Raw genomic sequence first — 258,319 nt, 5'->3', positions numbered from 1 at the left:
CGCAAACTTAAAACATCTACACCAGCCTCCTGTACTATGAAAGTACTGTGTGTGTGGTTGAAAAATGTAGTGATAACAATCATTTAAAAAACTGTCAATTTAAAGCAGAGTTAACTTTACTTGTTACTTAACACACTGCTGACACTATTGCTTTAAAATATTTATGAAGTAATTGGTTGTTGTAAAGTCACAACTGTTTATTATAGTTTGTAAGTGGTTAATAACTACTTTGTGTTTCATATTTAAACATTAATTGAAGGCCATTATAATGCTTTGTTAAGCATTTCATTGTTTTTTACAAGTGAAATAACAATTTAATAAAGTTAAAGCTGCTTTAAGTATTATATTTATTAATAAACCTAGTGGTAAATAGCTCTATATTCCAGTGTTTGGTCAGTAACCCATGTCTCTCCTCCCTATGCTCATGCAGTAAAAGAGTAAATACGTTTTTGTCCAAAGCGACTGACAGTAATTCACGGTGGCTGCCATGCAAGGTGCCGACCAGCACATCAGGAGCAGTTTGGGGTTCAGTATCTTGCCCAAGGACACTTTTCGGACCATGGGAATCAAACCAGCGACCCTCTGAAAACAAGACACTGGCTCCACACCTAAACCACAGCCGCCCCTGGCTATGTCCTGGGATTACAGCTGCATGATCATGTAGTGACGCTGAGCGGAGGGAGGGGACTGCTAAATGCAAACCAGACAGGAAGTTAAACAGTTAGCTAAAACGATGCTTACAGCAGATTTAATGAGCTATAGATCTACCATTTACTGATGATTGTCATGATGAAAAATGACTTTTTCACCTGCATTCTATTTGTAAAATGAAATTTTTTATTCGTGGGGTAAGTATGAAAGTTTGATGGAAAATATCAGTCTGTAAGGGTCAAAATGTCCTTTCCTGTAAGTGCTTTGTTACCATTGTGACAAAAGGCCCTTCACTGGATAACAGTGATGAATAGCAATGCTGACAGAAGTGCTGCTTAAAAATGTTGAGTTAATAATAGTGGAAAGGACTGGAGATACTGTGTAATACCTTTACTATAATAATACAAGCAAGATAAGGACACTGTGGCAGGCAAGTCAAATGGGGTGTTTAGCCAGCAGACAATAACTACTAAGATACTCTGCAGATAGCATGAATTACAGCTGCATGTGGTTTTGTTGTCTGAAAGACAATGTCTTTGCATCTGCATTTTTCAGTGTTTGTTATGTTTATTTCCATGCATTTGCATTTGTTTCGGTGCATACGTCCTCTTTTCTGTTTGCTTGATCATAATTGAGGGTCCTTACACGTCCTGTCGCGTGTGTTTACACAAGTCTGTCTGCAGAGGATTCACCCCGCACCATAAAAACAGACATTTATGGGACCAATTCCACAGAGGAGGGATAGATAGCCCTTAACATGCAACTGTTTGCTGATAATCCAAACCTTCCCTCCAGACTGCAGCCTGATCTGCTCCCTCTGAGCCCCGCTGCTGATCACACATCAGCTCGATCGCTCACTCAGCATAAGGACACTGCCAACTAAACTTGGCTTGTGACACTAAAGCGGTGGTTCCACCCAAAACACTCGATAACGTTCATAGGCGAGCAGAGAACAAAGGTTCAAAGTTTAAAGGCTGCTGGAGGATGATGTTTCATCGCTTAGAGGTTCTGAGTGAAGGAGATCAGTGTGTGTTACTGAGATGGTTAGAGGCCGGCGTTAGGTTCTAGCACCTGCAGAACTGTAGGCCCCGGAGACAGTCTGACCCCTACACAACCTGGACACACACATACACACACACACACACACACACACACACAAACAGACTTCTTCATCCTGTCTTCATTTCTGTTAGAATTCATCTGTGGTGTGTGGGTGTGTGCGTGTTTGTGTGTGTTCTTTCTGTTTGTATATTGAGTGCACAACTGTTTGTTGTTGAAATCTGCGACCCTGTTAATTCCTTTTCGTTGTGTGTGTGTGTGTGTGTGTGTGTGTGTGTGTGTGTGTGTGTGTGTGTGTGTGTGTGTGTGCGTGTGCGCACGTGTGTGTAGTTAATTATTAGTGTGCAGTGACATCCAAGAACCAGAGCAAGATCTGTAGCAGGATTAGCTGCATCCACAACTTTAGAGAGAGAGTAGAGGGTGTGTGTTGGTGTGACTCGCTCTCTCCCCTGTGATAGTCCACAGACCAGATGCCCACTTTGGCACCAGCACTCTGCCAGTGTTATGCTAGGCATGGGGCATACACATACAGGCACATGCACACACTCATACATGTGCACGCTCACACACACACACACACACACACACACACACACACACACACACACACACATGCAAACACACACGCGCACACACACACACACACACACACACACACAGGGCGGAGAGGAGGCTGTAAAAAGAGCACTCGTCCATCTGTCCATCTCAAAGCTACTCTGGTACTGAGCACATCAGCATGTTTGTGTCTCCCTACTGTGTCCTCAACGTTGTGTGTGTCTGTGTGTGTGTGCATGTCTATGAATGAGTCCGATAATGAATCTCTGCGGAGTGCAAGATTAATTCAACCCTGTGGTAAAAGAAAAAGAAATATTTTTCTCTGTTTTTTTTTGTTTTGTTTTGTTTTGTTTTTGCAGCGACCAGTAGCTCCACCGGTCAGCTGAGCACTGAGCCTCCACCTTCAGTTTGCCCAGTTTTCACCCTGAGAGAGGGACATCTGACATGTAGGTCAGGTGTGTGTGTGAAGGTGTGAGTTTTTGTTCATGCGTATTGACTAAAATGTGGTGTGGCGGTGGGAGTGGCCTATCAAAAGATGGCGCATAACACATACACAACATGACCCGACTTTGTAGGAAGACGTACATCAGCTTCTTCAATTTTAAAATTGATTTTCTACAAGTTCTAAAATCACGCTAATTTCAGAAGCACTACAACCTGCAGTTTACAGGAGCAGTATGTAAGAATTTAAAATATTCAATATTTAACTCAAATTATCAACAAAAAAATAAACACCTATGGCACTGTGTTAAAGATGTCTGTATTGTGTTTAAGAGATACCTACTGAGGATAGCATGCTAACCAGCTAGCCCCAGCCAGTCCAGTCTGCCCTCAGTGCTGGGGTTTGTCTGTCGACAGGTGGCCAAATTCTTACAAATTGCACCTTCAACCTTATGAATTGGTATCTTAAACAGAGACCCATACAGACACTCAAATATATACTGTGTTAATTAAACAACCTGTTGAAGTTTGAAATAAAGCATATTATTTGGGCACTTTCTAAACTGTTTCATATTTATTTTTCAATTTAGGTATTCTGTCTCACTTGGTCCTCTGATTTGACAGTAACCTGAGAGACCTGGATTATTGTCAGCAAAAATAAGGAGGCCAGTTGGAGGCAGTGCAAGTCATGGGGGACAGAGGAGAGGTCCCCAAGTCGAACCACATACTAGCACTAACACATGGTGTGGTGACTGAGTCCTATAATTTAGCTGCTACTGGCTGCTGATTGGGCCACATTGTTTATACGTGTACTCGTAAAAAACGTTACTTAGTCTTCAACTTAACTTTATACCACAATGCATTTATCTTCTTACTTGTGTCCAGACTTCATCGAGTCCGTCACTTCGAATACAGTTAAATCAAATAAGGCCGTGTGGTGTTGCCCGAGCACAATCAAAAACGGTTTGCCCCTTTCCCATGAGCAACACCTGTGATTACTGGCATAAACTTAAATGTCCTGTGGCCAGCCTTGGCCTTCACTGTACACCCTGCTAGCACAGAGGAAGAATAAAACATTTAACACAGATAGAATACATGGCTCCTACACATGGTATATGTCATACTCTCCATAACTTAACACCATAACATAACATTATGTACTGAACATGATGTGTACATACTGACATTTATCAAGCTGTGACTTTGCAGTCCAAAATCAGATAAATTTGGTATGCACACTGGCATGACAGTGACTGACAATGTTTTTACTGTTTTTACTGAGAAATTCCCTTTCTGTCTAAAATGAATGGGTCCTCATGTTCTCGTTTTCTTTTGCTGTATATGGTTTCTGTGTATGCATCTATGTATATCTCAGCATATGTATCTCACCAAAACCAGCCTGAGCTGCTTGTCCGTCCATTGTAAACAACAAATAAATCACCGTGGCTGAAGATAACCCCAGCCTCCCCTGCTCCTTCAATCCTTTACTATCAGGACATTCAAGACTTGCAGTTTAACACTTCGCTTGGCATGTTATCCACGAACACGCTGTGTAAAATAAGCCTCTGTGTGAAGAAGATTTAGGGGTTTTAATTGTGTATAATTTTAGAGTGCACAATCACAGCTCAAGTGAAAGTTGAGATCTGTGATTTGAAGTTCTGCTATTTTGGAGATGCACATACAGGCAACATGGTGGGAAAGCAGAAGGAGATGTAGAGGGTTGTCAGAGAATTGATGGAGAGAAATAAATGTGTACTTTGGATGTTGTTTGCAGTCTGTATATTTGTTGCTATGCACTATAAGTAGAATTTTTGTGAATAGGATCATCAATAATATGTATTTCTTTTCTTCTCTCTTTGTATTTATCTACTGATGTTTTTTTAGGATTACGAGCGAAAAATTAACCCGATCGCCAGAATAAATGTCGGCACTGAACATTTCTGCAAACCACAGATATGTTGAAACTTTTCATTTCTTTAGGTTTAGTTTGATATTTTATGTTGTGACAACGCTGCGCTTATGATCTGGTTAGGCTTTGCACAAAAACCACTCAGTTAGGGTTCGGAAAAGACATCGTCTTGGCTTAAGTGACCTGGTTTTGTCACCACAAAGCAGGTAAGCCATGTCACACCTTCTCAAAAAAAAGAAAAAGAAAGAAAAAAAAAAAGAAAGGAGGTAGACTGTGTAAAAGTTGCAAAGAAAAACAATTAGGTGTAACTGATCTGAACTGTTACACTGTATGTCTAGCCAGCTCCAACAGGTGATGGTGTGTGAATGTTATTGTCACACACGTACAATACCATCACACTGTTTGTCTTTAGACTGTCTTTTGTTCCAGAAAGGGTCGCCGGCCCCAAACTAATAGAACAATCCTCCTTGTCCATGTGCACACGTGTGTGTGAGTGCAAACCTTTATAGATGGCGGCCATTTGTGATGCTAAATGAGTGTGTTGGCCTGTGTGTGTTTGTCCCGCCTTGTAGCTTTATCCATTGACTAATTGAATTGCTTTAAAATATTCAGCAGCTCGCGGGCAAACAAGGCATTTGAATGAGGATCAACGTTTTGTGTCATCATCGCTCTCTCTCTGTTCCTCACTGCTCCTCTCATTCAAAGTGGGCAGTGAACCTACACTGTTACCTATCTATCTATCTATCTATCTATCTATCTATCTATCTATCTATCTATCTATCTATCTATCTATCTATCTATCTATCTATCTATCTATCTATCTATCAGTCATTCTGTCATTTTGTCTGTCTGTCTGTCTGTCTGTCTGTCCTGTTCCACTAAAGTCCACTCCAGGCTTTGCAGGCAGCCACAAAAGGCTACAGTGTTAGTTTATGATCTTCACCATGCATGCCCCCCCCCCCCTTCACCTCCCCTCTCCTCTCCCTCTTTCTCCCTCACTCTATTCTTCCTGCCTCAATCTCATCCCACTCACACACCCATACACACACACATGCACACACACACACACACACACTCCTGTAAGAATACTTGAGCGAGGAGAGAAGTTGCCTGCACTCTGAACTGCCATTTCTTCTGACTGTCTGTGTGCCAGAAACCACAGGACAGGACAGAGCTGTAGATTCATCAGCTGTGGAGGACGGGGAGAGTCACCAGCCTCACCTGCTCCACCCGCCAGCCAGAGTAACACACCGACACTCCATGGCATTTATGAAACTGTACCAACCGAGCAGCACAGCGTGTTTATATCACATGGAAAACACACAGAACAAAGACGTATAAGACTTAAACTGTGAAGCAGCTAAATTATTTACAGGAGCAGGCTGTGTTAATTCACGTTGGTAGTTAGCAGTATTGTATGGATCCATCATATCCCTTGTGGATACAATAACTCACGGCCACAGTGCATCTTCACTACAGTGTGTTTACATGTGGCAGATTGTAGTCATGATTTTCGAGACGGTTCCCTTATAATGAACAATGTCGGAGCTGTTTTGACCAACACGTCTGCAATATGACTTACCCTATGTATTTTTGAGTCATATGTCAAACTGTTGACTGCCAGTGTTTGTAAATGGGGCTGCATTTGGAGTTAATTAAAGGGCTTCTTCCATAGAGTTGAGAGAAAGAAAAAGCGGAGGAAAAAAAAAAATACAGTCCAGATGCATGTTACAGCAGCCTGGAGGTTCTGACTTTTATCAGGGAATCAGACTGGAAACAAGCCTACACTGAAACAGCACAGTGGGCCGTGTTGGCGAGGCTTGTCGCTTAAGGTACCGGCCCAACAGTGACATGTGATCCTGGAAGTCCAGTTTGAGTGATAACCGCCACACACAGACAGTAGGTAGAAAAGTTTAATCGACAAAACCACTGTTTCCCTACGGTTTCCTGACATTTCTAGGTTATTTTAAGTTGAAATACTATCAGCTTTTCAGCAACACCGACCACCAACGATTGCCCGGCTCTCCACAGTCTCACCACACTCTTCTAGCCAAAGCATGCACTTCCAGGGCATTTTTGCCACGGCCACGCCTGTGTGGTGATGAGTCTCTGTGTGATTGGGCCTTAAAGTTCACCCAAAAATGAAAATTCAATCATAACTCACCCTCATGTTCAGTGAAGGTCAGGGGAAGTTTTGCAGTCCACAACACATTTCAAGAGCTTCACAGAAAAAAAGAGTTGCAGCATTCTCCTCGACAAAAGAAGTACCTGTAAAACGTAACTTGGATTATGCCAGACAAGCTGTCTCGAACCATTTTGTGTTTTTGTTGTCCACGTCCACTTCAGTTGTTTTGGAGAATGCTGTCAATTGCTGTGAAGCTCCAGAACCGTTTTTCTGGAGCACAGAACTTCTCTTCCCTACTTTCGTCGGCATGACGGTGAGTTGATGATGATCAAATTTTCATTTTTCGGCAACCGTTCCTTTAATCTGTCTTGGATTATTTTCATATTAAACTCTGATGGAATTATGTGCAGGATCCTCCTTCACAAACCTATTTTTAATAACACTTTGGCGCACGGAACATCCTCAGATGCCAGGGTTAGACTTAATAAGACATGTTTGATGAGCTGAAAAACTGCTCTGAGTGTCTCATTACTTGAAAAGGTGGAATTTTGAAAGTGTATAAATTCACACAGCACAGAGAAGAAAACTGCATTGAGGGCCCCCGGGGCTTAATCCACCCACCACTATTAGCTGCCTGCTGTAAAGTGCCTTCAACCAGGTAACACTTTACGTCCTGGCATGACTGAACCAATACTGATCTGTATATCAACTTGTGTTTAAGTATTTTTAGGCAGTGTGCATCCTGCTCAACAAAATATGTGCTCAGAAAGATACTCACAAACATACATTCACACATGTCACAACACAAATGCACACAAACACCTGTCTGTACAGAAAGACACATGCACACTTCCTCTCTCTGTGACTGGTGTCATCAGAAACTGATATTGAGCTGCCTGTATGCTTACTGGTAAGATCAGGGTGATGCTGTTGTGTCTCCCACCTATGTAAGCAGAAATACACTATACAGGTTTGTGCAAAGAAACTCAAACATGGAGTCAAGTGTTGATCATCACTCGAAAACTCATCACCTGACATCACAAGTCCTGCTGTTAAAACAAAACTGGAAGTTCGCTTAATATTATTAATTACATAGCAAAAGTCAACAAACCCTAACACTGAATGATTAATGATTAAGATGTTGAAGCCAGATGAAATATTTTACAGTGGCTCACTCAAAGATTTTAAATGTCTGTGGCATGTTGAAGACCGTTAGAATCACATCATTATCCACTTACAGGCTTTAAACCTGCAATTATTTATTTTTGGGACTCTGGGGGGACACAAATATAAGCTCTGAACATAATATTGACATATCATTAACTTTAAAGTTAAATGACAAACTAGTTAGCAAGTGCCTTATTTACATATCCAGCAGACATGTAGCAACGTTAGCATCTTTTGGATTCATCCAATGAATTTACCAATATTCACTCTCCATTTAGCATCATTGTTGGTTTCCACCAGAGAAAAATCCGACTGACTTTAGCTGCTAAACGCTCACTCTGTTCTTTGGTTGACTGTCTAGTTGCAAACCCCGTCTCACTGCTCTACACAGGCTGTGTGGCTCTTTATGCTACTTGGACTGACTTCCTCCTTTGCAGCCGTAATAATTCCTGACTGGACAAAACCAAAACACTGAGCTGAAATCTTAGGAGAACTGCACAGTAATGTGCTCCTTCACACACATTCATGTGATCTATTGTTATTACAAGTATATCGATCATCGATCATAACTGCCCAACTACATTTTTAGCTGGCAGCAGGGGTTAGCAGTTTACTCCTTTAGCCACATTTTTATCAGTTTCTCCACACATCCACCCACTTATCTCACAGTGAAGCACGCCTGGGCTGTCTGAGACTTTGAGAAGCACAAAAAACATAAAACCAATCAATTCACAGGTACATGGCTCTAAGACAAAGAAGGGATACTTTGTGACAACCATTCCTAAATATTTTGCACACATTGCTGAGCTTTTAAATGCAATGTACAGCACTGTGAAAAGGGATATTTTAAATCAAAAGGTCTGGATGAAAAAAATTTCCATAAGTGATTGATTCTCACATCAGAGCTACAGAGTCCACACCACCTTGTTTTTCTGTTTCTGCGTAGACAAAACAGTCTCAGTTAATTGTTCTCCTCGCCTTGCGTCACCATGACATGGCAAGAAAGTGTCAAATAACAGTCATTAAAGGATATTCACTGAGGGTTCGATGACTAAGTGTGTGTGTGTGTGTGTGTGTGTGTGTGTGTGTGTGTGTGTGTGTGTGTGTGTGTGTGTGTGTGTGTGTGTGCGCGTGTGTGCATGCGTGTGTGGTGGAGTTATTGACATCAGTCTGTGGTGGTGCCAATTCACCGACCTGTGTGCACACGGAATGTCTCGATGGTGTCATGAAGTCATAAAGGCACCCATGAAGTCATCAACTCATATTGTGATCTAAATTTAGATGTCAGCCCATCACAGCGTTATGTGTCAGTGTGTTGAGAGAGAGAGAGAGAGAGAGAGAGTGTGTGTGTGTGTGTGCGTGTCTTAAAGTGTAGTTGTTCTGATGTTGGCATTAATTCTTATATTAAGACTTGGTTTGGTGAAGCAGTTATCATTCAGTTACATATGTTGTTGCTGTTGGTCTTGTAAGTCTAGTAACATGTGCTTCCTCGTAGGTTTATGAGACATGAGTGTGTGGGTGTGTGTATGTACTTGAGTGTTTGTCTGTGTGTGTTTGTTTTCCATAAAATCCAATGTCACCGTATTGTTTATGGCAGCCATGTAATCCCCGTCGTTTCCATGGGTCCATCAGGATATCAGTCTCATATTCAAATAGCGCCCCGTGTTTATATTTATGCGTGTGCATGTGTGGTTGTAAGCTTTTGCAAAGATGTAGGCATGTGTGTGTTTTCGTGGATGTATGCAGGGTTAAGTAACTATAAACAGAGGAGACGTGTCAGTCATGATGGTGTGTGCATGTGTGCGTGCCTTTGTGTGTGTGTGTGTGTGTGTGTGTGTGTGTGTGTGTGTGTGTGTGTCTCCTTAGCCGGTGCATGCTACTTAAGAAATTAACATATTTTGAAAGGGAAGAAGATGTCGTTCCTTAATGAGAGAGGGCATATGCATCTCACTATGGCGTCATTAACATAATTACCCAGCATTCTTTGTGATCATGACACGCACATGTGGGTGATCATATGTGTGTGTGTTTGTAAGGTTTTACTGGGGAGATTATTTTTCTGCCTTTTTATTGTCATTAGCAGTCCACCCCCACGTTCTCTGTGTCTTCCCCCTCTCACACTTGTGTTTTCTCCATTAATAACTCCTCTTTTTTCCCGTCACCTCCACCTGATAATTATGTGTCTGTGTAACTGTAAATTAAGAAAATATCTTTGTCCCTTACCTCTAAAATCAGCATTTTTTCACTGGAGGCCTGGTGTCAAGCTGTTTTTCAAATCCTTTCTTTTTAGCTTCTCGCTCTTCTGAAAGAGCTGATGAGGCAGAAAACAATATGATTCTCCTCTTCCAGCCTTCACGGCGAGTGTGGTCACCACTTCTTGTTTCCCTGCCAGAGGTTTCAGACCGTCGCGGCACCGTGCACTGGGAGTAAACACTGCGGTAATGTGTGTATGTGTGGGTAACAATAGCATTCCTGTATGAAAAGCAGCAGTTATTGCAGCACATCAGAGTCTAATGCCAGGCCGTGGACACACTGAGGAGAGTGCATGCAGTATGCGCTCTCTCTCACACACACACACACACACACACGCTCATTTAATGTTCACTGGCTCATCATATTTTCAAATAATATACTTTTTGGCTCAAGTTCATTTCTGAGGGATTTAGATTTCTTTCTCCACTAAATCTTCTCTCTATTTCCCATGAGATCATGAGCAGCATGAAGTGAGACATCAAACTTAAATGAGACCTGCTGGTGGTCTATAATGGTAAAGAAGAACAGAGTCTGAGTGATGGATTGTGCACATCTTCGGTTTCAACAGCTACTGTCCTGGGGAGGCTAAAGAGAGACACATTTGCAAACACAATATACCTGGCTTCGCACAGTAGCCTACATTCACTGACAATCTGCAGGATCGTGATATTCAAGTCCTAACTGCAGATTTTAGAGCTAATGTGTGAGTCCAATAACATGTTTATCAGCCCTGTTGGCGTTGTTGTTTTCTTTGTGAATTCCAGCTCAACTAAAAATGCTGATATATGAGTAATGTGTTTTCATGTGATGTGTATCCATTTTTGAATATCACTGCCTGCTTGTACAGCCTAGTTTTCGCGTTTGCTCTGGAAAGTACGTTTCTGTTTGAAAATGGTAAAACAGTAATTGTGAGGGTGAGTTGTGCGGAAGCTATTTCTGGGTTGCAATTTATTGTCTACTGTAGACCCAACATGCCTGGACATGCGTCCCATTAATTGGCAATGGTTTCACATCACAAATGACTTAAAAAAACAACAACACAGAAATGAGGATGTGGACAGTGACAGTTTATAGGTACAGGTTAGTAATACAGGCAACTCAGAGGCATCCTACAAAAGGTCAAGTAATTTTAGCACAATGGCTAGCCAGTGAGATAGCTACACTGTTTCATGTTATGCAACCAATTGATCATCATAACAATAGGACTGTTGCATTTCGACAAATCACAAACATGTTCATACATGAGGACTTCACAGGCCTTGGGGCTCTATCATAAGCTTGTCGCAAAGCAGCGCACAGAACAGCGTAAGTGTCATTGTTTGTTTCAGACTGGTGACACTGTCATTGTCACGCCCAGAGGCCACGTTTGTGTCAGTAGAAGATGCACCTGTGCCTACCTGTGTGCCCCCTCATCCAGTTGGTCTTAAATTGTGGTGTAGTCAGGCACACTGATGGCGGATTGCTATCTTCAAGCAGCAGAAAGTGACTGCGCCACAGACCATCAGTCTCTTTCCTGCTATTTAAAGAGCGCATTAGATGCACCTACACAGGTGGGTTCACACTATTCACACACTCTGATTATCCACCATTTAACCAGCAGAATGGATGTGGACATGCCCTAAATGCCCTTATTTTGTAAACCTTTATTATTTACCTATATTTGAGCAGAGAGCTAAGATTAAATGGTACACCATTTTCCTAATCAATTAAAATGTTTGTAATTACTTTGTTGAGCTCCTCGGCTTTTCATTAGTGCTATCCCAGGTGTAAACGAACTGTGAAGACACTGGTTCAAGGATAGCTGTTTTGAAACTCAAAGTTTGGCAGTATGGCTGCCACCATCTTGATTTTTTTGTAGCCAAAAGTGACACATTCGCACAAGAGGGTAGACAGAGGATACCGGGATTGGATTAGATCTCATTTCGCATAGCCAGACCTATCTCCACAGCGCTATGTCAGCGGAAGAAGGAAAAAAAGATCTGGCTTGTTTGTAATAATTTGTATTTCTAGATCCCTGCAAAAGAAGAGGTAAGAGCTGCTGGCTTGTTAAGGTTCTCACTGTCTCACTGCAACCAGATAAGGGTTAGAAATACTTGCCATATTCAGCGTGTAGGTTGCCAGCTCAAATCTCGTTGTTGTTCTTTCCTGTAGCGAAAGGATTTTGAAAATGGTAACGTGCTAATAGCGGTAGGAGGAGAATGAAAATGAAAAAACTGAAATAGTCTCCAAAGGGCAGGCTTTATTCTAACAGTGTACATACAGTGAGTCAGATGACTGGATCTGACTGAGAACCTGTGGACACATTAGAACAACTTAACATTTAGGTAGCCACACCTTCAAGCCGACCCTGCTTTATCATGTATCTTACTCTAAATGGGACCATGATTAAAAAAGTTACCAAGGAAGGGAACCTCATCAGGAAACTGTTGACTGAGATAATGAATCAAGTGAGCCGTAGGGTCACCCCCACGCTGGCCCAGAGAAAGTATGCAAGTTTCAGGCACTTCAGCAGTGGCCTCACTTTTCAAACTCCATTAATACTTTATACAATCAGTGGGCCATCCACAGGTGAAAATGGACCGACTTCTTGACTGACGGAACAAAGTGGAAACATAACACACTACAGTATTTCAAACTTTACCTGCATTTGAGTGTACATTTGGAACAGGATGGGAAAAACTGGGTGTGGACAGAGAACGAGCGACTGTGTCCACATCCTCACCAACTACTATCAGTGTGCCCTTGAGCAAGGTTGCCTCTCACATCCGTCTGTCCTCCCTCCTCCTTTTATTCCTCTATTTCCCACCCCTCCTCCTTCCTTCCACCCAATCCTCTGGCCTCCCTGTGGCTCATCAATATATCAACCACCCTGATTCTCTCTTTATCTCGCTCTCGGAGGCACTGCTGCGTACATTAAATATTTAGAGACAGACGGTCTAGTGCAACAGCCCGGCAACCTCTCCACTGTGTGTGTGTGAGAGAGAGAGAGAGAGAGAGAGAGAGAGAGAAAGAGAGAGGCAGTTTAAGCCTGCTCTCTTTCTCTTTCTCTCTGCCACTCCAGGGAGGGGAGTCTCCGGAAGAGCCCGACGGGTAGGAGAGCCCCACTCTTCCCGTGGGTATCACTGTGCGCGTGTCGGGGGTCATCACAGGGTGAACAGTGTGGTCTGAATGTCAAAACGCTGTGGAAGTCGATGTGGTGAGCGCAGAGGAAGACAGGAAAAGGCCACATGGAAAAATAAGAGGAGGAGGAGATGTGTGGTGTCAGTGTGGGAGGAAATCGTCAAATTAGGTTAAGCACATTTTTCTTTTTGTCTTTGTGGATGTTTGTGTTGGTCGGATTCTGTTTGATTGGTTTATGATGTAACAAAGAGAGCAACACGCAGCCAGGCAGATACACACAGCCTTGTTTGCCCTGTTGATTTTTTTTTTTTTTTTTACTCAATACTTCCTTCCAGCCCTCAGTGTGTTTCTACGTGTGTGTGTGTGTGTGTGTGTGTGTGTGTGGTTCCCTACCTTTGTGTAAACTCATTCTTTACCTCCCACACTTGAAGTCGTGAGCAGACAAACCGGCATGACAGTGAGAAAAGGAACGAAATGCGTCTCTGGCTTGTTGGAGAGCAAACAACAAATGAGCTTTTGTGTGAGTGCACTGCGCAGAGGCAGATCCAGTGAAAACAGCTATTAACATCTCTTAATAATCACTTTAACTCCTCAGAAACAACTCTCCTCTTTAATAAGGATCACTGGCTAACTGCAAGTGTTAAATCCATCCGCGGCACCATTATACTGTCACGCAGTGTAGCATAGGCATACACTATCCCAAAACATCACGGAGAGCTCGGGCTGGAGCTTTTTTTATGGGGGGAAACCCGTAGTTTAACTTGTGACAATGTCTGTTTTAGAGTCAGAATACAATTGGACACTCCCCCGCTCCAAAATCTTACAAACATCCACAACCACCCACTCCCACAGTGTCAGTGCTGACAACTAAAATGGATGGAAAGTAAAACCATCTCACTTTGAGCAAAATCTGTCAGTATTATTGTAGCAGAGAAGGCGAAGAAACAGAGAGGACACATACTAGAGAAGCACATACTTGAGAATGTGGTTCATTTGTGTGTGTGTGTGTGTGTGTGCGCACGCGTGTGAGAGAGAGGGAGAGAGAGGGAGAGAGAGGGAGAGAGAGTGAGTAAAACAACATTCCAGTCATTCCTGAAGCACTAAACCAGCAGTACCAGAGAGCCCGTTACAGCCACACACACGGACACACATACACACACACGTCTATGGACACACAGCTGAGTCTCTTTATCACACTGTGCCTGCAGAGCGAGCTGGTGGATGTGACGCAAAGTGGTGGTCATAGTTTGTGGTGCTCAGGGGAGTAAAGAGGAAGTTACAGTGATAAATCAGACCAAAGGCGAATATTTGCAAAACATGATTCCATGTTTTTTCATCTTAAATCTGAACAGAATGCAAAGCAAATGAAGACAATCAAATGGTTGCTCTGATTAAAAGCACTTTTCAGTCGCTGTCCAACCCAATGGAAGATGACACACATTTTTGGTTTCCTTCCCATCACTGATTGTCATTTGGGGAGTTGCAGATCCCACTGATTAATAAGATTGGAAACTACTTTGTAAACATGTTTGTCACTGAAAAAGCTAAGCATATCTCTCATTAGGGAATTGCCCAAAGCTGATTTGATCACATGTAGAAATCAAAATAGTGCAGCATAAGCCATCCAATAAGAGCAAATCAATTATAAAACTGAAAAGCTAGCGATGTGGTTGTTGGATTATAATGTCCACTGGACATTCAGTCCTTCCAACAGTTTAGTCATGTCATCCGCTTTATCCCTTTTTCAAAGGGTCGCAGGGTTTGGGCTGGAGTCAATCCCAGCTGTCTCCGGGCGAAGGCAGGGTACACCGTGGACAAGTTACCATCATCGCAAGGTCCTCAGGAGCAACATGGGGTTCAGTATCTTGCTCAAGGACTTGCACCTCAGCTCAGAGGAGCCGAGCCATCCCTGTGTGCCTTGCTGTAGTTGGTTGCTGGAGTGCTGCCCAGTCCTGCTCGACCAACTACCACAGATCCGACCAGCATTCTGTGACACAGCCAAGATTCTCCTTACAGTACCCTCTACTTCCTTCAAGTCCTCACCTCAGTGCCTGCCTGGGAGACTTCTGGATCCTAGGACTGCCTGTATTGCCGCACCTCCCTCACTCTGGCAACCTTGAACTCCTCACTAAGGCTGTTAAAGGGGAGAGTCAGCTTGTTACTGTTGCCATAGAGGGCTGCCGCTCAGGCTTCTTGGTAATCTCAAACAATTTTGGAGGTGACAGCTTATCCTCCTCTCAAACCCTTCGACTGAAGACAGTGGGAATTCATACACCAGCAGTGACCACAATATCCTGGGTAGGATGCCATGCTGGTATATCTACGATTTGAATTTTCCCGGTAGTCCAGTTTCATCAACAGTTGTCAGCCCTCGCTTAACTTGTCGGTAAGTTGCCCGATGGAGGCTGCATCCATTCCGAGACAAGTTGTTTTAGTCTGAAACTGATGGGATTTGAGTACCTCCAAGAGAAAAGTGGAACTGGACAATAACCTTCCTTCTCTTCAGTTCTATGGACCTGGATTTTTAATAGTTTAAAGCACATTAAAGCCCAAATGACTAACCTACACAAGCCCTGAAGGATCCATCTGCTTCCTGGGACCTTCCTGGTTACTGTCAGGTCATCCACAAAAGCTCTGATGGGGGGCTGCCAGACATCAGACTTGGTTACTGGATCAAGGTCTAACTGTAGTGCTGCCAGGTCATCTTTTCCTTCTCTTGCCTCTCGGATTAGCTGTGTTACCCCTGGAATTCTGCCTTTCTGCACAGAGTTGTTGATGTTCTGGTTCTTGAGGAGGTCCTCTGTCAGGTGTTAGGAAACGATACTGAAAAATATCTTCCACTCGACACTGAGCAGGCAGATGGTCCTAAACTGCTCGACGTTGGCTGAGTTCTCCTCCGCTGGACCCACACATCTTATGCAAATCTCAATGACCTTACAAGTTCATAGCACCGAGTACAATTTCACAGAGTCACTAATGTGTTTGACAGCCAATATTTTCCTCAACACCATAGTTAACAGTGAGTGAACAGTCAACTGGGATTTCAGACACTTATCATTTTGCATCATTACTTACAGGTGTAGAGTCACACAACATTATATTTTACATCTATAAATTGTGGAGCTTTGCGTTGTCGAATTGCACAAATTATTGACACAATTCACATTTTCAATCAGTTAGGAAAATGTTTGAGGGCACTGTATAGTATATACATTTCAGACAAAAAAAGTGAATGTATTGTTTAGCAGCTGTTCTATTGCCTATGACATCTGTAATGTCAAAATTACAACTGACATGAATTTTCCAACTGATCATAACACAATCGGCTACCCTTTGAACTGTCACAAAATAGAACAAAATAAAGATGTTTCAAGAAAGTAGTTTGGAAGGAATAAACTAGTCTTTGCAAAGCTTCGTTTTAACAGAAGTTGGCAGAATCTTCCTTAAGAAGAAGAAGAAGTAGAAGAAGAAATATTTGTTATCCCCTCACTGGTCAACATGCGTGGCATGGGAATATCCAGAAAGATGGCGGTACCGGAAACAGCTTTTTCTGTCTTTTTTCTCTCAAAGCTGTTGGCTGTCTCAAAATGTTAGTAAGATACCTCTGGACTATTGGAAAAGGTGTTTCCATACACCATGAAGCTCATTCATTATTTTCCAAAAAAGGGGGAAAAGTGAATATAAACTTAGTTTGTTTTCTCAAAATGTTGGCATTTTGTCAACCTTTTCTAATGTGATACTTAAAAATGTGCATACAAATACAAAATGGCTACTGTTGCCTATGCATTTTGGTGTCTCTATTATTTAGCAAAAAATGGTTTTGTTAAGAAGTAAGCACCTGTCTCTATCATTTTTAAGATTATAAAGATTAAGAGTGGACTTTGTATTCTTTCAAGAATACCAACTGAGTGATGAATTTTCCCTGGATGTTCATCAAATTGATCACCTTATCATTTTCAGACAGCGAGATTCAGCAGTAAGTTCATTCGTAACCAAATGACTGACAGCTGATGGTTAATTAAAGTTAAATCAAAATTCTGTGATATCCTTTTAATCATTTTAACACTTTTTTAAGCTTAAACCTTAAACGCTCTGAATCTGGTGCTCAAGGCTGTGACTCACCCATCTGTCAGTCTGTGAAGCTAACGTTAGCTTTAGGTACTAATTACAGAGCTGTGAGGGGTTAGAAGCCACATATGAAAACTTGTCAGAACAAACTCACCAGCAGTTTGTCAGTATCATGAGTGGATAACTAAGTTGCAGTTAATAATTTGCAGAGCTACTACATCAACTTATCTGACAATCTATAGGTTAATAGACATAACATGTGTCCCTCTGCTTGTGGTCAAATAGCCCGGTGTTACAGTGTTTGTTTCAGACTCAATCATAAAACTCATTGGTAGAAGAATGAACTATTGAATTTCAATTCAAAATCTGTGATGCACTCTCTCAGCCAAAGATCACTCTCCACTAAGGTGTGGTGCACTATCAGCATGTAAAAAGAAGCAGCAGCAAGTTATTTGAGCCAGTATTTTGCCCAGGGCCAGTGGAGACATCTCCTTGCTCAACCCAGAACAACAACAAGTGAACCAAAGCCTTTTCTCCATCTACAAAGCAGAGAGAAAGCCAAGATGTTCTGAGAAAATCCTCATGGCTTCAGGTCAGGCAGAAAGGGGATGATGAAACAGTCAGAAACAGTGTTGTAAAATGTTGCTTCGGCCACTGTTATTCTGTCCATGCCATTGTCATGTCCCTGTTATGCATTCTTATATTTCTATGTTTGTGGTTTTAGCATTGGCCCGATCACAGTTGTGATGACACAGTGTCTTCAGTACAATGCTAATATTTTCTTGGATGTTTGATTAATCAAGTTTTCTTTTTTGTACAAAAAAGACCCCCTTCATTCCCCTTCGTTCAGCTATAACTACTGGTGACCTCTTAGTTCTTTCTCTGTTTACTTCAGAGTAACCACTGATGCTGTTCCCTTCCTGTACTCCACAAGATGTTTCCCTGGAAAGAGCTCCAGGGCTCAGTGAGAACATGGTGGAAACAAGAATGTAAAAGTTCACCAACAACACTGAATAACTTGAATCATCAAAAGATATCCACAAATGGGACGTTTACACAAATTACTGGAAGAGTTTTGTTCAGGTAACAGCTCGTTTAACACTCTACCTTAAAAATGCTCATAGCTTGATTGATTCAGCAGTGGTGTGACAAGTTACAGAACATCAGTTGTGGCGTGGTGTTTGTGTGATTCCATCCACCTGTTTTTCGTGCATTTTCAGTGTGCACATAGAAATGAAAAAATTACAAAAAAAGTTATTTGGTTTAGCTGAGGCTGAAAATTTAATGTATCAATGAAAGCTAAAACAAGCAAAGTGCAATGGAAACAGACTTAAATCATGTAAATCATGACGCACATGAAACACGTGGCTGAAGTGACCACTGAAGCAACTGCTCCACTGGAGAGATTAAAATGTAGGCCGACAAAAAATCAGATCTATGTGGAGTGATGAGGAAACTGCAACCTAACTCAAATGAGAACATACAAAAGGCATATTTCCCACTGCTTTTGCTCATTTGAGCTTTGACAGGTGCAGCTTTTATCAGGACTACATCCAAAAGTCCAGGCCTCACCACTCTGGCAGACTCACAGACTTTGTGTGCAGGTTCCTGCGACTGCTCAGGACTGTCTGGACTCACAGTTCATCCATTCCACAAGGGCCCTGAGGCCACTTTAAGTGACTACACTTGGAGCGCAGGTTGAACTGAACTATACTGATTTAATTGCCCTAATTAATTGCAATATGGTTGTGTTGTTTTAGTTGAAATGTGACTTAAAAAAACTAGGGAATTTGACCTTGCCAACCCAGCCAAGCATCAAGCAAGTGAAGCAAGACAAGACATTTACTTAGCAAGGCAGCTAATATTACTCTTCTATTGATGGTCCAAAGCTCCTGTAATAGCGGTGTAAACACATACATTAGGTGGCGGTGCTCCGAGCAGAGTCAGCTAGCAGAGCTAAGTTGAAGCGACACTCCACAACATTTACAGGTTGCCCTCAACTCCAGAAATTACAGAGAAATGATGCAGGACATCCGGAGGACATCAAAGTGAAAGCCAGAATTTTTTCTGGAACAAGTGACCAGGACAGAGTTGATGTGACCGAGAGTCCATTCACCCTAATACACGTCACTGTAACATTAAAATGATTTTGGAATTGTTATATAATGTTACTTTAAAAATGTCCCTAAACTTGGATGGAACCTTGGCTTGTGATGGTGGTTCCCAAACTGGGATCAGGAGATCTCGTGGGTCACATGAGATAATGGCCCGAGCAGGAAACAAGATAAAAGAGTTCTCCAAACTTTGTTCAACTCTCAAGAACTATACAGTTTATCCTTTCAGTCCTCTAGAATTGATTCAAATTTTAAAGATCTTACTAGTGGGAGTTCAGTGTTCACAACTTACAGACATGGAACCTATGACGAGGGGTTACAAGGAGGTTTTCCTTCATGGTAACAACCAAAAAAATTTTGAAACCACTGGTGTATGATATCAAAGTGAGAGCTTACAAACACTGGTTTTCACACAAGAATCACCTCATTAATCTTTTAATACTGAAACTGGGAACAGATCAGGAATAAAACCTAATGGAGTGGAGGAACAGACACATGCTGTCGATCTTTGAATTGCCATGTAGACTGTGTGACTGTGTGAGTGTGTGTACTGTATATGAGCAGGAGCGTGTGCGTGTGGGTGTGTGTGTGTGTGTTCAGGTCCATATCTCTGTTGGTCTAGTGTGTGAGGGGGGATGAATGGCTGCATGTGTGAGTACATGAGTGTGTGTTGGTGGGATGGTTCGAAAGAGACAAGGGAGCACATATGGCCTGAACAGTCGGGGATGGAACTCAGAACTCCCACATGACATGGCAGATAAAAATAAAATGGGAGAGACACACACACACACACACACACACACACACACACACACTGAGGGAGGGAGAGAGAGAGAGAGAGAGAGAGAGAGAGAGAGAGAGAAGTGACCTCACTGCCACATTACCTTGAATTAAACCACGTGTGTTTATGAGGATAAGATTAAGCGCGTTTGTGTGTGTGCATGCTTGTGATTATTTTTGGCATTGACTGGTGATTGGGAAGAGGAGTGTCATGCAATGTAGAAGTACCTGTGATTCACAACATTACTGTGTATTACAAAAAAAAAATCATCTGTCACATGTTTGCTGCGCTGAAGATCATATTTTCATTGGAAACTTAAATGTTTCATCCTGGTTAGGAGGCTGTGACTGATATGACTGTCGTAGAGACCAAGCAGGACTTTACAAGGGCTCGCATTTGAAATGAACAGAAAAACACAATATTTCTTATTTCCTTTTCTTTTTGTTGCACCTCACTGTGGCAGGAGTATTTTTTAACAGCTATTATTAACGCATAATGGTTCTGTACTTCTCTTTATTATTGAGCGCTTTAAATGGAACTGAAACCTATTCGACTGCTGAACCTTTTGTAGGTCGTGCACAAAACAAAAATCACCTAAATGCCTCAGTCTGTGTAACACTGCCCTAGTTTGTGTCTACATAGTCTGTTTTTTTTGTTGTTGTTTATTTTTTCTAAATAAAACTAAATTCTTCTTCACAAAAACAGACTTCTGCTGGAGTTTGAGCACCTGTTAACTCTTTATTTGGTCACCACTGTATTTTAGGCCTTAAACAACTGCAAAGGAACACAAGTAGTTTTGGATCTCATTTGAAGAATGTGCATTTTCAAATCCCTCATACAGCTAATGAAACAAACTAATCCATGTTGTGTTTTTCTCTGGTGGAAAATGTGTAAATGAACAAGAATCTTGAATATGTTTTAGGAAGCTATAGCCCTCGGCTGCTCACCCATGTGTTAAGAACTTACACACTAACATAAAACAGACTGTGTATTATTCACTGTTATGAACTCTACACACAGCGGCAGATGATGTATTATCATGAAACCATGCATTTCACCCAAACAACGCATCACATGAGCAGGCCAACCAATAACCTGAATCGAACATCGGTTATCGGCACATAATAAATTTGGTGTCATTATTATGAAATGGTCTAAGCTATGAGTCATCATGCACAAAGTATCACAGGACACATAAAGAATGCTCACATCCTTCCTCTATTTTGTCTTGTTTTTGTTCTTTCACAATTCTGATAATATGACAAGAAATACGAAGAAAGAAATGATCTCATTACATATGGACTGAGATGCTGATTTGTGCTTGTAGCTGTGCATGTCACTGAATGTATACTGACGCTTGATGAGTTGCACTGCATTTCATTACTTTTACATCAAGGTGCAGGTCTGAAAATGTAGTTTGGGACACTTCTACACACAACAGTAGTAACCTGTAAAGAAAGGTAGTTCAGGTTTGAGTTACAGTGTAACTCATGGGACCAGTCCGCTCCTCTCCGGGATGCACTGTGGACTCCACCCCTGGTTTTCTTTGTGTCCATCAGCGGGCTCCTCACAGCCTCTAGCTGGTTTTTACTCAACTCCTGTCCTGATATCACTCCGCTGGCATGGTGGAGAAGCGGACCTGATTATTGTGATGGTGGCAGGCGGCAGTCACTGACTACAGACTTCCGCCACAGCTTCCCATATCCGCGTTTTGCGCCGTATGGGCTACTCGAGTTGCCTCACAACCGGACTACCGAGGGCGCTTGTGCTCTTCCCCCCAACTAAACAACATCTTCACCGGGATTTCTTTCAAACCAAAAACATATGAGATGCAAGTTCACTGGGAAACTCCGGAGCCCGTTCGGTTCAGGCAGCAAAACTTTTTCTCAAAGGACAACACGGTGAGACGGCGAGTGGACTGTTGCTGCCGCTGCAGCTGCTGGCCCTCCGCGGGACGGGTTGTGTGTATATGACCGGAGAGTGCCTGCTAACGCTCAGACCTTCACCGTATTGTTGTTGTTTTTTTCCAGCCGAGTTGTTGTGAGCAGCGTGGCAGCGGCTTTATTGTTGAATTCAGTTAGGGGCTGGCTCCGCTCTCACTCGGGCTGGGTGTTATTTGTGTTGTCGGGAGCGGTTTGTTTGGAAACAGAGCCGAGGAGGGAAGAAGAGACGGTCACTCGCGAGCCCCTCGCCGCACGACTGCTCGGCTCACAGCCCTTTAAACCTCCCCGCTTTCCGCTCGCTTCGGCGGCTGCTCCCGGTCGTATCTTCCGCCCGCTGCCCGGCTGCTTGGGACCCTTCGCCGGGGAAGACAGAGCGGCAGAGGACACTAGGTGGTGGAGGTGGAGGTGGCCGGAGTAGGAGGAGGAGGTGGTGGTGGCGGTGGCGGCGAGCTTGACGGGGAGAAAAGTTCTTCCAAAATAGCAGCCACTCGGCCCAGTGATGGGGGACTTCGCCTCCCCCGCTGCCGGACCCAACGGCAGTATCTGCATCAACAACAGCATGAACCCGGCCGCCGGGAGCGTGGTGCCCGCCGGGGCGGTGGGCATAACTAAGCACAGCACGGTGGTGGAGAGGCTGAGGCAGCGGATAGAGGGCTGCCGGAGACACCACGTCAACTGCGAGAACAGGTACCAGCAAGCCCACGCCGAGCAGCTAGAGATAGAGCGGAGAGAGACGGTCAGCCTGTACCAGCGGAGTCTGGAGCAGAGGGCCAAGAAGTCGACCGGCGGCAGCAGCAGCAAGCAGCCGCAGAGCAAGCAGCCGGACCCGGACTCTGCCTCCTCCACGGAACAGAGGAATAACACGCTCATAGCGGTAAGGACGAGCTCTCAATCACGGCCAAGACTGCCCCGAGACGCCCGCTCACTCACACACGAAAACACCACACACTCAATATACAGTCCCTCTTTCGTTTCCCCCTCCATCTCTCTGTCCCCAAGAATCTTTGCCCCCCATCAAGCTGCAAGCTGCACTACTACTACTACTTGTTCACTACTGTGAAAACTTGTTGAAAACACGTTCGCTGAGCGCTGGCAATTGCTTTGCAAACACACACTTCACTTTTTCAAACCAGAGTGCCAACTAGTGCTTTTGTTTACAAAGAAACCCAGGCCCTCATGGAGAAAACAAGCTGCTAGGGCTTGAATGCTGCAGGATTTGGAAATGACAAGCCTGACAGCGAATATTTGATCTTTTTGCAAGATCAGTGCTGCTTTCTTCTCAAAGGAGGGTTGAAAGTGTGGAAGGCACAGCTAATTGTCAAGTTAAGATTTTCACCTCAGGAACTTTTAACCAACTTCTGGAGGATTGCTGCCTCTTTTCTTGTGCACGAAAAACAACTTCTCCTTTCTTGTTCTTTGTTTTTGTGTGCAGATTGTTCTGCAAGACAGGCAGCGCTCACATTGCAACATTGCTTCCTTGCTCTCAGCAGCAGCAGCAGCAGCTTGTGCTTCGGCCCCTTCTGTAACCTTTGTAACATAGTCACAAAATCAGCAGTCTCCATAATGTTGGAAACACCTAATGACAGCCGCCTCCTCGCAACATGTGTCTTGCCATCAGGCATGAAAGTTGTATCAGGCGGCTGCCACATAACATTTGTCTGTACTGTAGGTAACTTTTGGAGACTCATTCATAATTTACACAAAATACAGTGATCGCATGACACATCACAGAAGGAGGCTTTTCCCAGAAAACTGCATGTCTTTTTTGAAATAATGCAGTGGTGCTTGAGGAAATATAAACTCACAGCAGATTTTACAGGGAATGCTACAATGATTTCCTGTTGGTAGGGGGCAGTGGTATCATATGGAAGATCCTTGTGTTTCTTATAGCTGTCATGAGGATCTTTGTTTAGAGGTTTTATTGAAGAGCAGGTCAGATCATTAAATGATCACATTTGTAATTTGCAAAGAAAATGTTCAGATTTTTGCCCATTGTCGCTCGCATGTCTGAGATGGAGACAGACACGGTCGAACTGCATGTAGTGTCCCCTGTTCGCACCACATCTCTTGTGGGTAAGCTCTGCTTTTCTTCGGAAAGGACCAAAGGATACATGTCGGGAATGTCAACATTGTTATCCCCTTTTGTTGCTGCAATGAGCCCAGTTCCTCCCCTTTTGAAATGCAAAATCAGAACGTCCTTAATTTCTGAGACGGCCCGGTCGTTATTTAAGAGAGCCACACAAGCCTGACCAGCCACAGCTTTAGAGAGCAGCAGTGATTTTAATAGTGTAGGACCTCCCAGCGGCCCTTGTGGACATTAAACCGAACCGCCCATTAGATGGCCGGCAACAAATGCTCAGAGAATGGAGGGATTACTGCTTAAAGACACAGTGGCATCCCTCAGCTCCGTCCCTCTCTCTGCTCTTCTCCCAGTCAATGACGGTGACACCTCAGATGCATACACTCACTGCATTCAGTAGCTTAAGCTCAGGTTACCCTCTTTATGCTACGTTGTAAATTCTTGGGCAATAATAAAGGAGATAAGAGGAAAAGAGAGTGAAGTCTGCCGTCCCTCTCCTGGTTTTCCTCTGAAGAACAGAGCTGCAGCTAGATGGCTGTATGTAGTCACTGCAGAAGCAGGCATTCTTGGAAAGCCAAGTATGCTGTTAATATAGCTGCACACATCGCAGGCACACGCACATGCACAAATACCCAGAGGGTCTTAAATCTAGAGGGGTTATGTTATATACTGTTAAATATACTGTGTAGAAAAGGTGTATGTTAAAGGCAGTTTCACCTACACCTGAAAGATGAGCGCATGGGCAAACATGATTAAGTTGCATATGAGGCCTTCACAATGCAAGTCTAAAATGACGCAAATGATTCTGTGAAGTGTGTGTGCTGCTGGGCTGGTTGGTTTGCAGTGTCAATACCATAATTGTCAGTTTGAAGAATGTCAGGAATGTCTACAATGTACAAAAAGCAAATATGTGAAAATCAGTGCGTCTCAGAGAGATAAAAGCAGCAAGACAGTGTTCGACAAATTGAGAAGACATTTGTGTTCAAGTTATGACAGATTGTAGTTCTGAATGGAAATGATAGACTAGCAATTCAATGATCCATCCTGTCTTTGTGTGGTATTCTTGAGAATTTTGTATTGTCATGTGCATCCCAGTACACTGTGCTCTGGTCTAATGGTTCTCAGACACACCCACGTCGTGGCAGGGGGAGGCCTATAATTATGGAAAGTGTGTGTTTGTGTTTATAGGCTAACTATTAGTGAGAAAGGAAAAGAAGACACCGGGAGAACGTAGTGTCTTTCCCACCGTTTATTTGACAGGATTCAAAGAGGAAAGTGGCAAACTACAAAACATTAAAAGCTGATTGGATGTGATATTCATAGTGACACCTCATACAGCCTGAGAAGTAAGGTTGGAAAACAATCGTCGGTTAATGGATATTCACTTCCACAAGATGGACACCTCCAAACCTGTAACTGTCTGGTAATTAGAGGGTTGCTTGTGAAACAACAGGGCCTCTTTCTGCTTTCTGCCAACAGCCATGTATCAAATTGCACATTAATTTTCCTATAAAAACTGCTGCACTCGTGACACTTTACATACTCCGAATTAGTTGTCCACCCAATGCTGTAAGTTATGGCCGTGATAGACAGTGTCCAACTCACAAGCACAGCTGATAATTATAGTTTCTTTGGAGATATTGAAGGTGTGTTGTTATCTCACTGTCTATCGCACACACACACACACACACACCTCATACTTATAAAGTGGTCCTCAGTAGTGGCTTCCATGACTCTAAGATTCAGTTCTTTGTCATTTGTTATGATGAATCTAAAATATTCATGCCATTAAAAGTACATTACACTTAGAGGAACATGTGGGACATGTTGGACATGCAATATAAAAATGAAGGTGTTTTTACACTTATGCAGTCAGCGCATACGCTCCACACAGACTTTGCTTATACACAGAAACAGACATTAAGAACATTGTGGCTGTGGGCAGAAAACAAGACAGCACGCAGGCTTTCATGATCATGTGGACACATAGAACGGAGAGGGGGAATAAAGCTGGATTTATTGTGCATTTAGGGGTTTACAACATTATGCATGTAGCTGCTGTAGGCTACACCACAACTGACGTACTCCTGCTCAAACACGTCACTGTTTGTCATAGTTACAGTGATTATAGCAGTACAACTTGGGACTGGAAACCTGTGATTGGTCAGTTTGTGTTGTCTCCTGTAAATTTATGACATCGTTGGAGATCGTTGACACTGTTAGTGTTGAAGAAATACAAGGCCATAGTATTTATTCTACATGAAGCAAGTTGAAGAAATGCTTCAGCCTACTAGTAATTTTTTTGATACAGACCAAAATGCTTGGGATAATTAATGATTATTAAATTCACAGTTCAGTTTACTATTTCATGAACTGATGTCATGTTAGATGATTCATTTATTGGTCCTTTTACTGTAAAACATCCTGTCTCTGTTAAATATCTGTCACAAGTGTTTGAAAACCACATTTGAGGGATCATTGTGAAGAAATGTGCAAATTGGCTGATTTATCGAATTCTTTGCTTCATAATATCTGCGTCGGCCCCAAAACTCAAGTATCATTCAAACTCTACTTATAGGTATCTGCAGGACTCTTGATAACCCCTTCACATCAACACTTACCAGTCCAGTGATTTTAGGCGATGACCACCAGTGATTAGTTTAGGGGAGGTACATCACTTAGGTTTTCACAATATATTTATAAATGAATGCCATTTGTAAATTTGATTGATTAATGTTGCTGTTTTTAGTGAAAGATGTTGTGATATTAGATTTTGTTGTGCAGTCCAACTATTTATGTAGTGCTTGAGGAGATGTGTATTGTGATGCAGCCTAAAAATATTTCAGTATTATTTAAAGGTAATAAGTGCAGCCATAGAATGCATTATGGCATGAAAAGAAAGGTCAGTTTTTGTGCACTGATAGGTTTGTCGGGCCCTGTTTGCCCATATAGTCAACTTTTCCCTCCATTGAAAGTTTAACTGGTAGTTTTCTTTGAGCGAGAAAGCTGCACAGGAGCATCACAACAGTTCAGAGTTTCAATCTCAGCCTCAATTGTACGGGACCGCTCAGTCATTAGAACACCAAAACATCAGTTAGATATAATCAGTGTGTGATGGCTGTTGGATTAGAGGTCATTTGGTGCGCGCCCAATCTCCCAGGATAACTTGTGACAACCTGCAGGGAACAGTTGTGAGCTTATTCATTACTCGATGTGCTGTTAGAGACAGAAGTAGAGTGTGTATTCTTCTTGTTTCTTCTTTTATATAATTGTTGAACATCAGCACAAGACCAAATATTGCATGTTGATAGTGAGTGACACAAAAATCTGATATTTCTTAAAGTTTTCCATCGCTAAACAGAGGTCTGCTGTCAAATTTCATTTTGCCTGTGTTTGATATCTTAACATGATGTGACGTTTCCCACTTTTGGCTAGTTATCTGAGGGCAGAACAGCAACAGAACATGTTCATCAGGAGCTGTTATGTTTTCACTGTGTGTTTTGTATGCAGGCAGGTTTCTTTGTTGAGATCCTGATGGAAGCACTCAGGCTGCTGTGAGGCTCAGTCCTGTGACCTTTCAGTTACAGGCACGTGTCTCGAAGTCGATGGGCCACGATCTTGCTTAAAAACTGATTTGTGACCTGTACTTTTTCACTAAACATGCAGTCAGATCTGATTACCTAATCGCTAACAAGTTTGCAGCTGCAAGGCCGAGCTGCGCAGTGAGGGGCTCGTTAGTTCCACTGAAACACAGTAGCTCAGGACAGTCTGTCTTCAGCTCTGCTCACTCCTTGGCATCCACCTCGCCGAGGAATGTCTCTCTCTGACACACGCACACACGCACACACGCACACACACACACACACACACACACACACTGTTGTCCTGCTCAACTTTTGGCAGTAGAGGCCAGAGTGTGGGCGGCTGAGTTTTCATGAATCCGAGGCCTTCCCTCTCTCTCCCTTCCTCTTTCCCCTCCCTCCCTCCCTCTGTTCACTGCTTCTCTGGTTTCAGCGTTAGCACGGCGCTAATGTAGTGTAGATGGGTCTTGGTGGCTATAGCATTGTTAATGTCAGCTGGGACTGCTCTCCAAGAGCTATATTTAAACCACTGAGCTGGCATGGAGCTGACACACATCAGTACGTACTCGCACACACGCAGAGCGTGACGTCGACATCCACCCATGACATCACAGTCATGCTGCTTTCCACTCATTTAACTGACTCACTCTTGTCTTTTGTCATTCACTAGTAATAGTAAGTAATAGCCATCATTTTTCCTGCTCTTTTATGATTTAATTCAAATATTTTTTTGCTTCTTCTCACCCATGTCCCTCAGTCCCTGCACACACACACACGCTGATGTTTTTGATTTTGGGCGGCTGTGACCACATTCCCTTCCACCCACGCTTGTTCACATGTTCTACAGGAACACACACACGTTCGGCACAGACCCTTGGATAAGCGAGGGAGCAGTGTTCCCTGCATTTAGGCTGTTGGAGCAACACCAAACTCCTGCCTAGAGTCGAAAGTTTGTTACTTAAAAGTGAAAGTAAAGATCTTAGTGGAAATTATCATTTTTGCATCCCAGTTTTTCTTTTCTTTGAAAAACTATTAAAATCCTGATGATGATGTGAAATGTGGTGGTGTCTGTATCAAAAAAAGTTTTTTCTTACATCTTGAGAACAAGATTTGTATACTTCTGCAACACTAGTGCAGTTTTGTCACCTTTTTACCTTCACAATCTCACTGCTAATCACACTAGTAATAAAATAACTTTTAGCTACTCCTTTTCTGTCATGCACACATACTTAAAAGCTTTGTCCACTTGGTAAGAAGGTTGTACTTACATAATCAGTGATGGTTCCGCAGGGTATGGCAGACGGCCTTGTTCATGTTTCAGTCCTCAAATATTTACTCGGCTAGCTTCATGGGCTTCTTTTGTCCTCTCGTCCTGACAACTGCATCGTATTTTCCTGCTAAAACCTCAGTTGTTTAAGCTCTTCTCTGGGATTTTTAGTGAGGCTGCATCAGGTATTGTTTGGCTCTAACAATCAGCGTCTGTTTTGGTTCAACATGTGTCTCTCTGTGCTTCATAGTTATTCATTTACACACATTCACACTCTTCTGCTGCCCAGTAAAGCCACCTTTTTTCCACTTCTGTGCATAAAGCAGCCACAGTTTTACAGTGACGTGAGACATGCAGGATGGGAAGAGAGCGTGAGATGATATGTGACAAAGGATATTTTAACTCCTGCTAATGCAGTTACTTGTCAGGCAAATGTCATTCCCAGTCTCAGAAGGCAGTTTTGTGTTCTCCAAAGCATGTTGATACGGTGGCAGCCCATTCAGGTAAACCCAATTGTGGTTGCTGTTACTACTTTGATAGTCAGATAACAACAGAACGTGGCATTTGAAGATGTGGACTCTGGCATTTTTTCGCAATTTTGACAGTCCTAAGACCAATTAATTAATGATATTATTGTGTATACAGCCCAATATAAAATGCCTGAAATAAGGTCTGTGGCCAACACAGGCTTACAAAATTTACAATTTTTGTTCTATTAAATGAAATACATCAGTAAATAACCAAATTGTGAAGAGTTAACATGTCTTAAAAAATGGCTGTTGCTAACAAATGGCTAAATTTGATTACAGAAGTCAGGGACATTAAACATCATCACACAGAACAAGGAGAGCCATCTACTGTCTAATCACTCTATAGCAGGAAGCTTGGCGGTGTGACTTCAGTATAGTTGGTGTGTACCATCACATTAGCTTTTTAATTCAGGTAAATTGTGTTCACACTTCAAATATCATCAAAGTGATATTCATTTGTGAAAATTATCTTGCTGAACAACACATGTAAGTGATATAAGCTTGTGCTCGCCACAGAGCTTGTTTTCTGCACCAATCCAAAATCCAATTCAAAAATCCCATAGGCTTTTTGTCAAGGGAACCAGGGCGATACTTCTGAGTTAGGCAAGGAAAATCAGGCATCCCTGCAGCAGTCTTATTTCTTCAATACAAAGCTGCTGGCTCTCCAATAGACTTAAGTGCCTCAGAAATGCTCCAAAGTAAACAGACGGCCACTGGGAGGACTCCCCCAGTGCCTTCAGTGCTGTTGTCTTATCTCTGTTGGTTGTGTGCTGGTGCTGTCCCTTTGTGTGGATGTTGTCAGAAGGCTGCTAGCTTGCTCCTCTGCTTACAATAGGTGGCATAGCATTAAAGAAGCATCTGAACGGCAGTTTAGATTTTACATTATTGATAACTGAATGATGGGAACCCATCTTTGTTCCATTCACCCCCCATGTAGTCACACACACACAAACGGTAAAATGGTAAAATATAGATGAGGTTGTTATCAGAGATGCCTAAGTCCTGTGATCTACCACGTGTGTGTGTGTTTGTGTGTGTGTATGTGTGTGTGTGTGTGTGTGTGTGTGTGCGCATATGATGAACTATGTGAGTCGCATTACTCATAAATGTGAGAGCAGAGTGAACACGCATGTAGATATGAGTGGATGTGCAAGTGATGGCAAAGAGTTTAACTCCCACTGTCATGACTGGATGTTGTGAACAGTTTTCTGTTTTATCTTCTAACATGTAACATATGACATTAATTTCATTTGTACATAACACACACACACAGACACACACACACACACACACACACACACACACACACACACACAGAGCTGAATTAAATGTAGCAGTCTATTAATTTTGGCAGTGGCTCTTTTTTTCTTGACTTCCAGCACTTTGTGAGGTAAGTGACCACCAATTAGGAAACTATTCTACCCCCAAGTAGGCTTCATAAAATAACGTCCTTGGCCACCTGCTATCACTCACTACCTCTGTCTATATGACTACTACTAGTAGTAGCTTGTGTCGAGTACTTGTACAGTGTTAAGTAAGATGATTCAGAAAGACTACCAGAAAGGTTTCATGCCAACCACAAAACTCTCTTTCTTGGCAGGAATGTGCATGCCCCCTTTTCCACTGGTCAAAAATCCCACTTAAACACACTGAGAACTGGCTTTTGTAACTTGAATGAGGGTAAAATAATTTAATCATGCAGCTCTTCTAGACTTTGCAAATGTTATTGGACCAAATGGGTCAGGTTTGGGGATTTACATCGGGTTGACCCGCATTAAAAACGACCTGTGTAGACCTGCTAATTTAAGTGGAAAAGCGGTATTACATTTGTGAGGCAGCAAGTAGCTGTCAGCCAACAAGATCTCACATCACCATCTACTGTGGGGCATCAAAGGCTGCTGCAGGTCAGGTCTGGCACCTTCATGGTTTACATTCCTCTGGCCCAAAAAATAGCCGTCAACAGACAATTTTTTGTTTCAAAATGCAATTTAGACAAGGAAAGGAACCAATGTACTGGAAATTATAGGTAGCTCAGGGACCAGGGGAGTGTTGCTTGCTGATAGCTGTTTAGTATGCTAACTTCACTTGACATCTGTGTAACAAAATGCATGGACATTCAAAACTGCTATTTCTTCACACTCTGCTGATGATTTTAGGTAGTTTCCAACAAGAACAATGTACATATTGCACTTTTAAAAAGGCCTCCAGAATTTGAAGTGAGTTGAGACACCCTTTCAAATAAGGTGCTTTTTGGATCATGTTGATGGAAACTTGTTGTGTTCCTCTTTCATAGCAAATTAGTACAATATTAAAACTGAAGTCTTAATAACTTTTTCATGTTTTTTTTTCACCAAGTTTTGCCAATGTAGGTCTTTCCTTCCTTATTTATCTTCACTATTTCCCTTATCTGCTAGTTACCAGCAGTGAATGCTTCAACACTTAAATAAACCCAACACTTCTCTGCCTCATTTTACACTCTCCTGTGATTTGTTGCTGCACGACAGTTGCATCATTAGCAAACACATCTGGTTTGTGGTATTTCATCCATTACTGTTGACTTATGGCGGAAGTATTCATATCTTTTATTTTAATTGAGGTATGTTCTGGTGTGGTTTAATTAGGACTGTCATGATCTGTGTGACACATTTACTGATATATGACAAAGGCGATTTGTCATCCATACATGCTCATCAACATGATTTTTGGTCTCGGAGGTTTATTCACACATAGTAAAAGTACTTAGTCGATAGTGACAATTGAGGAAATATCACCTCCCCTTTGATTCTTCAGCTTCCTGTTGGTGCCAGGCAATTACCCAGTGACCTTCCTGTTTCCGGTTTGTCTGTTTACATTCAGAGTTAGTCAGTCAGTCAAAGTCCATTTGAAGACACTCCCCACAAAAAATCATTTTCTTGTACTAAATCCCCCTCCATCCTTTCCTTTATTTCTACCTCCACCCATCACACAGCGACCTCTGCTTGATCCTGGTCAGGATCCTTTTCTTGTCCTATTTCTCCTTACCCTTTCAATTCTACCTCCATTTGACCTTCCATTTCTCCTCTTTGTAATCTCCCCTCCTTCCTTCCCTATCCATCATTCACACCCACCTGTGCTTTTCTTTCTCTCTCTCTCTCCATCCCTCCCTCCATCTCTTTGCCCCTTGTCTCCAGTGATCCCTGGTTCAGTCTCAGCTAGCAGGCTTAGCGCTCTAAAGCTCTCTCAGCGCAGGTCGGTGACTGGGAGAAATCCTGCGCTAAGAGGGAATTACCTACCACACAGACTCCAGTGGCACATAAACACAGGCTGATACTGTATACCACAGACCTGTACGCACGTATACGCACGCACACACACACACACACACACAGATATCCGTTCAATCGCAGATAACAGGTCTAGTTGAACTTAACCTGATGTATCTTCACACGATTAGCATGCACACGTTTATTTGTGCTTGTGTGTGTCTATGTAGTTCTGTGTCACATTGCACAAAATGTCGGGACCTGAATCATCTGCCTCTTCCCTCCTTTGTTAAATGACATTTGTTGTTCTTTCTAGGGCTGGCCAGACCCCCCGCACCTTCCTATTGAGCCAGTGTCATGAATTTTTTATGAATGTTTGCGTGTGCAAGTGTGTGTGTGGGGCCCTCAGCTGCATCAATAGCCATTAGTGCAGCAGCCGGGGTAATTGTGCCACAGTGGCTGCAGTGCAGGAGAAGAAAAAAAGACCACATTATCTGATAATACTGCAGAGGGCAATATGGAGGGAAAGATGGAGCGAGGACATGGTGGGGCACAGCAGGACAGTGTGAGGGAGGATATTAACTGTGGTCACAGTTAGCTGCATGGTTGCTATGCTACTGTCTGATAACTGATTTACACCAGGTGATTTCAGACTGGAAGTCTTGTGGTGCTGCATCATTGGGACCTAAAAATACTGTGTGACACTGATTCTCTGATGACTCTTTATATTGCCAGAGTATACTTGAATACTACACATTTGGATGGAAAAAGGGCTCTGAGGTGGATGTTGTCAGTGTCAGCTGACCTCAGTTCATCCACTTGTGATCATTAAATTACTGTTTTGAAAACACTGTTGTTGATTGTTGAGCATGGCTGTTCTTTCTTGACCTTGCAACCAACAATTTGACAGAAAAAAAATCTCAATTCCAGGTCACTTACTTTTCCAAAGCTTGAGAGCTTGAGCTTGAGAAATGAGACCTTCAACTCCTCTGTGAGAAATGGAGATGTTGTTGAGATGCTAAAGTTGTGGATCTTTTTGTCAAACTGTAAGAATGATAACTGGAATGCTTTGAGTTGTGTTGTTGACACAAGACCATGCCCCCACATTATCACTGCACCACATGTTTATCAGCCTTCTTGAGCACAAAGAAGAATTCAGCAGTGCACTTCATTATGGAAAATATTAAGAACTGTGGTCCTGTGAAATAAACAAAATGTGTTAATGATGTTGCAAATTTCTTAATGTTCACATAAATGTATGTTCAGAGATATTTATTTTTGACATTGTTGACACAGTTGACATTGAACTGTTAGTGGACGTTAAGTCTATTTATTGTGCTGCTTTGTAAAGACTTGTTCAGAAATTAGTCTTGCCTTAAGCTAACTGGCTAGCCTAGTAACTGTCAAAACACAGTGTGATGTGTGAGTAGTGTGTTTCAGAGTGAAATTATAGGGATAGTGGTAACTGCAACAGTTAATGTTCAGTATTCACACAGTCACACAGAGAGTATGCCAGTGAAATGCCTTTGATGCTGGCTGTCAGTAACCGCTCACAGATATGCAGATATTTCATAGACATTTTTAAGAAATTGTGTACTGTACATTAGTCATACTACATGAGGTGTTATCATTTCTGCAAGTAGAGAGCTTAATTCTAACCCCTGAAGGTTCGTCAAGGGTTACAGCAGGTGAGGAACAGGAGTGCAATGTCTAATGGTTGAAATATGATGCATGGTGCTGTGAAACATATCAGATGTAATATTGTGGAACTTGATTTGTGAAGTTGTTGTGGGGCGAAAAAGGTTAACCCGGTTAAAATTTAAACCAGCAAGGATTCATAACTGAACCACTGAGGCAGGATAAAGTCCAGTACAGCTTGCATGTTCATACGACCTGTGGTAGGGTGCAAGTGCCGCACTACTCTAATTCATAAAAGTAAACATGAGAATATATAAAGTGGATCAAGTAGAGACGTAAAATGTCCAGCTCCCTCATGGCTTCTGTTCTCTGTGGGCACTGTCTCTGTGCTCCAGTTGTACTTGTTTGGGTTGGTGATGAGTTGAGCTGAATACTCCATCAGCAGCCTGTCTGTACATCACTTCCTGAATGGTTCCTAAAATAGCAGCAACAACGATCACAACCAAGGAAACACGCCAGCTGCTCTTTTCAAACCACGCTCACTTTCTGCCCTCTCTCCTTAGGCGTGGGTATTAGAAGGATTTTACCAATAGCTATACTAGTGTTAAGCACTTTCACTTGACATTTATTGGACCCCTGTACCTCAGCATTTTTTTGCTGAATTGCAGAATTTCTCCTGCTGAACGGAGAACATAAGTTAGTAATAGATAGGTGTAAGAGGATTTAGAAATGAGCACTCTCCAGGACCCGTTCTCTGCTAATCGTGACCCTTTCATGTTACACACGAACCACCTGTGGTCCCTGAAGCCAGTTTCTGTTTGTTTCTTGTCAGTGGCTCATTGTGTTTAGACCCGCTCTGGAAAAACTATAATGTGTCAGATTAATAAAAGCAAAAAGCACAGGTGGCTAAAAAGTCATCTTTATTAGTTAAAGGGCAGATTAACTTGTTAAGCTGAATATATTCTTTGCTAAACAAGAGTTGGACAAGATGATCATTAACACTCTAATGTCTGTATGGTAAATATGAAGCCAGCAGCTGGTTAGCTTAACATAGCATAAAGAAGCTGCTAGCCTGCCTCAATCCAGAGTGGACAAATCTTCTTGCCAGTGCTTTATGCTAAACTAAGCAATCCAAGTGCTGACTATAGCCAAATACTTAAAGCTTTGATTGGCTATATTAGAAGATTTTTTGTTATATTTGCAGAAAATATCTTAACATCCTAACAGCAATCAAATGTAGCTGTGGCAGGTCTGTAATAAACCCATCCTGTCAATTGATAATATGCAATAATTAGACAGGCCCCCATATGTTTACTCTGTACCTGCCTACCAGCACCACTGATATGACATATGACTGGAGTCTTTCACAAGGTTTGGCGGATATATTACTAAAGGTATTTTTGAACTAGTCGAACAAAAATGGAGGAATAAGTGTAGCCAAAATGTCCCAATGCTAATATGCTAGATTGACAGCGGTGAGTACAAACAAATGCCAATTTCATTGTTTACATTCATTACATTAATGCCAGGTGTTTTCTTACTTGAGAATGAGATATTAGGTAGTTGTATAAAATTTGCAGAGACAGCATTGTGCACAGTCCCAGAGCCTGTCGTTCAGTAGCTAACCCACAAGCACAAATGACACAGCGCTAGAGCCAAAGAGCAAGTGAGCTGCTCCAGTAGCAACAGATCTGTTTAGTAGGTAGCCTTGTAACATTAACTCAAAGCACACATCCATGCACTACGTGTCCTTTTGACTGAGGTATATCTGCTGCGGTTACTTTGCTTGTATTCACATATGACGTTAAACAGAGTTGCTAATGTATTAATTAATCTGACTAAAAAGGCAAGAGAGCTTGTTGAACGTCACAAACCGGCCGAAGTGTTTGCCAAACTAGCTGCTCACACAAATCTCCCCACTGGCCAGCAACATTTACAGGGCAGCCTGTGGTGGTGTAGTCAACAAGTGCGTGTTCAGGTGTTTTGGGGGAGTGTCTTTAGAGGGAGGTGAAATTTTTTTTCACCTGGATAGAAAAATTCTTCGCTTGTTGTGAGGAACAAATCAGAGAGTAGTCGTGATCTTATCATGAAACTTTCTGAAAGAAGCATATTAGCACATTTCTCAAATTTCAAACTATTCCTCTGTTGGATCGCACACAAAGGAAAGCTTGCTGTTGTTGCTTTCATAATCATATTTTCTATTTAATGTTAGTCACCTTTGTCTGTTCCATTTTCATGCCTTTTCAAGAATACCCTAAATGTAATGATTGCAAGTTGACTGTTGCATCATTATATTCCTGCTAGAAACAGCAAATATGCTGGACTATTGTGGAGATGCCAAATATTTTATTTTTTTGATATATATGATCCTGTTGTACTGTGGTTTATTCAGATCTTTTAATCTTTTTCTTTTTATATCAGTTCAGACCAATTAGGAATCAGTATGTGTCCCTGAACATTTTTTCTGTCTTGGTGTCACCCAGTCTGTCTCTTGTTATCTCTAAGGCTGTCTGTGCCCTGAGTCCATGTTCTTTCTTCTTGACACTCTGTGCATCTTCTTTTCCTGTTGTTTTTCACATTTCAGTCTCCTTTTTTCACCCCCTTTACTAAGCTCAGCCTGTCCGCCAGCCATTCTTTGCATATCCCAATATCTTCTCAGCCTCTGCTCTCTGTACCACTTTTCCTGTCTCTCTCTGCTCCGCTTGTCCTCTAGCGGAGACTTTGGACCCTACTGAGGAGACTAGATCGGCAGATGTTTTATCCAGCTCTCTGCTGTCACAAACTGTTCACTTCAGTGTATCACGCAAAGCACTTGAACTTGCAAGATGAGTGTGGAGTAACTAAAATAGCCAAAAACACTACATTTCCCTGAAGATTGTGAGCAGATTTGGGTCAGACCGTGGTATGATTTTTGTCAAGCGAGCTTTGTGGAGTTAGCAGCTTAAAGCTCAGCTGAGAGCCTTTAGTGATAATGCCCTGAAAGTCTTCCATCTGTGAAAAGTTGTAACAGTTTGAAAATGCCTAACTTCCACTCAATGCAGGGAAGAGCAGTGATTATGCTCTTTTCAAGCTTAGTAACTGTCACTTTTCCCTGTTCATGAGAACGCCAAGTGTGGCATTCTTATTTTATTTTTGGCTTGTTGACAGTTAAGGAGCCATTGAGTGTTTTAATGGATACTTAATGACTGCCGCACAAAACATAACAAAGAGAGCCCCTCGAGGATCCGAACTGTCAGCCAACGACGGTCCCTGGAGAGACAGAAAAGTCCTAATCTGTGTTATGAGCGTACACTAAATATTTTGGAACATTAACAGTGTATTTTCCACACCATTGCTTTTCCAGATCATTACACCTGTGTGCTAAGCAAACGGGTTTGAAAAAAAAACAACAACAACAGTATGGTCCTTGTAAAAGTAAGCTGCTCTCATATAGAAAAGAAATATTCATCTACTTTAAATGTCTTAAGCCGTGCTGGTGTCAGCCTCTGGTAATGGACCCTGGAGCTCAGATGACAGGCCTGTTCAACGCCTCACCTACCCAGTGATGGCCATTTCAGACTAAATGCAACATTTCTTTGTTTTCAGACATGGCAAAGACAAGGACTTGTAAGTGAAAAGCAGCATTCAGAAACAGAATAAATTTTAAGTTCTTAAGAGTGGGGCAAGTAGAGGTGAGAATCTCTCCACAGAAGTAAGGATTGGGCATTAAAATAACATATTGCCATTCTGTTTATACTGAGGTAGCCATCCATCTAAAATGATCATGTTAAATGGTAATGGTAAATGGACTTTTATGTATTTAGTAAGACTTTTTCATGCTGATTAGCCTGTTAGCATGCTTACGTGTCAAGTTTCTTCACAAGCGGAAGTTGAAAGTGACCTCTGGTTCGTTCTCATTTTGTTCCCTTGACATTAGCCAGCATTGTGATCAGATTTCAGGTTGGACCTAAATTATACATCAGTGTTGATGTGTTACTGAAGCTGATTTATAGTTCTGTCTAAGCTTTTACCTGTTGTCTGTCATAGCATCACTACACCTTACTTGTGTTTTACCTTCATTTGATTCATGAAGTAATTACATTTACATTCAGGAACAAAAATAAGGCTATAAAGAATGTAAGGGAGATTGTTAGAAAGGGGCAAACTAATAAATCTCACTACTGGAGTGTAGAATGTGATGCTAGAATAGAAGAAGAGTTAATTAAACATGTGTAGATGAATTTCTGACATCGGGCATGTAAATTAAACTACATTTAATGCACCTATTAGAAACACCAAAGCCCCTGTGGTGTAGTTGCTGTACCATATCTCTTCAACTTTAATGCAGGACTAAATGTGCCCTCTGATATTCAGTACATTTGAAAACATTTGAGTGGTCAGGACAGCCACAGTCTCATGTGCCTTTCCATTCTGCAGCATAATCTGCACTGATTACCATCAGACTTGAACTCCCGAATATCAAAATGACCCAGTTGAGATTTGCACTGCGGAAAAATTGTAAAAATGTGACATAATCTTTAGCCTCTAGTGTGTGTGTGTGTGTGTGTGTGTGTGTGTGCGCAGCAGGAACGTAGAGAGGCAGGCAGCATTTTGATGTCTTCGTTTTGGTGTGACCATGTTTATGTGCAACTCTCAGTTAGACAAGCCACAAAGAAAGGGAAATGCTCTGGAAAATGAAACGTGACTCCACTGTTTGCGAGAGTTTCTCTATCCTGAAGAGGGTAGGTAAAGGAAACGGACTTGGGGATCTGGCAAAGAAATGGCACGGAGCCCGAGCTGGCACAGCTGCACGTACACATGAGCTTCCCATTAGCCCCCTCTCTCTCTCCTTCCCTTTGTCTGTCTGTCTCTCTCTCTGTCTCCCCCCCCTCGCCTCCCGAGTGGCTGTTTTTGTGGATTGTTCTCCCGCCGTTGTCATAGCGACTGTGATGCAGACAGCCCGAACAGGCTGCCTGTCTGCTTGGATATGTCAAGTGTGTGTGTGTGTGTGTGTGTGTGTGTGTGTGTGTCTGATAAAACGCCAGAGTGCTCTCGGCTTAGAGAGGAAGTGTTTGGAGAATTATGTAATGTCCTTTTTTTTAAAGGGGGAAAAAGTTAAGAAAAAGAAGAAAAATCCTATCTGTCCATCTGTATGTCTCTCTGTCTGCTTTCTTCTCAGTACGCCAGGGGAGTGTAGTGTTTACAGATGCCACACAGTTTGAGGCATGATTATTTTAGTGTCTTACTGTAGATATCTATACTGTCTCTTTTTGTAAGAAGGACACAGTTTCTAAACACACTCTCTGTCAGGCTGTGGGGGGTTGACGCGAGGCTCTTTCCTGTGTGTAAAGTTTCCACTGAAGCTGTGGGCTCGGTGCCAGGAGCCACCCTGTATAGATGGGAGGGTGAGTGAGGTGAAGGGGGCAGAAAGGAGGGGGAGAACAGTGTGATGGGATAGGAGGAGAAAGCAAAAGGGCGGGGGGAGCAAGAGGGAGGGAGGCAGGGAGGGAGGTTGACTCGGTGCCAAATGGGAGGTGTGTGAATCCTTGTGACGCTGCCATTCTCCCATAGAGAGCCCTCTTATTGGACAACATAAGGGGGTCTATAAATAGGCCCCTAATCTGCGAAAGAGAGGGCTAAAAATAGAGGTAAAGAGACGCAAACAGACAGAGAGAGGGGGGATCAAGAGAGTTTGTGATGAACAGTCTGATGATATAGTGTTGCAAAGAGTTGGAAACCGATGCAAGAAAGTTTGAAAAAGTCTAGAAAAATGTAAGAACAATTGAGTGCTTCACCTCAGAGGCGCTGAGATAAGATCTCCATCAAGGGAATGACCTTAAAAGACAACAAGAGTAGTTCAGTCCTGATCCAGTTCAGGCTTACTGTCACTTAAAGAATTCAGACCAGTGGTTTTGTAAATTTAACCCACTTGCTCGAGAGTGAGCACTCACCCCAGAGGTTATCAAAATAAATGGGGGACCTTTGAGTTCACAAAGCAACAAACTCAACATGCTCTCCCACTGACGTCAAACCATCATGTGACTGTTTTGTGTCCTTTATTTTTGGATAAAGTTACGTTGCTATCATGCAGCGACGCTGTTGCAGACACTGTTTGAAAACTCTTGTGGTGCATTCAAGGACACTCTGTTATCCGGGAGTCAGCTGTTGAATAGAATTGTTTTCAGGTTGTTCAGGGAGTTATATATCCACTGGTGTATCATCATCATCCTTCATATTCTGTTGTGCTTTCTTTCTATTGGTTTGTGGGTTAAAATACTTTATTTCCTTTATTTGAAGCTTTATTTCCAATAATATTTTCTATGCAAACACATGCAATACTTTCCTAGTGAGCACGATTAAGTATTGATGTATTGTATAATTGTGTTGTGATGTACTGATGGTGGCTGGTGTCTCTTGCTCTTGAACATATCTCTAGTTTTGGGGCTGCACTGTCCTGCAGGGCTTCTCTAGTGTAAATGCGTTCATCTCTGCCTTTTGTCTTTTTCCTGTGCTTTTCAGTAGAGTGTGACCAATACTGGATTTTTGGGGCAGATGCAGATATTAATATTAGGGAGTACAAATATTCTGATATTGATATGTCTGCTGGTATTCTTATATTTGATGTCTGGTGTAGAATGATGTGAAAAATCTGTAAGTGTGAATAACACATCCACATACAGTAAAACTACCTGTAAATGTATCATAATTTCACAAATATTTATTTTTTTTAATAGAAACAGTTACATTTAAGTTTGACATATTAAACACGAAACGTCTCTAGAATAAATAAGATGACATATACTGTTAAAGCTAAAAACTGTATTTTGATAATGGAAAATTATTGCATTTTGTCTTTGCATTTTCTTTGATTATACAGTATGTATTGAGGACTATCATCTTTTTCTGCATTATTATAAAAAAAGAAGACAAAGTTTTTATATCAGGGCATATCAGGCATCACGACCATCAATATTGATGTATCTGTAATAGGTCAGTATCTGCCGATCTATCTGTAATCACACCACCGAGCCACGTTGCACTCCATTTCATACCATCAGCAGGAGGGTTTTCTTTCTGAGACATCTAATTTAGCATTTTCGACACTGGCCTGACACTGCGCTGGGAATACTCCCTTTGGCCAGTCTGGGCCTGGTTCATGTTTAGTAAAAGCTTCAACTCCAAAGAAGAAACTGCGGTCTAAAAGTGAAAACTGCTGGAAGTCGGTGTGAAGTTCCTCCCTGATCTCCAACTCTTAAGATAAACTTTTTCATGTCTGCTAATCTTCTCTCCTCCACCCCCTCCCCCTCCCCCTTCTCCCCACTCATTCATAGCTTTCTCAAGTCTCTAATTATGTTCACTCTCTGACTGAGTTTGGAGGGTGGGAGTGTGTGTGTGTGTGTGTGTGTGCGTGCGTGCATGCGTGTGTGTGTGTGTGTGTGTGTGCGTGCGTGCGCGCACACTACAGTTGCCCACATGTTTAAGCCTGTAATTAGTGCTCTTTAAGATGACAAAAATTCTGAGAAAATGTTAAAAGGAGCAGGCCTAGGCGTGTGCATGAACGTGCACATAGGGCCAGCAGAGAGAAGCGAAAAAAAGTGTGGGTTTGGGGCAGGGTGGGGGGCGGGGGTTTCTACGTTCCTCTTTAAAAATAATCCTTTTTTCTTTACTCTCTGAGCTTTGGCACAAAGGTCATGGAAATGTTGCTGTGGAGAAAAAGGTAATAATTTGTCATGAATTAGCGTATGTCTCTGTGTTGGTCAGGACTTTAAAAGAGATGGCTGGCTGGTTACAGAGAGAGCTGTGGACTTGCTGTGAATTTGAGTATAATGAGTCTATATTTAAAGTTGTGTGTGCAAACTTGTGCCTGTGTGTTTTAGAAAGTGACTCATCATTTGTATTTGTGCACATACAGTAACCCAACACCTAACCCAACCCAGTGAAGGACCAGAGCAACACTTATTGCCTCTGCCTCTCTCTGGCCCTGCCATTTTCATTCTTGCCAATGAAAGTTCATTTCTCGTATTTTGTGTCTGTCGTCTTGTTTTCTTTCAGTTTCATTCCATTCTTTCCTTTTGTTCGCAAGCTTTCTGCATCATGTCTCGTCTAAAAATGTCTTGCATACATCCTTGATGTTTCCTGTAGCTGCTCTCTGTGAAGCCTCTGTTGAAGTCAAGTGTCACATGCTCCAAGAGGATTGTGTCTGTTTCGTCACGGGCAGAGAGAAACCACTGCGTCACTTCCCCATGAGCTCCAGGTTATGTGAGGTCGGCCCAGCCTCCATTGTGGCTCCACTACTGTGATCAGTTGCACTCAATGCAAGGTTGCAGTCCACACACTGCCTGCAACTGGCTTCTGTGGGAAGTCAGTTAACTTGTGGTTTTAACTTTGACACACTGTGAACAGGTGGAGTTGATCACTCTAAAGTAAGGGTTTTTGTCAGCGCTTCACTGTTCATTACAGCACACCGAACTGACTTTGAGTGCTGAATACAAAACGAGTTAAGAAAGAAAACTATTTTTAGACTAAACTTAAAATGCTTTGCTGTAATTGAAATACAACTCTGTTAATGCTGAGAAAACAGTACAATGAGAACATTCAATGACACTCATAACTGTCCAACCTTGAGATATTGTAGAGGATCCCAATTTGCAGCAGTGTCAGTAAGTACAATGTGCACTCAGTCACCAAGTCCTGGGCTCTGTCCTGATCACATATTTGTAATACCATTGAAACAGTAATTAATTGACAGATGTGTGGGCATGCGTATTTCTTCTCTGTGTGTTAGGGTCAGTATGTCGGTGCTAGCCAGACTCCCAGTATGTAGGTGCCAAGCAAATTTCCGCGCAGCCGTTGTTCATCCTAGATTTGGAAGCAGGATGCCATGCTGTATTGATCATCGGGATCATTTTCCAGGGAGCGACAGGACTAAATAGTCTCAGAAGACTCCTAAGTGAAAAGTGTAAGCAGCAAAACAAATCTGAAGCCCAAGTGTCATGTACAGCAGAGAACATGTGATTATTTTGATCCATACTAATATCTAAGTGGTGATTTCTGGGACAGTTCTCCCAACAGGAAAAAAACAAAAAAGATAGGAGCTAAGAAAGTATCTGTCTGTCACCCCATCAATTCCATGCCTGGGTCAGGATCCATGTTACGTTTTGTCTTTGTGTTCGTGCATCTGTAAATGCAAGTGTGTGAAGATGATTAACTCATTTTCACGCTCATGTGACATTCAGGGCAACATGATGGTTTTGAGTTTGGGGCCACAGCATCCCTTGTTCAAGTCCAGTTAGGACTTTAGTTGAATGTCATTTCCCATCTCTCTCTGCTTACTTCCTGTCACCCCTAGGTGCTCCATCTATTTAATAAACAAGCATAAAACACTGTAAACCTGTAAGTGTAATACATACATGTTATATTTTGAGGGCACAGATACAGATAATCAGAAAACATTCTATTCGGCCCTGATTATCAAGGCTTAGAATATAGTGTTATGTATTGTTATGATGGTATTTGAACAAAGATATTAACAGATAGAGGTAGAACTGTGATCAAATCTCAGTTCTTCTTTGGTCCCAATCTAAATGCGTCCATAATCATTAAAATTTGTAAAGCACTAAAATATGGCATCAAATGTCTGGTCAGATTTGTTATTATCTTCATTTTGATTATGTAGTTCCTTATTTACAAAAAACAAAAAACAAAAAAACTTAGAAAACCATGCTTATATTTATCAATATTAACACTGCAGTGTTTGGCATTTCTTGATTATACCCATTCATAATCTGAGAAGATCAGGTTGATTTGTGTTGTATAAGCTATCAGAAAGGTGATAATAGGTAAAGACAAGGTTGTGCCAACACGGCCAATCACGCTTTTTATTTATTCAACCCGGCAAGGCGACGTGTGAACCTTTTTGTCACGGTCAGTCTCCCCCTCCGTCCCTCTGGCTGCCTCTTTCTCCTGCTCTTCCGCTGACTCTCTCTGTCTCTACCTCGCCCTCTCTGCTTTCCCTCTCTGACTGTCATTCCACATTTATGACCGGCCTGTGATGTGTACCCAAGACAGATGGGGCACGGCAAGATGGCCGCTGTTGCCCTGGCAACAGAATGGAGAGCGGGAGGAGAGAGTGAAAGATTGTTTTTTTTTCTTTCTTTCTTTTTGGTTGGATGTTCAGGTTATCGAGGAGATACCGAGAATATGTGAAGAGGGCAGCAGGGATGTGCGCGCGCACACACACACACACACACACACACAATGTCAGTTTGCATGCAGCTTCACTCTGGACTTCAACACTAAAACTAAAAGCTCATTCAAAGTGGAGTTTATAATCAGTATCTTTATTTAAGGTGTGGTTGTCATTTAAACCTTTTCCAAGTGAAAACAGTTTGTTTATCAGTGAAATTTAACATCCAGTGACATCTCGTGTGTGTATGTGTGTGTGTGTGTGTGTGTGTGTGTGTGTGTGTGTGTGTGTGTGTGAAGGGAGCATGGGTTGTGGTCTTTTGCTGTCTGTCTTGATGCGGTGCTGGATTAGAGGGGTTACATAATGCGCTCTGAGCTTCAAGCAGCATACGCTAAGAGGATTACCACAAGTCTACTAAAGACACTGGTCCACAGACACACTTCCACACACACTTCCACACACAAACCTACACATGGGCTACAGTTTGTACTTCTGCGCTAAAATATATTCCCTTGTCCCCTTACATATACAGTATATGCACAAGCACACACACAACCTGAGTGATTTGTTTGATTGTACACAAACCATACAGTGACACACACACACACACACAGAATATGTCTGACTCCTGTTATGCAATGGGCTTCTCATCTCATCTCATCTCATCTCATCTCATCTCATCTCATCTCATCTTCAGAGGGCAACTTTGGTTTTGTGCACCAACCATAGCGACCAATGATTTTCAGAAAACACAAGAAACTAGGACCCGTAATTTTAACATCTTCTTCTGAGATAGTTTGCAGTAAACGAGGGACGGCAAAGTAATGTGCGGTTACCCAAAAAAGAAGCACAGTCTTGCAAAACACAAACTAACGCAGCCACACGTAAAGCTGACCTCATGTGGCTAGTGCTACATAAGTTGCTTTGTGTGGTTTTCATTGCAGACACACGTTGGTATTTACAGACATTATTCCTCCTTAACCTCACTTTGCATACCCTTAAAGACTCAGAACAACGTTTACAAACACCTTTTTTTAAAACATGACATGAACATGCAGTCTTTTTCCTCTGATATTGGCAATTTATGATACAGCTATCACCCACTGCAGTCAGCAGAAAACCATGTGAGCACGTGGTCAATGCATTTCTCTACAGCATCACCAGTGATCGATTACTTCCCCAAAAAATTCTAAAACTGTTGTCTCTGCCTCTCCTCTCTGTCTGTATTGCCCTTCTCTAATTGCCCTTGCCTCCACAAGCACGTGCGCGCGCGCACACACACACACACACACACACACACACACACAACCCCCACATTGTTTTGTGTCTCTGAGATCCTTTGTGTCGTGTAGTTGTGTATGCTAATATGATCAGATACGTTGCTTCTTTGCACACATTGACATTTACACATGTTGGTACATTTACATTCACATTCCCATGTATTTAGACAATCTACTCTAAAGCAGTAAGTCTCGCCCTCGTCTTTGGCAGGTTGAGGCCTTTTAAAGGAAGGGTGTGTGTGTGTGTGTGTGTGTGTGTGTGTGTGTGTGTGTGTGTGTGTGTGTGTGTGTGTGTGTGTTTTTAAATAGGCAAATAGCAACTTTACCAACAAGGCTGGTGTCTAATCTTGTTGTCAGTAGATGTGTGTGTGTTTGTTGGCATCCACTTGCCTTTTAACTAACCATAATTTTGCTAGAAATCTACTCAACATGAGCTCTCTTTCGGCTTTTTAATGAAAATATTAAAGGAATAGATTAGAAAATGTGCGTATTACCTTCAGTGCCCTCGATCCCCTGTTAAGTTTGGATGTTAAAGATAAAACTATCCCTTGCAGTTTAACTCATCAAAATAAGTGAGAGCAGGGAAACGGCTTCTTAAACGCTCGATAAAATGTCCACGTTATACGTTGTTTGTTTAATCCTTACAAAATAACAATATGTTGTTTTATGGGTTGGTTATGTGTGGGACTATTTCTTTGTCAGATGCAGGGACATACTGGAATCTCCACTTGTTACAAGCTGAAGGTATACTCTGTAAGAAATCCTTGTTAGAAGGTCAGATCTTCCCAGTGTCGAGTGGGTGGGGAGTGTCCAAAAATTTCTTGTAATTTTCCTAAACTGATGATCTATTGGTCAGCTGTGTGGAGGGGAGAAAGTAAGCCGGGTTTGAAATTCTCTCTCTAGCTGTGACACAACTATTTTTCGTGTGATCAACTGTGAAATACTAAAAATGTCATCCAGGGGAACTATCTCAAAATGTTTGTGGTTATTCCCACATTAAAAAAATACCACACCAGCCTATGACTGCTAGTTTTTTTTATTGTTAATGAAGTGTTGCTGTTTGGAACAACTATTAACTCTTTTGATCTGTGATCAGACAGCACAAACTAGTTCTAATCATTCGTTGTGGATTTCAGACTTGTTCCTAGTCTCTGTGCTAAGATAAGCTAACTAGCAACAAGATTTCGCCTCATATTTACTGTAAAGGCTTGAGAATAGTATAGATTTTCATGACTACCTAGGCAAGAAAGTGATATTTTCCCCAAAATGTTTAACTGTTGCTTGAAGTCACGTAAATTGACTAGGTTATTGGGAATATCCCGAGTCTCTTCAGTTGTGTCCATGTCTCCCTTTCTTTCATTTCCTTGTATTTCGGTGGCAGGGCCAAGGATGAAAGAAAGGGAAACAAGGAAATGTGTTTTAAGCTTAACAAGACGTCCTTTCCTCTGAACTGACGTCCATTTCTCCGCCATCTTGTTCAAATATTCCAGATGTAGGGGCACAGTATTTACACGTCATAGAGTTCAGATGAAAGACATCTTGGAAGGCTGCTCATGAGTTTCCTCACCTGTGGTTCCTCAGAGATCCCTCCTCACTCCTCACTCCTCGTTCCTCGCAGCTATAAGAGCCTTGGGACGGCCTGCAAGATGTTTTACGAGAACACCTTCCGGTTTGCGGAGCCAGAAAATATCAATAAGAGACGTGGGATTTACCCATTGATTCTGTGTATTTCCATTCTAAAGCTGATATGAACTGTTTTCTCCATGATTATCATCTCCCCACTCCAGCAGTCCCAATTATTAAAGTGTTTGAATAAGGACATTGATTTACAGCAATAAGGAGTTCCATTTACAGCTTATTAACTACTTGCTGAATGGATCAGTTTGTGGATGTGAATTTGTCCAGCTATTGTGTGTGCAGTACTTGGTGACTGGGTCAGAGGATAGGAGGAGTATGTGAACAACACCAACAACAGGCTGAGTTGAGAAGGTTGACAGAGAAGTAGCGGGGGGGGGGGGGTCCTTGGAGCAGCTCAGGCGTTTTATAGATGCGTAAAAAAAAGAGACCCTGAAGGAAGGAAGTAATGACGGGCCAAAACCTCCCCCACCTGTGTGCACGCACGCACACACGCACACACGCACACACACACACACACACACACTCACTCACATGCACACACCCGCTCTCCATTTCCTGCAGTAATTGACCCATCCCTTTTCTGTCCTTTATACCCTCAATTAGACTATCTTTACTCACTTGCATGCCCACACACAGACTCACACACATACAGCTGATGACCATTGTTTGACTTGTCTCAGCAGATGTGAACAAGAGAAAAAAAACAAAGGAATGTAAAGGGGAATGGGTAGAGATTTGAGGGAGGGCAGAGGACTTGAGAATGAGTGGTATGTTTAGGGACGGAGCAGTGACACCTGAGGTGAGTGAGCAGGCGGAGACATTCACATTGTCCATTCAGGGACGTGTGTCCACACTGTCAATAAAAACGACCGACTTGAAGCAGTCTTCACAGGAAACAGAGTTTGTACCTTTCACTTTGAACTTTTTTCATGTGTTCACTACGTCCACAGTTAAGACGCATGGTATACACATCAAAGCAGGTCTAAGACATGGCGGCCATGTTCCCCTGTCACACTCGAAAACTGGGATGATGTGCTGCTGTGTTCTCAATTGGAAGTCATATACACATAGGGAACTGGACAAATAGTTGTCATTTCACCACTTGGATTGATAGGCAACTGTAAAGATGATGGATAGGTTGAGATTTGCATATTGGGTCTCATTTCATGGTAAAACAACATATTTGATAGCCCATTAGCTAACATTAGCATTCATCTAATTCTTAGCTGACATTACTGTTTCCAAGCTTAAATAAAAGTGTCCAAGGTGAGCTTTTTTAGAATTTGATTTATGCCTTTCCTATCACATTGTGTACAACTTTTAAAAACAACAATGTTTGCTAGGTGTTGTGTAATATTAGCAATTGGGTTATCAAAGATGTTGATTCACCTTGAAATATGGACTGATGTCCCTCCAGATTTTCCCCTTACAGTTTCTTTTTCAGTTGCTGATCACTAAGGAACCAGTAAAATGATAGGAATTTGTCAGAATCCCCTCATAACAACATTTAACTGGGAACATAGCAGTGCAACATTTGAGCTTCCCACCCCACATCATGATGTCAGAGGAAAATGTCCGCCATGTGAATGTGGTCTATGATCAAGCTAATGTGAAATTTGAGAGCACTGTTTATGTGTTGAAAGTATTCTGTAGTTTATTCCAATTCTTTACACGCTAGTGTTAAGGGATAGTGTTGTAAGTGTTTTATAAGTGCTGCAATGGTTCAGTACTTGGTTGTCAACTATTAAATTAATCGTCCAGCTATTCAGATAAAATAAACCATTATTTTTAAGTCAAAATTCTTAAGTGTGAATATTTCCTGGAGTCTTTGCCTCTCTGTAACAGTAAACTGACTATCTTTGGGTTGTGGACAAATCAAGATAATTGAGGACATCATCGTGGGCTTTGCAAACACTGATCAACATTTTTTACCATTTTCATTTTGTAGAGCAATAAACTAATCGATTGATAGAAAAAATAATCAACAGATTTATCTACAGTTAAATAATTATTTGTTGTAAGAGGATGCATTTTCTAACACAAATGGATGAATAATAGATGGAAAGTGTTCTTTTGCATTGCACCAATTTGCTAAGTGTCTGATATGACATTCTCTCCTTCTTGTATTATCATAGATTGATGTTTTTTATACATCTGATCACACACTTTCCACTTCAGGTGTTGTCATTGACATTGTTGTCAGATACCCATTTTTGTAAATATACATATACAAACCTCTTTATTATTGTCCTATCACCTGTCATGAAACACATTTATTTGTGAAAGGTTTATTACATAACAATCATACTATACATTACTTGATCTTTCCATCTGAACTGAAGAGGAGTACTGTAAAACAGTCTTTGGTGAAAGCTCTGAGACAGCTGCAGCTCTGTTTGGGCACTGACACTCCAGGCTGTCTGATCAAAGCTTCCACTCACCTCACTTCTTCTGTTCAAAGCACACAGTTTCCTCTGCAATGAAGGATTATTATCAGCTCTCTCAGTGCGCTAACTTTTATTTATCACCAAACACTGGTGTAGATAATCTGGCTAATAACATATCTGTTTGTCAATCACATTTATTTCACTCAGACTTCCAATTACCTTGGTAACCAATTACTAGAAATGAAAAATTGTAAACTTAAGACCCAAATCGAAATAAACCACAATTCTTCATTGCTTTGGGAAAACAGTCAGACAGTTCCCACTGACTGTCTTTTGAGATCAGTTTAACACACTGAATCAACTAAACTGTCTCTTAAAAAGGTCAACTAAATCCAACACTTTGGGACACTCTGTTGGATCAGTCGAGAGCTAGTTTACAAAGACTTTTGAAATAGGAAGTTTTAATGTTTTTTGTTTGGAAGGTTTGGAAATAGCACATTCTCACTGATGAAGAAAATAAATACCATTAGGTTCACATTTAAATAATAACTACCACATCCAACCTACACATATCTAAAAACAGCAAGCAAATGCTGTATCTGTTATACATATGTTTAGAGCCAATACAGTCCTGTATAGCATTAGTCTGAGAGAAATACTTCCTGTTGAGATGGAAAGCACTGAAACTGTAGAACCTTCTATAGGCAGGAAACTCCTCTCTGACAAGGTTTAACAAACAGCGTCATATATGTAGACCTTATACAGATCCATTGTCATATTACTTTCTAATGTTAATGCTCACAACTTGTCCATAGTAGACGTGCCTTCCACATTTTGATACACAGAACTAAAAAAGAAGAAAACAAGCTCCAATTTCTTCTTCTCCTAATTGGCCGTGTTGACAGAATTCATAAATCTTTCCTCTCTGGGTTTCCATTACTTCTTATGGTATCGCTTTCTTCAGTCTCCACTCTGTGGACTGAGTCTGTTCAGTGCTCAAATATAAGTTTTTCTCTCACACACACTCACATCTGCTCTTGGTTGCTTGTTGCTTATATCATAAATTAATTTCAGTGACCTTAAATGTGACAAAACTCTCTCCTCTCCTCTCCTCTCTCATGGTTTTCTGTTTTCTTTCCATTTCTTGGCTCAGGCTTCTAGAAGTGAGAGGACAAAAAAATAAGAGAAAGAGGGTGGGTTGGAGGGTTGAACTTTTGTAGCAGGTAACATTTGTCATTTCGTAAACTTTTGCTGTGCGTCCTCTCTCTCGAGCACATTTCCTCTCTCAGTTTCTCTGTGTATGTTGCAAGCTGTTCCTTTTCTTTCTTTGCCTTTTAATTTCCTCTAGTGGATCTTTGTCTTTCTGCTATTTTCACAAATCACCTACAAGTTTCTCTCTGCTTCTTAGTCTGTGCTGGTCTCACCCTCAGTATCTCTCTCTCTCTCTCTCGCCTGCTCTCTCTCTCGCCTGCTCTCTCTCTCTCTCTCTCTCTCTCTCTCTCTCTCTCTCTCTCTCTCTCTCTCTCTCTCTCGCCTGCTCTCTCTCTCTCTCTCTCTCTCTCTCTCTCTCGCCTGCTCTCTCTCTCTCTCTCTCTCTCTCTCTCTCTCTCTCTCTCTCTCTCTCTCTCAGTATCTCTCTGTGTCTCTCTCCCGCTTTGCGCCCAGCCAGCCACAGGAATGTATCTCGAGGAACGCCTGGCGAGACGAACTGGATCAAACGAGTTCAGAGCAGTGCTGGAGCCCGGCTGTCTCTTGCTCTTTCCCAGCTTCAATCTCTTCACCCGCTCTCTCCTCGCCTTCCTCTGCGCTCCCCCTCCTATTCCTCTGTCTCTTGTTCCGTGTTTTCTCTCTGTCTTCCCCCCCTCCTCCTTCAGGTCTCCCTCTTTCCTCCTTGCTTTTCCTTCAAACCCTCTTCCCTTTCGCTGCTCTTTTTCTCCTCTTTGCTGTCTCTTTTCTCCTTCACTCTGCTTCTCCCCTTCTCTCGTCTTTCTCGTCTGTTTCTCTGGCATGATAGAGAGACAAAGAGATCTTTTGAATGCCTTCGCGTGTAGGAGGTGGACCTCATGGGAGGGGATCGTGTGGATGTTTGCCGTGTGTGTGTGTTAGCCTGTTTATGTGCACATATTAGAGCCTTTTAGCCCAGAGCTTTAGTTATGAGAGAGGGCAATGCAATTTGATACAAAGACACACACACACACACCTTCACATCAGACAGCCCGCCGTATCGCGCTCTCCACCCTGTCTGTCAGTCACTCAGGCGGCACTCCTAATTGGCTTATAATGCCCTTGTTACCATAGAGGGACCCCTTTGCCCCACCCCCCACTTCTGTCTGCTAGCCCGTTTGTTACTCTTCAAAATAGGCCGTCAAGCACGGGGGTGGGTTAATATCCGTGTGTGTGTGTGTGTGTGTGTGTGTGTGTGTGTGTGTGTGTGTGTGTGTGTGTGCGTGCACATTCATGTGGGGGTTAAGGGGTGGGTGCAGAATCAGGTCTCCCCCAGGGGCACTTGCAAAGGGATGCACTGCCTTCTTTGTCTGGGGGACAGTAGAAAGCTGTGTGTGTGTGTGTGTGTGTGTGTGTGTGTTCATAGACATCTAACAGTCATCATTTTAATCTCTGTCTGTGTGCTTAAGCTTGTGTGTGTTTACAAATGTGTGTGTATGCATGTGTGCACACAGATAATTAGTGTCTAATTTGTGTATGAGACTGGTGATACCTAACAGATTCCAAGGTCAAATATCTTCCTGTCTTGACTTGAGTCCTGCTTACTGCTTACTGCCTATTACACAGTAGCTTGTCTGGTTGCGCTAGTGGCTAACTCTACCTGTCTACCTGCTACAGAGGGAAGTGTTGATGTGACTAAACTTAAACAGTACAGTAAAGAATGACTTAAAATAAGCCAAACTGCCCTGTAAAACTGAGTAGAACTACAGAGTCAGACGATCCTCTGTGTGTTTGTGCCATATAATTTTTAAAAATAAATGCAAAACTTAGTAGAGTTACATGACACTAGTATTAAACTGACTCTGGATCATTTGGTTTTCTGCTTTATATATGATGACATGAAAAAACACAGGAGTTTTCACCCATTAACTTTGAAAGCTCAGTAAAGGCTTTACGCATGATGTCACAGTAGGCAGAATTTACAACCATTGAGTGGCATAATGATAATAATAATGATAATAATAATAATAAAATAATAATAAAAAGAAGAAGAATGGGATGATATCAGTAAATTGCTCAACCCTAATTTGATGTGATTGCCATCATTGTGTTGACTGTACTGTCAGTCATAACTGAAAAAGAATACAAATATCAACAAATGTAGGGTAGTGAAAATATGCTTGACATTTCAACAATAGATCAGTTCAAGAGTACTTGAAGGTTGCTGCTAATATGTTGTAAAAGGATTATAGCATCTACCCATGAATTGCAGTTTACTATAGATTCAATGTAGTAACCTGTGTTCCCCTTTTTAGAGTTATACGTGAGCTTAGCCATGGTCATAAGCAGGGTTGCAGATTCAGGATGTATGAGCCCACACTGTCCTAATCATAGAAACAGCAAACAAGATTTTGCTGCTAATTGCTTTGTAGTGAAAACCGTTTCTTTAAACTGGGAATTCCTCTTTCTTTGTGTCTGTCTCCCTCCGTCGCTCTATGTCTGTCTGTTTTCCTCACTCTGTGTGCAATTGTACAGTGCCTCTTTAAACCACATGCTGTTTGAAACAAGGAAGTGGCTGGCCAGCCTGTCATTGGCTGCTTTAGCAGGCTGTGGGCGGGTTATAGTCATTGCAACAGAGCAGGGGATAAAAGCCGAGGCGGCTCCCGGGCTGAGGCGGGCTGCGAGTTTCCAGATGATCCCCCAACGACACACACACGAAAAACAGTTTGACAGTTCAACAGGGATGAGTGAGCTGTGTCTGTGTGGGTGAAGAGGAGGAAAGACATCAGAGATTAAGTAAATGTAGAATAGAGACGGAGGGAGGGGCAGGATGGCTCGAGGTAGGATGACGATCATGGGAGAGGAGAAGGTGAAAAGGATAAGAGAACAAGACAGGAGACAGGGAAATTGGTGATGTGGTAAGCACAGCGGAGATGAGAAATGAAAGTGAAAAGGTTGAGATGGAGGACATGCGGTGCTGGAGGAAAGCATGGAAGAAAAACACCAAGAAAATGAGGGAGGGTATGAGGAAAGATGTGCATGTCACAGCCGGAATGAACGAGAGGGAGGACGGAGAGAGTGAAGGGAGGAGGGGGCCGAGGAGGAGAGGAAAGGTACATGTGACAGGGAGAGAGGGATGGGGGGGAGGAGGAGAAGAGCGGCGTATGTCAGCTAGAGAACAATAAGAGGCGTTCATGACACGTCTCCAGGGGTATCGGCTTGACGTGTTCCTCCTAATAGAAGCTAAAATAATTAATAACTTCCTCTGTCGCTTCTTTTCTCTGCCTTTATTTCTCTTTCTCTGTGTTGCTCACACACACACAGTCTCACATACAGGGATCCTGCACATATGCACACACTGTGGCGAGTAAACGGCAAATTGTCTGGTTTTGTGACTGGTTCTGCCGTTTTCAATGAATTTAAGCTAAATTCCCACCACACACACACGCACTACAACATAACCTGTGTAATCGTGCACCACTAACAAACCCCCTCCTCTGAAACACACACACACACACACACACACACACACACACACACACACACACACACACACACAGTAGTGAGATGGAGAGACAGATACAGAGAGGGAGAGTCCTGTTCTAATGTTCACTCACATGAATAAGTGATGGTGTTAAGAAGCGACAGTCTGGGTGGGAGAGGGCGGTCGGGCAGTGGGGGGTTAAAGGAGTGTGTGTGTGTATGTGTGTGCAGACACACACATATTTTTTGCATGAACGGTTCCTCAGGACCCAAGAACCAGCGCTGTGGAACAAAGCCTACCGCTGGTGTTCCTCAGTGTTGGTGGTGTGTGTGTGTGTGTGCGTGTGTTCATTGTGTTTCATGGCATGTGTGTGACATGCGGATGTTTATGGCCCGGGGGCATGAGGGGAGAGAGAGCGAGTAGGAGGAGAAAAAGGCAGAACTACAGATGGGGAGGGAGGGGAGGACCAGTGAGGAGAACAGGGTGAAAAAGAGAGAGAGAGAGAGAGAAAGAGAGAGAGGAGTGTATGTAGTCATTGAGATGTTGAAAGCGAGCCGCAGGCAGTCTGTGTGCTCTCTCTCTTTATCCCCCCCCACACCCCTCTTTCTCTCTCTCTCGCTCCTCTTTGTGAGCCTGGAGAGCAGATAAAAGCCGTCCCAGTCTTGCGGACAATAACGGCCATCACAGCTTTGCTGCAGTCAGCGTCGCCTACCTGCCTCCTCTTGTCTTTGTAGCATGAGAAAGTGTCTCCAGCGCCAGCTTTATGTTAGCGCCCGCTATACACAGCCTGTGACCGCCTGTATAGGTGCTTCTATGTGAGCTTAGTCTTCTGTCACACCAAACCCTTCTCCTCCTTTGTGTTTGTCCCGTAAGCTCCTCTCACACATGCAGCTGCAACTCTGCTGAGCACTGTATCTGGGAAGGGTAGCTCTTTTCTTTGTTCACATACTGTAATATCTTCTTTAAGGGGAGAAATTCTGTGTTGAGCCTGTTCGCCCATCATAGTACAGTTCTGGACAGACCAGCCTGTTTTTTTGTTTTTTTTTTTCATTCACCATGGGGGGCAGCACAGCTGGAAAACAGCAGCAAGCTGGAAAAATAAGGAGAACACAGAAGAAGAGGCTTAATTCACATGTGCTGTTCAAATAATTCAAAAGTTCAATGGTGTCTCAAGTCTAACCCTTGATACTGTTAGGGTGGTTAGAGCAATTTAGCTAGGGATTAGTTAAATGTCAAGAAATGTTTCCACATTGTTTTTGTTTCTTCTTTGAATGAAGTCAGTATTTCTGTTGAGCATGTAGATTCAGAATTAGAAATGAATAACGAACATTATCCAATCCACTCGGGCTTGGCAATATATTGATATTGGATTGTTATCCTAATGTAAGACTCTATATGTTCTTTAACTTTGGAAATCTTTATATTGTAACATTCAGAACTTCTCAGACTTTTCTACTTGTTCTAACACTTACTTTTAACCTTATATTCCTCATATCTGCCTTACAGTTTTCCTTAATCCAAAATCTCATTTTGTTAGTGTTTATGGAATTACCAATACTCATCCCTGCAATAGTGCCAATATACCAATATTGAGGTTTTTGGCAAAAAATATAGTGATTTTTTTTTTTTGTCAACTATTCCGGACATGAAGTGTTTGCAAAGAGATTTCAAAAATATTGAGACGTATATGATAAATTGTGATATAGTCTAGCAATATTGAGATATTATTTTAAGGCCATGTTGCCAAGTCCCATGATCTACAAATAAAAACTATCTATCAAAGTCAAAGTGTTACCCAAAAATAAAACAAAATCTACCACCTTGTCAGAAAGAATCCTGCAGGGTAAAATATCATCAGCCAAGGAGCTCCTATCTTGGATCAGATATGTTGAACACCATTTGTATTCCTATGTTTGTCTGACTACCTTGCTTCTGATCCTGAGGATGGGTCTAATTGCTGATGTTTGAGACTGTAGGTGCACTCAGTGTCCATTATTGAATGGGAATGCTTCGGATAGTAATATTGTTTGTGGCATTTCTAGTCCACATTAGGTCAAGCATTTAGCAGAGTTAACAATATACATCAACAGTCTGACTTTAAAGGTACCCTGTGGAATTTTTGACCACTAGTAGAGCTATAGAGCCATGTTTTTGTGAGTGAACCTCTTTTGTTTGTGGTGTACACTAGATGTGGACAATATACATTCGTGCAGCCATTCCATTGATCAAAATTTGTTATACTGTAGTAGTGTGCCAGCAAAGGAAAGGAAGAAAAAGCCTGCAAGTACTAAGCATGGATGAAAACAATGCACAGTTGAGAATATTCCAAAAATCAAAATCATTAGCATATCTTTTTTTGAGAAAGAAAAAAACTATTTGTCACTTGCTCCAAGGTTTGAGCCGTCACGACATTCACATAGCGACTGGCAACTTGGAGAATGTATAGGAGAATGAAAGAAAATAAAAGCAATAACTAGCTTTCTTGTTACAATATACACAACAGAGAAAAACAGAACAAACAACAAATATTATAACAAGCAGCAGCACTGTGGCATTTCACTGGTAGTGGCTACTGGTAGAAAATATAGGCCTTGTGTGCTATTTTGAGCAACTCAAAGGTGTGAATGTGTTTACGATAAATATATGACTGTGAAGCAGATCAGCGCTGTTAAAGAGCACATTTTTTCACATAAATAAAGGTTTCTACACATGAGTAAGCATTAGAGCAATCGTTTTTATTCAAAGTAGCCATGACGTTTATGTGTTCTGGTGTGTAAATCTTCTAGAGCCGTGTGTGTGTGTGTGTGCGTGCGTATGTGTGTGCGTGCGCGCATGCGTGTATGGTGATGTGTGAAGTTGAGGCTGAGTTTTTGTGTTGAGTGTGCACACAATATGAAAGTCGGCTGCACTAAAACGTGCATGTAACCCATATCACATTTGTGTGTGTGTGTGTGTAGCTACATTAGCAGATGTGTTTGGCTGGAAGTCATTTATATGGTAATGATGTCATTTACCTCTGAAATGCATCTTCCTCAACACTGCCAAATAGGGCTTATCCATACTGGCAAAGCTGGTTGTGTGTCTGTGTGTGTGTGCCCGTGTGTGTGCGCGCATGCATGCGTGTGAATATGGATTTGCTTTTGGGAGGATAGTGTGGGGGTGCAGCACCTGTATCCTGTAATATATCAAGACGGATCGTGTCTGCATATGTGTGTGTTTGTGTGTTCATGATGGTGTGTGTGTGTGTCTGTGGGCACAGTGGTTAGGTTACCTTGTGTTGATAGGAATGTGAAATTGCCATGTTTTGGGGAAATGCAGAAGTCATTTGTCCAGAGCGAGTCAAAGCCCGCAGCTGCACAGCATCACTTCCCTTTTCCTGATGGGCAGAAGCGTTCACACACGCACATACTAGACACACACACACACACACACACACACACACACACACACACACACAACATTTATTGATGTCTATGTCAGTGCAAGAAGAAAATAAGATGATCTAAACCAGGCAAGATGCAATCCCAGACACTCCTGCAGGTGTTAGGTGTGATAGTTTCATAAGCACAGTTGGCAGATGACGTCACCTTTCTTAAATATGGTACCTGTTTGTATACATAAACACAGGTGCACCCACTTAACTGCAGCAACCCTGAAGAGATAATGATAACTTGTTTGAGCTATGAACTTTAATTTTTATGACGGACAGACAGCAGGAAGCGATCCTCACTAGAAATTTGACCCAACGAGCTCCAGAGCAGCAGTCGCCCTCATTAGAACACCAGCATGCCTTCATCCGCCCTCCTTCCTATAAGTATGTGTGTGTTTGTTTGTATGTGTGTGTTCAGGCTGCCAGCCTCTCCTGGTCGAGAATAACTGCACAGAGCTTGTTGCTTTGGTGATAACTATCATTAACACACTGATTACAGGTCTGAGCATCTTAAAATAACACATACACACTGGGGCAGTGGATCAATACTTGCATGCTGGGGTAATGATGGGTCTGCCTGCTCTGCACAGATGAGAGAGATGATGCATAACACAGGGCAGGATGGATGGAGGGACATTGTGAGTGTAGAGAGAAACAGAGAGGAGGGGATGGTGCAGAAGAGCAGTTGAGGTGGAGGGTAAAAGTCTGTTGGATTAGGTAGAAAAAGTGCAGTTTACATGAGGGAAGTGAGAGTGACCACACGCATGTTAACAACAAATGCATGCAGCAGAAACAAAGACCACAGCCACACAGATCCATGTTGTTGTTGTTGCTGCATTAAATGAAGATCGCTCTGCCATGAGATGAGATCAATGGGATGAACGAGTGAGTGAGGAGGAGAGGCAGAGATAGATAGGGAGGTGTATTGTAGAGGTCTTGATGGATTAGGCTTTCTGTCGGCTGGCGCCCCTCATGATTTCTGCCCAGAGGCACAGTGCTGAACAAACACACTCAGGCACACGCCAGCCACGGACACATAGATCCATTCATAGTTTAAACCAGCAGAACAATTAGTCAAACCCTTTGCTTGCTAAAAGCAGCAACATCAAAATAGAAAAATAGCTCAAGGGGAAAGTGCTATGTCGAAAAATATTTCTTTGACTTAACTGAATTTTAGTTCAAGAATGTGTAACATGTGTAAGAATGATTTTAGCAGAAACATGTACTACATCATCCAAAGTAGAAGTACTCATTCCTCCAGAGGTGTTCTCAGTAATTCTTTTTGATTGGAAAATATGTTCGGGATGAACAGAGATCTTCCCCTGAACGCCTCGTCAATGAAAGGGAATTAATTGAATGTATGGAAGTGTTTTGATTACTTTAGATGCTAACGCTTTTAACTAACAACTTAAGATAACCGACAACTTAACTTTGACGAAAATGACAAAGTTATCAACCGAAAAAACAATATGTCGGTTTTGGGACATTTACATTTAGATTTCTGCAGTTTGTGCTATATATCCCTATAGCGCACTACATTTACCCTATTTCAGTGTAACCATTAGTTTGTGCTGAGTAGCATCAGTATCATCTACACAGTGCAAAGTGTCCTTTGCACAGGCTGAGGTAAGTGACTGAATGAGGGAGTTATTTGGAACTATAGAGACTACTTGTAGGGTTAGTTAGCAAGCTGCTTTGAGGTAGCTCATCAGCAACGTGCAAATACACGCCAGCCACAATAGCTTGATTGCTAACTGTCGGTTAGATTGCTTGCAGTTAACCTGTTATAAGTTAACAAAGATAACTGCAAAAAACTGCACTTGTCAAACTTAAAAGGCTAAGGAGAAGCTTTGCACTCACAGCTGATTCAGCTAGCTTGTGTGTGCTGCACTTCCATTGACATGAATACAGTTCTTTCCAAAATACAGTTGTCATTAATATTGGTCTAATCAGGTCGTGATAAAAGTGAACATTGTCCCATTCCAGCTGGTGACACAAAGTAACAGGGTCGTCACGGAACTGCCAGTGGGGTTCAGTCTCTACACACACACACGTCTGATCAGGCTAAATAAGTGAAAAAAGCTTTAAAGGCTTTAAAATATTGATGCATTTACCTGTAAGGAAATTCTGTTGTGTGTGGTGAGACTGCTCTGACTACTCACAAGTATAGTGTGTCCCTCTGAAATGTAATGCAAATTCTCTGACACATTGTTAACACTTGAAATTTGCAGTCAAGTTCAGTACATAGAGAACATAACAACCTATATGCATATGTGAGCACAGTCTCAAACACACACACACAGACATATACACACTGTGTACTACCTCTCCCAAATCCCAACCCATTATAAAGGGCATAAATGTGTGATAGTGTGTGTTTGTGTACACACACTTGGATCTTGCATTTGTTTCCTGAATGTGCGCATACTGGGTTGGACTTTGTTCTTTCCAGTTCTAGTTGAAATGTGTGTTTAGGCTGTGTAAACATACACGCACACACAAACAAGCATTCAAAAAATTGCACAGTGTCGAGGCAACAGCAGTCTATTACTGCATGACCTAGTTATACACTCTGAAAAATTAGAGAGAGGAAAGAGTGAGGGCAGCCAAGAAAAGAGAATAATAGTATTTTATTCCGACAACATCAGCTGATTTATCATGTTTGAAGTGATAAGGCTAGTTGATCAGCTGATGGGTCAGTCCACAGAAAAGTGAAACCCTCTCCAGTAGAAGAAAAAGAAGTGGATGAGTCCTCAGGGCTGGGTAGACAAGACACAGAATGAGGAGTCGGTTGTCGTGACTCAAGTTAGTGGGATGTGCTCTCGTGTGGCCATCGATCTGCACGACTAAGGACATCTGGAGCACAGAACACACACACACACACACACACACACACACACACACACACACACACAAAGCTCAGTGGGTTCATTCCCCCCGGAAAGGCTCACACACACGTCCACACACTTCCCCATTCAGCATGTCTTCTGGTCAACACACACACACTTAACACACACTCATTCACACTGACGCGTGTGTGCAGCCAGTGAGATTGTGGCGCTGCTGCCAAATAGCCATCAGGGCCCCTCCACTCGCTGCCACAGTGATCTGTTACCATAGCAGCCTCTCTCCCTCTCTTCCCCCTCAGCTCAGAGGCAACAGTGTAGAGAGGGAAAACTGGTGAAAAAGAAGGGGGGAAAAAAACAGTCGTTCCTGCTACTGAGCATCCATAAATCTGTGTGCGTGTCTGTGTGTGTATGTGCACCAGTCTGCCCTCACGACAGGCTCTGGCGAAGGCAGAAACCGACTGGGTTTCAACGCAGCCAATTGCACACTCGCCTTCTGTGGCACATTGCCCGACCGACCCAATCAGAGGAGCCCCGCTGAAAGGCACACAGATATACACATACAGTAGACTCTTACTCATTTATTACATTCAAACATACTTTGTTTTTGGCTGCAGATGTCATCCTCTACATGTGTGATAACAGAATTGGCTCCATATGGAGGAACAAAGGTGAAAATCCACCCCCTCATTTTCCACCTGTCCCTCTCATCTTTTCAGTCTTTCTCTTGTACATCGCTCCCCGTTGCTGTCTTTCGTTTGCTCTGTCGCTTTCTCTCTTTCACGCAGCTCCTTTCTCACTGTCTCGCTCACCTTCTTTCTGTCTCCTGCTCTGTGTGTGTTTGATGTTGCCCATGTTGAGTTTAGCTGGCCTTTCATGCTTTCTCTTTTGTTGTTGTGTCCAGGGAGGACAGGTGTTGGACACAATCTGTCTCTCTCTCTCTGTCTCTCTCTCTCTGTCTCTCTCTCTCTCTCTCTCTCTCGTACACACACTTGCATAGGAACCCTCACACACACACACACACACACACACACACACACACACACACACACACACACACACACACACACACATGCACACACACACGTACACAGCTGTCAGGCCCCTCCTGGTGACCATCTGGCCATGAAGCTGGGAGCCCCCCTTCACCCTTTTCTCTTTTCTTTTTCCCTCTTGTTGTACTGTTCTTTTTCCATATTTACAGTCCTGACCAAAACCTTTTATTTGGCTCCAGTAGCTAATAAATGACATATCGTCACTGCTATAGCATGTCATTGGCAATATGATAGGCCTTCCAAACAATGACTGGCCACTTCAAAAAGTGACCAACAGATTCAGACTCACGGGCAAACCAGTAGTATGTGCTGATGCAGATTTTTGGCCCCGTCCCAAACAGAGTCATTTAATACAGGTCATCTGTTGATATGGGGTTCTAACCCAGTTTCAGTGTTTTGAATATGATATATCGGTTGGTAAATATTATCAGACGTTATAGACTTATCACAGAAATAAAAATAATAGTGGTGTATATATTGTCAAATATTGGCTGAAATAAAACTTTTGGGTTTTACAGAAAATCATCCAGAAATAAAGTGCTGTTTCTTGTAAATCTTTAAATATTTTGCCTCAATTAAAAGTATTTGTCAGCAGTGTTTGACAGTGTTGGGCATGTTACTTTTAAAAAGTAATTAGTTATAGTTACAAGTTACTTCTTCCAAAAAGTAACTGAGTTAGTAACGGAATTACTTCACAATAACAGTAACTAGCTACCAGGGAAAATAACTATTGTGTTACTTTTAATTATCCCCCCTTTTGAGCTCGGCATTCATTTTAGTGTACTCGACATCTATGTAAAACGTCTTCCTTGTATGGCGGACCAGCACCTGCTCTCCCCGGAATTTTACCAATGAGGGCTCTGAAGGAGTCTGAGTCAGCTGTTGATAACAGGAGTATGTTCTCAACAACATACCTGCCTATCACAGAGATGCTTCATTAGATTAGAGTTGCTTACAATGGACGTACACAAAAGAGATTAAAGACATGTCTGTACTTCCACTTTGAAAACATCAACTTTTGCTACAGCTCACCTCTGCTAGCATGTGTGTGCGAGGCTACTGTATGCGTGTGTTGTTTGTGTGTAAACTGAACACTGACTCTGATTGGCTTACGAACTCTCATTCTTCCCTAGAGAGCCAATCAACATCACTAATGCGGTTGTCCCGCCCCTCCCTCCTCCCTTTGCAGCTCCGGTGGCTGAGAGCTGAGTCGGATGACAACAGCTTCAGTTTGTAACGCGCCACATTTAATAGTCGGTAACGCTAACGGAGTTGTAACGATGGAAACAGTAATTAGTTAGATTACCCGTTACTGACAGAAAGTAACGCCGTTAGTAATGCTGTTTATTGTAACGCCATTATTTCCAGCACTGCTGTTTCATAACCAAATTTGAGGTGTTTATATCAGAATGTTTGCACTGTCTAACCCCTAATTTCCACTGGATACGTCTCCGCTGCGTTCCGTCTCCGCCACGCTAGCGGATCTGATAGGTTTCACTTTAGTCTATGAGTCAATTTCCACGAGGTCCGCTGCACTGCAGATCTGCTCCGTCCCAGCTCTGACAGTCTGGAGCCCTCCAGTACAGATAAGCAGGACTTCTATTTCTGGCTGATGCTTGAGCACGATGCTGCAATTCAGCTGAATTTAGCACGGAGCAGACAGGAAGTCAAGTGCAGAAATAACAATATAACACCTGGTTACCTTTCAAAATAAAACACTCCGTGTTGACACCAGTACACAAATCTCAAAAAAAGAGACAAACACAAGCTCTTCTGCTGATCCATTGGTCTGGAACATTTCGTGTTGTTGTTTTTAATAACACAGACCTATAACTGCGGTTGTGAGTGATCATGTGATTATCGCGGGAACTCCTCTGCCTCGCAACGGCATCTGTCTACTGCACTGCGCCGGGGCGGACTCAAACCGCAACCGGTGGGGATTGCCGGAATGCAGCAGACATGTATCCAGTGGATATATGGTGTAAGATCAGTCTCGGCCCCAAAAATCTTGTATTGGTCATGATGCAGCAACACTTTGCACATTTCCTCTGGAATGTGCTCGGGTACCTGAATATTATCAGGTGTTAATATCGCTGATAGTAGGACAATAAATACCTTGATCTCTATGGGTTACCTGATGTAGCTTGTGGATGCCTTATAGATGGATCATGATTGAAAACCATCACATCACCCAACCCTAGTGTGCCACAGTTCTCAACTTTCTAATCATTCACATTGGGGAAAGCTAGGCAGAAAGTAGCAGCACATGGGTTTTCCCATGAATCGGGCCAACTCAAGTATTTTCTAAATACAGTTGCTCTTCTGTATGCTGTAGTATAAACAATACACAATTTATAAGGTCCTTTTTTCTTTGCTCTGGATCTCATCAATGCTAAATTGACAGTTGACCCAAATGGATCGTAGACTTTTTCACTTCCATCATTCACCTGTCACTTGGAGGGTATAACTCCTACAAGGCTTACGCTCACCCACCTGGATCCTAACCCCATCCGGGCTGGTGCCACAGCCAAACGGTAGGCTCACTAGTGCTGCAACAAGGACATGATCCCCCACTGGCTTCCCACAAATCAACAATGGCATTTTTTTGACAACGTATCTGTAACTGCAGGTCCATGTGTGAGCTTCTGCCAGAGCTTTGAACTGCATTTTTATGGCCCTTATCAGGAGACAGAGTTTTCTCAGTTGTAATGGAGTTTGCTCAGTTGTTATACATTTTAGTTTATTGGGACACACCAGTCCACCTGAAAGAACAGGAAAACCTCCTGTTATTGCAGTTATGGAGGTTTATGGTTTTCTCAGTATTCCAAGATTATTCCAATAAAAAGCATGCTATGCAAATAATTAGCCCAGTACTCTCTCAAAGCCCCTCCCTCACAAGCAGTATAGGATGTGAGTGGCTCTATGGGTTGTAAGGATTGCCAGTCCCACAGACCTTATCAATAAGTCTCGCTCATTCAGTGTGATTGTTTTATTTTTTTCTGCAAAGTGATTACCAGAGGCCCAAACCTAGAATCCCAGTTGGTCTTGTCGACAATAAAGGGTTTTTAATCATATAGATACTGCCTGATTTTATAAAGCTAATAGGTCAACAGTTGAGGCTTTGCTCTGTTTTTCCTGTCAGCAATAGTATCTTAACAGTTTCGATTTTAAATCATCAGCGCTCTGTTGTGCAACAGAACTCTGTAATTTCACCATCAAATGCAAAAAATATCCCACTAATCATCCTTTAGCACTGTTTAGTTTAGTCCGCCTCTTTCCCCCTGTTTCTCCTTCTCCCTCTCTGGTGTGTAGTTCTTTCGTAGCTGCTGGCTGAGCCCATGTTGTTGAGTAAGAGAGGGAGGGGGTGGAAGAAGGGATGGGGTGGGAGGGGGAGAAGAGGGAGAGAGGGAATGATAGAGAGAGAGGGAGAGAGAGGAAAAAGAGAGGGGGTGGATCTGTTGATTTACTAAAGACTCAAACACGACCAGTCTCCCCTCCCACACACCCACTCACACTTCCTCCCTCTCCTCATCTCTCCCTATCCCTCCCTCCCTCTCTCTTCTCTCTGTGTGTGTGTCTCTCTCTCTCTCTCTCTCTCTCTCTCTCTCTCTCTCTCTCTGTCTCTCCCTCTTCTCTCACCCCCCCACCCCACCCCCTCTTGGCGTGATGGTACAGCTCCAGAAACAGGAAGGAGCCGCAGCTCTATAAATAGAGAGGAGCTGCTCAGCCAGGAACCACACACAAACACACACACACACACACACACACACACACACACACACACACACACACAATTTCCCCTCTCTTGTCCCCTCATTCTCTCTCTCTCTCCCTCTCTCTCTCTCTTTCTGCCCTCCTTCTTACTTACACGTTGAGTACAAATTGTAAACACACACATGCAGTGATGCACATTCAACATGCACAAACTCCAGCACATTCATATCCACAGTGACTTGGACAATATGAAGTTGAGCGCTGCAAGCTAATGGCTAAAACACACTGCTCCATAGCCCATTCTCTTTTTCTGCCTTTCTCTGTCTCTCTCTCTCACACACTCACACACACACACACACACACACACAGACATTAAGGTATCTGTTATTGAGTTGGGGGGTCGGGATAGATGGGGGTGGATAGAGAAGAAGAAGTGATGGTTTTCTGTGGCCGCTAGGGTTTTATGTCAGGTCAGCAGGTTTGAAACTGCTGATGACACACGTACATGGAACACACGCTCTTTCTTTTCTTACCACACACACACACACACAAATCATGTAGCTGTGATAAACCACCCTGCAATGAGTTTATTCTGTGTGTGTGTCAGCGTTGTATCTGTCTCTGTAGGGTGGTGCTACGCTTATCTGCTACACAGATATCCAGCTATTTAAAATACATTCATCATTTTAGTTTTTCTTGTAAATGTGGATGGATTCTTTTTTAACAAGTAGAACTTCTAAAATTGGCAAAAGTGCCACTGTATTGTTGAGTTTGTTGGACAGAACATGCAGCCTTAAAGAACTAAATTGTGTTAATATCCCCGCTCAGATCCATCTCATAAGAGTACCCATGTGGGGTTTAATAAGGTTTTTATTTTGGCTGAAGGATAAAGACACAATACGTAAATCTGCCAGCGCTCCAACTGCAAAATAAAACTGCATTCAGCTGCAGAATTTGGAAAAGGTAATATTTAAAGCGTTATTGTTTAGAAGATTAGGAGTGTGTGTGTATTCAAATCAGGGGTGTATAGGCCCCCTGTGTACAGGAGGCAGACTGGCAGGCGCTTTCTTACAGACACACACACACACACACACACACACACCCTTCTCCTGGATGGCGGCCAAATGGTTCTTTTGTTTGTACCTTCCTCTTGTCACTTGGAGTTTTCTGTCCTTCACTCCCACAGACTCTTTGTTTTTGTGTTCTGTCCATCTATTGCCCAATGTGGAGGGATCTGGTCAGGAAAACTAAACACTGTGCGTCTCTAATGTTTGGCATTCAGGAAGAAAATACTTCAATCTTACAACAGTCAAAATAATGTGAAATTCGTCAGAGTGGAGTGCTGCACAGGCGAGGAAATTGGTCTCTAGTAAGAAGCTCAAAGCCAATGTTTTACACTTCAATCTGACTTACCTCTTAGCTTTCATGTGACAAGAAGACAGAAATATGAGCAACTGTTTTCTTGCTTCTGGTCTGTATGCTCAGCTAAGCTAACTGGCTGCTGGTTTCAGCTGCATGTTTACAGCACAAACATTAACCTCATCTTGGCAAGAAAGCAGGGAAGCATACCCTTCCTTCAAGGTCTGAAACTTCGGTCTGCTCCCCAACGTTGCCGAGAACCCAGTCCTGATCTCTTTCACTTTTCAACTCTGACCAAATGGCAGACCATTTATGTCAGGGTTGTTCAGAGATGCTCTTCGGTCGAGTTTCAGTGTCTTGCTCACGGACACTTCAGCAGGATGGATGCTTGCTGACGTGTGCTTAAACCAGTGTCCTTGAGATGAACGACAGACTTTCTGACATCCTGCCTGTTTTCCGCCTTGATTTGCCTTAAATTCTTTGTAAATCTTACACTGAAACGACTTACATTGTAATTAAATTTAAAAAATGTATATCATAAAAGTTAGACACAGATTTTAGCAAGCCATTGAAGTCATGTCATTACAGTTTCACTTTTCTGTGGATGAAATGATGTTCATGGGGCATGTAGTCATACCGCAGCTTGTTTGGATACTACATCCAACAAGCAAGTGAACAAAGCTGAAGAAAACGGTCTGAGCTTTTTCCTCTCAGTCTCTCTTACCCGTTTTCTTTTCATTATTTCAATCCCTAAAAATAAATTAATTCATTTAGGTTACCAAAGAAGTTTCCAATAAGTCTCCACAGTTTTTGCAGTTATTTCCAGAGCACAGCTTTAGAGTGTTGTCGGTTACTAAGGTCCAATCTTGGGGGCCTGGACACACCAAACCGACATCAAAGAGCTAGAGGTGACAGAGGCTGGCTGCCTCACATTTTGGCCAAAATGTAACACTTGAACACACCGTAAAGACTACAGCTGATGGCCAACCAACTTGTTAATTCTGCATCTGTGTGAAAGAAAATACCTCTCATAACCACCAGGTAAATATAGTCTGTAATTATCATTCAGAAAGCAGGAAGACATTGGACTGTTGTTATGATAAGGCAGTGTTTTTTGACACAATAGTGCTACTATAGCCACTTCTCATCAAGATTGTGTCTGATAAAAAGTTTCAGATGGCACTAGCGAAGGGGTTGAGGTGAAAAAGAAACCTCACAGAACGGGTAAAATCATAGATAAAACAGTGTCAGACAGAAGGGGTTTTCCCTTTCTTTGTTTGTTTCTCTGCTCGTGCACTGATTCCTTAGCTGAACAGCCATTCAGAGTGATATCCATCGCCCACTAACCCTGCCGCCTCTACTTGCTCAGTTGGCCATAAAGCCACTGACGAGGCTTAGCTACTGCAACCACATGGGTCACACTGCAACAACAAGAGCCACGGACACACACCAACAGTGCCGACATAGGCTGACCATAGGCTTGATGCATCAGGGCCCTTAAAGTCACATGTTCGAGACCCTACAATTAAACAGCACCTTTTACTGGCAGGGAAGGTGGATGCGTGCCAGAGCATTTTGCAACAACCCATCAACACCACTCACACACAGCCACACACACACATTTACTTATTAAAGACCTGTTTGATTTAATTGGCTCATTTCACAGTCTAGTGGGCCAGACCAGGAACAAGTGCACACACACATTCACGAGCATGGTACTACATGAAGGAAACCAAATTGAATTTGGACAGTTCTGGCCGATATCTGTGTGTTCGTGCTACCTGTATCTGATGATCTGACTGTAGTCACTGTGCCACCAGTTTAGTGCACCATCACCTGATTGCTCAGTTTGTGATAATGGGATCAGGATTTATGTGTTAAATAGTTCTGCTGCGCTGGACTTGTAACAACTTTGTGAGTTGTTGAGTTAAGAGAGGTCTTATAAACTTTGTGAAAGGCTGTCTATGAAAAACTGCAATTATTTGGGCCTTATTGTTAATTCAGCAAATGTTGTACATGAATATATTTCTTCATTTGTGTGAAGAAACATTTCCATACGCACCAGTGATATACATCTTTATATGCTTATAAAATGGGGGAAAAGTGAAGTGAGATACGATCACAGGAGGTAACTTGAGACACGTGGAGCGGCATGTTACTGCAAGATGTGAAATGATGGACTTAGATCGGATCACTCAGGACGGATGTTAATACCGGGTCTGAATTCCGTATGTGTCACATGGCCACTGACTGTCCCCTGCAGTCAGTAACGAGAAACAAGTGAGGAGATAATGTTGCATCAATGGAAAATGGATGGATAGAATCGAGGATGGTGAGGAAAAAGGGCTGCATGGCATGGACTTATTATAATGCAAAGAGGATGTGGTTGGGATGTGACTTTTGATCGGGTTTAAGACACCTTCTGGGATAAATCTCAGGAGGGATACATTATGTTCTGTGATCCTATGGACAGAAGGTTTCTGTATTTGAGAGGCTTGTCTGCAAGACAACTTCACATTTAATTTGTAGCATGAGAAAAAATCCCCATGACTGTCTTGACATGGACATGTTCTTATAATATCGAGACTCTTGTGTTGAATTCGATATGATGCTCAACCTTTAAAGAGAGGGAGTAAGTGAGCGAGAGGAGGAGGAGGAGGAAGGAGGAGGATGCAGCGCACAAAGCACCAGAGCAGCAGGTTGCTATAACAACAGCACCTTAGTGGTTCCATCTCTCCTCTCCCTCCCTCTCCCTCTCTGATCACCCTCTCATCGTTTGCTCCCCGCTGTCATTTGGCGCGCTATGCCTCTCCATCAAGCCACCTCCCTCCCTTGCCCAGCCTCCCTCTTCTCTCGCTCACCGTCTCTCCTCCTCTTCATCTTCATGTCCTGGTAGCTCCTCACACTCAGAGGAAAAAGACCTTCTGCCTGACAAATAAATCCCTTCTTCCTCCCTGTGTGTGTGCGTGTGCGTGTGTGTGTGTGTGTGTGTGCGTGTGCGTGTGTGTGTGCAGGTGTGTGTGTGTGTGTGTGTGTCTCCTACTTTTGTCTCTCTGTATCTTTGTCATTGTCTCTCTCTCTCTGTCTGTTGTGGGAGCCGACAGAGGAGCAGTCAGCAGGTGTTTATGTCAAAGAATACAGAGAAAGACGCAGGAGGGGGAAACAAGCACCGCTCTCTTCCCTTTTCTCTCTCCTGTCTTTGCTCTTTTACATCCTCTCGTCCTTTTTTTTTTTTTTTTTTTTAACACCGATGCTCTTTTCCCTCTGCTCTCACTAAGCACTCCAGCTTGATTAAACTACTTCAAAATTCTTTGTCTCTGACTCTCCATATCTCCTTCTCTTCGCTCGGTTCTGATTCTTTCTCCGACACATGCAAACACTCTCTATTCAGGTGTGTTTTATTGCCGTGATTGCTGAATGAATGAAAATATTGTCGGTTCCCCATGCATGCCAGGTACATTACTGTAATTCAGTGGAGTAATTAGGTTGCTAATTGTGCTCAAATAAAACAAATGATTAATTAACTGCAGTTAATATGAAGTATTTTGTTCTGGCTCACAGTTTTGTCATTCATCCTGTCAACGCTCCCTCAGGCTGCGCCGTGCTGACTCATACAGTACTGAGCAGACAGAACCACAGTCCGTCTTTCTCTTTCTGTCTGGATGTAGTTTTCTTTTTCATTGTTTCTGCTTCTACATTCAGGATTTTATCAATAAGGATTAAGTGGTTATGTGTGTGTGTGTGTTTGTCTGTGGGAGGGTGCTACAGTTCACACCACCTGGATAATTATGGGAGTTTTTATAGGTGGGCTTTGAAAGGCGAGTCTGTTATTATCAACGTGAGTCACTGGCATTTAGGGAAAGCCTGTCACACATACACACACATATGCATGCACAAACACACAAACACCCAGACTCACACAAAAACCAACCCGCGTGCAGGAGACCTGAATTATTTAAACCCATTGATTGCAGGACCACACACGCAAACACCCCGACTTGATGAAGCCGTGTCGTGACAGTGGAGATGTGTGTTTTCCAGTGTTTTTCTCAGTTGTTCCTCTAATGGCTACACCAGCAGAAGAGTTCAAGTCATAAAAACACACACACACACACACACACACACACACACACACACTGTAGTTTTGGCTGTCAATACTAATAGTGTTTATCATGCCATAAAGATAATTAGGCTGACTGTCAATCATCGTGGAGAACAGAGGGGGAAGCCAACCTGACAGCCCCACCCCACACAGACACACACGTACGCATACACATTCACACATCAGTAGACCAAGAAAGTCAAAAAAGGATGATTTGTGTGTTCTGTGTTGTGGTGTGTGTGTTTTTTGTGGTGTGTGTGTGTGTGTGTGTGTGTGTGTGTGTGCGCGTGCGTGCACGTCTGGCAGCTTGAGTGGGTCCACCTCAGGGTCAGAATACAATCTGAATATATTTTGTCTCTTGTTCCATCTGAATAACAAAGACCTAAGCGTGCATTCGCACACATACATGTATCAATGGTTGTTCCTTTGTGTGTGAGCGTGTGTGTGTGTTTGACTCTTTCACATGTGACAGTTGAGAGTGTGGATTGTACAAAATATTTCACTGCGTCTCGGCTCCTTTCTTCACAGAAGACTGTTTGAAATGTAGATCTGCAGAATGCTCGTACTGTATGTAACCTGCAAAGTGCTCCAATCAGTGTGTGGGGCTATACATTTGCATGGGTGTGTGTGTGTAGTGACTGAGAAGAATGAATTTCCAGCGTAAGAAGGATTCAGTCAGATAGTACCAATACAGTGTATTTTTTCAGAAGGTCATTCCATGTATTTCTTTTCACTTTTTTTCACGTAAATTTACATTATACATTTTCTTTTAGAGAGCATTACATCCACCTTTTTTCAAGTATCCTTGAGTTTTGCCTATGGAGCTTTTAATCAGATGTCCTTTAGTAACTCAGCTGCTTTTGAAATATTTAAAGCTGGATTTCTTTCAGAAATATTATTAATTAAACAGCATCAATTAAGCATTAAATTAACAGCCTAATCTGCTTTCAAATGCTCTTCTTTGATAGCCCCTTAAGAATAGTCTCTCACTTGATCTGGGTTTAATGTAGAAAAAAAGCAAAGACACAGTAGTACTGTAGTATACTTTAAGTATAACATCCATTCTCACAAACCTTAAATGCTATCCTATACCACTCATTTAAACACTACAATCATCTTTTTGTAGGATTCCCAAATTCCACTCAGATTTGGGTCGGAGCGCACAATCTTCACCCTGGGAACCTTTTATAAATGAGGTCCCTGCCTCCCATCCGTCATTTTAATAGCATCTACCATTCCTCTGCCAACTTCATTAAGGTCTGAAATTAACAGGAGTTAGGAGTAAAATTGAGATTGAGAGTATATTAAATTGCTCACTCAATATACAACTAAGCATTTGTGATCCGTCGCACCAACATTTTACTGATGCACCGAGTCTCTGAAGTGCTGCTACTGCTGCTCAAAACTCCATTTAAGGGCTTGTAGAGATGTAGTCAGGATCCTGTCCAAACCCTCTTAACACCACAGATTCTAAATGACATATTTTTTGGTACATTTCTTTGCCAACTTAGCTGTAAATACTTCATAGTTCCAGCCAAGCGTTGGTTCAAGTATAGGCCATGTATCATCAGTTGAACAGAATTGTTAACTTACTGTGAGGCCAGCCCTCTGCTGACAATTATATATGAGTTTTCTAAATTCTCTGTTGTCATGTCGGCACTACAATGTGAGATATCTGTATTTAGTGTCCATTTATGAGTGTTATTGAAAACCACATTTTTGGTGAAAGAAAACACCTGCTCAGTGCAGAGATAAGGCCAAACTGGAGAGAATTTAAATCTCTCATTATGGAATGGTCTTTCTGTGCTCTTGGTCTCTTGTGTCTACGTCTCAGTTTTTGTTAGCTGTCCCCTCATACCTCCTCTCCTCTCCAGTCCAGGTCTATGATAGTGATTACCTTAACCGCCAGCCAGCATTCGTTAGCACCCTGTCGTTATCTCGTCTGTGCCATGACAGAGGCAGTAACGCTGTTAAGTTAAGCGGACTGTGCAGACGCTGTCAATAGTAAGGCTAAGAATGGGGTGTAGATTTAGATGGGGCAGCTCATCCACCCATTGGCTGATGCTTACAATGGGTAGAATAGAACAAGCGGTTCTTTTGATCTTTCCTTCCTGAACAAAACCTTGAGTCCAGCCTGCTGGGCTGCGAGTCTTCTCATTGCTCTGCTCCATGTTTACAACTTCAAGCACTTCTGCACACGTGCATGTTTTATCTATGTCAGAGCTCATAATATGATCATCATTTCAGTCACATTGAATCTGTTCTGAAAGTACAATTGATTTGTCTTGGTGATTTTCAGCTCACCTCCAGCATTCTTAGGATATTGTTTGGATTTGCGTAGAGAGGAAGCAGCCATATTGATTTGGTCTCATTTTGTTTCCATTTTTAGCACCCTGGATACCACAGAAAAGTTTTCATATTGCTAACAAGTCCTGTCTCTGGTGCTCCTCCAGACCTAATCAAATTTCTTTTTCCTGTTTGTTACAGCTCCAGGAGACTGTGAAGAGGAAACTGGACAGTGCACGATCGCCACTCAATGGAGAACAGAACGGCATCTGTGATGGAGGCAGCTACTCACCAACCACCAAACGGGTACGGAAGGATGGCTCAGGTGGTCTGGATTCGCTAACTGGTCTCCCTAACAACAACAATAACAACAATGTTCCACCCATCTCTCCACTGCATCACCAAATGGACATTAAGCCCATACTTGGTGGGCCCAACACTTCCACAGGAAACAACACTACAAACAGTAATGGCAACCATGTAGGCCAGGCATCAGATGAGCTGGGGAAGAACGGTGGCAGCCATCTATCGGACATGAAGCTGAACGGTGCCCTGCCGGACCTGGAGGACAGCTTCAGCCTGCTCAAAGACCTGAAACAGGAGCCACTTGATGACGGAGGCGGGATGGAGTCCTCTGATCCCCAGTCTCTGTCCAATCAGAACAAACTGTTCTCGGACATCAACCTCAATGACCAGGAGTGGCAGGAGCTGATCGATGAGCTGGCCAACACTGTGCCAGAGGACGATATGCATGACCTCTTCAATGAGGACTTTGAGGACAAGAAAGAGGCAGAGTTTGGCAGGCCAGCAAACAATCAGACACCGGGCCCACAGGAAGCAGGGGGGAATACGACGGCACCTGGAGGGGGGGCGGCACCTGTGGCAGCCCTGCCTCCTCCTCCTCAGCCTCCACAGGGAGGCCCACAGGTTCCCATGGGTTCACCACAGGTCAGTACTGAGAGGGTTAACATAACATGGCAGGGGTATTTAACCCTCACCTGTTGTGACCAGCCTAGGTGATTGAGTGACATATTGATACTTGTCTGATGTTTCCTCTGAAGGCAGAATTACAGCACATCTGTAGTGTGTAACTTTAAATGGAGCACAAATTGAAATTGCTTTCAGTTGTAACAGACACCACTCACATGTCATAAAACTGTATAATCTGCATTCACAGTGCCGTGTTTGACACTTTTCAGTGCAAGGATTCAATACAATGAGTAGAAACTGCTTTTGAAAAGTTTTTCAACATTTGTAATTTCTTGTTTAGAAATTACATTTTAAAATCATTAATTATATGAATTAATACATTTACATGGTCATTCAGAAAAAAAAATTGCAGGCTGTTTCAGGGTTATAATACAGTTTTATAAGCCATCTGTGAGGTGTTGTGGTCAGAGACAGATGGCTTACAGCCAGACTACAACAGTGCTTTTATTTTTGAACTTTGACTTTTTTATGACTTTTATGGACATTGTAATGGCTTTATTTTGTGATCCAATATTACTCACCAATTCCAGAGATTGAACTCAGGGGCAGACTGGTAACCCGGCTCTCTCCAAGGCTCACAGATACACCCATCAACTAATCCAAAGCTGTATGATTAACAAAATGTAGCTCATTTGTTTAATGTGTATCAAAAAATTTATAAAAGGGGAACAAGTTGAGAGTTAAGGGAGAGTCACATGTTGTGATCATTTCTTAATGACATACAGTTATCATCCATCCAGTGCTCCTGTGCAGAGTCACTGGCTGTGTTGCCAGACACAGGTAACGTGATGAGCAGAGGTTTTGGTAAAGGTCTCTCTACAGAATGAAGGCTACCAAACCTTCTTTGAAGTAACTCTCTCTAAAACCACAAACTGTCATTTTTACTTTGCTGTTTATGTACCGACTAAACAAACAAAAGACAAAGTGTAAATTGGAAAGTTTTAGAGGTCTTAACATGCATTGAACTTCCAGGCTAGCTGTTTACCATGTTTCCAGACTTTCTTTTGAGCTAAGTTCTCTCCTCTCCTCTTGATTTTTGTGTTAAACTATTTATTCAAGAGTGGGATTGTTTTTGTGTTTGGACTCTTCTCAGGTCCGACCATCATCGTCAGGCCCTCAGTTTGCCACCACTGCCAATGGAACGCCTCCACAGCAACCTTTGCAGCAGTCTCCAGCCGTTGCCATGGCATCAGGTTCCCCATTGCACAACTGTGTGGCTCGCTCCCCTCAGACCCCAACCCAGGCTCAGACGCAAGCAGTCTCTAGGCCTGGGAATGGATACATGATGAACCCAGGCCCAGGGGTCAGTCAGGCGGGCACAGGACCCGGAGCGGCTGGGGTTCCCCCTGGAGGTCAGCCTGTTGGGCCAGTGACGCCTGAACTCTCTCCAGCAGAGCAGCTAAAAGCAATGGCTCAGCAACGTGCTAAACTGCTTCAGCAGAAGCAGCAGCAGCAACAAGCAGCTAACTGGTCTCCTGCAGGTGCTCCAACTAGTCCCTACAACTCTGGTCCCTTTAACCAAGACAAACCCAACAGCCCCATGATGTACCCACCACAAGCCTTTAACACACCACAGGGCCCTCTAGTGGCTGGGATGGCCCCTAACAATGGGCCTAAAGCCCCCATGAACAACTACCTCCCTCACAACCACATGGGCATGATGGGCCAGCAGCAGCCAAACAGCATCAACCAGAACGCCCTGTCCAAACAACAGCAGCAACAGCAGCAACAAACAGCAGCCATGTTGTCCTACAACAACACCAAACCGCTGAGTCACTTTAGCGGCAGTGGGGTTGATCACATAGGCCAGAGGATGACTCCACCCATGGGAGGGAACAATCAGGTGAAGAACCCCATGATGCCTCCTTACATGGGTGGTGGTGGAGGCGGCGGCCAGGGCGCAGGGCCAGGGCAGACCCAGGGGCCAATCCCAGGACAGACAGCCCACCTGAGTGAGGAGCAGAAGAGGATGTTGCTGATGAAGCAGAAGGTGTTGAATCAGAACATGCCCTACAGCACCATGCAGCCTCATGGACAGGTAAGAGAACTGTCTGATGCTCCCAAGTAATAATTTTGGCAACATTGTGTTGCATTGAATTGGCGCAGTTCATGTGTAGTCAAGGGCGATGCCTTTTCAGGTGGTCTAGGAGGGAGGTTTCCTTCAACTGCAGTTGGTCTGGAGTTTGAGTCTTTCTTCATGGGTCATGAGTCGCTCTTCAGATGAAAACAAAGTGTAGAGATGAGTGTAGATGAGTGCCATTTTTTAGGCTGGTGGTGTTATAGAACACTCAACCCATGACCTTGGGAGGAGAGTGAAACGCCCTCCAATTTTATCTTGTCAATCCATGAGTAGCTTTATGAAAGCTGGCTGTCCACTTGAGGTTTCCGATAAAATATTCTTGGTACTCCATCTTGCACAGAGAATGGCCAATACCATTCAGAAATAAAAATACAACCTTATTTAAACAGTTGCCCGGAACGGATTACATAAAACAGATTTCTGTTTTTAAAACCTTCCAGAGGTGCAGCCAGGGAAGGTAAAATGGCGGTAGTTGCCCCAGCAACAAGCCAGGGCTGGGAATAGGCATAGGAAAATGGCCTGTCGAGAGTGTATTGATGCCTCTGCAACACTAGCAGCACTGATAGCCTCCCCCACTCCTCCTTCCCCAGACACACAAGAGCATGCACTCACACACCACGCCAAACACCAAAGCTAAACGGCTCCTTAGCTCATATCCCCAATCTGTCACAGCTGACTGATGGCTGAGATTGGACCACTAAGCCAAGCTAGCTGCTGTCATTACCGAAAGCCCACCTCGGGCAGTTTGTTTCCCGAGCACAGGGACCAGCACAACCCACTCTGAACGCTCCAGTGGTTTAGCCAGGTGTCAGGTGTCCTTAATAATCCACCGTACGGAGGACATTAAGGAAGTGTGGGTGAACTATACTTTAACAAATAAACACCTACACAAGTGAAAGCTCACACTTCTCATGGTGTTGCTCATTATCCCAGGGCCTTTGTATTGTTGTCAATAGAAAGAGTGTGTGCTGGTATGTGCATGCTTGTTGATGATGCACTTGTCGATGCTGTCTCCCTCTACCTTTATCTCTCTGTCTCTCTCACTCTGCCTCCCTTGTGTTCACGATATGGCTACAGTCAGTCACCTCCTCCTCCTCCTCCTCCCCTCTGGTGATCTCTGCGTCTTCTGTCCTGCTCCTCCTCCTCCTCCTCCTCCTCCTTCCTCCCCCAATCCTCCCTCTCTCTTTCTCCCTCTGCCAGAGACACTCAGCACCAATAAAGGAGCAGATTTATTAATATGGGGCCTTTGTGGCTGCTGCCTGGAGGGCTGTGTGTTTGTGTGTGTAAGAGAGTGAGTGCGAGTCCGTGCACATGTATGTTTGTGTGTGTTTCATAGATTTGGGGGGGTGGGGGGGAGGGGGAGGAGAGATTTATTTGACTGAGCAGAGGAGAATTGGAGACAGGGAAGAGAGAGAAGAGGGATGTGCAGAGAAGAAAAAGAACGACTTAAAGGAGAAAGGCAAATGCAGAAAGAGGGAGATTTATTGTAGAGTGAGGATGGAGCATATTAAAAAGAAAGTCAAGGGCCTGAAATGGGAGAAAAAAGTGAGCAATGCAGACTGGAATGTCTGAAATGCAAACTACTCACTGTTCTACATGCATCTAGCCCTATTGTACTGACTCTCTAATTAGCTTATTTTTAGTGAATAGCCACACAGGTCTCAAAAAACATTGGCAAATAAACTATAATAAATAAGTATTTGTCCGTAAGCCTCTTTCACATAAGTAGTTGAACGTTCAGGAACATTTCCTACATGGGATCATGTATGAACAGGAGCAGGAATCGATATTCAGGGAAATCTGTATTGTAAATTTCCCCCAAGACTGTGTAATAAATCAGAACAAATGGCTTTTTGGTGAAGGAAAGCAGCAACATTGTAGGGACAAGCTTGTAAAGGGTTATGTCCCTCTGACAAAAGACCAAGCATCCAAACCCAACACTCCACTGCTGACATATTTGAATCCACTTTCTTTCTAAATCTTTCTAATTGTGAATCCAATGTTATCACTGATTCCAGTAATCATTAAAAAAATTATAACTTGACTCACAAACCTTCTGACTGCTAAATACAATACAAGAACACTGCTACTGGACAAAAACATCTCCTTGGCTGCTTTGCTCCTGAAGAAGTCTTCTGCCATGTATACGTACATCCGGTGTGCCTTGTCTTCTTCTGTTGAGTTATACTGTGGTTGGCATCCATGAGTGTTGTATTACTGCCATCTGCTGGACTGTCCCATGCTCCATATATTCTGGCATTGCCATGGCATGTTTGCAAATTCAAAAGACAGAAATGTTCTTAAATATAGCTGCTGGGAATGTCAGCAGTTTACCTCCAAGAAAATTATTTACCTGTTATGCATGTTGGTCTATAGAATAATTTGCATGTATACACACACAGTCTGCTAATAGCTTTGCTAGCTAGCAGTCTGAGATTGAAAAAAAATCACCATGTTTGTGTCAAATGATTGAGTCCGGTATGCTTCTTATCAGCTTGGTAGTGGCCAAGACCTAGCCTAAATGTGGTATGCCATGATAGCTTGACTGACCCAGCACTTTGAGGGATTAGCTAAAAGTCAAGTAACCCAGGGTAGACAAGCTAACCTTCTTACAAACAAAGGCTACATCACAGCTACCTTACCTGTACTTCATCAGTGCTAACTGGGATTTGAAGTCCAGTGTGCTCCTCACTCAGAAACCTCTCTGTCCGGCACATGTCAGACAACCTCACCAAGAAGCTAGTGCAGTTGAGACATGGGGCCTCAGTGGCAAAGATTTGGATTTGGTATACAAGACAATGCCATAAAACACTGTTCCAGCTAATGCCGTTTTCCCTTTACATCTGCATTTCCATCACAACTGGGCTACCTGCTTGAAGGCTTGTCCAATCCAATTAACAATCTAAACAATGAAGATAAGTAGCACTTATGTAAGGTTAAGATTGAAAGGGGAAGTCTGTCAGTTTAACACACAAAAACTTGTTTACGTACTCGAAAACACTTAAAGACACTACAGTGGCACTGGAAGATCTTTGTCAAGTCAAAGAAATTAAGCCAGATGATGTCATAATGATGTCGTCAGGGTTCTCTGGACTTGGATACGACTCCCTTTTTAAACTGGGAGTGTGAAGTTTGAAAGATAATATAAGATAAAAACATGCTATCAAATAGATTCATTGGTAGTGTTTTTGGAACTTGATCCACACTGGGGACCAACAATCGAGATATCTCACTTTCTGCCATATTAATATTGACAATACATTTTTAAATCCATCTCTCATAAATCACCTAACTTTATTGAAGTGCAATACAAATTCTCTGGAGCAATCTTTTAATGGGAAAGGATTTTAACGCTGAAGTAACTTAATTAAAAGCACCGTCACAGAGGTGGGTCATATGAGATGTAATGCTATTGGCAATATTTGTCAGTCTGAAAGGAGGTCTTGGCAATCAGCTCCTTAATATGAAGAGTTTTCAGACCATCTGTGCCCAAATTGTAGGCGCATTAAAAAAAAAAAAAGGATAAAAAGCTGTAAAATCGGTCAGTATGTCAAGGTGAGAAATCTTATAAATGATGACAGCATATGCCAAATGCTGCAAACAAGGCAATGCTGCATTTACAAGCTAAAATGAACCAACAGGAAAACAGTAAAGCTAATTTTCCCCACATTAGATCTTTAATTGCTTGGTCTGGATGTGGTATTAGACAGACACTCCTTGAAATAAAAAAAAACAATTAAAAATTAAGTAAGCAGGCTTGGTTATGATTATTGCCTTTATATGAATTCAACAGTGTTGAATGCTGCAAAGCTAGCATTTGGCTAAGCAAACACTTGCAGTATTAGCAACAGCTAGCACACAGAGATCTAATGATTCAATAACATTTCCTACCTCAGCCAACCATATACTGGTTACTGTGTTTACAGAACACATTTAATCATGTCAGACTCTTTGTTGTTCAGTTCATAGGCAGAGCCTTGGCTGGACTATTCAGGCAAACCGATGTCTGCTAAATCTGTTGAATGGCAGTCAAAGCTCGGCTGGATAACCAAAGATTTATGTTTGTGTTTGTATGTATATTCCTTGTCAGTAATTTGTGCTGATGTTGTTATCCCCTGAGACTCTCTTGGTAATGGTGTTTGTGTTCGGGTGAAGTGATACTAGCTGTGTTTGGATTCTATTTTCTTTGTCTGCATTAGCGCATGTGTACATTAGCCTTTGGCTTTGTGTGTGTGTGTGTCGTCTCACAGGTGGTGCTTATACGTCGCCGTCTCTGGGCTCCGTCCTGTGTGTGTGTGTGTGTGTGTGTGTGTGTGTGTGTGTGTGTGTGTGTGTGTGTGTGTGTGTGTGTGTGTGTGTGTGTGTGTGTGTCTAGGCTAATCCAGTTAGCAGCTGCTCGGGGAAACTTCAGCCTCGCTCCTCAAAAGCTCGTTAGTCAAGCTTTAATTGTTGCTCCCTCGCTTTGCATATCGCCATGACGCTAATTTATGCCCGTTGTCGCGGTTACCGTCGCCACGGTGGTGGATGTCTCAGTGGAAGCAGCAAGTGGGGGAGCAAAGGCGCGTGCGTGAGTCTGCCGAAGATGTTTGTGTGATTTGTCTGCGTGTGACGGATGATTTGGTCGCCTCGCTCTGTGTGTGTGTGTGTGTGTGAGAGAGAGAGAGAGTGTGAGACGGATGTGGCTTGTTGCACAAGCGCGCGTGCAGCTGTATGAAGCTAACAGCGCGGGGGCGGGTCTCCGGGGTTATCTGAGTGATGATTGGATGAGAATGGATTGACAGGTGTTGGCCTCAGAGGAGGGTTTTTGGTGCCATCCTGATAAATTGGGGCGGGAGGTTTGACTGTGCCTGTGTGTGGATGAGACCCGTGTGCATGGAAGGCAGCACGTGTGTGCTCGTGCATGCAGGTGATCATGGTGTCACACACCAACTGCAGTGCACCAAGGAGCAGATCCCAGTGCTAATAGCCCTGTGAGTCACGACACCAGCCCCCTCACACATGTACGTGCACACACACACACACACACACACCAAATAAATAGGCTTTGAAAAACACCCACAGGCCCCTCCTGTTTTCTACCTTCTCCGCCCCTCTCTCTCTCTCTCTCTCTCTCTCTCTCTCTCTCTCTCTCTCCAGAGGTAAAGCCCCTCTCATCATCCTCCCTGCTCTGTCTCATCCTTTTCTCCATACTCTCCCACTAAGAACCCTGACCTCCACAAGGTCTCAGAGGTGGCAGATTCCACTGACACACACATACAGAGCCAGTTTCCCACTGGGGGTCTCAAACGTGCTGAACCAGAACCTGACCAATCCACTGCACTGATATTTTTGTCTGATGTTTGCTTGTATACGATGGAGTTTGGAGCACGTGGGAAAATGTTTTCCAAAAGTTGGTATCAGTAAGTGACCGGGGCGTCTCATATCAAACATGGAAATCAAGCAATCTAATGATTTATGTGAATTCAAAACTCAGTCTAGCATTACAGTAGCATGTGCTTTGTGCTTCACATGGGACGGCTGTAAAACACCATGATTTTATAGTCATTAATAAATGACATGGTTATATAGATGTTAATTTTTTTTTTTTTATAATTATTATAATCTGTCTCAGCTTTACAATAACTAGCTGCTTTATGAATGGTTTATAAAGCATTCCATTGGTTTGTTAACAGTGAAATAAGTGTAAAATTAAGTTTGATTACCGTCCAGTATCAGCCAAGAGTTAATAAGGTTCTATATTTTTTGAGCTTTTGCTTTTGAGGATAGAAAAATTATGATAATTCATATATGTCACATAGCCTATTTTACAACAGTGTTACTTGCCTTGTTATTTTGTTGGGAATTATTCTCATAACAGGTATTAGTGGGGTCATTCATAGCTGAAAATAATGCATACCTATGTGTCACATTGCACCCTCAGTTGTTAAGGGAATCTGTAAGTGAGCCAATTGTTGCTGTAAGATGTATGAAACTGGTGAGATTTTCTGAACACATGATATTACACCAAACTTTGGAAGTAACATGAGGAAGTATTTTGAATTTGACAATATAGAGGGAGAATTTTGGAAAAAATATAGGTTGCTTGCTGCCTTTTGAAAATATGTTCAATATTTTATTTAAATTCAGATAATTGTTATTATTTGTTTTACAAGCTGCATCTCGTTTTTCCTCATAGAGATCAAAACTTCAATATGTTTGTGTTGTCATTTTGTCTGTTATAGTTGTTTCTGATACTGATTTAATTTCCACTTAGGCTTACCGAATGTAATGAATTTAGAAAATTAAGAGATTAATCTTACCCATTTATGTGATTTTTATAAATAATCAGTAATCGGTTTTCAAACAGAAATATTGACATCTGTATCAGCCACAACATTTTCTTTCTAGCTCTATTATGAATCACATAGTGAAGGATGGAGGGAAGGGGCAACAAGGGGAGTGAGAGAAAGAAAAAGAGAGAACCTGGGGACAGCACATCCTCAGAGCAAGTCATTTCTTTCTCTTTCCTCCATCTGTCCCCATGAGCAGGAGATATTACCTTCCCTCTCTTGCTCACGTACACACATTTTCTCTTCTGCTCACTCTGTCACCCCTCTCTCTCTCTCTTGCTCTCTCTCTCACTCAGTCACACACACACAAGTGAATACTGCTCACTCTCTCACTCTCCCATCTCTCTCTCTCTCCCAGGCACACATGTCAGGGCTTGAGCTGAGCTGCTCTCAGATCCTGTAGAGAGGCTCTGAAGATGGGGGGGGCAGGTTGTAAAGGGGTGTTTGGGTGGAGCGGAGAGGTGGAGGGGGCTGTTCTCTGGTGTGTATTTGCTCTCTCGCTGTCCCTCCTGAGATGCTTCCTGTTAAGACAAACACAAGACAAACAGCTCTCTCTTTGCTCCCACTGTCCATTTTTCATATCTATTCTCTTCACTCACTCTCCTAACCTCTACTCCTCGCCTTTCTTTTCCTTTCCTCCCATTTCTTTCCTTCTGTTCCTCTCCTTTCCTTGTGCCTTCTTTTATTTCCTATTTGTCTCCAAACATTTCCTTTCCTCTCCTTTCTTTCCTTTTGTTTCCCTTCTTATCCTGTTCCTTTCTTCTCCACCTCTCTCCTGCCCTCACATTCCCTTTTTCCCCCCTTCCCTTTTCTTTCCTAACATTTTCTCTCCTAACGTTCCTTCCCTTCCCTCCACACTCATCTTCCCTATCACAGCCACCTCCTTGCCTCCTTAACCACTCTTCCTCTCCTGTGCTTAGAGGGAGCTGTTAGTGCTAAGCTCCACTCCTCCTGATCAATAATATGTGTGTTTGTCTGTGTGTGTATGTATGTTTCTTGCTTGTGTATGTACTTAATATATAGAAATGTATGTATTTATATCTGGTTTCATGCTGGATACGTAGGGCTGAGCAGTGTATTGATATTATATCATTATTGTGATATGAGACTATATATCATCTTAGACCTTTGATATCATTATGTCTTTTCCTGGCTTTGGCTGGTGCATTACACTAAACTTGTATAATTCCTGAGCTCCTTGCTGCTTGTTCTACTTGTCCTAATACTTGATTTAACCCTCTTAGTTATTGTATTTTCTTTACTAATTATATTTTTCTAAAATGTTATTGTGTTAATATTTTGTGAAAGTAGCAATTGTCATCCCTACACAATGTATGCAGTGTCGACATAAAGGTATTTGGCATTTTAAAGGGGATTTCACAATATTAAGATATAATTCATATCTCAATATAGCCTTACACTGTGTGATTACTTTTAAGGTCATATCGTTCCAGCTCCTCTGTGCATGTGTCTGATACAACAGTGTGTTTATACATATGAATGTATGATTCAAGAGTTTAAGTTATGTAAGATTGTATATGTGTGCCAGCTTGCATGATAGTGAGTGTATTATTCAAATGTGTCCAGATAAGAGTGGGCACATAAGTGTGTGTGTCTGTATTATAGAGGCATCGGCAGCAGCAGGAGGGAACACAATTCCCAGGGTCTCCTGACTCCCCACCCCACAACACACACACTCACACACCAACAAAGCTGTTTGGTTCGCTCCGACAGCGCCAGAGCAAACACACTGAGACAGACCATCTCCACCCATTCGACACGCCCTGGGGGTGTGAATACAGGGTTGGAGAGGAAATATCAATACTCACCTCCACCAACAGGCTGCTTTTTCAGAGGAATGTCACTAGATGGTGGAGTGTTTATTACCTGTGTGTGTGTGTGAGAGAGAGAGAGAGAAAGAGAGAGAGAGAGAGCAAGTCTTCTCTGATATTAACCTCATCTGCAATATTGACCCATAGGCCTCAGTGTGTGGGAGACCAGTCATGACATAGTGTGTCTGCAGGCACATGGTGTGTATTTGACTTTAAGTATGTGCATATGTAGAGGAGCAACTATAGCCAAGCATGAGTGTGTGTTCATGTGAGTTTGCGTATTTGCATGGGTGTGAGGGGGGGTAGATCATTCTTATGCTGTGTCTGTGGGCCAAAGGGAGGGAGGAAGGGAGATGCAGTCAGAAGGCTGCATACTAAACAGACTGCTGTCACCCCGCCAGCACCTCGCACACACACGCACACGCACACACACACACACACACACACACACACACACAAGCACACAGAAACATAAATGCATGCTTGGTTGCTCTACCTCTTATATACACACTCACAAACAGTCCACCACACACACACAGAGAGACACACGCACACTCTCCTCATGCCAGCTCAAACTTTGGCTGCCTTGCTCGGCTGCCGGTTGCCATGGCAACCATTGCCCACAGCACCTTGCAGCCCAAATCAATGGCAGCTCCAAGACGAGGGTAGGCAGGGGTTGTGTGTGTGTGTGTGTGTGTGCGCGCACACGTGTATGTGTGTGTGTGTGTGTGTGTGCGCACGTGCGACAGTCTGTCTCTGTCCAAATGTTCCAGGCTATAAGCAGGTTGTACTCGTGTAGAGTTTAGTGATAAATATGGCATAAGGCTCGGCTGCAGATTGCATTAGCAGCGCACTATCAATGTTGTACAAATTGGATATGAGCCTGGAATCAACAGAATCCAATTTTTTGGGACATGTTGAGAGAGATGGAAGGGAAAACAGTTGGCTATTAGAAAGATTGTGAGGTCAGTCCATTAATTTCGAGCAATAATGTGTTTGTCCCAACTTGCTAATCACCTTGTTTGTGTTGAGGACTCTAAATGTGGCCGCCGTGCCAAGTGACACACAAAGACAAACGCGAGGGACGACACAGATGTGACCCCGCCCTTGTCCCCAAAATGCACCCCATCCTCCCCATCTGCTCAGTCAGATGCTAAAACACCAACACACACACACACAAAAACATTGCCACTTACCATGAACACCACTCAACACTGTTTAGTGACATGCTCCAGCAGGTATACACACACACACGTGAACACACCCAACAAAAGCAACCAGTCTTGTTAAGTCATATGGTTCACCTACGTGTTTCTGTCTGACTGTCTGCATTCACATGCCATGCCAGCCCTTCCTCTCAACCCCCACCCCACCTCACCCATCCCACATGTCTGTCTCTCTTCCACTCCTCATCACTCCTCTGTGTGGGCTGAAAGATGGAGGGAGAGAACGGAGGAGGGGAAAAGCAGAACAGAGGAGGCAGACAGAGGGGGTGCAGGACAGAGGGAGGCGCGGTAAGGCTCTTTGAGGATTAGGTTGAGAATTTTGACTCTGTCTTACAGAGGAGAAAGGATGTGGGGGTGGTGGTGGTTGTGGTGGAGGGGGTAGATTGACTCCTTGGAGCAATTTACCTCAAACGGCTCCGACACAGCTAATCCGCTCTTAAAGGAGCCTAATCCAACAGTCTTGTACCTGATACTGAGAAAAAAGAGAAAGGAGAGTGGCAGAAGGAAGACAGGAAAACGGAGAGAAAAATTGGAAGGGGGGGGGGGGGGGTTATGTGTGTGTGTTTTATGTGTGTTAAACTGTGTGTATACTCCAAACATGTGGTCATTTCTTTCAATGAAAAAGCAATTGTCTATAGATTTCTGACATTGCACCAGGTTTTCAGGCATACTCATCCTTCTCCCCACAGTACTTGTCTACAATTCAACAGTGTCAGTCAGCGGCTGTCCTTAGGTGTGCTAATTTCTAGTTTACTTGCAAGTCATATTTGTGGCCGAACGTAACTTGGAAGGTTTGTTTGCCACAAAAATCAACAAGTCTTAAGCTGGCAATGAATATACTGGCATTTTCCCACAGCAGTGCTGCTAAAAAATTAATTGTCATGATGTCTGAGTTGAGAGCATGTGTAGTTTTGATCCAAAATGGAGCAATACCAGGGCAGTTGCTCATAATACCATTACTTTTCACTGATAACATCGTCCACATTAACAGTTTAAAAAAACAATAAAGTTGCTATTATGCTGTAGTGTAGTGTTACTTTGTTTACACAGTTTTGTACATTAATAGAAATACAACTCGATAGTATGAATGCCCTCCATCAAATCAAATCATATCAATTTTATTTATATATAGCCCAAAATCACAATCACATTGCCTCAATGGGCCATGAACGACTTCCTCTGTCCTTAGACCCTCGATTCAAGTGAGGAAAAACTTGCCATGTTGATGGGGAAAAAAAAAAAAAACTTTTCACAGGGTAAAGAAAAAACAATTTAAGTAATCAAATTGTCTAAATTGGTGAGTCACCAGTTTCGACTGTATAGTCAACTCTTGTTTCCCTGCATTTTATTTTGGGATGTGCCCCAACTGTAACCCTGAGAGATGTTATTATTACTGATGGTCTAAGTCAAGTGTAGATACAAAGAAGCTTCCCCACCAGTAACTCCCATATTAGCTTATTTGTCAAGTCTCACGTTTTACCTTTAAGGTTCATGTTTTATTGCCTCTGATTAGCTGATGTTGACATACAACCTTGTTAGCCTAATTGCTAATGGGAACATAGGTTCATTTTTTGGTTTATTTCAGAGATATATGAAATTTGTGCCATTGACTCCTGAGAAAGAGTTTTTTTCTTCTTTTCTTGTGGAGGAGATTGTACTGCTGTGGCAAAGGGGGTTAAATATAAGTTAATGGAGCAACACAGCTAATGAGCTACAAACACTCCCACCATTTTTGATGTAACAGCTCTCTGTTCACTCAAAAATGAATGTGTCAAAGTTAACCAAAGTTTAAGGGGAAGTAAAAAATTCACAGATTTATCTGTCGATACTTTGTATACATTGATACAGTTTAAAATGTTGTCCAATGAAGTGATGTTTGAATCAGCCTCTTGCATAAGGACAGATCGATGTCCCCCCCCCCCCAAAAAAATCATTTTGCAGTTATTGTGACAGATTTGGAGATACGAGTCACAGTTTTATGTGGAATAGTCGTTTTTGCATTTCATTTTCACTGACAAAAAATATGAAAATGATGACTGTATGATTTCTGTCAGTTAAACAAAACTCCACATAATATAATGCAATGGGTATAAACCGTGCAGTTAAATTTGGTTTGAGACCTTTAACACACCGAGATGGAGAGATAGAGACGAGGAAAGAGAGAAGAAGAGAGAGAGCTGGATGATTAAACGGTAGACCAGAAGGACCAAATGGGCTGAATGACATGGAGGAATGGTGAGTCATATGTTAGTGGGGCAATATGGCATGAAGAAGTGGGCTGCACTGGAAAAAGAGCTCTGTATGAGAACATGGGGGAAGACAGGCTCACGGACTGTGTGCTGTTGTAGGGCAGGGAAGAGGTGCAGGGTGGAGAGAGATGGAAAGTGATCACAGCATGAGAAAAATCACATGATGCTTGTACGAGAGAGAGAGGGAAAAGAGCAACACTGAGACAGAGAAAGTGAGAGTAACCTACATACAATTGTCCAAATAGTTATGAAGAGCGACAGCAGCGCAGGCGGAGAGCAGGAGGGATGGAGTAGTGATTGAAGAGATGGAGACGGAGGGAGCTCTGGTCTCTCATTAGGGCTCTGAGGCAGGCTGTGGATTCAGAGGCACACACACACTCAGAGAAAACACACATCAATGTGTGCACTCGCCTTATGTCTCCCCTTTTCCTCTCTTTTTAGAGATTTGTTTCATGGTGTGAGGAAGGATTGTCTGTTTCTAGTGTCTTTTTTTCCTGACTACTCCTTTTTCACCCAGGTAGTTTTCCCCTGCAGTATCTTGCTCTCCACCTCCTTTCCCCTCTTTTTTCTCTCTCCTCATGCTGTTTTCTCCCTCTGTCTTCCTCACTTTCTCCCCATCCCCCAGCTCCTCTCCTGTGTGCTGTGTATTTCAAAAAAAAAAAAATGAAGCCAAATAAACTTGAACCCCAAGAAGGTGATTGATGGTTGCGCAAAGCTCCTTCTCTCCATCTCTTTTCTTTTTCCCTCCATCTTTATTCCCACACTCCCTACCTTCCCTCTCCCTCTGGCACTGTGGCACTCATACATTCACACACACACACACACACACACACAAAAGGACAAACACACTGTTTGTATAGTTTGATTAATTATTTGGGTCTACTGGATGCAGCAGTGCTCATGTAAGTCATTTTTATACGTTGAAGTGTTTGTGATTAAGATGCACAATGACTTCAAATGTTTCTTATAATAAAAATCATGCTTGGTTGGTTAATGGTAACATTTACACATAAATACATTTGTTTTGCTAGTGTCTTTCACCCTTTGACTGTATGTAGTGTATAATGAAATTTGCAGAGCATAAATATAGCTCAACTGATTAAACAAAAACACACTGATCTCCAAATAAGAATATGCTTTTCAATGGCGGTGTAGGGCAGAAATGTTATTTTATTTATGTCTTCAGATATTATGGACAGATCTGTATGGCTTAAGTACAGGATTTACCCTCCCAGTTGTAAGCTGAAAATAAAAATGTGCTTCCTCTCTCTATTTGCAACCTTTACCACTAATGTACTGTAACATCTCCAGCTTCAAGATCAGATTCACCTGCTCCCAGCATGACCTCTGCCTTCTTATCAGAATAGTTCAGATCTGATAAGATGAACTTAAATGGATCTCTGAAGGGAAATAAGACTACTACAACAAACAGCACTGTAGTTTTTGAGGTTTAAGTTGGAAATCTGTTTAATGGTTTGTAGATAGTAAGATTTTTTATAAGGTAGATATACACAAGGTCTTTCTGTGCCTGATCACAATGCTTCTGGCAAATGTACACATTTCCCAAATAAATTCAGCTTGGCCTTAAAGCTGCATGTATTCTTTATCATTTCAATCTCACAGTAAAAGTTGCTAACTGTCACGTATACGTGTGACACTGTACTGTTCCATTTAGCAGCCGGCATGGCAGCTACGGTGGAGGGAGGCAGTGTTTTCAGGCTTTTCATGGGACACCTATCAGGGGTCCTGTTGTCTCATCTGTGATTATAAGACACAAAGAGGAATATGCAAGAAAGGGAATGCTGTCACTGGCATATTGTGTTACATTGAAGCAGGGCTCCAGACTAACTTTTTACTCTAGTTGCAGTGGTGCGCCTTTTTATTTATTTATTTATTTATTTATTTATTTACATTTAATTTCTTAGCAACTATGATTGCAAACAAGAATACATTTGTTCAGAGGTAACTGTCTACACACCCAGTTAGTGTTTGTCAAAAATATTTGTATATGCCAATTCTCTCAATTCCGGCATGCACACCAGTGCAACCAATGAAAATGTTGGTCGCACATGACAGAATTTTTGAGTGCATGTGCAACCACTGGTTTGACACCAACACAGAACACTCCCAAAAGAGCATGCTTTCTTTTCTTTTTTCTTCTAAAGCAGCCGTCGAATACAAAACAACAATTATATTTCTGAAGTAATAGTGACAGTGTGACCATTTACTCAATATATTCACAGACTCCTCTAAGAGAAACACACGTGAATGTGTGTGTGTGTGTGTGTGTGTGTGTGTGTGTGTGTGTGTGTGTGTGTGTGTGTTTGTTTTAGATCCCCCCCATCTGTTGTTTCAGTCTTCTGTCATTATTTCTCAAGCTTCCCAACAACCCATCCAATTGCACAAATAAACACACACACACACCCTTACCAGGAAAGATGCGCTGTCACACTAATTCCGGGACACATTCATACACACCCACACATTATAACTTTACACACACACACACACACACACAGCATTGAGGCAGCCCCAGCCAGCCAAAGATAATTCACTTTAGACACAGAGTTTCAATTTGGCGACACTGAGCGTCAGTCTCACATGCTTCATGTCACTCCGTGCGGCTCTTTGCAGCAGCAAAATCCAATTGCCTGGAATGTTATGTGTGTGTGTGTGTGTGTGTGTGTGTGTGTGTGTGTGTGTGTGTGTGTGTGTGTGTGTGTGTGTGTGTGTGTGTGTGTGTGATAGTGTGATAAATGTGGTTGAAGATGCTATTTTTATCTTGTTCTTTGCATATTTCAATGTGCTTGTTCCAAGTTTGTGTCTGACTATATGCACTCTTTGGAACTGTACTATAGATGTCAGGCTGCAGTAGCTGTGGGGTAATGGGTGGATGGCTGCAGCCTTATTAGCAGCTCCTGTTTAGTAGCTCTGGTTTCCTGGTTTATTTCATACACATCTATAAACAATAACACATGGTCACTGTGACATTTGGGTGCAGCAGTTTCACAACATTTGGTTTCAGTGACCCATGAAACCACATCTGACTGGACAAAAGTGACAACAGGAAGCCTCGTCCTGTGCACAGTGTCAGTTTCGTGTCTGGAATCCACTATTAGAAAACTACCATCTTCTCAACAACTTAACACTAACGTCAAGTAGGACTGCAATTAATGATTATTTTCACTTTCAATTAGTCTTCTCATCACTTTCTCAGTTAATTGATTAAATGTTTTAGAAATGTAGACATGTCAGTCTGCTCAGATATCTCCATTTTAAAGATAACTTTGGTCGACATTTAAACTAATGTGTGGGGAAATATTTGAGACATTCACAATTAGCTGTATTTTAACAGAAAAATAAAAACCCATATCCAAACTGCCTCTCACAATCCTTCTCTGAACCAGGCATTGCATTGAAGGAAATGTTTCCTTTTTCACTTGCACCACATTACTATGAATAGTTTTGTCTGTGGTTTGTGCGCATGTTTAAGGTAGAAGCCGTGAAGCTTTGACTTGATGCAGGTAAACAGTCACATGATTTCACTCCACCTGAGAGTAGCATTTACTCTGAACTGCTGCTATCCTCAAGACAACAACACCGTGATCTCACCTTCCCCATATATCCTCTGACCTTCTTCCCTCATCTACCAGCATTTTGTTGAAGGTAAGCACTAAAACACATTGTCATTCTTCTTATCCCTCCCTTTCACTGTACACCGCCCCCCCACCCCCAACACTTCTCCCCCTGACATCCCTCCCACTCTCCCTTATTGTAGTTTTTGCGCAAGAAGGCAGAAAATCTGCTTACCCTACACACAGGGATGTTTGCCAGTCTCACACAAAGTTCAAACTGCTGGGAAAGCACAGCTTTACCTGCGCCATCAACAGCAAACCTGTGTGTGTGTGTGTGTGTATGTGTGTGTGTATTAGTGCACGCACGATGGTGTATATTCTGTTTGTGCATGCATATTCTCTCCTGTGACTGTGTGTGTGTGTACAGTAAACAATGCCTGTACATGTTTGTGTATGTGTGTGGCTCTGCCTCTGTGTTTACAAGGACAGGTTTCTTCTGCCTTGAGGGCAAACACCTTCATGTGGGAACAAGACGATAGACTATTAACACCTTTTACTGAAGATCACATTTGTTAATTGACAGTTCAGCACAGTTAATTTCCTTTTGGAGCACAGCATGCCATTACATAAAGTCGTGCTAAGTCATCTCACGTGCTTCTTTTATTTTACATTGTTGAGTGCAATTGAGAACAAATCATGCTGGGTTGTAATGCAAAATAATAATTACCTCAAACACAGTATGAATGGAAATTGAGTGCACTTAGTGTGTGCATTTTTCTAAAGTTAAAATCTCCTTTTCAGAGAAGTGTTCTTTGTTTCAGTTTGCTTTGCATCTGTGTCTTCCATCAGGCAGTTTAAATCAGTACAGGTCTGGGATGGCACCAAAGCCTCATATCGCCTGAGAGACGATCAAGAGAAATAGAAAATACAAGAGTGCTATCCAGAAAAGTGACAAAATTGACCAACGACACCAGAATTTAGTGCCAAGCTTCCCAAAAATAACATCATTGTGTACTTGAGCAAATCCTCTCAGTATTGGTGATACTCTGTCAGTGTTAGCAGTGGGAATCATGCCCGCCAGCACATCGACGATGGCGAGCACCCCGGACAGCTCCCACATCCCTGGTGGTCCCGGTATCAGCACCTCGGACAGTGGCTGTGACAGACACCATGTTATAGATGACCCACCTGAGCTGAGGAAGAGCAGGGGGGTGATAAAGACCACAGGCTGATTTATTGATAGTAAACCTTCGTCACAGCTGAACATCCAGTTATCTTGGATCAGTAATGTGTTTGGTTCAGGGGTTGACTAATATAATTTTTGGGGGACTGATAAGGACACTGAATATCATTCATCTAATAGACTGACAACCTATATTTGGAAGAGATACAAATTTGCAGTATAAATAAAAATCTCAATGTCAAAATTTACTGATGTAATGTAACAAAGTACAACTTACTTATGTTGATGATTGATGCGATATAAGCATGAAATGGACACCTTCACCTTTATATTTTAAAAAATAATAGCATATAACCAGCCAGTACAGTATTTAGCTCTGCTTTTAAATAGTGAGGATTTCTGATGAGGATCAAAATCCTAGAGGAAGCAAAACACGTGCTGCCCCTCTGGTTGTCGGCAGAGACGCCAGGGTAGCTCTAAATCCAGAAAAGCTAAATACCTGCATTACATCCTTTAATACATGTCCGGTTATGTAGGCTAATCCACAGCAGCACCATCCGCTGTTATGGAGCCTGCTTCTGCTCAGCAGTATCCAGCTGGACGATAATAGACTACAGATCATGCTGACAGTATCATTCAGACGGCTATTTCTAGGCTTCAGAGGTTATATGTTTCTGTTTTGAGAGAGACAATACACACACACACAAACACACGCACACTCAGAGGAAAAAAAGTGTGCCACCATCAGTCTTCAGTAACTGTTTTGACACCTTGGCTCTTGGCTGACTGCTATTTTGCATCACACACAAGGGCATTTGGGTCTCTTTTGGCCCGTTTTGGACACCGTCACGTCACAGAATTACACACACACACACACACACACCCTTCCATGCATGTATCACAATGTCATCCTTAAAGACCTGAAATAGAAATGTTGCAGTAGCAGCTGCTGTCCAGGTGTCACATGGTTAGAGAACACACAAGCAAAGACAGGTAGATGCCAGATATGCTTTAACATCATTAAGCTTCATTTCCCACAGTATGTACAGACCAGTAACCAGAATATATTGCAAAACTAAGAAACCTTATCCGTGTTTCCAACCACAGCCCCTGAGGATGAGCCTTTCCTCTGTGGCCATTAATCAACACACCAGGAGCATTAGCTTGTTTCATGTGGGGGGTTTCAAAGGAGCAGATGAGGTGACATACCTGACTGCCACAGTGGTTTAAATGAGCTTTTTGTCCACTGCAGGGATTTCACTTGTTTTTCAAGAATTAAGGAACTGTTGTTGTCCACAACCCTAACCCCTAAATAGTCTGTGAGACAGTGTTAATAGTTTTTGATTGGTCGCAACCGGTGAGGAGAGGAGAGTGGTGTTGTTGGTTGTACTGAGCAGCAAAGCATTCAAAGAAAGTCATTTTCAGAGATTTGACATCCCTAGGTCAGGTATGATCTGCACACCTCTATATCTTTATTGTCCTGCTGATTGCTGGATGTAGATGGAAAAAATAAATCATTCAAGTGTGTGTGCTTGTGTGTGTGTGTGTGTGTGTCTGACAGTTATTCCAGAGTCGCTGCTCACCAGACCAGTGGTTTGCCACTAACACATCTATTTGTTTTCCTACTCCATTTCACCTTGACATGGACGGCAGGCATAGGTTTATGACTCTGTGTGTGTGTGTGTGTGTGTGTGTGTGTGTGTGTGTGTGTGTGTGTGTGTGTGTGTGTGTGTGTGTGTGTGCGTGTGTGCGCGCGTGCATGCGTGTGTGTCTTTCAAGAGGCAGGCTGGTATATGTTTCTCCCCTCTCTTGTGGAAACCAATCTCCCAGGTTGAGCTCATAAATCAAGGTGGGGGATGGAAATGGGGATGAAGAGGGTGTGTGTATGTATGTGTATGTATGTATGTATGTGTGTGTCTGTGTGTGTGTGTGTGTGTGTGTGTGTGTGTGTGTGTGTGTGTGTGTGTGTGTGTGTGTGTGTGCACATGCAAGTATGTGACTGTTTCACCAAGCTCATACCTGTCGTTAGCGGCTGCGTTTGCATCTCCTTAGATGTTGTATTTGCTTTACCTGACGTCAACATGGTGTCAGCCACTGTGTCGATGACGTGACTGATCGGCCTCATTCCCTCCTGTATGGCCTCCCATTTCCTCCTCACAGTGGGATTAGACCACAGGGCGCCCCATTGAAAATGAATAGCGTTTTAGGAAACTAATGAGCTGTAATGGACAATGTGCCCTCAGAGCACTGGTAATGCATTCACTCATAAGGCAACCTCCTCCCACTCCCCTCCGAAGTGTAAGATGAGAGAAACCTGTGGTGTGTGTGTGTGTGTGCGTGTGTGTGCGCGTGTGTGTGCGTGTGTGTGTGTGAGAGAGAGAGAGAAAGAGAGTGATGTCTGCTATGCTGATGACAGGCTCAATGAGGTGACCTGCCAGCATCATCGGTCCTCTCTCTCTGTCTCAGTCCACCTCTTGTCCCGTTGCCTTTGTATTTCAGATATCATTGACATTCTAAGATGAGCAGACTCAGTGATGTGACTAGATTAAACTATACCAGATAAAACATGACTATAATATCAGGTGATATCAGGACAGATGCCATTCCCTTTGTTAACAAAGGGACCAAAAGGCACCCTCCTTGCTAACAGGCCTGTAAGTGCATGTAGTTGGTCACTCAGTAACACATTGACTTTGATCGCCCCACTAGGCTACCTAATTAACAACGAGCTCCCTCCACACACACCTGGTGTTGTCAGAACAGAACCACAGCGTTTTTGGGCAACTTAATAAAACATACTGCTGATAAACAAAGTCAACAGACACATATTGGAAGAGAGAAACAGAAAGGTTAGGCAAGACAATGTGTGTTCTGGTGGCCAATTAAAGCGACATTATCTAAACTTTTTTACGCAATGAATGGTCATTCTGGCAACATGCCGGATTTGTATCAAACTATAATTCTAAGCTAAATGCTATCATCATTTGAGTGTGTGTTAACTTGGATACTATTTTCCACAATGCAATGCCAAAAAGGAAATAGAGAAGCTGGTCACAATTGGTGGTTTAACAGTTACATATTAACCAAAAATCGGTCTTATCTTAAAAGTGCAATCAGGAAGAATTTGTCACCTTGAATTCATCCCAAGTAATCGGAGCAGCATATCCCCAGAGTTCCTGCTAACTGCTGCTAACTCATGGCTTTAGCTACTGTTAGCCATGCTTCTTGCCAGACCACAAGGTGAGTGGTGGTATTAAACCAGCTAGCTAGCTAGATATTTAATACAACAGCATATTACTATTATTTATTACTCAGACCTGATTTGACCAAGGTTTGGATGTGCTGTAGGCTAGCTAGCAAGCAAGTTAGTTTGCATGTTCTTGGGTAAAGCTAGTAGCTAGAGAGTGACAGTAATATGTAACAATATGTAACAGACCCACACAAAAAGTGCATGTGAACATCTACTGTACATCAGGTCAAGAAACATGAACATCTATCCTGCATCTCACTTCTGTTCTGTGTTCAGTCATTCACATGTAGACTATCTGTCACTGACTTCTTTCTCTCTGACACAAATGCACACACACTCTGTCTTGTATTCCTTTATCCCTTTCATTTGTCGTATTCCTGTCAGTTACCTTAAATCACGTGGCGACAAACCCCTTTGTTGCAGGATTTCAATGGAAAGTTGTGACCTCACCTGGCTTGATTTAATGGTAACCACACTCGTGTTTTGTCAGCATGTAGCTCTGTTGGGTTTTCTCCTCTCTGTGCTGGTGCGCTCTTCAGACAGCAGGTTCGCTGCAGCGCTTAGCTTGAAGGATGCTTGTGTATGGTTTGTCTGGTTTAATACAATGTAAGCTCTCCTGTCTCACCATTGTCAAGGAGTCTTAGGAGTGCTTCTTATCCAAATGCTACACCACTGAGCTGATTAGGGAGGATGTCTGTATGTGAACGTGTGTGTCTGTCTGTGTGTGTGCGAGTGTGTGTTTGTATGTTTGCGTGTGGTTCGTGTGAATATGTGTTTGTCTATCTGCTTTAACATCATGTTGGCTTTGCGTGCATGTGTATGCGTTTGTGTGTGAAAAGCCTCATTCCTGCAACAACTGCAAGCCCTGTGCCTCATTGAGCGTGTGTGTAAGAGTGTGTGTCTTTTGAGGCTCCTCAAAAGCTGCCTTTTTCTCTCTCATGTGGCTTCTCTGGTATGTTTGGTATTTCACAAAGCCTCAGATCCTCCTCTCCTCAAAGGGGGGAGGTGTGTGTGTGTGTGTGTGTGTGTGTGTGTGTCTGTGTGTCTGTGTGTGTGTGTGAGAGAGAGAGAGAGAGGGAGCAAAAGGGAGATGCTGGCTAACACATGCACACAGACACTCGTGGATCTTTTCTCTGCCTCGTATTCTTGTGTCGAGGGGGGTGGGGTTGTAAGGGAGTGTGCATGACACTGTGATTAACACACACATACGCACACACATGCTGTGGATCTGTCGCTCCAAGTTCCTTTCCTTGTTAGCGTGCATGGTAGGGATTTCTTGGTTGGCTGGAGAGACAATGATTGTGTGTTTATATGCACATATGCTGTGTGTGTGCGTGTGAGAGGGTGTGAGTGTGTGTCTAAGGAGACCAGGATGTAATTAGACACAATGGCAGTAGCTAATGGAACAGCTGCCTCTTTGTAAATGTTGCTTGCTGCTGCCATGTGGACGCAGCAACACACACACGCACACACACTTTCTGTGACCCACCAGTCGCTCAGGGCACCTCATCGTGTGTTGTCCCTCTTTCTCACTTTCTTTCTTTTCTTTCTTTCTTTCTTTCCTTTCTTTCTTTCTTTCTTTCTTTCTTTCTTTCTGCTTCTCTCTCTTTCTCTCTTTCTTTCTCCGTCCTGTTGTCTTCTCACCTCTCCATCACCTCTCCACTCTTCTTTTCCTCCTGCTTGTTTTTGAACTTTTTCGCCATGCCTTTGCGCTCTCTGATCTCACACACAAAGGGCTCTCTCTTTTCAAGCTCCCTGCCTTTTTTCCTCTTTTTTTCACTTTCTACTTCTCCCTCTTTCCCCCTGCCCTCTTTTTTCCTTTCTTTGTGTATGCTCTGTTCCTTTGTGTGGCACTATGTCTCTATCTCTGCTCTCTCTGCCTCACTTTTCCTTTTCCTCCCTCCCTGCCTCCCTGCCTCCCTCCCTGCCCTTTTCTTGGCTATCAGACCATTTTTCCAGCAAAGAGACTCATCACCCCTCCCCCTTTCTGTCCTCTCCCTCTGTCCCCTCCCTCCTCCTCCTCCTCCCCATCCTCTTCCTCCTCTTGTGGCAGAGCTCCTATCAGAGAAATGATAACACTACGTCACTCTGTAATCTGGCAGAGGAGGGCTGCAGCACACACACACACACACACACACACACACACACACACTGAGCTCTCTACTTTCTCCATTGCTGCCGTAGCAAAGACCAAATCTGTCTTGTTTTCCATCCATCACTCTCTCCCTCCTTTATTGTCTCCTGTCCACCCTCCTGCCTCTCTTTCACTCTCTGTACTTGAGACCTTGATGTGCGCGTCTGTGTCCGATAGTCACAACAGTCGCCGTCGACGTCATGCTGCCGTACAATCTCCATAGTAACGTGACCTTGCCCGTCGCAGCCCTCCATCTCATCCATCTTTCCATCTTTCATCTCTCCTTCTCTCTGTCTCCCTTTCCTTTGACAGGCAGCTGTCTGCTCCAATTGATAAGGAAGTAAATCTCTGTTTGACCTCGTCGTGGGCGGGCCCTGCGCATCGCCCTACCCCTGAGAGAAAGCGAGGGAGAGAGGGAGATAGAAGGGGTGGGGTTGTTTGTCTGCATGTAACAAGGGGTCACGAATACACACACTCACACACATTGTCCCATCGTACCCTCGCCGAAGCCGCAATCGTCTCTTTATCCGTGTCATTTAAGAGTAACTGCCAGGAACGCTCCCCAAGCGTGCTGAGAAATGACTTTGATCGTGATGTTCTGGTGCCGCTGATTGTTTGTTAATGCGCGCCACTGCCATGACACCCCAGTCTGGAACGGTACAAACAGTTCCTGCTGAAATTGCACAAACTTGCCCTCCCCCCTCCTTGTACTCTGGCTCAATCTCTCCCTCTCTTACTGTCACTCTCTCTTTCCTCCCTTGACTTTTTCACACAGTAGTACTTTGCACTGTAATTGAGTTAATACTAGTCTGCCTCGTCTTTCTGTCACACTTCTACTCCAGCTCACTGAGGGTGTTTTAAAAAAGAAAGGATCATTTCAGTTTAAGGATCTAACCCTAACCCTACTTGGGTCATATTTTCTTGTACGTCGGGGCCATTGATTGGAAATTCTAACATGGAACTTAAGAAAGAAATCTGACGATCACAAAGGTTTTAAAGTTCACCCAAAAACTGGAAATTTGGTCAATGTCTACCCGTCCCCATGACGACGGATAAAAGTTTTCCAAGCTCTACAATAAAACAGTGTTGCAGCATTCTACTAGATAACTGAAGTAGGTCTGGGCTTCTTTAAAAATGTGTAATCATTTCTTTTTTTTTTTAAACATGAAATGGCTTCATGCAGTTCAACCAGTGTAATTCATGTCTCGAGAAGCCCAGAGATAACACATTTATTTCAGAAAGGTGCTTTTTATACCCTTTTTAAAACTCATATCTTCAGTGTGGCTGTTAAGCTTAAAGCGTTGGCGCTTTCAATTTGGGCTTTCAAATCAATTTGGAATCTTGAGACTTCTAGAGACTTGGACAAGCTTTATGAATCCATTTTATGTTTTGATTTTTTCTACGTTGTTTTGGCTCATTTTAAAACAAGTTCCCATCTGCTTCAGTTTTTCAGGATACTGCAACACTGTCTTGCTGTGAAGCTCCTAAAATGTGTAGTGGATGAAACTTCACTCGACTCTACACCATCATGTGGACAAGAAGACAATGACTGGTTTTAAACATTTTGAGTGAACTTATTCTTTAAAGGAATAGTTCAAATGTTGAACTATTCCTTAGGAGATGCACTTATTTGTTTGGAATGGAAAATTACCAGCTGAACTGTTGGTCTCCTTTTACAGAACATTTCCCACTTTGACGTTGCCGTGGTTGTGTGAATACACAGTTTTCTTGTCCAAGGATGGATTGTTACTGACATTTTGGGTGTTTACTTTCAGTTCTACCTACAAAAGAATTGGTCTAGGGAATTTGATGGATCTGTGGACTCGTTTATCCCCTGTCTGATGGTCGGACTGCTCATTTTCCTGTCCCGTTGGACTTTGTTGTAACAGTGTTGCTGTGTTGCCAGTTCTCAGCGATCACTCTGATGAGTACAGTGCTGTGATAACTGATGTAAAAGTTGGGCAAAGCCACAACAATCAGTGTTTATGTGTGTATTTGTGTTTGTTGACATCAGATAATTTCAGTGTTTAATGTTTCAGTTCTCAGAGTGGAAGTAGTTTGCATGTTGTAAATCTGTTTAAGTGATTATTTGATGAAAACTTCATTTTGGGAAGTTATCAAATAATCACATACAGAGTTTGCAAGCTCTGTGTTCCCACTTGTCACCACTTGTGGGGGGAAACAAACACTCTCTCACACACGCGTTGGCACACAAGTACATAAACATGCACACTTAGTCACAGTAACACATTGACAAATAAAGGTCATGTGTAACATTCCTCACCACAACTACAGCAGCTGTTCTGATACGAACACACCGTTACCTGGTGGGTGACGCACCCCAAGCTGTGTGTGTGGTCATGTGAGACATGAGTCCGAGGCGCACATATGCCCATACAGTACTTACAGCACAAAGCAACAAAGGAGAACAACACCGGTATTTTCTTGTGGGTGTTTGCACCCATGTGTGCTTCCAATAGCAAGTGGGGGGATGTTTTCATTCCTGTTACCTTGCATTTTTTTCATCCTTCTCCTCTACTCCCTCCCTCTCATGTTCCCTTCTCTTTCTACGCCTCTTTACTTTCCATACTTGCACTCCCTCGCTTTTTCAACATTCCTCCTCCCCTCTTCTGCTTCCTCCCCTCACTAACCTCTCATCTGTGTCCCTCTCTCCCTCCCCCCCTCTGCAGAAGGTCAGAGATGTGAGGATGAGCACAGAATCACATGATAGTTTTCTCTGACTACTCGGGCCCTGTAAACTTTCACATTCGCTAGAGCATCAATGAGTGGAAACTTTTCATACCACAGCATTGTTCCCTTGTAACCACAGAAACATTGTAAAACTCTCATTGGTGGCTTTTTGTCTCCTGTTGAGTCCTTTCTGCATGTGTGCTAAGGTCCATACAGTGTATGGGATCATCACCACAACTCTCTGTCTTCCTCCAGCAGCAGCAGCAGCAGCAGGGGGAAACAGTATTATTCTTCTCTGGAATGTCGCATCAGGCTAAATTTAGAGCCTCAGTTTCCGTTCTTCCTTCTCCTACCCTCCCGCTCCTCCTCTCCTGCTCCTCCTTTTCTCCCTCCTTGCAGATGAGACTGAAATAGCCGGCGTTGTGTCTTGAGCCTCACCTGGGAATACAGGCCCTAAACGCTCCCATCGTTTTCCACCTCCCTCCAACCTGCCAACCTTCTGTACCAGAACATGGGGCATAAATACTGACCTTGCAGTGTGGTCATGTTCATGTGACACTAGTCTCTTAGTACCTGAGTGCATGTTTTCCCAAACTAAATCAAGTGTGGTTTTAGCTCAATATTTAGTGTTCATTTAGTGAAGAAAGTCCTAGTTTTAAGGTAGTTACTGTGTTGCTTGAACAGGCTTGCTAGTATGTGCATTGTACACCCATGGGAACAGTGTGAAGTGGTTAACAAAGTGTACACAGTTATCAGATTGGCATCCAAGCTATGTATCCAATAGATATTGGTACTGATTGCTTCATTCACTGTCAGCATGTTGGGTTAGAGATAAGGGTGATCTTTCATGTGATCTGAAACGAAATTGTCATTTTGCAACATGAAACGCCCCCTAAACTGACATGTTGTCCTTTTTACATTTATGTTCATGTACAGGTTAAACAACATGGTGTAAATAAGACTGTCGTAGAGGTGTTGGTTGGTGCATTGCTGTTTTTTGGTTTGTTTGTTTTATACTTTTAAGTCAGTAGCTTTTTCCTCCAGCGTTCAGACTTTATGCTAAGCTAGGCTAATCATCTTCAGTCTTGACCTTGGAAATAGAAGATGTAAGAATTATCCTCCCATGGTCCATTTAGTAGTTGTTTGGGCTTTCGGTGATTTTCCCCGCTCTTCAATGGCTATTACAGTTTTCCTCTTGTCACTGAATTGTAGATGTGTAGATTTCCCTTTTCTGAACGGCATCTTATGTGATTGAAATCCATCAATTTATCTTCTAAATCAGGGCTGTCAAACATGGGGCCCACGTAATTGTTTATAAAGTCATAATTACCACTAATCGTAAATCATAGTAAAAAATATCACAATCGCAATATGAATGTTTCAGAGGCCCCAAAAATTTGCATATTTTCCAAAATGATTTCATCTCACAGTTAATATGTGTAATTGGTGGTTGCAAGGGATGTTTGAATTGCAGGAGCAAGACTAATATCTGGCACACCCTCATCCTTTCCTTCTGTAACTGATTTACAGTTACTGCTGTGTAAGCAAAGGTAAAGATGCTGTTCATACTGTGTGAAAAATGTCAACCATTCTAACAAGGACAATATGTTGGCATAATAAAGATGCCAGTCATACAGCCAAAACAGCTGAAACTGGTCCAACTTTCTCCTCTGCACAATATGACATTCTGGAGATGCACTGTTTGGGCCAGCCAAAATTTACAATTATTATAACTCTGTACTTGTACTGCATACCTCATGATCTACAACCATATATTACTTAACTTTCCACAGCAATGAAATTCAATTATACGATACAACTATTGTACATTTGTCATCTGGAACGCTTCAAACCTGTTGATCTCCTACTCAAAGGTTTTTAAGATTAAAGAGAATGGGTTAACATGAAACTGTCCTTAGTGCCTGCACCCTGATTGGTCCTGATCATAAATGGCTCAGTGGCAGAGCGTGACATGCCTTTGTCTCCTCCATAATGGTATATGCACAACCCTTTGACACCTTCCCGATTCTGTAGATGTGTGGTTTTAATTATATCTCGCTCCATGCTATGTTGTGTGTATTAGTATGTGTGTGCATGTGTACGTGTCTGTATATGTGTAACCATTTATCAATACAACCCCTCTCTTGTAGCCATTACCACTGATTCATGCCTCACTCCTAATGGTCAAATCATTAACATTATTTACACCACAGGCTGTTTGTGGATGTGAGTTTCTTTCCCTCTATGTTTGCCCATAGTGGAGTATGTATATATTAATTATAATATAATATAATAAAATATAATATAGTGTATGTGTGTGTGTGTGTGTGTGTGTGTGTGTGTGTGTGTGTGTGTGTGTGTGTGTTTCTCTCATTGTCCTCGGGCCGCTCTAAGTATTGATCTCCATATGGTCAATGAGCAAGGCTAACGATGCTACAATATGCCGCTCTCGCCCACCCTCAATCAATCTCAGCAGCCACGGCACAAATGGCCCTCTCCAGTCTCTGAGAGGACCTGACGCATTAGCCCACCTCGGCCGCCATTAGGCAGTGTTAATGAACACCTCCAGGCTGGAAACGCATTGTAACTAGCTAGTGAGGATTAGCAGGGAGGTAATTTATTGCTATAGCCATCAAACATCTTGTTATCCGTCAGCATTGCAGCTATGAAGAGGTTGTGCAAATTTCCACTAACAAGATCACATAAACATTCATAAACTTGCGTGCACGCAATGTGCACACCGACGCACACACTTGTGCTGCTAACCACCCCATCATTGGTTTTCTAAGGTAGAGGGGTTGTGTTGTCATTGATTTCTCTGCAGCAAGAACTCAAGGCATAGCATTAGTCTCCCAGGACAAACACACACTCGCTCACATGCACATGGAGAAATGTGGAACATATCAATACACTGGGTCAATAATCTGGGATATCTCATCTGTTTAAAGAAGCATCTGTTTTTTGCCACAGGATGGAAGGAAGGATAGAAAGTCAGAGGCAGGGAGAAGAGGAATGAGATGCAGGGATATCCCTCCTTCCTTCCATAGCGTGTTCTTCTCTTCCTTCCTCTCCTGAGGCTCTCAGAAAAGCAGAAGTAGAGAGGGAAATCAAAAGAAAGAGACGTTACTGGCGCACTGGTGGCATTACCTTCACCGTTGGTCCCTGCAGATTTCCCTATCACTCACTAACACCAGTACGGCACAGTTAAACACTTACACGCTCAGTGAGTCATTCACCGCACTCCTTTACTCCCCCCCGCCCCCCCCTTTCTCTCGCTCGCTTTCTCTCTTTTCCTCTAACTGTTTGAGGTCTAAATCCCTCCATACTCAGCGACTTAACCCCTCTCTTTCATTTCGCCCCCTTCTCTCGTGCTCGGATCTGCCAGTAACCATTAGCTGCAGCGTCTGTGTGTGTGGATATGTGTGTGTGTGATCAGTAAACTAATGCTTTGTCGAGTACCACGTTCCCGGCACGTGGCGCACCTCACTGCCAGAGTTAAACGCAAGAACTGCAAATGAGCCCTCAGCAAAGGCAGAAAAACACACATGGTCGCTTAACCATTTGTCTTACCCTGTCGCTCTCACACGCATGTAAAAACAAAGCCATGTGTATGTTATATGAACCCATCAGCAGACACATACATAAGTATAGTTGTGCACAAGAAGGAATGACTTTCACTCCAGACCTGCAAAGTCCCAGAGGGTTATGACCATGTGTGTTCATGCACTGAAGACTATCACATGTACTGAAACAAACACGCTTCTCATAATTCCTCATAAACATTAACATGCAACCACCATAGCTAATTACTGCCATCGTGGTAATATGACAAGGGTTTTTTTTTCCAATGTCTTTTCATGTTAAAGTAGCAAACAGTGATTCCTAAATGTTTTTAGAAGAAGTTTGAACGAAGCAGAGCACAAAACCCTTAAACAAATGCAGGTCATTCAATTAGATGTGTAGGTCATCATCTTCAAATCAAAAGTCCCGGTGTTGTCAATGATGGCACTAATATCAGAGCTGTAGAGATAAACTGGAGAGAGGTTGCATTGACGGCTACTTAAGAGAAGTTTGCCCAAGACTGATGCCTTGCCAATCTCAACGGTTTGTCCTCATTCTGAGAAGTCAACAGTGACTCTAAAACAGTCCACTCTTACATTATTTCTACGCTGAGTTATCATCATATTATGAGAATATCGAATGCATATGTTGGCTTGCTTTGTCAGCTAACATTAGCGAGCTGGAAAAATGGAATAGTCAGCTGAGACAGAGTTTTAGTAAGATGGTAGTTAGCTGACATGTATTAGCCATAGCGGTCAGCTTGACAGGTGGAGCAACAATCATATGTTAGGGTCTGTTGTTACCCTTAAAAATATCACCACATTACCTAACCCTTCACTACAGGGAAGACCTGAGCCAGACATGATGAACCAACTTCAGGGAGAAATTAAGACATGATGTCTAGGTTGAGGTCGGGTTCAGTCACGTGGGCTGGGCTAGCCTTCTTGACATGGTGCCTCCACTTTCTAATGAAAATATTAAGTAAAGATAAACAAAAATGGTGGACCTAAGTAACAATTGCGTGACATAGTGGTAACAAAAATACTGTGTTCTAGTTTACGGTAACTGCCTCAGGCTCAGATCAGGTTTGGACAAAAGACAAAGCCTTTTGAGGTCAGTTACCGCTCCGTTGGACTTGGGTCAGTTTCGGACAGAAATACTTAAACATACACGCATGTTCTTTCTTTTGTGAGTAGTAGTTATTTAAAAAGATCAGTGTCTATAGATGACTCCCCCTCATTGATATGCCAGTGTGTGCATTATCTGCAGTGGTGAGAGCCTAAATGAGGCTTTTTAATTGTTAGTTTATGTAAAAGCTGCTCAATGCATGGGTAAACAGACGTCACGAGTTTATCCCTGGGGGTTTGCTCTCTCTTTTCCTCCCTCTCTCCTTCTTTCACTTGATGGAGTGGTTTCACATAACTTGAGACCCACATCTCTGCCACCTCCTCTCCCCTTCCGTCCGCCACCATTCGTGCATCCGTCCGCGCTCCCCCCTCCCAGCCCTACCTTCATCGTTCCACCTCCCTTTTCTTTCCCGCCTCGCCTTCCCTCTATTTTTCTCCCCCCCCTCTCTCTCCTCTGGTCCCTCCCACCCGGGCCATCAGGGTAGTGTGAATCCTTTGGTAAACGTCTGTTGCCTTGCAGAGCTTGTCAGTAAAGCCAGAGCTAATTAGCAGAATCACAGAATAATTAGTTTTTCTTCTTGTCGTTTAATTCCCCCGTCACCCCACCCCTCTCCTCCCACCTTGTTGAAGTTTTTCAGCTGTCAACAGTCAACACCATCACTGAGCTATAAGAAGTTTCTACATTTCTTTACCTTCTGCACCATCTAAATCTCTCACCGTCTCTTGATTTCTCTCTCTGAATGTCTCGATACGTCTCTTCTCTTCTCCCCTCTCTGCCTCTTTCTACATCTCACAGTGCCTGTTTCCCTTCTACATCTGTCTCCTCTCTCCCCGTGGAGTGTTTTCCCGCCCACACCTTTTTCTCTATTGAGGTTTCTCTTGCCGTTGTTGACTTAAACACATGGTCGAGCTTGTTTTCTCACTCTGTGCCTTCCTCCCACTCTGCTTCTATCTTCCCCTCCCTCTTCTCTCTCCATCTCCTGTTTGTCCCTATAGCCAGTGTTTGTTTACACATCTATCTCTCCCTCTGGTTCGGCCGACGGTCCACTCCTTCAAAAATGAGTTCCCCTATATATCCCCTCCTCCCTCCCTCTCTCTTCATCTCCTCGGGGTGACTGTCTGCTCCCTTCCTTTATCAACAGCTTTCCCTCCATCCCTCCTTGTGTCATTCCTCCACCCGCCCTTCACTCGGTTTTCTCCCTCCCTCTCAACCACTCCTCGATTGGTCTTGTTTTGTAGAAATGATAAGGCGGCGGGAGGAAGGGTCTGTGGTCACAGCCAAGGTAATTGGCTCTTTACAGCTCAGTTTTGTGTGGAGAGCTCTGCGGTTTATTCTGGCTTAGCTGCCTCACTACCACAGCCCCACCACGTTGTATCAGCCAGCGAGGGTCTGCCATTACCTACACAGGTAGACTTTCAAAGTGTAAAATGTTAGTGTAAATGAACAGATAATTAGATCCGATCCAAAATCTTGTAAACCTTGTAAATCAGAAATCTTGTAAACCGGATGCTCTTTGGTGAGCAATGCTACGTATACAGTCATACTTCGTGAATTACTCATGCTGTGCACTGTATAGTGCATTTTGTACTAGTATTATAAAAGTCAAAGCTGCAGTAATCAATATCAACATTAGATGAAGTGTTTGTGTGATATAAACTGGGTTTGTAAGTAGTGACAAACCCACAGACAATATCACCAGACTCTTCAGTTCCTCTCACTCATGGAGCCTTTAGCCTCTTTTGGCACATTGTTTTGGTTCTGCAGCCCACAAAATGTGCCGTTTTGGCAGCAGAAAGAGCTCTGACTTACCAAATGTAAACCCATCTTGGAGCCCATAGGCTATAATCTGATGACGAATTAGCCTCTGAAGGCAACAGTCAATGTGTCAGGGCTTCCAGTTTGGATATCTCAGCTGTCATTGCTGACAGTTTAATAGCAACCTGTGATGTGAGAATCGAGTTGGACTTGAGACACGACATCTACGACTGGATTGTTTCTCAAGTAGAATGCAGATTGATAAAAAATAAAAGATAACAGTCTGCTAAATTCTTGTCAGACAATAGCATGCAGGTAACAAGACTGTATTTTGGTCAATGTGTTCTGCCTGTTTGTTCTCCAAATGGATTCAAACGTGATTGATCAGTGCTTCTCAGAGCTTCTCTGAATACAAACCGACTACAAGCAGAAACAAGAACATTACCAGTACCAAAATCTCATCCCTTGTTCCACGGTTCTGCATTTATTATACGGGTATCTGTTGATGAGGATTATACACTACCTGCTCCGCCCCATACAAAATTGGCTATAGCATGGACCTCTTGTCTGGGTTTACAAGATTTTGGATCGGATCTAATTATCCTTGGGGCCATCCAGTACTGCGTATGGCTGTCCAGTACTTTGAGATCAAGCCTATTTTATTTATTTTTTATCCGTACAGGCTTGGTTAGATTTTTCTGTGCATCTGTCCTTATTTTCCACTCCTACTCTGGAATAAAATGCAGTAGAAGATAATGAATAGTAAATCAATAAGTTGTCCGGTGGTTGAAATGATGTTTGAACTACAATAAATAGGGTCATAGAGTTAGATGGAAGACTGCTATTTATTTGAACTATGTTTTCATTACCAGACTCTGAGGAAAATCTCCAGCCTCAGTAGGTGTGCTTGCGTGCTGTTTGGCGGCACCCCGTCACACTGGTGAATAACGGGGGAGCACGATGGATCCCAGCTTTAGAGATTATTGAAACAATATATTAGCTCTCCTCTCAGCATCTTCAGTCTGCATACACTGCATGCATCGGCACACACGATCACATAGTGCTTTTGTTCAGTCTGCCACTGTACACCTCTCTCTCTCCCTCTGTCTGTCTTTCTCCCTCGCTTTCTGTCCATCTGTTCTGCTGAGTCGTGAGATCAGGAGAGGGTCCATACATCACCTCTCCACCTCCCTTGGGACAGCGCAGTGGAGGAGGGGAGGTAAGGAGTGGGGAGAGATCTGCCTGGTGCTCTCTCTCTCTCTCTCTCTCTCTCTCTCTCTCTCTCTCTCTCTCTCTCTCTCTCTCTCTCTCTCTCTCTCTCTCTCCCCCCCTCTCTCACGCACACACACAAACCCCCTCACCACCAGCAGCAGCTGTTAGCAATGACGGCAAATTGTTTTTCCTACGCCTATTTGTGGTACACTACTGATTGGAAGGTCCTTTCTGTCTCGTGCTTGTGTGCACAGTCACGTGTGTGTGTCTGTGTCTGTGTGCATGAGTTGGATTAGCGCTTTAGCTACATTAGGAAGAGACTGAGACCAACACTTAGTTTAATGGAATTTCCATTCTCTACTTTTTGAGAACATGGTGTTATCTGACGACGAATCGACACACACTCATCGAGAGTCACAGAGACAGGGAGAGGGAGCGATAAAGAGACAGAAAGAGAAAGTGAGAGACAAGGAAAGCAATGGATGGGAACAGAGTGTGTGATTGATGAAGGGAGGGGTATCACCAAACAAGCAGAGAGAAAGAGACAAACAGAGCGAAATAGAGAGAATTTAGAGAAAGACACAGTAATGCGCCGAAGGTGGGAGGGAGGGAGGCAGACAGAGAGAGAGATGAGTAGAATGCAATAATGTGATAAAGCAGCTGAGGAATGGAGGTTTTTCTACACTCCGACGCTTTTAGTCCCATTTCTACTTTTTACGGCAGATTTCATCATATTACCAAAGGCCATTTTGGCTCTATTGTGGATAATAGGCTGCTGTGGAATTATTGCAGATGCTGGCTTAGATAATGGTCATTCTCTCTCTTTCTCTGTCTCCATATCTCTCCCCCTCGCTCTGTCTCCCCTGCGCAATAGAGGGAGGGGTAAGGCAGAGGAGGTAAAGGAGGAGAGAGATTAATGGCATACAAAGATGGGCTGAGTTGGGGGCGATGGAGATAGCTGAAGGTGCGGCGCATAGAAAGGCATCTGAATGTGTAAGACAAAGGAAGAAGGGAAAGGTTGTGTACTCTAGATAGCGCTTGTGTGCATGCTCAGACTGATTTGTGAATGTTTGTTTCTAGTGTAATACAATAAGTGGATAAGTAAATTGGATTTGTTCATCATTATATCTCTACTCCAGAGCCAATAAACCCGGCAGAATCTTGCAGTAGATGTATTCTGAAGACCGGCAATATGTTTAAAAGAACAACCACAGGTCACTGGTGAAATGTCAGCTTCTTTGCTGATTTTATTCTATACCACTTCTATGACTTGGAAAAGAAGAGTAGAGCCAGTCAGTTGATTAGTCCATCAAAAGAAAATTATTTGGGAACTGATTAATCTTTTAAGTGATTTCTGCAACAAAAATACCAAACACTGGACGCCCTCAAATGTTGATGTGTCAAAATGTGTCAAAACATTGCTTTCCCTGGTCTTATATTAAAGGAGATTTTTGCTTTAGTGCTGTCTTTTGAAGCGCTCTGTTTTAGCTCCTGTCTCTTTAAGGCCCTCCCTCCTGAATACCCAGTCTGCCCTCATTGGTCAAATCACACGCGCATGACCCAGGAAACAACATAGGTGTGTTAAATCAGTTCTTATGTGCCAAACTAGACATAATGCAAAAATGTGGCTCTGTGACTTGGTGTGATGCCACAAAGTCACGGACTGAGGGCCGAACTACTGATCAGCCGATTTAGGAGCAGTTTATTCTGTGGGAGAGAGGAGCATAAAAAAAGCATAATGTGTCTCCTTTAATATTTCTGAAAGTTTAATTCTTCGTCAGACAAAACATGTAATTTAAAGATGTCACCTTTGGCTTCAGGAAATTGTGATTTTCATAGTTTTTAAGAAGTTTTATACATCAAATGATTGATCAATAATGGAGAGCACTAATTGTGAGCAGTGGGTGACTGGTTCAAACCAACAAATTAGCTATGAAAGCCACTGCATAGCTGGTACGACAAGCTGATTCATCCATCAGTCAATCAATGGACAAATCTTCATAATTGACCGTCTCATTGTTGCCATTGTCCACACAAAAATTCAGTGGCTCCTGCTTCTCAAATGCAAATATATTATGGTTTTCTCAGTCTTTTATGATACTGAAGATATTTTGATTTTGTCGCTGTTGTCCATGTCGATAGATGAGAGAATACTTTGTCGTTGAATTAGGAGAACTTGTTGCGCTCACTTTTTCAACAGTATAAAGACAACGTGGCTAATCAATTAAGTGAGAAAATAACTAATTAATCATTATAATAATCATTAGTTGGAGCCCTGATCAATACCTTGATCCTTGAATCTTTGTGTAGTTAGTCAAATATGAAGCAGTTGGTGCTGAAGATGGGAATATGTTGAGACGGGAGGCGACAGTATGATTATAATGAGCCCTCTCTAGGAGTGTAATAGAACCGTTGACAGTATAGTGTGTGTGTCTATATATACAGTATATAGAGTAACCACTCAGCTCCATGAGACCGTCTCACTGGAATATGGTCTGATAGAGGGGAAAGGTGGGGGGTGGTTGGAAGGGTGGAGAAATCAAGATGGAGGTAGGGCAAAGAGGAGATGATGTGAAGAAAAGAGAGGAGGGGGGAGGGAAAAGGAGGAGAGAAACACCGCCTGAAGAAACACAGGAAGAGAGAGAGATGGAAAGACTGAGGAGGAATGGCAGAGGGATGGAGGGAAGGGGGAGCCTACTGCCCTGAGACTACGGCAGAGAGAGAGAGAGAAAAAGAGTGAGGAGAGAGGGAGGGAGCAAAAGAGTGATAGCCTTACAGCAGCACCTAATGGCTTCTCTGGGGAGAGGGAGGGAGGGAGTGGAGAGGAGGAGAGGGCATAATGAGGGGCTATGACAGAGGCAGAGATAGATTCAGAGAGGTAGATGGAGGGAGAGACAAAGAGAGGTGGAGGTTATACGACCATTTGGTAAAGATGGAGTCAAAGAAAACGGGAGGAGAGAGTGAAAAAGAGGAAAATGGTAAATTGTGGAGGGGAAGCGGCGCAGGATGATTCCAATTCAGACCTTAAACGAGCAGCAGCGAGAATAAAGATGAACGAGGGTGGATGCAGAGAAACAAATGTGAAACAGGTAGAAACCAAATAAAAGCAGGGGGTGAAGTCAGACGGAGGAGGAGGTGGAGAGAGGAGCTCTCGAATGAAAGAGTCAGGCGAGAGGAGGAAGGATCAGCCCTCGGGTGAACAAAGAAGGAAGGAATAAGCGGAAGATGGATGGAGCGGGAAGGGTGGACGGCAAACTGGGGAGGAAGAGCGGCTCGATGGAGGGATGTGAAAAGAGATAGAAAATAAGGGAGGGATTTGAAGAACATAGAGATGAATGAGAGAACAGTGGAGGAGGAAAGGGACTGAATGAGACGAGGAGGGAAGGAGGGATAGATTGAGTGAGGGAGTGAAAAGAAGGAACCTGTGGTGAGACGGTGAAGGAGGAAATTGAAGAGGAGGCTGTTCAGAGAGATGGAGGGTGGCTGGGTGGATTAAAAGGCAGTTGACTGTCATAACTGGAGAAAGAACGGAAGAGAGGGAGGATGGACAGATGAGTGGGATGTATCCTAACCCCCGTTAACAGCCGTGTTATAGCACTGATCGCAGCTGTGAATAATTCAAACCCTCTAGTTGGGAATTCTCTCCGGGAAGAGCCCGAATATGATAACCTCTCACACACACACTCATCACGCTGTTTGATTTCCTCTCTCTCTCTCTCTGTTTATTGCTACTTCAAGCTACAGGCTTTGTATATTACCCACCATACGCATACAGTATATCTGTGCACGTACGCACAGTAGTAATAAAGAGAGACGGAGAGAGAGAAAGAGAGGAGAAAGAGCAGTCCACCTGCTGTGGCTCCTGGTTGTCACTCAGACGTATACCATTCTCAGCCGCCATGATTAGATTACAGTCTCCCTCCCTCTCCGTCTCTCTCTCTACTACACACTCACACTATTCTCCCTTATTTTAAAATACACACATTTCAATCACTCACTCACACGCTCTCCCAGACGTGGCCTCCTGTGTGCGCACGTGTGTCTTTAAGGTCTCCATGACGACCGTTTCCAGGGTGATTTACTATAGCACCTGGTCCCTCTCAGGGTGGTACACTCGTCTGCTCGCCACCATCACTCCCCGGCCACCAGTGATCTCATCCCTTTGCTCCGCTCACACTCCCGCCTCCTCCTCCTCGCCTGTCGTCATGAACATGATTTACTCCTGTCTTCTGTCCTCTTGCTGCTCATCATATTCCACTGTCTGTGACCGTTTATCCACCGTAGTAATAACGTTCATAAGAGGGAACTTGTGTGGAACCTAAGACCAAAGCAGACTCCTCAGGATAGCTGACAAACTACAGTCAGAAGTGGGGTTGGAACAATTTGTCCATTAATGACTGAAATAGAATTAATTCAGAATTTAGATATTTGATTGCTTGTTAGTAAGTCTTTAAGTAATTAAATCGGGCAAAATGTCAAACATTTGCTTACCAGTTCTATATTATAGTACATTAAATATTGGGGAGAGACCAATTATCTGGCCTGGCCGATTATCAGGGCTGATGCTTAGTGTTGAGTGTTAGCATGCTAACACAGCTAATTAGCGCTAAACCTTTGTGGAAATTGGTCTTTGGCATCACCAGTTTATCACTTCATGCACTCAAAACTACAAATGACAACCTCATAGTGGTGTCCAAATATTATGCCACTCCATCTGTTTCAATATGCATTGAAGTTCTGGAACGACCGATATGCACTGCCATTCGCTTAGTCACAGTGTTAACGTGGCCAAAACATGAACGCAGGTCTGTGAAATTACCTGTAGATTTCTGAGGTTGTTACCACATGCTGCCATCTTGAGTGTTATAGAATCTGTTAAATATTTTCGTGAAATGGAGGAGCCGAGGTGGAGCTGTGGTAAAGTCAGAATGGAGAAACCAACACTTTGAGTGTAGGCTTAGAAACCTACCAGTCAAGACAGTCATAAGATATAATACTTTAATAATGGAACAGTGAATTGCAGTAAAGACAGGTTATCTGTGATATCTATGCTCAAGCCAATATTCCTGCTTGCACAAAGAAGTAAAAGTCATTATGGGACTACTAAAGGACAAACATTGCAGATGTTTTGGCTGTAAATGTTATGATCTACACTATTATTCCTTAGAGTAAATATTAAATATAAACAGTTTTATGAACTAGACAGAAAAACATAACTAAAGTTTTCATTGGGTAAATCTTAATTTGAAGAATGTCAAGCCTCATGATTGCAAACAAGCGTGAAGTGATATACCCGGCTCTGTGCTGTCTGTGGGTGGCATCCTGTGTATGCAGAGAAATCCCTTGGTTAAGCACAGTGTCTCCAAACAGCATTCATGCTCCAGGGATTCATTTACTTAAATTGATCCACTCCTGCATGCCTACATGCATTTCACAGCATCCCTGCACAGCATCATGTTGGTTCAGTTCTGGTTAAAAGATGATCCCCAGAAAACCTGTTAACCCAGTCTGTTGTTTTAGGGGGTTGGGGGGGCGGTTGTACATATACATATACTTATACATATATGTGTGTGTGTTTGTCCGTGTGTGTGTGTGTGTGTGTGTGTGTGTGTGTGTGTGTGTGTGTGTGTGTGTGTGTGTGTGTGTGCATGCATGTGTGTGTGTGTGTGTGTGTGTGTGTGTGTGTGTGTGTGTGTGTAGATTCAGAAGATTCAGAAATAGGCCAGTTAGGGTTTAGAGCAGAGAGATGTTAAGAGATTAAACAGACCTCTGTGGGGAGCAAGACTCCTCTCCAGCAGTTTAAATATAACTCTCTTCGGGGAGAAATAGAGTAAGTGTGTGCGTGTGTGTGAGAGAGAGAGTGTGTTTGAGGGGGTGGGGTTAGGGTAGGTGGGTGGATGTGTTTTACACAAGTGGTGGCTAAGAAACAAATCGTTGGCTTCATACTTCCACCTGCCCTGTTACTTTTTCATCTTTCTGTGTGTGCGTGCATGCTTGCGTGTGTGTGCACGTGTGTGTAAAAGTGATGTCTTCTTTACCTTTGGCGCATTGGGGCTACTTAAATACGGAGAGGTCTGTCTCCGCCATCTGCTCGGGGTTAACGTGCATGTCTGTTTTGTAAGAGCACGCATGCTTATGGTTGTGTCACTGCTGCATAATATTTATGTTTAAACCATGCACTCTAGTACACGACACATGGATGTTTTTTTCTTCATCACAAATACTATATTTCTCAACTTCCCATCTACCATGCTAAGCAGAATGTGATTTAAAGCATGTAGTGACATAAGCTTGTCATCCCATAGATGAGAACAGACAAGAAGAATCCTATCAAGGTGTGAAGACTTTTGAATGCTGTGTTTCTGTCACTACATCATAATGTTAATATTTGTGCAGAATCCAACTGGCAAATTTGAAAGTGCATTGTGATATGAGACCAAGTTGGGAGTCAAGAGCATCATAATGCCTGAGAATTTAGTCACTGTGGGTAAAATCATAGATCAAATCTAATTCTAATTCTAATTTTACACCATGAACTTTCCCGGGTTTAGTCCTGTTAGTTACAAAACTTCAATGCTCGGCCATTAGTTATACAAAAACATTTGGTGTCAATTGTATGCATACCAGGACTCACCTGGCCTTAAAATAGTTTGGTTAGTTAGCTCTGATAGTACCGTAAAGCTCTGAAGCGAGGTAACACACAGGGACAGGTTAATTCCAGCACTCAGTTATTATCTACCCACCCCCGTGTGGATGGAAAATTGGCTTCAGTTTCATTGTCCACAAAACATTCACAGCAAAATAGCGTTGCAGTATTCTCCTAATTAACTGGAGTAGATGGGGACAAAACAGAAAAAAAAACAAAAAAAATGGCTGTATACAGCTCATCTGACATAATCCAAGTCTCCAAAATCCCTGAGATCCCAAATTAACAGGAAAATGCGTAATTTACACCCTTTTTAAAGCCAAATTCTCCACTGTAGCTGCTAAGCTAAAAGCATTAGCACACAACCAATCTGAAGTGGCTGCACGAGCTTGACTGCACATTGAGGGTGTAAATTATGGGTTTTTTTAATTACTGCATTGGACAAACTGCATGGAGCCATTTTGTGTTAATTTATTTATTTTTTGTTTTTTTGTTTTTTTGCTGGCTCTCAATCCATGCTATGAAGAAGTTCACATTTGTCATCCATCTTCATGTTGTTGTGCATTCTAGATACTGAACATAGCTTTGCAAGGATAATATCTTAAGCCTATTGCTAACAAAGCTTTAACTGTGAATATAGTAAAAGTCTATTAGAAGTCATATATACTCTGAAATGAAGATATTGTATGCTTTTTACATGAATATACAGTGTCATTTGTCTTATAAAAGCTTAGAGTCATTCTCAATAATGTCATAACGGTTCATTAACACTATGTTGTTAAGTTACTGTACTGAACTGTGTACGGTGCCTTTTTTTATGAACTGTGTGCATTCATAAATGCCTTTATATTCATCTTTCTCATTATCCTTCATAATGCTTCATACATAAATACTTTTCAACCTTATTCAGCCTGCAGCCCTTGAGTAGGCACATTATAGAACTCCCCTCTAGCAGCCAAACACTTTCCACGAGGCATCCACTCACATTACTACAAGTGTCTTTTACAACTTATTTGCATTTTCCTACGTATCTAAGTAATCACCAGCAGGGTCAGAGCACAAGGTCAACCAGTGTGAAGCTCAAGGACATTCAGACATTGATGAGCGCTAGCTGTGAATGAGGTCAAACCTGTGACCTTCAAGCCAGCCATGCTCTTCAGAGACGCAGCCTTAACACGCTGGCCAAACCATCAACTGCTGCAGCATCCACCATTGCTCCAGCTGTGCTGCTCAGATGTACTTCCTGTTCCCTTTCTCGGTCCGATTGCGACGTAGTCTGCGTGCGAGTCTAATGAGGCATCTCCCTATTCCATCTAGCCCTCACTCTCTGTTCCCTCTCTTCCACTGCTCCTGCTCTCCTCTTCTTCGCACTCCCTCCCTTACTTCTCTCACACAAGTGGGTGACAGATGTGAGCCACTCTAGAGAGCACACAGACACCCAGCTCTCTGCTGCCAGGCGCCACTCCTCCGTGTGTTTGTGTGTGTGAGTGTGTGTGTGAATGTTTGCACGTCTGCGTGTCTGAGTGTGTTTACGCATGGTGTGCAGTTGTGTGTCACTTAATGCCTTTGTGCATGAACTGTAAGGCATCATGTAGTGCTGTAGTCTCTCTGTATGTGTTTCTCCCAGGGTGTTGAATATGGTTGAATGTAGTGTTGTTTTTCAGTATTTGTCGGATCTCACAAATGAGAGATTTACTCACGGTGTGGTGTCCGACAACTTTGTGGGAACCAAAATGCCGGACCCCGAATTTTAAGATTTTAGGGTGAAGAGTTAAGTAAGTAAAATGTGTATGTGTGTGTATGTGTGTGCGCATGCTCCTAGTTGACTGCAGCCTTTAATCTCAATGCTGTGTGGTCACCACAGGAGCAGGTGGTTTTATCCCAACTGGAGTGTGTATGACCATACCAGTATATGCGGATACACCTTTAAGCACACACACAGATAATAGACACGCACAGTATTTCTGCTCCATAGACATAGGAATGAAAAGGACAGTCTCTCTCCCACCCTCTCACTTGCAAACATGCACACACACACACATTTCCGCTCTCTTCACATGTAATGCAATCACCTGGGCTCACCGTGCTTCCTAACTCAATAAAGCTGACAACCTCCACCACACACACACACACACACACACACACACACACACACACACACACACACACACACACACACACACTCACACACTCACACTCACACTCACACTCACACACACACACACACACACACACACACACACACACACACACACACACACACACACACACACACACACACACACACACAAACAAACACACACATCCTGCAGAACGACCTGTGATACATTCACCTCTACTTTCATTTCGACCTCCGTTCCTTTTTCCCTGTTTGGTCTATCTGCATCTTACAGGAGCTCTTGCCGCTTCAAACTCCAGCTTCTCTCAGTCTAACCATAGAGTCTCATTAGCCGCTCGCAGAGTTTAAGGACTGACTCGAGCCAGTCCAAGGTGCCGTTCAGCGTCTGGGGAGCAGACACAGAAACAGAGGCTCAGACACAGAGAGTTGGATCGACGTGGCTAAAACAGAAAATAGACAGACAGACTGTGGATGCTCTTTGTTACATTATTCAACAATATGCATGAGTTAGGACAGAGAGAATGGAAGATGGACTGATGACAAGTGAAAGAAGAGGTTGAAGAAAGCCTGTAGGGTGACTGTGAGTGTGTGTACTGTATGTGTGACTGGGGTCTGCCTAGTGTTGTGGAGGGTGACCAGGCATGGCGGCCATAACCGCTCCTTCGAGCGCCATCTGCTCCTCATCGCAGCAACTGTTGCCAGGGTACCTGCTCTCCTCTCTTCCCCTGTATCCCACCTTTTACTCCTCCTCTTTTTGCTCCTTACGTCCCATCTTTTCCTCCTGTTTCCTTCCTGATCTGCTCTGCTTTTCCTCTCGTTTTCATTCTACCATCATACCTTTCTTCTTCCCTCACACATGTTCTTTTCTCTTCCTGTCAGTGTATTTCATTTCCTTTTCCATTCTAAAGAGGATACCTGCTCTCTATTCAATAAGCTTTATTGGCGTAACATTCAATTCGTTGTACATTAGCAACACTTCACTTTAGTATTAGTGACACTGAAATACTACCGATACTACTGCTACTTCATTAGTTCTCTTTTTAATCCTTTCCCTCATGTGTCTTCTGTTCTCTTTGACTACACACAGTGTATATAAACTCATTCTGTCAGTTCTTCAGCTAACTGCTATACACACACCAGCTCCGCCGAAGTCTTGAATTCTCAGAGACTTTTCCTCTCCTCCTTCCTTTGAAATCCATCTTTCTTCCATTCCTTCCTGGCGATTGTGTGGACATGACTCAGGGCCCCCTGTCTACAGAGAGAGAGAGAGTGAGAGAGAGTGAGAGAAGCAGAGAACAAGTGGAGAAAGGAGTTTGATGGCGCGGTGTTTAGAGAGAAGGGAAGAAAAGAGGTAGAGTGAGTGGGGGAGAGGGAGAGATCGTAGATCAGAACCGTCATGATTGAGCCATCTGCTGAGAGGAGGCCAGTGAGACTCAAACACACATACATACACACACGCATGCTTAAAGATCACCACTGCCACCCGTTGGTCATTTTCTGACACTACGCCTCTGCTCCTTTCTTCCATCGTCTGACTGCCCTGCTGCCTGCCATCCGGTAAGAACATGCCAGGCAGAGATGAGACACGTAGCTCTGAACATCGATCAGTCTGGTCTGGCTGTCTGGTGAGCCAGTCTTAAGCAGCCGATTCGGTTTGCTCCATGGGGTTTTTTTGTGCTCTAATATATGAGGTTTATCTCCACCAAACTCCTTTCTAAGAAGAGCAGAGCCTCCGTACGGATTATGAGGCTTTGGCTCTTTCAAAACATATTGAGTATGGCGATGTGTTACAGACTCTTGCCAATGTTACGATGCACTACTGTAATCCTGCTATTGCCGTTTCATTCTTGCCCTGCAGTTAAATGTGATTTGTTGTACACTGTCTGTTCCTCAGTGCGGCTGTGGGTGGCTGTGTGTTGTTGAATTTTTATGTGTGCGAACACACTTTTTACCGGCCTAAATTGTTCTTTCCTGTCCTCTCAGGCCTTTCCACTCTCTTACTGTCAGCCGGCCTAAACGATGTCCACTCTAATTCAGCTGTCTAACCTTTAATAGATTTATAAACGCTCCCCACCCATTGGCCAGAGCAGGCCATTTCATCCTATTAGAGATTAGCATACGGCTGAGTGGAGGAGGAAGTGCTCTTTATATGCTAATGAGGAGATAATGTAGGCAGCTAGGACCAACCAATGCCCCCTTTAGGAGGACTTGGGTTGGTCTGACGAGCTGAATCTTGAAGCAGTCCTGTCTTTATCTTGTTTTTCACTCGCGTTCACACACACCAGGACTGCGTCTCTGTGGGCTATTATACAACACAGTGGCTGACTATAGTATTATGTCTAAAACACACTGATCAAAGGTGTCACTGTAGATGCCAATAACGCTGGGGATGTACTGAGTGCGCATTTTTTTCTGCCCCTGTCCTATTTGTGATAAGAGTACTAACAATGATGTCGAGGTTTCTGTGGTTTCAAATTATTTCGTGAAATGCAGAGCAGAAAAGCTAATTGAGCCCTTTTGTCCAGATTTTCCCTTTAAATATGCTCTATGTAAGAAATGAGCACCTGTCAAATTCATACATAAAATAAATGGAGCAGCATATCACCAGAGTAAGCGCTTACTGTAGCTGCCATTAGCTGGTTAGCTCAATTAGCCGTGCATATAATGGTCCAAACTGGGAGCTCAGCGTACCAGTGTAGTATTGGTGTTTACAACCCTAGCACAGGAGCTTTGGACAAGAATGGACCAGGGCTAGCTGGTCAGCATGTCGTTATTTCAACACAATTCATGGACATCATAATGACAAAACTAACATTACATTGTTAATTTGAATTTCTGAAAAAGTGGTCCATCATTTGGGGGAAATAAACTTATTAGCTCTGTGGCCAAGACTCAAATGAGAAAATCAATGGCACTTTCATATCTGTATGGTAAATCAGAAGCTGCTAATGTTTGGTTAGATTAGTTTAGCACAATGATTGGAAACAGGGAAATGGCAGGCCTGGCTTGGTATGAAGATAATAGAATTTGCCTAGCACATTTCAGGTGAATGTGTTATCTCTTTTGTTTAATCTATTCAAAAATCAAAGTGTTAAGTAAAGGTTTGTCGGACTGTTTCTCAACTGGGACCAGTTGCCAGGCAGCCAGTGGAGACTTCAGGAAGTTGTAGATATAATAAGATATAATTTGCAAGCTCTAGAGGTGCTGGTAAGTGGATTTTGTAACCTTTGGACAGAACCAGGCTAACTGCTTTGCCCTATTTCCTTTATGCAAAGCTTAACCAGCCTGCTGCTGGCTATAACGTTATACTAACAGACAGATGTAAGAGTTGTATCAATCCTCTCTGTGACAAGAAAGCAAATAGGAATATTTTCGAAAATGCCAAAGTTGCGTATGGATATATGATTGACTTGCTGCTCAACAGTCCATCTGACCAGGTGCTCCCTTCCTGTCTGTCTTCACAGGAGCAAGGTGTGGTGGGAATGTCACGGCCACCAGGCGCCATCCCGCCTCCTCACCCTGCTGGTGGCGTGGCCTCAGGGGTGGGACCTAACCAGGGGTCAGGTCCACCTCCAGGATACGTGGGCAACCAGCAGCAGGCAGCCATGATGAAACAGATGATGGCGTTGGAGCAAGAGAAGAGGGTGCAAATGCACATGATGGAGCAGCAGAAGCAGCAGCTCTTCAGAGAGCAGAGACAACAGCAGCAGCAGCAGCTACTGGCCGAACAGGTGAGTCACTGTGTTCATAGCACAAGATTGTGTGATGATGTGGTGAAAAAAACGGCTGTATGATTCATCCATCATGCATTATATTATAATCTGTGTGTGTGTTTCTGTGTGTGTATTGTTTGTTCATACATTACTGTGTAATTGTCTGTGTCTGCAGCTCTAACAAGAGCGGCTCATCCTCTCCTCTTCCTTACTGCTGTCTGGTTGCATGTATAATTACCCTCAACCAGCCCCCTCTTCACTACTTCCTTTTCATCTCTGCATTGTGTGTGTGTGTGTGTGTGCATGTGTATGTGTGTGTTTTTGCCATATGCCGCCTGCTGTGATAATGTGGTGTTTTCTTTTTACTTCTCTCTCTGTGAGGGAATCAAGTGTTAAAGAGTTCTGAACTCTGAAGTCACCACCCACTATGTTGGCTTTAATTGGATCTGCAAAAACATACACAGACACACAAATATAGGTGTCTGAAAGGGAGCACGTCCTGTTGGGGTTTAGTGTATGTTGTTAACTGAATATCTTACCTCCATTTAAATGAGCAACACCTCTGCCGCTTTCAAGCGCATGTTCAGAAGCCACTTTTCATGCTGCAAGGACTCCGACTTGCTGCAAGTTAAGTTTTTCCACCTAATCTTTTTAGAGTATAAGGGCTGCCTTTGATTTTCTGTTTAAACGCTCATCAGTTATGGTGTTAATTGTGTTGGAGAGCACCACGCAGGCAATGTACAACAATACAATCCTGAAAGAACACATCTGCCTCACTTCTGCTAAACCAAACAGCCTTTTGTTCTGTACCAAACGTCTGTCTCACATCGAATATACCAAACATGTCTCATGTACCAAACATCTGTCTCGTCTGCACCAAACATCTGTTTCCCATCAACTGTATCAAACATTTGCCTCCACTGTACTGAACACCTGCCTGATGTCTGCTCTGCTATACCAAACATCTGTCTTTCCACTATTATTGTAAAAATATATCTCCATTGCAACTAAAGTCTGCCTGACATACACACACTGTACCAAAAGTGTATTCTTTACCAAGCAACTGTCTTTTCTGTATCTCACTCCTGCTGCACCAAAACATTTGTCTCACTTGTACTATGGCATTTGTAAAGTGAAAGAAATTATTAATTTCAACAACTATCAAAATGGGAATAGACGTACTCAGAATGTCAGCAATGTTGTGACTTTGACAATGTACTGTATGGAAGTTTACCACACTCACAACACCATGTTAAAGGTGCAAGAATGTGCCAGTAATATCATATAGAGGGAAAAAAGGCTTTATACCGTTGTGTCCAATGCAAGTATTTAATGATACAGAGGTGTTCCCCTATGAAGGTGCAGTGACTAGCTTTGGAGTGAAGACTTCATTGTTGATTTTGTAATTGAATTGAATTATGTTAATACAAATCAGACCCTTTTTCTCGCCTGTATCCCATAATTATAATACCAATTAATTTAAAAAGACATGAAACACATTGACAACCTACATTCTTACAAATTTGTTTGTGTGTGTGTGTGTCTGCGTGCGTGCAGCTCCAACAGCAGCAGCATCTCCCCAGACAGATGGGTCAGGGCCAGAGGAATCCATACCCCCAAGTCAATCAGTACCAAGGTGAGACGCACAAACGCATGTGTTCATGTCATACGTGACACAGTACACATAAAATGAGCAGACACATAAGAATGGCAGCATCCCAATAGACTTACTAATAGACTAGGCAGGACCTGACCTAGATTCTTCTGCATTTTATTGATGACCACATTAGTAAATAGACATTTTTGGTAAACTGCATCTAGTTTTTTGCAGATCATCCAGATGGTTACACAAATAAGACTCACATTCCCACATGCATGTTTGATCTGCAACAAGTATGCTATACATGGTAGCGTGCCAAGACATTTAGCCATTTAACAGATTTTACAGTTTACTGTTGGCCATATTCAGCGACAGATAGACACACAAACACATAAAAACATGTATGCAAACAGCAGCGCTGACTGAACATCACCCTGAAACCAAACCTCATCCTCTCTGTCTGTCTCTGTCAGATACATCAGTTGGCGCTCAGATGCTCTTCAGCCTCTCTCTCTCTCTCTCTCTCTCTCTCTCTCTCTCTCTCTCTCTCTCTCTCTCTCTCTCTCTCTCTCTCTCTCTCTCTGTAAAAAAAAAATATAGAATATTCCTGCTCTGCCTGTTACCACGGCAACTTGTCTGTCCTGGATCCCCCAGAGTTCCGGTGAAGTCAGAGAGATGGATGAGAGGAGGGAAATGGGAGAGGGGGAGAGAGGGTGGAGGCTGGTAACAAGAAGAATAGGTAGATGGTCTGTTCAGTAGAGGGAGAGTTTGGGAAGAGAAAGAGAGAGAGCAAGAGATGAGTGGGTGAGAGGATGATGGAAAGATGAAGAAATACATCGAGAGGGAGGAGGAGAGTCAAGTCGAAAGCCATTTATAGCCATCACAGAGTCTGTCTGCAAGTCTAGGAGATAATGTGGTGAGGAAGAGGGGGCTTCATCATGAAATTCTGGCCTAGAAATATACCTGTTAGTTCAGGTATCCCACAGCGTTTCAGTGATTTGAAAGCAACCAGTGCAACTGCAATCAGAACACAATCACCCACTCTCTACTCGTTTAAATTTACAAGAAGTGATGTGTTGAATAGATGTGGCTTTTTCTTCATGTTACATTACCTCCAACTCTGCTCGCTTCCTACTTACTGACAAGTCTGGAGTGTGTGATCCTCTTCGTTCTGACTCCTCTGTTACAGTTGCAGTCTGATCTGTGAGGTGAGGGATTAGTGGAATGATGTCAGAAGTGGGTGTATTAGAGGATTTAGAGCCATTTCCACGCTAGCAGACCTCCTCAGCTCTGCCACTACCAAGTCTCTAATAGGAAAAAGTGGGGAATTCAAGTGTTAGTGCTTTACAATGTTTAGTTTTATTTTAGTGTGGTATTTGAAGGAAATTGGGAGGGAAGCATTAGTTTCCAGAGTAAACAAGTTGTCACAGAACATAAGTCTTTGCTGCAGAACTGACTTATTAGATTGGTCTTATGTGCCATTTAGTGATTTAAGTAGATTTCGTACACAGGCTCCAAAGCTCTTTACAACAGTCCAGCTCCTTTGTGTTTTCTCTCTCCATATGCCATGTAATTGTTTCCCAACTTCATTACTTCTGTTGTCTGATGTTAACTTCTCTGATTCTTGTCTCCTAGGTCCCCCTCAAGATCTGGCATCCAGGAGCCAGGCTCTCCAGAGCATTCGGGCTGCACGTCTCTTACAACAGCAGCAGCAGAACCAGCAACAGATGGTCCAGATGAGTTCTGTTCAGGGCCAGGGAGGCTCAGTGGGTCCCCAGACTGACATGGGCTTACCCTATGGCAACCAGGGTTCCAGCCAGGGTGCCCTGTATGGGCTCAACCCCTCCATGAGCCAAATGATCCACCAGCAGCAGCACCAGAGCCAAAGTGTCCAAGCCTCGATGGGTCTTCCACCTCAGCACAACCCTGCCGGAGGGCCGCCCCGGCAAGCAGGTGCAGGTCCTGGGGTTGGAGGTATGCCCGGAGGCCCCGGAGGCGGTGGAGCTGGAGGGTATGGAGGACAGGGGATGTTAATGAACTCCATGACCCAGCAACCCCTCAAAGGCCCTCCCAATGCCAAAGCCCAAGCACAGAGACTGCAAAGCATGCTGGGAGCAGGAGGAGGAGGTGGAGGAATGGCAGCGGGTGGCTGGCCGCAGCAGCAAGGACAGAGTCTGCAGGCCATGGGGGGAGGAGTCGGAAGGACTACAGGGGGAGGGGGAGGAGAAATGGTGGGTTTCAGCTCCGCCCAGGGTTATGGGATGCAGCCCGGTCAACCCCCCCGCATGGCCAAGCAACACTTTCAGGGCCCAGGCCAGGGGATGAGCCAGGGAATGGACCCTAGAGTGGGCAACCCAGCGGCTGGTATGGGTGGCCCAATGATGGGCCCTCACATGGGCGGTCAGCCAAGGACCAACCAGCCCCGGCCCATGGTCATGAACCAGGGGATGAACCAGGGGGTGATGGGTCAGGGGATGACTGGGATGGCAGGTTTTGGGCCAGGCCCTGGGGGGCCTGGTATAGGGGCAGGGGGAGGAGGAAGTGGACCCTACGGACCAGGGGGAGTCGGGGTTGGAGGTCAGCCACCGGGCTACCAGAGGACAGCCAATCAGGACATGTCATCCTATGGTTATGGGGGCGGGCCCTCAGGGGGAGGAGCTTTCGGATTGGCCGATGGCTCAGGGGCAGAGCTGGACTCAAGCGATGGTTGGATGGAGGAGTTTTTCCCAAGCCAATAGCCACCGGGGAAACTGGAGAAGAGTTTTTACTGGATGAACTAAACATAAAAGCGGGACAAAATTTAAAACCTGAGAAAGTAAAATAAAAAGGATGACATGATGTGGACTGGCATGTTTTTGTTTTGTAAAACATGAGCAAGATTATAAATGAGTTCTTGTGTTATGTTTTGTGTGTGCAAGTGTATGTGTGTGAGTATGTGAGATGAAGAGCGCGATCATTATGTCTTGTGCATATTAATGAAAAACCAATATAGAGATTAAGAGGTGTGTTTCATTAGTTTCCCTTTTTTTCTCCACGGTTGAATTTTTCTCATGTTCCAGTGTTTGAAAGTGAGCCCCGTTTACACAGCAGCGCTTTGAGCCCAAGCTTCAGCTGGGGCTGATTGAACACCGCAGACTGATGAAGGGGAAGGAAGACTTGTTCTCAAGACAGCAATTTATTTGTGTTTGTGTGTTTGTGCCACCCAGCTCAGTGCTTCACATCTCTCAACTATGTGTGGAGCTGAAGGGAGTAGAAAGCACTCTCAGCGCTCCCATTTCCTCTCTTAGATTTGTCCCCCCCCGTACACACACAAACATGCACACACACAAATCTGTCTCCCTCCTGCTCTCTCACTTTGTTCCTCTCACTTGATCTCTCTCCCTCTCTCCTCCCGTCTTTCCCACCCCCTCTCAAGAGAATCGTTCCTCGCTCTCAACACTCCTCTCTCTGTTTAAATTGTGAACATCAGAACAGAACAAATGATGTTCTTCTATTGTGCCACACAAGCACACTCTGCCCTCTAGTGCTTTTGCTAAGTAATCGACCTGGGTGGCGTTTTGGGGGGTGTTCGTTTCCTGTGCATGGCTGTGGATGACGGGTATGCATGTAGAGGAAGACAGAGAGAGTGAAAAGCAGAGAAAGAGGGACAGAATAGGCAGCTAAAGCAAGCGCTAAAACTCAAAAGCTAATGCACACACACACGTATACAAACCAACAAACAGACAAACAAACATCAGCCCGGGAGGATGAGCGGATGTGTGAGAGGCAGCTAACGGAGCTAATGTTGCAGTAAATTTTCTGCCTGTGTGACACAAACCACATCACATACATCAGGCTAACACAAAGCAAAACGATCGCTGGGCACTGAATGTATTCAAGCACCACAAGTGACTTCTTTTTAAGGAAAAAAAAAAGCTCATTAGAAGCCCACCCACATGGTTTTGTTTGTTGCTGTGTTTTATCTCTAACAATGATGCTGGTTGTGTCTTTGTCGATTAAAAGGAAAGGAAAAAAAGTTCAAATTAGCCTTCTTTTAGTTTGTGTTGTCTTTTGAAAATCTGTTTGTCCTCCAGTCGCAGCACAGCCTCCCCTCCCATTGTGACACAGCTAGTTGTCAATCACCGTGGCCCTGCTTTACATTGTGGCTTTTCTTGTACCGCAGCTATAAAACGCCCTCGCTCCAAACTAGAACGTAACTGTGCTATACTGTAACACTACTGTGAAGAAATACGAGTTGTCCCCTTCCAGCGCTTTACTAGGAAAATGAACCACTGCTAAGCCTTGAGTTTATTTCATAGACAGTAGAGAAACTTCAGACGTCTGGCTTAAAGGGTGACGCCAGTTAGCGCCAGTTAGCATCAAAACAATCAGTGCTTCCACTGAAGTCAGTGTCTCCCCTTCTCTGAGCTTACTAGCATACTGTAGGCTTTCCTCCAGGGCCTTATGGCTTTAATCCATTATCAACAAGCTGTCCACTCTTTTGCCCTAATGGTTGAGTAATAAATATGTGTCAAATAGGTTTTAATACAGTAGTTGTTGGTAACACCTTACTTCTCTAACTGTTTTGTAATCTTGGTTAAAAGATGAATGAAAGCGTGTTTGTATGTGCATTACTTTGTATTTAGCTCATCAGAGTGAAAGGTTGGAGGATGATGCTGTAATCAACAAACCAAAAAGCCTTCTTCTCTGTAAACTTAACTCCTTGCCATCAATGCATTTGTTCTTATGGTTGTTGATGTTGTATAATCCAACCCTTTAAAGCAAACTTTAACCACCCATCATCCTGTAAGCGTTGCTGCATTTGGTAGCACCCACAAATGAGGTTCTGTACTTTGATTTTGTCATGTTTGGGGGGGCAGGGGTTAGAAGTCCTTCCACCTCACTGTTTGGAGTCTGAAAGTCAATGGCAGACAGGTGTTCGGGGTTGTTTTATCCGGGGGGAGATGGTCAAATAAATGAAAAACGCTCTCTGATTGTTTGAGCCTTCCTTGTGCAGGAAATGCAGTGGAGCAGTCACCGCTTCAATGGCTCCACTGCTCATGCTTCCAAAACTTAAATGTCGCTCCAGCACTCCAGGCAGGCTCAAATCACAGCTCAGAGTACTTGACCAGTGAAATGGAGGCGGTGTGTAGGAAAACACCTGATGACTACCACTCCAAACTGGAGATGGGAAGGTAAAGAAACACTTCTGGGTCAGTGTTAAGGTCACAGCCTTTGTGATCTTTTAGTCTTCTTCAAAGTAAAGGGTTCATGATTTGGTTTGAAATCCCTTCTGGAAGAGAAAGGAAGCTTCCTCCAAATATCATTATGTACCGGGACCAAGTCTGTAGACAACATTTTAACAAAAATGGTTGTTGTTGATGTTCTTTGTTTTATTTTATTTGTTTTTTTTACTGGTGCTGACATATATGTGATTATGAGAAAAAGTATATAAAAGATAATGGCTATTTGTAAATATGTTTTTACAGGTTTAAATACATCAGATAATACAGTCTCTACTCTGTAAAGAATTTACTGTTTGTTGGAAAATAGAGAAGTATTTTTATTTTGAAGTTTTTTGGTTTCACGTTTAACCCATCTGAGCTATGCCATTGCACTTCAGACAATGTCTTACTACTAATTTGTATTGTAAACCTCCTCTCTTTTTTGGAATTTTTTTCATTTGTTTTTTTTCTAGTTTGAGATTTGACTCTGTTCTTAAGCAGTGCTTATTTCTTTTTATCCTGTACAGAATTCTGAAATGTTAACAAAAGAGAATTACAAAAGACTTTTTTTTTGTTTGTTTTTCAAAAAGATACAATAAAGAGAGAATGTTCTCGCTGATCATATTAAATGAAAGGTTGTTGTTCATTGGGTTTATTTGTCTATAGCGCAAAACTGACAGAAAGTGGTAGAAGGTTAACAGATGCTAGCTGGCTAAGATACAATCACTCTGAAGGTATTAGATTGGTTAACATATGTAGAACTTGTTAAATAATTTAATCTACAACATGTCAAGGATGATACAATAGCACCAAGTTATAAATATTTCCATTGTGAAAACAACACACCAGCGCTTAAATATGAAGATAACGTGATGAAGTAAGCTGTCTACCAAGTATGACTAGCTAGCTTACTTTAGCCTGCTGACTAAAACAATTAAGCTACTGTTACGTTGAGTTTATACAGCGTAACTACAGCAGTAGCCTACAGCACAGTGTATGGCTGATTAACAGAACATCCACTGATGACAGCTTGAATGTGTTGCTAGCTGAAAATGCTGGTGCTCAGTGTGTTGAGTCCAAACACTTTCCAGTGAAAATAGATTACACTGCTCCAAATGTTGCCAAATGACAGCATGCCACCATTTGCATATTGATTACATCATTTTACCATTGATTGCCTAAAGCTTAGTGTCGCTTGCAGTGAGGTATACATTACTGGTCGGTGTCTTCCTGCCACAATGGCCACACGCACACCCATAACCCAACACATGTCAACTCCTTCATCAATGCTTTCTCTGAACAGCATACATGAGAATGAATTACAGCGTCCTGATTTTTTTCTTAAATACCTCATGTGTAGCTCTTTCGTAATTAAATTTGCTAAGAGGGTGTGAAAAGTCACCAAAATAGCAACAGTGATGGAACTGTAGTTCCTCCAATGGCCACTTGAGGCCCTAACCCTAACCCTCAATATCTGCAAGACCTCACCTTGCCTCACTTGAGTAACTTAGGGCTAAAAGTTACTCATAACTAAGTGTGCATATGCTTTTGAGAGACAGCTAGCCACTAGGTGTCTAGCTAGCTGTCAGCTACCAGGCTTCATTCATCCTACCTCGGCTCCACCATGCTCCACCTCTGTGCCAATATTTATATTGGCAGCGGGGGAGAGTAAGCAGAGTCGGGTATCACAAAGACGGCGACAGCGGGAGCGACCATGCTGAGCTTCATAACGGTTCTTCAGAAAGCAATGGGTGACGTCACAGAGACTATGTCCGTGTTCTTCCAATGTGTGGTCAAGCCACCAGTGTTGTTACTTCAGTTAGCTAGCTGCACATAACCTCACCAGTGTCCTTCGATATTACACAAACATTCCCACAAATTGGACATGCTTGGACATGCCCATATTATTAACATAGGCCTATATACAGGCAATGTTGTGATGGAAAGGAAATGTGGGAGAAAAGTTTGAAGTTTTCCTTGATTTTATGAATTAGGGAGTGGGTACTGTCACTGTGTGCGCTCAGTAAACAGCGACGCTGCGTCTGCGAACACACAACAACATAAATACTCACCCGTTTAGCTGACAACCAGTAATCTCATTTCGTTTCAGGGTCACAAGACTGACTGAGACAAATGTACACACATTCATGTAGCGCCTAGAAACCAGACTGACTAACTGCTGCAGTAATGTTTTGTCTAACAGACCTGATTTGCATAATTAGACTTGCATATGCTAAAGAGCAGAGCCTTAATTCTGTCTGGCAGTAACAGTGACGATGAATCATGGGCTCCCTGTTGGTGTCAGCAGACAGACAGACAGACAGACCACATGCAGGGACGGGACCTTTTTGTGATAATTTGTCTTTTCGTCAATCGGCTTCTTTCAACCTCACTCCTCCTCATCCTCTGGAAGCCACGCCCCCTTTCTTCATCACTCCTCTTCGACCACCTTCCTCTACCTCTTCAGCTTGTATTCCAGCTACATCTTTCCTTTTCCACTCTCCCTGGCTGCCGTGTTTCTCTCCGACTCTCTACCCCCCACTAACCAGCACCACACACACACACGCACAAACACACACTCATCCACCACACTCCTGCTTCCCAGCTGACAGTGATAAATGGAGACTAACAGAGATGACAACATCATTACTCATGTTCAGTAGCGACACCACCTAGGACAGAGAAAAATGAGAGGAAGAGGGAGGATGAAGGACAGGACAGGAGGAAGATGGGGAGTGAATGGTGGGGGGGGCTGCAGTTGGAGGTGTTTGCTACGATCCACCCTCAAGCACGCACCTGAACATCTCCCGAGAGCACGATGTTGAGGTGTTCATTACTGCTGTGAAAAAAGTAGAGCAACTGTTGATAGTACGGCCAGCCCGGATTTAAACTGATCGGTTTCCTACGCAAATCCAATCAGACAGGAGTCGCCGCAGGGCTGTGAGATACACCAGTTTCTCTTTATCACTGAATCTGCCGCTTCATTTCATTAATCACTTATTGTAGAACATGTCAAAAATAATGATAAATGCTTATCGCACATGTCCAGGTTTTCAAGGAATATTTCTCCCAACACACAAAAACACATACATTACATTTTGTTAGATGTATTTATGAATTATGTGTGAATTTACTTATCATATATTAATTAATTATCATATATTTATGATGAAAATGTGACTCCACTTCACCTTTGGGAGGCTACAAGCAGCATGTGTTCTGTGTTTTCTACTTGATTAATCACTAAAATGATTCAGTCTGATAATTAGAATTCGTATGTCAGGCAAGAGCAGCAAGGTGAATATTAAAGGTCCGGCGTGTAGGATTTATTGGCACAACTGCAAAACAGTGTTCAGCAGCTTCGCACAGCCATCGAAGAACAGTGGACCACCCAGACACCATCGCAGTGACGCTCCCTGATGGCAGTGCACCCGTCAGCAGGTCAGTTCACCCTGCCACACCACAACACTCACTCTGGAATGGCTCTAGAACCTGGCCTTCAAATTCCCCACACCCAGATCCGATCGAGAATCCACTATTGAATGTCCTAGTATACTGTTGAGCAGTTACTACAATATCAGCTTACGGTTCAACACTAATAGGACATGATGCAATACATGTGATGTGTATTTAGTATTCATGCCTCCTGGTCTTGCTTCCTTTACTCTCTCACTTCCAATACGAACACATTTACACTCAAAAACCTGCTTAGCGGCTGTAATGTATGGATTTGGGGCACACTGTTAATCTAGAATGTGTCAAAACATGCTAACATTTGATAATTAGCACAAATTCCATCTGACGTTCATGGAAATGTCATGGCTTTTGTTGGTATTTTGGTCATAATCAGCACCTGGTGGACTGAAATGTTTACCTGAGGATGCCAAGATAAGGGATCACCAAAGCGATGACACTTCATCATGAACCAAATATTAAACGCAGTCCAATCCAGTCATTTTCATCGTGGAGCTAGAGGATCGCCAAAGTCCTCATCCTCTAACATGAATGTCAGTAGCATATTTCTCAGCGATCCATCCAGTAAACATTGACATGTTTTAGTCTGGACCGAGGAACTGAGCCAGCCAACCGACGTTCACCAGGGTGGCTACAAGGCTACAAGATAAATCACACATTTGCAGCGCAAAAGTGACGCTGTGGACGTCTGCAGCAAAAACACATAACTTCACTCTTTTCCTCATGGCACAGGGGCTGGTGGTAGGTAGAAAGCTTTGTGAACACACACACGCACACACATACACACAACTGTCTTTCTTGCTCCTCAGTGCTCAGGAGATTGTCAGCAGCGCCGACATGGAGCCAGCCACAAGTCCAAGTTAATGACAGCCAGTTTCCTTCCCGTCGCCAAACACTTACTTACACACACGCACACACCAGCAGCCTTACACACACTCCGGAGGAACCGTTATGGGCTCTAATCAGAGCGACAAATGGTGTGTCACAAAGAGTGGGAGATGAGTTAGAAGAATCATTCACTCTCTCTCCCTCTCAGAGAGCAATAATGTGAAGAAATGTAGCTGCAGAAATGTGGAGGGGAAAGACATATAGAGGGAGAGGGAGAGAGAGAGAGAGAGCAGGGGATGGGATAGTGTGGAGTGAGATGGAGGGCAGTGTGTGTGTGTGTGTGTGTGTGTGGTGTCAAGTTGATGAATGTGGTAGCAGGAGCCATTGTGGTGGTGGAGGAGTAGGAGGCCACCAGATAACAGCAGAGCAAGGCCTAAGCTGTCTTGCACCATGAATAAAACACCATGAAAATCTCTCTGTCTCTCTCTCACACACGCACACACACACACACACACACACACACATATTTCTAATTACCTTTGGATGACTCTATCATTCTGTTTCATTGAGTTATTTAAATGGTAAATATCAGGCTGTGGGAGAAGTGCTCTGTATTCTGCCCCCAGCCTGTTTAAGATAACCTGCGTATGTATGTTACACACTCACACACACACACACACACACACACACACACACACACACACACACACACACACTTAGTGAAGTGTCCTAAAGTAGTGCAAAGTTTGCTTGTTGGCAAATTACAAGCAACAAATTGTTTGGTTGTGAGCAGTGATGAGGTTTCGCTGCTTTTCTTTCTATATGGCGCCCTCTGGTGGACGCTGACGGGAGCTGGCGCTTCGTCCTGCTCACTCCACTGCTACATTTTTTTTTTTTTTTTATCAGTGGCATTTAGCAATCACTTTTGTCCAAAGTGACTTACAGTAATTACATTCATATGCTGATAGCGGTGGCTGCCATGCAAGGTGCCGAACAGCACATCAGGATCAATTTGGGGTTCGGTATCTTGCCCGAGGACACTTCAGCATGCAAGCCATGCGTATCGAACCAGTGACCTTCCAACAACGAGACACAGACTCTACCCCGAGCCACAGCTGCCACTCCAGACCCACCTTATAGTCTAGCAGCAGAGTTTAGTGTGGGGCGATGAAGCTGTAGATACAAATGTTAGACCACGCCTCAACATGAAGTCTTTAGATGTCACATTGTACAGTTTACCCTGCGCAGTTAATCAGTACTTTAGCTCATCACAAGAAATTTCAAAAAAACGGATTGAAATTTTCCCAATAATGATCAACTGACAAACTTGTGTCTCCTTCCTAATGTGTGGTAAACCATTTTACTAGTTTACTCGTCACAGTGAGTGCTTCTCAGCCTGAACACAGATGGATAATCCCTGTATCCCTGGACGAGATCACCAAAATCTGAGTAATTACACCATATTCACACTGCACCCATTTACCTCTGATGTCACACCCAAGGATGAAAGCTCAAATGCTGGGAAAATGTTATTCTGCGGTTCCATGTTTTAAGCTGTTTAAACTCAGAGAATTGGAAATACTCTTAGCATTTAGCAATTTATCGGTAATTCAAGGGATGATGAATAGTGTCTTCTCAGTTGCTGATCAGTCAGGCTGCAGTGGAATGACAATGAAATGACGTTAGAGCTCTCCACCCTGAGCGTGGCGTCTGGGGTAAATGGCCACTGTGTGAAAATTGTCGCTGACCCTGTTGCTGTTATAGTGACGTCATCAGGGTTATTTCCGCATGGCCTGGAGACTAGGTGCTCTGACCCACCAGGCCGAGAGCGTGTGTGGTCTAAGCTGCACCACTGGCACTCGTCGTTTGTTGTCAGTGGCTTTTGGTCACCAACAAGCGAGTGCCATCTTGTCCCACTTTATTCAAAAGAAGGTGAACATCTCTCCAGCTGATAGCTCCAAAACTCAGTGACTTACTCCAAAACAATCTAGATGGATAAATAGAACACAAGGTAAATGTTCTTGATTTTAGGATGAACTGTCCCTTTGACAGGGTGGTCTGATTCTCAGAGTGCTGAAACTCTCAGTAACACACTCAATACATTTTGAGCTGTCTTATATACAACTGAGCTGTCAGCCACTGAGTAGATGTCGAGCTGACTGCTGTGCAGATGTCGTGGCAGTCCTTACGGTGGACTCCAGGATATTCTGTGAACAAGACGTCACTGATCTCAGCCTTTTTCACCGCAGTACTGTGTAATTTTTCGTTCTTTAAGACAATCTCTGATTCCTCAGTCCAGCCTTTTCTTTGCATTTAGGACTATGTAATAAAGGAGCTCTCAGATCACTCTTCACTCTTCATTTGGCCTCCATTTGCTTTGTGCACTGTTTTTGTAGGTGGAGGTCATTATTATCGTCATTAGCAGTGGCTCCAACACGGCCCTCTGTATGTGGACACCTGTGCATTACACCAATACGCCAATACTGAGCTTGTGATTGAAAAACCATCTACAAGGTCTGTCTGCAGGACAGCTGAGTTCTTTCACACCAAAAGGAAAAAAACATTTCTTAAAGGACCTGACTCGGACATGTTGAAACAGAAGAGGGCCTCGCCCCAATGACTGCCACATTTTTGGTAGAACAGTGTTTTCTCAAATGTAACCATGTACTGTAGCATCACAATTTAAGAAGGAAGATTTTAAACTAAACACAGCCCTGGATATACCCTTTTGGCCGATAGAGAGGGGAAACGTGGAAGATTTTCTGGCATGGTGATTCAGAGGAGTTACAATTAGCACAGTTTTAATCCAATAATCCAGATGATTGAAACGTTGTTCTCAACCCTCACACTGTCAAAGATTTTCAAGCAGACATCACTGTGGCAAAAGCTGCAACTTATTTTTCTATTTCTTTATCATACTGATGTGTTAACTTATGTGCTTGATATCTAAAATACCTTATATATTTAGATTAAGAATAAAGAGACTGTAATGTCTCATATGTCACTCCAAAACAAGTACTTTAATACTTCCTCTCCCATTGTATACTATGATATTATAAATATATATCTATATTCACAAGGCAAAGACAGGCAGACAACATTTACATCGACAAGTTCACACTATTCAGTACATGCAACAAGGGATGGGTGAGGGCTGGAGGCTTTGTTTTGGGGTGAAAAGCGAGGGATGGTGCTGGAGGATGGGTAGGGGAAAGGAGAGGGGGTTTCACATCTGGCCACTGATTCACATGTAAGGCAAGGTATGTGCGTCATATGACCATGATTTTGCCAACACGGACAAGTTTGCAGGCAGCAGAATGAAATGTTTAATACAAAAGGAGAGCAAACCACTGGACAAATGGAAGAAGGCTCAAAGCAACAAAGTTATAGCTTTGTTATATGCCAAAGGCGTGTGTAAACTGACAGGCTTATAATATGAATGTGTTACTTATTTGTGTTCTTATGGCTTGTGTATAAAAGTTTTAGTCTAATTCTTTCAGCAACAACCTCGACCGACTGACGAGCCAGCATTCCCATCTTTAGAGCCAGGCTGTTACCACGGGCCGACTTCAAAAGTAAAAGCTGTAAATCTTCAGTTATTACTGTAGTTCTCTGTATTACTGTCAGGTCATTTAGTTTTCAATGTGAGAGATCAAAGTTAAAGCCTGGATTTTGCTTTTGTGCGTCAGAGATATGCAAGAAGTGAGAACAGATGTAATCAGTTCAGCTGATCTGTATCATTATATTAATAATCTTATCATATCAACAATTTACAATAGCTATAAGATAGGATGGGTGGGGGAAAGTGTTTGGGGGGGTTTGTGTCGAGGAGTGGGTAAGTTTAGAGTGGTGATGTGGCAGTTAGGTTAGGAGCGGGTGGGGGTAGAGGGCAGTGGCAGACTCAAGATGTTGTTCAGATCAAGTGTTTATAGGCTACATAACACAAAAATGATTAAGATCAACTTTGACTGAATAGGTGTTGAAGCTAATTTTAATCTCTGCAAGTTGATCAAATAATCTAGAACCGTACAATGTGTTTTGTGAAACAGTCAACTGAAAGGTGAAAAGTATGACATTTGTAAACTGGTTGTACCCATTTTTATCTAAGCCTATTGTTACTTAGCTTGATGATGCAGCCCATATGCTGAGTCTCAGAAACTCAGAAGACGGGAAAATTTGAGATGCTTTTGTGACATCACAAATGGTTTGGTCATGGGGTTTTCATAATTGATTTACTTCATGCAAAAAGCATCATTCTGCCCGTATTGTTCAGTTAATGAAAATTATTCATAGGCATTTTAGAAATTTAAAAGGCATTTTTAATATATATACATATTCACACACACGTATATATGTATATATATTTTCATTTATTTATTTTATATATTAAAAGACTGTTAAATGTTTTTCTTTACATCTGAAGGCCCAAATTGAACATTATGAGGAGCAAACTTTATCCTATGCAGTCTTACTTTGTGCAGCACTACAGTCTGTATATCATTATATCTGTAATGTCTGTGGCAGCACTGAGTTTAACTTTTCAAGTGAAGATAATATTTGCATATTCCGAGTGTTTGGTGTTTCCAATTAAGGAGAGGAACATAACACACATAATACACATTTTTCATTATGTGTGTATATTTTTATTACCATGCCTGGAGGCGACCGTTGCCTTTTTTGTCTACCAGGCACTGTTGTTTAAAAGCCAGCCGCCGCCATTTTGAAAGGTGTCGGAGCTTCCGTCACCACGTGAGGAGGAAGCGAGCGAGGAGAGGAGACGGAGCAATCGAGCGGAGCGGCTGAAGCAGGCGAGCCAGGGCCATCACTCCGCTCTACTCGTCTTGACTACCTGGGCTAACTTTAGCTACATGTGCTGAGGTCGAGGGGGAAGCTGATCTCAACTGCAACAATGCCGACAGTTACTTTACCGCCGAAGGAGAATGCTCTCTTCAAGAGGATTTTGGTGAGTTAACTGTTAAAGAGAGGTGTAACGATAGCAGTTGTTAGCACGCACAGCTGGCGATTTTAAAGATTCATCGCAGCGGCACTCTGTGTGCCAGTGTAGCTCTCCGGTAGTTAGCGTTAGCTTCGGTTTGTTAGCAAGATGGCATCATTGAATGGGTCAGCTAGTCCGGCCTGACGTGCGCTGTCACTGTAGCGTGAGGCCAAAATGGTTGTTCGTGACTTTGTTGTCATTCTGACAGACTTGTCCGTGTGCATTAAAATGCCGCACTCGTAAAAACACTCCGGTGAAAGTTTGCATAGCCAGACAGGGTCAGTTAGTAGCGAGAGGCCTCACCGCTTGTCAAATAACAGCTATAGAAACCAGTAGCTTAACTGTAACGCTAGCTAGTGTCCACGATGTCTCACTCGCTAGTCACTGTAACGGTCATGTGTGCGGTTAAGTTGGCGTCTCAGGCTTCTTCTATAAATGTTTTGACAGCTTTTTGTTGTTAGCTATGTGTATAGCATCTTTCCCAACCAGCATATAACTATACGATTAAGTTATGTCAGACGTGGGCCATGCTAAACTGCTATGTGAGCACAGCCCACTGGCTGGCCACTTGACGCTAGCTAATCAGCTAACGCTAGCCAGCTCGCGATAGATATTATGCTTTAGCAGACTTTAAATGATTGTCAGTCTTAATCTGTCTGTGTGGGACTTCGGCATGCACACATTATCATCATCGGTCTAGGTTAGATTAGGTCAAACTGGCAATGCCTTTGAGTAAACGAAAGGATGTCGGGGTAGCACCGGTGTGACTATGTCAGCAAATCTGTAGCTGCTTCGGGCCTGCTGTCTTTGGCTGCTAGCTGCCCACCCATATCCATCCATCCATCCATCCATCCCTCCACCTCTGTCTTCTATGTTTTAGTCCTTGTGTCACCTCGCTGTTTGTTTGTTTCGAGCACGCAGATTTATGTAGGTCAGGAGAATGGTTGAACAGGTGTGGATGAAGTCTAAATTTACATTGACAGGATGTGACAGCAACTGAGCTGTCTGTGAACTCTGTGTAGGTTGCTGCATGTTTAACAAGTTCTCTGCCGTGCTCAGTGGTTGTCAGCATGTGTTGTTAAACATCTCTGCATGCACACCCAGCCTCATCCTCTCCAGGAACAGTGTTGAGTACGTGGGAATACGTGGTACTACTTTAACATCACTATCAGCTTTAGATAAACACCATTGTTTAGAAAGGCAGGGGCTCTGCTGGGAGTTAGTGGATGTTTATCAGCACATTGGCAGACGGCTGGCATTCAGTCGCTCTACCTCTGGCAGGAAAAACGGGACTGTGACCTGCACCTGATCTTGAAAACTTGGAGCCTGTATTTGCTGCATATCTCAGAGGGGATATTGTTTATCCTTGAAATGTTTGTGGGCTGCACCATCAGAATGGAAAGATTTCTGATCTCATGCTTGATAATTGTGGAATTTACCCATAAAAAAGCTTATGTTTTTATGGTAATGTTTGTGGAAAACGTTGTGGTATTTGCTAAAAAAAAAATTGCAGTTAAATTACTTGAAGTTAAGGTCGCTGAAATTGAGATATTGTTTAACTTGAGCACATCACTGCTTCTTTTTTAAGTTTGTTACTGCATGTTCAAACGGCTTCTGCTGGTCTTGATTTCTGCAGGTTCATCTACAACAGGCAGATGGAGTTTAATGCTAAACTTGTCTAACATAAAGTGAAGTGACCTTTAGGTCTTATTCCTATTTCAGGAGTCCGAAAGCATTTAGTCTTGCTGAATTTGTTGTTGTGTGAACTAGGAAACCCAGAATAAAATTACTGTCATTAACTTTTCTGCACTGCTGATATGAGATTTGGCATGGTTTTCTCTGGTTGTAGTCAGGAATGGACCACACCCCTCTTTATTTTTGCTTTCCCAGACTGAGTGCCCAAATGCATTATTAGAAACTGGCAGGTTTCCAACTTGTGCATGGCACTGGAGTTGGATGGGGGTCAACACCTTTCCTTGCCGCTGGTCTTCTGTAGATTTGGGCCATGTGCTGTTAATCTCACTAAAATTGCAGTTTTCATCAATAATGCATTGCAGTCTTGTTCTTGCAAGAAAAATTCTCTGCTGTATTTGAATTTGCAGGCCAGTAAATTACAACCAGGTGTGCCTGTTGTTTCACAAAGTTGCTCTAACAAATGATAAAACAGTTACAGACAGCAGAGTAAAAACATGTGTTCACTTCACATTGAGACATAACAGAAAACTATTGCACCTGTAATAACTTTTCACAATTGTAAAATCCCTGCACAAAAAAAACTGCTTTGTGTGGAGTCTTGGCATGTGATCAGTCTTCAGAGTAATGGATGTAATTCTTTGAACTGAACTTTCAGGTATTTCATTAAATTTCATTCATACCTGTAGCAGCATGCCTACACAGAAGGGGAGCCAGCATGTTGCAGGACAGGTTCGGTTCAGTGAAAGTGAGTCTTGTATGAAGGGATTCATCCAGAACTGTCTTCATGTTTTCTGAATAACATTTGAAGTTGGAGCAACATAGGTGCCAGGACACACAACTATTGTTGAGTTGATTGCAAACGGTCCATTTTCTGAATGTCCTATCTTAGCTGAAACCTGACTCCAATTTAATGGAATGACCTTCTAAGGTAATAAAGTAGGTTTATATCAATGAAGTGACAAGGTGTGGTGCAATCTTGCACCCTTGACATGTTCAGTTGCTGTTCAGTTGCCGTTTACTAATGTGAACGCTTGTGAGTTGTAACCACAAGCATCTTCCTTGCTACGACCTTCCTTCCAACATGAGGAGAGTGTGGCTTTAAACTGTTTTCTCTAAATCTAGCGTTTGTACTCCTCGCAGTGATCCCTGCAGCTCACAGATTCTCTGTGTAACTCAGGGGGCTAAGTTATTTTGGGTGAGGAAGAAAACGTGCTGCATAAGCACAGCTGGTGGTGTTAATGTTGCTAAATTTACATTAAAATGTACAGTTTGTTTGCTAGCTTCTGTATACTTGCATAATGCATGTGTGGCATTTTGAGCTGAAACTTGTCGTAGGTTTCACTGACAGGAATGTCTGTTGTTGCCTTGTCAAATTGTGTCAAAAGTAAATTTTACCACAGAAACATATTCATCTGCCTAATTTAAAATGATTTGCATGTGACCATCGACTACATATTACCAGTATCAAATATTTTGTGTGGCCCTTTTCTGACGATGAATTTGAATTAATTTTTCAATCGAGAATATTGTTCAGTTACTCCCGTGCCACCAAATTTCTGTTGAGGCTATTCTGGTGTGGACTCGACAGGTGAACTTGTGTTGAGAACAGTGACTTTCTAACAGATGATTTACACAGTTCAAGCGATTTAAGTCATTCTGTTGACTCATGTTACATGACATCTTTTGTCTATAGAGTGTTCAGTGAAGAAGAAACATACTGTAACTTACAATCTAGTTGAACTTAAGGGCAACTTCGAGCTTTTGTGCATTCGTGCACAAAGCAAGAGCGCAGTTTTATGTTTAGTAGTAGGACAGAGAGGTATAGTTAAAGACCCAATGCAAAGCTGAGGCACTATGCCTGGCTATCATTATGTTATGGAATGAATGAAAGATAGCAGTGGAGTAGTCAGCCGGACCAAACAGAGCTAGTTCCAGTTAATCTCTTAATGTATGTCCTCTTACTCTCCATTAGCCCCTTAAACCCCCACGAGCAGATGGTGTTTTTTTGTTTTGTTTGTTTTTCACACATGTGCAACTGTTTGCACAATTTTGTGTCACACTGTCTTTTATAAAGTTCAGTACAGTATCTAGATAAGGCAGCATCATCCACCAACTGACATGTCATGAGCCTTTTATTTTTGTCGTCTAGCCCCATGTATCTTCAAATGGTGCGAACCTCCATCGAGTTCAACAGTGAATTACTTATAATTTCATTACTGACCTTGGCACCCATATGTGAAGTTGACGTCATCTTTTTTTTTTTTCACCATTAGTGTAGTTGGCGGTGGGACAACGAAATGCCATCTGCCGGCTTGACTCTTCCTATCTCTCTCTTTCACTCACTCACACACACACACACACACACACACAAACACACACACACTACTATCCCCTCTGACACTCAGTGATCAGCTTAAAAAGAGAAGTAGTGTTATTTGTGCGACTGCATACCTAACTACAACATTGGGGCAAAAAGCTGGGTATTCCTTTAAGGTGGTTTATTACTGTGTGCGTGTCAGAAGAAATTCTGTTTAAGCATTTAAGCTCAGCTTTGTACAGAAGGCTGATAAATGTTAATCTGGAGTGTGGGGGGAATAACCCGGGAGCACATTGTCTGATACTGCTTTTCTGGCGTTAATAATGTTATTGCTGGTGAACTTGGAGTGCTGACTTGCCACAGCATAATTGTGCCTGGTTGTTTAAGGTCTTTAGAGTGATTTGTACACTGTTGTAACAACTTGTATTGAACATGCGTGTTCAGAGGAGGATGACATCTGGCTTCCAGTTTACCACTTTATAGTATATTATTACAGTTCAGGTTGTTTGGAAAAGACTATGACTTTCAAGCTTATGTCACACTGTCATATCACTCTTGTTCTTTTGCCCTAATGTGATTTCTCTCTCCTTCCTCTGACAGCGATGTTACGAACACAAGCAGTACAGAAACGGGCTCAAGTTCTGCAAACAAATCCTGTCCAACCCCAAGTTTGCCGAGCATGGAGGTAAGCATCAGATTTGTGGATGTAGGGATGGACAGATGAATGGAAACGTTCTCCTTTTGTCACCATGCACTGTACCTCTGACTGTCTGCTTTACCGTTATCCCCTTCCAGAGACCCTGGCGATGAAGGGCTTGACCCTGAACTGTCTGGGGAAGAAGGAGGAGGCTTACGACCTGGTGAGAAGAGGCCTGCGCAACGACCTCCGGAGCCATGTCTGTATCTTTACTAATGCCATGGCACACATCATATAGTGAAGGAGATGTGTTCTGGGTTAAGTGTCATTTAAGACCTTCGGATGGTGTGAGTTCTGTATGATGGGTCAATGTGTGTCTGACTCTTGGAATCTCTCTCTGTGACTCCCAGGCCACAGTGAAATCCGTTCACATTTCCAGCAGATAAGTGCTATCTCAGCCTAAGCCCTAAAGTTAACACACTGTATCACTGAGCAGACAACACCCTGCTATCTGTTCTAGCTTCACCAGTCACTTATCTTGAGAGTCTGTGGCAAAAACCTGTCTTGTTTATGTTGTGTGCACTTGTATAACAGCATACATCTCTAAAAGTGTTTGAAAGAGCAACGGCTTGACATGAAAGCAACATTACTATAAGATTATGTCAAAGATTAGATATGTGAACAAATTAGCTATTTTTTCTGTGTGGATGTAATTTACACCCTGCTCTTTCCTCATCTTGTCTGCATTTGTCTTCCTCTGTCTGAGTGCATGTTCTACACTGATGGATAAGATGGTTTATTCAAAACCAGAGCTAAAACAATGAGTTAGTTTATCAATTAGTTATCTGCCTGTTAATCATTTTAGTCAAGTATCAAAGATAAACAGTCTAGCCTTGCTACTTTTCCAGATTTGGGGATTCACTGCTTTTTTTTGTTATATTACTGTCAGTGGAATGTTTTGGCCTTTGGCTGTTTGTCGGACTAGACATCTGAAGACCTCAGCTAGGCCTCTGAAGAAGTGTGATAGAAAATTATAAAAATGACATTTATAAATACAAATAATTAATGGTTGTTATTGATATATTGCAACCATATTTAAAATAATGACTTGTCTTCAACACGTAATTAGATGACAGCCACCATCTTAGGTGTGTGTGCTGCTAATTTCAGCCCATTCTATTTTGCTGTTGTTTTGTTTTATTAATGTTTTTCTTCTCATTTTGAAACTGGTAGCAAATTATGGCTTCTTCATAAGTTTCACTTTACCTGTAAGAAACATTTTTAAGGCGGAATCATTAAGTAATGGAAAAATTATGGATCAGTCGAAGCTTTTGCTCTAACCACGAGTAGCTAATTTGGCCACAGTAATCTCACCATCTTAGTGCATTTCTTCATGAATCAGGAATTGGTTTTCGATATGATTATGTGAAGGAGATTATTCTTATGTTCCTTAACTCTGCGTGCAACCCAGGCTGGCACGTATACGGCTTACTGCAGCGCTCAGACAAGAAGTATGATGAGGCCATCAAGTGTTACCGCAATGCTCTGAAGTGGGACAAGGACAATCTGCAGATCCTCCGAGACCTGTCTCTGCTGCAGATCCAGATGAGAGACCTGGAGGGCTACAGGGTGAGGACCATCAGGGGAACTATGACTGGATGGTTTCTATCTCGTTAAATAATTATCCTAAGACACCCTTTGATTTATCATAATGGGAAACAATTTTCTGCCATCATGCCCCACTGGGGGGGGGGTCAGGACACAGTGTCAGCTGTAGAACAGCACGCCCTAGTGTCCACACCCAGATGTAAGAAATGTGGTATTTTTTCTTTTTAATGCGATAATAAAACAGACTGAAATAGTTGTGGGGGAAAGAATGTTCAGGAATACACACTCCAATCTGTTGCCGTGTCTTGTCCAGGGCACAGGGTGGCACAATGTTTTGGAGATGACAAAGAGTATCAGCAGGCAAATACCAGGTTGCAGTCAGTCCTCACAATGTAGAACAGCTCTCCTGGGACACAGCCGGGGATTTAGATGCTTATTTGGTGAGAGGTATGAAATGGCAAGATGAAAGTCTAGTTGAGAGGATTAAAAATATGGATGAGAGAGGGAAAGGGAGGGACTGTGTATTAGGGTTCCTTTTTAGTTCTCTGAGCAACAACCTGGTGTCAAAACCATGAATCAGCAAAATTTCTCCTCTCCACTTTGTGCTGTCAGCCATACAGAGGACATGGTGGTTCTAAACCATCCTTTGTTTGTATGTTCTTTTCTACAGGAGACACGGTACCAGCTGCTGCAGCTGCGTCCAGCACAGCGGGCCTCCTGGATCGGCTATGCCATCGCCTATCACCTCCTGGAAGATTACGAGATGGCTGCAAAGATCATCGAGGAGTTCAGGAAAACACAACAGGTTAGATCCAGTTATAGTTTGATTGGATCCCAACTGAGAAACTGATTTAACAAGGAATGGATGTGAAGTATTTTGGATATAGCAGCTGTTCAGCAATCCATCACATTTAGACGAGTAATATGATGACTCAGATGTGTTGTCATGTAGCATGTGCCCGACTAACTGATTGATGCATGTGAGTTAAAGTGCATGTTATGTGGCCTCAGCAGATTTTTAAATATGGGTTTGGTCTCTGTCCTCAAAGCTACAACAGAGCCCACTTTCTCTCTGGCTTGCTCCTGATAAGACCCGTCTGTTTCCTGTCTTTGTGCCATCTATGTAATACACCAAGCTGGTGTGACTAGGCAACTGCACATATGCACCAGGAATGATGCAGTTTCCCGAACTGCATGGATACAGAAGGTCCACCCAGCAGCTCCTGTTGTTTTCCATTGTTTCTTAGAGAAAACGTTGATTTCAGTAACGACTCTTTGTTTGTCCAGACGTCTCCAGACAAAGTGGACTATGAATACAGCGAGCTGCTGCTGTACCAGAACCAGGTGCTGAGGGAAGCAGGCCTGCACAAGGAGGCCCTGGAGCATCTGTCCAACTATGAGAAGCAGATCTGCGACAAGCTGGCTGTGGAGGAGACACGAGGTGAGTCATTGTGCTTCAAACGTACTCTGCTAGTGTAACACTGAATCCCAAACCATAGAAATCCCTGGTTAGCCATTCATCTTGTGTGGCTTTGTGTTACTTTTATGATAGGTTGGAAATAACTTGGATCAATTGTTTTCATAACGTGACGAAAACCCAAATCTCTCACCACTGAAAAGGGCTGTAAGTCTTTAGCAACGGTGATTCTTTTTCTTGTGATTTGTGTTTTCCTGAACTGGTAGGAAAGATTTGTTATCAGAGAGAGGCGGCCGTTTCACTGATGGCGTTATGTTGCTCGTGTTTGAAATAATTTGACACGCGACAGTTCTGCCTACTGTTTCTGTTCCCTCATTGTTGTATTCAACATTCCCACACCAAAGAGTTGAAAGAAGACAATGTTTCCCCAAACCTTTACCTCTCCTCCCCGCTCGCCATGCTGTCTGCCATGTTCACTGTGATGCTATCCCACTCTAGCGTAATTTCGTTGTTTGCATACTAACAGGGATTGTCCATTTACTTGCGGGGAGTTTTTGTAGTCAATTTTCACTGCTGTTGGAAGTAGTGGCGCAAAATTGAAATGCAAAACCAAAAATCTGCGAGACAAAAGTGCATATATCGGATCGCGGATAGTGTATTGTATGGTTCAATATTTTGTTGACATTTGTGGCACCCCTTTTAAGAACTGTAGTCTGCTCAGTTGATCATCTGAAACATTATTGTTAAATTTAATCTGTTGTACTTTTAAAAATGTACAGTGTAAGCATATTTACACATGTGGATGAACTTAATTTCAGACTGTTAAATTTTACATCTGGCCCAGAATCCGTGTTGACAAAATCAGAAAGTGATGTTTGGTCTAGTTCCTCTGTACCTGCTGCATTTTACAAGGAATGGTTCAATTTAAATTGATTTATGATATAATTCATTTTGTTGTCCATGAACCCTGACACCCAAACCCTTCACTCATCTTTCTGCAGGAGAATTACTGTTGAATTTGGAGCGCCTGGATGAGGCAACAGAAGTCTACCGTCGCCTGCAGGAGAGGAACCCGGAAAACTGGTCCTATTACCACGGCCTGGAAAAAGCCTTAAAACCAAGTATGACACATTATATATATTATAAACACAAGCATCACTGACACTGACCTCTGAAAGATAAAATATCCACTTTCTTACAACAAGCTGCAACTGTCAAATCTTACGTATTTTTATCTTCTTAAGGCAGTGTAGAGGAGAGGCACAAGATCTATGAAGATGCCTGGGAGAAGTTTCCTAAAGGACTGGTTCCTCGCAGACTGCCCCTCACCTTCCTCTCAGGTGTGGCCAATAATAAGTCTCCTTTCAACTAAAACAGTCACCTCAGTCAACATTTCTATGTGTAACTGAGGATTAAATTAATTTGCTAGCATCTGTATTAAGCTTTACTTGTTTCCTTGTATTCCTTCTTTCAGGATTCCCAGTTCTTGTTTTTTACTCCACTTTTGTATTTTGTAGTCGTTTTTTAAACATAAAGTGAACTGTGTGGTAGAAGTGGATTTAAAGTGTCTGGTCTTTTCCCACTCACCATATTTCTCCATAGGTGACAAATTCAGAGAGTGTCTGGACAGGTATCTGAGGATGAACTTCAGCAAAGGCTGTCCGCCTGTCTTCACCACCCTCAAATCACTGTACAAAGACAAAGAAAAGGTGACAGCACTGCTGCTAGACATGTCAGATGACTGATTGGACTCTAAAGCACAATGACATTTAGTCCTCTTTACTTTAAACCAGCCTGCATCATTCACTGAAAGAAGAGAGGTCAATCTAAGGGATAGTTTCTACTGTCCTAGATTAAAATGTCCTGAGATATTTACCCACAGATGTATAACTCACACTGCAGCTGAGGTAATAAACTCTTTCCTCTTTCTCTTTGCAGGTGGCAATAATAGAGGAGCTGGTGGTTGGCTATGAAACCACATTAAAAAGCTGTAGAATGTTCAACCAGAACGGTGAGAAGAAAATATCTACATCAGGGGGATGATAATGAATTAATGAATTTGATGTCTTTATCATCACATTTGTTAAATGTGCAACGTCGAGGAATGGGGAGTTTTTAAAGTTGTGATCCTTCATCCTTGTAATCCTTCAGCCCTGGCTGGTTTGTTAATACCTACCTCGGTTTAATATTACAGCAAACAGCCTTTGACAGGGTTTCCGGCTTACATTCCATTTAGTTAGGTCTTAGATATGTTTGTTTACCACTTCTGTCGTTGCCTTTTTTGTTTTGGGAAACGTGTTTGTGAGATTCACATTTAGCTCTGTGTGTTGTGCTTCTTCCTGAATTAGCCAGGAACGTAAGTGGCATTTTGCCAACAGCCTAGTCGGAATTTATCGCTGTACACTTCGCCAGTTCTGGGAAGAATTCTGGGACTGCATGTTTCCTTACTTTTTCGTACTTGGTGTAGGTCTTAAATTTAGTTCAAAAAGGTCTTTAAAATGTCTTTAAAATTTGACTTGTTGAAACATGTGGAAACCCTGCTTTGAGCTGCTACTTTCTCAGAAATACATTTGAAGCAACTGATAGACCTGTTTACAGTGCAGCCTCTAAAAGTTAAGATGTCAGGTAAAAATAATGGCTTTTATTATTTGATTTCATTCTGCACATGGTGTAAGTAAACAGCAGAGCACAGTGACATCGGTTACCTCGCTGAGGAGTGTGTGTGTAGTGTGCGGTATTAAGCAGCTCTTCATCTAGCAGCTTGCTGTTGGGGCTTTTCCATCAACAAGGACTTATTCCCTTCCAGTTCACCCTCCTAATTTTGAAGTGTACAGAGTACTTGGACCAAAATAAAATTTCTTTTGGAACCCAAAAAGTTGCTTCCCAGCTGGAATGAAAGAAAAAAACAAGTTTTCCCCTATATGAAGTGCAAACCAAATGGGTCGTGTCATATTGTGCATGTCATTGTGCACTTTGCAACAGCCTCCATTGATGATGCATTCTTTTTCACAATGATTGTGCTTAAAACTGTTGGAAATGCAGCCGAGATGGCACCAAAGTTAGAGTGGAAAAAGAGTGTATGGCTGCCTCTGACTGTCCCATTACTACCTGCAATATTCAAAACTAGTTGTGTTAAAGACACCAGACCTCATGGTTCGCTGTCATAAGGATTTATAGTCCACAATACGATATCACAATATTTTAGAAAAGAAAAAGATTTAGTTAATGTCCTATCAAATCTGTACAGCATTTATTAGATAGATAGGTGGGTCACACCTCCCACCTATCTCCCTCCCTCCGTCCCTCTGAAAATCTCCGTCAAAACCCTCATCTTCAGTGGTTATCTGTATGTGTTAATGGGTTGACATATTTTTCTCACAGTTGGCTTGTAAAAACCAACAGCCAGCAGCGGAGCTGATACGGGGACATTACCGAAGCTTGTCTGAGCTAGCAGGCTGGACACACTGGATGCATGTGCAGCACTGCGTGGCATTACCTCTCACTTTTCATTTGGGAGTTGAGGTTAACAGGTTAGACCAGGCACAGTGGATGCATGACTCGCAATTTTCACACGTGCGTCAAGCATGGCTGCTACATTGCTTCATCTTGAGATTACGTGTCTCGCCCACTGTTACAGTACCGCACTCTTGGTTCTCGGCAAAAATAGACCTTAAAAAGACCTTTAGCCCGTCATATTGACATCATGCCAGAGTTTCACTACAGTTTTAATGTTTGTATCTGTAGAATATGTCACAGGCCTCTTTCCCCTTCCTACTTTCTCCATGTAAACAGATAGGGCAGACAGGAACCATGCTGCAGCAGCAGGAACGCAGCCTGTAGGAACACAAACACACGCGAGTGAGCAGCAGCTCAGCGAGGCAGGCGCCTGACACTAAACAAGCATCCTGTGTGGCCAGCCTGTAACAGTTTGAGTGAAGCATTGAGAACTAAACCAACGAAGCCAAGCAATCAGTGGTGGAGTAGGGAGGATCATGAATAATGTTTATACAGAACAATGACAGGAAACAGTCGTAGAATGCATTATACTGGTTTTCCCTTGTTCGATCCGTGAACCTTATGAGCAAAATAGGCACATGATTGATAGGGGTGTGAATCTTCACTGGTCTCATGATTCGGTTACAATTGTCATGTCAGCGATTTGATTCACGATTATTGCACATGGCTATGTTTTCATCAAAGGATAGTCAGATATACATAAATCTAGAAAGTTTACATAGTGCTGTTTACTTGTTAACTGTATGTTAACTGACATGAAATATGTTACACTAGCCCTTTTTAGATAGAAAAGGCGGCACATTTGCTCCAAGGTAAGAGCGACAATGTGCCTTAGCGGGCGGCTTTTAATATGAAAGTACCGACCGTTCTAGCTTGCTGCTACAACAACAAGCAGACAACGAAGACAGCTACAGAGACCGAGGAGACGCAAACATCTCCTGGATCTCAGCGGCTGTCCAGTTGTTCATCTTAATGTCCGCAGATGAAGTGATGGACTGACTGCTGTGATCAGCTGTTCTCTGGTTTTAAAACTCCCCGGCTGTGGGTCGAACAGTGCAGGTCATTGACACCTCCACCCATCTCACGCAGGGGCCGGCACATTGACGCCTCGGATTTAGATAGCAGGTGAGGAGGAAATAAGTGTACCCTCCAAGGCGGCAAATCGGCGGACCAAAACAGACCCCAATTTGCCGCCCTCTGTCTAAAACCGCGGACCGAGCCGCCAAGAGGACCGGCAAATTGGTGGCTTGCTGCCCAGTCTAAAAACGGCTACTGATTCAAATTTATGAACAGAAATAACTGAGATAGGCAGACCCTACCTGTTGTGTGAATAAATCTTAAACAAACAAAACATTCTGCCGTTCTGGAATACAGTATAAAAGCCATAACAAATGTGAAAGTAACCACTTAGTAAAGCTACTCAACTAGCTTGGGTCATTGTGAAATTACCTGGGCTTTGGTTTCGTGGTAAACCACAGGTGTAACCTTTTCTACGAAGTGGCTGCATGATGGAAGCTTATGTAGCGGCTCCAGTGTCTTCAACAGGTGAGGAAACCTGGTGTTGTCAACAACAGAATAATGCCGTAGATCCTTACCCATAAAAACTGCCACAGACTGGGTTATTCTATTGCCTTTCTCTGAGTTGTTTGGCATCAATTCTTGGCTGGACTGGTTCTTCTGTTTCTTTGGCAGTTGCTAACATTGACAGTAACCTCTCCGCATGAAAACGACTAATGCAGTTTCTCAAGTTAGTGGTATTCCATAGGTATTTGATTTTTGTGTGATACACTTTACACACCGCATGTCTTGTCCAGTTCAATGCATAATCGTTCACGTCCCTTTCGCAATGCATTGTAAAAACAATTTATTTCAACACCCCAAATGATAGATGTCAACACAGTCTCACTGTATGAATCGAGCACAGCAGCACAGTGAACACAAGCAAACAGTGGAATTCTGAAGTAATAGTTTGCATTTCCTGTTAGTAATTGACAAGAAAATCCTGCCCTTTTTTCAGCACTACTGCACTGGCAGTAACTGAATACAGATCTGATACAGCTGTGGGAGGGTGAACAGTAAATAGGCTGATACCAATAAGATAAAATCAGAACATGCTTCATTTCCTGTGAGAATGGTATGTCCCACTACTAGCGTTGTAAGCTAATAATTAGAGAGTAATGCCCACTTTATAAAGTTTCACAACAGGCTTTGATTTCATTCAAATCTTCCAGATGATAACTTTAAAAAGAAAGATGTTGCACATAGATATATAACTATTGGAAACTTCTTCTTCGTTTACAAAATGTAAATTTACACAATCTCCATGCACTGTTTCAGATGACGGTAAGGAGGAACCACCAACCACGTTGCTTTGGGTTCAGTACTTTCTGGCACAGCACTACGACATGATTGGCCAACAGACACTGTCTCTAGAATACATCAACGCAGCCATTGAGAGCACGCCTACACTCATTGAACTCTTCCTCATCAAAGCCAAGATTTACAAGGTAAAAACATATGCCACACATTTGTTCATGTGTCGACTGTTATAACTGAGGAGCATAGTGTTGTGGTGCTCTATTCATGACTGGTGTATTGACCTTCATCGTCCTGCAGCATGCTGGGAACATCAAAGAGGCTGCTCAGTGGATGGACGAGGCCCAGGCTCTGGACACCGCTGACAGATTCATCAACTCCAAGTGTGCCAAGTACATGCTGAAGGCTGGCATGATCAAAGAGGCTGAGGAAATGTGCTCCAAGTTCACACGGGTGAGAAAAACTGTGCGTGGGTGTGCACACAAGTACACAGTGGCAGCTGACAAGCTGAGGGAAAATGTCAGAACAAAATCATCGTATTTCCTGTTGAGTCAATTTGTGAAGAACAGGAACAACGTGGAGATGTCATGACCCTCATGTTTGACTAGCCTGTAATTCTAAAAACCTGAGGAGGGATTTCTTTCTTTACAAATACTCACTGATGTTGAACAGGAGTCAAGCTCAAGATGACTTATTTATAAGAGAACATATTTTTAATACATTTATGATGTAATGATGTTGATAACAAGAGGGTCCCAAATCTTCAGTGTTTCAGGACACAAAGACACAAAACAAAATATTTTTGATCCATCCCTTGATTATTTTAACAATTTATTGATTAGATGTGCAGAAAATGGAGTTAAATGTTGATGATGGTCCTAGAAAGCCACAACCCATCAGAGAGGAGCAAACAAACCAGTGAAAAAAAATGACAATATTAGATATTGTTCTGCTCTAGCCCATGGTCTTATCAACATATTTTCTTTATGTGTTGTTTATGTAGCAGTTCAAACCAAAGATGTGGAGATGCTTTGAAAAATAAAACTTCATGGCTTGCTCCTATAAGTCTAATTATGACAGTAATCTCTTGGTGCCTTTTAATGAAGCAAGCAGCCATATCTGCAAATGAGTTCACACATGGGGTGAACTGAAACGAGCCTGGTCATGAGTGACAAGATAATTCTAGAAATTAATCTTAATAGATCCGCAATAACACAAAATAATTAGTCTCCAAATTAGTATGCAGCCGTTGACAAGATAATTAAGCACTTTGCCTGCTTTGTCGTTTAACTGTGCTCATGCACGTCTCTTCGTTTGTATCCATCCAGGAGGGAGCGTCAGCAGTGGAGAACCTCAACGAGATGCAGTGTATGTGGTTCCAGACGGAGTGTGCACTCGCATACAAGAGCATGAACAAGTTTGGGGAGGCCCTCAAGAAGTGCCATGAAATTGAAAGGGTGAGGGCTCATTATCAGAGGTCATACTTGGTGTATGATAACAGGCCATGTTTGAATAATTGTGTTTATGATTAATGTATTGGTTAAATTGCCTCTTCCTTGCCCTCCTCATCAGCATTTTGTGGAGATCACAGACGACCAATTTGACTTCCACACCTACTGCATGAGGAAGATGACGCTCCGCTCCTATGTGGACCTACTGAAGCTGGAGGATGTGCTCCGGATGCATCCCTTCTACTACAAGGCTGCTGTCACTGCCATCCAGATCTACCTTAGCCTCCATGACAATCCCCTGACTGATGACAGCAAGGAGCTGCAGGCTGATACTGGTGAGGGCCAGATCCAATCCAGTTTGCACCACTGAGTTTTCTATGTGAATTGCTTGTCTGAACAAAGAAAAAGAGAAACTCCGTACATTTTGACCACAATTAATAGCCCACTCTTTTGGTGCTCTCTTTTCTAGCTAACCTCTCGGACAAAGAGCTGAAGAAGCTTAGGAACAAGCAGCGGAGAGCCCAGAAGAAGGCTCAACTGGAAGAGGAGAAGAAGAATGCAGAGAAGGAGAAGCAGCTCAAGAACCAGAAGAAGAAGAAGGAGGATGACGACGAGGAGATCGGCGGGCCCAAGGAGGAGCTAATTCCTGACAAACTAGTCAAGGTTGGAGAGAAATGTGAAGAATCCAAATCATAGAAACACTGTCCGTCACAAGGCGCTGGAAAAATGAGTTTGACTGAATCAGTTAAGTTCATGTTGACTGTTTTGACTTCTGTCTTCCCCCCACTTCCTGTTGACAGGTAGAAAATCCACTGGAAGAAGCCGTCAAGTTCTTGATGCCGCTCAAACACCTGGTCAAGGACAAAATAGACACACACCTGATGGCCTTTGAGATCTACTTCAGGAAAGGTTGGCAAGCTCACTTATTTAAATAACCTCTTAATTTGTTTTTACTGACATAATACTTTATCTGTCATTTCTGCTTCACTCAGATTTACAATCTGTCCTGTCTTTTCAGAGAAATACCTGTTGATGCTTCAGTCTGTGAAGAGAGCACTGGCCATTGACCCAGATGACCCATGGTTACACCAGTGTCTAGTACGCTTCTTTAAAGGAGGTACGAGAGAGTTCCTCATTAACACCAACATCTTCCAACACACTTGTTCCTGTGTTGATACATCCTTTCTTTCTAACTTCGTACCTATCCCCCTATCATTCACTTCCTAATACTTCTTCATCTGCTTTGTTTTCCACATCCATCTTATCATTGCTCACATCTCTCCTTCATCTTGTTTCAGTCTCAGAGAGCAAGGAGCTGCCAGAGACGGTCAGGACCGTGCTGAAGCAGGAGATCACCCGGCTGTTTGGAGACAGTAATGCTAAGAGCTTCAACCAGGCCTACCTCACCAAGCACTCAAACTCCATACCGCATCGACTGGCTGGTAGGCCTTTCACACACTCATACACACAATAGGATTAAAACGTGGCAGGCCACAATCAGCAGTTAACTCACATTACCAGTGGATGAGTTTGCCTTTTGCTTTTTTCTAATTCCTGAGACATCTCAATTCTTTCTCATCTGTTTTGAAAGTAGCACATGGTCAATGGCAGACTGGCCCTTGACTAGGCTCAGACCCCAAGGAAGCTTCTGACAGCTGTTGCTTTATCCATTGAAAGTCTGTTTCAAACTCAGTGGCGACTGAACAATGTTCAAGCGCAGGTTGACAGAGATGGATAGAAAGATATTAACAAACCAGCTGCCTTAACCTCAACGCACGACAGCATGGCATCTAAAAAGAAGAGTATAATTAGACGTTTCACCCAAGTCGAAACGGAGGTGATGAATACTACTGCAGGGTCAGGGCCAGGAGTAAATCTCTATTGTAGACATTCACATGGCACACAAAAGCCAGATCGTAGTGATTTTTTTTTCCCAGTGTGAAAGGGGTATAACCTGTCCAAGTCATTTGTCAAAGCTCTGTCATGAAAACACACCTCAGACTCTGACATTTTTCTCCATCCTGTAGCTGCTAAGATGATGGTGTATCTGGACTCATCGACGGAATCAAAGGCAGCAGAGCTGGCCACTGCACTAGACGAGTCACTCGAGAACAGAACCATACAGGTATGCAGTCATTGAATTATGTAATGTAACTGTTAAAAGGTCGCAATACATAATAGTAAAAAAGACTCACTTACTCATCAATGTAGTCTTTAATTGGTGCAAACATGAGTGGCAGTCAGAGGATAGCCAATATTTTAACTCTTACTCACTGTAGATTGTTGACTTACTTCCCATTTTCCTTTGTCTTCCCTCATCAGATCTGCACAGAGACCCTGGAGTGTCTTCGGAGTGGCATCTTTGGCGACTCAAAGGAGCGTGTAGAGTCGTATCGCGCCGAGTGTCACAAGCTTTACCCCTACACGTTAGCTTTCACGCCACCCGGATACGAGGAGAACACCAAGATCGCCAACGGAGATGTTTCCACAGAAACGGAGGAGCTAGCCAATGAGATGTGAGCGCAACAGAACAACAGCGGATTAGAAAAGGAAGTGGGCCGAGCACGGAGCCTTGTGGTACGCCTGGCAGCCATTTTGTAGAGCCAGACACGGGAAGCGAAAATGTGGTTGTTTCGTTACTTTGGCTCAGCTTAATCGGGTCTGACCTGGCATGGCTTGGCTCGCTCCCACGTGGTGAAAATCAGGACTGTGTGTGTGTTTGTGTGCGTGCGTGTGTGTTGAGGGCGTGTGTGCGGTTGTGTATATTTGTGGGAAGGGGGAGGGGGGGAGGAAGATAACAGAATGGCCATTTTACTTTTTTAATAAAGCTGACAAACATGCTGAATATGAAAAATAAACAATAGTTACTGGCAAACTGTCGGGAGAAACTGTGACGGACTGACACAGACTGTCGGTTTCCTCGGAAATTATCAATAACGGAGACGGCAACCACTCGAGTGACTCAGTGCTGCTCCGACACACGCCTATCGCATACTGTGTTCCCCGTATTTTAAAAAGCTAATTTAAATAAAAATAGGATACAACTGTCACTGGGGGACGGGAGGCTGAGCTGAGTGGATCTGATCTGTGACGGATCTGTAGGAAGCTGAGCAGGAAGAGTTACTGAGGACCCGTAGGAGACACTGAGAACATCCAGCAACCACAAGTGTATCTGTGTCTGCTGAAACGCTCCAATAAACCGCTGATGTGCACATGGCAGTACAGTGGAGTGTGTGAGGGAAGCCCGATCTGTGCGGGGGCACAGCCCGAAGAAAGCGGCCTCACTTGTGAACAGTGTTTTTGTTTTTTTTGTTGTTTTTTTGGTCAAACTGTGCTTCCCTCACCGTTCCTGGTTAAACATGGGAATATGTAATCCTGTCTGTTATTATGGAGCACTTTGTAGCACAGATTAAAAACTGTAAAGGTTGTGTGTCTTGCTCCATTTCAATACACTGCTTCTCTTACCGTTTTTACATAGCTCTGGGCGAGTTGGATAGATTTAAGCAATACCATAGACACCTTGCTGTCCATAATGGATCAAAGAAACTCTTATTACTGATGATAATGATTTCTAGATCCGGTTGAAGTGGTTACACTGAGCCTCCTGGCAGAGTCACGTGTGTTGTTGCTGTTGTCACTGTTGGATACGGTTTTATCTGCATGTACACAGGGACTCAGGAACAGTCACATCCTCCTTCAGAGACTCTTCTCTGCTAATGAAAACAGCTCTTCTAACGGTCAGAGTTCAGCATCCGGCCCGTTGCCCGAGGTGATAGAAGTGAAAACATCTGGGCACCTCGAATTTGTTTGGCTTTTTCTGTTTCCCCTTTTTTTTCTCCCAATAATCTCTTTTCTTCCCCTTTTTCCTCTAATTTGGGTTCTAATGTGAAAGATGAAATCTGAGATGACGATGTAAGATATCTCTGGATTTTTGTATTAAAACCAAACGGATAAAAAACTGTTTTTCTTTGTATTTGTGTGTTACCAGTGTTACTGTAGCTGAACTGTTGAAGTGTTCCTACTCACTGTTTCAGGGTCAGACGGGCAGAGCTGGTATGGATCAGGTAGGACTGATGTCAGACTTTTGGTCAGCTGCTATATGTTGCAATTATTTATGCCTATTTTCCTTATACAGAAATAACTACCAACTTATTTTTCTTAATGTAGTAACCCAAGGTTTAAATGATTTAAAATGTGTTTTTTCTCCCTTCTGTTGAATGAATGGATCACTTTTCTGACATCAGCAATTTAAAAAGTGGCAATGAGTATTAACCATTGATGCAAGCATCTCCTCACAAGTTTTCTCCTCTTCATAATCCACACTTTGGGCTCCATTTTTAAATGTTTTTTTTTAATTATTTTTTTTTTTTTAAAATGTATTTTATTTACCACATTAATTCTGTCACCTCAGATTATCCAGACAGTCATCTTTATAAATCAGGTAAATTTATTCTTGCTTTATGCTGCATCTTTTAACATCTTGAATCTTTTACAGTAAAAATGATTAAGCCAACCTGTCATAGAATTGCTGCAACAAAAGACAGAGGGTGCATAGTATGTAACTCGAGAATTCCTTTCATGCATTTTTTCTGCTTAAAAACATGTGCGTAGTTACATCAGGAGGCTCCACTCTACAACAAGAATTTTATTTTAAGTAGCATCAGTTACACCAGTTGGTTATGTTAAAATGTTGAATGTGTTGGGAGGAACCATGCCAAAAACTAGAAGTTAGACTTAATTATCCCAAAGAAAAAATCTATTTCACAGCAGCGTATCGGTAAGTTAGTTTAGTCTTTTTGTTATGCCACTTTGTGTGTGTGTGTGTGTGCGTGCGTGTGTGTGCGCGCGCGTGTGCATGTCATGGCTTGAAGTGGAAGTGATGGAACCAACTGAACCTGAAGTTGAACAAAAAAAGAGGCCGCAGCAGACAAACTTGGAGTTTGTGCATCCACCTGATCTGTTTGTCCTTGCAAATTTACATCAGAGCCATTATAAGAAGTCCATGTTTAAGGTTGATTGTTTTGGCAAAGTTTTGTGAGTAAGATGAGTTTGAAGATAAGCATTGTCATCACTGGAGTGTGTTTTGAAATGGTATAAGCACACATCCTTGAGTGCCAGCTGTGAGCAGATGTTCTCATTATTTTTCTTGAAATATACTATTAATTTGGAAAAAGGAGCACAAAATACAAGATGCAATTTTGAAAAAAAAAAAAAAAGGCTCTTGCAGAAAGTAATTGATGACAGGAATGGCTGTTTTGTTTTTTTGTTATTTTCCCAAGTCAGTCAGAACAAAGCACATTTTAATGCTGTTTAAATTGGCCTAAATGAATATCTAACTGAACTCTGGTTAAAAAAGCACAAAAGAGGCTCTTCCTTCTAGTCGACTTATAGAGGAGCAATAGGGTTAAAACTGCTCAGAGCATCACTGGTACCATCTGCTGAGCACTAGTCAGATCGGTGAAGAGAGATGTCGGCGCAAACAGTATAAAAAAATCAAATGACTGTAACTATGCTCACTTTATCTTGCTCTGTACACCAGTAAATTTTATAATGGTGTTTTGATACAGAACGATCTAATCCTGACTGAGGCCATCGCATCACATGCTTCTGCTCATTGGTGTGGACGATCCTGTAACACACGAGGGGCACGGCAGCTGAGTGTGTGTGTACATGCAGGCATCATGTTGATGCAACATTCAACAACAGAGTGATGAAGAGACAACTGTGGGAGAGAAGAGGAGAGAAAGTCCAGCAGCAGCTCTCTTGCCATAACACATTTTTTAAAAATAAAATGCAATGTACTGAATAACTGGGGACATTTGATACAAGCGCAGGGTATGTAGGAAACAAAGTTCTGTTTTTTTGACAGCTTTTTTCCCTAAGCTTATATTTGGACATCTGACAATACAGATGTGTAACAGATCTGTAACAGATGTGATTTCCACTGTAGTGTCTTCCAGTACTTCAGAGATAGGCTACTTAAAGAGGCATTCCAACAATTCTACACATCAAGATGAAGTTACTTATCAAGGAAACACGTGGCTCAGTGTGGGAAGAGAGGGTGTGTGTGTGTGTGTGAAGCAGCTCCAGGTGATGTCATCAGAGTCTCTACAGTCTGGGCGTCACAGCCTTTGAACAGAGAGCCTTACTTTACCAGACTTACTAACTGGGTGCCTGGACTACACATGTAATTATGTTAATTTCTCTCATGTTTGATCACGATGAATCCTGTACGTGCAGCCTTTGACTCAATCAGCTGTGGCCTGATTGCCTAAATGAAGGTACTGTTGCCCACCTGGACGTCATCAGCAGATCCTGACCTTTGGCCTCTGAGCCCTTTGTCATGAGAACAGACATGCAAGATTCTAACTGCGAGCAGCCACCTCAACCTGAGGAGGAGGGCCGAGCCGAGCAGAAAGACAGAGAACACCTTCCATCAGGTGCACACTACAACCTGACATTTGTCTTGTGGCTGAGCCTTAAAGCACTGAGTCTGAGTGGAGTTACAAAATTGCCACAACAGAGTTTACCAGACAGGACGGCTCTACTGAAAAGGCACTTGGAGTTGCATTATGGGAAATGTGGCCTCCAGTGTGTGTGTAGTAAAGAGTTTCCTATCTAACTGTATCTACTCTGCTGACTGGCCTTGAACTGTATAGTAATGTTTTATCTTTTTATTTTATATGTGTGTAATGTTTTTTTTTCTGTGAATGTGAATTTATGTCATTTCATGTACATCAATGCAAACAGTGTTCATCGTGTACGTGTGTCGTATGTCAGGTGTGGGCCGCAGGAGGATTAGATGATCGACGTGGCATCAGCTGCTGGGGATCCTTTAAATGACCGAATAAACAAAGCTCAGGACTGAGCCTGAGCCCCTCAGCATCCGCTGACTCACTTCAAAGTCAGACTATGTCACTTTTGAAGGAATTCAAAAAGTCTCCAGCTCACAAATTAAAGTTGAATTAATAATTAATATAAACTCCCTTGTGAATGAACATTACTGAGTAAGCTGACTTAATTCCTTATTTTATTTGTGCTTCTGTTAGCCTATATTATGTTTGGCATTAGCATTATTCTGTGACTGTGGTCTTTACTTTGGAAAATGTGAACATGCAAACCAGCTGCAGAACTTTATCCACTGGAGGGCGACAAAGACGCGCTCTGTATTTGCAGCAGGGTGTCTCTGTGATCCTCTCGCTCTCTTGTGAACACATATTGGTTCTTGTCACATTGATCATGACAGTGAAACTACTCTGTAGAGTGTATAGGCTCTGATTTGATATAGAATAGAGCATTTATAGTATAATGTTTAGTGAATATTATTATTATTGGAGTGCTACTTTGGCACTGTGGACAGGCTCCTGATACTTCAGAGTAAAAGTTGGGGCCATTGATTGTAACATGCACACACATCTGTCAGATCGAGGATCAGTGAGTCGGACTAAACTCTGCTACCACGGGATGAGGAGAAAGGACTGCAGGTTAACAAATGTACAATGGGATTTGGTCATTTTGCTGACAAACCGCTCTGATCCCCACACAAACTGCCTTCTGCCTGATTCAGCTGAAGACGTGCAGCATTTCTAAAGGTCACGCATGATGTTTTACACACAAAGAGACAATTTCACTCAGAGCAGTCCGAGCCGAGCGTGATGCAGGCCCACAATAGCTCCGGGACAGTGTGTATGTTACGTAACCACGGTCCACTGTGTCTTTCCATGCAACCACATGGGTCTGTAATCCACTTGAAACCAGCGTGAGAGATGTGAGATCCTCTGCACATAAACAGCACAGTCAACATGACTGCAGGTCGTTTTAGGAGGAACTTCATCCAGCGGGCTGAGCAGCGTGTCACTTTCCAAAAAAAAAACTGCAAAACCTTCCCCAGAATAAATGTCAGATCAGGTCGTATAAAAATGATGTCACCAAAGATCCATAACATAGCAGGACTGAGGAGTTATGCTAAAGTTACCACCAAACAAAACACTGTCTGTAGAGATCTTTACAGCCCCACGTTATTCTGACGCTTCGCCTGTAGGGGGCGCGCCGGTGATCCGATCTCTCCCTGAAAGTGGGTGTCCTCTTTGCAATCAGCAATCGACAGCAGCTGAGCGCTCCTCCTCTGTCATTTTTAAAAAGCTGCTGCAAACTCCCGGACACACAGTCGCTGACCTGCTGCTGAAAACCGAGCGAACATGTTCTGCAGACGGGCGCTGATGAGAGTCGGGCCGCTGGCACGGAGGGCTTTCAACCCCACATCCAGAAATGGTGAGTCAGGTTTTCAATTAATCACTTTTTCTTTGGACTGGTCGTCAGATTAAGTAGTAAGTTAAGTAATTAAGGGTAATTACAACAGACTAAAGATTACCGCGTCGTGCTTCTACCCGCAGGAGTGAGTTCAAATTAAAGGGTAATTTTAAAGTATTTCTGAATGAGTGTCCCGTAAAGCTGTCCAAAGTGTCATCCAACACACGCAATGACTTTAAAAGTTAATCTTGTGCACAATTTCTGCTCATCCTTGGTTTTAATTTTTTATGTTTTAGTTTATTTCACTTCTATGGTCTAAGGTACATCACCTCAAAGTCACAGATTGGTGTGCTTTCCATTGTGCATGCGTTCAGTGAGGAGGAGGAGGTGTGTCCTGCTTTGGGAACATGCAGTTCTTGCACACAGGTTATGAAAGAGCGCATCACTCCCCTCTGTCTCTGCCCCTGGTTTTTAGGTTTATAATCACTTTGCATCAGGCGCGCTAGATTCTGAATGCAAATACGTAACTCTGTAGCTCGTTGTGCGGTTTTATATGATAACGGTTTAACAAGCGATTCTTGGTGGTCTACGTGGGTACACTTTGTCCTAGAACGTCTCATTGTGAGCTGGACCAGCTATGCCCTGCAGGAATATAACCCCTCATGAGGATAATAATAATAATAATAATAATAATAATAATAATAATAATAATAATAATAATAATAATAATAATAATAATAATAATAATAATAATAATAATGCCCAACCAAGTCATTTTCTCTTAACATGCGTCCTGGCCTGGATCATCCTCTACTCTGGCTCTGAGAAGTGTGAAGCTGTGACTGATGGTGCAGATGAAATCCAGTCTACCTGCAGGACCACAGCTGCTCTTCAGTGCCCTGGTTGTGCTGCAGCTCTACATATTGTGGCTGTCTGGACTGCTCTGTCTCTCAGAGAGCACATGGCAGCTGACAGCCTGCAGCACCACAGACATGCTCGTCTGCACACATGTGTCGCTTCCAGCAGAGCGGCCATCTTGTCTGCTGTTGCCTGACATGCGTGTCCATTTTTACAGTCTTGCGCCTCACTGTTGGGATTAACTGCTTACCTGTATAAATAACCTGTACTTGGCCTTGTCCCTGCATAGTGCTGCTGTGTCATGGGTATTAGAAGAGATTAATGCAACACTGGCATCCACAACAGGGCTGTTTACAGCTCTGTTTTGGTTTGGCACACATGGTTACATTAATTAATCACCTGTAGTATGGCGTTTTGACTATAAAACCAGAGCCAGCAGCCATGTAGCTTAGCATAAACGCTGAAAACGGGGTAAAAGTTACAAATGTATGCTATTGCAGTAAGAAGTTGTGTTTGTATTCATATTTGTTTCATCAAGACAAAATTGTCACATGAAAAGTTTTGTGGCACATTGCAGGTTTATAGGAGTTATGCATTTCTTGGTGGGCTGCAGTTGCAAAACAAACAGCGGAGAAGCCACGACTGGCTGCTTTGGCCCAAAAACTAGCTTGAGACGACTTCCTGTAAAACCAGTGTATCTTTTTTTGCTGTTTGTTTTGAAGTACAAATCAAACAAGCGAAATGTAAGACATTAATTGTCGGACGTCAGCGGTGCTGTTGGGATGATTCCTGTCTGGCTAGCTTACCCTCAGGCTCTGTCTTTAAGTCAAGCAAATTGCCCCTCCGAGTGTTTCACTGGTTTCAATGGTTGTTCCACTCCTACCTGGGTACAGTGACCAGGGAAACTGATGCCTCCTCCTGCTTTGGTTGCACAGTGGCAGATTCAAGCCCTTTGTGCTGTAATTTGACGGGAAAAATCCATCCTGTGACAGGGTTAGCTTACTGGGACCAGATCTATATGTGGTTATACAGTTTAGATGAATATTAAAAGAACAGTTTTCCCACAGAACACTGGCAAACTTGCTAGCAAACAATTGCTTATACTGCATCAATTAGAGTAAGAGCAACGTTAGCATTCCATTGTCGTTGTGATTTTGGACAGCTGGTGAGTGTAGGTACTGGACTATAATCAGTCCTGGTTGTTGAGATTTAATGTTGGAAGTGTAAAATGGCTGAACAAAAGCCGTGTTTCTGATAAGATGCTCATAATGTCTGACAAAGAAATGGTGAGTGTCGTTCTGTTGGCCTTCCATTGAACTGCACCTGGAAAATAAAAAATGATAAAAGAATACTGCATCCAGTAATCATCAGGTTTGTGGTATTTGTGACAGCTATAGTTGCAAACCAAAACACCAAAATGCCTTTGCACAGGCCCTCAGAAGCTCTCACCCTACCGTGCATTGAAATTCAATAACAATATCCAGCAACAACATATTGACAGGTGCTGTTGCCTGTTTTCATCATTGACAATCTTACACAGAGTAACATCCATGCATTTGCATTGCTGCAGTCGCACTTAAAGATGGTCACAGAACATCAGCAATGAGTTGAAACTCTCGAAGGCGCTTCAGCTAATCCAGGTTCATCTGTACGAGCGACTCCTCACAACTTTACACACTGAATTAGGAAATGGTGGCAAAAATCTATTAATTGAACCAACCTAAATATCCTGTGACCGGTTATACATGTTGTGAATGCAACAGGTGGACAATCATGTCTTCATATAGATCCCAGTTGTCATTGTATAAGTCAAAGGGTGACATATGATTTGCCTGCACACATGAAACATGGGAAGGACAAAAAGGGTGTATGTGCTGTACATTGTGTTCCCTCACTGCTTCACAGAGCCTTCTCAGTTTGCTGAGTGAACCACATGCACGTGCATGTGCACACGTGGAGGAGCGTAAATCATGCTAAAGGTGTTGCATGTACAGTGACTTTGTACATGCACTCACTCTTTGGTGTGTGTGTGTGGTCTAGGTAGGAAGAGATTAGGCTGACGCAGTGTTTTGGATGCAGGCTTGTTTTATTTACGGCCTCCTTCGCATGCACCACTGGCAATCCTTTTAAACACCAGCAAATCTGTTCACATGGCATACACGCCGAGCCAGCCACACCTCCACAGCAACAGAGTGTTAAGAAGCACCTGACAGATCCTTGAATAGGTCCTGATATGTGTTGAGGGACTATTTTGTATGAACTGAAACCCACAAGATAATTGTTCAAGTCGTCGATGCAAATCAAAGCTCGAGCAGGAAGTGTTTGTTTGTTTGCTGGGGATTTAATTTAAGGGGACAATTTGGTGTTTAGCTTGGCTGCTGTGAAATCTTTCCATCTCCTCTGCTACAAATGACCAGGGCCGTATTGTGTAACTGGATTAAGGGATGAAGACATGTTGACGCTGTCACAGAATGCGCTGGTCTTTGTGCTGTGTTGTTCTGCCGGGACACTGAACTAAATGTCCACAAATGATCAAATATGTAGTGCACTCTCTCATATTCACTAATTTAGGCTTGTTTTGGATTCCATGATATAAATGTTCAGTTGGTGGTTGATTTTTAAAGGAATGCAAATAACAATTCAACCGGTTCCACAATTAAAATCCATTGCAGTAAATTCAAACCTCTTGGCTAAAGGTCGGCCTCCTCTCAAATCTCCAGACTCACGCTGTAACTCTACCTTCCTGTTTCTCAGCGGTTCCAGTGCGACACATGGCCTTTGGGGTCCCTGGTGGCTCCTCCAACATGGCGTACTTTGTTCTGTGTGGAGGAGGCCTCACTGCTGCAGTCGTCTATGTGAGTATTTGAATGTGAAGCTGGAATAGAGAAACCTCAGTTTTGTAAGAGATGCAAGTCTATGTTATTACTCTCTCTGCAGTGATTTCATATCCAATTTTCATATTTCATCATATTTTTTTTTCTTGTCAGCTAAAGGTAAAATACAGTTAAATACAATGATAATCAATTAAAAGTGTCTTGCCATCTACAGGACATTTATAGGTTACGATAAAAAAAAAAAAAAAATCCTGGCAAAGAATCTTTTGTGTACCTGTCCAAGCAAAGATTGACCTCTACTTCTGATTCTAAACCACACCGCCGTAAAAGGCAGTACTCGTGATCATCCTCCTGTACTTCTACACTGGGTTGTCTTGGTTGGCAGGGAGCCAGTCAACATGCAGTCTGCGGACACACTGAGCTATGGCCATGTCTGTTGTTACACACACAGTCCCGACAGTGGCAGGGACATAGAAAGTTCTCTGTGCTCTCTACACAAAGCTATTGTCTGGGCAGACTTGTTTCTGTTCACTGTTGGGCTCCAGGCAAAAGCACAAGTGCACTGTATCAGCTGTGTTAGTTCACGGTGGACAAAATGTCAGAGTTGGGTTGTGGTTGGTAAGATTGTTACTGTATTTTTATGTTATCATTTGATGTGTGCTGGAATGTAATGTGCACATATCTGCCTTCTTTCTCTCAGGCCTACAAGACAGTCAATGGTGATACTGAGCGACATGAGGACAGACTGGCCAGCATGGCCTCCACAGCAAAGGGTAAGTTTCTGCCACACAGCACATAGGATACACAATCAACCTCCTGAGTATAAGTTGATGCACAGGCCTTCAACACAAGAAACTACAAATGGTGTGGTTGTTGCCAAATATTGTCCAAAAGTCAATGAACATATATTGTCAGACATCATGCCAGCAACAAAATGAATAGAGAGGTGGCACATTTCAGAATGCAATGCCTCATGACCTCGATCTTGTAGTTTGAATGGTCTATGTTCATGCTAGCCTGCATGCTAACTCCCAAATATTTCCTAACTGGCACTAAATGGTATGTTAGTTTTACAGGTGTTTGGTCATAAAACAAAGTATTAATAAAACTGATGCCCTGGTTGAAAAGTTAAGGGATCACAAACTCTGGTTGTCATGAGTGTCCATACAAAATTTCATCATTGTTATATATATTTAGTTATTGGATTTTTGACAAAAGCTTGCTCATTAACGATGTGAAACGACACTGAACAACCATTTTGGTCACTTTTCCCCAGATCACATAGTTCATTCTTTTTTTCTTTAACACTTCTTTATAATCGATCAAGCTCAACAGATGGTCATCTTTTTTTAAAGGCTAACTGTATTCATGGAGAATTGACACTGATTTTGTTTCTTAATTTAGCTTCAGTGTACGTAATGTATGCAGTGATGAAATGAGTACTAAACCAAAATGGTTCTGAGAGACGGAAAGCAGAAGGACTTGCTGTAGTTCAGAGTTGGCTTCACAACCCAAATATCTAACATGGTGGAATGATCACTCTCAATAGCTTGATCTTGCCTGTCTGTTTTGATTTCTGTCTGCAAATTATGTGTCTATTCAGCCAGTTTGAGCCTGGAGACATCATGGCTCTGCGCCCAGAGCAGCAACTAGTCTGTAAATGGGATGAGCAGCGGCTGCCACTGGTTCAGTGTACATTCAGCCGGGAAGTGTTGTTCTGATTCCAAATGGAGCATAAAACCCTGCTTCCTACAGCGCAGGACACTGTCCTGCTTTGACTCTAAATGGTTAAAGATCATTTTGTGCATCAAGACATGTCTGTGACCATGTCCTGTAAATTTTTGCTTGATTACTTGAAGTTAGTGTGATAAAGGGCTTGCGTTCGCGAATCATACTGTCTGATGAGGCTAAAGAAAACAAGTTATCATAATAGACCAAAATGACTATAAGCTGATCAGCAGTGAAGACAACATTAAAAGTCGAGGCATTTTACTGGATATAGGACGGTGGTAATGACTTAAAACTTCTCATATGTTTTGAGCTTAATAGTTTTGAAGCCACAGATTCCAGTTATATTTATTTTATATTTAAAGCCTGGTATAATTAAGCTTACTGTCACTTTTCAATTTTCCATCCAGACGTTTTTTCTTACATTTGATGGCTCTCCTCCAGCACAAATGATTGGGTAAAATATTTCCCTGCTGGAAAATTGGCCCTAGGAAGACAAATATATTTTTTTTAAATTGGTGCATTTGCATAAACTACTGACACTGTAGTGATGCAAGTCCCCCACCAAAAAATGATACCAACTTCTGTGTTGGTAATGTGAATGCAAGAAGACAAGATCATGACGGTACCAAAGTACTGGTACCATCATCCTGCAGTCATCTCATTATGAATTCCTTTTTAAAACAAACGAAAAAAAAAAAACGTAAAGTATCAGCCTACTTGATTTACCATGTTTGTCAAGTTATGGCACATTTAAACTAAAATGAGATGATCTGTGATGTCACATTTTGGCCTGGCGTTTAGCCTGAATTTTCTGCCTTAGCTTTTAAAGTTTGTCAAAAAAAAGCTCCAGAGTGCTCACTTATCATTCTGATTACGCTGCAGTTTTTTCATACTGTCAGTGACTGTTGAATGGCTTTCTGTGTTTTCTTTGGGGCACTGATTATTAGACAGTTGCCATCTATTACCTTTTTGTATCTACGAGCTGAATGTCTTGAAGGTATTGAGAAACTGCTTCGGTGAGCTCAGCAGTTGTATTTCTGTCCTGAGGATGACATGATGGGATTAGGCTTATCTGTCACTTTAGTCATATTATGCTGCTTCACCTTTTTGACCCTTTTGAAGACGCAAGTTCTTGACCTTCAACCCTTCATTTCCTGTCAGGAGTTAGACAATGGTTAAGAACTTTGCTGTGCTGCAAATTGTGACCATATCTTTACCCACTGATCCACAGATTATTAAAAGATCTAAACAGCCAAAATCTGAGATATATTGCACATCTGTTTCTTCAAATTATTTTTAGAATTTTCTTCTGGTGCAATAACGATGAACTTTTAAGAGAAGTCAAGAAAGGTTTGTTCATGTCATTCCCAATTTCTGTTTCTGCAGCACCAGAGGCAGCGGCACCAGAAGTGGCAGCTGAACCAGAGGCAGCAGCCCCGACAGCTGAACCAGAAGCGGCAGCTCCTGCAGCTGAACCAGAGGCAGCAGCTCCCGTAACTGAACCAGAAGCGGCAGCTCCCGCAGCTGAGCTCGCCCCTGTGGAGGAAGCCGCACCAGCCACTGTCGCCGAGCCTGTCCCTGCTCCTGCAGAACCAGTAGCGGAGACCGCTGCTGAACCTGTCGCAGAGGCCGTAGCCGAGGAAGCAGCCCCCGCAGTCGCTGAGGTGGTCGCGGCTGAGGTTGCAGCTGAGCCAGCAGCCGCAGAAGAAGCTGCGGCACCTGTAGCCGTAGAGGCAGTTCCTGAAGCTGCTCCCGTTGCGGTGGAAGTGGCTGCCACGGTGGAGACGCCGGCAGAGGCCCCCGCAGCAGAGAGCGCTGGTACGGCAGCAGTAGAAGAAGCCCCTCCTGCTCCCCCTGCTGAGGCAGAGACTGTCTCTGCAGCCCCTGAGGCTGAGGCTGCCCCTGCTGCAGAGGTGGCTGCATAAAGCGGGAATGCTTCAGTAGTTCACCCAGATAGGAGGGCTGGGAGTTAGTCCCGGCTCTCTGGGCCAAGGAAAAGAGGACTCATGAGCCCCAATTTTAAATAATGCAGGGGGGTGGTGTGGGGGGCACTTGCAGTTGGTTAACGAATACAGTTGGGGGTTCATGAGTCCAGTTTCCTCCCTTCCCTTACCTCATCCCAACCTTAAGCTCCAAACCCGAACATTTGCATTAGGCTGTCTGTTTAGGTTCAGTTTGGAAAATTCAGTTTCATAGGAATGCAACCAGAGCAATTCAATAGTTAGGGTTTGGAGTGTTGAACTAGGTGATAGAAGCGACAGAGCCGAGTTTGTGTCTAATGTTCTCCGTAAAAATGATGTTCTGAAGTGCCCTTAAAACAGCAGCACTGCATTTCTCTTGTGTAAAATGTCAGCATGGTGAATGAATGCAGCCCAGTTGATTGTTGAAGTTATTCAGTCTCATCCTCGTTTGCACTTCTTCCGCTCAGCAAACGCTTACTTCCAACTACATCGCATCACTCTTTGCTTAAATTTGGATTAGAATGCAGTAGAGAGATGGAACATAAAGTGCGTGCTTCACTCAGTTTCAGCAGTCTCAGTGTGAAGTTTGACCAAAAACCAGTGAGCTCTTCTTTTCCTGTCTGCACCTCTTGAATCCTGTAACATCTTTTGCACATTTTCTCTTCTCTTTTTACTCATAAAGGAGTAAAACTGTTTCTTTACTCTTTTAATGTGAAACTTTAATCTTTCAGGGAACACTACAGTAAAAGATAATTCATCTGTTTCTGAGTTGTCATTATGATTAAAACTGTTCAAAGAATAAAATCTCGCTGGATTGTATCATGTTTCTTTTTTTGTATGATATTGCATTTTTAAAAGCACTCAGCAAAGTTTTGTTTTGTGAATTTATGCTACATACAATTTTAATTTGAAAAATTGCATTCAGATTCCTCAGGTTGTAAACTAACAGTATTGGTCTGCCTGAAGCTACTTCGTGGCCTAGAGTTTATTCAGTGACTGTGGCCAGCTTGTTGCTTTGAATATAGACACTGACGTACAGTAAATATGTGATGTAGGTGTAGAAACACCCACTTCCAGTAGAAACGCTCCCATTCCTGAAGAATCCCTGTCATGTTCATGCTCCTGTGCCTTCAAGGGGAAGATTGAAATAATGTTTGAAGAATGTTTTCAACTTAACTGCTCTGTTCTCCAGGATATTGATTTTGTTCCTTTTTGTAAAGAGCACCTGACCCCCTCTAATATACACATGGTGAACTCTAATCCATAAGCAGTCACAGAATGTCTGTCTGTGTGGAACAAGACAAAATGCAGTGTGGCAGGATGTGGAATGTCCTGCTCAACAAGTTGAAGAAAAAAATCTGCAAGCACTCTTTATGGATGCACTTTTTTTCCCCCAGTCTTTCTTCACCCCAGGGTTAATTATTAAATCAGATTTGTATGAGCTTTTTATTTGGAGTCCTGGGACAGGTGCAGTTTAAAGCAGACTCAGACCTGTTAAGACTAATCCTAGATTACAGTGCTTGTTTTAGGGAGCCTGTAGCCTGCCGGGATGGGGTGACGGGCTCATGGCACAATGTGTGTTTTACCATCTGAAAATACAAAGGTCATGTAACAATTATTGAGCAGCACGTGGGAAATGTCTCTGTAAATTTAGGATTCATCCATATCTGTGACTTGAGGGGTAACTCCACCACGTTCACACATTAAAGTGTGTTCACAATTCTGCATGTGTGAAAATTTGTGGCTCCAGAGGAAGCTGCATATAATCTGAAAACGTACCTCCACTGATGTCAAAGTTGCTCAGTTGCCTTGTGGGCAATGTAGGCACAAGGGTTAGAAAAGGAAGGAAGAATGTGTGGAATGAAAAGGGTGATATCTCTGGTTCTTGTGTTTTGATTTTGATAATTTGTTTTTAAACTGTCTATAAGTCCAACAGTGTTGTAGGAGGGCATACACCACATGCATTACCCATAATTCAACATAGCCGCTTGGTAACATCACTAGGTTTTTTTTTTCATATATGCAGTAGTACTCCCCAAGACCTCTAAACACACTTTAATTTGCAAAGTTGGTGGAGTTATCCTTTAATTATCATGTTTTCGGCATGTATAAACCCTAGATGAAGCTTTCTGGAGATTATTCTCATGTGATGCTCAGTTACATAGTGTGTGTGTATGTTACCACATACATGTTACCTGCTTTCACAAGTGCCATGTTTCACACTTTGACAAATGTTACACCAGCAGGAGCATGAACTGGGCAGGTAGTCTCCTGTAGAGTATTTCCTGAACCTGTGGTGACTGTAGACCTCCCAGTGATAGAAACCCACTCACGGTAAGTGCAATTTATACAAAACGGCAGAGTAAACCACTGTGTACAGGATATATCAGAGATAATCCTGGCATTCCTGGCCATTTTAAAATAAGGAACAGACGAGGGCTGCGACACATTATAATTACTGGATAATCTTGCAATCATGTTCTTTTTCAAAAAAAAAAAATGTAATTCAAATGTTCTGTTTAGACAAGCAGTTAACAATGACGTAAGAGCAAAGCAGGAACAAGTATATGTTTGGCATTTTGTGTTTTATTATCCTATTTAAACTGAACAAGCAATTATCAGAATTGTTGTAGATTAGATTGATATAAAAGCATGAAGCTAATATACACTGCTATTGAAGTGTATGAACTTATTGTGTATTCTACACTATTACTATTTCAAATCTCTCTCAGTCAGTACTTTCTGCTCTCCTTCTGTCCTTTCAGAGAGTTTACCTGATCTGCTCACAGCTGTAAAGATCTTGGCCGGCTCCACAGTTGAGATTGCAGCAGCCTCTGTGGGTGAGTCGAGTCTGGTGGATGCTGTCCGGCAAGCAGAGGAGGAAGACAAAGTTTTGGAGTCTAAATTGGAGGTGGTAGAGCCAGAAGTCCTGGAAGCAAGTGCAGAGGTGGTAACTGAGGAAGCAGCTGTGAAGGAGGAGGAAGTGAAATCTGCAGAGGCTGCAGAAGATGAAGATGCTCCAGCTGCTGAGGAGGAGACATCTGCTCCTGTAGCAGCAGCAGCAGAGGAGGAGGAGGCAGCTGCATCTCCTCCTGAGGAACCAACTAATTCAGCCCCGACAGTGGAGGAGGTGGGTGAGGTTGAGGCAGAAGATCAAACACCTGTCCCTGAAGCTGCTCCAGAGGAAGCTGTCTCCTCTACAGGGGCCTCGCCTGAAGATGCTGCTCCTGCTGAGGAAGCAGCATTAGCTGAGGAGGTCGTGTCAGCTGAGGAAACCACACTGGCTGACGAGGCTACACCGGCAGAGGAGGTCACACCAGCTGAGGATGCTCCCATCACTGCTGAAACAACACATGCTCCCGAGGTGTCATTGGAGGAGGAGGCAGCAGCCGAAGCTTCAGCAGAGGAGATGGTGGAAGCTGCAGCAGTTGTGAACACGACTCAGCTGGCAGCAGCATCCTCAGGGTTGGACCTGGAGGTCCTTCCAGCGGCAGAGCCAGGACCTACATCTGAAGCTCCAGTACATGAGGCCAAACACTGCCACTCCTGCCACTCTGCTCCATCAGCAGCAGAGGAGGCGGCGCCACCTGCTGCTTTGGCAGCACAGCTGACCAGTGAGGGAACTGTGGATATAACACATGAGGCCAGGGAGGAAGAGTCACTGGTGGAAGGACAAAGTAAGAACATGCTGAGACATATCTGAACACCCCAAACCTACTTTTCATAATCAATAAAACTACACAATAGCTACACGTGTTGTATTGTTGTAAATAAAATAATAACAACAGTATTGGATAAAAGCTTTATGTTTTACCTTTTAAAAATAAAAAACTACAACTTTAAGTGAGTTACGACTAAACATTTTTATAGAGTATGTTGATGAAAGGTTGTCCTCCTGTCTTAAAGATATCATGAAACTTTCAGACACTAGATGGCAGCACAAATATGATTTGTCACAGCAGACTTAGTGGGGTGTGCCAGTGTCAGGGCCCTGGTGGCTCACAGACATGGCCTGATGAAGATACCGGAATGACACCGAGCCATCGTTAACGTTACTGGTTCCACATGTAATTTTCCACAACTGAGACAATGGTGGACATGGATAAATGCAATCCTGTTCTTAGGGTCTCCCTGCCCTGTATGTTTGAGATATTTCCCTGCTCCAACACAGCTGATTCAAATGATCAGCTCATCATCAGCTGAAGTCTGTCCAATTCATCGAAATCAGGTGTGCTGTAGCATGGAAACATTTAAAACCAGCGAGCAAGAACAAAGGATCGTCATGCCACTGAGTCTTGCTTTTGTGGTGACAGCTCTATTGAAGTCTATAGGAGATGCAGAGAAAAGCATATTAAAACCCAGCATATCCATATCATATGATTTCTGTTGAAGAGTTGCCTTCAGGAGATGAAAGACCATACTTCAGGGAGTAGGTCAACATAGGATTTTATAGACACACTGTCCATCCCTTGGCTTCATTAGAGAAAGGCTCCTGTTCAACGTGTAATGGCAGTCTCATCAGCGATATTTGGTTGTACCTGCCCTGTCTGGCATGATACGATCAGCCCTGTCAATCTATTGGAGCAAAAAAATCAGTGGTTGACCAACTTTTTCTTTTTTCCTCTTTCATTTTCTGTTGGCATTTCTTCATAAGTAGTCTTTTGATGTAGTTGTTTTAGAATGTTTCGCCATGCATCATCTATTGACTTCAGTACAGCTGTCAGTCACAGCCCTTCTTCTTTTTTAGGCTCCTTGGGGGCAACCAGGAACATGCTTTAACAACACTGGGTTGACAAATGAAATATCAAACACTATACTCAGGACAATATATCAGAGGGATGATACTAAAGAGGATTCCTGTAAGATACTCAATAAGTATCCACAAACATGGAAAAATAGTGCAACTCTAGTACATACACACAGCAGTATATATCATAGAGGAAGGGAAGGGATAAGAAAGACACAGTGGTATCCTTAACCACCATAATCTGTCATCAGGCACCAAAACATTCCAAAGAGGCATCTCTATTTGTCCTGGACATGGTGCACTATTTGTAGTCAGAGTTCATGGATGAAAACTAGTAGCCTGCACAGAAGAAAGTGGCACACAGAGAATTAAACATTTTCATCACAGAGGCCCTTGGGTGACATGGTGGTTAGAGTGTAGATGCAGAACAGTTCACACTTCAATTTGAAACACTGTCAGAAATGCCGCCAGCACACAGAGGTACAATTTCAAGGGGTCTTTGTCGATGAGAGCAGCTAGATTCCCATGTTCAATAAGTCCTAATCATTGAGCATTGGAAGCATACAATGTAGCTTGATTGGTTCCCACTTGTCTGCTTTTCAATTTTGGCATTGAAAAAAAAAACAATGTGATGTTCACTGTATTTGGCTCTGACCAGATGTATTTCTGCCTGTATCCACAGAGCCAAAGATGTCTATCTGGACTGTAAAAAGCTGCTCAGTGATGTAATAGTACAGTTAAGAAGGTAAACAAGCAGCAGCACAGCTTTAAATACATTAAACTGGATGGATTCAGGATAAGCATCATTCTCAGAAATGCTCAGAGTTACTGAGGGCAATGTGACTCATGTATATTACTCCACTTTTCTTTGCACTTTCTTTAATTTAGATCCCACTTCCTGTGTCCATTCTTTTTTATTTAAACTAAACATACTGGAACATAACATAGTCATGTAAACTCGTGTGTGCTTGTTTGTTTCAGCTACAGAGACAATGGTGGTGGTGACAGCCCAGTCATGACATGACAGACAGTGTGCCTTCCACAACCAAGCCAGGACGACGGCAAAAACAGCATGAGGGGAACTAGCTGCAGGTTTAACTAGCTAATGTGTCCTTTTTTGAAATGTTATTATTGAGTTTTTATTTTTTAAGTGTCCCCCTTCTGGTTCTGGTAAATCTTCATCAGCAGTTGTGGAATGATTCCCCTTGTGTCTTTTGTCCTCTACTGTAGGTGCCACACTTGCAAAGCGTTTCATGACCAGTTGAACTGAACATAAGTTTGGCTTGTTGTTACTGTTATGTTGTGATAGACTGCTTTCCATACCAACATGCAAACTTTACCCAGATTTTTAAGTGGGGACACACCTATGTTCCCTGTAAGCTGATAACAGACCATGTGATTTTCCCACTCGCATCGGTTGGTATAATGGCACAAAGACATGCATTTTTCCTGACTATCTTAAAATATTTACATGTTTTAAGACCATTAAATATTTCTTATGTTGCTAATTTAATAGTGATATGTGTTATCATAAGAAACCACAACAACAATAATAAAAAAATAAAATATTGCACCAGTGGTAATATTTGCTTTTTGAAGCTGATATCCATAGTATAGCCATAATTTGGTGCATATCTATTCTCTATTTTTTTTTAGTATTATTGTTGTCTATATTTTACCTTCAACGGCAAAAGACTGATACATCATTTATAAGTTCAAATTATTATTTTTGTTATTATTATTATTTTCACCCTTTTACTTAGATGATTCTATTCAACAGTAACATTTCCTCTAAACTCTCTAAAAGTCTATGCTTTGTTTAAATGTTTGTTGGTGCACCGCATAAATGATCATATATTAACTATGTATTGTACAAATATATTAGATAGTTAATATACCGCATTCAGTGTTGTTAACTACAATGTCTGTGTTGTCATGATAATGTGCTCACATAGACGAATTAAATAAAGGGATGTACAAACATTTATCTCAATGTGCATGACTATTTAATAATCAGTGTTATTAATCAGCGTGGCCATGCACTGCGATGCAGGGATGTCGGTGCATTGACCACTTGGTGGAGACAGAAGACTGTGGTTTGATCATTTTGTATGAACTTATGGATATTGGCTTTTTAGGGGCTTTTGGGATCATTTGTGACCATCAGGACATCATCTTAGATGAGAGGAGAAGCAAGAGAATACAGTCTTATTATAATGACTTGTTGTTTACCCCCTGGTTATGGCTGGAGGGACGGTAATGGATCTTTTCAAACACAGATAAATAAACTTGACGATAACGAAATCAAGCTGAAAAGGTTTAGTTTGTTCTGGCGAGCTCTGGTTGTTTATGTGCGGCGTGACGTCACGTGTGTAATTTGCCCGAACGAGCGGAGTAAACTGACAACCGAGTCCGTCTCCATTAGCAGAGCAGCAGCCCGTCCTGACCGAGCGGCTGCGTCCTCACTCAGTGACTGTCGCGCATGCAACACCAAGGGCACCGAGCTCTGTTGATGCCCATCTGTCTGGAGGCTCACCGTGAACACAAACAGCTAACGCTAATGTTGAGTTAGCTCGCGTTCCCGTTAGCAGCGGGACCCTTCAGACCGTCAGTTCGTCCGGGGAGGAGGAGAGGTTACTGGATGTCACACAGACACGCACTCACACAGCAAACTCTCATTAGCCAGCGAGCTAACGCCAAGTTCCTGCCTGTCAACTAAGTTGGTCCCCAGCAAGTAGCCAGAAAAATAATTTCACGGTAAGTGAGCTGACCAGACATTAGCCAGAATTAGCCACATGGTTTGTTTGTGTTTGTCTTCTGTCAGCTTGTTTTTGTCACAGCGCTAACGGAGCTAGCTAACGTTAGCTAAGTTAATGGCAATGTTCAGTTTCTGTTTCTTTTCAGCTTCTTTTGTGCGACGTTTGCTCAAAAATGACGGCTCTTGTAACTCATTCGATACCAGCTTCGGCATACTCGTAACTATGTGTAAATGATGCAGGAGCTGGCTAATAATTCATTGATAAGGTTAGCTGCTCTGAAGAGCAAAGGTATCATTGCAACAGTGAATTCCCCCTGTGACTCACTGTACATGCCTGACATAGTCTGACAGTAAGCATTGCGAACAAGCGGCCAGACAACTGTGCGATGTACTTTGAAATATTGGATCCAGCCTCACTGCTTTGTAAGTCCTATTACCACGATCTAAAACCAGTTGCATCGACACATTTAACTATATAGGATTTGTAAGGCAGCAAGAAATATTATATGCATATGCATATTATGATGATGTGATGTCAGGTGTTGATAGGCAGGCCACTGATGCTGGTGGCACTTTGTCTGCATGGGAGGACTTTGTCAGGAGCTGTTTCCATTTTCTCATTACTTGTTGAAAAATCCAAATAGATGATAAATTATTTCAGCCGACTTCCCGTATATTCAAAATTTAAATTTCAAAATCAGCTAAACTGTATGAAGGTCAGTGACATAACCATCGATTATTTGTCTTGTTGATGTTTTACTCCTAAGTATTTAGTGCACAAGCATTCCAAAAGAGTGATTCGAATGTCCATTGGAGTTAGAATTCAAAGTGTAAATTGTGTTGATATGTTTTGCCGACTGGAAAATGAGAGATCATTTAATGATAAACTGTTTCATGTAGTACATTTTTGCATTTAAAATGAATACAACTTTCAGCTTCATTTTGATGGATCAAAAAAGAAATGGTGTGCAAAATGGATTTTATATGTGCTTTTTTCTTTTATATAACATTAATTTCCCATAAACAGATCATTGCTGACACCAGTAAGGTTACCAATAATTTCACTCTCCTGTATTTTTGATAAAAGGTCCTAACCTGTAGTTTATGCAGACCCCGAGGGAAGAAAGACTAAGAGAGAAAAGGTTTAGTACTCAATGTATTTAAGAAGATTTGTTGTGTTAAAATCTGTAGACTTTTCCCCTCTACTCCGAACCTTGTCAGGACATCTGTTCAAATTTGAATTGTATTGTTTTCCTCTGAATCTATAAAAATGTCAGCAGTTTAACGTCATGAGCACAACGGGCTGCACTCTTGCTGTTGTTGGTTATCACAAACAAACTTTCAAGGTGCAAACAGCCACCTACTGTATCATTATCTTCAGTCAGTGAAGGTAATTTGACTTTATCTTATTGGCTATAATTTCACCAATATCAGTAAATTCCTGATAACATAAATTTCCCAATATTGGGCGGATGATTTGTCTGTCAGTTTATATAGTGAATCCCTAGTCCGAGTAATCAGGGCAGGGCATTTTCTGATTATCAGTATCAATGATTTTTTAAAATTGCTGATAAAATAACCTAATTTAATCCTTATCCTCTCACAAAGTGTCTTGCCCACAAAAATATCTGATCGGTAACATGTCACAATTAATAGCCTATAAACACTGAATGATCTGAATATGTGAAGTAACTAGTAAATGAATGTATCAAGTCAATGTAGTGGTAGTGAAATTTAAAGTAGCAGATAATGTAAACTATTCAAGTAAATTACCTCAAAATTGTACTGAAGAACAGTACTTCAGTGAATTTGATTTAGGTTTTTTCCATCAAATGTTGTTTTTGACACACAGACTTTAATTTTTGCTGCAAATGGACACTGGTCCGAAATACTGGTTTTTAGTCTCCTTGATTTCAAAAATTGGTATCAGCATCAGCCCTGAAGAAGCCACATCAGTTGACTATGTATGACTAGCTATCTATGAATAAACTGTATATTAACACCATTTAATTTACTGGTGTAGTGCAGTATTCTTTTTAAGTCACTGGTCACAGTTTAGTGGCTTCTGCTATATACATTTTCAATTATGTGTGTTAAACTAGTGTTGGTTAGTCAACAGAGGCCAGAGGCCTGGATCTGCTGTCTCCAGAGTGAGCTGTAGTGAAGAGTCAGTGGTTTGTGCTGGTAAATGATTGACCAGCCTGCCTTTGGCTCAGCTGCTATATCCTGCAGTCTGAGCTAACAGTTGAACTGTTGTCTGAAGGTTTCCACTGGGTGTGCCTGAATGTCCTGTATGAAGCTAAATCATGAGAGGCTTGTCTAGAAATATATAGATCCAGACGCTTAGGACAGGGATGGATTGGTGATGGGTGGGTGCAGCTATCAGTAAACTGCACTGGGAAGATGATCGTCGCTTGCAGACTACACATCATTACTGTGTTATTGTCACTTTCTGAAAAGCTTTAGAGCTCATTTGGACATTTTCATGTTTCATCATATTCTTAGGTGAAAATAACAAGTTAAGCTCCATAGTTATCACATTGTTTTAGCTATTTTAAGCCTTATATTGACAAAAGGTCATCTCACAACATATCTTGTGGACTTTTGGGAGCTTTGAAGGACATATACACTTAATATAAATGATTTTGCCAAATACACCACCATGGCAATGCTATAGGTTTCATATGGGAAAACAAAGGAACTTCCCAGCTTGTTAGTGCATTTGCCTTGCATGAAGCTATTTTACACCAAGACTGTGACAATATTAGTTTTTTATTTAAAAAATCAACATGCAGGCAAATATTCTTTCCAACGACCTAATTAGGGTTGAAAGGAACAATTATTTTGATTGTCAATTTATTGATAAATTTACCACAGTCAGATTTTCAAATGGCTTGTTTTGTCTGACCAACAGCCTAAGACACAAAAATGTTCAGTATGTAATGACATAAAACGGACAATGAGAAAAAAACCCACATTTGAGAGGCTGGATCCTGCTTTTGCATTTTTATTAAATAAGTGACTTAATGGATGAATTGATAATCAAAGTTTGTAGGAAATGGGATTGTTAAAGCTATAATATTAAATTTAGTTTGTGATAACAGAATGCTTTATCACAGAATTTGCAGCCTAATAGGAATGACTATCGTTGCATCTTAGAACAAACTCTTGAAAGTTTTAGGCATATTTTCACACCAGATGCTAATTAACCAGTACTCTGACCCAAAAGTGCCAACCCACCCAAGGCCTATTTTTTAAATCACTAAGTGACAGGAGATTAAATGTGACACTGGAACACCACAGGGAATTAATAACACAACTTCATGCATATATAATTTTAGCAGCTGAGTTATAGTGGAATTTGCCAGGGTGTGTATGTGTTTGTGTGGATGGGTGGGTGTATGTCAAGTCAGTCCTGAGGTCATTCTTGCCATGTATTCGCTTGTTGTGTCATCACTGTGTGTATGTGTGTGTGTGTGTGTGTGTGTGTGTGTGTGTGTGTGTGTGTCTAGAGGGCAGGACACAAGGCAGGGCGTTGTATCTTTACCAACAGCCCCAGTTACTTGGAACAAAAGCTCAGTTGTTGAAAGATCATGTGACTGTGGTGTGTGTGTGTGTGTGTGTGTGTGTGTGTGTGTGTGTGTGTGTGTTCCACCCTTGTCATGTGATCTGAGCTCAGGGCAGGGTCTGAGAAGTGCTGAGTCGCTCTGAGAGGTTCCTTCCACTCAGGCAGCAGGCAGACAGCAAGCATGCAGGCAGAGAGAGGAGATGGAAGACCACATGGATGGATGGATGGATGGATGTCGGACAGAGAGGCATGTGGGAGAGAGCCAGAGGCAGGCAAAAGGAGACAAAGATGCAGAAAATGTCCTGTTGGTTTTCTCCTGTCATGGCAGGACAGCAGCAGTTTCACTCTCTCATTCTCCTCCTCGTTTCTGTGGATTTTTAAGCAGCAGACAAGTAAAAATGCAAGCCAGGATTTTGAATCGCACCAGCTTTTCTGTGGGAAGGCAAGTTTGGACTTTGGCCCTTTTTAGTTTGGATGTTTTCTTTGAGATCTTGTGGTGGGAAAGTTGGCCTGTCAGGATGACTCTGCTGTATCGAATGAAGTCTCGAGACTGCTACTGACTACACCATGAACAAGGGCAACAATTGTAAACGAATCAGTGTTCATCTTTACAGTGAAACATGTAGCTCTAGCTGTTGTCCAGAATGACTTTCATTGCAACAGAAATATTTTCAATTCTTGAAATACCAGTGTGACTAGTAGCTCACTGTAAGGAGTGGTAAGGTCACTCTGTCTGCTGCTAACCTTTAGAATAATTTGTTCCTTTGCTTGTAATGTAACAGGTATGTACTGATAGTTTCTGATTGAAGTAGTTTGTTGAAATGGTAATGATGCAGCCAGTCATCATGATTCATTTTGTTAGAGCCGAGAAGTGAAGAGGCAGCCACGTGTTCACTGTCATCCAACAGGTCCTGTAATACTTGTTTTAGTCAATGAAGCCTGATGAGAAACTCCTAACAGATCATTTGTGTGTTGCTTGGTGTGTTTGTCTATGTGTGCATGTGTGTATGTCAGACTATCCCATTTTAGAAATCTGCCTGCAGCACGAATGTTTCATATTTTGGAGCCATGTATGTCCACTTAGACAAATGGTTTCAGCATCATAGCAGGTGAAAATAAAGACAGAGCAGAAAGGAAATGAAAAGAGAAAAAAGAGAAGGAATAGCATTAAAGAGCGAAAGACAAACCTAGTTATGTTATTGCCCAGGCTGATCCATACTGACGTGTGCTGTCATTTTAGTGCAATGTCATTCTGTTGACTGAGTGAAATCATACAGGCACCACTTGCAGTACTCTGCACTTTGAGCCTCCCTTTAGCTCAATATCTTTCTGATTGACTTTCTAATGAAAGGAGTTAGCTGGGCTCATTAGATTACAAAAGCCCAGTGTCACAATCTCCAGCTCCTCTGTGAACTTGCATAATAACCTTTGACAGTTAAACAGAAACATAACGGCATAGTGCAACGCATGTACACACTTTTCTTGGGTCAGGCTGTTTAGATTGGATGTATGAGAGGAAGTAGAGTTTGGAGGGAACTGATCCACTTCAACATCAGAAAATTATGCAGGTAAGAAATAGTGAAGACCCAATCTGTCCTGAATTCTTGGGACTCAGGAGCAGCACATGTCAGTTGGAGCTGTCTCTGAGACCTGTGCATGTGTCACAGGTGGGTAGGAATCTCTAGACACCTTAGGATTTGATTCCAATTTGGAAAACTATGATGTTATTATGAAATGATTATCAAGGTTGAGCCATCAATGTTGAGCCATCGTCATCAAAACTCAAGAAGTAGCCTAATTTAGCACAGAAACATAACTCATATTTCTAGTCTTTAGACTTCTCAGGTGTGTAGTTGAGAATCAAAATGAAGGACTAATTCAAACACAGGTATGGTCCCATGTAATAATGCATTAATGATGATTGAATAGTCAGTGGAAGAAAGAGAACAGGTTGATGGGTGTTGCAGCTGGTGTGAACCCATTACAGAATAATATTGATATTAGTATTAACTACATGCATATACCTGTCTACAATTAAATACTAATGTTTTTCACAGCTGTATGGACAGCACTGTCCGTCCGTCTATGGTAAGACAGTGTCTTATCCCTCAGAGTTTTTATGTTTTCCTTTGTGGTGTCAACCTGTTTGCACTAAGTGCATTGAAACTGTGGTGGCTCCAGTTCCACCATGAGATCCTGAGCAGCATACGCATGCATGTAAATCTTGTTATCCTATCACTGTTGGCATTTTTACAAGCTTATGGCAAGGGCTCTGCTGAAGCTGAGTGTAGCATCAAATATTGTTGTAGACTTGGCGATGCCAGACTTGTCTGTGGTGCCACTGCTGCCTCACTTGGATGGCAAGCTTCCAGGTGAGTCTGCAGATTTGTTGTCATTGTAAAGTAACAGCCTTTTTCAACAAAGTCAACAGACAGCTTTTTTTTTTTGTTTGACAACAGTTTTGTAGCGACTAAAATACTTCCTCACACTGCTTCTCAGATGCTTTGTTGTTGTGATTGTCCTCTTAGGAGGGCTTTGCTCCCTGGTATACTCCATCTTTTTAGTGAACAACATTAAAAGCTTAGTTTACTGATCAATGTCTGCCAATAGAACATTCAGTAAGTCAAACCAGAGTTAACATCAGACTCTTTTTTATTTTTTGATGGCCAATTTGACCATTAATGTTACAGAATTCCTGCTATATAGAACTCTGACCAGACATATTTTTTAAAGGACATTATTGAGTCTACATTTAAACAGCATTAAAACACAAAACATATAAATGCAATGATCAACTACTTCTCTTATCTTCCCTCTCACAAATGGTGCTGAACATTTTGTCTGTTTTGTCCATGATGTACTGTACCAAAACAACGATTATGCTGGCAAATGTTTCTTACATACCATTACCATGTTAGTGGCTAGTTAGTTAAATTCCAGATTGTATTCATTTCATTCCCAGTTTGGGACTGTTGCATGTTTTTAAAATGTTGGACCCTTCATAGGGCCCATGTCCCTGTCCCAGACATTACTGGAGCATGCTCAGATGAAGAGCCTATGGAATGACTAAACACTTTATGAATCTCTTATTGTTTTAACATGTGCTGGCTAACCTAAACACACCCTCAGATGGATCACAAGGCAAACTACTCTGTTGAGCTTATAGACTGTAAGTCTGATACATTTTGGTCTTGAACAGGCTATCATAGTTCGAATAGTTCCCTCCACGTTTCAGTGTTTGAATTTCAAATAAAAGTGACAGCACAACTGTAGATGAGCCTCAGCTTTATGCTGTTGAATAATTGAACAGAGGATTTCTCCATCCAAGCTGATATCATGTGGTCTCAGCAGAGGAGTGAGCACAAGCTCATCATGGTTCATCCATTATACAACGGTTAGAGTAACTGAGCCTGTCCTTATACACACCCTGTATGAAGATGTGTGATATAAGGTTCTAAATCCCTAGTTAATGCATGAAAAGTTACGCTATTTTTCAGCTGTTTTGAAATGTTGTTATTACATTTTTCAATTAAAATGTGGGAAACGTCAAAGTGTCAGTGAGAGAGTTATTTCTAATCTCTGTCCTTGTGTGTAGAGAAGAATTTGAAGAATTTTGCACAGGATTATCTTTATGCAGAGGGTGGGCCCTCTTGGCTGTATAAGTGGGGGGGATGTGCTGTGATTGGTGAGGAGCAGAGAGTTGTCCTGCCTGGAACATGGTGTATGTTATCACATCTAAAGGCATTATTGTTTATAGCTGTTTTGAAAAGGCACAATTGAAGCTTAGTTGATGAGCTTGCTGGCATAAAGCTAGCAGAGACATGAGGAATTAAATAATTACTAAACACTCACAATTTCAGTACCTCTTATTCATGGTATTGCATTTGTTTTTCCATGTGAAAAATTAGGAAACGAAAGCTTCCAGTGAGATTTTCAGACTCGGTATACTCATGGGGTCCAATCATGGTGTGAAGTGCATTCAGGACCACTTTCCTTCTTACTGATGCAAAATCTGTATGTGCAAGGTGTGAGCAGAAACTTAAACAGAGTTCTTTGCAGCTAACCCTAACCCTTGAACCATTGAACATTTTCATGTATTCAGACAGATGTAGAAAAGAGCATATTTCTTATTCCTTACTATCATGTATTGAATTTGCTTGCTGTTGTGATCAGGTTTATCAGCTCCAGCGAGCCAACTAATCATAGTAATGTTAGCTCCATAAGTGGATAAAAACCTCTGTCTGGGACCAACTTTTTAATGATTCCAGCTTTCTGAGAACCTTGATGAGGATCTTAAATATATAAAGAAACTGGCTAAAGCTACATGTCTAATGCAGATTTGGTCACATTTTCAGTAGACCTACAAACAACTAATTGGAATTGAAATAATTCATTACTGAATCAATTTATGAATGTTTTTGTGACAAAATAGTCTGTGTTCCACTCATTTTATCACAGAAAGAATGAGAGTTGTAGAAATCATTGGAATTCAAGACTGCCATGACATACTGTACATGTTCTTAACAAGTGCATGTAAACATTTGACCATGACTGCACTTAGCTCACCCCTGGTGGCCTACTAGGACAAATCCCAGTTGGTCAGTGTTCAAGTCAAACCTTTGAAAATATTAATAAAGCAAGAGCAGGTGGAGCATTGGTTTAAACAACATCATGCAGTTTGTGTATTTGTGCCTCTACATGCTTCTGCCTACTTCTTCTTGTCCTGTGGAGCAGTACAAAACAGGAACCGAGGGTCCTGTGGTGCTCCAGTCTGCCCCGCCTAAATCTTTTGCTGGACACTGTGTTTGTGTTTGAGGGACTGACTTTGCTTCCTGTCAGTGCATTTGTTCCTGTAATAGCTGACAGGCACTTCCTGCAGACCAGAGTTGGAAATAAAGAGATGGGAGAAAGCTCTGCCTTTGATGAGGTCTCGATCTACAGTTAGGACAGACTCTGGACGTGGTAGTTGTGTTTTAGCCAGGTGATTTTTTTCAGTTAAGTCTCTAAACTTCATGATCCTTTTTTTTGACAGTTTGGTAAATGTCAAGAAAGAAAAATATGCTAATTTTCTTGTTCAACACACAGGGTCATCAGGTCAATAAAAACAACTCTGGAGGTGGCAGGGATTCATTGATTGTTTTGTCTCAAGGGCACCGTACACGGCTGACAGAGGGCAAAAAGGCAGACGTCTTTCATCAAACACACTTTTGCAAAATATGTACTAAATCATGTACTTTTGCAGTGTCACAGACTTTGTTGTTTTAAACAAAGTGTCTTCTCTCTTCAGGGGTCTTTCTTCATCAAACTGGTGGAGGTCACCAGACAGAGACACTGTGGCACATCATTGGCTGTGACTGCTGATCCCCGAGGAGCATGAGTCATGACCTCAGTGGTGCTGGTCGACGCTGGTGGGACAGTGGTGGAGTATGTCACAGCCGAGGAGTACCCCCAGCAGGTGGGTTGGATGCAGGCACAAGCAAGATTAACACTACCACTGCAGCAAAATCCAGCTTTCGCTATCTTATTCTCTCACTAAAAACTTTTTTTTGACTGTCCTTGACTGTTTTTTGACTTGTTCTCTTTCCCTCCCCCAATACCTTTGCCCTGCAGGGGGAAGAGTGTGAGGTGGACATGGAGTATGAAGGAGAGGTAGAAGGCGAGTGTGAAGCTGAGGAGGCCTGTGAAGATGTACAGGACAGAGAGGAGGCCGAGGACTACCCAGCAGTCATAGTGGAGGAGGTGCCTGGTGCTAACCTTGCTGAGGAGCAGGGTTATTCAGCCCAGGTGGTGGTGTATGAGGATGAGGCCTACCTGATGCAGGAAGTGGGCGATGAGCAGGAGGTGGAGACAGAAGGAGAGGCAGGTGAGACATTAATATTGCTGTATTTATCAGAAATTTGATTAAATGTTTCCTCATAATCTAACTTTTTTGCACTGTAGGATTGCGAACCAGATGGCTGTTAATTTTTGTCAGCGCCATAGTTCACCAAATAAAAACCACTAATTTGACAGGGAGCCTTGACAGGGATCTAACATTACAACAGGTATGTACTTTACATTAGCTTTATTTTATAAGTCAGCTCTGTGGACATCAGCTACAGTTGGGGGGGTCAGTGTATGTATTTGATAGAACTGGCAGTTCAAAACTTAATAGGCCGAATGAACCAACTATCAAAGCATTTGTTTTGTTCAAAGTGAGTTGAAGACCTTAAGATCTATTGTTAAAGATCAAAGTATGCGCTCATTTTATGTCACCAACAAACATCTTCTCTTGTACGGTGTCCTATATAATTGGTACCACCGGGGTTGTCAGATGTCTGTTAGCTGTTGGAAAATTGTCCTCACTGTGACATTCCTAATGACTGTCATACAGGTGCAGGACATAACACATATATGTCACTAATCAGAATGCCCAGAGCAAACCTATGTTGATAAGCAACCTTGTAGCCCTTTTACTGAGGTTAGGGTTAGGGAAATTTGACTTGTGTTTCTTTTCTCTGTCCTGTTACCATTGCAAATGCACAGTTTCAATTTCCTCTGTACCACTGAGGTTTTAAATTATTAGAAAAAGAGAGACATTTTACCTTCTGTGAAAGTGTTCACAGGTACAGGCTGCATGTTCCAGAAACTAGTTGATGGTTTTTTGAAACTCATGGGACTTTTTTTTTTTTTACTCTACTTTTGCTTTAATGAAGAGGCTTATCATTTGAGTGTATCATGATGAGCCATGTCATGGTTCACATTGACACAGTTATAAAGATTTTCACATATTTTCAGTTGACACTGTGAGAGCTCTGTCAGAGTGGCACATCAGCAAAATATGGCAGTTGATTTCGTGAAGCATTGCCTTTGTGATGTGTTTATAAAAAATGTTTAAGTATTGATAATCTGATATTCTGGCTCTGTTCACCTCCTGTTTTTCATTGGAATATTTTTGCTGTTTCTGTCTTCTCTTTTTATGTGTCATGGACTGTTGGTAAAGTAGGCTGAGAGAAGTGCAGGCCTCTGTGCTCACACACTGCCACCTTGTGGATATTTTTTTTGGACCATAACTATTTGATGAACAGGGAAGATATACAGCAAAATTTCTCTAATCATCCATTAATCCCTTATTAATGATGTCTAGTGTCTGATCCATGTACAGTGTTCATAAGTATGAAACACACTGAAAGATTTGATATTAGTTAATATAATTTGGAATTTATGAAATATTTTTTCATCGACAGTTTGCATGTCATACATTTTAAACATACGTACTTAGCAAGCTGCATGTGCTGAACATTAGAAGGAAGAATCCTTAACATTTGTCAACCAAAATGTTTATCAATGAGTTTGGGTCGTGTTCTATGATTCATTATGTTAATCAGCTGACCACAGGCCTTAAATTATGTTCAACTCAATTTATTGTCTATTTTGTTGTACTCCCATACATTAAAAAAACTAAATGCTGTTTCTCCCATCCCATGGCAATGTGATAGAAGAAAAAGACACTAATAGATCAGTTAAACCAGTTAAAAGTACATAATGAATGCTGTGAAGCATTGTATGTATGTACTGTATTATGTATGGTCATTCTAATCCATAGTTTAAACAACAACAAAAGTCAGTCTTTACAAAACAAGGGTTGTTCATTGTTTTGATCTTAAGTTGGCTAGATAAACTGTCTTGCAAATTTGTTCTGAGATTATTCGATGTTTGTCCAGTGAGTTTATTGTAAAAGCTGTTATCACAGTACAGCTTTATTTGACGTAGTCACTACGCAATGGAGGGGAGGGCGAACGAAGGATTTCCTGTGTCGGCGGCGGACGGATACTTTTCTGCCGCCGTAATGTGTCTGGTTGAATTTGAGGAGCTCTCCCTTTAGTGGCGGAGTGATATGAGCTTGTAGCTTCCTATACAATTCAGTGAGAAGTCAATGTGAATCTGCAGCAAGGGGAAAACATGGCGACTTCACAGCATGAGGGGCACGCAAACCAGCTCGATTTACTCATCAGAGCCGGTAATGTATCTCGGTGTACCTGTTACTTCGACCCGGGCGCTGATTCTAATACAGGGTTGTGTTTTTAACCTCGACCGCTGTGCCTCAGTACGCTAAGTAGTGTAGTGAAGTAATGGAGGGCAATCAGGAAGTGATCACCTTGGTAGCAACCTGCATGGCGTTGCTACAAGGTTTATCAAACCCGGTTTAAGACGTGAAAAACTTTAGCGGCGCTTTGCTGTTTGCACAAATAGATGGTTGTCTGCACGAGGTGTGTTTTGCATGTTGGAGCAGATTTTTCTCACCGCAGTGTGATTGAGAATAACGGTTTGCAGATCGGCTCTGCACAACCAGGAAGTGTAAAGATGTTGTCTTTCCTACGTCTTTGCCACGCTGTCTGAGTCGGAAGGACATGTGGGTTTATTTTTACTAGCATAAATCCGGCACATGTGAACAGATATCACCTCTGTTATTGTTATGAATTATGGATGTAGTAATATTTGATCCCAACTGGCTTCAGTTTATTTTGTTTATGGGAAGAATATTAAGTAACAGTACTCAGTGTCCATACGTAACAGCCTATTAAACCTGAAAATTAACCGTCGTATTCTTGTATTTTTGTTACATTTAGGTGTGGTGATCACATTTTACACATTTCCAGTGTCAAAGATTTTCATAATTTTGTTTCATGGTTTCCGTTATCGTGTTGTGCAGCTTCGGATTGAAGCGTGGGATGGCCTGGCTCAGTCGCTTTCTGCCCTGTAGTTGTTTCAAGTGCGGCTTCAGCCTTCGACCACACTGACCTGTAAATACACAATTTGTATGATTTCACTTGCTTGTTAACGGTGTCTGTTAATGAACAAGGTGTTTTGAAAACATAACTCCGTCCCCACTTACGTTTAATCGCAATTTTGAAAGTATTTTTGTCCCACATCGATGGCGGAAGCATTGTGTATGTAAGAGGGCGGGGTCAGTTGTTGATCGACTTCCTCGTTAGTCCAATAGCATGCGCGCTGTTTCACAACGTCAGTAGACATCCAATCAGGTTTCACCGGGGGCGGGTTATTAATGGAAGAATTAGCCAATAGGAAGCGAGGCGGGTGTTGAGTGACAAGAGGATTTGTGGGCTTCTTCGAAGAGAACTGGAGGGAAAGGATGAGGACTGTAAACACGGAAGTTATCAGGGGCAGCACTACTTTTTGTCGGACTCGCTGCTTCTCTTGGCGCCGTTACATTGTACTGAAGGTTCATTAAAGGCATTTTGCTCACATTTGAAATTTTGTAATACTCTAATTATATGTCACCCACGTAAAACATAATTCTTGGGAAATGTCACTGTTTGTAATTTTCTATTATTTAATAAGTAAGCATGAAAAACAAAAATCCTACTATTCTGCACAGACTACAAATGGCCAAAGTATCTATATGTGGTTATGTCGGTCCAGCCAAGCTGCAGTTTTCTGACTTGATGCCTTTCGGTGGTCTCATTACAAGGGCAGCACTGAGGGCTATAGGGTCTCTGCTGTGAGGACTCCCAGCATGTCCTGTTTGTTTATTAGGGGGACTGAATGAGCAGACAATCTAAAGATAGCCCATTTCTCTCCCCTATGCGGTGCCTGTTGCCTCAGTAAGATAGCCAAACATGGACAGAGCAGGGTGTGATGGCATCTCGTGTTTCCCACCATTGATTGACACCAACAGCAGGTGCCCTGGGTTCCTTCTCAGGGCTCTAGATGGGGCCACCTACCATTTCCTTCACAACAGGCAGAATCCCATTTTTTTAATTTAAACAACACCGTGCGTTTATGTGCCGTGTATTGCCATATTCACAATTATATTGGATTGGAGGAGAGCCATAGGGTTAGTCATAAGGTTGGAAGTCATAATTAGTTTTCACTCCTCAGTACAGTAGAAACATTCTTGGTGTTTTGTGGAAACACTCAGGATACCTAGTTCAAGTGATACAATGAGGCAGATGATGAAAACTATTTCTATGGTAAAGGAGCTACTTTACTCATACCTGGATCAGATTGGTTGTGCTGCCTTTTAAGATTTTCATCAGTCTTCTAAAAAAAGGTTTCTTCACTAGGGGGCGCCATACAGTTTTTTGTATGCAGCATATGCACTGTGCTAATAATTTGTTGTTATTGTAATTGTGTTGTTGTAATTTGTTTTGAAAACAAAGACACAGGTTTTTCCTGTGGGGATTAATATTGTCAAACTTGTATATTTAGGAAACACAGGCTTCACTGGGCCCAACCAGTTATTTTATTTTTTCTGAACTTTTTTCTAAATGATCCTGTGTGTGTGTTTCAGTGGAAGCGTCTGTCCATGGCACCAGCATCCACTGCTCTGACAAGACCTTTGAGGCTGCAGAGGCTCTGCTACGCATGGATTCACCATCCAGCCTCAGAGAAGATCGCAGCCCAGGTAACACACACAAATTAACACACAAAAACAAAGGTGTCAACACAGCATGGAAATGGTTCAACTTGAAAGTGATACTTTCATTGTTTCTTTTAATGTGACATAATTGCATTCATTTGTAAGGTGTATGGTGTGGAGTGTGGTTGGTCAGTGAGATTCCCACTGCTCTCTTAAATGTGCTGTAGTTTGAATATGCAGGAAGTAATTCTTTTGATCTTAAATATGTCTTTAATGTGCTAAATGTCATTTTTAGGCAGTTAAGAGAAAATCTAGAATTGAATGACTTGCTTTATTCACCTCTAGTACTATTCCAACAAGACTTGGGTAATCAAGAATATTTTTATTGTTGGTGTAAACCTGGCGTTAACGACCAAAATTATGAAAATAAACATTTTAAAAGTTCACAAGGGGCTTAAATCCACAAATGCTGTGAAAATGTCAACATGAAGCTGTTATTTAAACCTCATAATGCTACTTTAAAATATAATTCAAACTCTTCTTAATTCCTCCCTCCAGAAGCTTTTGTCCCACCTTGTGTAGCGACACCTGACTTCCTTCACGCTGCCATGCGTCCTGACATGATCACGGAGACTGAGGTGGAGATATCAACAGAGGAGTGCTGTGAGGAGGAAGATGAGGAGATTGGCACCCTGCTGGAGGAGCCAGAACCAGAGCCCGGCCACGAACCTGTCAGGAAGAGGAGAGGTAGGCAGAAAAAGCTTGTTTTGTTTGTCATCAGTTATAAATAAGGAAAGTGAACCTCTAGTAGCCCAACACTGAGGAAAAGCATCTAGAAATGTTTAAACTTTATTTCATACAGTTGTTGACCCACTATCAGCACTGGGTTGTGAAGTATGGGAAATTTTAAGTTCTAAAAAAAGTTTAGTAAAACTATGTTTTGAGTGTTTTTAGACACAGTTTTAAATGGAAAACATCTGGCAGCTCTGTAATTAAACTTACCTCATAAGCCAGACTGCAAACCAAAACCTCAAATTATAGTTGTTTTGTTTATTCAAGAGCACCATCTAGTGGTATAATCGCACTGTTGGGTCTAACTGCAACCTCACAAGTCAGTGATCTGAATGAAATTCTTCTTTTTTTACAGCAGGACGGAAGCCAAAGACACATCAGTCTTCCATCTCCAATGGCTCACCAGACCTCGGCATCAAGAAGAAACCCAGAGAGGGGAAAGGTACCTAACAGTAGTAATGTTACTGGCTATGATAAACATAGTTGTATACATAGATTTGTTGCCACTTCAAATGTTTTAGCACAAATAAAGATGTTTTACAATCAAGCAATGCATTAACTTGACTCGATTTCCAGCAGGGAGCACAACCTACCTGTGGGAGTTCTTGTTGGACCTCCTCCAGGACAAGAACACCTGTCCTAGGTACATCAAGTGGACCCAGAGAGAGAAAGGCATCTTCAAACTGGTTGACTCAAAGGCTGTGTCCAAACTTTGGGGCAAACACAAGAACAAGCCTGACATGAACTATGAGACCATGGGACGGGCACTCAGGTGAGGAGTGTGTGTGGATTTATGTATCTGTGTGAGGAGAATGTTTTTCATACTTTTGTTTCAGGTAAACATCACCAAATCTCTTGCTCATCCTTTACCCTCAGATATTACTACCAGCGAGGGATCCTCGCCAAGGTAGAGGGCCAGCGCCTAGTTTACCAGTTCAAAGAGATGCCCAAAAACATAGTCATAATCGACGATGACAAGGCTGACATGCCCTCCCCTGATGATCTGATTGGCTCAGAGACTTCATCCTATGAGCGCGTGCTGCCCTCGCCAGATGTACTGCTGCAGGCGAGCGATCTGTCATCCTCTAAGAAGCCCAACATCCTGCGGGGTAACAGGGCAAACGTGGTCCATGCTCCTGTTCCCACAGGCAACAAGACATTGGCAGGAGGTGTTGCAGCGGCTGCAGGGATATCGAGGATAGTGGCAGTTTCAGCAGCATCAGATGGGAGTCAGGCCCAGCAGTCTCATGCAGCTATCATCTCTAACGCCAGTGGGCCAAGGTGAGACTCCTGCAGAGAGACGAGGATCTTCAGATTGAGATGAAAGGGTCTTCCTGTGCAGGATGGCTGATGCAAATGTTGGCGTCTTTCCCCACCAGTAAGTACTGACTTTTGACACTCTCTTGCTTTTCATCAATAGGACGGTGCGAGTGGCTATGCAGGTGCCTGTGGTCATGACAACATCGCTGGGTCAGAAGATTTCCACTGTTGCCGTGCAGCAGCAGGCAGGAACGACAGGAGCAGGCAGTCACACCACCCTCCTCACCAACACTTCGGCCATTGGTGGTACTGGGAACACCAACTCACAACAGAAGGTGTGTACACCTGTAATATCATTCTTTGATGATCATTTATGCATATTATAACAGAGTATCTGCACCACAGTTCACAATGTAACTTCATTATCCAGCTCACAGGGCAAACACTCAACACAAACTGCAGACTTTCGATTATCAGCACCCAAATCCCCTCAGCTCTGAGAGTTGGCACAGAACCAAAAGCTCTCCAGCTGTCGCATGATTGCGTTGTAGGCTGTGGATTCCCAACACCTGTGCTAACATCCTTGCTAGTAGGCTGGCCAGCTAGCTATAGTTTGACCTGTACTCTGCCCCAGTCCTCTCTGAAAACACGGGGCATATGTGAAAAACATTTTTAGGTAATGTGACCAAAAGAATAATGTGAATTTAAGATATTTAAATTTAGACTTTTTTTAAGGACCCACAGCCACCCTGTTAACTTCTGAATGAATATTTTTTGATTATCGGGTCCACGTTGGATTAATTTAATTGATTTTAGTATTATTTTTTTATTGTTATACTGCTAGTTAATAAGGAAAAAAATGTGTAATAATGAAAAATAATTTTGGCCTCATTGTCCGCTTGATTTTCCGTGACATACTCACTCATACTTGGGCAGGTATGATCGTGTAAGAGGCATTTAATTGCACTCTATGTAGTATTAAAATGGTCTGAAAAGTAATCTTGGAAATTTGGTGAACCCCACTATATAAGTTATTTACATGTTAATGTATGTGTGGTTTTCTCTGGACAGGTTATGATCCAGACCATCCCCACCATGGTCCCAGCCACAGCAGAGAACGGGGACAAGATCACTGTCCAGCTGGCCAAGATCATCACCATCCCCGCCCACCAGTTAGCTCAGTGTCAGCTCCAGGCCTCCACAGGCACAAACAAGTCTGGTGTCGGGGCCTCACCGACAGGCATCAGCCTCCTTGGGAGTCCCCTGACAGTCCGGGCCCTGGCACCCGTCAATGTCGCCCCAGGAACGCAAGTGATGAGACTCACCGTACCAACGCAGGCACAACAGACTCTGGTGGTGTCACAGTCGGGCAGTGGGGCGGGGGTTGTAACTGTATCAACAGCCAATCAGACGTTGACGGCACAGCCTCGGCTCATAAGCGGCGTCATTAACGGTTCTGAGCTGGTCATAGGAGCACCAGCGGGTGGGGCACTAGAGAAGCTGAAGGCTGCAGGAGTCCAGGTCCAAGCTGTGCAGGTGCCAGTGACAGTCCAACAGAATGTCCAGTCAGAGGCCATGGACACTGAAGTGGTAATCAAACTAGAAACGCCTGACGTGATGATGAAGTCGGAAGAGCCTGAGTGTTGAAATCCACCAATATCTTTTCCATCTCATCCAGAGAGGATTAGTTTGTATATGTGCGGCATCATTTTTACTCTTGTAATAACCAGCAACAGTCTGTGAGACTTAAAAGACTCCTGAAGGCCTATTTTTAGTCCTGAACCTGTCCTTACATCTTCCCCGTTGCTGCTGAGAACTTCACTGAACTAAACTGGTCTCTGTCAGAACCACAATGAAACCTCTCACAGCTTCAGACTATATTCTGCAAGAAAAGGAATCCACAGACTTTAAAGGAACTTGTTGGGAAGGGAAGGGTAAAGGGACCAACCCGGATCACTACAATTTTTGCCTTTTTTAAAGGACAGCTGTCAATGTCTCAAAGTTTGAAAAAGGGAAAGAACCTTGGAAGTACAAAAAAACCTGAAACACTACAAAATGAGGCAAATAATTTAGACTAACCAAAATGTAAACTATGGAATAAAAGAATAGACATAGTGGGGGGGGGTGTAATGAAGCTTTTGTAGAGACCATTTGTTTATAATTTTGCCTCAAGATGCTAAAACCAGCAACCTTTCTTTTCTTTTTTTTTTTTTACTTATATCACTGTGCAGACGTGTGGGTGGTGCTACGTGAGTCATAAAAGAGGGAGTGAGGGAAAGAGAAAAGTGGAGCTGCGAGAAGCTCCAACAAGGAATGATATCAGACGGAAAATGGTCAAGTATGTACATATATACAGTATATATATATATTATCTACTCTACAGTTTACAGAGCTAAAGTTAACAGAACAGCCTTAGATTTTGATTTTGACTTTCTTTTTCATGTATTGTCTGAACAGTAGGCTGAACATTTTTTTTGTTTGTGTGTTTTGATACCTTGTACCAAGCACAGTATTACTGAAACTAGGGGAACTAATATTTGTATTATTATTATTATTATTATTATTATTATTATTTTTATTATTAGTTCCTCTGTCTCTATTGGGCTGTTAAACACTTAGATTGAATCTCAAAGAAGTAACAGTAACAGTTGTACATCAGAGGTCAGGTTTCTTGCAGTGTGTCATCCAGCATCCAGGAACATTTCTAGGCGTGAATTTCAGACATGTTAAACAAAAGGTCTTGATTCCCCTAAATATTACTCAATCATTTTATTTTCTGATAAATGTTTGCTCATTTGACAATGCTTCAGTCTGGCTGCATGTAAATGTGACCGAGCTGATGCCTGAGGTCTTAGCTGTGCCATGTCTTGAAAAAAAGAATCCAAATAGAAAAAAACAAATGTATGTAAAGTCAGAAATCAAGAATGAAACCAAGCAGTTATTTCAAAGAGGCATCAAAAATCGCAAGTTTATGCAAGAAATCCCAAAACCACTGTGGATCCCATGTCACTTAAATTCTGGGTTAAAACAAAGTCAAATTGCCAGCAGAATTATTTTTTATCCAACTCTTTTGGCCCTTTCCCTGTACATCACTATTACTTTTTTTTTTATCCAAGAGGAGGTAAGATGGAGAGAAAGGCGTTTGTGTTCAGACTGAACTGTTTGTATATTCAACATTTGAAGTATATTCTATTTTGCTGTACTCTTGTTTCAAAGTGTATTAGATTTTACTGAAATATAAAAAGACATTTGAAACCTGACAGTTGTTGTTCTCTTTATATTATTTATTTTTTAAACTTTTTACATTGAAGCTTGGAGGTTACTCACAACACCAATCTGATTGGCAGTAACATGTTTTTATGTAGTGAGGACATTTATTCTTCTAGTCGAATGGAAGCACTTTGAGTACAGACCGTTTCTGTGGTTACTCTGCACATTATATTGATCAGGTAGACAAAAATTAAAAAAATCTGTCATATTTGGTCATGCTTTAGCTGAAAATCATGTTGTCTCTCATGTTAAAGTGTCTACAAAATTAGTATTTGACCATCTAGTATGTTGGACATTTAAAAACTACCATCTGTTGGGACAGTATGTGCGGTTCAATGTTCCCATGACAATCTTACAGTTAATAATCAGTAACATTGACAAAAAATATTGCACACCTCGGCTGTAGCTCCGTCGGTCATGCCAGATGATTTTGGTACCACTGATTCTGGTGATCAGACAGCAGTGGATTACATCTAGCACTGCAACAAATATTTGAGCCATCAGTGTGATAGTCATCCATCAGAGCCTGGCAGATGTTAATCTGTTGTTGTGTATCCAGAACAAGTGAACTTGTTGACCTTTATAAAAGGACCAGTTGACCCAACTTACATTTCCTGGTATGTAGACATACTGGGAGTTTCAGTTTTCTCTGCCGGGGTTGGTAGATATCTACCTCCACCACAGTGAAATGCAAGCGAATGGAATTTAGTTTGTGTTGCTGATAGAATTTGGAAAGTTCAACAGCAGGTGTCATTACAGGAACAATGCCTCTGCTAATCTGGATAAAGCACAGACCATTTTGTCGGCAGTGTTTTAGGAACCATTTCTTCCAGTAACCAGAACAATGTGTCTTTATTGACACACTGCAGTACAGTTTTTAGATATAACTCGTCAATACTGCGAGCACCCCAAACAAAATGGCTTTGACCTCTCCTAGCTCGGGGTGGATGCAGTCGGGAGACGAGTAAAAACAGCCACCTGCAAAAACTACCTGCAATGACACTACTACCATAATACAATTGATCATTTTAGGCGAACCTTTAATTCCAAAACCAAGAGAGTAACCACAGAGCATCATCAGGGGGAGTAAATGTAAATACTTAACTGCAACAATCATCAAATATTAAAACTCAAACGTACAGCAAAATCACTTTATTCTCAGTCACTCTGTAGGTCATTGGCAGTGTGAACTCTGGGTGTTCGGCGTCCTGTCTGTCCTTTCACTCAGTTGTGGCGTCTCCTTGGCACGCCATCTTGTTGAGAAAAGTCGATCAGGAGCCAGTCTCGACTGTCTCTTCACAGCGGGGTCTCTTCCTGCGTCCTGGTCCATCTTGTCCTTCTCACTCTTTCTCCTTAAAGCTGAAGTCACACACCAGAGAAAGATGGTCAGACGGATAGCTGAAGGATGGAAGCCTGTTTGGCCCAATCTGCTCCTCCGTGGGCATGTCCAAAACTGCGTCCACTCTCAGTGAGTCCTGCGTGTACCAGATGTAGTCCAGAGTGGTGCAGCATTCCCCAGTAGGTCGAATCTTCCATGTTGTGTATTCTGGCTCAGTCAAACCGTCCTGGCTGAGTTTCTTATAGGCCGAGTCCAAACCAAGAGGCGATGCTGTGAAACGTCGGTACACCTCCTCAGTGGGGACTGCGTTGAAATCTCCACATATGACCAGAGGAATGTCAGGGGTAGGGGCACCTGTTTGGCTGCCGGCTTGTCTCTGGACCAGATTCTGCAGGTGTCGGAGAAGGTCGGAGCCCTGGGCGCTGCGGAGCCACTCCCAGCCAGAACGAGCCTTCAGGTGGGTCACTGCAATGCAAAAGCATCGACCTGTGCTGCGACAACGTAGCATTGTCACCACAGCAACCTGTGGCAAGAGAGAAATGTGTTAGAGATACTGACAAGTAGCTTTATATATCCTCAAGTGTGGCTTTAAACATATTCTACCCACCTGATTGGTTGGTATCCTCATGGCAGAGAGCCGTAGGTTCACGCTATCCAGGAACTCAAATCGTGACTGATCGAAGAACAGTGCGCAGCCATCGGGGCCGTTGTTGCCCTCGACATCCAGGCACGGCGACCATGGTTTAGGGCAGAAGTTACCGCTGTAACCAAGACCTGACAGGACTGGCTGGAGGGTGTCATAGTAGTGGTCAACTTCCTGCAAACACAGGATATGAGGTCGGTAGGTGAGGATCTCTTCTAAGATGAGGAACTTCCTGTGGGACCAGCTGAGGGCCTCCAGGGGACACTGGACAAAACTGTCGAGTCCCTCGCCCAGAGCTGAAGGACAGGAGAAAGAGGGAGATCTGACTTCAGTAAAGATATACATCAGTAGTTAAACATTTCATAGTTAATGTTAATGCAAATGTTCCATCAGGATATTTCCCTGTAAATGTTCATGCTTACAAAAGTTTACCCTTACAGTTATCAACTGCCAAACTGTAGTTTACATTTCACATCATTTTACTACATTATGACATTTTTTTACATTACAAACCTTAAAGTGTAATATGTAAGAATTAGAGTTGAAAACATTAAAAACGCGCTGAAAATTATCAACATTTATGACAGGATGACTTCTATACATTGTGTGTTGAAGCATATTTAGCATGCTAACCAGCTAGCCCCATCCCAGTCCCAAACTCCTGGGCTGCAGTGCTTCACGCAGCCAGCCTGGACTGCTAGCTGCACTGCTAACTGAGCTAACTGAGCTAACTTGCTAACAGCCCCTACAGTTAATAGCAGTCTGAGGTTTTTGTGATGATGTACTGCTCCCTATTTATTCTGATTATGACTTCAACATTTCTTACAGTTCTTACATATTGCACCGTTAGAACAGTTAGTGGGTTAAATGATTTATTTTACGAGGACGGTTTCCCTGCAAAGAGCAACATCAAACTTCCTGTTGTTGACTGGCTATTATCTGTTAATAAATGTGTTAAGACTTTTTTCTAAAGCGGTACAAATGGCGCTTAATAGCCAATTAAAGGTACGATATCCTATCAACCTGAGTGTCGATATGGTTAACATGTTAGCAAACAGTTGCTTATTTACACATCTAGACGAAACAAAGCAATACTGGCATTCATTTGGAGTGTTTAAGATTTGTAGCCTTTGAGTTGCTAGTCAGTCAATTTATGATAGCATTGCTAATCGCTAACTTTGTCTGCTAGTTGGTTCTCAGCAAGTAGTGCACAGTGGAGATTTTTCCATGAAATAAGCTGCCTGCTTAGTGGAAGTGGGTCAATAGGACAAGCAAAGTGAATCAAAAGAGAAAAGTTGCAGAACCAATGAGCTGAAAGAGGCTAAAACGCTTTTGATGTGATTAATATAAAAACATTGGTAGGTGCCATTTTAACAAAAATGTATGGAAGTAAATGAGACCTGAAATCTACAACTTGATCATGGAAAGGATTAGTACACAACTTGCAAGCCACTTGTTTCACCATATTACTGCATCTAACACATCAAAAATCAACTTTTATTTGAAAATTGTTTTTGAACTTAAAATTTGTATTGGAGGCCAGAATCTTTTGTGGGACTAAATGCAGTCTACCTTGTGCCAATATGTTCCACTGCATCACCCTGATGGGGCTGCTGGGGGCGCTGCCTCCATCACCGACATGAGTGAACTTCCTGTGGAAGCGAGGCGGGCTGTCTCTGAGGGCCTCCTCACACTGTCGAAGCAGCTCCACTGGATCGGACACCCTCTGCCCCTGCAAGACAGACATGACACTTAGCATCTCTTCACCGCAGGAGGCCGATTACTATACACATTTCCTGTACTGTGAGCAGAGAAGATGGAGTCACCTGACAGAAAGCTGGATCCAGGTTTATGTCTGCAGGAGGGAGGGGGTCCAGATGGGATGGAGGGAGGGGGAGAGGAGAGCTGCTGAGGGTCTGAGTCAGGGCGCTGTACAGCCTGGTGGCACCTCCACCCATTGGACACACTGTTTAGAGGAAAAAGACGGAGACAGAAGACAAAATAAAACATTGTGTATATAAGCAGCAAGCAGGTGGTGCCGTTTCACAGATGATAATCTATCCACTGAGACGAGGGAGTGGCCACCACTCCCCGGCTCGACTGTCTCAGCTGCAGAATCCTCCGCAGCAGCCTGCTCGTGACAGAAATATCTGCTTTTTAAATTCAGACGATGAGGAATGTGTTTCTTCACGTCACAGTGTCGCTGTATGGGTTCAGCTCAGCTTGCCCTTGTTTCTCCTGTCCACTCACATGTGATCTGAATCATTAAAGCAACCTAAAAATAACTCTGTTTTCCAGTGACTGTCACACACTGACACCGAATATTAATAGTTTGAGGAAATGAGTTGAAAATAAACCTCATCGGCCACATCACACTGTCTGCTCATCCTTGATGCGCGGCATCTTTTTTGGCCAGTGCAAACAGAACTCTGACACTAACCTTATGGACTTGCCTGGGTTGATGTGTAAGCTGACATTTGCGTGTCAACATGTGTCAGCACACACTAGCAGACATGGAGCAACATTAGCATTATTTAGAATTGTGTTTCTGTTGACCTAATTAATGCAAGTCTAGTATTCACTCTACTTTTAGCTCTATTTCTGGTCTTCATCTGATCCTGAGGTATTGAACTGTTTATCAACTACCAACAACACAGGACAAAATATAAGTTTATCTATTTGTTAAGTTTATAATGGAGACATAGAATCAGCTAGAAATACAGCCAGGCCTATGGTCTTTGTTGTATTAGCATGTACTTCATAACTGTAAATTCAATCTCTGAAGTTTCTGACTCTGCCTGTTTGCCATTTTGTGCCGGGTTTTAGACTTGTTTTCTTTGAAAGCAGCAGCCACCTGTGTCTCAAATGACAGCTGTAAGATTCAACTAAAACATTCAAGCTAAAGGCTGTAAAGCCGAAACACTGGGCCTAAAGAGGCTAAAGGGTCTCCCTGCTGCTGATGGAAGCTGCAGTCTGATAGTAACCCTCTGTGGGTCTGTCGCCACAAACGTCCTCTTCCACATTAAACGTGGTCATTTGATCCGTAGCTGATCGAAAAATATTCATCACAGCCGCTCTGCTTTATATGAATCAACTCCCAGTCTGGCAACTTTCAATTTTCAAAATTGTAGGTCAAATTTGCTAAGGTCACAGCCTGCTGATGATGGAGCAGTGCTGCGTGTGCACGTGTAGACACACACATGCTTGCACAATCTGTTCCTCTGGAGTTTGCCTCCACGAATATTTAACGTTTCGGCTGTTTGTTAAGGAGAACTTTAAACTGACACAGGTCAAACCAAAGTGGGTCAAATTGAGGCCTCAGGCTTGTAGACAACAAGCAATGATACTGACGATAACTGAGCTGGGGCGCTGTTTAGCTCAGTTGCTAGCGCACCATCTGTCCCATGAGACTTGCCCTCGCAGCAGTGGCCCCGGGTTCAAGTCCCTTTCATCTGCATGTTTGCAGCCAATAAGGTTGTCTGATTATAACAGGACAATAAAAACACTGACCTACACACAAAAAAACAAAGCAGAAAATGTGTTTAAACATCAACCACTTTGATTGAATATCATGGATATTGATAATGCATTAAACATCAACAGTTAAAAAGTAACTAATACTCTCAGTAGTGTATAAAGTATTATTTTGATACTAGTAGTTTTCCTTGTATTCCAGTGATATTTCAGCGATGTAACTGTATTCATACGTTCATAGTACTGATTTTCAGTACCCTTTCCACCACTGTTTACATGTATGTGTACACTGTATACTATGGGTGGACTGATTACCTGCCTGGTTGATTCGGATCTAACATTTTTCTCATAAGCAGAATGAGTGATTTCTTTTATAATCTGACTGGCGGTAAATAACATGAATTCAAAAATATGCTTCTTTCTGCAAAGTAACTATGTAACTAAAGTCATCAAATACATGTAGTGGAGTAAAAAGTATAGTATTTGCTGGAGTGGAAGTATGAAGTAGCAGAAACTTGAACTATTCAGGTAAAGCACCAGTGCCTCAAAATTGCTCATAGATACTGCACTTGAGTATATACACTGACACAATGTACTTCAACCAATTCAATTCCAGCTTTCTTTGCAGGGTTTTTTCACAGAGTAATGCATGCTTCACAGTAATTGTATTTTATTCAACAATGAAGTATCTGAATACCTGAGTGCATGTTAATATGACCAGCTCTGAAACTGACCTGTGCTCTGTCAAGCAGATTCTGATCCACTTCTCCTCGGCTCCAATGAACCAGACTGATATGACTATAAAAGGAGAGCCCTGACACGGTTTGACCACTGATGTCCGGTTCTATGCGTTAGTGAGCGAGAACGGGATCTCAGCGAGAGAGCCAGCTGCCACTCCTGTCTACATATGAAACAAACCCTGGTCTAGATAAACATAAACAGACTCTTTCATATGAGGGACCATGTTTATCCATATACATCCCAGCACCAGATACACTCAGTGTGGTCAAATCAGCGCTTTCTGTTCCCTAGCATCACCGACACCATAACGCCTTCCACCTCTCATCTTTGTAGATTCAAAATCACACCTGTCAGTCATAACAGTAGATACTATACATCCAAACATTGCATCATGAACAGCAAAATTGAGAACAGTTGCCTCTTACCCAAAGTCTCCATCAGAGTCCACAGCTATGTCCACTGTGCACTTGAATAAGTTATCCTTTTTGCCTCCCTTTAACACTGCTGTCACGGGTACTGTATGTTACTTTCAGCTGATTTAAGCTTCCTGCCTAAGTCGAAAGTGCAAAAGGAGATGATGACAGATGTGTTGGTCTCTGTGTGAATGTGGAAAGCTGCCTGCTCTCTGCTCATATAAAGCCTCAGGGAGGTGGAGAGAGGCAGAGAGAGAGAGAGAGAGAGAGTGTGAGAGAGAGAGAGAGAGAGAGAGAGAGGCAGAGAGAGAGAGAGAGAGAGAGAGAGATTAGGAAGTATAGACGTCATCAGGCCATATGGAGTATTACAAGTCATGTGCTGGTAAGAGAGAGAAGGACACACTGCGCAATCCAAACAGTCACACACAGTCCGACTGTGTAACAGTTGTGTTATTGGTAGATGGGTTGTACTGTCTTATCTGGAGAGTTGTCACACCCTCAACTGAACATTTCGTAAAACACAAAAACACACGCCACAAAAAAACAAACAAAAAAAAAGTCACGCTGTCAAATACACACAAAAAATGTCAGGACCAGCAAAGAGAGTGAACAAATTTCAATGGTTCACAATTTGTTAAAGCTTTTGGATATAAACTACGCCACAGTAACAATGACTGCATGAATGTACATAGGCTGTATGTGTGCGTGTGTGTTGGCATGTATTGCAATAATAACTTCCTCAGTGTTGAAACAGCACCCAGGTCACTGATCACAGCTGAACGTCAGAAATGATTAGTCACTGGTCTCTGTATTCTCCCATGTAGAATACTGTACTTTTCCAAACTGTAGTTAATACATCTTCTTTTGGGATGGAATCATATTTGTTCATGCAGATGGAATAATTTCAGTATGAAGTACTATGGAAGTAATGTGGTTAAAGAGCTTGCTAAGGGACCTCAGCATTTATGTTGATGGTTATGGGATTAAAGAAAATACATTATTGCAACACATAAATATATACTTTTTCTTTTTTAATCTTTTTTGTAAAATATTGAAGAGGTCTATAACATTAATTATACATTATTATTATTGTTGTTGTTGTTGTTGTTGTTGTTGTTGTTGTTGTTGTTGTTGTTGTTGTTGTTGTTGTTATTATTATTATTATTATGATAACTGGATCTGACATTCAGCGTTTTTCAGACCTTTAATCTGATAGCTGACAAAATTAATCAATATAAAAATATGCCACTCCGGCTCTGATGCAGCAATTTGCAAAGTCACTAGTAACTAGTAAGTAATCAAATACATGCATTGGATTAAAAAGTTCAACATATGCCCTTCAAGAAGAACTGCAGTGGAAGAATAAAATAGCAGAAAATAGTACCTCCAAATTGTACTTAAAGGGGAATTCAGGTTTTTTTTTAAACCTGGGACTTATATTAACATGTTGTGGTGTGTAAATGATTCATTTTTGCCACAGACAGACTGAGGTTGTTAATCAGAATGTCTCACATCTTTACAGGAGCAGTTCCTAGGAAAACAGACCTTTTTTGTCAAATAATAAGATCCGTTTTGTAGCCAGAACCACAAGTCACCCTGAAGGAGAAGTCTTGCTCTAAAATTTTGTGATAATGGTATGTGAAGCGCTGGTGTGATGGGTTACATGAAGTACAGTCTGCATACATTTATCTTAACAGGTTATTGTCTGTGAACTCTGATGTTTTTAAATGGCAGCTATCAGACTGTAGCACAAGTAATGTATAGATGTTTGGTTTTTTTCCCGATATCAACACGAAGCTACAACAGGATCAGACACATCAGCAACTGACATTTGTGTGTATGCCTGTTGAAACATTATGTGAAACCAGCAGCAGACAGGGTTTGAGTTTAAATAAGCATTCCACAGAAACCTTTGTAAAACATCCACCTATTCCTCTACCAATATAAAGGAGACACAATCCTGCACTTGAGTGTTTCTCCGTGATCACAATAACTCTGATGCTTTATATGCACAACATATCACTCCTCTCTGTCTGGATCCCTTAACCCAACGGTATGGAGCCAAGGAGGCACCGTCTTCATTTTCCACTGCTTTTTGCGTCAGAGTGTCAGCGCACAGGTGAGCAGACTTATGAGGAATGACTCACGTCTGCAGACGCAAGACTCGGTCTGTGCAGATCTGCTACACATTTGGTACAACAAGTCAGGACACATCACGACGGGTGCCAGTGTGTTACTGAAGCATATTATTTCTACAGCTTTTTAAACAGCAGGGAAACAGGAAATCATCTTCCACAAGCTACAGGGGGAATGCTCCTTCAGTTATAACATACATCTGCACAAGCGTGATGTATGTGGCTGTGCAGGCGGTGTGACTCATATCCTGTAGACAACCTCTTGCGTCCAGGCACAATAATTAACTTGAGTGAAGTGATTGGGTGCATGAGGTAAGAGCAAGAGAGAGAGTGAGGTTCTGTGTGTGTGTGTGTGTGTGTGAGAGAGTGAGTGTTCAAGTGAGAGTGTGTGTCACTGTATCCCGAAAGTGGCATATTGACATTTCCACATTGAAGGGCAGCTGCCTCGTTAAATTACAATATGTGGGTGGGTGGGTTTGTGTGTGTGTGCGTGCATGCGTGCGTGCGTATACACATGTCCGTGTGTTTTGTCACAGCAGCTGACACAATTTCACAGTAATGGTCTGAATCAACTGACAGATCATCCAATTCTGGTGCAACTGTATACAAGAGGTCTAACATTGTTTGTTCTTTCGGTTCACAAACATGTAACCCTGTCTTCTGGCCTCTTGTTGTATTGTTAATGTTATGTAATGCAGTTATAGAGCTATACGGTATGGTATTGTGTTGTTTGGATGCAAAATGGCACTAGGACCCTAAGTTTGTTTAACTGACTGACTTCCTGTGCACCTTGTCACTCAGATTATGAAAAACAACAAAAGTACCATCAGTGCTGTCTGTACCCAATCACATGGTGTATATGGGTGTCTATTTTCTGTATGTTGCTCACATGTACACTTTTATGTCATCTCATCTCTTCTCTTGGTCTCTCATTGTCTCATTATGCTGGGTCATGTGATTGCTTCCTATTGGCTGTTGCTATTATGCAGGTGGGGCCTCATCATGTTGTTTGGTGTTTGGAGCCCTGAAAAAGAACAGGTGGTTGAAACATGTTGACTTTTTAAATGACTGTCCTTTTAATGGTTTAGTTACTATAGTGAAACTGTATTCTACATTTCCGTCCTTGTTTGATATATTTTATACGAATATTACTGCGTTTCATCTTGAGGAGGGGTATCTGCATTTCATGACAATCCATCCAATTATTGTTTTAACAGCTCCTTTTTTTATATTTTGTCAAGCAAAGAGCGACTTTAAAAAGTTTAAGTTTTTCATACACTGTAAGACTGAAACCTTAACCATAAACTGAATTATTATTACCCATCTACTTAAATCCATCTGCCTGTTTGTTTTTCTCAAAATTATGATATTTAAATATTTTCTCTGATCTTGGTCTCAGGAGCTATATGTGCAGCGCTACATGTCCTTACATTTGTGTGTGGTATCTTGCGGACCTTACAGTCTGCCTCATACAGTAAAAATTATCTAGTTAGTAGTATTGAATTGCTTCTTTACTCTCTGACCTTTAGACAGTCAAGGCTGGGTTAACACAAACTACAACATAAAAGTGACATATGCACATTGTATAGGTAACTACTTGATCACATAATGTTCAGTACATGTCAAGGTCCTTCTTACACTGCCACATGCTGAAAATCAAAACACAAGATGGGAATCAGATATCACCACCAAAGTGATATAGTGTTGAAGCTTATTTTTATTACAAGCTTTTCGACTGTATCACAAGCAAAGAGTGCCAGTGTCTTTCATGACTTTGCTGATTCCCAAATATGTAGAAGTCACACCTTTGACTTGCAAATATCAATACCATCAGTACTGTCTGTACCCAACCACTTTCAGAGCTCTCTGCAGGATAGGAGTTAGCATTTAGTACTCCACAAAACACAGAGTTGGAAGGCCTGAGTATGAAAAGGTCAAGGGAATTTGAGAAAAGTGACTAAGGAACTAAGTGGTATAAAGTTCTCTAATGCGTAGAAGCGAAATTTGAGAACTTTCTTTGATAGTAAAGCCTGATTGCACCACACTGCCACAGACTCTAGATGTCAGATAACATTGCACAAAGGAACTCAGAGCAAAGTTTACTTCATGTTTTTCTCATGACCTACCTTCTTTACAGGAGTAAACTGCTGATTTCCCTTCAGCTCCACTTGTTCAGCTGCTGCCCTGTCGACAACTTTCTCCCTCTGCCTTTATGAGGTCCTAGCAGTGATCGACACTGATACAGGGATTGTGCTTCTCTGTGCACGTGCCTGCGTGTTTTTGTTCAGAGCGAAGTGGGTGGCTGCTTGACCCTCTAGCTGCAGGGGGAAGGTCACAGTGGAGAGAAGCCCGGTTCCTTCTGCCATCTGCTGGTAGGAGCTGCACAGGGACCAACTGTCAAACTTCATACAGGAAGTCTGAGAAGACACAAAAGTTGATTGACTCCATATTTTGATCCTTTTATTTTCTTTAATCTTGCCAATTACGTTGTTTCTTTTCTTTTTTCACTTCCAATTTTCCATTTCATTTTGAAAAGATAATTTGATTTTGGTTTCCTACACTCAAAAATCATAGCATTATCATAAACAAAGGAGGGGGGGGAGCAGTGGGTGACAGCTGATTAGCCCAGTTCACGGAAATTTGGCAAATTTCTGTGAGTTCACCGATAGAAAGATGTGGCAAATAAACAAGTAAGTTGGCAAGTAAATATATACACAAATAGCATAAAGGAACAACAGTGTGTGTTTGCTTTGACTAACTGAGCATCACAATGGCAGCCGAGGAAAGTTTGAAACCAACAATATAACAGTGGTGGGGTTATAACCTTGCTATTACATTTACAGACTTGGGACAAAATGGTGAATCCTTAAAAAAAGGAGAATGTCTAGAGAGAGACTTCGGTCTTTTGTTTAGTTTTCTCATTCCAGTACATGATGATGCCGACAGTGAATCAAAAATGAAGGGTAGCAAGGTTTGGGTTTATTTTGTCAGGTTGACAACAGATTGGTAAAGTGCAGTAGTTTCCAAAAATAGTTGTTACAACATAAATTGAAGAACAAAATGCGTCTTATAGCTCTGTGTTAGACAGCTTTTGATACTTCAAATAATGATTTCAATAGAGGCTACCCACTGGATGTTAGCTGCTTTTCCTCCATGTTGGAAGATAACAACAGTTGCTGTACAAACTGAACACTGTGTGTACAAGAAATATACAGTAGCTGCAAAAAAGTACTGAATTTGTTACAGGACTTTAACTAATTTCTCAAATCCACTCTGTCTTTGGAGAAACTGCTTTAAAGTTTTTACACCTTTAACCTTATTTGACTTATAGAGGTACATTAAATTATTTGATAGGTATATAAGATTATACAAAATAGTATCAAGGACTGTTTGACCGCTGAATGCACCTGTCCTACTACAGAATCCTGGTAAAAAAACAACAACAAAAAAACCCGACTTTAAAATACGGGTTCATTGCCTAGATGTAATTTGCTGATTGTTTTAAGTCAAGCGCTTGTTTCTTTTATGTAATTCTCTTTTGATAATATATACCATGAAGATGCTTGTCTGAAGCTAACATGTTAATAAAAAAAATATGGTACAAATTTGTTTGTTTTGAGTGGTTGCATGTTCCTTTATGTGAAACCTCTTATACTGCTGTTTAGGCCAGAACTCCCTTGTAAAAGAGATTGTGAATCTCAACGAGAATATTCCTGGTAAAATAAAGTTTAAATAAAAATAATATTTAATAATTAAAAGAAAAATCTCTTTTGTGTTTCGGGGATATTTTACTTTGAAAGGGGTTAGCAACTCTTGCAGGTTGTGGCTGTGGCTACTCTGGCAGTCACAACACCAGGAGCCTGAAACTGAGGCAGCTAAATGGAATTCAGCCATCATTACTAGCATTTTGTACACACAAGCTTTTTAGTACAGTGAAATGTCAAATGGTCTTCTGTGAAAAAAAGCTTACTGAGAGGAGGAACTAGATATGATGAAGTCATAAATCATGAAGCACAACTGAAATTAAACTGTCACAACTTTTGATAATTTTGCATACTAAAGATGTGTTCTAAAACTATGCATCTATACACTGTACTTCATCATTACTACTGTACGTTGTAAGGGTGCACAATTGAGAGAGAAAATTATGTCATTAGCTAATTAATCACAATCAGTGCTCTAAAGTTTAGAAACAAATCTCTGATTTGCTGTGTAAACTTTAGTTAGATTTAAAATAGCCTGTAAAAGTTTTTATTATGAATTGATACCAAGTCTGAGTATGGAGTTTTTTTTTCCCTAAGTATTTTTTGGGCCTTTTTCTGGGTTTATTTATAGTACAGCTGAAGAGAGTGACAGGAAACAGGGTAAGAGACAAGGAGTGACACGCAGCAGGGGGACCCAGGCCGGGAGTTGAACCCAGGTCCGCTGCAGAGCCTCGGTACATGGGTCACGCGCGCTACCAACTGAGCTAAGCGGCGCCCCATGCATGCAGTCTAACTGAATACGCATTAGACACTGCAGGTCAGCGGACATTTTACTCTTAGCAACACAGAATTAAAGACACTTATCAGCTCGATTCTGCTAATCTACAGTTGTTTTATCTCCCAGTCGTTTGCTGAAGTCTAACATTTGGTGGTGCAGGAGTGCGCTGAAATTCCCTAACTCCTCTCTCCTGGTCTTCAGAAAGTTTATTACAGTGCTCATTGACTCCAACAGAGCCCCATCGCTGCTCTGACAGTCCTGAGTTAGCAGCATGTCCTCTCTCCATGCTTCCTGTAAACTCTCAAACAAGGCCAATATGTCCTGCCTGAACTGCTGGAGCTCCTGCCAGTATCGCTCTTTGTCCTCCCTCGCCCTGCTGACATCCTCTGTCATCTGTCTGATATGAAGATGTAGCCTGCTGTTCTCCATGCTGACCTCCTGCAGATTCATGCTATTGTTATAGATGCTTATCTCCACAGCTCTCAGCTCTGACGCCTGTTTCTTGAGCCAGTCCATGTGACTTCCTCGCATTTCCCCCAGCTCAGTCTTCATTTTCTCTTTGGGCTGTAGCAGAGAGCTGGTTTTCTCCTTCAGCTCCTGAATCGATGCCTCCAGATTGTCCCTCTTTCTCATCAGCTCACATGTCAGCATTTTCAGTCTCTGGTACCTGGACACCTCTGCGTCCCACGTTGCTTCCACCTCCTTCAGCATCTCCTCTTTCTCCTCCACTTCCCTCTGCTTCTCCTCGTTGCTCCTCACAATGCTCTCAGTCGCCGCAGTGCACTGCTCCATTTCTTGATGGTGTCTGGTCTCCTCTTGTCTGTACTCCACCTCACACTCGGCCATGTAACTCATCAGCAAGCCGGCATCTGAACTCTTGGGCTGCCGCTGCAGGAGTGCATCCTCCTCTTGTTGAAGCTCCTGGTACCTCCTCCTGGTGCTGCCAATATCAGAGGTCATTTTCGCCACGTGCTCCTCCTGCTTCCTCTTCGCCTTCTCCAAGAGCCTTGTCAGCCGCCCCTTCTCTTCCTCAAAATGGCTGACGTTCTTCTTCTCTGTGTCCATGTCGCCATACATCTCCTCCTGATTCCTCTCAAATATGCGCTTGTTGATCGTGTTGGCTTCCAGGAGTTCTGCGATCTGCCTGTCCATGTCTTTGGTCTCCTTGCTGAGTTTGACTATGGAGGCAATGCGCTCCTCCAGCTGCAGCTTGGACTGCTCCAGCTGCTGCGAGACATGGGAATACTCTGCCTTCACTTCATTCTCTTCATCACATTGGTGTTTGAATATCTCATAGATATGAGCCAGGGAGTCTTGAAAGAGCAATCGCGATGCTCGACTTTCTTCTATTTTACCTTCCACTGTGGCAATTTGCTCTTTCAGATGCTGGACGACAACGCTGTGGGTTTCACGTAACTCACACAGCTCTTTCTTTAGAGTTTGTCTCTGTTGCCTCAAATCCTGATGTTTTTGGGTCTCCCCCTCCAGCTGTTTCTCGCACTCGCACACAGATGCCGTCAGTCTCTGTACCTCGCTCTCCAGCTTGGCCATGTGAAGTGTGAGCTCGTCCAGATGCTCATTGGTTTCATGTTTCTTGTTGTCAACTGTCTCCAGCTCTCTCCTGCTCCTCCTGATCTCTTGCTTCTGCTGCTTAATTTTCCCCTCGACCTGGTCCACCTCTCTGGACAGGTTGTCTCGTTTCGCAGTGAATGCTTCTCGTTCCAGTGCCATGTTTTGCGGCAGTGTTATTTTGTCCCGTTCGACCACGACAATGGTGGACTTAAGCTCCTCCACCTGCTCCAGAGTCCGATCCAGGTGCAACTGCAAGCCATATTTCAAGGTGATTTGATCATTCAGAGTGGCGACAACCTTGTCGTGTTCAGCCTTCACATTCTCTCGCTCGGGGTATAGCGCTTCATTTTGGCTCAGGAGGGCTTCCTGTCTTTCTACAATGGACTCCTTCAGCTGAGAAACTGCGACGAGCTCTTTTTGCAGCTGCTCTATCTCCTCAGCATTTGATGCCCGGGCTGCTGCTACATCAGCCGTGATCTCCTGGCTCATTCGTTCCCTTATGATGTTAGATTGATGTCTCAGCTTGCTGTTTTCTATGGTCTCAACCTCTAAATGTTCATGAGCAGCACGCCGGTCCACCTCCAGCTGAGTGACAGCAGACGTTATTTCTGTCAGGTGAAGGCTTGCCTCAGGTGAGAATGGTATCCCGTCCTCTTTCAGCTGCTTGTCCAGTTCCTTTAAATGCTCGAGGGCGATCATGACGGCCGGGAAGTCGGGGACAAGGCAAGTAGCCATGTTCAACATCTGTATCTCTATAACTATATTTGTGTTTTTTTGTTTTCCGTTTGTTCTTGTCTTTCTAAAGTTCAGTTAGCTTCCACCCTCGACATCCTGCTGTGAGTGGAGTAGCCATGGCAACAGGTGCCCCACCACGAAGAGACAGCACTCTGCTACGGCAAACCAGCGAGACCAAAATGGCTTTAGCTTTGGCTAAAGCTAACACAAGCTAAAGCTACTACGTGAAACTAAGCAATTGCTGACACTGAGGTTGTGACTAACCGTAAGAATAGAAGCCAGAGTTAGGTTTCGATACACAGACAAGCCGGGTGACCTTCGCGTTTGAAAAACGAAAGTTACATTACGTGTTTTTTGACGCATGAGCCTCTGGCGACTTATGTCCTGAAAAATATAACGTAATAGTAGACACTGAAAGAACTCATGAATCAACAGCGGCTTTAGTGCTTACCTGAAAAAAACACCCGAGCAAACAGTGGGGTCGAGCCTGGGCTCCCCGAGATGTGTGTATGGGCTGGAAACACAAGTCAGGCTCACATGACAGATAACGGTGGGTGGCACAATCTCTGCCGTTGCCAGATTTGAGGATTTCACGTAAATCAGTGATAGAGGTCAGCGCATGTGGGTGATGAGGGCAGATGTGGGTCCCTGACGTCACGGAGGGGTTGCGTCGCGCGTTATTTTTATTTTTTTTTTATTCTATTTTTTAAAAAATATTTTTTATACTCTATATTTATCTTTAGATGAAGAGTTTAAGTTGTCTAAGTTGATTCTGATTCTGATCGTGAATCACTTTGTGGTAATAACAATGTTATGTCTTGAAAACGTGTATCTTGTAGGTATGTAACACCGTGATACAACCCTCTCACTTAAGTTACATAGTGCAGAAACAAGTGATGGGGAGCAGAGTGGCGGAGACTATTTACCCTCATAGAATACACTGTATCATCAACACCACTGTTATGTTTAATCATAGAAAATATCTGAAATAAAAGTGGAGTCAACTAAAAGATGGACAGCATCCAGGTTAGTAGAGCAGAATATCAGAATATTCAACTTGAAGTTGTAATTGTGATCTGTTCGAAAGTAAAACACACGGAATTGACTCACTTCTTGCTTTTCAAACTGATTTCAGACATTAAAGTTGCCGTTAGCAAGATGTTTGGACTTCAAAGTTTGAATATGGCTATTGACAGCGAGACCTGGCAACCCTGACGCGTCGCGGTTTGTTGTCGGTGGTCCCCAGATAAAGACGTAGCCAGCATAGAAACAGAGCAGGTAGAAAGTGCACCTGTAATTCAGTGGCTGACATCCAAAGTGTTTTTTTTAATAACATAATTATTTTATGAAAGCCACTGAGAGTGTTTTGATTGTTAATGTTAGAATCAGCACATGTAAAAAAAAAAAAAAAAAAAAAAGATAACAAGTGTACATTATTTTACAGTTTACAGTTTACAATTTCAAATGACAAGTTCTCATCATCATTAACCTGAAGGGAACATGCACTTTAGTATACGAATAAGTGTGATCTGTGGGGCGTATGAGACACAGAGAGATGATGAAGAATCTTCATCAATTAACCGGTCCACTCTCCAGAGCAGAAGGTGGCAGTAATGTACCGATGAGCTGAATGCCAACTGCCGTAAAACATGAGGAAGAGGAGGCAGCGGAGGAAGAAGAAGAGGGTCGGTGTAATTTTCCATGGGGTGTCTTTTCTAGGCAGAAAAGAGGAGAAACATGGATCTTATCAGTAAACCGAGGGGCAAGTCCATCGTGTGGCTGTACTTCGGCCTGAAGGCAGATGACAAGGGGCAGCCTCTGAACTCTGGCGAGGCCGTCTGCCGGCTGTGCCGAAAGATAGTGCTTGCAAAAGGTGGCAACACAACGAATTTAAGAAGTCATCTGAGACGTCGACATCGTGCAGATTTTCTTGAGACCACCTCTGCCGCGACCTCTGGAGCTCTGTTTGAGGTTCAAGGTGATTAACCACCAATTCAGCACTTTCACTGCAGGAATTGTGAATCTAAAGCATGCGTCCACTTTGAGTCATATTGCACTGCTGCATTCATCCCCCTCACACCCCCCCCGCAAAGAGGGAAGTGCAGTTGCAGCTGGGCACTGCTGTTGTGGGTTTCACGTGGTTGCGTTGCAGTGGGGAGCAGTCAAAGATGAGGAAAAAGAAGTCCTTGATCCTAATGCTGTATTTGTATATGCACACTCTGTCATTTCACAACACAACCACGTGGTATGGTATACTTTGTTTTTTTTTCTTTGCAGAACATCTGTTGTTGCAGGAGTAAGAGTGATGCGAGTGTATTTAGGGTGCCACATCTGTGAATGCAACGCTTAATTCCCACCATGCATCGGGATTTTGTATGACACGTTCAAAGAACATGTGTATATATATTACTTGATGTAAATATATTACTTGAGCGATTTGTATACATAAAATCAAGCGTCGCTCAAGTAATAACACCATCCAGCAAGTTTATTTTTTGTGGGATCATCTAATGTATATTTGTTGTATACCTGATGACATTTCCATGTCACAGCTGGGGGCACTGATGGGTTGTACACAGTGCAGCACAGAGCGCTTAATGCTGACAAACAACAGTGGTATTTCTGTTAAAACTCACCATTGATAAAGATAACTCTACGCATGCGCAGAGAGGAGACGGCTAGACGTCTGTTGTCCGGCCCTCTTTCGCCCTCGTTGTTGCCATGGTATCACCCAAACAGTCACCCGCACACAGTCCTCCGTGAGGAGCGGAAGCATTTGCCAATAATTTTTTTTTATTTAAAACATAATTTCACCAGCTATGTCCCGCTGGTGTGATACAGTTATGTGGTTGGTGCAGTAACTGGTCAGCAAGAGCCGCCATCTTCAGCTTTTTAAAACCCCCTCAATTAAAATCGACTGACCCGTCTGCTCACTCCGAGCTGATAATGACTGTGCTATAATCGCCGTAACGCACCGGAACCAGACTGGGACGACGCATCGCTCCGCTTTGCTCACCACGCTCAGTCCTAACATCTCTGCCAGCTCCATTTTTACAGTTATTACAAAGCACAGCTGACCGAGCTGACAACTGACGAAATGAATGCACACCTGAGAGATTCTGGTGAAAATGTGGACTTGTCTGAACCCGACATGAAGACTAAAGATGCTGCTGACATTTCCAGACATGCAACCCTGTCAGACTTTGACCTGGATGAACTTGAAGACAGCAGGACAGAAATAAATTTGGTTACAAAGAAGCAGACGATGTGGGCTGTGAATTGCTTCACTGGCTGGCTGGAGTCCCAGGGGCTGCAGGTGGAGCTGACAACAGTGGAGAAGACGGAGTTGAACGGGCTGCTGAGACATTTTTATGGATCTGTCCGGAATGGCAAAGGAGAGCTGTATGGGGTTGCTAGTTACATTGCGCTGAGGGCAGGACTGAATCGGTACTTGAAGGAGCCACCTGTCAGCCGGCCTGTGTGCTTAATGAGAGATGCTGAGTTCACCTCAGCCAACAAGGTGTTCTTGGGATTGCTCAAGAGAATAAGGAAGTCCGGTCGAGACTTGACTTCACACCACCAGGCACTGTCCCCTCATGATATTCACCTCCTCAGACACTCGCGTGTGATGGACACCTGCACTCCAAAGGGACTTCTGAACAAAGTCTGGTTCGATATCCAGGTACATTTTGGGCGCAGAGGGAAACAAGCCAACAGGAACCTTAAACCGGATTCATTTGTGATCAGAAAAGACGAGAGGGGACTGAGATACTGTACTTTATCGTTTGGCGTTGAGGCAAAAATCCACAGTGAGTCGGACAGAGGCTCAATGTTTGAGAAGCCAGGAAGTGAATTCTGTCCCATTATTTCTCTTTTAAAATACCTCAGCAAGCTCCCATCCAAGGCAACTGCACTTTACCTGCAGCCGAAGAAGGAGCTAACAGATGGAATGTGGTACAGTCACATCCCCCTGGGAGTCAATTACCTGGGTTCAATGCTGTCCCGCATGTGTAAAGAAGCCCACACATCAGTCATCTACACCAATCACTGCATCAGAAGTACACCCTTTCACCAACTGTGTGACGAGGGACTGGAGAGGAGAGAAATTGTTCCTGTTAGTGTGCACAGGTAGGACGTGCTTGTTTGTTTGTTTTTTCCACCTGTTGCCATTCTTATCAATATGTCTCCCATTATTCCTGCAGAAATTATCTACTTATCATACAACATCTTACGACAGGTCTGGAAGCTCCCTCCAGAGTCGGCACACACCATCCATCTGGAGGCTTAAGCAGCGGGGCGATATTTTGCCGCAAAGTGATTCAGCTGGCCCAGCAGGTCTGCCGCCAGACAAGAGGGCACCCCAAACAGAAGTTGACTCCAGCACACACATTCTGCACCAATTCTGCATTGGATTCATTCTATTAGTAATCACAGCCTGGGTTAAACGTTCATATAAGTGTATAAAGAAAGTCACATGTGATACTGGATCCAAAATGTGAATGAAATATATTTTTTTCTTTGTGGGGGAACAAAATAAAATGAATCAAAAGAAAATTTGCTTCCATCTTCGCTATAAGTAATGTGTTAAATGTTGTGTGTTCCTGTAATGTCACATTATGTTGTATAGTGACAGTCACATTCATTGCAGTAATGTGAAACAAACAAAAACAACGATGAATGTGCCTCTACCATTTGATTTTTAATAGCAGGCTTAGAATTTATTATTTATATATAACATTTGATATGTCTTGTTTTTTTGCCTCTCCAGGTTTGGATTTAAACCATGATGAACTATTCGAGGACGTTTCATTTCTTCAGGCTACTTCAAACCAGAACTATGTCCCAGACGCTGTGCTGCCACCTGGCGAGCCTTGGCTCCACGGCGGCCCCTCCCGAGCACAGCTGTCCATCCCTTCCTGCCTGTGCCTGTGCAGCGATGACGGGTCTGAGATGTCTGTTCCTGGATCTTCTGGCGAGGGGCAGATGGGAGAGATGAAGGTGTACGCCAAGTGTCACCTTCAGCAGGGAGTCATGTTTGGGCCATATCTAGGGGAGGTGTGCAGAGGACAAATGCCGACTAACCTCAAATACGCCTGGGCTGTAAGTAGGCTGGTTTGTTCAGATGTAAAGAGCCAGTTTTGAATTAAGCTGTGACAAAAAAAAAAAACTTGTGCCAAAATCACGTTCAAAAGCTGCTGTGTTTGTGAATTGTGCTGATAACTTGAGGGAATTCCATAAAGAATTGGTTTTAAAAATATTGAACATACACATTGCTCTCATCTCCAGATCAGGGATGATGCTGCTTTTGTCTACGTTGATGCCTCTGATGAAAACAGATCTAACTGGATGCGGTGGGCATTTTTTTGTTGTTGTTACTTGTTGATTACAGTATTTATCTGACAGATAATCTCTCTATCTCAGTTACATACTATACTTGTTTGCTCTGTGTATCAGGTATGTAACGTATACCAGCAGTGAGGAGGAACACAACCTGGTTGTCTTCCAGTTTTACCGTCGCATCTACTACAGGGTTTCCCAGCCCATCACAGAGGGAACCGAGCTCAGGGTCTGGATTGGCAAGGATTATGCCACCTTACTGGGCCTGGGGATGGGTGAGATCCCTCGCTAGTGCATGGACAACATAATGCAGATTATTTTCAGTTTTTCACACGTTATTTTTCAGCAGTCAGTAGACGTAAATTTAAGTTGGCCGACATCCTCTGCATTTGTTTTTCTGGTGGTGCAATACAGGTGACAATGTGAAATGTGAAGTTGGAGACAAGGAGACAGTTCTACGCCTCCTGCAGGACATCCAGCTGGTCACTCTACCAGAGCCAAGCAGCTCTTCTCTTTGGTCAGATCACAGCCAGTCACAGAGCCCCATGCCTATGATCAGTGATGTGACGACAATGTCAAACCCAGACACAGCGAGTGATTCAGGCATGATTTCCTCCCTGATCTCCTTCCCGTCCCCTATCTCTCAAGCATATGATTTTATGCCTGGAACTGAGAAACTACTGAGTAACCCAACCGCCCCACAGAACAGCCCGTGGTACTTTTTTGGGTTTGAGCCCGACCCAACAGGTCGGCCTTTGGACCGGAGCACTGTGGTGTGTAAGGTGTGCTTAGAACATGTGAGCTGTGGAGGAGGAGCAACAGATCTTCAAAACCATTTGAGCAACAAGCACCACATCAGACCCCATCAGAGCAGCTACAAGGACCGGAGTCTTCCCCTAACGATGGGTACGATAGGTAACTATTACTGACTACTGTATGCTTGCATCGCGCAGTTAATAACAGTATACCAAAGTTGCAGTGAAAGTGAACAGAAAGGGACAGTTTTTCTTCAACCTTATTTTCGTAGATGACACCTCTGTGATAAAGTCCAATAGACCAAAAAGTGAGCAGTCTGACAGGCTGTAAGCAAACCAGTATAATTTAGACAAATTATTCATATCATATTTTTTGGAGGTAAAGCTAAAAGTGACCAAATTTAAATATTTTCTGGAAAATTCGTCACAAGCAATTATGCCAAATGTGGAAAGTTAAACCACAAGTGTCTGATGTATGTTTACAAAGATGTTAATGAATTTTTGCAGTTCATCTTTGATTTGTGTTTGGTTAAACTGGTTAGATAGTTCACAACCTCTCACTTCATCTTCCTTTAGTCTACAAGTAGTTCTACTTATTTTTCATGAGCTCTCGTTGGAGAACACATTATGTACTCAACCTGAAGGTGTTTTGCTAATGTTAGGAGGCTCTGGTCAAAATTGGAGTTAGAAAGTCGTTTTTCAAACCAAAATTTACAGGTTTATCCAGCAAACTGGTGTCTAGTATATCAAATCGATCTACAACTCAAATAGGATTTATATTTGATAATTGAAAATCTGTTCTTTTTCACAAAAGGTCAACAGCGCTCCCAGTTGGTGATGGCAAACAGTGGGCTGGTGAGCACATTTCCAATTGTATCGTCACAGACGATACCGGGGGTTGTGACCAATGCCATCGCCAACTTTCTCATCATGGATCTCCAGCCACCAGCTTTGGTAGAAGGGGAAGGCTTCAAAAAGCTGATCCATGCCCTCCTGCCTTCCTATAAGGAGCTGCCTTCACCAGGTCAGCTTGAGAAACTCCTGAAAGAACACCATGCCAAAGGCAAGACAAGCCTGGCACAGCTGCTGAGGAGCAAAATTGACATTGGAGAAAATGAGGAGATATCTGACCACACTGCTCCCATCGAGTTTGAGCCCAGGAGACGATGGCGAAGTCCTAGCCATTGTAGGGAAGTTCCCCACTTTGTCACTTTAAGTGTAGATGTTTGGTTTTACAACTGGCAGGGCAACACTGACAGGTACCTCACCCTCTGGGCACATTACATAGACTGTAATTTTCGCTTTCAGAACCTGGCTCTGGCAACCCAAAGACTGACAGAGAGTGGGGTCAAAGACTACAGCCTTCGAGCAGTGGAGGCCCAAGTGAAGGTGATGGCCCAGGAGTGGAGAATCTCACAACCTAATATTGTTTTGCTCGGAGGAGAAGGAATGAACAAGATGAGGCTGGGCCCGATGAAAAGCACCAGAGGTGGAGAGGCTCCGGGAAGTGTTCCTCACCCGAACTCAACAACATTTCTTGAGAGGGAAGACTCCGTGTCACCTGAGGAACCACATGGCTCGGAGCACGGCCACTCTAGTGAAGGACTACCATCTGTGCCGTGTTTCTTCAGCGCTGTCCAAGGCTGCATTGAGGAAGTAATGTCACATCCTGTCATCTCAAAGACCCTCAGCCACTTCCAGGGTATACTCTCGACCTTGTTCCTGCCACATGCTAATAACAAAGGCTTGCATCAGCACCAAACCCATACCCAGAATCTATTGCAGACTTTGACGAGACAAGAACGGGCAGAGCTAAAGTCATGGGCTCACAGCCGACCAATGTGGAATAAACTGTACTCTCTACTAAGCATGCTCATCAAATATAAAAGCCTTTTCTGTGACATGATAAAAGAGACAAAAGGTGATGGTTTGTCTAAAGAAGATACTTCTTCAGAGTCTGGCAGCTGCCATGCGAACTCCACCTCGAACACATCCTCAACAAGCATTACGACTTTGCGGTCAGATTGGAAGGTTCTGGAGGAACTATGTCTGGTCCTCAAACCTCTGGACGTGGCATGTCGAACTCTCGCCAAGGAGGCATTCCCTCGTCTGTCCCTCGTCAAACCCATTCTCACCGGCCTGCTCTCTCGCCACCTTGTGTCAAGATCAGGAGATTCATCATCTATCCTGAAGGAAGTGAAGAGGATGATGAGGAGAAACCTGGCAAGCTGTTATGACAGCCCTGTTGTCAACAGGGTTCTGTGTGTGGCATGTTCCCTTGATCCCCAGTTTCATGGGATGGGTTTCATGGAAGAGAAGGTGAGTCATAGAGTTAAAATGCAGGGAGCTGACTTTGCTAAACCCAGCCCCCTTAGTAACTGTTGTTATGCCTGCTGAGGTTACTGTTTTTGCACAACAGTTTAGAAATGTAAGAACACTGGCTGAGTTACCACTGCAATGCTTAGTAATATTTGATATAATGGGTAAAGCACGCTTCTCATTTCCTGCTGTAGATGCTGATTTTGTCATCTGAAATTACTATTTACTGACTTACCCTAGTCTTCCTGCGTTCTCTACGTGACTAAAACTGTTAACTGCTTGCATTGCATGGTTGTCTGTTTTTCCTGTGGTTCTGATCTGTTGGTTTACGAGCTGTAGTTTCCCCAGTAAACACACAATGACGTCCTCAGCCCCTTGAGAGAACCGACACTCGGCTGTAGGCACCAGTCCCACTTATCCCCCTTTCTCTTGACATCCATCCATCCATCCATCCATCTTCTTCCGCTTTATTTCCCATCAAAAGACATTTTGTGCTAATTTGAGCACCACCTTTCCCACTGAAAAACTTGTTAGATTTACTAAACATGGAGAACCAAAACCAAAAAACTTTTGAGGATTTCAAAAAGCACTATAAACTAGACTATGAATCTAAATAGGCATTAGATGCCAGCTGTCAGCTCTGGACAGTTTGAGAATTGAGGTTTAATATCCCACCCACATGCGTGCAAGTCTGACCTTGAATATTTTAAGTAAAGCTTGTATGTCTTGGGGGTTTCAATTTTGTTTTGGAATACATGATGCCTTCACCCAAAAAGGAAAATTCAGTCATTAGCTATTCCCCATGTCGGTCTAGTCAGGTTAGGGTTATAAGTCAGGTTCAAAAAACAACATAAAAGGGCTCCTTACAGCTTTCCTGGTGTAATCCAAGTCTCTGAAAGCCCTGAGGTCCAAAATTAATTTGGAAAATATATATAATATATAATAATGTCTTGTCAAATCAATTTGGGGCTTAAGAGCTTCTTGAATTTTGGATCAGGCTGGAAAAGCTAAATGGATGTTATTTTATTGGGGGGTTTTTTGTTTGTTTTGTTGACATTTACTTGCCGTAAAATTGTCCAACTGTGACGCTCCAGAAATGTTTTGTGGACAGCAAACCGTCACCCAACTTTCCATTGGCATGGAGGTGAATATATAATGAATACATTTAGATTTTTAGGTGAACTTGTCCTTTTAATAATTAATATGTAGTAAGACATATCTGTTCTCCATCTAATGTCCACTTCTGATGCTAATGCTTGAATGTCACTAGCCAAGAGTCGGAACTACATTAAGTTTCGAGGCTGCCTTCTTGCTCCTCTATGTAACTCAATGATCCCTTGACTAACTCAACCAACTAACAAACCAATCATAATTGAAATAATAATGTGTGAAGCACAGACTACCCAGGAACCCAAATTAAATCTTTTTGTTGTGATTGTTTATAAGGAGCAGACAGCCACTTTTGACTGGCTGAAGAAAGAGGCCGTCAGGATTGTGAAGGAGGACAGGAAGAGAAGCCAAGCTAAGAATCAAAGCCAGTGCAAGAGAAGCCCCTCACCTGGTTCACCTGAGTCAGAGAGTGACTTCCTGAGGAGGAGCAAGCGCCTCAAAGAATCCCGCCCAATCAACTTCAGAGAGATTGACGATTATGAAGAGAGTGATGCAGGAGAGGATGATGACAGCGAGTGGGCAGATCCTGGCTCTCAGGCTGGGCTCTCTGGTATGGAGTTCCTCCTGGGAGACCTGTTCTCCTCTGCACCCCGGAGCAGGCAGAGTTCTGTGGAGGAGTCTATAGACATGGAGATGTCTGTATTCCGAGCCGACAAGGGGACTTCTCTGGGGGTGGAGCCCCTGCAGTGGTGGAGGACGAAGGCGGTGCAGTTTCCACTGTTGGCCACAGTGGCACGGGCCTACCTGGCCGCCCCGGCAGTGGCAGGAAATGCTGCACAGGACTTTGTGCATGAAGGGGCTGGAGCCACATGCAGAAAGAGAGCCAATATTCCTCCAGAAAGTTTGGACTCTATCTTGTTTCTTCACCACAACCACTTGCCCACCGTTGAGAGTGGGCACACAGCAGGACGAAATGATGACCCGAAGAGTGGGATGGACAAGGTCCCATGAACACTCAAAATTATATCAATTTGTTGGCTCTGACTTCAACTGAGCTGCATTTGTAGCAATTAACCCTCAACCAAATTCAAACCTGATTCAAACCAAAGTCCTGAAACATAGTTGGTGGAAAGGGAGAAACATTTTTTTGACAAAGGAAGTCTGGGACTAAGAAAGAGAAAACCAGTTTTGTTCAGTGTATTGTTCAGACTGTTATACTTCTGATTTGCATTTAACTCAGCTGTGTGTATTAACCTTGTAGCGCCTTGTGCCTTACTTCTTTTAGATACAATCATACAGTAGATTGTTAAGCGTTCCTAATTGTTATTTTCTACCCTTTCTAACAAATGTATGTAACTGTGACTACAAGTGTTCATGTCTGTGAAAAGATATGGTAGATGAAAGTCCTCCATGGTAGCATACTGTGAAACTACCATGTGCCTTTTGCATTAATACGTTTTTGTGTTATGAAACACTGGTTAAGAGATTACCTGATGTTTATTTTGACAGTAAATCGATCACCTGAACCTAAATTATGGTTCAGGTGATCACGTGACAAGTGACACTTTTTTCAGCACTACATTGTACACTGTTAACGGAATGGATGAAGCTTATTAGCACAAAGTCTGTATTGTCTTAGACTGTGATTTCTCATTCATGTTTACTGGAAAATAAAAGTCCACATGCTGAACAATGCTTTAAAGTTTAATACTAATATTTACGTATGGTTAGTGTTCCATTAGGTTTTTCTGCTGTGTTGCACATACTCATGTACATGCAAATAAATGTTTTTTTTCCAACGTCTTATTGTAATGTAAATCTACCAATCAACATACTTTTCAAAAATAAAATATATTAACATTTGAGCAGGGTCATGAATAATACACTGTATATTAACACAGCACATTACGCAGCACAGTAGTATTATCTCTGCTGTTAACTGTGTAGTAAGTTTGCTGATGTAATATATATATACACAGTAGTATAGCGTGCAGCATGTTACAGCTAAAAGTTGTTTTGTTTTGTTTTTAAATTTGCAGATCCATAAGTAAATTGACTTGACTATTGTGTTGCATATATAGCTACTGAAGTTAGCATCTTAATTCACTTGCCCCGGGCCACCAAGTCCAAAGCTCTTGTGCTAGTGGTGAAAAATCCAACACTGGCCCCCAAGAACCCAGCCAAAACCACTGGCTGCACGGCTAACTGAGCTAAGTTGGTAACAGCAGCTAAAGTTTTTAGCAGTAAGCAATTGAAATTGACAGGTGGCCAAAGTTCTTACAGATTGCATCTTAAAGTAATCCAAAAAAATGTATCCAAGACAATTTAAAAGTTTTTCAAAAATGTTTTTTTATTTATTATTATTTTTGATAATACAAAAAAAAATATAAAATGCAAACAGATTAAAAAAAGTCATACAAAATGCTGTAATCTATCTTCTAGTTAAAAAAATAAATCAGGAACTGAAAGTTAGTAGAAAAAAAAATGTTTTTTTAATGAAAATGTAAAATACTATTTATACTTGTGCTAAATACACGTTTATCCCTTTAACCTGTTATCTGTAGATCTATAACTTGGCTTCAGCCATTTTGGTGCCAGTCTGGGCGCTTTCCTCTCTTTGGTGGGCTAGTTTCCTGCAGTGGATGAAGACGTAGACCGGATGTATGAACACCAGCAGAGTGAGGAGAGTCAGAGCAATGTCCACCTGTAACAGATCAAAACACATTTTACCTGTTGGCATGCTGAACATTTTGAAATGGATCCATCGACTGCTACAGCAGGACAGACTGCTCTCTCCCTTAAACTCTCTTGAGCACCTACGTAAAAGGGGTCTCCTCCCAGAGCTCCTTTGACGAGTGCAAAGCAGGGGTACTGCAGCAGAGAGAAGACAGCAGATATGGACATCACCATGCCGTACAGCTTCCCAAAGTGACAGGCTGGAAAACTGAAGGAGAGGGAGAGACATGTCATTTCACAGGTATGTCTATGACTTGGTATCCATCTGTTATGTAACCAAAAACAATTACAGAGTTGCAAATGTTCAAAAAGTCTCTAGTCTCTTGTCACAAATGCACAAAAGTAGATTTGAATGCAATTTACTGAAGGCGCTTCCAATAATAGTCAAATGTGAACAACATAAACCAACAAGGCAATCTGAGAGGGCGACCGTGACCACTACAGGAGAACAAGCTGCAGCTTCACCCACTCATCCCAGACCTCTCTTATGCAGCACAGAGAGAATTTAGGGTTCTGTCATCTGCTGCATGTTTACAGTTTGAACTCTGATCTGAATAGCAAGCCACATATGCAGCGGACCCTGGTTCAGATCCCAGCCAGATGACCTTTACTGCATGCCACACCCTCTCTCTCTCTCCCATTTCCTGTCTATCTACTATCAAATAAAGGTGTCTGTGCCTGGAGAAAAAAAAAATCTTAAAAAGAAAAATGACCTGAAGACAATCTTTGTACCCAAGTGGTGTTCAACTTCCATGGAAATATGAATAAAGGCAATATTTCCCTTTTTCTAATGGCTTTAGGGAAAGTCACAGGATTTAAACATTTAAGGCATTTTCTCTGATGTTTATACACAGTTTTGGGTGATTTTTGACCCACAAAAAGATTAAAATCGGCGTGTTTGTTTTGTTGACAATTTTCCCCTACCACTTTAAATCATTTTGCTGTGTTTGCAAAAGTTAAATAAAAAGTAAAATTTTTTTTCTTTCTTTAAAAAACGAAGAATGGCCACTGTCAAATTGTGGAATGCATCTGGGGTCCATCACAGACATTTTGGGCCCCCCATTGCAACTTTCCATAGTACACACTTCTGTTGACTTTACCTGAGGGAATTACCCACAGTTCATAGTCCTCTGACCTTAAACACAGTGTTACCAGGAGGAGCCTTTAAATGTCTGATGATGACACATACAACTTTGAGGAATTGTGGAACTTTTTCACCTGAAGCCTCTGACTGAATATGTTCATATTTGTATATATTTTACGTTTATATATATGAAAGTCTCAAACTACTATTAATGCCATTTTGATTGCTTGCAGCCTCTCACAGACAAACACTTGCGGTCAAGTAAGTGTGTGACAGCTCAGGGGGTGTGGCTTTAGGTGAGGCCTTTTAGCTCAGATTTTGAGTCATGATCCAAAAACCCGGGATCCTACAATTACCATAATGCCACGCAGTAGAAAAAATATTCAACCTGGTATATAGGCAGGCATAATAGACTAGGGATCCAAAGTATGTGACTGTGCCAACCCCAATCCAAAATGACTCTGACGACATCATAGTGAGCTTTCCACAAAGGTCTAGTTGTTTTTAGACATTTTAATGCAGAACTACTACCTAGTTCATATTAAATGATATCAAACATAGAAAATCTACATGGTCAGAGGGGAACATAAGTTCATAAGTCACCTCAAATAGTTACAAATCTGTGTATTTATGTGTAACAACTCAGTAAACGTTACAGAACTAAAACATCAGGTCACATCCGTCACAGTTCCTGTTTCTTTTATTTTGCCCAGTCCATGTGTGTGTGCGCATGTGACATCTACTCACGCGATGTTAATGAACGCTGCGTTTCCCCCATAGAGGAAGGAGCGATTGAGGACTTGAAGAACAAAGGTGAGGTACTGCAGCGGGAGGAGAGGAACGGAGGCGCACACGGAGAACAGCAGGCACTGCAGGGAGGTGAGGAACAGAGAGAGAGAGGAGGAGCGCAGGTCCGCCTCCCGCTCAGTCTCTCCTGCAGGAGGGAAAATGGTCAATAAGTAATGAATAAAGATGCTATTATACAAACACACACACATCTGCAGTTAAAACACCAATCATTGATTCACCAGGAGCCAGAGGCTTTCCCTTGTGTCTGTCCATAATGAGCCCGTTCCAGGGAGCACACAGCACTCCACACAGCTGCGTCATGGCAAAAGCATTGATGTACTGACTCACTGCAGGAGATGAGGTGGAGTGAGAGAAGAAGAGGAGGAGAAAAAAGTAAACAGTAGTTGGTGTGAGATAATGAGTAAAAGGAACGGAAACGCTTCATTTCACAGCCAGCTGATAAGTGTGTGCGATAAAACGAGTGATTCTGATGCTTACCCAGGCTGGAGTCATTGTCGGCCAGTCGGTTGAGCATGGGGTTGAGCGTGCCGATGAAGAGGTAGTGTCTCAGCTGCATTACAGACAGCCACACCAGGTGCCACAGGAAGAACCAAGACAGCACACAGCTCCGGAAACTCGCCACTAAACACGTGGAAATTCACAGGGATTCTGACATTAAGTTGATGGGGAAACGATGAGGTCTCTCAATCAAACGGAGACAAAAGTGTGGGATCATCATTGCAAGTCAAAATCCATTTACCCAACTCAGGCAGAAATGTTCATAGATTAGGCAATTCTGTAGCTCTGTACTTAAAGCTCTATTCACATTACATTTAGTGACGTTCCTGGGAGTTTTAGTGACAGGCAGTCAAATGAAACCAGTGCTGATTACATTAATGAAAACTATCATAAATGTTTGGCAGTGACCTTTTTGTCTTGACTAAGATGGGACAATGACGCACTCAAAATAGATCTTTAAAAATGAAAACTATGACGAAACATATGTTTTCTTTTTGTTGACGAAATGAGAAGGGACTGAAGTGTTAGTGCCGGGCTATTGGACATTGAAATAATTGTGCGACTGTCTGTCAAAATATAACCAATTCATCCCTGTCAGTGATTGACTTGTGCAGATCTCTTCGATGCTGTCTCAAGTTAGACAGCGACAACAACCTGATGGTCGGCAAAAAGAATACATTTATGGACACACTTTATTTATGATTTGGCAGAAAAGGAAAACAGTGCAGTAGAGAACACAGCCCAAGTGGGAAGAAATCAGACAAGCTGAAGAGACAGCTGAGGGCACCAAATGTGTTGTGTATGATTTCTGAGCTCTACAGACAGCTGGGAACATTAATCTGCTAATTGTTTAAGCGTCAGTGTGATTTTAATGGTATTATTTACGAGTCATTCGCTACAGCCTGATCAAACTGTCTGATATGTTTGAAAAACATGAAGCTGCTGATCATACAGACACTAGTTAAATGAGTTTAAAGAGAGAGATTGTGACGAAATCAAATCAACACAAGACAAAACTATGAGGATAAAAATGTCTAAAATGTGACTAAAACTAACATGCACTTTCACCAAAAGACTAATCACTAAAACTGTTAAAATTTAAACTGAATGGCACACACCATTCCCTTCAACAAATTACAAATTTCTCTTGGTTTGAGTTAACGTAAGAACCCAACTGAACAAAGCATATCACAAAGGTTTGGTTATTTCTAGATCATTTAATGCAGACATGTTGCATAGTATATCTTTAACTTCATGCCATGCTTCCTTGTTGTTCTTTTCATAGTCACACTAATGAAGTTGGAATTTATTAATATTATTCAGGTTTCTGTACGTTTTTTGTCTCACTTCTCCTACACATTTTGAGCGACAATATTCAGCTTTGTCAACAACATTTTTCCCATTCATTCTTGTGGGCAATTTTTCAAATTTCGTTCTGCTACTACTTCAGTATACATTCTGCTAGACATTTTTCTAGTTGATAATTGACCATTCAATTCAGTGACTTCTCAGCAAAAAGCCCTTATGTGCCCTGGTTTTGCTTCTGGAAATTGAAGATCTTTGCCCTGACAGAAGATTATATTTAGATTTTGGGCAGTTGGCTGGACAAAACACACACATTTTAATATTTTTTAGTTTAAATATTTAAGTATTTGTGTTCTGTTTAATTGATCAACCATGTTATCCACACCTGACGATATGTATGTGGAGGCAACAATGAGGATAAGTACCTTTTCCTGAGTCTTGGGCCTCTGTCCCATCCTCTGGTGCTAATGGAATGCTGTCCCTCCCACTGGACTCCTGTGAAGCTGCCATGGCACCTTCCCTAATCCTCTCAAACTGCTCCACGTTGTAAGTGTTGCCCTGTCCACAACTCGGTCTGTCCATCAGGAAAATAAATGTCATGTCTCATCCGTGAAGATGATCTATATGAAGAACTGCTTCAAAGACAAGCTGATGTTCTCACCCATAGGTGTAGTATTGTGGCAAAGGGTAGGGGATGTGGGTTCTGGGCATCAGCAGGAAGGTCCTCAACAGGTGTATGATGCTACAGAAGGACAAAACAAGGAAGGAGGTGCGGAGAGAGATCCCCTGTTCATACAGAAGCTGGAAAGCAGAGGAAATGGGCTTGGTTAGACTTAAAGAATATGGAGTTGATGAACATGTACATGCAAAAAAATCAGAGAAAACAAATGTATTTCTGAGAAACACAGAGCAGCATGACTTCAAATGATGAATTTCGACTGCATTACCAGCCACAAGTTTTGATGCCATTATCTTCAGCCATGCCTGAACTCAGTCACTACGTTGTCCAGCACATTGCGACAGCCATTTTGAAGCGAGTGTAAGCCACCATCCTACAATGCAATTGCCCTGAATAGGATCTGATATTGTATATTAACTACCCATCTAGTAAATAATTTCAGTTACTGGTAGAACAGCAGTATAAAGGAGACACAGTTTCGTCAATCCTCCGCCTTTGTTCACACAGAACCAAGCAGCTCTGACAAAGTTACTTTTTTTGCAAAAAAATTACCTAATTACATAATCGCCATCAGTAAACAGGATGCTGTCTAACTCTCTCATTTACAGGGAAGGACTGTCCCCCGCACTCAAAGGGCAATGTGAATGGAACCAGTGTTAATGCTGGCTCAGGTGTGAGCTGGTTTTCAGGATGGGGGCCTTAAAGAGACAGGAGCTAAAACAGAGGTTTTCTAACAGAGGCTGAACCCAGAGCTGCAGCAGTATGAGAAAACTGATGCGTTCTTTGAGCATTAAAGTGTTTACACTTATTCTAGTTGTGACCCAAAGTAAAATTATGAACCTGAAAATTTGCAAAATACATTTCCTTTAATGAATCTGCTGACATGGCTGCACTCCTTTACCTTGAAGATGAGAAACACCGTAGAAGAAGAGTCAAAGGCACCATTGTAGAGGGTGATGATGGTGGAGCGATGAGCAGCGAACAGGTTTCCCACCTGCCCGACACACAGAGACACAATTTAGCTGTACAAAATTAATTACCCGAGATTTCAAAGTGGGCTTGAAATCTAATTTAGTTTGGACAGACTTTCATATAGAAAAAAAAAATCAGAATTTACCTGCATGTTGGTAAGAAGGAGCAGGATTCCTCCCACAGCGATGCATGACAGCGCAGGAAACAGCAACTCTGAAAATGCTAGGAGGCAGTGGAAGACAAACACCAACACCTTTATAGGCCTGTTAACATTGATTATGTGCTCATAACATGACTGTAAACCCATCTGCTCGACATACAGTGATGGATTCCAGGGTCACATTGTAGTGAGAGACGCAGAGAAGGTGAAACAGCTGAATCACAAGCAGTAATGTGCATGTGTTTGGTCTGGTCGCAGTAATGATGATGGGTTGGCTACTGCATGAAAATACATTTTCAAGACAAACTTAGGAGTTAAGTGAGGGTTTTATATTATTAAAGCACGCATTACACTGTATTGTAGTAACTTGCATGGTCTTTCCTGTGCTAAACAAGTAGCCTTAGCCCCAGTTGGTGCACTAAAAACAAGCATTGCTAAATACTGACACATCAATATAGAGTCATCTTTGCTATACAGCTAACTAGCTAATGAACAAGCTAACTTATGCACCAACTTTATTAAGCCACATGGTTGTTAAGTACATCTTAAAAGCCAAATGTCCACCTGCACAACTGGTATGTGTTTACAATATCAACCAACAAACACAACAATGTAATGAACAAGTTAGCCTCGGCTGGATGGCTAGATGGAACATTTTGTCAGCCTGCTTTGAGGAAATTTAAGTTAGCACAATGTTACACGGTTAGAACATGAATACCAGATATATCCTATTTTGATATGATAGGATGAGGAAATGTATGTTTTCTTTTTGTTGATGGGCACTAAAATCATAACTTTCACCCCACGTCATGATACACGTTTCCATTTGTTATTTTTCTCGTCATAGTATAGACAAAGTTTAATGAAGTGTTTGAAATGGTCAGTTAATTACTTGACGTATGTTGTGAATGCTTGCGTGTACACCTACCTTCACTGGAAAAGGCCACAAGAAGGGTTCCAGTTGTGTACAAACCTCTGGAGAGAGAAATATGCATCAGTGGCTCGCTGATTTCGCTGAGTCAGACACACTAGAGGGCTGAGAGGTATTTCCACCATCACACATTATATGTACAATGGTAAATATTACACTATGAATGCTGGTGGATCTGAATGGCATCAGATGAAATAACTATTTTGCTTAACCTTGTTATGTTTATCTAAAACATATTCCCTGTCTGAGTGTTTTTCACTGGTAGGCTCTTTAGCCTGATAACCTGTATGACATTATCTGAAGCTATGCCTTCCCATGGACTGTGAGCAATCAATAAGTAACCTAAATTGTCATTGTATAACGCAATAGCTTTAAAAATCAACATTCCTCACTGACCTGGGAAAAAGAGAATAGGCAATTCAATATTGGGATATTGGTGTCAGCGATTCTGTGTTCTTCAGCGTTCTGTTTTTCAAAAACAGTAACCCTATCTATCCTGTGAACAAATAGGACATTTACCCACAGTTTTATTTCAGAATGATGATGCCAATGCTGAAAATACAAGGGTCAGATAGGGTCTGGGGTCAAATGAGGTGGCCTCTGCTGGACTGTAATCTCTCTGCCTCAGTGATACACTCCCTACTTTATCTCTGTCATCCTTACAGACCCCCTTTGACCTAACTGTGAACTACAGCAATAACTGAGCTGCAAACTGAATTATGAACTCTTTTGCAACTTTTTACACCCACTGCAGTTTTGAAGCCTTTGCTTCATTATGTTTTCTGGGGTCAGACTACTGATTAAACTGATGCTAATGTGGGTTTTCAACTGCAGCCTTGAAGAGAAAAATAAGATGAACTCACATTCCCAGCAGCCTGGTCACCGTGGTGCCAAATCGATCAAACAGGTAGCCATTGACTAGATTCAGAAAGTTGTTAAGGAACGAAGCGATGGTGAAGACCAGAGAGAACTGCTCATCCTGTTTACTACAGTCTGTATGAAAGAGAAGCAGAGGTAGGGTGTTGAGCAAACTGGACCATGTCATCTGTTACCCAAGAATAGACCTGTCATGAAAACTACTTTATATTGCTGAATATTCTCATGGTAATACACATATCTTCATAAGTCAATAAGGAAGGTACTGTTCGTTAAGTCAGTAACGTAATTATCATGACAGGCCGTCCCATGTCCTTTTCCATGAAGCCATGGCACAGTGAAGTGAAACCTCATAGGTGCAGTTTTCCCTGAGGTAACCGGTGGCAGTCCGCTACAACATCAACATTGGCCACCAAATATTGATTTTCTATTTTTGGAACTGCAAGTCCTGTTCTTATTCACTCAAGACAGCACACCCATCAGTGAATAGCATGATCCGATACAGTGGATGGTGGTGTGGCTTTTAATTGTCAAACTTCAAAAGCTCACTTTCACCCCTTTGAAAACATGATATTCTGCAATGCTATTTTTAAACATGTTGCTTATGGTGTAGCTTATTTTAATGCTGCTTGCATCAATATTTATTATCATAACAACGAATCAAGTGATGTCTGTAGCGTGTGTGGTGTTTTGGAGTTCTTCTGCCCCCAGTGGTAAAAAAAATTATCAACACAGCTTTAATATTGCCCCTCCACTGAGTGAAGTGATTCATCTGGGATTGTCATGAAACATTGTTTTCTGGTTTGTTTTTTTGTCCTAAAAAGTATACCATCCAAGAAGTGTAGTGGGGGGGGGGGGGGGGGGGGGTGGCCAAAATGCTCAGAGAGCGAAACTATTGCCATCGTTTTTGTCAATCTGTTGTCAAGCTGTGTGACAGAACCAAGGAGGGGTGACGACAATGAAGGAGTCCGATATTGTAAAATTTTACCTTGTTCTCTTTTACTCTAAGACCGCAGCAAAACCAGTATGTTGCCATGGCTTTGCATTAGTGCAGATACTTTGTTCTGAAGTGGTGCTTGAGGAAAATAGAGTCCTCCATCACAAGTGGAACAGTGGAAGCAATGACAGACTGAAGATGGACATGGTAAAATCTTTTTGTTAGCTGCTAGCTGTTTTCATCTAACCCACACATTTCTCTGGGAAATCTACTCTATTTACCTCCATGCTGATATAGTAAAGAGAGCTCCTACTAGAGCTGCTCACCTGTGCCTGTGTCGTTGGTACCTGGGACAGTGGTACACAGCTCACTGAAGTAGCCGTCCTCCTTCAGCACAAACATCAGAGAGGCGAAACCAAACACCACACCGGCAAAGCACAGACACTCCAGCATCCCCGAGGCCAGAGTCAGCCTGTAGCGCAGCCTGGTACCGACCTCGTGCCCCTGCATGCTTCACTGTCCTTCTCCAGGTCGCCAAACGGTTTATTTCCAGTATGACTTTGGTCGCCACAAAGAGTTGTTTTTGTTGTCTCTCTTTGTCTTTTCTGTTTGGCTGATTTCTCTCAGATCAACAAGTGCAGGGTAGTAAAGGTCTCTGTTGGGTTAAGATACAGAACAAAAGCAGGTGTTAAACAGCTTTTCATCCGTCAGTTACAGCCCAGACGGTGTGATATGACAGTATATTTTTCCACGCCCATGTAACAGATGATCCATGACTGAGCAGCATTAGTGAAGCAGTGAAGCAGTGAAGCAGTTTCTTTATAAAACAAGGTCAAATTGTGACATATATGTCACAATCTGACCTTGTTTTATAAAGAAGGACCAGTGGTTAATAGCATACTCAGTGTGGTGGTGTTGAGGAGCAGTTTTATGAGTTTAAGTTGTGAAGATGATCGCAAACAAGTCTGAGAAATCTTGAAGGGAGATAAGAACGAAACAGTGTATGATAAGCTGAGTTACTTTGTCCTCTGCTGCCCCGTTAGAGAATAAGGTGTCCAGTTTATGTGACCAGTCTGGTAAGAGAAGGTTCATTGACTCTGCTCATGCTGGTTATATCCCAGAGTCCATTCTAAGAACGTCATTCTGGCTCAGGTTTACATTACTGTCAGAGAACTCCTAGAGCTGCTCAAACAGTGCATAGATATTGTAACAGCCACTGGGGCACTAGCTATGAGAGCGCCCCACTCAAATTATACAGGGACATGAGAACACACACGTGCCTTTAAACAAAGTCAAATTAATTGTCTTTTGTCTGCTATCTCAAACAGAAGCAGAAAATCAATTATTTGACTCTTAAAAGTGTCACCTGGTAATATCAGTCTTAGTAATTTCTTCTTGATTTCTAGAGCCACTTGTTGCAGTGGTGGAAAATCATAATTATAATCATAGGTACATTTATAAGAACAACATTATTATATGCTCCAAACACAATAATAATGATAATGCTGTAATATATTACTATATATATTACATTGAATATTAAAAACAACTATAACAACTCTGTCAGGGACCATTCTGAAAAGTATATGTTTATTTTTTATACTATCTTTCTTTCACAATTATTTTTTATTGACAAATTGACAAAAAATATATACTTTCACCAGATTAATTAAGTACATTTTTTCAAGTACTCTGAAGGAAATATTGTATTTCTTACACTAGGCTATCTATCAGGTTTAACTAAAGGGGTGGGTCATTTAATGGGTCATTCATTCACTGATGAGGAGCGAATGGACTTTGCTTTCCAGAGTCATGGTCAGGTCTATCGATTCTAGCTTTCACAAGCCTCTGTCACATGCGGGACCAATTTGTCAGACTAGACTGACATGCCTCCTGTTCTCTCTCTGCTGCCAGGAAATGGAGAAGGGGAATGGCAGTTAAATATGGAATAATATGAATTACATAGGTCAGAATTGAATGTTAAATATGATCTTCAACACATCCAAAAAGTTACACACACAGTCCAGGTTCATAAAATAGAATCTGAGTTTATGATCGTATGCCTGTCAACTGTGCATTCGTGCACTATCACATAGTCAGGGATCAGATTGGAACCTGAATGAATGGCCAGTTGTTTACCTTCTGTTTTCTTGCCATTCTGTTAATAAAGTTTTTGTTATTTTTTAAAATACTATTTAAAAAAAAAAATAGAATGTTGATGATGATAGAATATGATGTCACACCAATAAAGTAAGGCAACGGAATGTGTTGACATCACCAGGTGGCTTTGATGTTTATTTACAGGTGCTTGTTCCACTGCATGATAGTATCACTCAGGAGAGAACACAACTGCCTTGACACAGTAATTTCTGTACTGAAGGAGACAACAGGTTAAACAATGCAGTCAGAGTACCAGGACAAATTCACAGTCTCAGCACTGACTAATTTTTACCTACCGAAAGGGACAAGAAATGGTCTGACCAACAAACAGATGGAAGATCCACCGCAGCCCCCACAGCCCCTTGTGCAGCCCAGACTAAAAGGGCAGACCACAAACACTTTGACCCACAGGATCCCAAAAATGACCACTGAGTATCAGGAGGAGTTCCTTCCTCCAATCAACAAGTCTATTGTCACAGTCCCACCAGTACCAGATTGTCACGAACTAAAAGGGACTGGAAACTTTCCAACTGACATACAGATGGAAAATTCACTTTGGGCCCTGAAGCCACCTTTGCAGCCCATAAATAGCACCTATAGCGATCTGTCACACGTTGCAGGGGAGCAGGTGGTATCCATGGTGGACAGTAAAGGATTGGTTGTAACCAACAGTGACTCCAAGCCAGATCGCTTACAGGAAAGACTGAAACCTCTCACAAGCTACAGATCTGATTACTGCAACCATCCAGTACAGCCCTGGTGGCTTGAGACTTCCAAAGAAGAACATACTAGAATAATGGAAAGTGATTTCAGCCTGGTACCTCAAGACAATGCTCTCTGTCAGCAGATGAAACCCATAGAGGTCCCATTTGGGCCCTCCTGCCTCCCACCAATTTCCAAAACCAACTTTGTGTTAAAGGATGCGACCACACAGGAGGAACAAGCCATAATGGCTCTGATGGAGATGACAGATGACAAGAGGAAGGCAATGCTTGAGGATATCTCTGTAGATGATTTCAGTTTCTGTCGACTGTATGTGATGAAGGAGAGAGAGCTGAAGGAAAAGGGTCATAGCATAGCAGACGAACTCTGGGCTAAACTGGAATCTGACAAATTATTCTGGGAAGAGGTCAAATTAAAGGCTCAGAAGAAAATACAAGAACATATCACAATGCTGGATGACAAAGTCAACCTGGCTGCTCTTAAGTCCTCCAAACTCCCGCCCATTTCCAAAACCACCTTCTTGGCAAAGGATGCACCCATGAAGCTTGAGACATCCAAACAATTTGTTTTGGACAACCAGGACGCAATAATGGGTCTGATGGAGATGACGGATGAGGAAAGGAGGGGGGCAATGCTTGAGTCTATTTCTGTAGACTGTTTCTGCATCTATACTCTGTATGTGATGCGGGAGAAAGAGCTGGCGGAAATGGCAACGTGTCAGAGCAAAGCAGACAAACCTTGGGCTAACCTGGAGATGGCAGATAGGGAGAGGAGGACTCCAATACTTGATCCTACTATTGCTCATCGACTGCATACGATGCGGGAGAAAGAGCTGAAGGAAGAGGCAGAGCGTCGGAGCAAAGCGGCCATGCTCAAGGATGACATGGAAGCGGACAAATCATTCTGGGAAGAGGGAGAACTACAGCTTCAGAAGGAAAGAGAAGAAAGTACCAAAATACAGAAGTTCAATTTGAACACAGTGGCTCAACAACATGCTCGCCATCAGCAGATGACAGCCTGTGAGGTCCCTATTAAGCTCTTCGACCTCCCATCTGTTTCCAAAACCACCGTAGCGACAAAGGAAACATTCAAGATGGAGGCCAACAAGCGGCTAAGCAACTCACCGAAGGCCCCGCAGCATCCCAGATACGGCACTTGGAACGTACCCGCTTGTTGGCCCAGGAAGACTAGATCTCCGATCACTAAACTGCTGAATGCTCGCAACAACGTCGAGCTCATGCAGAGAACATCGCCATCTTCACACAGTTTCAGCTTCACTGAGCTGAGATATGTGTGAACGCAAACAGAGCTGGCGTCTTGTGGCATCCATGAAAACAGTTCACTAGCATGTTACTATGGGTCCCACTCCCCTGCGACCTCTCTCCCGCTCTTCTGCTGCTCCTGTCACTCCATAGGTTGAGTGGTTAGCAGCGGTGCCTCACAGTCAGGTCCTGGTTAAGGTCAGGCCTTCCTGGTAGGAGCTTATATGTTCTCAAGTGTTTGGGTTTTCTCTGGGTGCTCCAGTTCCCCCATGATGATAGTTAAAAAAAATTAGGATAGATAAGGTTAGAATTGCCACCTGTCTTTAGCGGTTAAAACAATAATAATACAAAAATAATGTAATAAATGTAATAATTTCTTACCTGCCATATATTTTAAATCACTTTTGGGTTTTGTCCATTCAATGAAAGATTAATTACCTGGATACTTAGTGGACAACAGGGTAATATTGTACAGCCATTCAGCAGGGAATATTACACTGTTTTCTACTTTGTACAAATGAAATGAAGGCCCTCTTCCCTTAAAATATTATTGATATGTTTATATTATTTAGAAAATTCAAAAACACAAGTCAATGCTTTTTAAAATGTCTTTGAATTTTCTGTTTTAAAGCAACACAATGTAGAAATTGACATTTTGGGCAGTGACAATTAATTAAAGTCAATAGTGATCACTTAAATACACCAACTTTTTAATTAGAATATAAGTTTAATATAAAACTGTAAATAAATTGTATCATGACAATTTTCTCTAGATTGTTAGTGTAGATTGTACACACAAAAAAATGCTTAAAATGTTATGGTTAAAAATGTTCATGTTTCACTTGTGACTTGTAGGCTCCTAAGTGGACCATAAGGTTAAAAACCAAAACAAACTTAAGAAAATTAAAAAAAAAATTAAAACCCAAGTAACTCTGCCAGAGTGTGTAAAATGTTCCCAATCATTAATACATTGAAATGGCCCCCCTACCTTATTTGTAAGAAAGTGGGTGCAAAGGGGGGAAGGGGGATCTGGGGGTCCTCCCCCACAAAATTCTGAATTTGGTAGATGTGATTTCCTGTACTCTGGTGCCTTTTGGGGATGGCCAGCTGGACAAGGGCAATACTTAAATTCAAAGATTCAAAGATTCATAACCTTTTGCTTTCTGACTTTTTGAGGGAGTGACTTCACACAACTACTTGGGCTTCAGGGCCCCGTGACCTCTTGGGTGATTCGGGCTCATTCAATAATCCATCCCTGCTTTGTCTGTGCGCACAAAGTCTCTCATTTATGTGCATGACTCAAATGCTGGCAGACACGGCAGCTGTAGGCAGGTATAGCTATCATGAAATCAGAATCGTCTAGCCTTGAATTATTCATTCATTCATTCATTCATTTATGTCACTTGTTTAATGTATTTAATATGTAAAAAAATAAAAAAATAAATAAACAATTAATGCCTCGGGCGGCTCTGGTTCATTCTCACCCAGTTGTTGGGAACTTTCATCGTCTTCGGATGAGACTTCAAATAAGCAGCCCTACATTATGTCAAAGTTTTCATATGTTCTGGACATTCTTCAAAGTTTTCAAAAGCAGCGATGTGCACTTGGCGTCAGCTTCTCAACAGGGAGCACTCACAGTCGCCAGTTCCTCAGACCTTGCCTTCTCTAGTTTGACAGATGCATTTCCTAGACAGTAGACTGTGAATACAACTAGATGCATCCTGTTATGAAATATAACTCAGTTCCTACACATGCAGCCACCCACACTGACCAACGTTAATGTCAAGATGCTGCTAACATAGTATCAAAGAATGATGATAAAATACCTGTGAGAACAATTCTCAAATGTCAGTTGTTATTTTGATGTATTGTGTTCACATATGAAACTTAACAATAGATACAACATTATCCTCAAAGGTACAGTCAAATCTTATTGTTGTGCTTCCAACCTGTGTTCTGTCTTGTGGTAGCTATGTGGATGGTTGCAGAGTGTGAAGGGATGTGTTCATGTATGGTATGTGGGATAATGTGCCGCGAAAATTAACATAAAGGAACTTAGGAAAGGAGTTCATCCTGAAGGGGGTTATTGAATAAGTATGTATAAGTGTTTTGACCTTATAGGTTGATGGATGACACACAACAATGGTTGATGTGTACAAGAAGTGTATGTGTATCATGAGATGGAGGTGGAGATGATTGGAATAGTGTAAGAGATCATATCTATTCTTGTAACTGTTACAAACTGAATGTATTGTTCCTAAATATCATGAAAGCTGAGGAGATACTGCCTCTACTCAGTCATCACCTGTGCTCTGCTGGTGTGTGAATATGTCTTTAAAAATAAAAGCTAATAAAAGCTTGGTGTTTGACCATCTCTCATCTGCAGCACCACATACTATATATTTTACACTGAAATATCAAAAACTGCTTTAAAAGCTCTGTTCGGGACACTCTGAACTGAAAGTAACACGTTTTTGTTTTTCTTGTTTGTTTGTTTTAATTTTGTTTTTGGATACTTTCACTAAATGTTGCTGACATGTCTGTACTTTTACTTCAGTCAGGTGTTTTTCAGTTGTGATACCTGAATAAACGTCTCCCACCACTGTGTTAATGACTACTGTTGCCTGGATTTATGAAATATGAATTTCCAAATAAAATTCACCGGAATCTAAAAAATAAAATAAGAAAAGATGTCCCTTTTTCCTTTTTCTGAGTCTAGTGTCCCACGCACATGGCGACATGAGGACAGTTATCGCCAGGCGGCTCTGACCATAATCCAGATTAGGTCACTTAATCTGTGAGCACTGGCACATGGCGCGACGTGGACACAAGACATTAGACCATTATAACGTCTGCGGTCATTCATCCTCGAACACAACACGAGTGGACTTTTCGATGTAATTATGAGAGGACAGTGATGTCCATAGACGGTCTATTTCTCTGTGCGGAGGACGCTGAATCCACTCACCCAGCTCCTGGGACAAAACCCGCATCAGTGCTCCGACACCTGCAGTATCAGTCTACATGAAAGGATCCTCACCTCGTCTTTTTCCAGCTCATTCAAACATCCTCCTGTGCGGGGACTCTTCAGCCTCCTTCCAGCCGCAGCGCGTCTGACGGCTCCTCTGTCTCTCTCTCTGCGTCCCGGTCCGCCCCGGTGTCAGCAGGTGGACACATTAACATAAGGCTCTCCCTCAACAGATTACTCGTGAATTACAGGCTAATCTGAGGGATTTTCAGTTACTCAGCCGACATGATGGGGACATTTTAACGTAAGCCCCTGAATCACACACAGTGAATAACTATAAATGCAATGCAAACTCACTAATGAGACCAAAATACACGTGTTGGCTCCTGCTGGGATGTTGTGATTTTTCTTTTATTTTGAAAACACGCTGTTTTTATGATGGTGGCATCATTATGAACTGCTGTCTTTAGACATTTTGGATTTTCTTTTCTTTTCTTTTTTTTTTGTTCCTTTTTTGATCACACTTGCTATCGCTACTGCACACACATACATGACTATCGACCAATTATCCTGAGCGCTTGTTCCCGGTTCCAGTGCTCCTGCGGTCCATGTGGAGCTCTCTACTGCCCTCTGCAGGTCCCCGCCTAGCTTACCTCATTTCTAATTTTAAACTGAGCAAACTCATTGAAAGGCAGACACAATATAACATTGATAGTAAAAAACTGAGTGACAGTGTGATCTTTTGCTGCGAGTCATTATGAGGAGTTTCTGCCCTGCTGGATCAAACTCACGGAACGGGGCAAGTAAGTAATGAAGCATGTTTAAGTTACTAATTGTTACATATAATCTGATGCATCACTCACCACAGTGCTCCAAATTACTGGAAGCAACATCAGCACACAAACGGTGTGTTGTGAGATTAATGATGAAACTTGACTCTGCCACAGTGGAAAGGTGTATTTTTGTAAGATGAATCCTTCTATGCAGTGTGGCAGTCTGATGCAAGAATCCGTGTGGCAGTTGCCAGGAAAATGCAAATAGAACACATAGTACCTACGGTAAAGTTTGGAGGAAGAAGGACTACGAACTGTTCTCCAGGGTTTACACTCCTTTAGATGGGATCAGCTCACCTGAAAAATGAAAATTCTGTCATTATCTACACCATAAAGTCAGGGGAAGTTTTGCAGCCTGCAAAACATCTGCATGGAGCTACTAGTCCAATTTTTAAAATCTACTTCAGTTGTTGAGGAGAATGCTAAATGATAAAGACTGAATTTCTATTTCTTTGGGGTGAACTTCTCCTTTAATGCTACAGAATACAAAGACAGTTTAGTCACAATGACAATTTGAATTTCAACAGTTTGTTGAAGAGCCAAATGTTCCAACATGACCGTACCCCTGTGCCGTAAGAAAGCCCATAAAGACATGTTGCGAGGAACTCAAGTGGTCTGCATAGACCCCTGATCTCAACCCCACTGAACATTGGGATGAATGAGAACCTTGACTACAGGGCTGGCTCGAGGCATAAGCGAACTAAGCATGTGCTTGCCTCTCTTTTTACATATTAAATAAATTGACATAGTGTGACATAAATAAATGAATGAATGAATAATTCAAGACAAGATGATTTTGATTTCATGGTCTTTATGCATCTGTGCCCAGGGGGACAGTAGTTCATAATCCATCACTGTATTAATACAATTTATAATGTAATATTATAGTGTGACATTTGTGTCAATAATTGTCAAGCACAGGTGATTCCATGGTGATGGGAGTGGGGGCCCAAATCGAATTCTGCTTAGGGCCCCCAAAAGGCTTGGGCTGGTACTCCTTGACTACAAATCAGGCCTACTTGTCCAACACCAGTGCCTGACCCATCAAATGCTGTTCTGGTGTCTAACCCATATATATATATATATATATATATGTCATCACCAGTCCTGACATCTTCCCAAAATTAGACATCGGGAAGCTGAGGGAGCGATAGAGAGGGAGAGAGGAGACAATGAAGAAGGTGGAGTAGTAGCAAATTCCGAAGGCTCAAAAAGATACTGCTGACGGAATGTACTGTTTGCTCTGAAGTGTGGTGGAATTAAGAAGGAAGTGTGTACGTAAACGATGCTGGCGAAGGCATGGCGGCCTCCGTGAAAGAAGCTGCTGTTGAGTACCTGCAGGAAAAATGTGACGTACTGCAGGTGGAGGATAGGACAGGTGAAACACACACAGAGGAGGAAACACTGCAGGGAGGTCAGGAAGAGGGCGAGAGAGGACACATGGAGGTCGGCTTGCCACATGGTCTTTCCTGAGAAAGATAAAAGATGATGCTGGGTAAACTGTGGAGTCTTTATAGGAACTGCCAATATAGAAAATACCTAAAGGACAACTCAGACAAGTATAGAAAATGAAGTTCAACCCTTTTATTTTGGAAAACCCTTAAAAGGATTCTTTTGGGAGTGTATAATCTAGGAAGTACTCAAAAGCTCAGCATTTACTTTGACTCACTGTTAGCCATCACACGAGTTCTGTGTTTCGGTTAAGATCTTTAATTCAAAGGAGAACAAAATGGGTTTGTTCGTTGGGGTTGTGCCGCTCTATAACAAAATTAGCCATTTTGTTTAGAGCTAAGAGCGACATATAGCCCAACATTCAGTCAAATAGAAAGCTTTATTCCACACTTTGATTTGAAGAAAGCTAGCCAGCTAACCTGGATCCAGAGGCTTGTGCTTGTGTCTGTCCATGATGAGGCCGTTCAAGGGAGCCACGAGCACTCCGCACAGCTGGGTCAGGGCATAGGCACTGGTGTAGTGACTCACTTGAAAGGAAGGTTAGACAGAAAGGGCAAGTTTAGTCTGGGGGAGGATACTAGCGGTAAATAATAAGAACGGCAAAAAATGTATCAAAACCTATACCATAGAAATGTTACCCACACCAAGGAGTGTAATAAGGTGCGGATCACTGGAAGAAGGCAAGGCAAGTTTATTTGTATGGCACAATTCAGACACAAGACAACTCGAAGTGCTTTACAGGAGCAGACAAATACATTAATTACATTAATTGACATTAAAAACTGCATTCAGAAACAAGTAAGAAGACATAAAAAAACAAACATTTAAACAAGTAGGCTAAAATAGAAAACGTTTAAAAAAGACAAGATTGTAGAATAAGTCACAGTGCAGCTCAAAGACTTGAAATTGCCTCAGTTAAAAGCAGTGGCAAACAGAAATGGTTTTAGTCTTGGTTTAAAAGAAGTGAGAGTTGGGGCGGGGGGTTCAGGGGGTTTGTTCCAGATATGTGGCGCATAGTAACTGAATGCTGCTGCTCCATGTTTAGTTCTGACTCTGGGGACTGAAAGCAGACCGGTACCTGATGATCTCAGAGGTCTGGATGGCTCATAACGTGGCAGCAGATCAGAAATGTATTTTGGCCCGAAACCATTTAGGGCTTTATAAACCAACAGCAGGATATTGAAATCTATTCTTTGATAGAGGAAGTCAGTGTAAAGTTCTAAGAACCGGAGTGACGTGATCTACTTTTTTGGTTCTTGTTTGGACTCGAGTAGCAGCGCTCTGAATCAGCCGCAACTGTCTGATGGAGTTTTTAGAGAGTCCTGTAAAGACACCATCACATTAGTCAAGTCTGCTAAATATAAATGCTGGACAAGTTTCTCCAAATCTTGCCAAGACATAAGTCCTCTCATCCTGGATATATTCTTAAGGTGATAGTAGGCTGACTTTGTAAATGTCTTAGTGTGGCTGCTGAAATTCAGGTCTGAGTCCATGATTACACCAAGGTTTCTGGCTTGGTCTGTAGTTTCCAACATTACAGACTGAAGCTGAGCAGAGGCTTTTAGTTGTTCTTCCTTGGATCCAAACAGTTATTTCAGTCTTATCTTTGTTTAATTGAAGAAAACTCTGACACATCCAATCATTGATTTGTTCAGCGCATCTACTCAGCGTTTGTATGGGAATATAGTCCCCTGGTGATATGGTTATATAAATGTATGTGTCATCTGCACAACTATGGTAGCAAATTTCATTGTTTTCCATTATTTGAATTAGAGCTTGAGGGATCATGTAAATGTAGAATAGTAGAGGCCCCAGAATGGAGCCCTGGGGTACTCCCTTGTGATTTTCATCCGTTCAGATGTGTAATTACCAATAGATACAAAGTCAAGTTAAAAGTTAAACCAATTTAGTGTTGTACCAGAGAGTCCAACCAAGTTTTCCAGTCGGTCCAGTAGTATATAATAGTCGACCATGTCAAACACAGCACTGAGATCCAGTAATACTAAGACTAAAATTTTTCCACTGTCTGTGTTTAAATGAATATCATTGAGGACCTTGACAAGAGCTGTCGCAGTGCTGTGATGTGGTTGAAATGCTGATTGGAAGACATCAAAACAGCCATTTATTATTAAGTAATTGTTCAGCTATTGAAAAACAGCCTTTTCAATTATTTTATGTAAAATAAAAGAGATGTATCTAGATTTCTCTTCTTCAGGAGTGGTTTAATGACTGCAGTTTTCATGGCTTGGGGGAAGACATCTGAGAGAACAGACATGTTGACAATCTGCAGCAGATCTGGAGTCATGCTGTCCGAAACTATTTTTGAAGAACCCTGCTGGTGAAATGTCAAGGCAGCAGGAGGAAGATTTCAAATGCTGTATGATGTCTTGCAGATTTTTATCATTGATTGGATCAAATTGTGTCATGGTATTAGAGTTGACAAGAAAACATGAACAAGTGTGGCACACTCTGGTTCCATATGCATTTTTTCTTTGTTGTGTTGATGTTGATGTGGACCACTCTGTATATCTATCTTCCCTGTGTTTCCTACTTCCATCTGAGGTGGCGATATCATTTATGAGTATCACTCTTGAGGCACAAGAGACTGCAGCCGTGTTCCAGTACTCGTTCTATCATATGCGTAGGTATGCCAGAAACCGATTTACTATCTACCAATATGTAGTATGTCCCAATTCTGTAAGATAAACAAATATGTGGATCCATATTCACAAACATTTGGAGAATCCTCTCAGAGTGCTTATGACTTCTAGCCGAGGAGTCCGAGCTTAACCGTGATTTAGGAATCTTCTTGGACCGCCTCTGATCATGGAAGAAACAGGAGCTTTTATCTTAGGTGGTGCGGTTGAGCCTGTTTCTAGGTGTGACACATTGTTTTTACTCTTGGTAATAAGGAGCAAAGTAAGTACGGTGAAATCGACCATAATCCAATCCTACATATGGAATTTAGTCTCCAAATGTTGGAAAACACAGACCTACTTGTGTAGTAGCCGACTGACATGCTGTTTGAAACTGAAATGCAGTTCAAAAAGATTAGCCACCACTTTGCATGTTTTGGATTTTCCTTTCAAGTAAATAATGACAGCTTTGCAATCCAAATGAGTCCCATTGGAGTTGGAGACCAAAACTGTGCTCGTAATACACATTCAGAAAAGAAACGGAAATGAACCAACCTTCCTCCTTTTTGGGCTCAGGCAGTGGCTGTTTGAGCAGATGCAAGGCGGACATCTCATCCTCTGCTCTCTTGTCCTTTTGATCATTCTTCGCATTTGCTTCCTGTCTTTCCTCCTCTTTGGTCTCCTCCTCCTCTCCTCTTCCTCTCCTTCGGACTGGGCAGCCTATCCTGTTGGAGCAGAGGCGGTGAGGGAGAAGTCATCTGCCACATACTTCAGCTGATCAGCATTGTGGAGTTTGTTCTGACCCATAAGTGAAGGTTTCTGGCAGTGGGTAGGGGATATGTCCCCTGGGCATGAGGAAGATGGTACGTAGGAGGTGGATTATGTTGCACAAGGTGAGGAAGAGAAAAGACGACTGAAGAGATACTCCTCTTTCACTCATCAACTTTTGAAAGGAAGACAAAAGGGGAAGGTGTGTACTTAACTTTTGAGGCAGATCGAAGCGCACTGGGGTCTTTATTGCATCAAATATCGATTACCTTTATGATGAGAAGGACAACAGCAGAGGAGTCATAGGCCCTAGTGTAGAAGGTGATGATGGTGGAGCAATAGGAGTCAAATAGGTTCCCCACCTTAACAGAGAAGTGACCTCCTATAAACTAACATACTTATTTTGTCCCCATCCTAAGCTTTCATTCAACCACATCAGTTTTTCAGCCAGGTCACCACAAACCTGAGAATTGGTGATGAAGAGGATCACTCCAGCGATAAGGATGCATGACAGTGCAGGGTAGAGCAACAACGACGTCTCTGCGTGTGAAAGGCACAGACAACAGTGTTGACACCAGATAAAGGATCTACCCTATATGTGCTGTACATAATCAACATACCTGTGTTTGACAACGTGATCAACAATGTGCCAGCGGTGTACAAAGATCTGCAAAAAGATGATAAACCATGAGACTGAACCGGGTCAGAACTACTTCCTGGTCAAAATGTCATTATACTTGTAAAGTCACGACAGTGTAGTGTTTATCACGTTGCCCTGCATGTTTCAGACATTATCTCTGCAAGCTCTGTTGTAGCCTGTCAACAACCCATTCATTTGAATCAGGTGTGTCAGGTGTGTATTGTCTCTTTTACATCATTGTATTATTGATGTCCATCTGTGACTTTCCCAGCAAAATGTTTCCCAGCAGCTCCAGTCCCTGCCTTTTTTTTCTTTTTTTTTTAAATCTATACATATAATTTCAACAAAATATTTTAAATTTAATATTTCTTGTGAAAACATGTCTCGTCTCATCTTATCTCTGGTCCTCCTCTCTGGTGATGTTGACACAGTATTCAGCAAAGTATCCATCAGCTTTCAGCACAAACACCAGAGAAACCCACCGGATGACGATCCCAGCGAAGAATAAATTCTCTACCAGTCCAGACAGCAGTGTCAGCCAGTATATATATATATATATATATATATATATATACTGTTGATATATTGAATATCAACAGTAGTGTTACACTTAAAAACTGTTAGGGGCGCCAAATTACCCAAAATAGCAATTCCTACATAATGTTGCTTTAAAGCAGATTAAATATCATGTTTAAAAACAATTTCTACAACTATATGGTTTAGTGGAAGAGAAGGTGAGACTGATTTTGCCAGATGACCTTTAAAAACTGTCAATAAAGTGTCAATAAATGAGACGGAAATACATAAACCTATATTTACTGCTGTAAATGAACTAATGCGAGGTACAGGTGAAGGTGAGAGTGTTGCTGTCAGAGAACATTTCGAGAAGCCTCAAAGCGTATTATTGAGCACGCACACAGATAGCAAAGTGACACTTGGAATGGTACCAAAAAACAACTAGAAGCCCAAAGCAAAAAACAAACAAAAAAAACGATAAAAAACGAAAGGAGTGGTGGTATAGTTTTCAGAATGTGTCCATTGTTTGCTGATTCCAGTGTAACTTTCCCCCAGATTATATCCACTGAAAACAAGTAATAACTCCAGCCAAGACTGGGCACTTGTTGGGTCAGAGGTCAAAAGAACAGGTGCACAAGCTCCCTCTGGGGTCTATGTATATGTCTGTGTGAACATAACTACATTGTTAATATGTGTGAGTCAATATGTGTATTAAGCTCTGTCAGACTGTAGACAGTAAAGGATGGGAGGGAGAAGGTATCCCTCCCTCCCTTCTCCCTCACCTGCTCCTTGCCCTCTAGGTGTCTGTATCTGCCAGTCATCTACCCAGAGAAAAAAAACCCCATCATAAGAAAAAGTTTGTATACAGCACTTTAAACCACAACCAAATATGACATCCACAAACACCTGAAACTTTTCCACTAATTTTAATCAGATTATTTAGAGACGTATCCTACATTGTCCCTTCTCTTATTAAAGTGGTCTAGTTTTGTTATTGCTCTCCCGTGTTCAGCTCTGACAGCCAGTCAGTGGAGTTTAATGCTTACCAAGAACACATGCGGTGTTGACGGGTAAAGGGGAATCCACATCCATGTGAGCCGGTCTCCCACTCGTCCTCTGCAGAGTTACTGACTCGGAGTTTGTCTGAGCCTCACCTCACTGCACTGCACTTCTCAGGTCGCATCGACGCTGCCTGATGGGCGGAGATGCTGACTTGTATGACAAGAATTTCCTGGCAGCAGGAATGTGACAAGAACAAGAATTACAAAGGAAACAAACGTTATTTGTTGTCATGACTGAATAAACTCAATAAACAAAGTGATCTGGCACTGAAAAAAACCTTGCTTTGAATTTACTTAATTTTTATATGTCAAGTGCTTGCGCGAAATAATTAACTGAGTGCAACTCTGACACAGAGTACTATCAGTCTGAAGTGAGGGAAATATTAGCAAAAAAGCCACATTTGACAGGGCTTTAATTTTGAAAATCCACATCAGATCTGCCTTGAATTTAGTGAGTGCAACTCTGACAATGGGTAGTATCAGTCTGAAGTGAAATTGGTCCGTGGAAACAGGGCGTTTATCTGCAATTGCAATCTGAATTTGAGGGAAATGTTGAAAATACCTGGAATTTTAGAGAGCTTTAATTTTGAAAATCTACATCGGATCCGCCTGGAATTATCTAAGTGCAACCCCTGACACTGAGTGCAATCGGTCTTAAGTGAAATGAGTCTGTGGAAATAGGTAGTTTTCTTTGAAAGTAAATCTGAAATCAAAGGGAAATATTAGCAAAAATGTCACATTTTAGAGGGCTTTAATTTTGAAAATCCACATCAGAACTTCCTGGAATTACATGAGTGACACTCTGAGGTTGAGTTCTATCAGTCTGAAGTGAGGGAAATATTAGCAAAAAAGCTACATTTGACAGGGCTTTAATTTTGAAAATCCTCATCAAACGCCTCCTTATGTGTTTTACACAAACACTCAACTTTGATTTTGCTTGGTCCGTTGCTTCGAATAACAAGGCCAACACAGAGCAGACATCACTATCCTTACACAGACTTTACATTCAGGGCATTTAGCAGACGCTTTTTGTCCACTTACAGTAATTCATACATATGCTGATAGGATTAGCTGCCGACCAGCACATCAGTTTGGGGTTCAGTATCTTGCCCAAGGACACTTTGGCATGCAGACCAGGGGAATCGAACAAGCGACCTTCCGATAACTTATGACTCTACCCCTGAGCCACAGCTGGCCCACATTTTAAAGTCTTTACAGGATACATATGACCTCCTAACGTATGGAGAAAGAATGTCCTGGGACAATCCTAGTTTTCTCCTACAAAGTGCATGAACGTTGATGTTTGATGTGATGCGGCTCTTGCATGTCTTCGTTGGAGGCCTGCTATCTGTCTCTTCAGTACCTCATGAAAGGCAAGCTGGTGATTGCAGTGCTTACATTTAAACACTGAGGCGCCACTACAGTCAGCACCGAAGAATCGCACTTAAACTCGATGAGAGGGTCTTTTTGGATTATGTGCCGTATTTGCTTGTCTGTTACTTGTTTGGAAGGATGAGTGCAACAGAAGTCGTGAGTGTAATGGAACTACAGTGGTCGTGACATTTGATCAGATCAAAGTGAATATCCTTTACCATAGAAGTGTTTGTGACAAAATGGACATTAAAAAAAGTAACACACTAACACACAGGATTTGTAATGTACGAAAACTTATCCTTTCAACTGTTTTGATGGATTGCTGTGATATATTCCAACAAAGTCTGGGAAGTTACACACACACACACACACACACACACACACACACACACACACACACACACACACACACACACACACACAAATCATTTTTTACATACATTTTACATACGTAAAATATATTTTAAAAAAGAAAATCGTTTCTTTTATTTGGACAGTAAATTCATGACAAAATTCAACATCAATATTCCAGTGGGTGTTTTTATTTTCAAGTTACGGCTGTAACTTTTCTTGTAAATTTACTAGTAAAACTTAAGACCATTTATTTTTCGCTTTACTTTGTTTAAAATATAGGTGTATACTCACTGTTAATACTGACTTTAATCAAAAGCATTAAATGATGAAAGTAAACTATCTTATACTGCCAAAGACTCAGCCTCTGTACACGGGTTGTATGCTACCAGGATGCCCCCTAATCTTGTTCTTAATATTCTCTCTTGTGCTTTTTTTTTTTTTCTTTTTTTTTTTACTATGAAAGTGCTTTATAAACAAAAGATAATGCTACAATCTTCTGGTATGTAGCTCCTCAATGTATTGATGATGAAATATAATGTTAGAAGTCAGTCATTCTTTCACAGATCCAATGATGTTGTCTGGTGCAATAGTCATCATTCCAGCTTCTCTCCTCGCTGTACCAGTAGTTATCAACACACTTCGCCCCGCCTCCATGCTGCCCATTGGGCCTCCCTTTTCTCCAAAACCTGTTTAAACACGAACAGTCAAGTGATTGGCTGGGGTTATTGCATAAATGGATGCACAATGTGCTGATAATCATCAAACTGGCTGCCACATCACCAGAGATAGAAAATGTCATACACTGTGCTGTTCAGAGCTGAACCATCTACCCATCTCCATGTTCCCTCTTCTTCTCTGTCAGTCAGTCCAATCCAGACAACAAGGTTTGCAGAATTGATGAACATCTGCAGCATAACATACCAGAAGTCACCAGAACAATCGAAATGTGGGCTCATGCAAAGCTTCAACTAAATTAAACACCCTGCTCCACCCAACTTGTTTTTATTTTACCTGCTCTTCCTTGCTGTTTACAATGACCAGATCCGCCCCTCTGCCTCTGCAGTCCTCTCTGCTGTCATCCCAGCTCTTCTTTCCCGAAGAAATGTAGTAAAAACTGTAGTTGAACGATGTGCATCCATCCCTACAGAAGTCACCTGCAAAGTGTCAAAAGTCCACTTAAACACCAAGAAACTCTCAGTGAGATTCACACAAACTGGGGCAGAGTGACATGGTCTTGACACAAAGTCCAGATACACACACACAAACACACAATCCAAAAAGACTGTAATATGTATATATATATATATATATATATATATATATATATATATATATATATATATATATATATATGTATATATATATATATATATATAATGTGAATGAATATATTGCCCACTCACTGAGTTCAACCAAAGTCTGTTGTCTCTCTCTGGCCCAGCTCTCGCTGTGGGTCTGCAGTCTGATTCTGCCTGCATGGGACATTAGATACACACAGTGAGACTCTTCTGACCCAGTGTTCATTGAGCTGCACAGAAAATGGACAAACAACTGATGACTTGAGTTGGTGAGATCTTTCATAAAAGAGAAAATGAATGTAGAGTATTTACAGTGGAGTCCTGTTCCTATAATGCCGGCCAGGAGGAGAACACACAGCAGCAGTAGGCACAGCGTTTGAGCCCTGACAGAAGTCCTGCCTGGGTGGAAGATGGCGCAGGGACACATTAGAAATAGTCATTTAGAGCAAAAGGCAGATTTGTGTGTGTGTGTGTGTGTGTGTGTGTGTGTGTGTGTGTGTGTGTGTGTGTTACTCACCTGGATTCACTGCTCTCTGTGTAGCAGCTTTGTGACCCTCGTAATAGTCTGAGTCTTCATAAATAACCACTGCCCTCTCTTCTGCCTCATCACCCTCCCCAGGCGCACTCAAGGCTGTTTCTTCCATTTGCTTTGGTTCAGCTGGATCATTGTCATAAATGTACTCATGCATCTCCATTTCTCTATTTGAACAGGACATTTTAGGAGGTTTGTCCCGACAGACAGCCACTTGCGTTTCTTCCCCACTGTTTAGTGCCACACTTCCTTGAATGCTGCGACACAGTTTCCTCTCATTTCTGTGTCACTGTACTTTCTTATTTACTCACCCTGTACTTTGGCTGACCCACACATCAAGCTGACAGGATGTTACATCAGTTTCTGTGATTCTGTGGTAAAGTGCACATATTTATAACCACATCAGCTTCAACCAGCATCTTTCACCTCAGTCAGACGTCACTGGCATTTCCTAAATATATGATCAGCAATGAAGAAAAAATAAAAAAAAAACACGCTGGAGAGAAAGACGGGGTTGCCTTTACATTTACACAATAAAGTGAGGCATCAAACAATGCTTATGAATATGATGTTTTTGAACACAGCACTAAAAAATAACCAGGCTATTTAAACCTGCTGTGTATCACACAGGATGGTTCAGGGAAGTGAGAACAGTCGGTTTCGATGGATGTAGGCCCAAAGATGTGAATCAACTCATGACAAAAGAACTGAATCAGTTCATACTCTGTGCTGTTTGCTGTTGGAGCCTCATCTGCTCACATGCTGCTGTGGAATAGGATGTGAAAGTACATACAAACATGACAGGTGGTGGACCTGTGTTGACAGCATTAGAAGAACCCTGCACCTCATTGGTTACAGTGTGGTGCCACTTACTACTCATTTGTGGGCCTACAAAATCATTCCTCCAAGTAATACATTGCCATTTTAATGTGATTTGCCTGTTTTGGCTGTCTGTGGATCAGCTACATTGACATTGTTTGTGGGAGTGGCGATAAATGTGCACTGTACTGTCAGAAATATTCTGCTCGGTAAATGTTGTTGGAGATTCCAGGTAAAAGTCAGAATTTCAAGTTTTCTGTCAAGAGGAACTCTTCACGAAAGTATTGTGTTTTCCATTGTATACATAATCATGTAGATTCTTGTGGGCATGTTATGTGCTGCAAGTAATGTTATATATTATGCTTTCTGTTCAGAGTTAGCGTGTACAGTTTGTGTCTGCTCGGATTTGAAAGATCTGTAAAGCTTAATTCTTATAAACACTATAACCACGAATGGGTCAATGTACCAAAAGCACTCATTGTGAAAAATGACCTCTTTAAGAATGTTACATTAATGTATATTATTATGTTGTTGGCATGTTATTACTGATTCTTACTGTCCACAGAGCATCAGTGATGTCAGTGAAGCAAGGAGTCTGCACTGAGCCCAGAGGATACAAGAAGACGACACCCAGCCCAGCCACAGTCCGTTCACCCTGCTGCCGTCTGGCAGAGATACAGAAGTACACGCTGCCTTACCAGTGGATTACAGAGCAGCTGCCTTCCTCAGGCTGTGAGACTGATCAATTCATTTTCAACATCCTGTTGTATAAAATATTTTTTCTTTTTTCTCTGTTTTGTAGCATCAAGGGACTAATCTTTCATTTTAAAACCTGATGTTGTAAAATGCCAGTAGAAGAACCTTTACCTTCTGACAGTTGGTCTGACAGAATGAGTAATTCAAAGACTTCCCTTTGGCCTGTGTGAAAATGTGATGACCATTCTTCATTATAGCCTATGAATTTTTGTTTTTAGAGAAAGACAATTTGATTGTAATAATACCTGCTAGATCAGGGGTTCTCAACCTGTTGCGAGCTGGCCCCCCCCAAAGCTGCAAACCACACTCCTATCTGTAATTGCATTTTAGATAGCCGTAATAGCATTTCTCCACGTCAAAATTGTATTCTCACTAGTCAGAATGGTAATTAAAGATGTTTGCAATAACATTCTTACTAGTAGAAATGTTAGTTCAAGATATCTACAACTTTGATTGTACTTGTCAAAACTAAATATAAGATATTGCGGATATCTTTAATTACCATTCTGACTGGTGAGAATACAATTTTGACTATCTAAAATGTAATTACAGATAAGAGTGTGGTTCGATTAAATGTTAAAACGGCTTGCCATAGCCGGGCGTTTATTTGTTTCAATCACTTAACAGACCAGGCGGCAATTTGGGACCAGGCGTTTAATTCCTTCCTCACAAAAATCCCAGATGAAAATGTCACAAACTTCGCCAGCGTGAATTCTCTGGCATCCTTCTGGGCAATATTTGTCTTCTGCAAGTGAAGTTGTTGCGGCGGAGGAAACGATTAATCCAACCAGCGCTCACAGCAAACTCCTCATCTCTGCTGTCATGGTGGCGTACATTTGTTTCTCCATCGCCCTGATCATTTTGCGGGACACTCTCTCGTGGCGTGCCCGTTTGCTGATCACCCATCCCTGCATGTTTATCTCAGGCTCCTCACTAGCCTTCTTCCTCCCTCCACCTGGGAGCCTGGCCCTGTTGCTGTCCTCCTCGGACAGACGCTGAAGCTCAGTTTGAGTTTTCATCAATCTCTCACTCTAGCAGCTGCTTCTCCCGAGTTTTCCTCTTTGGAACCGGCGGTAATTTATCGAAATATACACCTGCACCCAGCGTTTAAAGGTGACCCTGCGGTTAACTGAAATCCTGCTATTATTTGGTAATATACGATACATTTACACCCCGCTCTGTAAGCCAGGGCAGGAACGGCGGCGGCCATGTGCATCCGCGATTCATTTGCAGCCTGGATGCGGAGTGGGGGAGACTGACAGACTGACTGCCTGTGAGTGCTCTTTAGTGGATCTGATAAGTTCATGTTTTTCACTAGCATACTTCACTTACTGATACAATTATGAAATTTGGTACCTTTTCCATAGCCTAACTAAAAGAAAATCGTGGGTGTCCCCTCAAAATTTCAAAATTGCGGCTGTTTTTTCAAGATGGCCACCAGTAAAGGTTTTAGCGAAGGGTGTTTTTGCCTTTGGTAATCATTTGATCACATTTTTTTGTTTAACATACCTTAACCTTAACCCATTTTGGCCGCATTTCTACCATTAAAGCCGGGAGCGCTGTTGTGTAACTCTACCACTGAGGCAGGGAAAGCTTGTACGTCTATTTTCGACTACAAGGGTTTTTTTGCACCAATTATCGCCTCTGGACCAATGAAATGCATCAGAATAGAGTCGTGGTAGTGTTGTCATGTTCCACGTGTCATTGTTTTGAATTTCTTCGCGCAAGCATGGCGGACATTTGTAGTAGCAAAGAGGTTTCGGAAGGAGATTTTGATTTTTGATTTTGAGGAGTTTCTAGGATTCGATGACAGCGACGTTAGTGGCTTTCTTGACTTTGAAAGGGCTGAACCAATCGAACTCAGGATTTACGGTTAAGACATATGTTTGAAGACAATGATGTAGACGATAGCGATGATGAGTTTGAAGGTTTTGAAAGTGACTGGAAGACTGGAAGAATTACCACCGTAATTGATGGCGTGTTTTCAACCACACGCCAGGATTTACCTGCAGATGCCACACCACTGCAGGCATTTAGTCATATTTTCACGGATGAACTTTGAGAACATCTTGTCACTGAGACAAATAGGTACAGTGACCAGGTTCACACACACCCATCTAGAGCAAAAACCGCGAGGCGGTCCCAGGTTACTGAAGCTGAGATGAAGACATTTATTGGATTGAGCATGGGCATGGGACTTCTGGTGCTGCCAGTGAGAAGGGATTACTGGCGGCTGAATAAAAAACTCTTCACAAAGCAGTTCCCCAAAAACATGTCTCGGGACAGATTTATGGCCATCTGGAGGTAAGGACAATAATAATAGGCTACTTATTGATTGTGATGATCCTCTTATAAAGAATTACGACAGTTTATGACAGTTTACTTTTCATTGAATTCATAAGCTGGAAGGCTAATTTACATCACAGACAGATGTATAGTATTATGCACAATACTTTCATTCAGTAATCATCACATACAAGTGAATGTAATTTAAAACACAGACAGTTTTTATTCATAGTATTTTTATTCAATCATCACATACAAGTATAAATAGTAGCTTACAGTCCAATGTCATTTACAATATAGACAGAATATTATGTCACTATAATATTTTATATTATGCTGTCATCCAAGGTAACTTACCTGTGTCTGTGTCTGCATTTCCAGGTATCTACACCTCCAGAACAATGAGGCAGCAGATATCAACCGGGATGACAAGCTATGGAAAATGCGCTGGTTTTTGAATTACCTCCTTGACCGATTCCAGGCACTATATGAGGTAGATGGCAACGTCACCGTGGATGAGAGCATGATCAAATTCAAAGATTGTCTCTCCTTCAGGCAGTACCTGCCCATGAAGCCAACAAAATGGGGTGTCAAGGTATGGGTAATGGCAGAGAGCTGCACAGGATACGTGATCAACTTCCAGGTCTATGCTGGTCGTGAAGGGTCAATAGAGAAGGGTCTCGCACACCATGTGGTCATGGATTTAGCCAGACTATATTACGGCTCTCACCTGTCCATCTACATGGACAGTTTTTACATGGGGGTAAATCTCTTGGAGGAGATGAAGACCCATGGCCTGAATGCTTGCGGCACCGTTCGTGCCAACCGGACGGGACTCCCAAAGAATGAGAGGCATAGAAAAAACACCGCCATGGAAAAACACAAGTTCAGGGTAGCTCAGAAGGGCGAACTCACATTCTGTATTTGGCAGGACACAAAAACTGTCATGGTGCTTTCCAATCATCACGATCCAACTCAGACGGGGACAGTGAATCGAAGAAAAGACGGAGCCAACCACGCCCAGTGGTAGTGCCAGCTTCTCTCGCAGACTACCAGAAGTACATGAAAGGCTTGTTTGACTTTTGTTGGTCTTTTGAGTGCAAATGTGTCACTGCAAAGGTGTGAGTGTCATGTGTGTCAACTGAGTGTCGTGCGTGTTCCAGGAGTTGATCTGCTTGATCAAATGGTTGGCTATTATGGATTCCAGCATCGATCAAAGAAGTGGTAAAGGAGGTTTTTCTTTTTCTTGGCTGTGTCTTGCCACAATGCCTGCATTGCTGCGAGGTCTCTTGGAGGAACAGTCTTCAGAAACAAGTACAGAGGCTACAAAAACTGGCTGGAGGACCTGGCAGAGCAGCTCATCACACCACACAGAACAAGGACTATTCCTCTTTCTCCTCCTCCTCCTCTTCCTTCTCTATCTTTTCTTCCTTCCTCTCCATCTCCTTCTCTTCCTTCCTCTCCATCTGCTGGACCATCAGGAAGAAGATTCATGCCTCCTCCATCACCTCCTCCTTCTCCATCTCCATCTGCAGGAAGCAGAGGAGACACACCTACTCCACAGCATGACTGTGGAAAAGTCTTTGACAAGCGTGAACAGTGCAGGGAGTGTCAGCTTGGCCCTGACAATGAAAAAGTAGGTGGACCAACTGTGTATGGCTGTAAACAGTGCAACCTACCACTGCACATTGAGTGCTTTGGCAAGCACTATCACCGTTACATGTGAGACTGCAGACTGTTACAGTCATTACATGCTGTTGTTGTTCTTGTGTAATTGAAAATATGTGCTGTTCCTGCATTGACACTTTTCTTTACATTTTTTTATTTTTATGTATCTCAATAAACTCAATTCCACACGAAAGCCACAGGTGTAAGCTATACAAATACTTTTTGAATTTTGTTCCTATCTGCTACAGAGGCTGAGAAATCAATAATTTAGTAAGCATTGTCACAATTGCTGAATTTCCAGAAAAACTTCAGGTTTTAGGGGGGTTTTCTGAAATCACCCATAGGTTTTACAGGCATTTTTTCCAAGCATTTTAGGCCTAAATGGGTTAAGTAGAGTACATATATGCACAAGTATGATGTATTTCTGTTAAAGAGGTCATATGGCATGTAAAAACAAAGATGGCGTCCAATATGGCAGCCAAAATCATGAAATTATTGTCCAAAAATATGTTCAGCATAGAAAATGCTCTTTTATCACACCACACCATCACTACAAATATTTTCACTATAAATCTGCATGTCTAAGTTCAGTTTTGCATGTCTAAGTTCAATTTAGGTGGTGGTGCTTTAGTTACGGTAGTTTTAATTTAAAAGTGTGAATGTCAGCGCACAACCAGGGCATACTGGTGACTTCACTGCTGTGTAACTCAGCATGGGGTTCAGTGTCAGCTAATCTTGTTTTACTAATGCTGTACCTAGCTTTACTAACCCCAAAATGGTAGGCTAGTAGTAGTTGTAGTGTAGTTTAGTTTAGTTTAGTGTCCAAAATGCTGTCTAATAGCCCCATATCAATTAGCTCTTAGGAAGTAATTGGTAGATTTGTTAGACAGCTGCACCTGAATTGACAGGGTGTGCCAGCACGGGAGAGCCGAGCCAAGGGTAAGTGGGGCTATACATGGCTTTTTCGTGTACTTACCTGGATGGTCTACAGATCACATGGAACTTAAATGGCACTGGATGAATGATCGGGCTAGCTGTAGGATGACCGAACCTAGTTGTATCCCATACATCAATGTGCGTATCAGACTAAGGTGGTAAAAGGATAGCCCCTTGGCCTTATTTAAGAACTCATAATGGCAAGTACAGTCACAAGCAGAGGGAAGACTGACTGGAGCAAATGTTGTCTTTGCCAGGAAGACAAGAAAAACGAAGGTCTAACTTCTCCCTCAGCCTCAGTACATCAAAATCCAGAACATGATGGGTACGTAATGATTGCAGTCAATGTGCAATTGTTCAAGGAAATTGGTGAAACACTACAACACTACGTCAAAACATGGCAAAATACCACAAGAGCTGTAGAGTCATTTTTAACAATGCAAAACTTGATCGTGCAAGGAAGCGAAGACCTAAAGTTAAAGGTAGTGAACCACAAGAAATGAAAGCCAAGCCACGTCGCATGAACCATGACAATGAGGGTTGCATTTTTTGTGAAAAAGTAACACCTGCATCAGATCTTTGATAGTAATGACCATGAATCTCAATAGGAGACTACATGAGTGTGCTCAAACACTCAATGATGGTAACCTTTTGGCAAAACTAGGTGCAGGTGATGCAATTGCACAAGAGCTGAAATACCATTTGGATGCCTCGCTAGCCTATATAACAGGGAGAGGTCCCATCTTAGAAATCTTGAGAAAGTACATTCTCACAGTGAAGAAACAGATGTATATCCACTGGTTCTTTCAGAGCTGGTGAACTACATAGTTGAAACCAGTTTGGGTTCAGATGGTCCTGCCATATTTCCACTTGCAGACCTATCTCAGTTATACCAGCAGCCCCTGGAACAATTGGGCATCGTGTCACCCACTGTAAATGCAACAAGGTGGAAAGAAAAGCTGTTAGCAGAAATCCCTGAATTAGAAGCACACAAGAAAGGAAAAAGTGTTCTACTTGCCCTCCAGAGAGATGTGGCACAAGCCCTATCTCAAGCATCTGACTACTCAGATGCACTTGTCATTGCTAAAGCAGCAAAGATACTGAGGAGGAAAATTCTAGAATATCAGTCCAAGTTTGATGGCACCTTTGGTGAAGGATGCATCAAAGATGCAATACCTCAGAAAAGAAAAACAGATTTTGAGGTAAGTATCACTTCTCAGGTGCCACTTCTCAGGGACCAGGCTCACTCTGTAGCTACAGTGAAGCATTCAATGCAGAAAGTGAGTGATGCTGTTGCACACTTAAACCTAGGCCAAGTACCGAATATTACGGCAGACCAGCCGATCTATGCCTTGGCAAAACAGGTGCAGTGGCAGTGACCAGATGAATATGGAGAGGATAAATATGTTGTCATGTTTGGGGGTCTTCATATTGAAATGGCTGGTGGCTGGACTGGTGCCCAAGGTGAAACAGGCACTGCTTCTTCTGGCACAGCAGATTCCTTCATCTCTGTCTCAAGTGTCACTAGGACATGACAAATGCACCAGGTCACTGCATGCAGTCTTTTCATGATGTTGAAGACTGCCTACAACAGTTACTGCACAGAGCAAGAAGAAGTCAATGAACACTCATTGGGCTTTGAGGAATGGTGTCAGAACAAGAGCCAAAGAAGTCCACAATTTCAGTTCTGGTATTTGGTGCTGTCAATGGAGCTGACTGTGTTTATGCTGATAAGATCGTTCCGTGAGGCCAACTTCAGCCTCTACTGCTAGGCATTAAAGGAGCTGATGCCATACTTCTTTGCCAATAACAACACCAATTATGTCCGCTGGTTGCCTGTTCACCTGAGGGACATGCTGACTCTGGAAAGTAGGCACCCAGAAGTGGCTCATGAGTTCATGAAGGGCAACTTTGTGGTGCATAAGACCAAACATGAATTCTCAGCACTTGCTCTTGATCAAGCACATGAGCAGGCCAATGCTTTAATCAAGGGTGATGGTGGAGCCATTAGGCTCACTGAAAATCCATCAGCCCTGAGGAGATGGATGGTCCCTGGTCCTGAGGTGAGTCACTAGTGTCCGTCTATGAAAGTGAGGCACAGATGAAAGAGGCCAATGATCACTCACTTCACCATGAGAAGACTCTACATGCTCAGCAGACATTTTTTGACAGGGTCCAGAAACTCTCTCAGGTCCTGCAAGACTTGGGAAACCCTTTCCAGGAGGACAGCACAGAGCTGTTCACGATAGACTCCAAAGATGTTGCTCATCCCAGCTCTGCTGACCTTGTTCACACTCACATGGATAAAGGCCAAAAAAAGTACCAAGAATTGGTGAAAGGCTTGGCAGAAAATCCAACCTCATTCTATGTGCCCATCAAGAAGAACAGGCTTGACTCCTTCTCATAAGATAAGCCTACTACAGTGTCATCAAAACAGAAGCAGCTGAAAGAAAAACGTCAGCTGTTCTCCAAACTATTCATTTCTTGTCAGAGCAGGGAATGTGACCTGCAGGAATTCTTTCAGCACGAAAATCAGTCCCAAAAGAGGACAAGGTGGAAGATGCAAGGTGACAGAAAATAACTCCATTCCTTCAAACTGGCACAACTTCCTCCGACACAACAGCAACAAGTCAGGGCTGTTTGACTTCCTGGCAGACAAGATTACTGAGATGTCTG

The 258,319-nt window shown here is 42.4% G+C and overlaps 10 protein-coding genes across 28 annotated transcripts; 6 read left to right on the top strand and 4 right to left on the bottom strand.

Annotated features, from left to right (window-relative positions):
- The first annotated feature begins 22,685 nt into the window (after nucleotides 1-22,685).
- Nucleotides 22,686-125,608, top strand: maml3 (mastermind-like transcriptional coactivator 3). The gene is made up of 6 exons (XM_037098667.1): nucleotides 22,686-23,060; nucleotides 73,636-74,382; nucleotides 75,518-76,462; nucleotides 120,859-121,125; nucleotides 122,665-122,743; nucleotides 124,343-125,608. Exons 1-6 carry the CDS (start codon nucleotides 22,686-22,688, stop codon nucleotides 125,443-125,445), a joined length of 3,516 nt encoding a protein of 1,171 aa, XP_036954562.1. The 3' UTR covers nucleotides 125,446-125,608.
- Nucleotides 125,609-136,931: 11,323 nt separating this feature from the next.
- On the top strand, nucleotides 136,932-156,129 carry LOC119023140 (N-alpha-acetyltransferase 15, NatA auxiliary subunit-like). The gene is made up of 20 exons (XM_037104835.1): nucleotides 136,932-137,176; nucleotides 141,822-141,906; nucleotides 142,017-142,121; nucleotides 143,330-143,487; nucleotides 144,137-144,271; nucleotides 144,754-144,907; nucleotides 145,885-146,004; nucleotides 146,128-146,223; nucleotides 146,486-146,592; nucleotides 146,822-146,894; nucleotides 150,737-150,906; nucleotides 151,016-151,168; nucleotides 152,044-152,172; nucleotides 152,288-152,501; nucleotides 152,636-152,829; nucleotides 152,967-153,075; nucleotides 153,185-153,283; nucleotides 153,465-153,608; nucleotides 154,194-154,291; nucleotides 154,489-156,129. Exons 1-20 carry the CDS (start codon nucleotides 137,123-137,125, stop codon nucleotides 154,684-154,686), a joined length of 2,595 nt encoding a protein of 864 aa, XP_036960730.1. The 5' UTR covers nucleotides 136,932-137,122; the 3' UTR covers nucleotides 154,687-156,129.
- A 4,127-nt stretch (nucleotides 156,130-160,256) lies between these two features.
- Nucleotides 160,257-168,619, top strand: LOC119027510 (testis-specific gene A8 protein-like). The gene is made up of 4 exons (XM_037112776.1): nucleotides 160,257-160,437; nucleotides 164,029-164,129; nucleotides 164,809-164,881; nucleotides 167,226-168,619. The coding sequence occupies exons 1-4, from the start codon at nucleotides 160,365-160,367 to the stop codon at nucleotides 167,762-167,764; spliced, it is 786 nt and encodes a 261-aa protein (XP_036968671.1). The 5' UTR covers nucleotides 160,257-160,364; the 3' UTR covers nucleotides 167,765-168,619.
- Nucleotides 168,620-170,350: 1,731 nt separating this feature from the next.
- On the top strand, nucleotides 170,351-174,507 carry LOC119027496 (fibrous sheath CABYR-binding protein-like). 3 transcript variants are annotated; one of them, XR_005077395.1, is made up of 5 exons: nucleotides 170,351-171,461; nucleotides 171,769-172,229; nucleotides 172,548-172,659; nucleotides 173,230-173,292; nucleotides 173,529-174,507. XR_005077395.1 is itself a non-coding variant. In XM_037112755.1 (3 exons), the coding sequence occupies exons 1-2, from the start codon at nucleotides 170,484-170,486 to the stop codon at nucleotides 173,274-173,276; spliced, it is 1,041 nt and encodes a 346-aa protein (XP_036968650.1). In that variant the 5' UTR covers nucleotides 170,351-170,483; the 3' UTR covers nucleotides 173,277-173,292; nucleotides 173,529-174,507. The 3 variants fall into 3 exon arrangements, 2 of the variants coding, with proteins under 2 accessions (XP_036968650.1, XP_036968657.1); XM_037112755.1 differs by lacking the exons at nucleotides 171,769-172,229; nucleotides 172,548-172,659 and having other exon boundaries at nucleotides 170,351-171,477; XM_037112762.1 differs by lacking the exons at nucleotides 171,769-172,229; nucleotides 172,548-172,659; nucleotides 173,230-173,292 and having other exon boundaries at nucleotides 170,351-171,477.
- Nucleotides 174,508-174,916: 409 nt separating this feature from the next.
- On the top strand, nucleotides 174,917-194,548 carry LOC119027439 (ETS-related transcription factor Elf-2-like). Of its 9 annotated transcripts, none has more exons than XM_037112646.1 (11): nucleotides 174,918-175,304; nucleotides 178,985-179,315; nucleotides 184,161-184,328; nucleotides 184,484-184,736; nucleotides 189,168-189,281; nucleotides 189,795-189,983; nucleotides 190,384-190,470; nucleotides 190,605-190,800; nucleotides 190,905-191,309; nucleotides 191,449-191,623; nucleotides 192,360-194,548. In XM_037112646.1, exons 3-11 carry the CDS (start codon nucleotides 184,254-184,256, stop codon nucleotides 192,933-192,935), a joined length of 2,070 nt encoding a protein of 689 aa, XP_036968541.1. In that variant the 5' UTR covers nucleotides 174,918-175,304; nucleotides 178,985-179,315; nucleotides 184,161-184,253; the 3' UTR covers nucleotides 192,936-194,548. The 9 variants fall into 9 exon arrangements, with proteins under 9 accessions (XP_036968572.1, XP_036968564.1, XP_036968541.1 ...); XM_037112655.1 differs by having other exon boundaries at nucleotides 178,980-179,315; XM_037112677.1 differs by lacking the exon at nucleotides 178,985-179,315 and having other exon boundaries at nucleotides 174,917-175,304; nucleotides 190,387-190,470; nucleotides 190,608-190,800.
- Nucleotides 194,549-195,577: 1,029 nt separating this feature from the next.
- On the bottom strand, nucleotides 195,578-210,737 carry LOC119027483 (nocturnin-like). 4 transcript variants are annotated; one of them, XM_037112732.1, is made up of 7 exons: nucleotides 210,544-210,737; nucleotides 205,430-205,720; nucleotides 204,193-204,327; nucleotides 198,367-198,506; nucleotides 198,113-198,272; nucleotides 196,505-196,836; nucleotides 195,578-196,420 (listed from the first exon to the last, which is right to left on the bottom strand). In XM_037112732.1, exons 4-7 carry the CDS (start codon nucleotides 198,496-198,498, stop codon nucleotides 195,899-195,901), a joined length of 1,146 nt encoding a protein of 381 aa, XP_036968627.1. In that variant the 5' UTR covers nucleotides 198,499-198,506; nucleotides 204,193-204,327; nucleotides 205,430-205,720; nucleotides 210,544-210,737; the 3' UTR covers nucleotides 195,578-195,898. The 4 variants fall into 4 exon arrangements, with proteins under 4 accessions (XP_036968627.1, XP_036968618.1, XP_036968635.1 ...); XM_037112723.1 differs by lacking the exon at nucleotides 204,193-204,327 and having other exon boundaries at nucleotides 210,544-210,736; XM_037112740.1 differs by lacking the exon at nucleotides 204,193-204,327 and having other exon boundaries at nucleotides 205,430-205,682; nucleotides 210,544-210,736.
- ccdc175 (coiled-coil domain containing 175) lies at nucleotides 207,548-210,494 on the bottom strand. Its single transcript, XM_037112624.1, has one exon. It carries the CDS (start codon nucleotides 210,099-210,101, stop codon nucleotides 207,885-207,887), a length of 2,217 nt encoding a protein of 738 aa, XP_036968519.1. The 5' UTR covers nucleotides 210,102-210,494; the 3' UTR covers nucleotides 207,548-207,884.
- A 958-nt stretch (nucleotides 210,738-211,695) lies between the features above and the next one.
- Nucleotides 211,696-221,303, top strand: LOC119025416. Of its 3 annotated transcripts, none has more exons than XM_037108975.1 (8): nucleotides 212,104-214,220; nucleotides 214,330-214,427; nucleotides 214,861-215,192; nucleotides 215,379-215,443; nucleotides 215,547-215,704; nucleotides 215,844-216,335; nucleotides 216,999-218,503; nucleotides 219,950-221,303. In XM_037108975.1, exons 1-8 carry the CDS (start codon nucleotides 213,190-213,192, stop codon nucleotides 220,622-220,624), a joined length of 4,356 nt encoding a protein of 1,451 aa, XP_036964870.1. In that variant the 5' UTR covers nucleotides 212,104-213,189; the 3' UTR covers nucleotides 220,625-221,303. The 3 variants fall into 3 exon arrangements, with proteins under 3 accessions (XP_036964875.1, XP_036964870.1, XP_036964862.1); XM_037108967.1 differs by having other exon boundaries at nucleotides 212,105-214,220; nucleotides 215,844-216,344; XM_037108980.1 differs by lacking the exons at nucleotides 212,104-214,220; nucleotides 214,330-214,427 and adding an exon at nucleotides 211,696-212,070 and having other exon boundaries at nucleotides 215,844-216,344.
- Nucleotides 221,304-221,986: 683 nt separating this feature from the next.
- On the bottom strand, nucleotides 221,987-239,247 carry slc43a3a (solute carrier family 43 member 3a). Of its 4 annotated transcripts, XM_037110332.1 has the most exons (13): nucleotides 236,231-239,247; nucleotides 230,928-231,256; nucleotides 229,652-229,781; nucleotides 228,786-228,832; nucleotides 227,843-227,919; nucleotides 227,627-227,719; nucleotides 226,708-226,847; nucleotides 226,472-226,620; nucleotides 224,721-224,864; nucleotides 224,462-224,569; nucleotides 224,181-224,367; nucleotides 222,434-222,557; nucleotides 221,987-222,317 (listed from the first exon to the last, which is right to left on the bottom strand). In XM_037110332.1, exons 2-13 carry the CDS (start codon nucleotides 231,109-231,111, stop codon nucleotides 222,180-222,182), a joined length of 1,521 nt encoding a protein of 506 aa, XP_036966227.1. In that variant the 5' UTR covers nucleotides 231,112-231,256; nucleotides 236,231-239,247; the 3' UTR covers nucleotides 221,987-222,179. The 4 variants fall into 4 exon arrangements, with proteins under 4 accessions (XP_036966227.1, XP_036966249.1, XP_036966242.1 ...); XM_037110347.1 differs by lacking the exons at nucleotides 230,928-231,256; nucleotides 236,231-239,247 and adding an exon at nucleotides 228,018-228,135 and having other exon boundaries at nucleotides 221,998-222,317; nucleotides 228,786-228,893; nucleotides 229,652-229,785; XM_037110340.1 differs by lacking the exons at nucleotides 230,928-231,256; nucleotides 236,231-239,247 and adding an exon at nucleotides 228,018-228,135 and having other exon boundaries at nucleotides 221,998-222,317; nucleotides 229,652-229,727.
- An 8,255-nt stretch (nucleotides 239,248-247,502) lies between these two features.
- Nucleotides 247,503-249,428, bottom strand: LOC119025196 (CD209 antigen-like protein E). Its single transcript, XM_037108595.1, has 6 exons — nucleotides 249,164-249,428; nucleotides 248,959-249,045; nucleotides 248,752-248,820; nucleotides 248,360-248,502; nucleotides 248,150-248,253; nucleotides 247,503-248,034 (listed from the first exon to the last, which is right to left on the bottom strand). The coding sequence occupies exons 1-6, from the start codon at nucleotides 249,360-249,362 to the stop codon at nucleotides 247,887-247,889; spliced, it is 750 nt and encodes a 249-aa protein (XP_036964490.1). The 5' UTR covers nucleotides 249,363-249,428; the 3' UTR covers nucleotides 247,503-247,886.
- Between the last annotated feature and the right edge of the window lie 8,891 nt (nucleotides 249,429-258,319).

The sequence above is a fragment of the Acanthopagrus latus genome, chromosome 1 (assembly GCF_904848185.1).
Source record: "Acanthopagrus latus isolate v.2019 chromosome 1, fAcaLat1.1, whole genome shotgun sequence".
In the NCBI taxonomy this organism is placed as follows: Eukaryota; Metazoa; Chordata; class Actinopteri; order Spariformes; family Sparidae; genus Acanthopagrus; species Acanthopagrus latus.
Note: the sequence above shows the minus strand (reverse complement) of the source record. Positions and strands in the feature narration are given on the sequence as shown.

Coding starts and splice junctions, on each gene's coding strand:
- ccdc175 (XM_037112624.1), bottom strand. CDS start 210,101: ATGTTGAACATGGCTACTTGCCTTGTCCCCGACTTCCCGGCCGTCATG.
- LOC119027496 (XM_037112755.1), top strand. CDS start 170,484: ATGAACTTATTGTGTATTCTACACTATTACTATTTCAAATCTCTCTCA. Junction 171,478..173,229: donor GTCACTGGTGGAAGGACAAA/GTAAGAACATGC, acceptor CTGTATCCACAG/AGCCAAAGATGTCTATCTGG.
- LOC119023140 (XM_037104835.1), top strand. CDS start 137,123: ATGCCGACAGTTACTTTACCGCCGAAGGAGAATGCTCTCTTCAAGAGG. Junction 151,169..152,043: donor TGTGCTCCAAGTTCACACGG/GTGAGAAAAACT, acceptor GTATCCATCCAG/GAGGGAGCGTCAGCAGTGGA. Junction 152,830..152,966: donor TTCCTGACAAACTAGTCAAG/GTTGGAGAGAAA, acceptor TCCTGTTGACAG/GTAGAAAATCCACTGGAAGA.
- LOC119025196 (XM_037108595.1), bottom strand. CDS start 249,362: ATGTCCTGTTCAAATAGAGAAATGGAGATGCATGAGTACATTTATGAC. Junction 249,046..249,163: donor ACAGAGAGCAGTGAATCCAG/GTGAGTAACACA, acceptor TCTTCCACCCAG/GCAGGACTTCTGTCAGGGCT. Junction 248,254..248,359: donor TAAACAGCAAGGAAGAGCAG/GTAAAATAAAAA, acceptor GTTATGCTGCAG/ATGTTCATCAATTCTGCAAA.
- maml3 (XM_037098667.1), top strand. CDS start 22,686: ATGGGGGACTTCGCCTCCCCCGCTGCCGGACCCAACGGCAGTATCTGC. Junction 121,126..122,664: donor AGCAGCTACTGGCCGAACAG/GTGAGTCACTGT, acceptor GCGTGCGTGCAG/CTCCAACAGCAGCAGCATCT. Junction 122,744..124,342: donor CCAAGTCAATCAGTACCAAG/GTGAGACGCACA, acceptor CTTGTCTCCTAG/GTCCCCCTCAAGATCTGGCA.
- slc43a3a (XM_037110332.1), bottom strand. CDS start 231,111: ATGCAGGGGCACGAGGTCGGTACCAGGCTGCGCTACAGGCTGACTCTG. Junction 226,621..226,707: donor CCACAATACTACACCTATGG/GTGAGAACATCA, acceptor CCTGATGGACAG/ACCGAGTTGTGGACAGGGCA. Junction 222,558..224,180: donor GCAGCGTTCATTAACATCGC/GTGAGTAGATGT, acceptor CCTCTCCTTCAG/TTTTCCAGCCTGTCACTTTG.
- LOC119027439 (XM_037112637.1), top strand. CDS start 184,254: ATGACCTCAGTGGTGCTGGTCGACGCTGGTGGGACAGTGGTGGAGTAT. Junction 184,737..189,167: donor GGAGACAGAAGGAGAGGCAG/GTGAGACATTAA, acceptor TGTGTGTTTCAG/TGGAAGCGTCTGTCCATGGC. Junction 191,624..192,359: donor ACACCAACTCACAACAGAAG/GTGTGTACACCT, acceptor TTCTCTGGACAG/GTTATGATCCAGACCATCCC.
- LOC119027483 (XM_037112716.1), bottom strand. Junction 196,837..198,112: donor GTGGAACATATTGGCACAAG/GTAGACTGCATT, acceptor CCTGTCCTTCAG/CTCTGGGCGAGGGACTCGAC. Junction 196,421..196,504: donor TGAGGATACCAACCAATCAG/GTGGGTAGAATA, acceptor CTCTTGCCACAG/GTTGCTGTGGTGACAATGCT.
- LOC119027510 (XM_037112776.1), top strand. CDS start 160,365: ATGTTCTGCAGACGGGCGCTGATGAGAGTCGGGCCGCTGGCACGGAGG. Junction 164,130..164,808: donor TCACTGCTGCAGTCGTCTAT/GTGAGTATTTGA, acceptor TCTTTCTCTCAG/GCCTACAAGACAGTCAATGG. Junction 164,882..167,225: donor CATGGCCTCCACAGCAAAGG/GTAAGTTTCTGC, acceptor CTGTTTCTGCAG/CACCAGAGGCAGCGGCACCA.
- LOC119025416 (XM_037108967.1), top strand. CDS start 213,190: ATGAATGCACACCTGAGAGATTCTGGTGAAAATGTGGACTTGTCTGAA. Junction 215,444..215,546: donor AACAGATCTAACTGGATGCG/GTGGGCATTTTT, acceptor TCTGTGTATCAG/GTATGTAACGTATACCAGCA. Junction 216,345..216,998: donor CCTAACGATGGGTACGATAG/GTAACTATTACT, acceptor TTTTCACAAAAG/GTCAACAGCGCTCCCAGTTG.